At 37.7% G+C, this 278,659-nt stretch overlaps 1 protein-coding gene and 1 non-coding gene across 2 annotated transcripts; one reads left to right on the top strand and one right to left on the bottom strand.

Annotated features, from left to right (window-relative positions):
• The first annotated feature begins 80,939 nt into the window (after nucleotides 1-80,939).
• On the top strand, nucleotides 80,940-270,686 carry MCU (mitochondrial calcium uniporter). Its single transcript, XM_068982237.1, has 8 exons — nucleotides 80,940-81,089; nucleotides 225,405-225,474; nucleotides 244,398-244,568; nucleotides 245,625-245,729; nucleotides 255,309-255,469; nucleotides 257,131-257,334; nucleotides 267,290-267,406; nucleotides 268,780-270,686. The coding sequence occupies exons 1-8, from the start codon at nucleotides 80,940-80,942 to the stop codon at nucleotides 268,855-268,857; spliced, it is 1,056 nt and encodes a 351-aa protein (XP_068838338.1). The 3' UTR covers nucleotides 268,858-270,686.
• Nucleotides 249,251-249,357, bottom strand: LOC138088039 (U6 spliceosomal RNA). The gene has a single exon (XR_011145633.1). It is a non-coding gene; the product is annotated as a U6 spliceosomal RNA (small nuclear RNA).
• Nucleotides 270,687-278,659: the final 7,973 nt, after the last annotated feature.

Below are 278,659 nucleotides of genomic sequence, written 5' to 3'. Positions count from 1 at the left end.
TCTAACCCATGTCTCCGACACTGGCAGGCAGATTCTTCACCACTGGGCACCCAGGAAGCCCTTACACAATAAGTGAAAAAGGCCTTTATACCGCCTTCTCCGTTAGTCATTGGTTGTGGGCTGTCCCAGGAAGGCATCGACTTTTGGTGGGGCAATTCTTTGCAGCAAGGCAAAACTTTCAGGGCTAACAGTTGAAGATGGTCTACTGACAGATGTTGCAGAAGCTGGCGCAATAAAACCTTCCTTGAAAGGGGGTATCTAGGTGTCCCATCTCTATGTTCAACCCCAAAGCATATGTGACTTTGGTGGATTTTGCCAAATTGCCATATCAATTTACACTCTCACCTCGCAACTTATGAGAATGTCTGTTTACTCATATCCTCCCCAACTCAGAATTTTATCAAGCTTCTGAATCTTTGCCAGTCTGATTAGGTGAAATGTGATGTCTTGTTTGCCTGCTTGCTAAATCACTTCAGTCGTGTCCAACTCTTTGCAATCCCATGAACTATAGCCCACCAGGCTCCTCTGTCCATGGGATTCTCCAGGCAAGAATACTGGAGTGGGTTGCCCTCCTCCAGGGATCTTCCTGACCCAGAGATTGAACACATGTCTCATTATGTTTCCTCCTTGGCAGGTGAGTTCTTTACCACTAGCGCCACTTGGGGAGCCCAGTGATGTGTTGGTATAGTTTTAAGTTTCCTATCTTTTTTTTTTTGAAAGAAGTCAAACTTCTTTTTGTCCTTCTTTTTTTTCTTTGAAGTGTCTATTTCTGTCCTTTGCACATTTTCCTACTGGGCTAATTTTTTAAAAGTAATTTGTAGGAACTCTTAATGTTAAAGATTAACATTTAACATTGCAGGCGGATTCTTTACTGTCTGAGTCACCATGGAAGCCAGAGTTGAATCCTTTTAAAATGTAAGCCAATCATTTCACTTCCTCAATGGATTTCCATTTCCCTCAGAGAGAAAACAGTTATTACAGTGATCAGCAGGGCTGTGCAAGACACATGTCCCTTCTTGTACCTCTCTGACTTCATTTCCTACTGCTGCTCCGGCATCTCTCCCTCTCCTGTTTCTCCACCCTCACTAGAAGTTCCCTCTGCCTACAAAGTTCTTCTACCAGATAGCTACATGACGAATTCCCTGTTCCAATCCTTTTCAGGATTGAATTCTTGGGTCTTACCTGAAGTATCACTTCAAAGTGACGTTTATCCTCATAATCCTATTTTAAATTGTTATACACACCCTACACCCCTCCCCAACTAGACCAATTTTAATCTTCCTTACCCTGCTTTACATTTTCTTTTAAAAATAACATTTACTGCCTTCTAATTGGGCTTCCTGGTGGGCTCAAATGGTAAAGAATCTGCATGCAATGCGGGAGACCTGGGTTCAATCCCTGGGTTGGGAAGATTTCCTGGAGGAGGGCATGGCAACCCACTCCAATATTCTTGCCTGCAGGATCCCCATGGACAGAGGAGCCTGGCAGGCTACAGTCCATGAGGTCGCAAAGAGTCAGACATGACTGAGCGACTAAGCACAGCACCTCCTTTTAATATAGAAGAATATTATGTTTATTATCTTACTGTCTGTGCTAGAATGAAAGCGCCATGAGAATAGTGTTTGTGGCTTGAAGTGAATATTCAATAAATATTTATTGTAAATTAGTATCTTTTTCCTTTGTATGTTTCAATTCATCAGAAAAACTGTTTTTGTGCATCTTGGATCCCCCTGTCTCAACCTTTTATTTTGTTTGCCACCTGTATATCTGTCATTCATGAACTTGCCTTCATTATCAATTTGAGAATCCCCTTCACCTCTCTCCTATGGTAAATCTCCTGGTACCAGTATCCTTGTTGTCTTTCTTGTTTTTCTCCCTCTTTTCCATGAGCATTTCCTCTTGTTTAGTTTATTCGTTCTTTCTGATGATAGCTTTCTAAGAAAGAATGCAAAGTTTCTGAGAAATATGTCAGAAATTGTCTTTCATCTGACTGTAGGCTTAGCTGATAGTATGACCGGGTATAGAACTCTAGATTAGAAACAATTTTTCTTGAGAAGTTTTGAGACATTTCACCACTCTCTTCCAGCTTCCAGTGTTGGTCTCAAGAAGTGCAGTGAAATTTTAATTCTTGGTCTTTTATACATGTTTTCTCTCTGAAAGTTCTTAGGTCTTCTCTTTTTTCCCCACGGCATGATGTATCATGTTGTGGGTATTTTTCATATTTAATCTGCTTGCCACTCAGTACGTGCTATATCAGGGGACTTGTGTCCTTTAGTTCTAGGACCTTGATTTGCTTCTTTGATAATTTCCTCCTGTCTGGCTTCCCTGTTCTCTCTAGAATTTCTTCAGAGGTGGTATCTCTTTTCAAAAAACCCTCAGTAGATTGGTGTCTAGATTGCTATTTACTAGACATAATTTGCATGATAGTACAGAAAAGGAAATGAAAGAAACAACAGAATCCAAGATTTAATAATACATGAAATCCTCATCAAGAGACAAAATCAGTGGGCTATCACTTTCTAAAGATAGCTGAGCTAAGGTTGTCTCTTGTGTCAAACAGGGAGTGATCACCACTTTTAAGGCTCTCCAGATATCCTAAAACCTAGAACAGTATCTAGCACATTGTGGGAAATTGGTAAATATTTACTGAATGAATAGATGTCCTTCACAAGTATTTGCACTGAAGTACATTCATTAGATAATAGAAAATAAACATTTGCACACATACCTCAAGCAGCATATTCTGGGGAGTTCCTAATTTTTATCTCTTAAAACATTTAAAATAATGATCTGGTATTTATTTTTTTGTCAGATCTACTTCTCTATCAACCTGGAGTCACGATTCATATTCACTTTGGAGTAAAGGGAGCTATTTTGCTATAATAAATATCATTTTAGATATTTCAAAATTTTAATATCATTTTGATGTTTGACATTGACTGTCAACAATTTGGTATAAAGTTTTTTTATTAAGTGCTGGATATATTCCAAGGTGAGGGGCTTAAAAGTAAGCCAACAAAATATAATTCTGTTTCTTTTTTCCCAAATCAAACTTCCTTTCATTTTTCTTGATGAATATCATATGATTTTTTTCCCAAGCCAAGGGACTTTGACTTTACTTATTCTTTTAGGAAATCGAGACAAATACACTCAATGACTCTACTTCTTGCTCAGCATGGTATAGAATGGTATTTGAGACACTAGGTAGGTGAATTCGGTCTAGTATCAGTTGGCTTTAAGGATGCCCAGCATTTGCTGTTTACAGTTTTGTTTGCTTTGCGCTATGAAATAGCACACCAAAGCTATAGTATTACTGGTGGTAGGTGGAAAAAATATGAATAAACCAGGAAGTACAGTTTACATTTTATTTTTACTTCTGCTGATATGCCTTACTCAACAGCATGTAGCAACACAGGTCCTTAATATCTCACACGACTGAAGCGACTCAGCAGCAGCAGCAGCAGCAGCAGCATAAGAGCTAAGAACAAGTGAAAGAGCAGAATTTTGAGTTCAGAATTGAGAAGAATTCTGTTGTACATAATCACACCAAAACTAGAGAATAGCACTTAAAGAGTGGATAGACCTTCTGAGGTCAAATCCAGGAGTTGGCTAATTAAGACCTTAAAAAACATTCAATGGTTTACATGTAAATTTGCATTAAGTTAAAGTGTGTATTCTAATCTTAAGTCATCTATTGATCTATATAGTTTTCCAAGAAATTGTTTGTACTTGCTATAAACAGTTGTAAGGTTAACCCAGGAGGCTAAATTCTTAGGTAAAGTGTACCAATTTGAATCCTTGAAGAAGCAGACACCAAGATGAGATCTGATGTGTAAGGGATTTATTGGAGGGAATGCTTATGAAAGACAAAGGGAAAAGGAGAAGGGGCATACAGGGAGAATGAAACAGGTCTAGCACCTGTGACAGGAGAGAGAGAAGGAAAGATTGTATGGAGAGAACCTCAAACCATAGAGCAATTCTGAGAAAATCTCGCCCAGGCCAATGGGGAATCCCTGAGCTGAAGTTGCCAGTTAAAGCAATCCTGCTTTGTGGAGGAATGGAATGGAATGTTCTTACATCTTGCTGCCATTGACTGGGAATAGCCTAAGGGTTTCCCTGGTGGCTCAGATGGTAAAGAATCTGTCTGCAGTGTGAGAGACCTGGGTTTGACCCCTGGGTTGGGAAGATCCTCTGGAGAAGGAAATGCCAACCCACTCCAGCATCCTTGCCTGGAGAATCCCCATGGACAGAGAAGCCTGGTGGGCTACAGTCCATGGGGTCGCAAATGGTTGGACACAACCAAGAGACTAAGGACACACAGCACAGCCTAAGGGAAGCATGGCCTGACCCAAAAGCATTAGAGTAAAAAATGTATCAATGGTCAATCAGCTATGCTCCCTGCAGCAGTATCTCTAAAAGGAAATCTGAGTGGACACTTCCACGACTACCACAGTCTACCTCTTATTCTGCACAAATTCATTTCTTTGTGTATGTTTGGGAAGTAGATTTGCCATGGTTCCTATGGGCTTCTTTTCCCATGGGGAAACATAGAAGTGGAATATTAGTAGGACTAAGCTGTAGTCTCCCAAAACTGCAATTAGTCTCAGGATGTCATTTCTCTCCTTAACTATCCATTCTAAGTTTCTTGTGCCCTCAGCTATTACCTCCTAAGGTCGTTATCATTAATCGGGTGAGTGTATTGTATTCAACCGAGTATCTGTCTTAGTTTTAGGAACATATTTTCTAGTAATATGTTCATGAGGTGGAAAATGTGAAAAGTTCCTTTGATTAACTAGCCAAGGACCCTGTCTTACATGACTTTAAAAATTTGAATCATGTCCTCTTAATTTCTAAACAATTGTGGTATTGATATTTGTGAACAAAATAAAGTAGATAATGAATCATGGAGCATGTGAAGAGGCCACTGTTTTATTGGAAATACTTTTTGGCTCATTATTAGGTATTTTTTTCAATGGCTCTAATATTATGTAACATATTTTACTATTAGAAAATTTCTCTACACAGATAGATTATATTTGATAGAAGTGAAACAAATGACATGCCACACCTTTGTATTTAGAGCTATTATATTCTTTTATATTTTTATTATTGATTCTCTTTAATAGGCCTGTGTATTTAAATTACTGGATTCCCTTAGGCCACTTTCTTTAATTCTCTGGATTTCAGTTCCTCAGCTATAATCTATTATGGAATTTGTCACTACATCATGAAAATTAATTAGGAATACTATTTATTATAACTAAGTTTTAAAACATCTGTGAGGACTAATTTTAATACCTATTAAGTTCCTGGAATTTTTTGGCTCAAAACAAATATAATCGTTTTCATTTTGTGCAACATAATTATTATCCTTTCAGCATGTTTTTGGGCAGTCTTCATAAATGGCAGAAATTAGAGGAAGATGAAAGCCACAGATTTTGACTAGCAGTATAAAACATTTTCTTTGGACTTTTGTGCAAATAATTTAAAAGTTAAAAGTAATTGGAATTTCTCACACATCACATGGGTATATTAGAATCATTAACATTTAGAACCATTATATATTATGCAAGATAAATTGTTCAGTATTTCAGAAGTAACCAAATACCTGAGAAGGGAAACTTCTTTATAGGAGAATTCTAGCTAATACTTACAGAAAAAAGTTAAAGAATTTTAAATTATGCAAATCCTAATGAAATAATGAACCTAGGCAATGATAACCAATAGATGCTAAAACCACTGACAGGAAGGTTGAGTGGAGAACTTTATGATGGATCCATCTACCTGAAAACACTTGTCTACTAGTCAAAATTAAACATCATTAGAAGTAAGACAGAAACTTCCCTGGCGGTATAGTGGCTATGAGTCTGTGTTCCCAGTGCAGGAAGTGTGGGTTCAATCCCTGGTCAAAGAGCTAGATCACACATGCTGCATTTGAGACCCAGCACAGCCAAATAAATAAAATGTTTAAAAAGTTCTTGATAAAATAAATTAAGACAGCCTTGGTATCAGGTTGGGATCCTAGAACAGAAAAAGGGCATTTCGGTGAAAACTATGAAATTTTAGTTACTGAACAAACTTGGATCTACTGGCCTACCATGCAGCAAAGTCAACTTACTGACATCAGGTTGCGGTGAAGGAAAATACAGGGTTATTTGCAGGGTGCCACGCAAGGAGAAGGAGCTGCTAATGTGCAATAGACCTAAACTCCCAAATGGCTTTCAGAGAAGAGTTTTTAAAAGCAACATTTGAGGTGAGGATTGCAGTTCATGGACTTTCTTCTGACTGGTTGGTGTGAGGTAACAGGGTGATGTTCTGGGAATCTTAATCATCATCCTTCTGTTTCCAGCCAGTGTGGGGTCTATGTGCTTGTGGTCAGCATGCAGTCATCACCCTCCACCTGCGTGGAAGTCTTAGTTCCTGCAGAACAACTCAAAGATATGCATAGACTGTTATGTGTATCTCTTGAGGAAGAGCTAGGACTCTGTTTTCTTGCTGAAGCCATCTTTCTTAACTGCTTTTCCTTCATCCTTTCTCTAGTAACTGTTTGAGTCTTCTCTTTGAAACTCAGGGAAGGCCTAGGAGACTAAAACCTTTGTTGACAAACAAGAAACAGGGACATGGAGGGGCGTTGGTACCTGCAGGATACTATGAACTTTAGTTAATAATAAGGTATCAATATTAGTTTATTAATTGTAACAAATGTACCATACTAGCACAAAATGTTAGTAATGGGAAAGCTGTGGGAATGGAGATAAGGTAGATACAGGAACTCTACTATTTGCTCAGTTTTTCTGTAAATCTAAAATTTTTCTAAAAATAAAGTATGGTAATATAAACAATTAGGTAAGCAGATATTATGTTCCTCCTGATGTAAGGAAATAGGAAGTACAAAGAACCACCTACAAAGTATTCCTGACAAAAGGATCGGATCTGGAATCTAATCAAGCATCTAGATCAAATTACTAGTTTATTGGAAATGTGATGGATAAATAACTATATTAAATAGTACCACAAGGATGCAATAAACCAAATCCAAAATGGGGGATTTTTACAAAAGACCTTGTTTCATAAATAAATAAGTGGTATTAAAAAAAAAATGGAAGAGAAGAAACTGTAATAGACTAAAGACTTAAGAGATGTGTCAACCAAATGCAGTATGTTGATTTTGAATCCTGTTTTGATGAAATCAACTGTGAAAAGGTATTTGGGGAAATTTGGACATGGATGAGGGATTAAATAATACTGAGAAATTACTTTTGATTTGTTAGGTGTGGTAATGACATTGTGGGTTTTTTGAAGTTTTTATCTGAGAGATAAACATCTGAAATATTTCAATTTAATATGAAAAAGTGGAAATTTTTCATGTTTTTCAAAATGGAGAAGTATAAAATTAGATCCCTACTTTACAGTATACACAAAATAAATCCTAATTAAAGACCCAATTAGATTAACTTTTAAGTTAAAACTTGCATATTGCAAAAGTTATTATAAACCACATGAAAAGATAAGCCATTTCTGTACAGATACCCTATAAAAAACTGAGCCCGAGTATTGCAGCATTTTTTATAATAGCAAGATTTGAAAAAATCTTATATCTACTAATAGAAGAATACAATCAGTATGATTTATTCATCCTATAGAAGTCTATGCCACATAAATATAACAACATAATAAATCTCTAAAATATGATGTGTAAAAAAATTAAATTTCAAAAGGTAAGATGAAATATTATGCCAGTATTGTTTAAAGTTTAAAAACACATAACACTATGTTATTAATGGACACATATAAGGCAGAAGTATAAAAACAAACATGGAAAGAATACATACCACCTTGAAGATGGTCATTATCATGAGGAAAAAGAGAAAGAGATGAAAAGGCTGGGTTTTATCTTATCTAGAGCTTTTTGATGATTTAAGAAAAAAACTGAAGCAAATAAAGTGAAATCTGCCGGTGAACATGTAGGTGTTAGTTACACTATTTTGTGTATGTTTGCTATATTTTGTAATGTAGAAAGTTGGAAGAAATGGCTGAAGTAAAAATGAAAGGACACATAGTCAAATATTTTGCCATAAATTTGATTGATATCCTTAACCAGATGACTCTGAAATATGATCCAGAATCATAAAGTGTCTAGAATAATTCTTATGGAATGGAGTTCCCCACCTATCTTCTTTTTCCAGGATGGCTTCTCAATTCAAATGACTTTGGATTCATGGGGATGGGCCTAGTATTAGAATCATTATGTGTTATTATGTATTCCTTTCTCAATTCAATATTACTAAATGCTCATTCAGTCCAAAATACTATACTAAGCTTCCAGCCTCTTCAAAACCTAATTTCTTTCTAAGCTAAATGATAGCAACCAGTATTGACTCTAGATGGTGAACTAAATGGGTGTGAATCTTACTCTACAAACTTGGATACACAAGATATAAAACATTAGTTTTTAAAAACTAAAGCTATAGCCCCATTTGAAAACTGATAGGAACTTTAGTCTTATTTTCTTTTGGTGCCCTGATTATACTAGTTTGGTGCAAATGTAATTGCGGTTTTTGCATTGTTGAAATTTGCTGTTTGATATTAAAATACTTTCTAATTAAACATGGTTATGTTATATAGCATTTTAATGCTCATTTTTGCTTTATGTTTTTTTTTCTAATGACATTTCTTGCTGTTAAATTTATATTTATTTTAGACTAGAGAAATGATGTTAGACACAAAGGAAATTTGAGTAATTTTAAAATTTGAGTTCAAAATGGGTCGTAAAGCAGTGGAGACAACTTGCAACATCAATAATGCATTTGGCCCAGGAACTGATAACACATGTACAGTGCAGTGATGGTTCAAGAAGTTTTGCAAAGGAGATGGGAGCCTTGAAGGTGAGGAGCACAGTGGCTGGCCATTGGAAGTTGACAACAACCAATTGAGAGCCATCATCAAAGCTGATCCTCTTACAGCTACACAAGAAGTTGCCGAAGAACTCAACATTGACCATTCTATTGTTGTTGGGCATTTGAAGCAGATTGAAAAGGTGAAAAAAGCTCAATAAGGGGATGCCTTGTGAGATGACCACAAATCAAAAGAAATGTTATTTTGAAGTGTCATCTTCTCTTATTCTACACAACAACAAGCCATTTTTCAATCAGATTGTGATATGCGATGAAAAGTGGATTTTAGACAACAACCAGTGATGACCAGTTCAATGGTTAGACCTTGAAGAAGCCCCAAAGCACTTCCCAAAGCCAAACTTGCACCCCAAAAAAGGTCAGGGTCACTCTTTGGTGGTCTGCTGCCCATCTGATCCACTACAGCTTTCTGAATCCCAGTGAAACCATTTCATCTGAGAAGAATGTTCAGCAAATCTATGAGATTCATGGAAAACTGCAATGCCTGTAGCCGACACTGGTCAACAGAAAGGGCCCAGTTCTTCTCCATGATAGTGCCCGACTGTACATCTCACAACCAGTGCTTCAAAAGTTGAGAATGAATTGGGCTACGAAGTTTTGTGTCATCCACCATATTCACCTGACCTCTCATCAACTGATTACCACTTCTTCAAGCATCTTGACAACTTTTTGCAGGGAAGACACTTCCACAACCAGCAGGATACTGCAAACGCTTTCCTAGAGTTGGCGAATCCCGAAGTACAAGACTAAACAAACATTTCTCATTGGCAAAAATGTGTTGCTTGTAATGGTTCCTATTATGATTATTAAAGATGTGTTTGAGCCTAGTTATGATTTAAAATTCATTATCCAAAACCGTAATTACGTTTGCACCAACCTAATATTATCTCAATAACTGCCTTGATAATTCACCTCTTATTGACCGTCTTCATTCTCCTATCTTACTTCCCCATTGCCTTACTCTCCTAAATAAACTCCTTACATTTGAATCTTCTTTGGTATGCTCGGAGGAACCCAAACAGAGGCAATTAAGCATTAGGGCATCCCTACCTCACCTCAACCTCTTTGTTCATAAATGTAAGAGTTATTTAATAACGACGAACTCAAATAACCTATTTTTCAGCATAGTAAGTCAAACTTTATTTTTGGGGGCTCCAAAATCACTGCAGATGGTGACTGCAGCCATGAAATTAAAAGATGCTTTCTCCTTGGAAGAAAAGTTATGACCAACCTAGATAGCATATTCAAAAACAGAGACATTACTTTGCCGACTAAGGTCTGTTTAGTCAAGGCTGTGGTTTTTCTAGTGGTCATGTATGGATGTGAGAGTTGGACTGTGAAGAAAGCTGAGCACTGAAGAATTGATGTTTTTGAACTGTGGTGTTGGAGAAGACTCTTGAGAGTCCCTTGGACTGCAAGGAGATCCAACCAGTCCATTCTGAAGGAGATCAACCCTGGGATTTCTGTGGAAGGAATGATGCTAAAGCTGAAACTCCAGTACTTTGGCCACCTCATGCGAAGAGTTGACTCATTGGAGAAGAGTCTGATGCTGGGAGGGACTGGGGGCAGGAGGAGAAGGGGACGACTGAGGATGAGATGGCTGGATGGCATCACTGACTCGATGGACGTGAGTCTGAGTGAACTGCGGGAGTTGGTGATGGACAGGGAGGCCTGGCGTGCTGTGATTCATGGGGTCGCAAAGAGTTGGACACGACTGAGCAACTGAACTGAACTGAACTGAAGCTTCCTTTACAGGCAATTAATTGTACTGACATTTTAATGACATATTTTCAAGAATGCACCTTCTATAAATGCATGTCATAACATACACCAACAAGATGTTACAGTACTGATTATGGGTCACAGGTAGTCATGGAACTATGATACATTTTTTGGGTGTATCATAGCTCACTAGGCTTGAGCTTGCATCTAAATGCTCAGGAAATCTATTTACTGGATAGCCAGGATACCAGTCAGAATGTATCAGAAGAGAATTTCATAAAAATAAAAGAAATAACACACGTTAGAAATTGCACACCTTACATAATAGAGGGTTCTCCTCCCAATCCAATGAATGGTGTGGCTCTCTTCCAATGCTTTTTCCCCCCCCCAGGTTGGCTTCTCAATCTTTGAATTCATGGGGATGGGCCCAGTATTAGCATATTATATTTCATTATACATTTGTCAATCTAGTAGAAAATTACTAATGCTTACTATGCATAAACTAATTTGCTAGTGTTCTAGCCTCTTCAAAACTTACTTTCTAAGCTAAAGTATTTAGTTAGTAACACTAACTATGTACAGATTGTGAATCCAACCCTTGCTTGTCCTATTTCTCCACAAGCACATTAATTATTTCTCTTCCAAGGGACTACTTCTTGACTGTTGTCTAGCAAATCACCTCTTTTTCCCCTCTGGCTTACCATCATTATGCCCTAGGTAGGTAGAGTCTGGTTTAGTCTCTCAATGAGGAGTAATGAACACAACTCCATAGCCTAGATAAGGCTTTATTCTGAGTAGCAATTAAAGTACAGCCACATCCCTTAGGAAGCTGCCTTCCTGTCTCCTGAATTAATTTAGGGGTGGGAAATTGGAACACAAAATACTTGCTCTAGTTAAGTCAGATTAAAACAATAGTACTTTGGTGTGTTTTAATTTTTTAATTATAAAAGTGATGTATGCACATGACTTACAATTTTTAAACAGTAGTGTAAGGTACAAAATATTTTAAAGTAAAGGTATTTCTATTTCTTGATTTATCAACTTTCAATAGTATATATTAATTGCTGATTTATAAAAAATAAAAAATTTAACACAAATTACTTCTTTTCTTTATTTTTATTTTACTTCTCACTTTTCTTTATTTTTTACCTTTTGTTGTTTCTTTTTTCTAGTGGTTGACTTCATAACTCTAAATTAGGTCTTAATCTCTCAATTTTAGTTTGAAAACTTTTTAATTTCATCAGACTAATGTATTGTGGGATTGTTATCAATGTCTAGAACAAGACAGGTGCTTTATCTAGTGCATTTAAAATGTAGCCAATAATTCTATGGAGTTGAAAACTATTAGCATCCTTTAACTAATGGAGCATTTAGTATCAAACTAATAAAAAAATAGGTTTATAGAATTTCTATATTTTGAAAAAACTCAGACTTTATGAAATATGAAATCTTATTTATAAGAAAATGAATTTTTAAAATTTATCATGATTTTTATATCTCCTCAACAATTCACTTTTCTTAGAGAAGGAGTTAGAATTATTGTAATTCAGCTAGTCGGACATGACTGAGGGACTAAGCACACACACACAAATCCCTCTTAATAAATAAATAGTTCTAATTAAATTTTCAAAATAAGAACATCAACAGCTTTAATTATGAATAGTACACAGTCCAGTTTATCCCATCAGGGTGCATTTGCTAAGCTCTTTGTCATGTGATAACCATAAAAAGTACCAATTTAGACTCTATGAGATAACATCTAATTTAAGATGAAGCAACAGAAATACAAGTGGTTATCTAAGAAGGTTCCCCGACAACTTCTTTTTTCTACGGAAAATAAAAGGGGGGATGAGAGAAAGTTAGGGGAAGACTAGCCCCAAAGAAAATGAAAACCCTGAAATTTCTACACAAAGATGCAAAATAGATATACTATGTGCTATCAATGATTATATCTTTGCAAAAAGTAAAATACTATTCCAAGTAAGATTAGATAAAAAGAGAAAAGAAAAAGTGGGAAGTGATCCTCAGGCAATATTTATATACTGGTTAAGTCAGAAACAATACTCTAGAAAGAAATTACTTTTAACTGTCATGGAGTACTTTATAGTATAAATTCTTATTTTGCTCAGAATTGTATTTAGGATGAAGGAGAATAATAGTTATATCTATCTCAAATTCTGTAACAGTTACAGCCCTAATACTATATCCTGAAAATTTCGGTTCTCATTTGTTATCCTGTAAAAGCATATTTTGCTGTGCAAGCATCAAAATGCCACCGTTAGCTTTCTAAAAATAAAGTTGTTTTTTATCCTGCAAGGATTTTATTTATTAGTATTAACTAGAGACTAAAGTATCCACCTGAATTCTGTCAAGAATGTTGGTCGGCAGTATGCCATGGAGAAAGACACTGAATTGGCATTTGAAGTAGAGCTAGATTCTTACTTCAGTTAGTTTTTAACCTCTCTGAGCTTTAGTTTCCTCCTCTGATAGTGAGGATATAATATTATCTGCCTTCCTATTTCCCTGATGAATTTTGAGGACTGGAATGAGGTATTGTATCTGAAAATGCATTATCATCTATAAAACACTATGTAAGTACTTATTATTACCTCAATTAAGTAATATGAAACCAGAGGAAAAGAAATTAATCTTATCCTCAAAAATAAAGAGATTCTTTCAACAACAACAAACAGCTAAGAGGAGGAAGAAGGGAAGAGGAAAAGAAAGGGAGGGAGAGGGAAGGACAAAGAGAAAGAGACATTGGCTAACATATTTTATTGTTTTGCTCAGTCATATTTGATAGTGCCTTTTGGTCTTCAATACAGGGGTCCTAGAAAAGTAAAGAAGGTATGCTCTAACTTTTCAATGTTCTTCCCTCTACTTTCATAATGACCAAAGTTAGTATTTTAAAGAAAGTTTAAATATATGAATTATTTTATTTAATCCTCACAAAACACTACAAGGCAGATATTATTAATCTTTTACAAATGAGGAAATCAAAGCTCAACAAGTTTAAAGTTATTGGTTTGAAGACCCACACCCAATAAATAACTGTCCCAGATTTTCTGACTTCAGGTCCAGTGCTTTGGATTTCTGTTTACTGAAGCAATTTCTTCTAATTTCTTCATCCCTGGGTCTTCCAGAAAAATATTATTCCTAATCCTACCTGAAAATTGACAGTTGTGTAATAGTCAAAACTGAAAATAAGTCAGTTGTTCACCATGCATGAATGGACAAGGATGAAACACCCTGAATAGCCAAAACTATCTTGAGAAAGAAAAACAAAGCTGGAGGCATCATGCTTCCTGATTTCAAACTATATTGTTGTTGTTATTCTTCAGTCACTCAGTCATGTCTAACATGCTCTTTTCATGTTCAGTGATTCAGCTCTTCACATCAGGTGGCCAAAGGATTGGAGCTTCAGCTTCAGCATCAGTCCTTTTAATGAATATTCAGGGTTGAGTTCCTTTCAGATTGACTGGTTTAAACTATCTTATAAAGCTGTAGTAATCAAAACAGTATGATATTAGCATTAAAACAGACACAAAGAATAGAGAGCCCAGAAATCAACCAGAAATAAGCACATATGTGATCAATTAATTTATGACAGAGGAGCCAAGAATATACAATAGGGAAAGGATTGTCTCTTCGATAAACGGTGCTGGGAAAACTGAACAGCCACACACAAAGAATAAAACTAGACCAGTAGCTTATACCACACAAATTGATTCAAAATAGATTAGAGGCTTGAATATAAGATCCGAAACCATAAAAATACTAGAAGAAAACAGGAGATAAGCCCCTTGACATTAGTCTAGATGATGGTTTTTATAGATTTGACATGAAAAGCAAAGGTAACAAAAGTAAAAGTAAAAGCTGACTCTATCAAACTAAAAAACTTCTGCACAGCAAAGGAAGCTATCAACAAAATGCAAAGGCAATATATTGAATGGGAGAAAATATTTGCAAATCATTTATCTAAGGGGTTAATATCCAAAATACATAAATAACTCATACAGCTCAGTAGTAAAAAAAAAAAATTAATTAAAAAAATGGTAGAAGGCCTGAACAGACTTTTTTTTTCCAAAGAAGACATATAAATGGTCAACAGACACATTAAAAGATGCCCATCACTAATCATTATGAGAATTCAAATTAAAACCACAGTGAAGTATCATCTCATACTTGTTAGAATGACTTATTAAAAAGAATAGCAAGTGTTGGCCTGGATATGGAGAAAGAAGAAAACTTGTGCATTTAAAGTAATATAAATTGGTGAAAACACTATGGAAAACAGTATGGAGTCTCCCCAAACAGTTAAAAGTAGAACGATCATACAGTCCAGCAATTCCAGTTCTGTATATTAAGAAAGTAAAAGCATTAATTTGAAAAGATGTTTGCAACCCCATGTTCATTGCAACATTATTTACAATACCTAAGATATGGAAACAACCTAAATGTTCATCAGTGAATGGATGGGTAAAGAAAATACAGCGTATATATTTTTCAGTCATAGAAAAGTGAAATCTTGCCATTTTCAACAACATGCGCCTTGAGATTTGAAAGTCAGACAACTTGGGCCTTGAGGGAAGTGAAAGTCAGGCAGAGAAAGACAAATACCATATAACTTCATCCCTACAGAGAATAATTGGAGGATGCCAGAAGTAGTGGGTATGGGGAAGAAATGGGTGAAAGGAGTCAAAAGTTACAAATTTCCAGTTATAAAGTAAGTCATGGGGCTGTAATATACAGCACTGTGACTATAGTTAATAATACTATATTATATAGTTGAAAGTTGCTAACAGAGTAAATCTTAAAGACCTCATTACAAGAAAAAAAATTCTGTAACTGTGTATGGTAATGGGTGTTAACTAAACTTAGTATGGTAACAATTTCACAGTATGTACAAATATCAAATCATTATGTTGTACACCTAGAACTAATATAATATTGTATGTCAAGTATATCTCAATTTTAAAAAATACATGAATGGGCAAATTGACATATAGCCATACAAGGAAAACTATTTAGCTTTCTGAAAAATGCTTTTCTGAAAAAGAAAAACCCATTGATTTGCACAACATTGTTGAATCTCAGAATAATTATGCAGAGTGAAAAACAAGCAGGAAAAAATATATACGGTTTGATCCATTTATGTATTAATTGTAGAAAATGCAAAGTAATCTTTAGTAACAGAAAGTAAATTAGTGGTTGCTTGGGGATATGAGTAGAGGGAGGGCAGGATTACAAGGAGGTACAAAGAAATTCTGGGAGTAGATGGAAATATTATTTTAACATTTCTGATGAATACATGTATCAAAACTAGTCAAACTGTACACTTTAAATATGAGCAAGTTAGTATTAATATATAAATAAATCAATAAAGATAGGGGAGGCTATTAAAGAAACATTTAGTGTTTTAATTTTCTGTAGAAGGGTCTGTGATTCTTTCAAAGAGCAGTCTATATTTTCTATAATTCAAGAGAGTTCATTTAACTAGGTAGGTTTAATAATTTGAGTGTTTTGATAAGTGGTTTTTACAACACTGACACCTTTCTTTTAAAATCTGGACACTTTACAGGAAGCTAAGGAGAGTGTTAGAATTCTTTCTTAGCAGGTGGCCTACCTGTCTCCAATATCTTTGTTTGTAGAATTTCTAAAGTGAATAAACTTGTCTCCTTGTATCCAGTATTAAGCTTTGGAGTTGCAAGAAATGGGGAATTACTCATAGACTTTTAAAGAAAGAAAGGCTATTGTAAAGCTACACTTAGACTAAAATTGGAACTGGATTTCAAAACTGGAAAGTCATCAGGGAGTGAAGCAACTCTAGGAATTAGATGTCCTTTCAGTCTTTCTTGTGGGCAGTCTGCTCTCTCTCTTTCTCTTTTATAGCACTTTTTTCTCTCTACATATCTACTCTATTTTCTTCCTTCTACTCATTGCTTTATTTGTTTTTAATCCTTCCATACCTAAAATATCTTCTGTTTGCCTCCTCTGGATCCACTCTTCACCTTCTCCACAGTGTTCTCTTTTCCAGTAAATCTGGCCCGTACAGATTATACCAACAGAATGAGGTCAGTGTATTTATTCTCCTGGCTCTCTCTCTGCAAGGTCACTTTAGGCAGACTGTATCTCTCAATTACAAATCACCACTCCTCTCAAGATGACTCACTCTAAACAACTCTCCCCTTCCACCTGCTTCTTCCCTTTGCCTCTTCAGGTCTAGGGGTGGTAACCGCTCCCTTGCTACTAAGACTGGGTTCCTCTGCTGTCACTGTGGCTTCCCCACACCCTGCCCACACATTTGTTATTGGTTCCTTGGTCGATAAACTCTCCTCAACTTATTCTTATCCACACATGTCATCTGCTTTTTAAATTGGGAGCCTGAGTTACATACTTGTTTCTCTGTTATTTTCTTTTTTATCTCACAGCTTCTGCTTCAGGTCACCATGTTCTACCATGGCTCTACTTCTACTGACATTTTCATTTTTTTCAGTGTTTCAGTCATGTCTGACTCTTTGTGATTCCATGGACTATAGCTAACCAGGCTCTTCTGCCCATGGATTTCTCCAGGCAAGAATACTGGAGTGGATTGCCATTCCCTTCTCCAAAAGATTTTCCCTACACAAGGACTGAACCCGAGTCTCCTGCACTGTGAGCAGATTCTTTACCATCTGAATCACCTGTTACTTGATAATCTCTGTGTGCAAAGTCTTATCAGTCATGACCAACTCTGCAACCATATGGACTATAGCCCACCAGACTCCTCTGTCCATGGGATTCTCCAGGCAGAAATACTGGAGTGGGTTGCCATTTCCTACTCTAGGGGATCTTCCAAATCCAGGATTGAACCCACATCTCCTTTGTCTCTTGCGTTGGCAGGCAGGTTCTTTACCACCAGTGCCACATGGAAAGCCCACATTCTCTATCAGTTCAGTTTAGTCGCTCAGTCGTGTCCAACTCTTTGCAACCCCTTGGACTGCAGCACACCAAGCTTCCCTGTCTATCACCATCTCCTGGAGCTTGCTCAAACTCATGTCCATCAAGTCAGTGATACCATCCAATCATCTCATCCTCTGTCGTCCCCTTCTCCTCCAGGCTTTAATCTTTTCCAGCATCAGGGTCTTTTTAAATGAGTCAGTTCGTCCCATCAGGTGGCCCAAGTATTGGAGCTTCAGCATCAGTCCTTCCAATGAATATTCTGGACTGATTTCCTTTAGGATTGATTAGTTTGATCTCCTTGCAGTCCAAGGGATTCTCAAGAGTCTTCTCCAACACCAGAGTTCAAAAGTATTAACTCTTCAGTGCTTGGCTTCCTTTATGGTCCAACTCTCACATCCATACATGACTACTGGTAAAACCATAGCTTTGACTATATGGACCTTTGTCAGCAAAGAGCTGTCTTTGCTTTTTAATATGCTATCTAGATTTATCATAGCTTTTCTCCCGAGGAGAAAGCGTCTTTCAATTTCATGGCTACAGTCACCATCTGCAGTGAATTTGGAGCCCCAGAAAATAAAGTCTGTCACTGTTTCCATTGTTTCCCCATCTATTTGCCATGAAGTGATAGGACTAGATATCATGATCTTAGTTTTTTGAACGTTGTGTTGTAAGCCAGCTTTTTCACTCTCCTCTTTCACTTTCATCAAGAGGCCCTTTAGTTCCTCTTTGCTTTCTGCCATAGGGTGGTGTCATCTTCATATCTGAAGTTATTGATATTTCTCCCGGCAATCTTGATTCCATCTTGTGCTTCATCCTGTCCAGCATTTCTCATGATGTACTCTGCATATAAATTAAATAAGCAGGGTGACAATATACAGCCTTGATGTACTCCTTTCCCAATTTGGAACCAGTCTATTGTTCCATATCTGGTTCTAATTGTTGATTCTTGACGTGCATACAGATTTCTCAGGAGGCAGGTAAGGTGGTCTGATATTCCCATCTCTTGAAGAATTTTCCTCAGTTTGTTGTGATCCACACAGTCAAACTCCAATACTTTGGCCACCTGATGCGAAGAGCTGACTCATTGGAAAAGACCCTGATGCTTGGAAAAATTGAGGGCAGGAGGAGAAGGGGACGAGAGAGGATGAGATGGTTGGATGGCATCACCAACTCAATGGACATGGGTTTGGGTAGACTCCAAGAGTTGGTGATGGACAGGGAGGCCTAGCGTGCTGTGGTTCATGGGGTCACAAAGAGTCAGACATGACTGGGCGACTGAACTGAACTGAACACAATCAAAGGCTTTAGCATAGTCAGTGAAGCAGAAGTAGATGTTTTTCTGGAATTCTCTTGCTTTTTCTATGATTCAACAGATGTTGGTAATTTGATCTCTGACATTTCTAAATCTTGCCAATTCCAAAATTTGAGTGAAAAAATCTGAGGCAATTGACTCAATTTGGTTTTTTTCATGCCAGGCTGTGTGGGAGGACACAGGCTAGTGTGAGGGCTGGCAACAGATGCTCATCCCTGGGCTACACACCTGGGGAGGGAAAAATATGAAAGAAAAAAATATCAAAGTACAGGCTGCTCTGTCATCAGAAACCATAAGTGAGATGATTTCTCACTCTTAGGAAGTACTTTGAGTATGGAAAATATAATGACTAACATGAAAAAAATTAAGGATAAATAAAATATTCTGGTTATTCTTAACCATGCCAATATTTGGTAATCTACTAATAATCATTCTCTTATGGCCTTATCACATTAAGCTTGCTTGTTTTCACCATTTATGATGACCTTGAGGATTCCAAGACTTGAGGTCGATTGAAATCACAGTCCTGACAAGGTAGCATAGGCAGCTGAAACATCAAAAATAGTACAGGCTTTAAAACCAAATAAGTTTGGATCAAACTCCTAATGCTGCTATTTATTTGCTTTATTACTCTAAATTCCCATTTCCTCATTGTAAATTAAGTATATGTATATCTACCTTATAGAGTTGTTATGAAGATTAATGAGAGCTTGTCTAATACATAAAATGTAGTTGATACACAGTAAAATGGTAGTTCTTATAAACTGATGTACTTGTTTTAATTGTTCACGGCAAAAGCTTTTGGCTTAATTTAGAAAAAAAATTTAAAAGGATGGGAGAAGAAAAAGAAAACAGTTTGTTACTCCTTTCCCTATCTTTCCCTACTTAGCTGCAGGTACTTAAGGTCTTCTAACTTTGTGAGTTTGAATGAATGAATGAATGAATGAAGTCGCTCAGTCATGTCCGACTCTTAGTTTAGTCATACCAAATTTTAGTCAATCCATATCATGCCTAATACTGCTAATGCTAAGTCACTTCAGTCGTGTCCGACTCTGTGCGACCCCATAGACGGCAGCCCCCCAGGCTCCCCCGTCCCTGGGATTCTCCAGGCAAGAACACTTGAGTAGGATGCCATTTCCTTCTCCAATGCATGAAAGTGAAAAGTGAAAGTGAAGTCGCTCAGTTGTGTCCGACCCCGTGGACTGCAGCCCACCAGGTTCCTCCATCCATGGGATTTTCCAGGCAAGAGTACTGGAGTGGGGTGCCATTGCCTTCTCTGATCATGCCTAATAGTATATGGAAAATACCATTTCTACCAGTAGGTGAGCCTGAAATCAATCTTGCTTTGAAAACATACTGTATATACCTACTATGTCTTTTCCTCAACTCTCACTGTTTTGATAGTCTGTAGAATTTTTATTTTGATTGCTGATTTGCATTATTTCCTCCCTTAGGATCAGTAACTTGATCCTTGAACCCTGACTTGAACCCTGGCCTAGCTGTCTGGGGCTCAGGAAAAAAATCTGCTTAGTCTAGTGTTTGGCAATCACTTCTCCCTGGAGCTGACCCAACTTCTGTATCCCTAGCTGATGGTTACGGACCTTCTTCAAACTAGAAAGTATCTACTAACTCTACTTGTATCCTTATTTGACCAGACCCAGTTTGACAAATGTCTTACCCAGTGGCTCAGTGGTAAAGAAGCCACCTGCAATGCAGGAGACGCAGGAGATGTGGATTTGATCCCTGGGTTGGAAAGAGCCTCTGGAGGAGGGCATGGCAACCCACTCCAGTAGTCTTGCCTGGAGAATCCCATGGACAGAGGAGCCTGGCAAGCTACATTCTATATGGTTGCAAAGAGTCGGACACAACTGAAGCGACTGAGCGCACACACAGCACATACAGTTAAGCAAATAGTTTCCATACCAGGTCATGACAGTTTCCTGGTAGTCACTACCCCGAGTTCTGTGTAGAGTAGTAGAGGGCTGTCTCTGGTAGGAAAAAGAACTGTAACTGACAAAGAAAGTCTGCCCTGGGGCCCAGGTTGGGGACCATAGAAGGGAAAGGTTGGCTAGCCTGTTTCTCTTCTCTCCTATTCTTCATCTCTGACTTCTTGTGTTACCTTCTAGGAAATTCCTTTAAATCTTTGATTATATCATATGTCAAACTTACCAGAGTTATTTATTGTTCTGTGAATGTTTTCATGAATAAAATGTCTTCTTTTAACCAAGAGAACAGATTTTAAAAAATATTTTCTTCAGCTCCCTAAACTCTCTCTCTGTTTACTCCAAGATACTTCTGTCTGCATCTATCTCTGGCTTTCTTGTTAACAGAGTTTCTACACTTTCCTGGTGATTCTTGAGTGTCCATTCATATTTAAGAATGAGGGACTGAAAGACCCTCATGATTGTAAGTTTACTTTGCATAAGTGAGGCTTGTTGCCCACTGGGCATTCCCATAACAGGAAAGGTTGGTCAGAGGCTTCTGCTTGGGGAATCTGACTGGGTACCAACATCCCAGGAGCTGAGTGGGAAGGGGGTGGTCTCAGGATTTGAGAGACTCACTTAATCCTTCTTGTGGCTCATCCAGGCCCTCTACCTGACCTCATTATCCCTGACCTCATGGTCTTTCTAAGTCAGTTCAAGAGAATATTGCTAGAGTGGAGAAGGGATATTTGTCGACTAACCCAGGAGGACAAAGAGGATCTGTGGGTCTAACACTCATTATACATTAGAACTATCTGCCTACTCACCTGTTTTCAGCTTACCTCTCAGCTTCTGATACACCTGATATCTCCAATCCCTAAACTTTTTCAGTTTGCTTCTTCTTGGCTTCTCTTTTGGCAAGATAGATTTCAATTTCTCTTTCTCTGTTTTACCAAATTAGTGACTGGTCTTCCATCTATGTAGCATCATCTTGGACTCCTCTATTTCCATCTTCATCCACATCCATACTGGAATTTTTTAAATTTTTTATTTATTTTTTATTGAAGGATAATTGCTTTACATAATTTTGCTGTTTTCTGTCAAACCTCAACATGAATCAGCCATAGGTATACATATATCCCCTCCCTTTTGAACCTCCCTCCCATCTCCCACCCCATCCCACCCCTCTAGTTTGATTCAGAGACCCTGTTTGTGTTTCCTGAGCCATACAGCAAATTTCCGTGGCCACCTATTTTACATATGGTAATGTAAGTTTCCATGTTACTCTTTCCATACATCTCACCCGCTCTGCCCTCTCCCCATGTCCATAGGTCTACTCTCTATGTCTGTTCCTCCATTACTGCCCTATAAATAAATTCTTCCGTACCATTTTTCTAGATTTCATATATATGCATTAGAATATGACATTTATCTTTCTCTTTCTGACTCACTTCATACTGTATAATAGCTTCTATGTTCATCTACCTCATCAGAACTAACTCAAATGCATTCCTTTCTATGGCTGAGTAATATTCCATTGTGTATATGTACCACAACTTCTTTTTCCATTCATCTGTTGATGGACATCTAGGTTGCTTCCATGTTCTAGCTATTGTTGCAGCTAATTATTAGCTGCAATGAATTAGCTATTATTGCAGCTAATACTGCTGCAATGAATAATGGGATACACGTGTCTTTTTCAGTTTTGGTGTCCTCAGGGTATATGCCTAGGAGTGGGATTGCTGAGTCATATGGTGGTTTTCTTCCTAGTTTTTAAAGAAATCTCCCTACCATCTTTCTTCCATAGTGGCTGTATAAATTTACATTCCTGGACTTCACTGGTGGCTCAGATAGTAAAGCTTCTGCCCCCAATGTGGGAGACCCGGGTTTGATCCCTGGGTCGGGAAGATGCCCTGGAGAAGGAAATGGCAACCCATTCCAGTACTCTTGCCTGGAGAATTCCATGGATGGAGGAGCCTGGTGGGTTACAGTCCATGGGGTCGCAAAGTGTTGGACACGGCTGAGTGACTTCACTTTCACTTTCTTTTCTTTCACCAACAGAGCAAGAGTGTTCCCTTTTCTCCACATCCTCTCCAGCATTTATTGTGTGTAGACTTTTGATGATGGCTATTCTGACTGGTGTAAGGTGATATCTCCTTGTAGTTTTGATTTGCATTTATCTAATACTAAGCAATGTTGAGCATCTTTTCATGTGTTTTTAAGCCATCTGTATATCTTCTTTGAAGAAATGTCTGTTCAGGTCTTTTCCCCACTGTTTGATTGGGTTTTTTGTTTTTGTGGTATTGAGTTGTATGGGTTACTTGTATATTTTGAAAATTAATCCTTTGTCAGCTCTTCTACTTGCTATTATTTTCTCCCATTCTGAGGGTTGTCTTTTCACCTTGCTTATAGTTTCCTTTGCTGTGCAAAAGCTTTTAAGTTTAATTAGGTCCCACTTGTTTACTTTTGTTTTTATTTCCATTCCTCTAGGAGGTGGGTCATAGAGGATCCTGCTTTGATTTATGCCATCGAGTGTTCTATGTTTTCCTCTAAAAGTTTTATAGTTTCTGGTCTTACATTTAGGTCTTTAATCCATTTTGTGTTTATCTTTGTGTATAGTGTTAGAAAGTGTTCTAATTTCATTCTTTTACATGTCACTATCCAGTTTTCCCAGCACCATTTACTGAAGAGGCTCCCTTTGCCCCATTGTATATTCTTGTCTCCTTTGTCAAAAGTAAGATACCCATAGATGCATGGGTTTATTTCTGGGCTTTCTATCTTGTTCTATTGGTCTATATTTCTGTTTTTGTGCTAGTACCATACTGTCTTGATGACTATAGCTTTGTAGTATAATCTGAAGTCAAGAAGGTTGATTCCTCCAGCTCCATTCTTCTTCCTCAAGACTGCTTTGGCTATTTGAGGTCTTTTGTGTTTCCATATGAATTGTGAAATTTTTTGTTCTAGTTCTTTGAAAAATGTCATCGGTAATTTGATAGGGATCACAGTGAATATGTAGATTGTGTTTGGTAGTATAGTCATTTTCACAATATTGTTTCTTCCTACCCAGGAACATGGAACATCTCTCCATTTGTTTATGTTGTTTTTGATTTCTATGTACAGTTCTTCTGTCTCCTTAGGTAAGTTTATTCCTAGATATTTAATTCTTTTTGTTGTAATGGTGAGTGGGATTAATTCTTTAATTTCTCTTTCTGGTTTTTCATTGTTAGTTTATGGAAATGCAAGTTATTTCTCTGTGTTGATTTTGTATCCTGCAATTTTGCTAAATTCACTGATTAGCCCTAGTAATTTTCCAATACTGTCTTTAGGGTTTTCTATGTATAGTATCAAGGGCCTCCCTGGTGGTGCAGAGGATGTATAGCATCATGTCATTTGCAAACAGTGAGCGCTATACTTCTTCTTTTCTGATCTGGATTCATTTTATTTCTTTTTCTTCTCTGATTGCTGTAGCTAGGACTTCCAGAACTATGTTGAATAATAGTGGTGAAAGTGGATACCCTTGTCTTCTTCCTGATTGTAGGGGGAATGCTTTCAGTTGTTCACCATTGGGAATAATGTTATAATGTTATAATGTTATCATATATGGCCTTTACTGTGTTGAGGTAGGTTCCTTCTATGCCTATTTTTTGAAGGATTTTAATCATAAATGGGTGCTGAATTTTGTCAAAGGCTTTTTCTGCATCTGTTGAGATTATCATATGGTTTTATCTTTCAACTTGTTAATATGGTGTATCACATTGATTGATTTGTGTATATTGAAGAATCCTTGCATTCCTGGAATAAGCCCAACTTGATCATGGTATATGAGCTTTTTGATGTGTTGCTGAATTCTGTTTGCTAAAATTTTGTTGAGGATTTTTGCATCTATGTTCATCAATGATAATGGCCTGTAGTTTTCTTTTTTGTGTGCTGTCCTTGTCTGGTTTTGGTATCAGGGTGATGATGGCCTCATAGAATGAGTTTGAAAGTGTTCTTTCCTCTGCAATTTTTTTGAAAGAGCTTTAGAAGGATAGGCATTAGCTCTTCTCTAAATGTGTGATAGAATTCTTCTGTGAAGCCATCCTATCCTGGGCTTTTGTTTTTTGGAAGATTTTTTATCACAGCTTCAATTTCAGTGCTTATAATTGGGTTGTTGATAATTTCTATTTCTTCCTAGTTCAGTCTTGAAAGATTGAACTTTTCTAAGAATCTGTCTATTTCTTCCAGGTTATCCATTTTATTGGCATATAGTTGTTCATAATAGTCTCTTATAATCCTTTGTATTTCTCCATTGTCTGTTGTAACCTCTCCTTTTTCATTTCTAGTTTTGTTGATTTGATTCCTTTTTTTCTTGATGAGTCTGGCTAAATGTTTGTCAATTTTGTTTGTCTTCTCATAGAACCAGCTTTTAGTTTTATTAATCTTTACTATTATTTCTTTCATTTCTTTTTCATTTATTTCTGCTCAGATCTTTATGATTTCTTTCCTTCTACTAATTTTGGGGGATTTTTGTTCTTTTTTCCAGTTGTTTTAGGTGTAAGGTTAGGTTGCCTATTCAATATTTTTCTTGTTTCTTGAGGTAGGATTGTATTGCTGTAAACTTCCCTCTTAGAACACTTTCACTGCATCCCATAGGCTTTGAGTTGTCATGTTTTCCTTGTCATTTGTTTCTAGAAATTTTTTTATTTCCCTCTTGATTTCTTCAGTAACCTGCTGGTTATTTAAAAATGTGTTATCTAATCTCCATGTGTTTGTATTTCTTACATTTTTTTTCTTGTGATTGATACCTAGTCTCATAGTGTTGTGGTCGGAGAAGATGCTTGATATGATTTCAATTTTTTTTAATTTACTGAGGTTTGATTTGTGACCTAAGGTGTGGTCTACCCTGGAGAATGTTCCATGTGCACTTGAGAAGAAGGTGTATTCTTCTGCATTTGGATGGAATGTCCTGAAGATATCAATGAGATCCATTTCATCTAATATATCATTTAGGACTTGTCTTTCCTTATTAATTTTCTGTTTTGATGACCTGTCCATTGGTGTGAGTGGGGTGTTAAAGTCTCCTACTATTATTGTGTTATTGTCAATTTCTCCTTTTGTCTGTTAGTGTTTGTCTTATGTATTGAGTTGCTCCTATGTTGGGTACAAAGATATTTACAATTGTTATGTATTTCTCTTGGATTGATTCATTGATCGTTATGTAGTATCCTTCCTTATCTCTTTTAATATTCTTTATTTTAAGGTCTATTTTGTCTGATATGAGGATTGCTACTCCAGCTTTCTTTGGCTTCCTGTTGCATGGAATATAGTTTTCCATCCTCTCACTTTCTGTCTATATGTGTCTTTAGGTCTGAAGTGGGTTTCTTGTAGACAGCATATATATGGGTCTTGTTTTTGTGTCCATTCAGCCAGTCTGTGTCTTTTGGTTGGAGCATTTAACCCATTTACATTTAAAGTAAGCACTGATATATATGTTCCCATAGCCATTTTCTTAATTGTTTGGGGTTGATTTTGTAGATCTTTTTTCTTCTTTTGTATTTCTTGACTGTATAAGTCCCTTTAACATTTGTTGTAAAGCTGGTTTGGTGATATTGAATTCTCTTAATTTTTCTTGTCTGAAAAGCTTTTTATTTCTCCATCAATTTTGAATGAGAGCATTACTGGGTACAGTAATCTTGGTTGTAGATTTTTCCCTTTCAGTTCTTTAGATATATCCTACCATTCCCTTCTGACCTGCAGTTTCTGCTGAAAGGTCAGCTGTTAAGTGTATGGGGTTTCCCTTGTGTGTTACTTGTTGCTTTTCCCTTGCTGCTTTTAATATTCTTTCTTTGTGTTTAGTCTTTGTTAGTTTGATTATAATGTGTCTTGGCATGTTTCTCCTTGGGTTTATCCTGTATGAAAATCTTTGTGCCTCTTGGACTTGATTGACTCTTTCCTTTTCCATGTTGGGGAAATTTTATCTATAATTTTATTATAGATTATAATTATAAGTATAATTTAATTACCATCTATAATCTCTTCAAAATTTTTCTCATACCCTTTCTTTTTCTCTTCTTCTTCTGGGACCCCTATAATTTGAATGTTGGTGCATTTGATACTGTCCCAGAGGTCTCTGAGACTGGTCCTCAGTTCTTTTCATTCTTTTTACTTTATTCTGCTCTTGAGAATTTATTTCCACCATTTTATCTTCCAGCTCACTGATTTGTTCTTCTGCTTCAGATATTCTGCTATTGATTCCTTCTAGAGTATTTTTAATTTTGGTAATTGTGTTGTTTGTCTCTGTATGTTTATTCTTTAATTCCTCTAGGCCTTTGTTAATTGATTCTTGCATTTTCTCCATTTTATTTTCAAGCTGTTGATCATTTTTGCTATCATTATTCTGAATTCTTTTTCCAGTTTGCCTATTTCCTCTTCATTTATTTGGACTTCTGTCTTTCTAGTTAGTTCTTTCATTTGTGTAGTATTTCTCTGCCTTTTCTTTTTTTTTTTTTTTAACTTCTTGTGTTTGAGGTCTCCTTTTCCCAGGCTTCAAGGAGAGTTGAATTCTTTCCTTGAAGAAGGTTGAATTGTTTCTTCCTTTGGTCTGCCTTTCCTTTGGTCCAGTGGTTTGTGTGAGCTTTGCATAGGGTGAGATTCACGTTGAGTTTTTGTTTGTTTTTCCTCTGATGGGCAAGGTTGAGTGAGGTGGTAATTCTGTCTGCGGATGGTTGTGTTTGTGTTTTTGTTTTTATTTGAGGTGTCCTGCACAGGGTGCTACTGGTGGGTGATGCCAGGTCTTGTATTCAAGTGGCTTCTTTAGTATGAGTTCTCACTATTTGATACTCCCTAGGGTAGTGGCACCCCACTCCAGTACTCTTGCCTGGAAAATCCCATGGACGGAGGAGCCTGGGGGGCTGAAGTCCATGGGGTCGCTAAGAGTCAGACATGACTGAGCGACTTCACTTTCACTTTACTTTCATGCACTGGAGAAGGAAATGGCAGCCCACTCCAGTGTTCTTGCCTGGAGAATCCCAGGGACGGGGGAGCCTGGTGGGCTGCCGTCTATGGGGTCACACAGAGTTGGACACAACTGAAGCAACTTAGCAGCAGCAGCAGCAGCAGCAGGGTTAGTTCTCTGGTAGTCTAGGGTCTTGGAGTCAGTGCCTCCACTCCAAAGGCTCAGGGCTTGATCTCTAGACAGGAACGAAGATTCCACAAGTGCTTATGGCATTAAGTGAGATTAAAACAAATATCCAAAATCAAGAAACCAAAGATGAACCCCAGACAAATGGCAGTTACCAAAATCAGGCAAATAATAACTAAAATAATGGAACATACACATATACACTCATGAGCAAAGTCAAAACAGTCCAACAAATGTAAAGTACAGCAGATTGACCTGGCGAACAAAGGAAATCAGTTAAGAACAAAACTAACTAAAGTATAAACTGGAAAACAAAACTAAAGCAAGGTGCCAAGTGGGGAACAAAGCAATGAAAACAAAACTAACAAATATGTTGAGAGGAAAGGAAAGAAAGAAAAGAAAAAAAGAATAGATATGCAAAGTTAAATAGAGGTAGATGATGAAGATTTATATACATTAAAGATTAATTGCAAGGGAGAAAGAACGGTACAAAAGGCAAACAAAGGAATAAATGTAGAAAAAATATAATAGGTTTAAAATTTAAAAATTATGAAAAAGAGGAAAAAAAGGAAAATTCCACAGAACCTCAAAAGCCCAAAGTAGAGAAGAGGTTTATAACAACAATAAAAATCTGACTGAGAAGAAAAAAAATAGTTCAAAAGCTTAATTGGATTTCTTAGTGCCAATAAAATCGACAACTACAACAGAGGGTGGAAAAAAGGAAAAAAGAAAAAAATCTGAAAGAATATACAGAACAAGTCAAAAAAATAAGAATATTAAATGTTTTTCTTGAGTCACTGCTGTCAGAGTCCTTTCCCTCACTGGTAGTTACAGTCCACCTTACCTCCCTAGGATGCCCTCCAACACTGTGCTGATCTCTGGACCTGCTGTGGGGCAGCTCAGATTCTAATCTGGTCCTACGCCTCTGTGTTCTTGCCTATAATGTCCACAGCTATCATAACTAGTGTGTTTTTCTTTTGTGGGAGCTCTTAGTGGCCTTTTATATAGTCCATAGACACAGAGTCTGCCTAGTTGATTGTGTGGATTTAATCTGCAGCTTATACAGTTGGTGGGAAGGTTTGGGGTCTTCTTCCCTAGCCACACTGCCCCTGCATTTCAAGTGTGGTTTTATTTTCACCTCTGCATGTGGGTTGTCCACTGGGGTTTGCTCCTGAGGCTGCCCTGGAGGATTTGGCTTTGCCCCTGTGAGGGCCAGATGTGGAGATGGTGCAGCTGCATGGGTCTCAGGGGTTCTAGCAGCACCAGGTACTCAGGGGGGTTGGCGTCTAGGGCAGCAGGAAATATAGTGCTCTAGAGGGGACGACAGAGGATGAGATAGTTGGATGGTATCACCAACTCAACGGACATGGGTTTGGGTGGACTCTGGGAGTTGGTGATGGACAGGGAGGCCTGGCGTGCTGTGATTCATGGGGTCACAAAGAGTCGGACACGACTGAGCGACTGAACTCAACTGAGAAGGGTATGGCCATCAGTATTGGCCAATATACTCCAGTATTCCTGTCTGGAGAACCCCCCCATCCCTGACAGAGAAGCCTGGCAGGCCACAGTCTACAGGGTTGCAAAGAGTTGGACCTGACTGAAGCGACTCTGCGTGCATAGACAGAAGACTTTTTTTTTCCCTGTGGCAGCTCTGCCTCAGTGAGAGTTGAGCATGAAGGTGGTGCGGCTGCTTGGCTTGTGGGGACCCTGGTGGCGCCAAGTGTGCAGGGACACAGACCCGCTGCAGGAGTTATGGCCCTATCAGAGTCTTTTTTTGAGCCTTCTGTAGCTGGCGATCAGAAGGCCTCTTTGGCCAGTGTTTCTCTACAGTTTCTCTAAGTTCCAGTTCAGGCACTTAGAGGGCTCCCTTGCCTGGGGTCCTTCTCTGTTGTTCAGCGCGTCAGACACATAGAGGGGCCCCCCTGGCTGGGGTCCTAACTCTATAGATCAGCGCATCAGGCACTTAAAGGGGCACCCTGGGTGGGGTCCTACTCTGTAGCTCAGTGCATCAGGTGTTTGATGGGCCAGCCTCTCTACTGTTAAGCTGCGGATGGGTGGTTGTGTATATTCTTTTCCTCTGGTCAGGTACTCCTGTCCACTCAGCTGGTGTTCTGCATGCACTTTTGTGTCTGAAGGTGTGTTCCTGCTGTATCCGTGGAGAGAAACATACTCCACATCCACCTACTCCTCCACCATCTTGTTCCCTCACATTGGAGCTTTTTGATTCTGTTCTAGATATCAGTGAAATTCACTACCCCTCATGGCTCCATTCCCATTGCTATCGTTTTAGTTTAGGCCTTCATTATTACTCTCTTTGTTGTTGTTCAGTCATTCAGTCGTGTCCGACTCTTTTTCTCTCTTATATTTTTGCAATAAAAATCTATGTCTAATGTGTTTATAATCTTTTTCCATATTCCCTAGTCCCCAAATTTTCTTTCTAAAATATAAATCTGATTTACTCCTTTAAAAAAAAAATTTCCCATTACTTAGTAGAATAAATTCCAAATTCATTATATGCAATTTTCCTTCAAAATCGGGACCTTGCATTCTTTTCCCATTCTTATTACTTACCACCATCCCCAATGTGGTAGTCTACATTGCAAGGCAATCTATTTCACATTTTCTAACAAACTTTCAATACCTTTCAACTCCTGTCCTCTTCCTATACATTCTTCCCTTTTCCTCTTTCTGGCAGAGTATTACCCACCCATCTAAGCTCAGATCAAACATTACCTCCAAGAAGACTTTCCCAATCTCCCAAATGAATTCAGTCATTCTGTCCTCTCACACTTATAGCACTTCTCACAAACCTCTATTACAGCCTTTTTACGTTGTGTAATGATTGTTTATGAGTTTATTTCTCACCTTTGTACCCTCCTTTTCCCTACCCATCATCCACTTATCAACTTGGAGCATGCCTAGAACACAGTAACAGACAACTTACATGTATTGAGCATTTGGGCTCTCAATAAAATTTTTTTAATAAACGACAGCAATGCATTTGAGATTTGAAGAAGTCTGACAGTTCCTACCCTTAGGGTTTCCTGAGGTCTTAATTATAAGGGTTTACACAAAAATATACTCGCGGGCACATGTGTGCACTTCCTTAATTGTGACTAATGACAAGACAAGCATATAAATTTCAGACAGGCAAGGCTGTAATTTATGTAGCCCTAACTATAGGGCATTTTGAAACTGGTTAGAATGTAATTTCCAGAAAATGGGAATTTTAATCATTTTGTTTACTGTTGTATCTTCAGTGCCTGGTACATAGTAAGTACTAGTGTTAGTTAGGGTACCAACAGGGGAAAACAATAATACAACAACAGCCAGATATAGCAAGCATATTCAAAAGATGAAAATGTCAGTTTACCATTTTGATCTTTCTCCCAGAATCATATCACCCTGATCTAACCATGAGAAGAATATCAAACAAATCCCAATTCAGAGACATTCTACAAAATATTTGAGCAGTACTCCTTAGCATGAAACAGGACACTCAAAGCCGGTGCTCTGGGACAACCCTGAGGTAGCGGGCGGGTAGGGAGCTGGGAGGGGAGTTCAGGATGGGGGACACATGTACACACATGACGGATTCATGTCAATGTATGGCAAAAGCCACTATAATATTCTAAAGTAATTAACCTCCAATTAAAATAAAAACTTTTAAAAAACTATCAGGGTCATCAAAAACAAGGAAGTCTGAAAAACTGTCAGATATAGATCCAAGAGGAACCTAAGAAAATATAATTGCAAAGAAGAATGGTATCCTGGAACAGAAAAAGGAGAGTAGGGAAAAACTAGGGAAATCTGAATAAATTATTAACTTTATTTAACCCATCAATATTGGTTCGTATATTATAACAACAATTGTAATAATAGTATATCATACTAAAGTAAGATTTTAATAAGAGAAATGAGATACAGCTTAGGAGACCCCTTGTACTAATTATAGAACTTTTCTGTAGATCTATAATTGTCCTAAGTTTGTTTTCTGAAGAGCTAATTTGGAGAAGTGAAAGACAATCATTACATTCAGAAAAGCCAAGAAATTATATAAGGAAATGCTCTCATAGTATATCTAATGGCTTAGCAGTTGATGATATTTATATAATACTAATAAAGTAAACACTAACTTTTGACTTCATCAAACATAATTAAACTGAGTTTAGAAAGAGGAGAAGAGAATGTATGAGTGTAGATATAAGATTGCCAAATCCTCATCTTCCATAGGAAGAAGTTAGTAAATAGTGTCTAAGTTAGAAAACTCAAGAAATATAAGCAAAAATATATTATTTAGAAACATGGATGGAAGTAAGTGCCAGTAGAAATAATGTTTAAAAGCTGAAAATGGCTGTCTGTGGGTAGCTAGTTACAGGGAAAGTGTTGGGAGAAGATGGGCAGTGTTCTACCATTTTTTGCTATAATCATTTTAGCATTACTGACCTTTAAATCTATGTTACATTTTATAATAATTTGATAAAATAAAAACATTTAAAAATTGTTTAGACTAAAATGAGGGGAGAGTGAGATTTCCTTAATGCTAATAGTCTAATCATTAAACCTATTGTAGCTAATAAAAGGGAGAAGATGAGATGTCTTTCAAAAAAATGGATATTAAAATGCCTTCTGAGAGCCTAGAGAAATAAATTGTAGATAGATACATATCTAAAAGATACAGAACACTTTCTGTGCTGACTAAATGTACTAATGTAGTTAAAGATGCAATTAAAATGTGGATCAGTCAGCCACAGGAATCTAGAAAATACAGAGACAGACAATGGCCTGTCTAAAGCCTAATCAAGTGAAAAAGTACCCTATGGCAAGTGTTGTATTCTGGAGATGATGCATAAATATTGGAACAATTAACAAACTTCTTTTTTTCTGATTCTGTGCTCACCCAGAAACTTTGTAATTATAATTTTCCTTCCCATATAAACTTCTCTAAAGGAAGAGAAAGGGCTACAGGGGTTAGTATTCTTGACATCTATGTTTTTCATTGTGAAATAATCCAATGTTCTTATTTTATATGTTATTTTCAATGAGCTAGATTAATATCAGACTTCCCTCTGAGCGTCTTGACACCTTTTGGTAGCAGATATATGAGGCTTCTGAGCCTTCAAAACTGAAGGCTATATCTTAGCCTGTGAATTCACTCAGGTGGACGCCCTCTGTAGGGATCAGTCAGCCAGCTTTGCTTTGGCGATACCCTGACTTCTCTATGTACAACCATCTCCTTTGAACATCCTCACTTATGTACCACAGGGTATTTAATAAAGTGACACAAGACACATATAGCATTGTTCTAGAGCTTAATGATCATTCTAGAACTCTTCCAGTTCTAGAAGCATCGTTCTAGAACTCTTCCAGTTCTGGTATTAAGCCAGATAGATGAAAGACAAAAGTCTCCTGTTAGGTTCTCATGAATGCACTATTTTGACATCTTTTGAGAATCAGTGCCTCCATACACCCACACAGACTGAAAGTTTGAACCTCATTGCTACTGGCAATGATATTAAGGACATCTCGCTGTCCACTACATCTGAGTGTGAGGTAACACCCCTAGTCTCGTTTCGTTTTTTTTCTAAAGCTCACTATCATAAAGAGAGATAGGTTTGTGACAGGAAGAGGCATCAAGTTTGCTGTTATCGTCTTGTATTCATTATAGTTCAGACCTTGCCCTATGAAAGGTAATACATGAACCAGCAGCATTAGCAGCACTTGGAAACTTGTTAGAAATGCAGACTCTAAAGCTCCATCCCAGTCTTACTGAATTAGAAATTGCATTATAACAAGATCTCTAGGTGATTGAAATGTACTGTAAAGTTTGAGAAGGACATGTTTTTCAAACTGCAGTTATAGCTCATTAACAGGCCAAGAAATCAATTTAATGGATCTGTCACCAGCATTTTTTAAATGAAATAGAAAATATTAGAGTGCATTGCATTTATGAGTGACTTTTTTTCAGTTTTTAAAAATTTATAGAAATAGAGTTGATATACAGTGTTGTGCTAGTTTATTTTGAGAAACTTTTGTTTTACTTATAAAATGTTTATATTAACTGAGTTCTGATGTAATGTGTGGGTCCTGGTCAAAATTAAAAGCCTCTGGTTTAGGGCACTGTTTCTCAAAGTATTGTCTACATGGGAATTCCCAATTGTAAAATTTTAGGCCCATATTGAAGAAGGAGTAGGAATTTGTATTTTAAATAAATATTCCAGGCTATCTGATTGTGATGCACACTAAATTTGAGAACCACTAGTCTGGCACTGTAAAATACAAGTTGCTGGGCCTTACTTCCAGACTTTCTAATTGAGTAAATCTGGAGTGTGGCCCAAAGATTTTTATTCTAACAAATTTCCAGGTGATGCTGCTGCTAGTGGTGGTCTAGACACAGGTCCAGAAACATCAAAATACAACTGTGAAGGGCTTAGAATCAGGATATTTGCTTTAAGCTGAGTTATTTCTCTAATAGGTGGCTAAACCCTCCCATTAATTTCTTTATACATCACCCCAGTATCATCATATAGCAAAAGACCTTTACTTTATTGTTTCAAGAAGGATCTCTGTTGAATATTTAGTTTTTTACTATTCTAAGAATCTTGGTTCTATCTATCTAAGAAATTCATACGTTTTGCCAGTTTCTCCTTTCCCTGGAGTGTACCTTCTACAGTCATCAGATTGGCACTCAGATAGGAATGTGATTAATGTAAAGAATTTGTGAACTTTTAAATTCACAGGTTCCTTTATATCAGTACTACTCAATGCATGATCCTTGGATAGGCAGCTCTCCTCTCACCTAAATGCACATCAGAAATGCAAATTTCCCCATGCCACCCTAGACCTCCTGAGTCGAAATCTCTGGGGTGGGGACTAATACTCTACTTTGACAAGTTTTCCAGGCTGTCCTTATGCCCCATAAAGTGGGAGAAGCACTGTGTTGGGTCTCTTACAGTTGCTAGAGGCTCCTCTTAATCTGTAATATCTCTGTATCACCATATTTAGATTCAACTATGCTACTGAGGTACCCAGAAGCAATATAAACTTTGAGGATATGACTTTGGATTCTCTGACCACAGGCAACACAGGGTATACAGCTTATAACTATTATTCAAAAGTTTCCTATATTTACTGGAAATGTTCATGTGTATATACTTCAAGAGGTTACCAAAGTAAGTTACACGTTTATGTCTCCTGAAGCTTATTATCAGAAATTCTTTTCCTCCTTTCCTGATACAGTGATTTTTCTTAACCTTCCAATATGTACATGGAAGTTAAGCATCATGTTGCTGTTATTTCGGCACTAACCTTCACGCTGTGCGTGCTCGGTCATGTCTGACTCTTTGCAATCCCATGGACTGTCGCCTGCCAGGCTCCTCTTGTCCAATTTTTCAAGCAAGAATACTGGAGTGGGTTGCCATTTCCTCCTCCAGGGGATCTTCCCAACCCAGGGATCGAATCTGCGTCTCCTGCATTAGCAGGTAGATTCTTTACCACTGAGCCACCGGAGAAATTCTTAAGTATAATGGAATTATGTTGAACTGAAGGTTATGGGTGGTGGATTTTAAAATAGAAGAAAAGCTTTAAATTTCAGAGGTTGAATAGAAACCTACATTGTATGTATGTAGGCTGTTCAAGCACATGGAAATATAAATTGTGGGCCAAAACCTATCCTTAGCAACTCATGATCAATTCCTAATGAAGTCAGTTCATTTCATTTTATGCAATATAATAGAGTTGGCATTGTCAGAGGAACTTCATTTTTTAAAAATTCCTTGAAAATTAATTACTTCCTTACCACATTGTTAGTATAATTTCCCCCAAAAGAGGCTGAAGTTGTTACTTCAGCACAACATACCTATTATCCCCATTAAGTTAATGTCCAAGACAATCTGGAGATGGTTGTGTGTGCTGTATTTACTATTGATAATTTTAATATAAAATGAGAATAAATATTTTTTTAAACCTATAACCTTCCATTCCTTTTTTATTTTAAAGAGTGCCGGGGTCCTGCCCCGGTGGATCCAGGGAATCCGAAGGGGAGACGGCGTAGGTGAGGAAAACTTATTTACTTAGAAATATAAAAGAAATTAAGAAGAAATAGTATAGTAGGAAAATTTAGTGGAGAAAAGAGGCTGAATAACTTGGTTTACATGGAAAACCAATAAAGTTCCAAAACAAGGAACTTGCACCATCTACGTTAGGCCACCGGTGTCCTCTCGAATAGCGGGGGGCGCCCCGCCTTGGGCTCCCTCTCACATGGATCTTAAAAGCCAGGGCAAGTAAGTAGACATGGCGAGCCTCCACGCCCCAGATGGGAATTCAGCCTGAAAAGGAGAATAGACCACACGAGGGAAACCAGTCTTTCCAGTGACTGGCCCATCCTCTGTTGTTGTAAAGGCTTTTTATACCTTTTTTTGTACATAGAGATCAATGGATAATATAAAATTATGCAGCATCAGCAGCCCTGACTCTTATCGAGACCAGGCTTTCTCTCTGCATACCTAGTTGTATACACAAGTCTTAGGTGATTTACATCATCTTCTGGCCAGAAGGCCAATTAACGCTTTACCGCCCTTTTCTGATAAGGGTTTGTCAACCAGAAGACTTATTTGCCCTAATAGTGTTGTTCTTCCCAAAGTCTGGTGCCACTCTTAGAAAGCACTAAATAAAGTTACATTCTTACATAGCAAGGATACAACAGTTTATAACAAGTAAAAGGAGTACAGTGATTTATAACAAAGAGGAAAGTAATTAACTCAAAAGTCTAGTGTTGCTAACATCAAAACTACTATATTCCTTTTTCTATATCCCAATTACATTGATTAATATCCTTCAGGTGCCTAAAAGATAAAGAATATGGAGGCCTGGCAGCAGTCATTGACTCAACAGTGAAACCCGTCACCAATGTAATTTTTAGCTTTTTAGAAAAGGCTCTGTATCTTTAAGATGCTTTAAGCTTCGTGCCTCTCTCGTGGTTGGGGGTCGTAAACAATTCACAAGTTGTAAAAGTCCCCAACTGTTAGGCAAGTTAGAGAGCCATCAAAGGGGTTTGAGCTGAAACATTCTTTTCATATGCAGGAGACTAATTGGAGCTCTAAGTTAACGTTTTCCAGAGAAAGGTGGTGGTGTGTGGAAAGCACAGTACAATAAGGCAGGCAGAGTCTGGTTTTTGAGGGTAGATGTTCAGGAAAACCCAGGGGGAACCCCTGAAGCCAGATCACGCCTTTGCGTTTTGTCGGGCTTCCTTCCTCATGACCTTTGCCACGGGCGGGATTCCTCATGCTGGCTCCCGGCAAAAGAGGAGCAATTAGTCTTAGCAATATTTTCTTTAGCAATTAGTTACCAAAATATATATTGATGAGTTTTGCTTTCTGCTTCACATTTGTACCCAATTTGTTGCAACCCCTAACTCTGTGCAGTGTGTACTCAGCAGCTGCAAATTTCTTCCATTTGCAACTACCTGCCGAGGTACTGTATCACCATTAGAAATTTGTCTACTATAGAGGACAGATACATTGCAAAAGGCCCAGAGTCATTACAAAAAGTACAGAAGTCTTTAAAGTCCTATAAGTCTCGCTGAGCCAAATGGCTTAGGTATCTAATCTCTAGTTGTAAATTAGTACAATGAGCTATAATAGTTAAGAGCATCGGTTTTGGAGTCAGACAGGTCTAGGTTTCAAATCAAAGCTTAAGTATTTACAAACTGTGTTACCTTAAGCAAGTTACATAGATTCTCCAAGCTTCATTGTTCTTATCTGGAAAATAGGAATAATAGTACTGTTGTGAGGATTAAACAAGATAACGCATGTCAAGCACTAACAGTGCGTGGCATAAAATAAGTGCTCAGTAATTGTTAGTTATCACTATTATTGGCCTCCCAGGTAGCTCAGTGGTAAAGAATCGCCTGCCAAGCAGGAGATGCATGTTCGATAGCTAGGTGGGGAAGATACCCTGGAGGAGGAAATGGCAAACCACTCCAATATTTTTTGCCTGGGAAATCCCATAGACAGAGGAGTTTGGCAGGCTACAGTCCATAGGGGTCACAAAATAGTCAGACAGGACTTAGCGAGTAACAACAACAGTTACTATTATTAGTAACTGTTATTATTTCTTAGGCCACAATTATTTATTCATGATGAGTAGCAAATGGTTATATACCTCAAAAATGTAAATCCATCTTCCCCTAGATATAGAATTACTTTATTCTCTTCAGGTTGATTTCCCTTTTTCTCTTTTGATTGTATTTTTCTTCTTGTGAGCAAACTTCATAACAGCTATATAATTATATAGTTTAGTTGCTCAGTCGTGTCTGACTCTTTGCCACCCCATAGAATGTAGCCTACCAGGCTCCTCCATCCATGGGATTTTCCAGACAAGAGTACTGGAATGGGTTGCCATTTCCTTCTCCAGAGGATCCTCCTGACCCAGGGATCAAACCCAGGTCTCCCACACTGTAGGCAGATGCTTTACCATCTGAGCCACCAGGGAAGTCCTAGTAAAATATAATCATATATTATATGGCAGTACCTAAATCAAGTATCAGGTTACAGGGAAACTCAGGCTATGAGTAAGGCTTGCTCTCTTGGAACCTGTTGGCTTTGAATCTGTTCTTGGCAAGAAGAATGTTCTCTCCTATACCCTATGCTGTTTTCTTACTGATGTTGATTAATTCAAAATATTTATCTTTTGATGTTGGGTGGGTGCACTATTGCAGCAGACATGGTTGTGGTGCTTCTGTTGGAGAGGTGAGTCTGCATTTGTTCTAAGTTTTAAATATGTATCAGCAACTACTTCAATATTATGATAATGTCTAACTTCTTAGGAAGGATCTGCAGTCCTAGTCTCAGAGTTGACCACAGAAGTGGGTTTTTGACCTGCTACTATGCTGCAACTTGGAGCTTTAAAATGAAGGAAATAGCACAAAAAGTCCAGAGAAAAGTGCCTGCTTACCTTTAAGTATTCATGGATCCACCTTCATCTACATAATAGCCTGACTTTGGAATTGGTTGGGAGCCAAAGATCAAGATACATGGCTGGATTTCAGGTGTGATTTGGTATATTGTCAGTAACGGGACTTCACCAAATATGCCCAAAACATCTGCAAACTCTTAAATTAGAATAATTCCTAATTAAAGTTGATAGTATCTCTAAATCTTTTCCTATGGGAATTCCCTGGTGGTCCAGTGGTTATGTCTCTGCTCTTTCAATGCAGGCACCAGTGTTCAGTTCCTGATCAAGGAACTAAGATTCCCACAATCCACAGAGAACAGCTAAATAGAATAAAATAAATCATGTCTTATTTAGAATCTAATGAATTATAAGCATTTACCTCCTTTCATTCAATGTATGAAAGATTGAAAATTACACAGTGATAGATGGAGAGCTTACTATGACTCACTGAAGCACAATAGGTCAGAAATGTTTGCATTTGTCTAATACAACCACTCAAGTTTCAACATGAGCTTTTGCAAAGTAAATCAACATTAGTATGTATTTTTTGCAACTGTTTTTAAAATTTGAACTTTAGTTGAGAATCTCAGGATGGCTAATTTATATTAACCTTATTAATGAAAGTACAAATCGAATGAAAGTATGAATTTGATTTCTATCCTTAGCACCTAGCACATACTTACACTGTTAATGCTGGTTTGATGAATTGTTGAGTGAATGAGAAAGAGAAATTGAAAAGGAAAAAAAGGAAGAAAGAAAGGAGGATGGATGAATGAGTGGATGTAGGATCATTTATCCCTCTTTTGAAGACAGATAAATGATGAGTTAAAGTAATTCACTGATGAAAGTCAGATTGGCAATAAAATAAATATACCCAAGAGTTACAGACTGAAATGTTCACCTTCTTCCCCTCTCTCATTATGTCTTTTAAAAAGACATCAATACCCAATCCCTACCCTCCACCCCATCCCAGTATTTTCAAAAGGTGATTCTAATGTGTAGTCAAAGCTAAGAATCACTGTGTTAGGAAACTATAATTGTTTCGTTCCTCAAGCTTTTAAAAAAAGAAGTGAAAATATACATTTGCCAAAACTTGTTTCCTTCCAAAGCTTTTAAAAATCACTGTTAGGTGTGTTTGTGCTACCAAAAATGAAGTCTTAGTCTGTTTGGTCTCCTGTAACAGAATACCATAGACTGGGTGGCTTAAACATCAAAACTTTATTTTTCACAGTTTTGGAGACCAAGATCAAGGTATCAGCACATTAGGTATCTGGTAAGAGCCACTTCCTGGTTCATCAGTGGCTATCTCTTTGCCGTGCCCGTACATGGCAGAAGGGGCAAGGGAGCTCTCTGGGGTTTCATTTATATAGAAATGAATCCAATTCCCAAAGGCCTCACCTTGAAATACCATCATATTGGGGGTTAGGGTTCAACATATGAGTTGGGGGTGGAGGGACAGAAACATTCAGTCCATAGCAGACACTAACAAGACACAAAACAGAACAAGATATTCCTGTTCTGACCATGTACCTTAACCTATTGACCTGCAAAGGGAAGTTTGTTTATGGCTACTGTAGTTAACTGTAAAGATTTTTTGCTTGAAATTAAATATGCACCGCAAGATTGGTTTGCTCAGCATCACTATAAGGGCAGGTTAAGTAAGATAAAAGTTAAAGCTCAAGGGTGCTATAGAACACCTTGGGGTGTGTGTAGACAATGCAATATTCTATTAACACCAAGGCACAAAAGCCCTTGTGTACTCTTCTTACTTCCTTATACATCTCATGACTCATCTCAACTTGATTTATTTTAAGAATAGGATCTTACTATGGTGTTCACAGACAAGCAAAATAAAATAATCATATGAAAGTCAAATTGCATTTAATTTTATCCCAACTACTGCAATAACATGTCCAGCCAGAGGCCAATTTCAGACTAATGTTTTAGAGTTAATTATGTCTGAAAATATAAGATCCATGAAGGCAGGAATATTTTACTTTTTGTTTACTGCTCATCTCAATGAGAAAGATTACTATGCATTGCTGGGGGCCAGCGTGAGGAACTCTGCCCCTGGCAAAGGTCATGAGGAAGGAGGCCTGGCATACACAAAGGCGTGATCAAGCCTCAGGAAACTCCCTGTTCCCGAGCATCTACCCCAAAACCAGAGTCTGTTTTATGCTCTTACCTACGCCTCTGACTTTACGGGGGCCTCTCCCCCATAACCGTTTCTCTCGGAGAAGGAGTAAACGTGCAGCTCCAAGGCAATAAAAATTCCTGGGCGTGACAAGAGTGTTTCAGCTTACGGACTCCTCTGAAGGTTATCTAGCCCACCTGTATAGGTTCGTCTGGCCACATGTGATTGTTTACAGCCTCCCAATCTGAGAGGCACGAGATGTTTTAGACTTACTAAAGGCAAATTCTTTTGGGGAGTTAGAAATTATTAGTATAGCGGGTTGGTTAGGAATTGTATTGGTGAAGGGTTTTTCATTTGTTGTGTCAATAATTGCTGCTAATTCCCTGCTCTGGTTGGGACAAGGATGTCTCAGGTCAAACCTCTCTGCTGACAGACTAGCTTGTGTGACAGGATTATCCATACTCCTGCCACTACACACATGATTGTTTACTACCTCTTAACCATAAACAGCACAGAGAGTTTTGGAGTATTTTGAGAGTCTTAATTAGCATAGGGCTTTTTCTTCTTGTTGAGTCAATGATTGCCGCCAGGCCTCCATATCCTTAGGCACCTGGGAATATATTAATCGATGTATTTGGAATATAGAAAAGGAAATATAGTAGTTTTTGATGTTAGCAATACTAGACTTTTTGAATTAATGGATTTTCTCTTTTGTAATAGATCACTGTACTTTGTTATAAATCACTGTGTCCTTGCTATGTAAAAATGTAACTTTATCACTATCTTAAGACTAAATAGATCTTAAGGGGAGCATTGGTGAAAGGATTTTCATTTGTTGGGCTGATGTTTGCTGGTAAATCTCCATGTTCCCTACCCTTATAATGAATATAACCAACATATAGGAGAAATAAGTATTAACCTTTAAGCATATAGGAGAAATAAGTATTAACCTTTAAGAGTAATCATGTTAACCTTGGGTTAAATAAATTCCTTTCTTGATTGTAACTCACTACACCCTCACCCTATAGGAATGTAACTTTATTTGGAGGGTGGTGCCTGGTTTAAGAAAAAACACCTTTGGAAGAAATAAGTTTTTTGGTTATCAAAAAGAAAGGATCATAAAATGTCAGCAGGTCTCACTCATGGCCAGAAGATGATGTAATATCCCTAAGACCTTTTTATGTGAAGCACCTGATTTTGATAAAGGTCAGGACTGCTGACCCCCACGTGACTCTGTATTCATCCCTTTTTGTAACAAAAGGTATATAAGCAAACCCCAAAATAAAGAAATCAGATCAGTTTCCGGAAAGACTGATTCCCCCATGTCGCTTCTTTCTTGCTCCCGTTTTTCTGGCTGAATTCCCATCTGGATTCAGCCTCCTTTTCTCCACTACACTATCTCCTACTACACTATCCGTTTCTAATCTCTCTCTATATCTGTAATTAAATATGTATTTTTCCAAAGACGCCGACGCCGTCCCTCCACCTTTGAATCACCCTGGATCCACCAGGGCTGGACCCTGGCAATGCATATGGTACATAGTTGATGAATATTTTGTTGAATGAATAAGTATTATAGTTTAGGTATTGAATGAGGATTTCCAGTTCCCAAACACTGAAAAACTCTGGGAACTCCTTTAAGAACTTCATTATTGTCCCTATTACTATGGGAGTCTAGAATAAATGTTATAATGGGTATTGTGTTATTTTAGTCCTTTTAGCATCACTTCCTCCTCCCTTCTTGAGATGTTATAACTCCTGTTTCCCTTTGGGGACCAAAACATTGTAGACTCCTTCTCGTCACTGGTCATAGGGGGTGTACTATGACCAAGACCTATCCTATCAGAAAATGATTATATCCCTTATTCATTTCCACTCACTTCCTTCCACATTTTGGTTCCTAATCCAAGTCAAGACACTCAGCCTACCCTGACTGTCTGCTGGCACTAATCATGAATATTGTTTCTGTCTGCTGGAGTTGGTTGTAGCTACAGTTTTTGAGTCTGGAGCCAGGGACAGTCATTTTTCCCACTTTGGTACTAGAACTTGTATGTAATAGTAAACCTGAGTATAGCAGTAAGCCAATTAGAGGCAAGCAGAATTGAAAGATGGAGTGAAAGAACTTGTTTTCTCATCACCAAAAACTTATACATACTATTTTTAAGTAGAAATATATTTGTTTTCTCTGATTATGAAAGTAATAAATGCTTATTGCAAAAAAGTCAGAAAATGTGAACAAAAGTTCACATCCACAAACTATCTTTTTTATATTGTCTCCATGCATATATACAAATATTATTTTTTTCTTATTTTAAACAAAAGTGAGATCCTGTTTTTTATAAGCTCCTTTCATCAATTTATGTAGCATAAATATCTCTTCAAGTCAATAGACATATTTATACCATTATTTTTAAAGACTATATGATATTCCATTGTGTAAATTAATTATAATTTATTTAGCCACCCCTGTTGTTGTAGATAACTCTTCAAACCTTTTGGTTATTTTCTGAAAAAGCACTAAATCTTACATTGATTGATTCCTCATCACTTGCCCCTTATTCTAAACTTTTGTAGCATAATTCAAACTGTTGCAGGTATTGGTTGGGGTAGGTGAGGTGGAAACAGATTTTTTGAGCTGTAGAAAACATAGTAAGCAGTACTTTTGTAACCATGAGATCTTTCTTACCAAATTTTAAGCTTACTAATTTCATAAAAATGAAGAGTAAGCTAAACTGAGCAGAACCCTGTGGGGTCTTCCCAAAACCACCCCCTCCCCAAGGACACCTTCAACTTTAGTTTCTCTGCTTTAACATCACTCTGAAGTGGCTCCTCTCTGCTTTGGCTCCTCTCTGAAGTAGTTGATGCACATTTCCTGAGTTGTTTTACAGATGCTAAACCCACATTTTTTCTAAATGGAAGAAATCAGCTACTTGATGAGCCCGAGTTCCCAGAGTTTTCAGTGTTTGGGAATTGGAAACCACCATTCAGCACCTAAACTACAATACTTATTCATTCAACAGAATATTAATCAGATATCTACTGTGTGCATAGCAGTCTGTCTCACTGGGATGATAATGATAGGAATAATGTTAGAGACTGATAATATTAACCCTGTGACACCACTGTGTTACCTCACCATCAACCAATCACAGAATTGTGCACAAGCTGATCACATACCCTGGGACACCCCTCCCTCACCTTTCCTTTAAAAAGGCTTTCCTTAAACCCACCTGGGAGTTGGGGTGCCTTGAGTACTAGCTACCTGGTCTCCTTTCTTGGTGCCCTACAGTAAACGTTGCAATTTCCTTCACCACAGCCCAGTGTCAGTAGATTGGCTTTACTCCATTCCAGCAAAAGGACCCAAGTTTGGTTTGGTAACATAACCATTATGTCCCTAGTATTTAGTGCATCTCTTGGCTAGTTTCCAGATTTATGCAAAAAAGTTTACATAATGTCTGTTGTGTAATATTTTGGTACTGACTGTACCACTCAGATGACTACCAAATCTCTAATTATAAGGGTGTGGTTATTTAATAGCATGAGTAAACCCAATTCCACAGCAGATACCATTTATTCTTTATTAAGATAACAAAGCAAGGCTAAGCAATCAGAAATTAAGTAATTACAGAGATCTAGAAAAAATGTTTGGGCTTCCCTTGTAGCTCAGCTGGTAAAGAATCCGCCTGCAATGCACAAGACCTGGGTTCAACCCTGGGTTGGGAAGATCTCCTGGAGAAGGGAAAGGCTACCCACTCTCATATTTGGGCCTGGAGAATTCCACGGGGTCGCAAAGAGTCAGACACGACTGAGCAACTTTCATTTCACTTCAATTCACTTCACTTCACTTAGGGCAATCAATAAAAATAGACTAAAGTGGAATTAAGATGGCAGAGTAGAAGGACATGAACTCATCTTCTCCTGCAAGAACTCCAAAATTACAACTCGCTGCTGAACAACTGTCGACAGGAGACTGTTGAATCCTACCAAAAAAAAGATGTCCTACGTCCAGGGGAAAGAAGCCCTAGCAAGACGTTAGAAGGGGCGATACTGCGTTTAGAATCAAACCCCAGATGGGCCAGAGACACTTGGAGGGCTCAAACAAACCTTGTGCACATCAGGACCCAGATACCCCACAGAGACTGAGCTAGAACTGTGTTTGAGTGTCTCCTGTGGAGGTACGGGTCAGCAGTGGCCTGCCACAGGGGCAGGGGCTCTGGGTGCAGCAGACCTGGCTATGGCATAAGCCCTCTTGGAGGAGGTCACTATTAACCCCACCATAGAGCTTCCAGAACTTACACAGGACTGGGGACACAGACTCTTGGAAGGCACAAACAGAACCTTGTGCACACTAGGACCCAGGAGAAAGGAGCAGTGACCCCACAAAAGACTGACCCAGACTTGCCCATGAGTGTCCAGGAGTCTCCAGTGGAGGCGTGTGTTGGCAGTGGCCTACTGCAGGGTCGGAGGCACTGTGTGCAGCAGTGTGTGCATGGAACCTTTTGAAGGAGGTCGCCATTATCTTCATTACTTCCACAATAGTTTGGCCTCAGATCAAACAACAGGGAGGGAACACAGCCCCACCCATCAACAGAAAACTGGATTAAAGATACTGAGCATGGCCCTGCCCAGCAGAACAAGAGCAGTTTCCCCCTTAGTTACCAGGAAGCTTCCATAAGCCTCTTACCTTTATCCATCAGAGGGCAGACAGAATGAAAACCACAATCACAGAAAACTAACCAAACTGATTACTTGGACCACAGCCTTGTCTAACTCAATGAAACTATGAGCCATGCTGTGTAGGGCCACCAAAGAAGGGTGGGTCATGGTGGAGAGTTCTGACAAAATGTGATGCACTGGGAAAGGGAATGGCAGATCACTTCAGTATTCTTGCCTTGAGAACCCCAAAAACAGTATGAAAAGACAAAAAAATAGGACACTGAAAGATGAACTCCCCAGGTTGGTAGATGCCCAATATGCTACTGGAGATCAGTGGAGAAATAACTCCAGAAAGAATGAAGAGACAGAGCCAAAGCAAAAACAACACCCAGTTGTGGATGGGACTGGTGATAGAAGCAAGGTCTGATGCTGTAAAGAGCAATACTGCATAGGAACCTGGATGTTAGGCCCATGAATCAAGGTAAATTGGAAGTGGTCAAACAGGAGATGGCAAGAATGAACATCGACATTCTAGGAAACAGCAAACTAAGATGGACTGGAATGGGTGAATTTAACTCAGATGACCATTATATCTACTATTGTGGGCAAGAATCCCTTAGAAGAATTGGAGTAGCCATCATGGTCAACAAAAGAGTCCAAAATGCAGTATTTGGATGCAATCTCAAAACCAACAGAAAGATCTCTGTTCATTTGCAAGGCAAGCCATTCAATATCACAGTAATCTAAATCTATGCCCTGTCCAGTAATGCTGAAGAATCTGAAGTTGAACGGTTCTATGAAGACCTATAAGACCTTCTAGAACTAACAACAAAAAAGATTTTCATTACAGGGGACTTTAATGCAGAAGTGGGAAGTCAAGAGATACCTGAACTCCAGGGAAATTTCGCCTTGGATGTAAAACAAAGCAGGGCAAAGGCTAACAGAGTTTTGCCAAGAGAATGGACTGGTCACACCAAACACCCTCTTCCAAAAACATAAGAGAGGACTCTACACATGGTCATTACCAAATGATCAATAGCAAAATCAGCTTGATTATATTTTTTGCAGCCAAAGATGCAGAAGCTCTATACTGTCAGCAAAAACAAGAACAGGAGCTGACTGTGGCTCAGATCACTGTGGCTCCTTATTGCCAAATTCAGACTTAAATTCAGAAGAAAGTAGGGAAAACCACCAGACCATTCAGGTATGACCTAAATCAAATCCCTTACAATTATACAGTGGAAGTGACAAATAGATTCAAGGGATTAGATCTGATAGTCAGAGTGCCTGAAGAACTATGGACGGAGATTCGTGACATTGAACGGAAGGCAGAGATCAAGACCATCCCCAAGAAAAAGAAATGCAAAAAGGCAAAATGGTTGTCTGAGGAGGCCTTACAAATAGAAAAGAAGAGATGCTAAAGGCAAAGGAGAAAAGGAAAGATATATCCATTTGCATATGGAGTTCCAAAGCATAGCAAGGAGAGATAAGAAAGCCTTCCTCAGTGATCAGTGCAAAGAAATAGAGGAAAACTATAGAATGGGAAAGACTAGTGATCTCTTCAAGAAAATTAGAGATACCAAGGGAATATTTCATGCAAAGATGGGCTCAACAAAGGACAGAAATGGTAGACACCTAACAGAAGCAAAAGATATTAAGACGAGGTAGCAAGAATACATAGAAAAACTATACAAAAAAGATCTTAATGACCCAGATAATCACGATGATGTGATCACTCCCCTAGAGCCAGACATCCTGGAATGAGAAGTGAAGTGGTCCTTAGGAAACATCACTACAAACAAAGCTAGTGGAGGTGATGGAATTCCAGTTGAGCTATTTCAAATCCTAAAAGATGATGCTGTGAAAGTGCTGCCCTCAATATGCCAGCAAATTTGGAAAACTCAGCAGTGGCCACAGGACTGGAAAAGGACAGTTTTCATTCCAATCCCAAAGCAAGGCAATGCCAAACAATGTTCAAACTATCGTACAATTGCACTCATCTCACACGCTAGCAAAGTAATGTTCAAAATTCTCCAAGCCAGGCTTCAACAGTATGTGAACTGTGAACTTCCAGATGTTCAAGCTGGATTTAGAAAAGGCAAAGGAACCAGAGATCAAATTTCCAGCATCCGTTGGCTCATCAAAAAAGCAAGAGTTCCAGCAAAACATCTACTTTTGCTTTATTGACTTCGCCAAAGTCTTTGACTATGTGGATCACAAGAAACTGGAGAATTCTTTAAGATGGGGATACCAGACCACCTTACCTGCTTCCTGAGAAATCTGTATGAAGGTCAAGAAGCAACAGTTCGAACTGGACATGGAACAACGGACTGGTTCCAAATCGGGAAAGGAGTACATAAAGGCTGTATATTGTCACCTTGCTTATTTAACTTACGTGCAGTGTATATCATGCAAAATGCTGGGCTGGATGAAGCACAAGCTGGAATCAAGTTTGTTGGGAGAAATATCAATAACCTCAGATATGCTGATGACACCAACCTTATGGCAGAAAGTGAAGAATAACTAAAGAGCCTCTTGATGAAAGTGAAAGAGGAGAATGAAAAAGTAGGCTTAAAGCTCAACATTCAGAAATCTAAGATCATGGCATCCGGTCCCATCACTTCACGGCAAATAGATGGGGAAACAATGGAAACAGTGAAAGATTTTATTTTGGGGGGTTCCAAAATCGTTGCAGATGGTGACTGCAGCCATGAAATTAAAAGACACTTGCTCCTTGGAAGGAAAGTTATGATCAACCTAGACAGCATATTAAAAAACAGAGACATTTCTTTGCCAGCAAAGGTCCATCTAGTCAAAGCTATGGTTTTTCCAGTAGTCATGTATGTATGTGATAGTTGGAGTATAAGAAAGCTGAGTACCAAAGAACTGATGCTTTGAACTGTGGTGTTGGAGAAGACTCTTGAGAGTCCCTTGGACTTCAAGGAGATCCAACCAGTCTACCCTAATGGAAATCAGTCCTGAATATCCATTGGAAGAACTGATGCTGAAGCTGAAACTCCAATACTTTGGCCACCTGATGTGAAGAACTGACTCGCTAGAAAAGACCCTGATGTTGGGAAAGATTGAAGGTGGGAGGAGAATGGGACAACAGAGAATGAGATGTTTGGATGGCATTATCAACTCAATGGACACAAATGTGAGTAAGCTCTGGGAGTTGGTGATAGACAGGGACGCCTGGCATGCTGCAGTCCATAGGGTTGCAAAGAGTCAGACATGACTGAGCGATTGAACTGAACTGAAAAAAATGTTTAAGTATTCAGTGTAAAGAAACTTGATAAATCAAAAGCAGAATATATATGTTTCATAAGCCAGAGCTTATGAAAACAAGATGAGAAAAGGAAATCACATCTCAAAGAGTTTTAACATGACAAAAAGGATCATATAAGTTAATAAGTCTTGGACACTCTCTTCCAGTGTGGCCAGCTTCTTTTCAAATGGGAGCCAATTATAACAGAAACCATAATATAGTGAAATATCTTTGACAGAATCATTTTGAAAAAGAGATGCAGGGCACATGAAGCTGCTTTATGTGAATGCCCACTCATGCCTTATGCTTTCCTTTTACAAAGAAAAGCTCTGTTGCTATTGGGCAAGTCCATTTTCCTGGTTATTTTTGGAGAACTAATGCCTTTGTCACATAATTAAGAAACTTAGACATTGTTAGGAACAACTGTGGATAAAGACTAAAGCATTACCATCAACTCCCAGGAAAATACTTCAAACTGTTTCTATTACCTTTCACCTGAGTGATATATTAGAGAAAAGATGACATAGTGGAGCTCTGTAGAGACCCATCTAAAATCATGAAAGCTTAGTAAGTATTAATAGTTCATGTTAGAACAATGGAATTTAATTTTCACTTCCCACCCGCAGCTTTACAAACATATAATTGACAATTTAAAAATTCCATATATTTAAATTTATAACCTCATGTTTTGATATACATACACATTGTGAAATAATTATCCTAATTATAATTAACATGTCCATCATCTTACCTAATTACTTTGAGTGTGTGTATGTTGACAACACTTAAGACCTACCCTCAGCAAATTTAAAATATATAATAGTATTTTAATTACATTTATATTACACATTAGATCTTGCATCACTGGGATTTTGTATCCCTTGACCAACATTTCCCATTTCTTCTCGCTACTCTCAACCCCTAGCAACCACTGCTCTACTTTCTATTTCTTTGAATTGGACTATTTTAGATTTCACATTAAAGTGAGATCATGCAGTTTTTGTCTTTCTGTATCTTGCTTATTTCACAGAGGATGATGTCCTTGAGGTTGATCTACATTGTTATAAATGACAAGATTTCCCTCTTTTAAAGGCTGAAAATATTTCATTATGTGCACATATATATGTTTATATATCATGTTTTCTTTATCTATTCATCATCAATGGATATTTTATTGCCAAAGGTTGTTTCTTTGGCTATTGTGAATAATACTGAAAAGAACATGGGAGTGCAAGTTTCACCTTATTTTAAGTACAGAGAAATATGTGCCATAATTAGAGATTCTCAATATCTCTCAATTTCTATATGGTACCTCATAATTTTATTATTTTTGAAGAAAATAAAATTGAGAATGAAAAGCCTTCTTTTGTTAACTTCTAGAAGGCTTTAAGTGATCCTTAGGCAAATTAACATATGTGGAAAATAACGCGAATTAGGACGATTAGTACAAGTAGCTCTACTGTTCAGTTTGGTCTCTATGCTTAGGCTTATGTTTCAGGAACATTTGAAAAGTTTATTGAAAGATATATAACATACTCCAAGGCATGTACATTTATACTTCAATCATTGAGTTTCATATTTTCTTTATTTGCTTCAAAGAGAAATACTTCTTCTTCCAAATCATAAAGTAGCTTTCCAGGGAAAAATTTGCATAGATGTTTTTGTCACTTTTGAGTCCTAAAAAGCCTTTTTCTATGAAACTTCTGAGACATAGAAGTATTTCAGACAATATTGTAGAATTCAATAGCTTGAGTTAACTTTGCATCTTTCTTTCCTTGTGCTTAACCTAATTAGTCATTGTTAGTATAATTAGTAATATTGAGGAAATAACATTGCTCTATTAAGAAAAAAGACTGTTGTAACTATCAAAATCTTTGTAATAGGCACAATGATTCTAAAACTTTATATGGGAGAATAAGAATAAAGATAATAGAAGATAAAAACATTTTATTTATTTATTTATTTATTTTAACTGGAGGCTAATTACTTTACAATATTGTATTGGTTTTGCCATACATCAACATGAATCTGCCACGGGTAACATGTGTTTTCATTTTAACTATGAAAAGAACTAAGCCAATTGAATATAATAATATACCCAAACTACTATACTAAAACAGGCTTCCCTGGTGGCTCAGAAGCCCCCGATGCAGGAGACCTGTGTTTGATCCCTGGGTTGGGAAGATCTCCTAGAGAAGGAAATGGCAACCCACTCCAGTATTCTTGCCTGGAGAATTCCATGGACAGAGAAGCCTAGCAGCTATAGTCCATGGGGTTGTAAAGAGTCAGAAATGACTGAAAGACTAACACTTTCACATGCACTTTTCACTATACTAAAACAGGGAAGTACAAGTCAAAAAAAAATAGCCTAGTGCAGAAACAGTCCCATTTACGTATAGGAACTTACTGTTTGATACAGGAGATTTCATGAATCAATCAGTAGAGTAAGGAAGGACCATTTTGGAATGGTTATCAACTTAGAAAAAAAATTTGGTTGTCCTCTCATACTATACATTCAAATAAATTCCATATGAATTAAAGAGTATATATAAAATGTTAAGCTCAGTGGTAAAGAATCCGCCTGTATATATACGTACATTGTCTGAGAATATACATGGACAATAATGTAAAAGCACAGTATTTAAGTGATTCAGTTTTCAAGAGAAGCAGGAATAAAAGTATCAATATTAATTACAAATATGGAAATTATAACAATAAAAACTTAAAATGACAAAAGATACTATGAAAAAAATACATCTTTGATCCCCATTTTCCCTGTATCTTTTCACTTCACTGATTTTAAGTGTTTCCAAATGTTATTTTTTCTTTCTCCTTAAATATATTCATTCTCCATTTCCCATTCTCCCCTACTGGCTTTTGGTTCAAAGCTTTAATCTTTTTTAAATTTAAAATGTTTTCATAAATTGTTTTCCATAGCTCAGCAAAACTTCACATTTGGCAGAATCACCTGGTCTGAACATCCATATATGTTTATGGATATGGGAATGTGGAATTACTGAGTCAAAGGATAGTAACATTCTGATGGCTAATGAGATTGTCAAGGCTTTACTTGGGAATTTCCTGGTGATCCAGTGGTTAGGTCTCCAGGCTTCCTTTGTATGTGTGTATGTACACACAGTAAAACTAAACTGTATTGTTTTTCTATGTGTTTCATAGGAATAATTAGATAGTGTCTTTAGACTCCTTGATGATTCTTTTTTATACGACCAACCTAGATAACATATTGACAAGCAGAGACATTACTTTGCCGACTAAGGTCCGTCTAGTCAAGGCTATGGTTTTCCCAGTGGTCATGTATGGATGTGAGAATTGGACTGTGAAGAAGGCTGAGCACTGAAGAATTGATGCTTTTGAACTGTGATGTTGGAGAAGACTCTTGAGAGTCCCTTGGACTGCAAGGAGATCCAACCAGTCCATTCTGAAGGAGATCAGCCCTGGGATTTCTTTGGAAGGAATGATGCTAAAGCTGAAACTCCAGTACTTTGGCCACCTCATGCGAAGAGTTGACTCATTGGAAAAGACTCTGATGCTGGGAGGGACTGGGGGCAGGAGGAGAAGGGGACAACAGAGGATGAGATGGCTGGATGGCATCACTGACTCGATGGACGTGAGTCTGAGTGAACTCTGGGAGTTGGTGATGGACAGGGAGGCCTGGCGTGCTGCGATTCATGGTGTCACAAAGAGTTGGACATGACTAAGTGACTGAACTGAACTGAACTGAACTGAGCAACTTAAGATATGGGAAAGTCTCACAAATATGTACTCACTACACATGGCATTGGCTCATTTCATTTTCTCCTTACAATATCAGATATACGAAGAGTCCAAAGTTGTTAAACTCCCCTGTTAACAGTTTATAATTTGTATCTAGGTTTAATTCTATTAAGGCATTGATTGAATATAGAAGCTAATCTCTTTTAGCAACTCCTAGTTTGGTCAGTAATTAAGGCCTTTCTTTCACCATGTGGAATTATTTGTATATTTGTCTTCTACAACAATTTCCTCATTCTCAACCATCCCTCACCCCGAAAGGGAAGACTACCTGTAAAACCATAAACATGTGTATATTTACAAAATATATGAGTTTTTTTCATTCCCTATCATTGCCTTCAAAGCTGGTACCACTACTCATTTATAGATGTAACCAGCTCTGGGGACAGAGGAGGAGCAGGGATCCCTGATTTGTAGCATTTGCCAATTTCTGTATTGTAAATACTCATGTCATAGACAATTTGAAGCTACTGACATGATATCACTGAAAACAGAACTGGGAACTGATGTACAGTAACACACCATTATACAGTATTTCTATCATACAGACACAACAAACATACATAACCTCAAAAGATTAGATAATAGTAAAATAATTAGAAAGTAATGAGTCTCAGTATTTTTAGCTCTGTTTTTAATACAGCCTTCTACCTGTAAGTGTAAATACCTTAAGTTTAAAATATTGCTGTGTTTAACTCCTGGCTTGCAATAATATCCTGAAAATATTGGCTCTTGCTAGCTAGCTCTAACATAGCAATGGTTTTAACCTTGCCCCAGTTTCTAGAGCCAAGACCTAATTTAGCAACTCAAATGAGTCAGTCTTCTATCTAGAACAACTCATCTTAAATATACAGAAACTAGATTCAGATTAGATTGCTGATATGTACTGGGCTTTCCTGGTGGCTCAGTGGTAAAGAATCTGCCTGCCAATGCAGGAGACAAGGGTTCAATCCCTGGATCAGGAAGATCCCCTGGAGAAGGAAATGGCAGCCCCCTCCAGTATTCTTGCCTGGAAAATCCCATGGACAGAGGAGCCTGGCGGGCTACGGTCCACAGGTCTCAAAAGAGTCAGACACAACTTAGTGACTAAACAACAAAAGGACAGAATATTCCCATGAGTTTCCCATTGTGCTAGACCGTGAGGATGCAAGGAAGGTTAAAACCCCTCCCACATGCTGGGAATCCTGGACAGCTGCATGTAAAAGAATGAAAGTAGAATACTCTCTAACACCATGCACAAAAAGAAATTCAAAATGGATTAAAAACCTAAATGTAAGACCAGATACTATAAAACTCCTAGAGGAAGCCATAGGCAGAATATGCTTTGACATAAATCCCAGCAAGATCTTTTTTGATCCACCTCCTAGAGTAATGAAAATAAAAGCAAAAATCAACAAATGGAAACTAATTAAACTTAAAAGCTTTTGCACAGCAAAGGAAACCATAAACAAGACAAAAAGACAACTCTCAGAATGGTAGACTATATTTGCAAATGAAGCAACTGATGAGGGATTGATCTCCAAAATATACAAACAGCTCAAGTAGCTCAATATTAAAAACAAAACAAAACAAACAATAACCCAATTAAAAAATGGGCCAAAAACCAAAACAGACACTTGTTCAAAGAAGACATACAGATGGCCAAAAACCACATGAAAATGTGCTCAACATCATTAATTATCAGAGAAATGCAAGTCAAAACTACAATGAGGTATCACCTCACACTGGTCAGAATGACTGTCGTCAAAAAATCCACAGGCAATAAATGCTGGAGAGGGTGTGGAGCAAAGGGAACACTCTTACACTATTGGTGGGAATATAAATTGATACAGCCACTGTGAAGAACAGTATTGAGGTTCCTTAGAAAACCAGAACTTCCATGTGATCCAGCACTCCCACTCCTGGGCATATACCTGGAGAAAATCATAGTTTCAAAAGATACGTGCACTCCAGTGTTCATTACAGCACTGTTTACAATGGCCGGTACCTGGAAGCAACCTAAATGTCCTTTGACAGAAGAATGAATAAAGAAGACACATCTTTGCATATATGCAATGGAATATTGCATATGGAATATTGCAGTGGAATACATATATGCAATGGAATATTGCTCAGCCATAATAAGGAGCAAAATTGTGCCATTTGCAGAGATGTGGATGGACCTAGAGACTGTCATACAGAGCAGAGTAAATTAGAAACAGAAAAACAAGTCTCGTGTAATACTGCTTATATGTGGAATCTAGAAAAATGATACAAATGAACTTATTCACACAGCTGAAACAGAGATACAGAGGTAGAGAATAAATGTATGGATGCCAAGAAGGAAAGGGGGTGGGGTGAGCTGGGAGACTGGCACTGACATACATACATTACTTTGTGTAAAATAGATAGCTCATAAGAACTTACTATATAGCATAGGGAACTGTGCTCAAGGCTCTGTGGTAACCTTAATAGGAAGGACATTTGTAAGAGAGGGGACATATATATATACGTGTGGCTGATTCACTTTGAAACTAGCACAATATTGTAAAGCAACTATACTCCAATAAAAATTAATTTTAGAAGAAGACCCCGCCTACAATCTTCCCCACGTCAACAGAGAGCCACTCCATTTTCAAGTTTTTCAGACTAAAAGTCTTGGTGTCATCTTTGATTCCTTTCTTTCTCTTCCATCTTATTTCAAACCCCTTAGCACATCCTAATGGCTTTACTTTCAGACTATAGTGACATTCCAATCACGTCTCACCCCTCTACCACACCAGCCTCTCTGAGCTACCATTCTTTCTTACCTGGATTATTGGAATAGTATCCTAAATGGTCTTGCTTCCATCTTGCTCCCTTGTGACCTAGTGTCAAAAAAATGGTCAGCCTCATCCTCTTATTTATTTATTTTTAATATTTGTTTGTTCATCTGGCCGGGTCTTCCTTGTGGCATGCAGAATCTTTGATCTTTGTTGTGGCATGTGGGATCTAGTTCTCTGACCAGGGATCAAACCTGGGCCCCCTGCATTGGGAGTGCAGAGTCTTAGCCACTGGACCATCGGGGAAGCCCCCAGCCTGATCCTTTTAAATTGGTCAGTCATATTGTGTCTTTCCTCTGCTCAGTAATCCATCTCACTCAAAGTAAAAGCCAGAGTCCTCACAATGATCTTCAGGACCCAACATAATCAGTGTGTCTGTCTCTACTTCTCTGACATCACTTCCTATTCTTGCCCTTTCTTTGCTCTTCCCCAACGATGATGGCCTTCTGACTTTTCCTTAGATGTGCTGGGCAGGATCCTACCTCAAGGTATTTGCATTTGCTGTATACGCTGCCTAGTACACTCTTTCTTGGCTGCATGAATCTCTCCTTCTGTCTTATCCAAGTCTTTGCTTATATGCCATCTTCTCAGTGAGACCTTTTGCAGCAACCCTATTTAAAATTGCAACCCCACTTCCTGCTTCCAGAACTCACCACTTAAATTTTCTCCATAGACTCATTTCTATTGACATACAATATATTTTATTTAATTGTTTATTTTCTGTTCTCCCCAATTAACTAAAATATAAGCTGCACAACGTCAGTGAACTTTGTTCTATTCACTGCTGATCCCTCAGTGTCTATAATAGTGTCTGGCATATACTGGCACTTAATATATATTTATTAAATGAAGATCTTCCTCAAGGAGGTTTATAAGTTTTCTATGTATATTTTTTGTAACCAAAGTAACTGGATTTCCTGCCTTTGTACTCCAGTTTCCTAGTGATTAACCCTCAGGACTTGTTACCAGGCATCTACAGTTCTGACCTGCATGAAAGGATCTCTGTCAGTTACTAGGCCAGCTCTACATCTTGGTTCTTCCTTGGCTGATTTTTTTGTTGTTGTTTGTATGTATGTTCCTCTAACCCATAAATTTATCTTTCAGTTTCAGACTTGTCTTTGAATTAATATGATTTTCTGACTCAGTTTGAGAATTTTTTCCTTCACTGTCTCAGTTTTAGATCTGGTAGTACTCTAAGGTGACAAAGAGATTGTGTAACAAAGTACATGATCATCACAATCTTTAAAAATTAAGATGAGCATTGTAAGGATAATAGTTCTTTTAGCAATTAGGTAAGATATTATTGTTATCTATCAACCCTCCTATTATCTACACATGATAGGTGAATATCCCTATAAAATTCTTAGGTTTGACACACACAGAACTAAATAGAGTAGAAGCTGTCAACAATAGTTAGATTTTAAGATCCCTCACTACCTCCACACTCTTTTCAGGCACTTTACAAAAATCCTGGAATAACTAGGATCAACTGAGTAATATCCTCATTTATTAGCTAAACAACATGGCTACAGACAGCTCTGAATTAATAAGCAGTCTCCCTCAAGTCAAGATGACGAGGGATGATAATGTGAGTCAGAATTTTTAACTACCAACAATTACAAATATTTTGGAATAATTTTGTTTTCTTAAAACATATTCTTCATAGATTATTTTATTTCTGCAAAGAATGGCAGTATAAATAGTAATCTTTTCTAAGTAAAATTATTATGATTCTAACTCAGGGAGCACTAAGAACCTAAAAATACCAGTAGAAATAATAAAAAAGGATATTTCTCTTCATGTAGCAACAGATCAGAGAGATCAAAAGTCTTCTGCAGCATTGATACCATTTATATCACTGTATTTCTGTGAGGAATCTTGGGGGAAAGAGAAGCAAATAATTTGTCATGTTTTAACAGATAATGAAGCTGAGGCACCGAATTAGACAATTTCTTGCCTGAGACCACAATGGTGCATCAATTGTAGGAATAGGACTGCTGTATCCTCTTAGTTGTCAGTTTACAGGGTGGTTTTTCCAGATCACTCTACACAGCTAATATGATTGAGATTCTGAGTAATAACAGAAGATGGTCAGGGCAAAGTAATGGTAATGACCCAGAGCTAGAAATAAAAATAGAGTCTGCGTCTTCTAACTTCCTGCCTACTGATCCTGTCATTAAGCTGCAGGCCTTAATTACTGGACTTCATCAAAAAGAGGGAGCCTGATGCTAGTAGAGATTAACCAGTGTCAGTTCAGTTAACTTTTCATTGTAAGTGGACAGAACAATTTATATTTTGACAATTTCTAAAGGAAAACAGTCTCAAACTGAAATTCTTTTTGCACATGTCATTTTTATTCTATTACTTAAGCGTTTACTTGTGTGATGTGAAAAGGATCTTGGATGAATGAAGCTCATAAAGGAACCAGAAAAAAAAGACATTGAAAGTTAAAAATAATTATCTCTTTGCTTAAAGAAGGTGTGAATCAGCAAGCTAGAGAATTCAGGTTTTCAATGGGTTGACTAATCAATTGTGTTAGTCTGAGGGGTAATGTGGTTCTCAGAGGTTCAAGAAGGTGTCAGTCAGCTTAAAGAATGTGTGAATCGCCTTAAAGAAGGTGTGAATCAGCAAGCTAGAGAATTCAGGTTTTCAGTGGGTTGACTAGTCAGTTGTGTTAGTCTGAGGGGTAATGTGGTTCTCAGAGGTTCACTCCAACCTCTAAGAATAGGCCAAAGGAGAAGAAAATATAGAAGAATAGGAGGGAGGTATCAACTCATACCTGTCAGAATGGCTCTTATCAAAAAGACCACAAATGTTGTGAGTAACAAATGTCAGGACGTAGAGAAAAGAGAATGCCTGTATACTGTTGGTGGGAATATAAATTGGTAGAAAATAGTAGGTAGTTTCCTCAAAAATCTAAAATAGAACTACCATGTGATCCAGCAATTCCACTCTGGGGTATATATCCAAAGAAAAGAAAAAACACGAATTCAAAAAGATATACATGCACCTAATGTTCATGGCAACATTATTAACAATAGCCAAGAAATGGCCAGACTTCCTGGTGGTCCAGTGGTTAGAAATCTGCCTGCCAGTGTAGGGAACACAGGTTTGATTCCTGGTCCTGGAAGATTCCATGTGCTACGGGGCAACTAAGCCCGTGTGCCACCTGAACCCAAGTGCCACAATTATGGAAGCCCACATGCTCTAGAACCCATGCTCCACAACAAGAGAAATCACTTCAATGAGAAACCCAGGCCCTGCAACTGGACGGTAGCTCCCGCTCTCTGCAACTAGAGAAAGCTCATGTGTAGCAACAAAGACCCAGCACAGCCAAAAGTAAATAAACAAATAGAAATTTTTAAGAAGATGTGGTAGTGTCCTAAGTGCCCATCAACAGAAGAATCAATAAAAAAGGTTTGACATATTGTATAGAAAAACTCAAATGAGCTTTTTGGCCAATTCAATACATACAGTGGAATACTACTCAGCCACAAAAACAATGCAATTTTGCCATTTGCAGCAACATGGATGGACCTAGAGGGTAATATATTTAGTGAAGTAAGTCAGAGAAAGATAAATATTGTATGTCATTACTTGTGTGTGTAATCTAAAAAATAAAACAAATGAATATAACCAAACAGAACCAGACTCACAGATACAGAAAACACACTAGTGGTTGCCAGTGGGGAGAGGGAAGGGGAAGGAGCTAGATGGGGTATAATGTACAAAGTATTATGGATAAAAAAGCAAGCTACAAGAATATATTGTATAGAACAAGGAATATAGCCAATAGCTTATATTAACTTTAATGAAGTAGAATGTTACATACTTGAAACTAATATTGTAAATCAACTACAACACAAAAACAAAACACTTCAACACATGAAAAAGGTTCTAAGAGATGCAGTATAGTGTGATGAGTTTCATTATATAAGCTCATATGTGGTACTCTTCTCATATATTTTCAAGGGCATGGGCATCTTGCCCTGCATGAAGAGATGGCTTCCTCAGTGGTGAAACTCCTCATATAGATCAGAACTCCAGAAAGGTGTGGCCAAATGAATGAAGATTTTATCATCTTCACAATTCTGTTCCTAGTTTTTACAACAAATTAGTAGATGAAGAAGCATCTTTGGGATTACTTATTAATAATTGTCCTGGATATTTCTCATATATTCAGTATGTATATGTTATTAAACTTTTATTGGTTTTTCTACTGTTGAAAAAAGAGAACAAAAACAAATATCTTTAACATAATATTTCTGATTTTTATTAAACTGATTTTTTTAAGGTGCCACATAGCTTTATGTACATTGTTATTATTTTTAACCTTTATAGCCCTGAGAAGAGAGTATTGTTTTACAGATGAGGAAGCAGATGTTAAGTATTTTGCCCAAGGTCACACAGATTGCTTAGTAGTTAGACCTGTGTTTAGAGTCTAGGTTTCCAAAATAACTTCTAATAGCCTTTCTACTATGTCACAGAAGGCTATGGCAATACTTTAATTTTTACCTTTAAAACAGTTTCTAGATAAATTTAGACTACTCAATAGCTTTTTGAGAAATAGATTCAGAAATGTTTGTTTTGCATCCCCATTTTTCTTGTTGTAAATTTCTTCAGCAAAGTATAGACATTACATATCAGATTGTGGGTCTTTTTGTTGCAATAAGGTAGGAATGCATTTCCTCAAAAGTGCTGGGCACTGAATGCCTGTTTGTTTTGGGTTCACCCAGGGTACTGTAAATCAAACTTGATGGCTGCAGGCAGAGTCCTGAACTAAGAACCATGAGTAGGTTTGCTATAAATAAATGATTTTCTATACTTTCTAAAACAAATTAGAGGAACTTAGCGGATAAACTGAGCTACAAACTTGACACTACTGCAGCCTAACATGAGACATTAGAGAGCCTTTAAATTTTAGAGGAAAAGACAAGCAAGTATTATTTTCAACTCACAAGAAAGGTTATAAATTTTATTGAGCATTTGCTGACTACCATCAATTCACAAGTTGTTTCACTAATCATAGATTCTAACTCAACCCCTACCCAGTGAAATATTGTCTCAGTGATTTGTTGATGAAATTAACAAAATCATTAATTATTAATTCCTATGGGGCTGCATCTAGAAAACTTGAGGTTAAAGCCTCTGCCTTCTCTAACCAATCATTAAACCAAATAAAATGTTTGAATATTCTCCATTACACACTAAGCTCAGTGTTAGGCATTGTAGTGCCTACTCTATAATAAAAGCTTAATATCTTTCAGTAGTGATTAAATGAGTGAAAGAAACAGAAATAATCAAAGACATGGCATTTGCTACAAAGGTGCCAATATGACTGAAATATCAGTTCAGTCACTAAGTCGTGTCTGACTCTTTTCAACCCCATGGACTACAGCATGCCAGGCTTCCCTGTCCATCACCAATTCCCTGAGCTTGCTCAAACTCATGTTCATCAAGTCTGTGATGTCATCCAACCATCTCATCCTCTGCCGGCCCCTTCTCCTCCCACCTTTAATCTTTCCGAGCATCAGGGTCTTTTCAAATGAATCAGTTCTTCCCGTCAGGTGGCCAAAATATTGGAGCTTCAGCTCCAGCATCAGCCCTTCTAATGAATATTCAGGACTGATTTCCTTTAGGATGGACTGGCTGGATCTCCTTGCAGTCCAAGGGACTCTCAAGAGTCTTCTCCAACACTACAGTTCAAAAGCATCAATTCTTCAGCGCTCAGCTTTCTTTATGATCCAACTCTCACATCCATACATGATTACTGGAAAAACCATAGCTTTGACTAGACAGACCTTTGTTGGCAAAGTAATGTCTCTACTTTTTAATATGCTATCTAGGTTTGTCATAGCTTTACTTCTAAGGAGCAAGTGTCTTAATTTCATGCTGCAGTCACCATCTGCAGTGATTTTGGAGCCCAAAAATAATATCTTTCACTGTTTCCATTGTTCCCTCATCTATTTGCCATGAACGTGGTGGGACCTGATGCCGCAATCTTAGTTTTTGAACGCTGAGTTTTAAGCCAACTTTTTCACTCTTCTCTCTCACTTTCATCAAGAGGCTCTTCAGTTCCTCTTCACTTTCTGCCATAAAGGTTGTGTCATTTGCAAATCTGAGGTTATTGATATTTCTCCCAGCAGTCTTGATTCCAGCTTGTGCTTCATCCAGCCTGGCATTTCACTTGATGTACTCTGCATATGAGTTAAATAAGCAGGGTGACAATATACAGCCTTGACGTACTCCTTTTCCAATTTGGAACCAGTCTGTTGTTCCATGTCTGGTTCTAACTCTTGCTTCTTGACCTGCATATAGGTTTCTCAGGAGGCAGATAAGGTGGTCTGGTATTCCCATTTCTTTGATATATCAAAGAAATAAATGTGGCAAAAAAGTCACTTTAAAACCACCTAATTTCTCTTTTATTTGTATTTTTATCATGATGCTACTCTTTGTAGGCTCACAGGGATTACTTTTGAGCTAATTGTCTAAGCTTCTATAGGATTTACTCTGAGACTATGTCCTGAACCAGAGGAATAAGTTAAGTGTGTGGACTCCAGTGTCAGATATCCCAGATTCATACTTGGCCCCACTACTTACCAACCAGGAAATCTTGAGCAAGTTTCCTCAATGTCACAATTTCCTCATCTGAAAAACAAGGGCTAGAATAGTATTTTTCTCATGGGGATGTTGTGAGGATAAAATAAGAAGTTATAATATTTATGTAGAACACAGCCCAATACCTTGCTAATAGCTGGTATTCAGTATTATCACTAATAATATTACCTTCTTTCAGATTAAAAAATACTTTAAAATCTAGACTTAATTGACCTTATGACCTTGCCAAAGGTCCGCTTCTATATGTTGCCTGCCAGATATGGTCTACTCACAAATGAGAAGCCTAGGTGCTTACCTGTGGTAAAGTAGACCATCAAAGCTCAGTTCTTTGTAGTAAAGAATAGAGTTAGCAACTACACAAACTCTAGGAAAGCAGTTTTCTGTGTAGGTGTGTGAGAGTGAGACAAAGATCAGCATGAGTCAGACCTCAATTTAATTCAACTCTGCACACAGTACTTAGCTTCTTTGAATGGTTTCGTAGTTTTGTGCCTTTAGGAAATTACTTAAACTCTTAGGACTATTATTTTTCTCATCTCTAAAGTCGGGAAAATAATATTTAATTCACTGAGCTTTTTGTGCAGATAGTGAGAGTAGGGTCCTAGTAAATTGACAGAGCTGTGGCCAGTACTGTGAACATGAATTCTCTTCTCTTTTTGTGGAGCTATCTTGTGGGAAAGCGTAGCAACGGCAGAGCTGGCAGGCAGGGCAGTTGCTCAGCAACATTATGATGGATGTGATTTATACAAGTCTGTCATAAATGGTCAGTCAGTGTACAAGGAGGCCAGTGTGGGTAGAAATCTAGTCTGGGCTCTATTCTCCAAGATGTGCCAGGGGCCTCTTCATATATTTGTACAAATATGGTCTGTTCTTCACCTCTTTCCTAAACCACTTCCTGACCTTCAGTTCCTTTCCACCTTCCCCAGGTGCTCAGTGGCCTCAGAGGGCCACAACCTATCACTGCCATTCCCATTATAACCTGCCTCACATCTCTCAGGTCCTAAATAATTGAATCCTACCGTGAAAATTCTAATCCTTCCAGAGCCCCGCTCCTCCAGTACTCTTCTAAGAGAGGAGTACTAATTGCACAAATGATTTCCAGCTGAGAAAGGGCTTTCTTTAGTTATACTGTCCATTGTTATAATATTTTAATAAAGTATTTTTCCAGTGTTTGAAGCCAAGGGAGCAAACAACGAGAGGGTTTGAGATATCAAGGTAAAGTGACTGTAGAGAAGCAGTTTGAAAATGAAGGGGACTTTTCAGCACAGCACAGAGTAGCTGTCCATCTGGAGAAGGCATTGAATATGACCCAGGAAGTAGAAACTGTATGTATTTAATGAACAGCCCTGCCTGTTCCACATCAGCCAGTCCATTTAAAGAATCAACAAGAACTTTGGACCCTATACTAAAACCAACTTCTGTAAGAAGAGAATGCGGGATGGGGGGAGAACTGCCTTGAGAGTTAGGAAACTTGGATCATAATTCTGCCTTCACCACTAAACAGCTTTTGGCCTTGAGAAAGTCAGTTTTGTCCTTAGACTTCAATGACTTCACTGTGGACTAACAGACTGAATCAGAGAACCCTTTTTCAGGCCGAACCTTCTGTGTTGCTTTTTTCCCCATAGCAAACTGATTAGCCTGGTGGTGGGTGAGTTGGGGAAGCAATGCTGAACTGTAGCTTAAAGAACATTACGTGTGTGTGTGTGTTGACCCCATGGAGTATAGCTTGCTAGGCTCCTCTGTCCATGGAATTCTGCAGGCAAGAATACTGAAGTGGGTTGCTATTCCCTTCTCCAGGAGATCTTCCCAAGCCAGGAATTGAACCCAGGTCTCCCGCACTGTGGGCAGATGCTATGCCATCTGAGCCACCAGGGAGTGGTAAAGAACCTGCCTGTCAATGCAGGAGAGGTAGGAGGGGCAGGTTCAATCCCTGGGATTGAATATTATACTGAACTTCAAATAAAGAGTACTGGATTCCAGAGAGGCAGATTACATTAGTGGTTAAGAGTGCAGGGGCTGGAATCCTTCATTCCTGGGTCTTGGTATCGAATTTGAACAAATCATTTAGTTTCAATCTCTTTATCTCTGAAAGAAGAATGCTAATACCTATGTCATAATGCTAGTGAGAAGACTAAATAAGTTAGAGCGTATAAAAGCACTCAGCACAGTGCCTGATATCTGGTAGATTCCCAGTACACAATGGCATGTTTCATGCTAACTTTGCTACTAGATTAATTCTTTTTAAAAAAGTCTCATTTATCTCTACTTTTGGCTGCGTGGGGTCTTCGTTGCTTTCTGCAGGCTCTCTCTGGTTGCGCTGAGCAGGGTCTGCTCTTGGTTGTAGGGCTCGGGCTTCTCATTGCAGTGGCTTCTCTCGCTGCAGAGCATGGGCCCTAACTGCACAGGCTTCATTAGTTGCGGCATGTGGGCTCTAGAGCGCAGGCTCAGTATTTGCAGTGCACAGGCTTAGCTGCTTTGTGTCGTGTGGACCAGGGACTGAACCCGTGTCCCCTGCATTGGCAGCCAGATTCTTGACCATGAGAGAAGTCCCTAAATTAATTCTTGATTGGCTGAGTCATTCACTTCTCTGAGTCTCCTTAATTTTTTTTTTGGTCCAAATCAGAGTACAGGAGCAAATTATTTCTAAGATGTTTTCTATTTCCATCTTTCAATCTTTATTTCTTTTATATTTGTAATAGAAAATTTTGTTTTTGAAATTTGACCAGTTTTGAATTTAGCAGCTCAGTTATCGGAGAAGGCAATGGCACCCCACTCCAGTACTCTTGCCTGGAAAATCCCATGGACAGAGGAGCCTGGTAGGCTGCAGTCCATGGGGTCGCTAAGAGTTGGACACAACTGAGTGACTTCACTTTCACTTCTCACTTTCAATCATTGGAGAAGGAAATGGCAACCCACTCCAGTGTTCTTGCCTGGAGAATCCCAGGGACCGGGGAGCCTGGTGGGCTGCTATCTATGGGGTCGCACAGAGTCAGACATGACTGAAGCGACTTAGCAGCAGCAGCTCAGTTATCCCTCCCATGTGCACAGAACAGTTTCCCAGAAAAATCACTGAGGCTGAACTACTCCCATTGCATGCTGGTGGATCATTGTTGGCTACTAGGATGTGAATTGGGCAGTTTTAATCCTAAAACCATTACTGCTGCACCTCCACTCCCAGTAACATGAGAACCTACATCTTTAGATGTCAGGGTCACAGGCCATAGGACAGTCCTAGGAGTCATCATTATTGCCACATTGCAAAAGTGCAGCAGCCACTTGGAACATCCGAGAGATTTGTCAGTAGGCAAATAATCATTTTCACTCACAGGTGAGAATTTGATTGCTTGAATATACCCATGCCACTGATTACTAACATGATGTTTCTTTTTGGCAGGGAGCTCAGCACTGCAATCAAGCCCAATGACTTGATCACAACAGTCCTTAAATCCCATATTTAAGGGTCTGTTTCCCGGATTTCTCCTGGTACCAATTCCGCGTAAGTCAGGAGAAAAAAATAATACCAGTTACCTGAACAGAGATAATTTAGTATAAATAATTGCTAACTAGATATAAAGATGCATAACTCAATGAAGCTGTGAGCCATGCCATGCAGGGCCACCCAAGACAGACAGGTCATAGTGAAGAGTTCTGACAAATTGTAGTCCACAGGAGGAGGAAATGGCAACTCACTTCAGTATTCTTGCTGCAAAAACCCCATGAAAAGTATGAAAAAGTAAAAAGATATGACACCAGAATATGAGTCCCCCAGGTCAGAAGGTGCCCAATATGCTACTGGGGAAGAGTGGAGGACAATTACTAATAGTTCCAGAAAGAATGAAGTGGCTAAGCCAAAGTGGAAACAATGCCCAGTTGTGGATGTGTCTGATGGTGAAAATAAGGTCTGATGCTGTGAAAAACAGTATTACATAGGAACCTGGAATTTTAGGTCCATGAATCAAGGTAAATTGGAAGTGCTCAAACAGGAGATGACGAGAGTAAACATTGATGTCTTAGGAATCAGTGAACTAAAATGGACTGGAATGGGCAAATTTAATTCAGATAACCATTATATCTACTATTGGGGCAAGAATCCCTTAGAAGAAATGGTGTAGCCCTCACAGTCAACAGAAGAGTCCAAAGTGCAGTACTTGGGTGCAATCTCAGAAACGACAGAATGATCTCAGTCCATTTCCAAGGCAAACCATTCAACATCACAGTAATCCAAGTCTATGCCTCAACCACTATTGGTGAAGAAGCTGAAGTTGACTGGTTCTGTGAAGACCGACAACATCTTCCAGAACTAAGACACACACAAAGATGTCTTTTTCATTATAGGGGATTGGAATGCAAAAATAGGAAGTCAAAAGGTACCTGGAATAGCAGACAAGTTTGGCCTTGGGTACAAAATGAAGCAGGGCAAAGACTAACAGAGTTGTGTCAAGAGATCACACCGGTCATAGCAAATATCCTTTCCAGCAACCCAAGAGACACCTCTACACTTAGACATCACCAGGTGGTCAATATCAAGATTTGATTGATTATGTTCTTCACAGCTGAAGATGGAGAAGCTCTATACAGTCAGCAAAAACAGACCTGGAGCTGATTGTGGTTCAGATCATGAGCTCCTTATTAGAAAATTCAGACTTAAATTGAAGAAAGTGGGGAAAGGCCATTCAGGTATGACCTAAATCCAATTCCTTATGATTATATAATGGAAATGATGAATAGAATCAAGGGATTTATCTGGTAGGCAGAGTGCCTGAAGAACTATGGACAGAAGTTCATAACATTGTACATGAAGCAGTGACCAAAACCATCCCCAAGAAAAAGAAATGCAAGTAAGCACAGTGGTTGTCTGAAGAGGCTTTACAAACAGCTGAGGAAAGAAGAGAAGTGAAAGACAGGGAAGCAAGGAAAAGATATACCCAACTAAATGCAGAGTTCCAGAGAAGAGCAAGGAGAGATAAGAAGGACTTCTTAAATGAACAATGTATAGAAATAGAGGAAAACAGTAGAGTTGGAAAGACTAGCGATCTCTCCAAGAAAATTAGAGATATCAAAGGAACTTTCCATGCAAGTTCAGTTCAGTCACTCAGTCATGTCCAACTCCTTGTGACCCCACGGACTGCATCATGCCAGGCCTCCCTGTCCATCACCAACTCCCAGAGTTTACTCAAATTTATGTCCACTGAGTCAGTGATGCCATCCAACCGTCTCATCCTCTAATGTCCCCTTCTCTTCCTGCCCTCAATCTTTCCCAGCATCAGGGCCTTTTCTAGCGAGTCAGTTCTTCACATCAGGTGGCCAAAGTATTGGAGTTTCAGCTTCAGCATCAGTCATTCCAATAAATATTCAGGACTGATCTCCTTTAGGATGAACTGGTTGGATCTCCTTGCAGTCCAAGGGACTCTCAAGAGTCTTCTCCAACACCACAGTTCAAAAGCATCAGTTCTTTGGCACTCAGCTTTCTTTATAGTCCAACTGTCACATCCATACATGACCACTGGAAAAACCATAGCTTTGACTAGACGGACCTTTGCTGACAAAGTAATGTCTCTGCTTTTTAATATGCTGTCTAGGTTGGTCATAACTTTTCTTCCAAGGATGTGCAAGGATAGGCACAATAAAGTACATAACGGTAAGGACTTAACAGAAGCAGAAGAGATTAAGAAGAGGTTGCAAGAATACACAGAAGAACTATACAAAAAAGTCTTAATGATCTGGATAACCATGATGATGTGGTCACTTACCTAGAGCCAGATATCCTGGAATGTGAAGTCAAGTAGGCCTTAGGAAGCATTACTACGAACAAAGCTAGCAGAGATGATGGAATTCCAGCTGAGCTACTTTAAATCATAAAAGATGATGCTGTTAAAGTGCCGCACTCAATATGTCAGCAAACTTGGAAAACTCAGCAGTGGCCACAGGACTGGAAAAGGTCAGTTTTCATTTCGATCCCAAAGAAGGGCAATGCCAAAGAATGTTCAAACTACATTACTATTGCTCTTATTTCACATGCTAGGTTATGTTAAGGTTATGCTCAAACTCCATCAAGCTAGGCTTTATCAGTACATGAACCAAGAACTTCCAGATGTACATGCTGGGTTTAGAAAAGGCAAGAGGAACCAGAGATCAAATTGCCAACATTTGTTGGATCATGGGAAAGCAAGGGAGTTCCAGAAAAACATGTACTTCTGCTTCATCTACTATGCTAAAGCCTTTGACTATAGATCACAACAAACTGGAAAATTCTTAAAGAGATGGGAATATCAGACCATCTTAGCTTTCTTTCAGGAAATGTATATGTAGGTCAAGAAGCAACTATTAGTACCTTACATGGAACAACGAACTGTTTCAAAATTGGGAAAGGAGTATGACAAGACTGTATTATCCTGCTTATTTAACTTAAATGCAGAGTACATCATGCAGAATGTTGGGCTGGATGAAGCACAAGCTGGAATCAAGATTACTGGGAGAAATAACAACTTCAGATATCCAGATGATATACCACTCTAATAGCAGAAAGTGAAGAGAAACTAAAGTCTCTTGATGAAAGTGAGAGAGAAGAGTGAAAAAGTTGGCTTAAAACTCAACATTCAAAAAGTTAAGATCATGGCATCCAGTCCCATCACTTCATGGCAAAATGAAGGGTAAAGATTGGAATCAGTGACAGATTTTATTTTCTTGCACTCCCAAATCTCTGTGGATGGTGGTTGCAGCCATGAAATTAAAAGATGCTCCTTGGAAGGGAAGCTATGACAAAACTAGACAGCATATTAAAAAGCAGAGACATCACTTTGCCAACAAAGGTTTGTATAGTCAAAGCTATGGTTTTTCTAGTCATCATGAACAGGTGTGAAAGTTGGACCATAAAGAAAGCTGAGTGCTAAAGAATTGACACTTTTGAACTTTGGTGCTGGAGAAAACTCTTGAGAAGCCCTTGGACTGCAAGGAGATCAAACCAGTCAATCCTAAAGGAAATCAACCCTGAATATTCATTGGAGGGACTGATGTTGAAGCTGAAGCTCCAGTACTTTTGCCATCTAATGCGAAGAGCTGACTCATTGGGAAAGACCCTGATGCTGGGAAAGATTGAAGGCAAAAGGAAATGGGGGCAGCAGAGGATGAAATAGTTAGGTGGCATCACTGACATGAATTTGAGCAAACTCCAGGAAATAGTGGAGGTCAAAGGAGCCTGCTGTCTGTTCATGGGGTTGTAAATAGTCAGATACAACTTAGCAACTGAACAAAAAACAACAGATAAAACAATGTTGACAATGATAATAAGAAAACTTGAATAAATCATTAGGTAACAACTGCAAGAAGTAGCTGCAATCTCTAGGGCTGAGAACATAAAGGAAAATAGTTAGAATTATTAAAACTTAGAGAAGAGGCTCTTACTACTTGTCTCTTTTCAAGTAATTGGTGTGGTTTCTGTCTCCTGAATGCATTTTATGTGCCATATATTGCACTATGACTACTACAGTGGTTGTACTGACTTACAACTCTACGCAGCAACATATGGAAGTTGAGATTGCACCATAGTCTTACCAGAACTTGATATTTTCCATCTTTTTCATTTTAACTATTCTGGTGAGCTTGAAGTACTATCACATTGGTAGCTGTGTTGTGGTTTTTAATTTGCATTTGCTTCATGGGGATTGAAGTCAAGCACATTTTCATTTGTTTACTGATTATTTTGATCTCCTCTTTTGTGAATTATCTGTTCACATATTTTGCCCATTTTTTTGTGTGAGTTGTTGCCTTTTCTTATTGATTTGTGAAAGCTTTTTATATATTTTGCACAGGAGTTCTTTGTTGGATATATCACCCCAGGTCTCTCTCAATACGCCTAGGTAGTCTTACTAGTTCAGATGTGCTTCTTTTGATCAAATGCCCTTATGGCATTTAATGCCCCTGGGCCCCGAATTACTACGTTGTTTTATTGTGTACCTCAACGAACATAAGAGCAGTATAGTGGAAATACTATAACTTCCTCTATCGTGAGAGCTAGAAACTATTCATGCATTTATTCATTCATCCCACAAATCTGTTTGAATACATGTTTATTAAGCATGAATTATGTACAAGGAACTATGCCAAGTATGTAAATTTTCTCCTTTCTGAAGTACTAGAATTCAACTTGGGAACTTTATACATGTTGTCATTGTAATAAGAATCTTACATTAGATTTTAAAAATTCTTCAGGGGCCCAGAACATTTTTAGAAACCAAACAACTCATAACTACTGAGGCCAGTGAGTGTTAATTACCTGAAAAAGTCCTGTGCAAATATTAAAAATGCCTTCTAGATCCATGATTTTACTCATTTATTCATTTACTGAAATCAAGTACTTGTTAAGCACATATTATGGAAACATATTACATTGAAACTAATTTCTTAGATCTTCTTTTCTCCTGCATACTTATCCTGAGTAGTGTTATCCACCCCTACCAACTATGCATATGCTGAAGACCGCTACATCTATTTTCATATAGATGTCCTTCATGAGTCTTAGACTCAGAAAATGAAATTCTGATGAATATTATTGCTGGGATGTCTCAAGGCACCTGACATACAACATTTTCAAAACTGAACTTATCATCTTCCGCCAACAAATCTTTTCTTTCTGTGTTTCCTCTTTCAGTGGATGGCATCAGCATCTACCCAGTTGCCCAAGTGAGACACCTAGAAGCCTCCCTTGACATCTGATTCCTCTTCCTTTCTACCCACTAACATCCTACTAATTACCAATACCTCTCGATTCAACTTCTTATATAGAATCTCTCTCAAAATTAATCTCTTTTCTTCTATGGCCATGCCACTGGCATCTCTTGCCCAGATCTCCTAATTTCTTTCCCTGCCTTTAGTCTTTCTAGTCTCCAGTCTATTTTCTAATATCTCCCATTTTTATAATCCTTCAAGACTTCTCTGTATTCTTTGGGTAAAATCAAAACTCCTTAATAGAATTTATAAAATCCTATGTAACCTGTTCCTATTTTCTCTCTGGTATTCCAGCTCAAAACTCTCTCTCTCTCTCTCCTAATCTTTCAGGTTTCACCAAATGTTACTTCCCCTGAGATGTCTCCCCAGATCCTCAAAAATAGGTTCAATTCCCTCCTACAATACTCTGCTGATTCTTTTCTTTCTTATCATTAAACAGTAAGTTCTGTGAGACCAGAGCTTTTATTTTGTTAGCTGTGGCACCTCAACCAACAAATCATATTATTTACTGAAATAAATTTCTTGAGGGACTTACCTTGTGGTTCAGTGACTAAGACGCCAACTCCCAATGCCAGGAGCCCAGGTTCCATCCCTGGTCAGGGAAATATTAATAGATTCCACATGCCGCAGCTAGGAGTTCTCATGCCACAACTAAAGATCCCGTAAGCTGCAACAGAGATTGAAGATCCTGAGAGCCACAACTAAGATCTGGAGCAGCCAAATAAATAGATATTTTTTTTAAAATAATGAATTTCTTGAAACTCAGGAAGGGAACTACTGAAATTACAGTAGAAACTGTTTTATTATATCTATCTTATGTGCTGTGCTGTGTGCTAAGTCACTTCAGTTGTGTCTAACTTTTTGTGACCCTATGGCCTCTAGCCCACCATGGGATTCTCCAGGCAGGAATACTGAAGTAGATTGCCATTACTCCTCCAGGGGATCTTCTTGACCCAGGGATCAAACCCACATTTCCTGCAGCACAGGCAGATTCTTTACCACTGAGCAAATATATACGGCAAAAAAAAAATATATATATGGCAAAGCCCATATATCTTATACATTTTTTTTTTTAAGAAGAAAGAAAATAGAATTTTATTCTAGTGAAACAGGATTATAATCTGGGAAACAGATTCTCAGAAACTGTGAGAACTGCTCCATTGATCAGGAGTCCGCGATGCAGTTTTATACATTTTTGAGACAAAGAAATTATGTATCATTGATGAGTTAGCATTGTGTACATGGTTCAATCAACAAAGCTGTTTTTTTTTTTTTCTCAATTACGCATGTACAGACAAGCCTTTGGTCAATGCAATCCCTTGTACAAGATAAAAAAAATATATTAATCATAGAATTAGAAATATATTAATCATAGAATTACAATGACATGATGATTATGTTCGAAAAATGGGTCAACTTTTTCTCAAAGGTTGATTTCATCCTTCTGCTTTGTGGTGGTCTGGTTAATGTATCATGTAGAGGCCCACTGCACACTGGGAAAAGCTTGCTGCAAAGGGGACATGCCATTTGTTTTCTTTTTGTCTTAATTTGATTGTCCTGCTATAGAATATTTACAGTTTTCCTCTTCAGGTTTCAATGGCCATGTCAAGCCTCTGCTGGTTTGAATCCCTGATGACCCAAGGCAAGATGGGGACCTGTTTGTGAAGCAGTGCTGGCTTTGAGCTTGTTAATGCCTTGACTCTGAAAGGGCCAGTAGGCTACCAAGATTTGGAACTGTAGTGGTATGGATCAGTCAGGCTGCTGCTGGGGCAGACATTTGGTCCAGAACCCCATGGGTAGCCAGATAGAGCACGCTTGGCCTAGAGACTCCATGGGGCGTCATCACGCATCACCAGCCAGTCAACTCAGAAGTCTGAGCTGGAGGGATGAAGGGTAGGTCACTGTGTGGCTTGCTGGGCCAGGAGCTTGAAGGCAGTTTGTGGAGGGTTTTCCCCATTGAAAGAAGCCTATTTGCACGAAATGGCATAAAGAGGCCTGAGTAGGATAGCTACATGTGGAACATGCTCTCTCCCAAAGATGAAGAGGGAAGCCAGATTGTGTGGGGTGGATGTTCACAATGAAAGGAAGTTCACAGTCAACTGACCATGCTGTGCCCAGAGACTTGGTGGAAGTGGCCAGTTGGGATGTCACACAGGGTACTGGCCTGCTGACTGTACTGGCAATCTGTGTCTTCCCAGTGGCATTCTCAGAGAGTCCCCATAAACAGAGTGTCATTTGTATGATGCTACAGGCAGCAGTGGGCTAGTTGAGTGAATTTATATCTTGTCAGTGTAGGTTATGTGCAATGGCGGGCTTGTTAGACAATCGTGGGCAGCCGAGGAAAGCCACACTAGGTGCCCTTGAAAGTGGAATCACTTACAGTTACCAAGCAGGGAAGGGGTGTGTGTGTGTGGGATGAACCAAAGATTGGAAACTGACATACACACACTACCGTATACAAAACAGACAACTAATGGGAACTTACTGCACAGAACAGGGAATCCCACTCAATGCTCTTCCCTAAATGGGAAGGAAATCTAAAAGAGTGGATGTATGTATACATATAACCAATTCACTTTGTTGCACGGCAGAAACCAACATAACATTGCAAAGCAGCCACACTTCAACAAAATTAATTTAAAAAAAAGTGGAAGCAAGTTGAAGTTGTGAGTCTTCAATTACTGGGATCAAGTAAAACATGTTGGCCAGATGTTGGACAGCAAAGTAGGGACCTTGAGCCTTTTAGATGTTAGTATCATTTCTAGGTGAGTTTCCCTGGTAGTTCACCTGGTAAAGAATCTGCAATGCAGGAGACCCCGGTTCGATTCCTGGGTTGGGTAGATCCCTAGAGAAGGGATAGGCTACCCAATCCAATATTCTTGAGCTTCCCTTGTGGCTCAGATGGTAAGAATCCACCTTTAGGGGCTTCCTTTGTAGCTCAGTTGGTAAAGAATCTGCCTGCAATGCAGGAGGTCCAGGTTCAATTCCTGTGTCAGGATGATCCCCTGGAGAAGGAAATGGAAACCCACTCCAGTATTCTTGCCTAGAGAATCTCATGGACAGAGGAATCTGGCAGGCTACAGTCAATGGGGTTGCAAGAATAGGATACAACTTAGCGACTAAGCGACACCACCACCACCATCATCTCTATACTATCCAGGATGGTAGCCTTCATGTCACGAGCTGAGAGACTACGTTTTGACAGCCAGAGATGGAAATGTTCATCTCCATCGTTGGTAGCAGGTTTCAGCACTGGCAGAGAGGGTTGTCACGGGGAGATGGGCTGATGATCTGCTGTCAAGCCCCTGTCCCCTGTCTGATGCTGGTTGCTCCAGCTGATATGGATACAGTATGGTTACATGTTGCATTTCAGGCTGGCACTGTAAGTGGTGGTTGTTGTGGTTCCCATTCCCCATTCCGAGGTCAGTTGCAAGCTCAACTCCATCCTGGTCCTGGAGGTCAGGGCAGGTGCCAGCAGAGTGTCTCCATCTCTAGTTGTTTTCTTTCCTCGACCATAGACAGCTTTGCTCCCACCTCCTTTGTGCTCAAAAACATCTCCAGATTTTTGTACCCATCTTATTCTATGAAATTCTCAGTTTTCTGCTGAGGACAAGTTCCAAAAGGTTAGAAGCATTGTATCTCTGTAAAGTTCCTCTGAATAGGATTGAGTAAAGCCAGCTCTGCAGGGATGAGGTCCATACCATATCCTTAAGGACCATGGAGTCTTTTATAGGGAATAGGAGTAGTTTAGAGGGGCTGTAATAACTGAGGAGTCCATTGGAGGAGCTGGACATCCAAAACAAGGAGGCTTCTCACTAGCTGGGCTGTCCTGGTGCAGAGAGGTCTTCTTTCTCCTGGGCAGTGAGAGGCGCCTCTTGGTTGGAGGTGTAAGGGGTGCCTGGCCACCTTCCCAGGGCCGAGAACCATCAGGCCTGAATGTGGCTCTGAGAAGAATCACTCCTGGCCTGGCTGACCCAGTGTCTGCCCATTTCATTATATTCAAGAAATATTTCAGATCCTTCAATACAAGGAGACATCTGGGCACTATATAGTTACAACTAACACACTTAGAATCTGTATAAGCAAATGTTTGTTTTGTTTAGATGCTTTTAGTGAGCAATTATTTGTGAAGAGAATGTGTGAAAAATTTATCTGCCAAGATGGAACAAAGATTGAGAATTATCATCCTAAAAGATACATTCCAGAAATAACCAGTTAGGGTTGTAGTTTTCAAAACTGGCCTATATGTAAAAGTTAATTCAATAAAGTCCACTCATTTCCCAGGATTATTTTTGGGAGAAGCACCTATGTTGGTAAACAGGAAGTTATTTGTCTACGTATTTTTTTACTTTCCAAAATACAAAATTGATAAGAAAGCAGCAATGTCCATTTTAAAAGAATCATCAAATACTTTATTGTCTTTCCCCAATCCTCATAAGTGAGTTCTACATCATGGGAATTAATAAAAATGGATTTCCCAATTAACTTGAGATTCTGAGTTAGGATTCTTTCACATGTTCTGCTGGGTTTATAATCTAGAGGTATCTGTGAAATTTTCCTCTTCTTAATGATAATCATGATTTTGATTGAATAGGTAATAGGTCCAATTGCTTCAGGGCTTTAAAGTTGTAACATCTATAGATGCTATAAACCTTTCTTAAAACTTCACAAGTCTATTAACTGAGTTATTCTCTCTGATGCTGGATAAGCCAGAAGGCCCTATTTCAACCTAATATATACATATTAGCAAAGTAAGGCATGAAGATAGGAATGCAGTGTCTTCTTTTTAAAAAAATTTTTTTTAAATTAAAGTTTATTTACAATGTTGTGTTAATTTCTGCTATACAGCAAATTATTCAGTGTTTTATATATATATATCATTTTTTTCTAAAAAATATTCTTTTCCATTATGGTTTATCATAGGTTACTGGATATAGTTCTCTTTGCTATGCAGTAGGACCTTGTTGTATTCAGAGCTATAAACTTAAATGCATGCAAGATACCCCTGCCTGGGTGTTTCAGTTTTGCTATGAACCTAAAATTGCTCTAAAAAATAGAGTCTATTAAAAAAGAAAAAGAAGGAAAAACTCTACCAAGGAAGCAACAATGGAGAAGGAGAGGGAGACAAATTAAATATATGAATGATGAACTGGGGTTAAGGGAAAGAAGAGGTTTGAGGGTGACCCCCTTGTTTGGCCCCTGGCCCTGGGGGTTTGGTGAAGGCCTACTCTCAATTAATAGTAACAATCTTCTGAGTCTCCATCCAAATTTTAGATACTCTGTATCCCAAGTTTTTGGTGCTGTAATGACTTTTAAATTGCCTAGTTAAGAACAATTTGTTAATGATTATTATCTCTCCCTTTTCACTCTAAGCTGACTTTACACTTTGCAAGTCTGATGCTGCTTTTTATTCCGTAGGCTAGTTTTTATTAAAAAAGAACAAAACCATTTCTCTCTGCCTTTTAATAAACGTGACCCTTTCTGTCATTATTTCCTTGATCCTTTCCAAATCATCAGTGGTTGCTATAAGTAACGGCTGAGAGACAAGATGCCAAGTACAGTGGCTAAATTTAAAGAGCAGTATTTGCACCTGTTGTTAACTGGCAATGACCAGTCTCATACCCACAGTTTCCTCCACCCTTTGTCTCCCAAGTGCATTCCACAGTCCAGACTTTGCGTTCACGTTTAAAAGTACTGGTGAAGATTATATATATTACATTGAAATGGGGAATGAATACAGCATTGGACACTAAATTAGCTCAATTTCAGGGGAGCTGAAATTTGGGCAACAACCAGCATAATATAAAGATGTATTTGACCTTGAAATAGGCAGAGGGAAGTGACTAGGTATTTGATGAAAATTTGAAGACTATTAATGGACTATCTCACCTGAAAAAAAATTTCTTAGACCTGCCATACTTTGAGTCCTGTAAGTGTAAATGTTGTGCAAAAGAGGCAATCCAAGAAGAACTTTTTATCATCTAAAGTCAGCTTAATTTACCAGATTAGCAACTCTACACTGGAAGAGCTGTGTAGGAGAAAGATAGTAACGTAAGTCATTCTGATATACTGCTGCTGCTGCTGCTGCTGCTGCTAAGTCACTTCAGTTGTGTCCGACTCTGTGTGACCCCATAGATGGTAGCGCACCAGGCTCCCCCGTCCTGGGATTCTCCAGGCAAGAACACTGGAGTGGGTTGCCATTTCCTTCTCCAATGCATGAAAGTGAAAAGTGAAAGTGAAGCTGCTCAGTCATGTCCAACTCTTAGCGACCCCGTGGACTGCAGCCTACTAGGCTCCTCCATCCATGGAATTTTCCAGGCAAGAGTACTGGAATGGGTTGCCATTGCTGATATAAAATACATATAAAAGTGAGGGGAGAAGGGTACTGTGGCCTAGCCAGGCAAATTAGTCTAATCAATAGGTCGGATACTCAAGGGTGTGGCAGACCTCACTGTCATACTTGATATGAGACCAGCTCATATCAAGTACCATAGTACTATGATAGAAAGTCAAACAACAAATCTGAGAGTTTAATTTTACCTGGGGATTTCCTTTCAGAGGAAGCCAGGCTGGTCTTCAACAGAGTAGAACAGGTACAGTAGGAGCAAAGAGTTGGAGGTTGGAATGTCAGGGCATGTTCAGGGTATGGGTAATAAATACTTGGAGAATGCTGAGGGAGGAGAGCCCTTTACTGATTTGGAATTTTTTTATAATTCAGCCTTGTCAGAAAATGTTTTTAGGATTGGGTGAGGTGGCACTTTTGAATACTTTGGAGTGGATAGTGTTGGGTCCCACTAAAATATGTGCTGAATTCCTATGCACTGTCTAAGGAATATGTGGTTTGAGTGCAGAATTAGTGTCTTGCCTCTTCGAATCACTTCCGATGAAACAAAAGACTTCCTGACTCCAAAGGTCTACTAAAGAGCAAAGGCTGTAGGCGGCCACAAGCCAATCCAATACAATAAAGACAGCGTGCAAGTTAGCTGCCAACCTTTTAGATCCTGAGAAACATGAACAAAGACAGTCCTAGTTGAACAAGCCCTGCCCTTCTGAACTCAGTGTTTCCCTGGTGTTATGTACTTGACAGAAAAACAAAAAAGAATAACAAAAACACCCCCAAACTTGCAAACTGGATGTTTCTGACCTAAAAGGATGTTAGATAAGTGTCACTAAATTATAGAATGAATATGGAGTCAGTCATCCTTTGGAGGCCGGGGCATGAAACTCCTGTCAAACAAAAATTTTAAGAGGAGATATGTAACTATATTTATGTAAATTATGTATATAAAGCATGTAAATGATCCAATATGAAATTGCAGTCTCCATTAAAGTAAGGGGGAAGAAAAGGAGAAAAACAAAAGGAAGGAAAAAAAATGTGTGTGTTTGATGAAGTCAGACCAGATATATAGACAGGAAAAGCTATGTGGTGGGGTTTGATTATTTGAGCCCTTCTGCAGATGGGTAGATTTAAAAAATAGGAATAATGACATCTGGAAAAATAATGGAGCCAAATCACCAGAAAACAGATCTAAGCTGTGGTTTATGATACATATTTAAAAGCTAAACACACTTTCCTCTCTCTCTCCTTTGTATACTTTTTTCTGATCTTTAGGAATTGCCGATTGCTAATAATAACTCATATTAGCAAACCATGAAACACAGTTCCCAGATCTCCAAGCAGATCCCTTTCATGTTTTCTTGCTCACGTCAACAAACTGTGTGCATCACCTACCCTGGCTATTCTGGAATGCTTAGGCAAATACTCCACTGAGTTGAGTCATACTTTGGAGCTGACTTTAGTGTACATTTTAGTAGAGAACCTAGTTAGGGTTTCATGCTCCAGGAAATCTGTTCTGATTAGTTTTAGCTAAAAAAAAAGATCAACCTGTTTTAAGGATTGGCACAGAAAACAATTCTGTAGCCACATAGGTTTCAGTGACCATATTTTTGTAATTATAAAAATAACATGCAGATGGGAAAAAGTTAAACCATTCAAATGGATAACTACCCCTTAAAATTTCCCAGAAGTAACATGTGTTTTTGTTTATTCTTCCAGAAATTACTATTTGTTTAGAGAACAACTTTCTTTTGAACTGTCTACACTTTCTTCTTATTTGGCCTCGCCAATCAGCTGGTGTGAGATATGTCCTTTGCAGCTGTGGAAAGGTTTTCTCTGTGAAGAGATAATTGACATTTGTTTAGATTAATTTCTAGCTGGGGATTATTAAAACTCAGTTTAGTCAGTGGGTCCTCAAAATACGCAAGCTACATATAGTTCATCAATGGTATCATTTTGGTAGATGAAAGATGACACAGTTTGGTAAATATTAATAGATAAAGAGAAAGCTTTTGATAATCCCTTCAGTTTCAGGTTTATGCAGTTGAAAAACTATTTATTGTGGCTCTTTTGCAAATCCACAGGACTAAATCTCAGTAATGCAGGATCCATGTTTTATTCTCATAGTTAAAAAAACAGAAGAAAGCCAATCCCAGTAGAACTTTTCAAAGTATAACATGGAGTGGAAGGCATAATACTGATTAGCAGCCAGATTTGCAAATACACAGAAAATAAAACTAAAATCCATGGTAATCCTAGTAAGAAGTTGTAAAGTGACAAGAGAGAGGGGAAAATACATAAAGAGAGCATGGGGAAATAAATAAAGTGCAGATGGGATAAATATAGATGAGTGGAAAATGATTGTAAGTGAAGTTGCCCCAGGAATGTCACAGATTTCCAACTAGGGGGATTAGTGTATGCAGCTGTTGAATGGGGGGCTTGTCTCATTCCTGAGCTCTCATGTTCCACTGTTGAGCAACAAATGCCTTTTGGGTGAGTAGTATGAGTGTCTCACCTGGAAAAGCCAATCATCTTATAGTCATGGGGTGGGGTGGAAGGATTAAACAAACCAAAAGTTCCCTTTATTATTTAGCTATTCTTGATCAAAAAAAAGTACCATTTCAGTCAAGCTTTAAAAAATATTATTAGAATAAGTGATAGAATAAAATTATGTGCATGTATTGTGTTGTTTAGCTTTAACTTTATCACCCTAAAATTTAGGATAATACTTTTATTTGCTTACCAAACTGTTCTCCTGCTCCAGATTTTAAAAGGAGTTAGAATTAACTAGCTCATAATAAACAAACAGCAAGGAAATTGTCTTCTGAGAAGATTAAGAAAACTGAAATCTTTCATAGTCTTAAATGAACTATTATGAGCTTATTTCTGTGGAAAGAAGTATTTTTCAAGAGAAAGAGTTATTCCAAAGTGTATTCTAGTGGCTAACTTCGCTAAATTATGAAAATTCATTAAAGTAAATTTCAAGTGATTTTTTTTATTACATTATGGGCATGTTCTGTTTCTATAGTTTAATAAGCACACATAAGGTCAAAAATGCTAAGAAAATAAGAGTGTTGCTTATGTATAAAGGTGCTGTAAAAGTGAACTGAGTATTTGAAGTGTATACAGGTCTGTTAATTCACTGATAACATGTACTCATTCTGGGACTTTGGTATCATAACCATTCTACCCCTCCCGTACTACGCTGCATATTATAGTTATTAGATAACCTCAGGATGTGGGGATAATTTCAGCATATCCAAATACCATCAGTTATGAATGATAACTCTGGGCGTGTCGTTGAGAGTTCCAGCGTACCTAGCTAATGATTACTAATTTGGAGTCTATTTTGCCAACTTAAAACACGAACTACAAAGCTTTGCACAAATATCCATTTCCCCAGTTACACTTATTATAGCTGTATCCTTGATGAAGATTAGCCGAATCGAATACGCTGTCTCTACTGCTGCTATCCTGAGGGGTTAGGGTGCCAATTACCGGTTCCCTAGAATTTGCCCGTAATTGACTATGCCCCACAATAGGTAACTCTGGAAGTGACAGGCAGTCTCTAGTGTGGTTCTCCCGCCTGTCGATTGGACCTTGCACGAAGCCCCGCCTCATCAACTCAGTCCAGGGCGGCAGTTGGGCCGGCGCCGGTGAGTGGCGGGCCTTAGCTCCGCCCCGGCCGTCCGCTGCGCTGCCTGGGTCGGCGCCGTTTCCAGTTGAGAGATGGCGGCCGCCGCAGGTAGATCGCTCCTGCTGCTCCTCTCCTCCCGGGGCGGCGGCGGCGGGGGCGCCGGCGGCTGCGGAGCGCTGACTGCGGGCTGCTTCCCCGCTCTGGGTGTCAGCCGCCACCGGCAGCAGCAGCACCACCGGACGGTGAGCGAGCGCGCCCGGCGGCTCCGGGGAGGGCGGGGCGGTGCTGGCGTGTGGGAGCCGCCGGCAGGCAGGCCGCCGGGGCAGCCGGGGAGTTACCTCAACTCGCAGCCGCTCCCGAGGTTGCCGGGCACCGAGGAGCCGCCGTGCCCTTCAGGCGCCTGCGGCGGCAACCAAGAAAAAAGGAAGGGCGGAGGAAGCCGGGAGGAGGAGGAGGAGGAGGGGCGACGGCTGGGATGTCCCCGCAGGACCGGGGACACCAGGGCGGGGAAGGGAAGGGACTTGAACCTCTCCCCGACCCGCCCCCATCTCGGTCCCTCCCTCCTTTTTCCTTAACAGCTCTGCTCCATTGCTCCCTAACTGAGCACTGTTCAAGTTGTCCCCTTTCCCTCCTCCTCCGGGCGGGTTGGGGTGTCCTGAGTTGCCGCGGCTGCCTTGTGTCTGTGTCAGGAGTGGCAGTGCCATGCTGCTGGGAACTGTCCCCCGGAGGGCAATCCCGAACCCCAGCGGGGCTGCTCCCTCTTTCTCTTCTCGGCCCTGTGTGAACCGGCAAGGCGGAAAATCAAACTTTATCCCTTTCTGTGACTTCCTGCTTGTGGGCATGGGGCACAGCACCCTTGCGATGGATGCTGCATTGCTTCAGGAGGCAAGCTCCATCCTCTCAGGTCCTTAAAGGTCCTCGGTGGCCCTTTTGGAGGGCTGGTTTGTAAGCTTGTGCGTGCCTGAAGAAGGAAGGGTGGGCAGCAGGCAGAGGGGAAGCGAATATGACAAGTTGTTCCTAGCGGCAGGGTTTTGGTGGTTGTATTAACCCGTTATTGCTGGCTTTCATTGGCTGGCAACGCACAGGAGTTTCTATTAGAACAGCTTTGAGGTGTGTGTATATTTCTTTTTAAGTTGCAAGAGATCAAGTTGACTTGGAATTCTTGATCTAACAAGTCAGCAGGTTATCTTTCTTTGGACTTTCTAGATCCATACTTTTGATCTCTGGCCAACTCCAAAAGAAAGAGTGTAGGTTTTATTTCCTAGGGCTAAGTTGTGTAGTGTGGTAATGAGAATCACTGCAGACAGCCTGATAGCAGAAACTAGTACCTTCAGCCCTCAACAAATACACCCACCTGTCTTCTTGTTCTGATCACATGGCTCTTGAGAGGAAACTGAACTGGTGGTTTTTAGAGGATACCCTGGCTGTTGACAGCATAAAATTAGGTGTCTGAAAGAGCAGTGAAAAGAGCTAATGCTCTTTAAATGCAAGATGGTATTGTTATTATTAGTCACAGATATGGACCCTATCCTCCTCCTTGTGAGAAAATTGTACTTCATTTTGGTGTACTGACATATTGCTTTGCTGAAGCTTTTGGGTGAGAGCCGAGCTTTCCACAGTTCAATTTAGATTTGCATGTTTCATAGCCTCCAGTTATATGTTTTCTTCTTTTAAAAACATAAGGCCATCCAAAAATCTGATTGCATTCCCCTCCCCCTAAAACCATTTAAAGACTTACCAAGTTGTCTTTATCTCTGTATTTTGATAATATATTCGACTTTGCCGTTGTTTTTAAGACTATTTGGGTGTGGTGTTCTTTTAGCGTTTTGAAATTTGTGCCTTGTGTGTTTTACACTGTGTGAGTCTGTCAGGCTGTGAGTGCCTTCCTTGTGCAGGTACTTCATGAAAGTGTTTTTCTATGCTATTCTGGGGTGGGTAAAAGTGATGTGCCAAATCTGAGCTGAAAGCGCAACTAAATGAAGTGTTATTTCTGAAGGGCAGAAGTGTTGTAAGAATGGTGACTTGAAAATGAACTTAGAGTCGTAAGATTTTGAAAAAAGTTGTGCCTGATTATTTAAAATATGTAAAGTTATTTTTTTTTTCTTTTTCTATGATTTCTCCAAAGCTATCATGTGTACCGCTGTCTCCATCTGTTATTTTTTGATTCCTCACAAGGCTCAAAATTTGAAAGGTATCTCTTAGAGACCTATTTAATTCTTGACGTTTTATGCCTGAAATTGAGATCCAGAAAGGGGAGAGACTTCGCCAAGATTGTATGGGGAATATACAACAGTTTTAGGACTCTGATCCACTCCAGATATTTCTGTCCCTCTTATTGTATTCTTTTGATTATAAAGTGCAGTTGCTCCTTCACATCTTTCTCCTTCCTTTTAAAACTTACTATTGCTTGTTATGAAAGTACTGGTATTTCAAAACCGCATGAATGAGAATTCTCCTCTCTTGGTTTGAGGCACATGTATTAGGCAATATAGAACAAACAACTCGCTCTTCTAAAGGTCCCTGAGAAGACACTAAGGTTGAATCTTGTATAGGTGACATCCTGTGTGTGTGCAGCAGATGGCACTCTGCATTGGACAAGATCACAAGTCCTGCTTGTGCCACTCTTGTTCTGCCGTAGTAAGTATGGTAAATTAGAGTCAATTTAATTAATCAGTATAAATAACCAGTTATAGTACTGGTTAATTTTTTGCTTGAGAGGCATGTGGTTGAATCTTTTCCAAATTTGAAGAACAAGCCCAGAGCAATACAGTTCAGCTAAAATATAGGTGAAAGTGGTTGTGAAGTTATGAAACAGAACTTGGCCTCCTCCCCCCGCAGCCCCCCACCCATTAAAACATTGTTCAACTGAGTAAATAGGAGAAAAGCTGCAGGGGCTTATTCAGTAGTTGTAGCACCATCTAGTGTAATTTTTTCCTTTTCTGTGTGAAGAGCCTGTTATTGCTTTCCAGCCTGTGGCTGTAACGAAGACTGATGTTAAATATTTGTTGCATATCTTTCTGTGCAGTTAGTGAAGGTGGCTGTTGTCAAGGATGATTCTTTGAAGGGAACTGCCTTTCATTGTGAGTTGTGTAATTTCTTTGCTCAATCTGTCTCATCTCTGATTATGATAGCCTGAATGCTGGCATTTCCTAGTGGTCAACGGCTATGCTGAATTACTAAATCTCTTACATCTGTCATTATACTGTTACGGATCATGGCTGTCCCTTTCTACTTTACACATTGTAGTTCTTTGGCAGTGATATCATTTCAGTTTAACCTGAGAAAGCTTTTTATTTTGTTTTCTTTTAACCTAGAAGTTTTAAGAGAGGTTACATTGCCTGACACAGAGACAAGTCCCAGTTCTTTAATTGGGTTCCTCATGAACTGGCTGAATCTTACCTTGCCAGATCCACTCAGCACAAATACTCCACTGTACTTAAACCAGCGTCTCATATATTCATACTAAATGTTTATGCAGTTTTTATAGTGGAATTTTAGTCTTAATCACTCCTCTATCTTCTAAGGTCCATTTTAGGTGAGAGACTGGGACCTGTGACTCCTCTTTGAACCTAACTTCCTCACTTTACAGAAGAGAAAATAGACCTGATGGGAACCTAGGGAAGTGACTTGTTCCGTTTGTGGTTAATGACATCTGGTATAAAAATTCTTTAAAAACATTTGTTTTTGAAGTTTTTATTTTGTATTGAGGTATAATTGATTAACAAACAATGTTGTGATAGTTTCAGGTGAATGGTGAAGAGACTCAGCCATACGTGTGCATGCATCCCTTCTCCCCCAAACTCCCCTCCTATCCAACCTGTCACATAACATTGAGCAGAGTTCTATGTGCTATATAGTAGGTCCCTGTTGGTTATCTATTTTAGATGTAGGAGTGTATACATGTCCATGGAGAAGGCAGTGGCACCCCACTCCAGTACTCTTGCCTGGAAAATCCTATGGATGGAGGAGCCTGGTGGGCTGTAGTCCATGGGGTAGCTAAGAGTCAGATACAACTGAGCGACTTCACTTTCACTTTTCACTTTCATGAATTGGAGAAGGAAATGGCAACCCACTCCAGTGTTCTTGCCTGGAGAATCCCATGGACGCGGGAGCCTGGTGGGCTGCCGTCTCTGGGGTCGCACAGAGTCGGACACGACTGAAGCAATTTAGCAGCAGCAGCAGCAGCAGCATACCTGTCCATGGGATAAAAATGCTTTTAAATAGAGGTGGATTCAAGGAGCAATCCTAGTCTGAATCTTGTGTGTTTCCTAGCTTTTAACCCCTTCCCATTGTTCTGTTCTGTCTTCTCTGAATGCTGATAGGATTTAGTATTTTCAGGATACAGATTGACTCTGGCTTGTTCTCTAAATGTTTCATTTGTGGATGTCTTATCTTATTGGGCAAAGATTGTGTATCTTGTTACCTTTTTGTCCCTCATGGACTCCAGAGCAGTGCTACATACATGGATAACACTCAGACAAGGGTTAATTGAATACACCCTCTTTTGTCTGCTTGCCAGTGAAAAGGTGTGCTCTGCCACGCCCTCTCCCCCAACCTTGACTTGTTTAATGACTTGTTGCTTAGGTAACCATATTTGGTTAATTTGGGTAATTGCTTTAAGTTTGTTATTGCCAATGCTGTCCTTGGTTGTATATTACACTTCTTTATGGTGGACTAGTAAAGGAGAGTTGGTGGGGCGGGGGGCGGGGGGGGGGTAAAAACTTTCTATCCAAAGTAAATGAAATACCCAGATTATTAGGAATATATGTTTGAATCAGGGTCTAGATTTATTGTTTTAGTCGACTAAGATATTAAGATTTTGAGGGTTCTGGATAAATATGCTTAGAGCAGACTTATTAAGGAAACTTTATTTTAAAATCTTGCTTATTTTGAGCCCCAAAGATGGTTGGATGAGTAAATTTGGATTTAGTCAACAAACTGTGATTATTTGAACTTTCTAAGTCCCAAGGGGTTCTATTTTATGCTTTATGGAACTCTGCTCCAAGAGGGAATCTAAATAGAAATTCAGCATCAAGAATGGCGTATGATAAAAACAACAACTTGAATGTGAATCCGTTTGGTTTTGGGGCTTCCTCCTGTTTGAAAGTGAAATCAAGGAGTGGTCATGGTCTTCCATAGCAGTGCTTCGTTGATACCATTTTCTCAATAACTACTGAGATGTAGGTTTTTATTTCTTTTTATATTCTGGCTTTGTGCTTTCTGGATTTTCTTTAAAAATTACTATTTGTTTTCCTGTAATTAAGGATTTGATTACCTTTTAAGATCTCAAGATAACCACTCAGTATAGAAGAATCCTCTAATCTTTATTTGACTGATTGATACAGTACAGGAACAACATCTTACAGGAAGATGTTACTGTGGAAGACATGTACTTAAAGGAGTCCTAGAATTTAGAGCTTGACAAGACTAGGTAAAGGAAAGGAACTTTTATTTCCTTGGTACCTAACAAGTTACTACAGAGCTGATAATGGCTCACACATCTGCTGATTTTCCCATTCAGTTTTTTCCCCTTGAAATTATATAATTCTCTGTTTCATTCTAAAAATGATTAAGTTGAGACTGGTTTTTAAAAGTGAATTGGGGTCAAATTCTTGCAGCAAGACCCTACAGTCAAACTGAACCTTGGTTACTCCCTGATTTAGATTAAGCATGATGACATCTGGTTAGAAAAACCTGTCCTCTGCAGCGGAACACAAATGGGAAATAATCCATTTATTTCACGCACTTCGTTAAATGCTTGCAGTGAGACAGCCTGTGTAAAAATCAAAGTTGACTTCAAGCACAGTAATTTTAATAAGCTTAGTGAATTCTTGACCCATAAACCATGTACAGGCTCGAATTTTTTTTTTTTGGTAAAAGCATAACTTGGTAAATTACATCACCAACTGGCTCTACTAGCATACTAAAACTGAACTTTTTCTAATTCAGTTCGGGAATAATTGGTTACTATGACATTGCATTTTGACATCTGTTAAAAATAAGAGTCTTTAAACAAGTCCTTTAATGATGTTGATAATACTTATTAATCCAGAAGGGTGAAATATTTACCTTTTATGCTTTGTTACTAAAGTTTTTATTTTTTACATATTTTTTTTTATTATTGTCCACTTTATTTTGGTGAGAGCACTTGTAATAATCACCAGAAAACTGCTGAGCAGAGCCCGTTAGGTGTATGATGCTATCCAGAGGGTAGTCTCAAATGTTCAGTCCTGAGCTTAACTATCTTACAGGTTGCAAGATTTTTTAAACTTCTTTTTTACCTTCTAAGACTGGCCCACTTTGTACTTCTTACCTATAGTAAATGATGTCACAGGATGTTTAAGAGTATTAATGCAACTGATAGTTTATAAAATAACAGGAGAGCAAATAGGTTAGCTGAACTACCTGGCCTCTAAAGAGAGAGGGGTAGATACAGAAGAAAGCATTTTATTGTGCTAGTTTTATAGATAAGGAAATTGAGGGTGAAATAGATTCATGTCTTCGTTTCATAAACTGTTTTAATGATAGGGATGCAAAGATGAACAAATGTTTTGGAGCTGAGATGTAAGCCTGAGTCTGGCTAAAATTAAAGCTGTAGCATGCTGGTTGTCAGTGTGGGTCTTCCTTTTCAGGGTCTGCTCCTTCAGTTGTGTTTGTTTCTCAAGCATCTACTGCAGTTTCTTCTAAGAGATCTTAATCATCCCTCCCATTGGCTACATTTCTTAATGTTAGCTGATAAGGGTCTAAGGTATTGCTTCCCCTCCACTCCCCCCTGCCCCTGCCCCCCGAGATCTTTGAAATTTAGTTTGAGATTCTAAAAAGTCCCACCCAGTAAACCTGGCAATAGCTGAGCATTGCTTCCCTATCAAACACTTTTACAACATTGTGTAGTGTACTCCATAACAACCCTTCAGGCAAAATATTATCCCCATTGTACAAATGAGAAAATAAAGACCTAGAGTCATTCAGAGAATCCTGTGGAACTCCTACTCTCTGTGAGACACTGCTGGTAGAGACATGTTTCTGTTGTGGTTCTAAGGGTTCACAGCCTGGCCAGGAGACCTTCATAAACAAGACTGCAACTGGCTGTGCTCTTTCTTTTTTCCCCTGTAGAAACTCAGTGGAAACACTGAGAGCTACCAAAGGATGTTGGGAAAGGCTTTAAGTGGGGAAACCTTGCTTGAGCTAAAATATGAGGAAATATAATGTGTGGGGGACTGAAAAGGTTGATTCATATTTAAGGCAGCAGTAGTATCTAACATGACAGTATGAGGGGGTACAGTGTACTTGAGAAATAGCCAGTAATTTGTTATAATTGGAGTTTGGGTAAGAATAGCTGGAGATTAAGTTGGACAGTAGTGATACCAATAATAATATTTATCAAGTGCACCATGTCCCAAGCTCTATACGGTCTCACTTAATTCTGTGACACCCTATGAGTAGGTACTGTTATTATCCTTGTTTTACAGATAGTGAAACTGAGTTGCATCAGGCTGATTGAGTGATTCGCCCAGAATCACAGTTAGTCAGTGACACACAGCTAGTAAATGACTTGCCCAGGATAACACAGCTAATGAGTGGCATACCTAGTGTGTAAACCCATGTAGTCTGGCTCCAGAGCCTATCTCTTAACTACTTGCTATGATAAAGGATCAGACTGTGAAAGAACCTGTGAAGGAGCTGAAATTTTATTATGTTAAGTCAGCATTTTTTTAAAAAACTCAACCCACATTAGAAATACCTTTTGTATTTTGATTGAGTATATGCATGTGTGCATAAAACTGGGAAAGTTCTCAGGCAACAATATTTTTACTATGTATGAGACATGTACAGTTTCTATTCTGTTTTCTTAAGGAAATTCTGGTTGGAACCTATTTGAATTGATTCTGCAGTTTAAGCTACAGTTTGCAGAAATGCTACTTGTCGAATAGGTGAGCAAGGGAAGGATTTCAAGTAGTTGAATCATGGTCAGGTTCTGCTTTTAGGTAGGTCACATTGGCATCAGTGTGAGGACTTCATTGGAGAGGCTGGGGCTGGAAAGACAGACACCAGTAGAACATCCTAATTGACCAGGCAAAAGGTGTCTGAACTAGGACAGTAGCATTGAGGATAGAGAAAAAGAGAACAGAGAGAAGGGAGTTTTACGAAGTAGAGCTGATAGGACTTGACAGTTGGCTGTGGACTGTTACTCGGCTAATAAGTACTAGGTAGAAAGGCAGTTCAATTCAAGGCCTTTCTGACTGTATTACCCAGGTACAGAAATTTTATTTTTTGACCTTTTCTGTAAGTTTCTTTTTATTGTCATGTGGAGTATGTTTCTTTGTTGTTTTTTCTACACCTCTGCTTTTGTATTAAAAAAACTGGTTTACTTATTTTTAAATGATTTTAGAATTTATATATAAAATCAGATATCCACGTTATCTCTATTCCACCTGTACCACATAATATCAGAATCTGGAAGATTTGCATAGCAGTATGAAAAAGTTCACACAGCATGATAAGCATTCAACAAATCTTTGTTGAAAGAATATGTTCTGTGTATTATACTCTATAAAAGCAGAAACTCTTAACATGTTCATTAACTAGATGAATACTTTTGAGTAATTTTATTGGGCTTTGTTCCCTTTAACTTTCCATTTCTGTAATATTTGATTTCCTGTAGGAAATTTTAAGCATTAAGTACAAATTTTAAGTATGAGGATCTTATCTTTTAAAACACAAATAAGCAAACAAAACTAGCTATTCCTAAGCATGAAATCTTTTCTTAGTGAAATTTTAGCAGTCTTCTTTCTCATATTATGAATGTAGTCTTCTTTCTTGTATAGAAATTCATAATATGAGAGATTGGAGTGGCAGAAGCAGTAGGAATATATATGTATTATCCCTCAGTGTTGCAAGTGTAGTGATATATATACACACACTCACACACACACATATATGTTGTTGTTGTTGTTTTTCAGTTGCTAAGTCGTGTCCGACTCTTTGTGACCCCATGAACTGCAGCACGCCAGACTTCCCTGTCCTTCACCATCTCCTGGAATTTGCTCAAACCCATGTCCACTGAGTCAGTGATGCCATCCAACCATCTCATCCTCTGTTGTCCCTTTTCCTTCTGCCTTCTATCTTTCCCAGCATCAGGGTCTTTTCAAATGAGTCAGCTCTTCACATTAGATGGCCAAAATATTGGAGCTTCAACATCAGTCCTTCCAATGAATATTCAGAGTTGATTTCCTTTAGGATTGATTTGTTTGATCTTCTTGCTGTCCAAGGGACTTTGAAGATTCTTCTCCAAAGATGCTTTCCACAGTTTGAAAGCATCAATTCTTTGGCGCTGAGCCTTTATATAGGGTTGAGAACAAGTTATTTGAAATGATTCTCTAACATTTTAATTGACTAGGACCTTACTGGCTTTCTTACTGGAGAGCGCGTATTCTTTGGTCTTCTAGGTTTTATTATAATACAAAGGTAAGTATTTACTTTACAATTACGACAATTTTTTAGAGGCATTAGTGTATCTGCTCTACCAGAAAAAATTGTATTTGCAGTGTAGTTGATGAACCTTTTGAAATCTTATGGGAGCAAATAATAATTGTACCATCACAGAATTTATTATTGATAGTTCTCTGAGATGGTTAAACAAATGAAAAGATGGAAGTGCTAAGAGTGTGTATGTATATGTGTGTGTGTGTGTGTTTCCCAGTCACCAAAATAAGTAAGTAATTGAAGAGAATTATGTGCCATGTGGTATAATAGAGTTAGGAGTCTGAATTCTGCTCCTTTCTCTGCCATTAACTTGCTGTTTGACTTTGAGTAAGTGACATAACTTTTTGATCCTATTATTTTTGTCAGTTCAATAAGGATGCTTGGTCAAGTGAACCTAAAGGAGTTCTTTAATTCTAATTTATCATTTTTATGTAACACGACAAGTAATTTTTATGTTATTTCATTGGGTAGCTTGTATAAAATCATTAACTGACGGTTATATATTTACTTATTCTCACAAGAGCAAAGGGCTTGAAGTGACAAAAAAGAGCCTTCCAATTCCTTTTTAGGACAGTTTGTATAATTACTTCTGACATCTTGATGAACAGTTTACCCTATGTTCCTCTTAATTCATTAAGCCTTTATTCCCATCTTTCTTTTTTCTTCTTTTTCCAATTCAAACTGCTGAGGGAGTTGGAAAAGAGGTAAAGATATGGTGGGAAATTCAGAGTTGGAGAGAGGGGAGGAGGAAAAAAGCAGTTAATGATGGTGTGTTGTGAGACAGGACTGTGCTAATCATTCATTAATTCTGAGTTGTGACCTGCCAGCCTGGAACAGAAAATATTTCTTTGATTTTATACTACAGGAATCCCCAGTGTGAAAATCTTAACAAGTGGTTAGTTGTCCATAGTAGTCTGGTCTTCCAAACCCTGTGAACTGAGTGTACTGAATGTAGACATTCAGTCAGTGTTGGACAAATGAGTCAGTGAGTTAAAAAGTCCTAGGGACCATTGTCTGACTCCTTCAACCTGGTATATCATCTTGTTCTCTGTGCCTTGATTCTACAGTGATGGAAATCATAGAGCTATCAAGAAGGAATGACTTTGCTTCAGACAGCAGCTAATAATCTTAAAAGACTTCACAGGTTGTGGTGAAACAAGCATGGCTATGTACAATGTTAAGTAAAAACAGTAATGGAAAAAGACTGTAGGGTTGTTACCCTATAGATAATTTAAGGAATTGACACAGTGACATCTACCTGGCAGGTATTTGGAGCAAGTGAAGGACAATAGAGAAGCGTGAAGGGCTGGGCACTGCTGAAAAGAGAAAGGAACTATTTGAACGAGGTGCTGCCAACTCTAGATTCCCTACTGATACATATTTCCAAGGATGACAGGTTTTTGGAGGTGTTTATTTTGGAACAAATCTTCTGTATTTCCATCTACCCCCACTGTATCCTGTATCGTGTACTGCCAGAATTCTGTTAGCTGCCATGAAGCAGGGCTGTGGCAAGTGGCCAAGTGTGATAAAAACCTATTTTTCACTTTAAAACAGATTAGAGCTGTCAGAATACTTTAAAGAAGTATTTAAAGATGGAATGAAGTGGAAGAAGTAGTAAAAAGCAAGTGAGAAAATGGAGAGTTTTTGGTTTGGTTTTGATGGAATTGCATTTCTTTCTTAAGCAGAAGAATACCAGCTTATGTCTGTCGCTGTCACTTTCTCTTTCTTACTACCTCTCTTTCCCTGATCTCTGAATGCTACGGATAGAAGCTGCTGAGTAGACAGGGAAAAACGAGTTTTCTGATCACAAAGAGGTAGTAGTGATTTTGTTGTTGTTTTTGTTTTTGAGGGGATCCCAAGGGTGTACTCTGTCTGAATGTCTCATCTATATGCATGTTAGTAATTGGGTTTTGTTTTCTTATTTTGTTCTCATTTTAACCCCCCAAAATATGAAATTTATTTTTTCCATTTCTAGCTCTGACTTAAGCATCAAAACAAAATGTTATCCAAGCATAATTGAGATGGTAGAACAGAATTGTAGTATATACCATGTAACAAAATTTTGGAACGTTCATTTATTAAATGGAGACTTGAACTCCAGTCAGTACTTTCTTTAATTTTAATATCTCATCCTGTGTTAGTAGTTAATTCAGAAGGAAATAGAGTTCATAGCTTGGCCAACTGCCACAAAGTCGAGTGAGCTTTAGATACATAATGGCTCTCTTTTTAATGATTACTAGAGCTTTTAGCAATAAAAGGGGGGAAATGAAAGGGAACTATGTGTAATAGATTTCTTGCCTAAAACGAATACTCTTGTTAAGATTGAAAGTAGAGACAGGCTGAGGCTCTGAGATATGGATCTGGAAGGTTACATCACAGCCAGCATCAGAAAGCAGCAGCACTAGTAAAAGAAACAAGATAACTACTGAGGACCAGGCTCTCAAAGAAGCCCTCTTGGAAAGGCCATACCGACACCTGAGCGTGGTTGTTTTTCGGTGCTGGGGGTGGGGAGGTGGATATCCTTCATAAGGAATTTTGTTGTTTGTCAAACATATAAAGGGAAAAGCCTTTTTTTTAAAATTATGAAGTATGTAATGTCTATAAAAACGAGTAGAATAATGTATTTCTTTTAGCTTAAGAAGTAATACAATTATAATTGTTACTCCAGGTTTCCTTCCTCAGGCCTATTTCCTCTCCTCTTTGCCAAACACTCTCCAATTTGATGTTTCCCTTGTATATGTTTATGCCATATATCTCATATAACATTGTAAACATGTTTTAAGTCTTATTTAGAAGATATTACACTGTATATATCCTTATGTAATTTGTCCTTTTTTGCTTAATTCTTAAATTACGCAGTTGATACCTTTGGTTCTGACTCATTCATTTTTAGCTGGGTGATGTTTCATTCTCTATTGCACATATTTATCCATTTTCCTGTTGACTGAAAACCTTTTTAGCTGAATATTTTAGGGGAATAGGAGAGAGAAATATGTCATTTTAAAAGTTAGATTAGGAATGTTGTTTTGTCTTTCAAAAAGGCCAATTCCTTTTTTGGTGTGGAATGTCCTCATTTATCATTTTTCTGGGAAAGCCCTTTATACTTCCCAAGAGAAGGCAGAGACAAGTAATGTTTCATTACACAGATGAACATATCTTATACAAAATGCAGAACAACATCTGCTGTATTACAGTGAACTCATAAGGGACTGAGATGCAGCAAAAGCTTGGTTAATTCTATTAAAATTCTCAGATTTTTCAAGTGCAGGCAAGCTGTGGATAGAAACTTGTTGGTATTTAGTCATTATTTCTTTTCTGTGTGTTTGGAGTAATTTGTATTTTAAAGCCATCTCCTTTGTTTGGTAAAAAGATATGTCCGTTATGTGGTAAAAAATAAACCAAAAAACTATTCTTGGATTGTGTCATGGTTTTGATGCAGTAAAGGAAAAACAAAGTGTGGGACTGAGGGGAGGTACTTCTTTCTGAGGCAGGTAGTTGGTGTGAAATAAATATTTGTGTTAATAATAAATTAGATATGTATGCATATATACGTGTTATGTATGTATGTCAGTGTATATTCTTTCTTTGTAGTCGTTAATTTAAAAAACCGGTCTCTGAGAAATATTTTGTATTCCCAGTCTCATGTTGTCTTTCCTTTGCAATATCTTTCATATGGTGGGCTGAACAGTTTTGCAGAATACACAGCGCAGAGCTTCATTCGGGCTGCCCCTCCAAACAGTGTGCTAGAGCGCATTCACCAGAAATGCTGACGCAGCGAGGGAAACACCAGTAGATGGGGTGCTGTCCAGGGGCTGCAGCTGAGGCAAAGCGAACACGAGCCAAAATTACGAAGAGAACATTAGTTACACACCCAAGATGTAGTCTGGCCAGAGTTGGTATTAACGGTGAATATTCCATTCTAATTAAATTAATTGAGGCCTGGGTAGTTTGAATCACCAGACTGTCCATTAAAAAAGTGACCCAAATTTAAACATATTAGAATTAAGGGCTAGTGCAAGATTAGTCTTTTGGCTATAATTTATTTAGATTGAAAGCTTAAATGATTTGCTTGTTTTTATTGGGTGGATTCTGATGCCTCAAGAATGAGTAAACTCAACTGCCTGTTTCTTTGGATTGTGGTTCTGAGGAAAAGCATGCTGAAAGGGCCTGCAAGTAAAAGAGGTTTTTTTATTTTTTGCTAGTTTTGTTTTGGTAGGAATGGATAGATGGGAGAAGAGGGTATTGCGAATTGAGAATGATTGTTGTTTTTTCACTGTTGCTGTTTTTCTTGCACATCACACTGTTTTTTTTTTCCCCACAAATTATTTCACCCATAAATAGTGTAGGATGGAGAGAGGAGATAGGTATGTAAACAGGCTTTTAAAAATTGTTCCTGGAACTTCTCTGGTGGCCCAGTGGTTAAGACTATGCATGTCCATCACAAAGGGCGTAGGTTTGACCCCTGATCGGGGAACTAGGATGCCACACAGCATGGCCAAAAAATAAGATAAGGTTATATTTAAAATAAATAAAAGTAAAAATTACTCTTCTCGTTTTTGGATGACCTCTAATTAAATGGCCAAGAGTCAAGCATTTTAAAACATACTTTCTAAACCAGAGAGTTGTATGGGTATGCAAATGAGTTGAATTTTTTTTTTTTTAACTGTCCCAAAATTTCTTAAGTTTTATAAACTTGTTTCTGAAACTGGCGAAAGTTCCTGAGTGAACTTTGATAGGCTGACACCCCTATTTCTGGGAAACTCCCAAGTTTTTACAAATATTTCTTATTTCTGTATAGTTATCAGGGTTCTATCTGTTTTTCAAATGCTGGAATGGTAGGGGTATGTGAAAAACATTTCCCCTTAATACTGTTTCTAAAAGTATTAATTTAAGAGTTGTTGCTTCAGATTCTCGCTATTTTTATTTCTCTTATGATTCTGTTTTTATTATTATTTCTCTATGATTCAGTTTTATTTCTGTATGATTCAATACTTTGTCTGGAAAAAAAAAAAGTGTGTTTCAGAGTTTCTCATAACCAGTCCGCATTTATTCTAGGTTATAACTCATTTTCTTTTAAAAGTGCTCTCTTGTCCTAAAGGGTTGCTTGTAATAACCAGCAGCTAAGAATGACTTGAACTTTTCAGACTTCCTTTTCTTTTTCGGCATTAAAAGCTGAGGTACCCAGGTCAGCAGGCTCAGGAGGGCCTCTACCTTTGACATTGACTTTACATTTTTCTATTCTTTTAGGTCTTTCGCTACCATTCCTACAGTGGTTGGCAAGATAATCGTTTCCACCTCACTCTCCATGTACCATGCCAGTGACAGCTGCTAGAGTGTGGAGCTGGTCTGTGGGAGTCAAGTAAGTGCCTTTTTTACTATTTGGCATGGTTTTTGCTTATTTTGCAAAGCCATGGAGAGGAACTCCTTAAGATTAGTTTTTAAAAAGGCACTTGCTTGATCCTTGTGGGCCGGCTCTTTGCTCCAGCCTGCTGTTGAATATCTGGTAGCTAACATGAAGCTGAATTTAGCAAGGTGACTAACACAGAAAGGAACATTTTTACTAGGATAGACCCTGTAAGGATGATAGATACGATCTTGGCTTGATTAGACCATATATATTGATGAACAATCCCTGTCCCATGCCAGAATGAATCAAACTTCTAAATTAGTTCAAACAGTTAGCTACTCTGGCCTCCTGGAAATTTAATAGGTTATGGATGACCAAGGGTCTGTTGTTCTAAACCAGCTGAGTTGCTGCTGCTGCTAAGTCACTTCAGTCGTGTCTGACTCTGTGCGACCCCATAGACGGTAGCCCACCAGGCTCCCCCGTCCCTGGGATTCTCCGGGCAGGAACACTGGAGTGGGTTGCCATTTCCTTCTCTAGTGCATGAAAGTGAAAAGTGAAAGTGAAGTCGCTCAGTCGTGTCCGACCTTCAGCGACCCCATGGACTGCAGCCTACCAGGCTCCGCCGTCCATGGGATTTTCCAGGCAGGAGTACTGGAGTGGGGTGCCATTGCCTTCTCCCAAACCAGCTGAGTTATGTGGAAACAAAACAGCTCTCCCAGCAAAGCCAGTGACCTTGGCAGTTTTCTGAATTAATTTAGCTTACTATAAGGAAGAAGTGATTATTGGTGTTAATGAGATTTGGGTTTCTGTATTTATTGCTAAAGTTGCTAAAACTTGGTATTTTACTTTTGCAGGTCACCTTGTAAATTTTGCCTATATAAATTAACACACCCCCTGTTATGTCATAACAACCATGTAAGGGAGAGTGTTTTCCTGCTCTGTCTTAGGTATTGGTGATGTGACCTGTTCATGCAGGGGAAACTTCAGCGTTCTCAGGTATGTGAAGATCCTGATTCATAAGCATTTTCTCCCTGCAAACAAAACACAGTTTATTTCAGTGGAGTAGTTTTATAAAATCGAACTTGTCAGTTGATTTTCTTGCCCCTGATATTATAGAATAGGAACTGGCAAACTATAACCAAGACCATTGCTTGTTTTTTATAAATAAAGTTTTATTGGAACACAGGCACATTTGTCATTTACATGTTGTCTATGACTGCTTTTGTATTAATAACAGGGTTGAGTTGTGACAGAACCCACATGACCCACAAAGCCTGAAATAATTGGCTCTTTGAGAAAAAGTTTGCTGATTTCTCCTACAAAAGAACCAAACTTCAAGTTGCACTTAGAGATAGACATGGTGTGACCACAGTTGCATTCATTAGGTTAGCTGAAAAGTGATAAAATTGAAGCTGGAAGCTGGGTCTCCTGCCTCCTTGCTCAGGGTTCCTTCTACCAGGTCTTACACCACATTAGAGTTACTAGTTTTCCCGACTAGCTGTAAGGCACAATCTTTTTTCCTTTGTTTTCTGTGAAGTAAAAGCAAAAACTCAATGATTTAAACCACAAAGATATGATTTATTGGAGAACTGACCTTAGCTGGAATTTGGATGGTTTTATCATTTGAAGGTACCTGGGGAATTGCTTCTTAATGAATCACTAAGTGTGTATAGTGTATACTCAAAAAAGGTTAGGTTAGTTGGAATGAAAAAAAGTCTAAGCCTTGATAATAATTTTATAGCTGGGAGCAAAACCAAAACTGGCACAGATAGAAAGCTTTCTTCATGTATTTGTGTGTCTAAGCTCACAGATAGCAGGATTGTATGTGTATGTATGTGTGTATGAGTGTCTAACAGCTCAAAGTGCATTTGGATTGTATCCTAAGAAGACTTTAGCAGGTGTACTACAATCTGCAGATTATGTTATGAATTTTAAATCAAGTTTTAAAGATAAATTTTATTTTAAAACAGTTTTGGATTTACAGAAAAATGACTAAGATTATATATAGAATTCTCATAGATACCCCTTCCCCATTTTCCCTGTTATTAACATCTTACATTAGTATGGTACATTTGTTATAATTAATGAACATATATATATAGTAATGAACCAATATTGATACATTATTATTAACTGATCTGTGCTTTATTCAGATTCCCATAGTCTTTGTATAATATTCTTTTCCTGTTCTAGGATTAAATGAATTTTATTAGCATGTTCACTGATGTAGGAGGCATTTATATGACCACCTGAGTATTAAACTAGTTTTGAAGTCTTTCAGTTTCCGGAGTATGATTAAATGAGTACAGACTTAACTACTGCAGAGTTCTGACTTGTAACATTTATATTCTCTAACTTGTCAAGAAAGTAGTTTCTTTTAATAGTAATGGCTCTTCAGTTTGTTCCTAAATTTTTAGTATCATCAATTCCAGAAAGGACAAGACAGACTTGGTTGCTTCTGTTATTGTCATATGCAAAATTGCTGGTGAAAATATTCTAAAATAAATTGCTTTCTTTGGAAGCAGTGCAGATCAGCCATCCTACTTCAATATGTTTACCCTCCTAAAAGTAGTTTTTTAAGTCAGCACCTTCTGATGAATCATTAATCATTCAAATTTCCTCAAGAAGACCTTAAACTGTTTCTTCCTTAAAAGTGTATGTTATTTACTGAAGTTAAACACATACATGGTCTGTGACTCATCAGTTCCACTCCTAGATTTATATACAACAGAACTGTGCATGTAGTCACCAGAAGACATGAACAAAGACGTTCATAACAGGACTACTTGTAATAGTTCAAACTGGAACTTTCCTAATGCCTATCAACAGTAGAATGGGCCGATAGTTTTCTGGCATGATCACACAGTGAATGTTAAACATTGATCACAGTGTAGAGAGAATAGCTATTTATAATAATATGTGAATTTCACAAATATAATAGTGTCTGGCAAAAGAAGCCAGGCACTAAACAGTATTCACTTATATATATCTCAAAAACAGATAAAACTATCTGTGTGTCAGGAGATTGATTATCCTTGTTGGGGATGGGGAAAGTGTTTGGATTGGGGTATGGAGTTTCCTGAGGTGCTAGTAATGTTCTGTTTCTTTTTTTGAGTACTGGTTACATGGATGTGTTCACTCTGTGAAAATTCACCAAGCTTATATATTTCTATTTATGTTATTCTTCAAAGAAAAAAGTATACAAAAGTATTAGTAGCTCTGAAAAACACAGAAAATTCATTGTCAACATTTGAAGGTTATGTGGAGAAAAAAGCTGAACAAATCAACCTCATATCTTAGACTATATGGTGTCTGAATTATAGAATTATCAAAGTGCCATTGTGTTACTGGAGCTGAATGAGATGACTAAAGTAGGTGTTAATGACTGCTCTTTATTGTAACCAGGTTTGGGGAATGCCTCAGAAAATACTTCATCCATTCTTTATTATGGAAAAGACTTACAAGCCAAGTAGTTGCCACTTGGAGATACTGGTGTATTTATACATGCTGGATTTTCACCTTCCCTCTGATTGTCATTAAATCAGTGAGTGAGCTTTCAAATGTAACCAGAATGTAGAGTTTTTTTCCCAAATGGCACCCCTTTTTGTGCCTTCACTTTGTTTTTTAATTGATACCTTTGATTCTTTATTGTGTTTCACAGGTATTGCATTTTTTACAAATTGAAGGTTCGTGGCAACCCTGTGTTGAGCAAGGCTGTCAGCACTGTTTTTCTGACAGCATTTGCTCACTTCATGTCTCTGTGTCACATTTTGGCAGTTCTAGCAATATTTCAAACTTTTTCATTATTTGTTATGGTGATGTGCGATCAGTGATCTTTGATGTTACTGCTATGACTGGCTGAAGGCTAAGAAGATGGTTAGCGTTTTTAGCAAGAAAGCATTTTCACTTTTTTTTCAGACATAATGCTATTGCACACTTAACACTACAGTAAACAGACAGAACTTTCAGATGCACTAGGGAACCAGAAAATTCACGAGACTCACTTTATTGCAATATTTGCTTTATTGTGGTGGTCTAGAACCAAACCTGTAATAATCTATGAGGTATACCTGTATCCCATCCTTTTACCTAGTAACTAAATCCTAGTTAGAGCCTACCTTTCTCATCTCACTTATCTTATACTTTATGTTCCCTTTATCATCATCCTTATATTAGAACTTTTAGCATGTGTCTGGACATTTGTCTAAATATCATCTCAACTTTTCAATGTTTCCTCTGCAATCAGTCCATTCCTGTATCTTCTTGCCAGATTTATCTTTAAAAAATCTCACCAAAGCATGTCCTCTCAAAAAACTTCTACATGCCACCACCTTTAGGATTTAATATAAATACCTTAGTCTGATATTCAGTTCAGTTCGGCTCAGTCATGTCTGACTCTTTGTGAACCCATGGACTGCAGCACGGCAGCCCTCCTGTCCATCACCAACTCCCGGAGTTTACTCAAATTCATGTCCATTGAGTCGGTGATGCCATCCAACCATCTCATCCTCTGTCGTCCCCCCTTCTTCTCCTGCCTTCAATCTTTCCCAGCATCAGGGTGTTTTCTAATGAGTCAGCTCTTCACATCAGGTGGCTGAAATATTGGCGTTTCAGCTTCAACATTAGTCCTTCCAATGAATATTTGGGCCTGATTTCCTTTAGGATTAACTGGTTGGATCTCCTTGCAGTCCAAGGGACTCTCAAGAGTCTTCTCTAAACACCACAGTTCAAAAGCCATCAATTCTTCGGTGCTCAGCTCTCTTCACAGTCCAACTCTCACATCCGTACATGACCACAGGAAAAACCATAGCTTTGACTAGATGGACCTTTGTTGGCAAAGTAATGTCTCTGCTTTTTAATATGCCATCTAGGTTGGTCATAACTTTTCTTCCAAGGAGTAAGATCTTTTAATTTCATGGCTGCAGTTACCATCTGCAGTGATTTTGGAGCCCCCCAAAATAAAATCTGTCACTGTTTCCACTGTTTCCCCATCTAATTGCCATGAAGTGAAGGCACCAGATGCTATGATCTTAGTTTTCTGAACGTTGAGCTTTAAGTCAACTTTCACTCTCCTCTTTCACTTTCATCAAGAGGCTCTTTAGTTCTTCACTTTCTGCCATAAGGGTGGTGTCATCTGCATATCTGATGTTATTGATGTTTCTCCCAGAAGTCTTGATTCCAGCTTGTTCTTCATCCAGCCCAGCATTTTGCATGATGTACTCTGCATGTAAGTTAAATAAGCAGGGTGACAGTATACATCCTTGACGTACTCCTTTCCTTATTTGGAACCAGACTGTTGTTCCATTTCCAGTTCTAACTGTTGCTTCCTGACCTGCCTACAGATTTCTCAGGAGGCAGGTCAGGTGGTCTGGTATTCCCATTTCTCAGAATTTTCCACAGTTTGTTGTGATCCACGCAGTCAAAGGCTTTGCCATAGTCAATAAAGCAGAAATAGATGTTTTTCTGGAACTCTCTTGCTCTTTCAATAATCCGAAGGATGTTGGCAATTTGATCTCTGGTTCCTCTGCCTTTTCTAAAAGCAGCTTGGACATCTGGAAGTTCATGGTTCACGTACTACTGAAGCTTGGCTTGGGAGAATTTTAAGCATTACTTTACTAGCATGTGAGATGAGTACAATTGTGCGGTAGTCTGAGCATTCTTTGGCATTGTGTTTCTTTGGGATTGGAATGAAAACTGACCTTTTCCAGTCCTGTGGCCACTGTCTGATATTCAGGACCTTCTAAAATTGAATTTCAGTCTATCTTTCCACCATTAATGATAATGTTGTTTTGATAGCCATTGATTGCTTATTAACTTCCAGGTGTGTGAAGCACCATACATGCATGGTTTTATGTAATTTATTCCTGTAAAGTACATACTGTTATTACCACTGTTGAGGAAATAGAGGCTGGAGGGTTCTAAATAATGTGCCCTAGCTAGTACAAGTTATAGTTGTAGCTTTTTGTCTCCCGCATGCCTTGAATAGACCCATCCCTAACCACCAAGTACACTCTCACCTTCATCCTAGCTCTTTCCCTTTGCAGATCCTCAGCCTGGAAGGCCCTTGCTTGTTCCTTTCATCCCTCCCTCACAGTCTCATTGTATTTATCCTTTAAGGCCTAGCTCAAGTTCCATCTGTTCAGTGATTTTTTTTTTCCTCTCCCTTCCTCCTGGCAGTTTATAGAATAGTTACTTGCCTGACCATATATTTTATACTTTTATTGCCTTGAGTCTGTAGTTTTTAATACATGGTTGATTTAGTTTAGTCTTTAGAATTTTAACCTCCTTGAGGTTGAGGGCTTAGATTATAGGATTTTTTATATCCCCTACAGTACCTTATATGTATATAACAATAAGTGTATGTGTTGATCATTTGAAATGATAATAGAACTGTTAATAGCTGAAGATATATGCATATAAGACTCTTGGTTCTTTGTGCTTCTTAATTCGGAACCAGGAATGATATATTTAGCTTAGAACTACATATCATTGATTTGTAAGCAAGAAGTTTGATAACTGTTATCATGTACTGATTTCACATCAGAATAGCTCTTTATATCAAGAGTTTGACTTCTCTGTTTTTAGTTGAAGTATGGTTGACTTATGATATTAGTTTCAGGTGTACAACATAGTGATTCAATATTTTTCTATATTAAACTCCATTTCAAGTTATTTTAAAATATGGGCTATATTCCCTGTCCTGTACATTATACATCCTTATATCTTATTTATTTTATTCTTAGTAATTTGTACATCTTAACCCCTTACCCCTATTCTGCCCCTTCCCCAAGGTACTCTTCATGGGTAACCATAAGTTTGTTCTCTGTATTTGTTAGTTCATTTATGTTTTTCTATAATTGTTCATTTGTTTTATTTTTTGAATTCCATATAAAAGTGAAAACAGACAGTGTTTGTTTATGTCTGACTCATTTCACTTCTATTTTCTGACTGATTTCTGCTTTTGAACTGTGGTGTTGGGGAAGACTCTTGAGAGTCCCTTGGACTGCAAGGAGATCCAACCAGTCCATCCTAAAGGATATCAGTCCTGAATATTCATTGGAAGGAGTGATGCTGAACTGAAACTCCAATACTTTGGCCACCTGATGCAAAGAACTGACTCATTTGAAAAGACCCTGATACTGGGAAAGATTGAAGGCAGGAGGAGAGGGGGACAACAGAGGATGAGATGGTTGGATGGCATTACCAACTCGATGGACATGAGTTTGAGCAAGCTCCAGGAGTTGGTGATAAACAAGGAAGTCTGGCATGCTGCAGTCCATGGGGTGGCAAAGAGTCAGACACAACTGAGTGACTGAACTGAACTGACTCATTTCCCTAAGCATAATAGCCTCTAGGTCTATCCATGTTGTTAAAATGGCAACGTTTGATTTGTTAAAATTTTTGTGGCTGAATAATACTCCATTGTGGGCTTCCCTGGTGGCTCATCTTTAAAGAATCTGCCTGCAATGCAGGAGATGTGAGTTTGGTCCCTGGGTTGGGGAGATCTCTTGGAGAAGAAAATGGCAACCCACTGCAGTTATTCTTGCCTGGGAAACTGGATGGACAGGGGGGCCTGGTGGGCTATACAGTCCATGGGGTCACAAAAGAGTCAGACACGACTTAGTGCCTAAACACCACCAATATTCCACTGTATGTATATGCCGTATTTTCTTTATCCATTCATTTGTTGATAGACACTTAATTTTTTCTCCTTTTCTCACCACTGGCACTTTGTTTTAGACCACCAACGTACCTCACCTAGAATATAACAACAGCCTCCAAAGTAGCCGCCTTGCTTTTGCATTTTTTTTTATGGTGAGAACTCAGGCAATGGACGTGATGAGGTCAGGCAAGAAGACAACCATTCCAACAGCTTCAGCTCTCATGCAGAGAAAAATATGTTAAGTGGCCTCCAAGCAGCAATGTGCTGATAAAATAGATCTCTGGAAAAGGAAAAGCTTCTGATTTATAGCATATGCCTATTTTTGTGCTATTATTATTCCTGCCGTGGGATTCAAAGTTCTAGAAAGTATAATAAATAGTCTGTTATGGTTCCAGCCAGTTCTCTCTTAGCACTGCTGAACATTTAGCTCTCTGACTGGCACCCAATTATTGCTACTTTCCCCCTTGGCCACTCTATTCTTATGGGTACTGTCCTTGGTGTTCCCTGGTGGGTGACATGCACTCACCTCACAGGATCTTTGCATTCGTAGCTTTGTATAGTTAGAGTTGAGCTTCTCTGGTAGCTCAGAGGTAAGGAATCTGCCTGCAATGCAGAAGACATAGGAGATGGGGGTTTGATTACTGGGGTCACAGAGAGTTGGACATGACTGAGCTTGCATGCATAGTTAGAATGCTCTGAATACACGCAGGTTTGCTTATTTCTTACCTCTCTCAAGACTGCTCAAATATCTCCTGTGATTTCACTATATAAATTTGTAGTCTTTCCCCAACATTTTCTCACCACGCTCTTTCTTCATTTCTCTGCTTAATTTTTTCCTAGTACTTCCAACGTATAATATGTTTATGTATCAGTATTACTTGCCTTCCCTTCCTATGTCTTTATAACAGAAACAATTTCTTCATGACAGAATCCTTAGCACCCAAAGCCTAACACATAAGCACTCAAAAGTTGTTGAATGAATTTATATGTACTTCTTCTAAAGATATAAATTGAGCGTGTATATTTCCCATCTGGGAACATCCTTTGTATGGAAGGAATTTTTAATTTTTTTTTTTTGTTGTCCTGAGATGATTTCCAAAATATACTGCGGTGTTTCTATACCTGTCTGATGCCAAACTGCAGTGATATATTACTGCTCTTTCTAGGCAGTGTTTTCTGTAGGTGGGGATAATGGTTATATTTGCTGTTGAGACTGAAAAAGTAGCATTTCATTTTGGTTGAAAGGAGAATATCTGAAATACATATAAACAAATCAGTTTGGCCCTGTCACTGGTACTTGAAACTTGATATTATTGTTTATTTCAGTTCTTTATGAGGAATTCAACAGTATTTATGGTAAAGTATATGTTTGTTAGTGTGTTAATCCATAATAACATTATTGTGAGTTTGAATATCTGTGATAATTAATGATAAAATGTAATTTGTATACTTTATTTGAAGATTAAGATAGGTTTATTGGGACTTTTTTATGTATAAATGTTAAAATTTATAGATGAGTTTAGCACACTGGTTTATTAGAATTTTAAAAGTGTATGACTTTTTATGAACTAAATAGTACCTTTTTCTCTTGATCTCAATTGCTGCCTTTTTCCCCCCTGAAGTGGAATTCACTCCTCCACTTCACTTAGTCTTGCTGTTGTTCACTTGCTCAGTGATGTCCAACTTTTTGTGACCCCATGGACTGCAGCATGCCAGGCTTTCCTGGCTCAAACTTAGGTCCATTGAGTTGGTGATGTCATCCGGCTGTCTCATACTCTTATTGTCCCCTTCTCCTCCTGCCTTCAATCTTTCCCAACATCAGCGTCTTTTCCAATAGGTCGGCTCTTCACATGAGGTGGTCCAAGTATTGGAGCTTCAGCATCTGTCTTTCCAATGATTATTCAGGGTTGATTTCTTTTAGGATTGACTGTTTGATCTCCTTGCAATCCAAGGGACTCTGAAGAGTCTTCTCCAGCACCACAGTTTGAAGGCATCAATTCTTTGGCACTCAGCCTTTTGTATTTTCCTGCTCTCACATCCATACATGACAACTGGAAAAACCATAGTTTTGACTGTATGGACCTTTGTCAGCAAAGTAATGTCTCTGCTTTTTAATATACTGTCTAGGTTTGTCATAGCTTTTCTTGCAAGAAACAAGTGTCTTTTAATTTAATTTCGTGGCTGCAGTGATTTTGGAGCCCAAGAAAATAAAGTCTGTCACTGTTTCCATTGTTTCCCCATCTGTTTGGCATGGAGTGATGGGACCAGACACCATGATCTTTATTCCTTGAATGTTAAGTTTGTGCATAGACAAACATTACACTCAGGTGGCAAGATTGAGCTGTACTTACTAACCAAGAGTTTTCTTTCTTCTACACTTAACTATTTTTACAAGTAAAATTATAGCACAATAAGAATTGTAAAGATGATAGCCAGAGTTACTTTTTTTCAAATTAATCTTTCGGGTATAACCATATTAACACATTTTTATTTTGGGGTTTGATTCACAGAGGTCAGAGAAAAGGATAATTTGAACTAAAAGCTGTCACTTCTTCTTGGCAGATAATTAAGAAATGGAGATAAGTCTGATTTTCTTTATGAGTGTATATGTTATTTTATTGAGTGACACTAACTAAAATTTACAGTATTTTTCTCCGACAGACTTGAACATTGAAGGGAAAGCCCTTTTGCTTTTGTAAAAGCTTAACTTCCTTTCTTGTGTCACTTTTGGTTTCAGAAAATGTTTATCCTCTGGAGTTTTGTTTTGTTTTTTAAATTAAGACTTTTTAGAGCTGTTTAAGATTCAGAGCAAAATTGGAATGATGGTACAGATTTTTTATAACAACATTTTTAATGATTACTAAATTTTTCAGAGAACAGAGATAACCTTAGTTTTCTGTTCACATGTCTGATGCTGTGTGATTCTTATTTTTTCTAACACAGTCAGAATTATTATCCTTTTAAAAAGCTTGCTTCTATTATAAAGGTAATAAATATTATCATAGAAAAACTGAGATACACAGAAAAATGGAAGGAAGAAGAAAAGACTCCTGACAGACAACCATTGTTAACATTTTTATGTGTTCCCTTCCAGACATTTTTATGGAGTTCATCTTTCCTCGATAAAAGAATCATTGATCTTTATGTACAACATAAAAGTATATATTTTGCTTCTTTTGCTTGGCATTTTGCCAAATAATTTAACAACTGTGTCATGAACATTTAATGACAGCATAATACTCCAAAGAGTGGCTGTATCATTGCTTGTGTTTATGATATAATTTTCAAAATAGATTTTGTTGGTGGCATATTTGAGAATTTTAAAGAATAAACATTCTTTCCCCTTGAAACAAGTTTTAAGGAAAAATGGAAAATAACAACAAAAACACTCTGAGAGGATCCTTCTGTTGTGTGTTACTGTGTAAACAGAATTGGTTACTGCCCTGATCACATTCTTATACGCTCAAAAGTAACAAGCACAAAGTACAATAAAGTTATTTAAAGCATCTTTAAAAGTCCATCTGTTTGAGATGCTGTCTTCTGAAAACCTTTTACTATTTTAGTGAAGACTGTTAGGTTTCTTTATGGCTGTTGGAAAGCTCATTCTTCTGTCTGTAGATTTGGTAATGAAGAATATTAAGAAGTACACTCAAAGTGGATATAGAGAGAATATATCTCAACATAATAAAGGCCATTTTTGAAAAACCCACAAGCAATTAATCATGCTCAATGGCAGAAAGCTGCAAGCCTTCCAACTGAATTCAGAAGCAAAACAAGGATGCCCACTCTCACTGCTTCTATTTAACATAGTATTGGAAGTCCTAGCCTCAATAGTTAGACAAGAAGAAGAAAGAAAATGTATCCAAATCGAGAGAGAAGAGGTAAAGCTGTCACTATTTGCAGATGACATGACACTCAATATAGAGAACCTTAAAGTCTCTACACAAAAACTATTAGAGTTAACAAATGATTTCAGCATGGTAGCAGGATACAAGATTAATATAAAGAAATCATCTGCATTTCTATATACTAATAATGAAATATCAGAAAGAGAATGTGATAAAACAATCCCATTTAAAATTGCATTAAAAAAATACTTAGGGATTTCCCTGGCGGTCCAGTGTAGGGGACATGGGTTCAATCCCCGGTTGAGGAAGATTCCACATGCAACTCACAACTAGAGAAGGAAAGCCCACAGATAACAATGAAGACCCAGCACAGCCAAAAAACAAAACAAAAAAACTTAGGAATAAACTTAACCAAGAAGGTGAAAGACCTATATACTGAAAACTATAAAACACTGATAAAGGAAATTGAAGATGATTCAGAGAAATGGAAAGATATCCAGTGCTCTTGGATTAGAATAATTAATACTGTTTAAATGGCCTTACTATCCAAAGCATGGAGAAGGCAATGGCACCCCACTCCAGTACTCTTGCCTGGACAATCCCATGGATGGAGGAGCCTGGTGGGCTGTAGTCCATGGGGTCGCTACAAGTCGGACACAACTGAGCAACTTCACTTTCACTTTTCACTTTCATGCATTGGAGAAGGAAATGGCAACCCACTCCAGTGTTCTTGCCAGGAGAATCTCAGGGATGGGGGAGCCTGGTGGGCTGCTATCTATGGGGTCGCACAAAGTCGGACATGACTGAAGCGACTTAGCAGCAGCAGCAGCATCCAAAGCAATCTACAGTTTTAATGCAATCCCTATCAAATTTCCCATGCCATTTTTCACAGAACTAAAACAAATAATCCTGAAATTTATCTGGAACTACAAAAGACCCAGAACTGCCAAACTTGAAGAACCTAAATACCCTTGCAGACTATACTGCAAAGCTATAATAATAAAAACAATCGATATCGATGCAAAAAACAGGCACAAAGGCAGGCATATTGATCAATGCAATAGAATACACATTCCAGAAATAAATGCACACACCTATGGTCAGTTAATCCATGACACAAAGGAGGCAAGAGTATACAGTGGAGAAAAGACAGTGTCTTCAACAAGTGATGTTGGGAAAGCTGGACAGTTACATGTAAAACAATGAAATAAGAACATTCCCTCACACCATATATAAAAATAAACTGAAAGTTGTTTAAAGACGTAAATGTAAGACATGATATCATAAAACTCTTAGAAGAGAGCTTAGGCAAAACAGTCTTTAACATAAATCATAGCAGTGTTTTCTTAGATTAGGCTCCAAGGTAAAAGAAATAAAAGCAAAAATAAACAAATGGAACCTAATTAAATTTAAAAGCTTTTGCACAGCAAAGGAGACCATTGACAAAAGGGAAAGACGACCTATGGGATGGGAGAAAATGTTTGCAAATAATGCAACCAGCAAGAGATAAACATCTAAAATATACAGGCAACTCATACAACTCAACATCAAGAGACAAACGGAAAGAGAAGCCCAGAATAGACATTTTCCAAAGAAGACATACAGATGGCCAACATGGAAAGATGCTCAACAGTGCTAATTCAAGAAATGCAACATTAGAAAAATGAACCAAAACTACAATGAGGTATCACCTCACACTGGTCAGGATGGCTGTTATCAAAAAGGCTGCAGATAATAAATGTTGGAGAAGATGTGGAGAAAGGGGAACCCTCATAACACTGTTGGTAGGAATGTAAACTGGTGTGGCCACTACGAAAAACAGTAGGGAGGCGCCTTAAACTGAAACTAGAACTACCATATGATCCAGTAATTCCACGTTTCAGTATATATCTGGAAGAACTGAAAACTCTTAAGAGGTATATGTACGCCAGTGTTCATAGCAGCACTGTTTACAATAGCCAAGACACAGAAACAACCTAAGTGTCCAGTGACACGCGAATGTTCAAGATATGATACACACACAGGATGGAATATTACGCTACCATAAAAAGAATGAAATAGTGCCATTTGCAGCAACATGGATGTTGTCATACTGAGGAAGTAAGAGATTGTCAGTGAGATTGAAAAAGAGATTGTCATACTGAGGAAGTAAGTCAGATAGACAAATATCATATGATGCCATTTAGATGAGAAATCTAAAAATACGATACAAAGGAACTTATTTACAAAACAAAAATAGACCCACAGACAGAAAACAAATTTATGGTTACCAAATGGAAGGGGCAGGAAGGGAAAAGTTAGGAGTATGAGATTCACAGATATTAACTACTATACATAAAATAGATAAGCAATGAGGATTTACTGTATTGCACAGGAAATTATACTCAATATCTTGTAATAACCTATAATGGAATAAAAACCACAAAAAGTCACTCACCTGTACATTTGAAACTGACACAAGGTTGTAAATCAACTATATTAAAAAAATAATATTAAGAGGCAATTGTCCTATAAACTCTTCTTTTGGAATTGCTGCCTGGAGCACATGGAACTCTGCTCAGTATTATGTGGCAGCCTGTATGGGAGGGGAGTTTGGGGGAGAATGGATACTTGTATATGTGTGGCTGAATCACTTCACTGTTCACCTGAAACTGTCACATTGTTAATCAGCTATACCCCAATACAAAAGAAAAAGTTTAAAAAAATAAAAAAGAATTGCTATCTGATATTTTTATAGCATGAAACTCTTTCATATAGGTGTGTGCTTTTACGGAAAAATGTTAATTCCCTCTGTTACACGTTTAGAGTTTTGGTTTTTTTTTTGCTATTATTTGCATTGTTGTTGTTTATTCGCTAAGTTGTGTCTGACTCCTTGTAACCCCATGGACAGGAGCATGCCAGGCTTCCCAGTCCTTCACTATCTCCTGGAGTTTATTTAAACTCATGTCTGCTGATGCCATCCAGCCATCTCATCTTCTGTCGCCCCCTTCTCCTCCTGTCCTCAATCTTTTCCAGCATCAGGGTCTTTTTCAATGAGTTGGCTCTCTGAATCAGGTGGCCAAGCATTGGAGCTTCAGCATCAGTTCTTCCAGTGAATATTCAGGGTTGAATTCCTTTAGGATTGACTGGTTTGGTTTCCTTGCTGTCCAAGGGAGTCTCAAAAGTCTTCTCCAGTACCACATTCAAAATAATTGCATTGCTATAGTAAATGACTTTGTGCATTCATCATTGCTTCCCTATGAGTTTGTAAAATGTGTTCCTAAAAGCAGAAGGTACAAGAATTACTGTCTGCTTACATCTTTGCTATCAAAAGGTGTTACCAACTTTCAATAGTAATCCCAAATTGTGGTGAGTAAATGGTACTCAATGCATATTTAATTTGTATTCAGTGAGTGAAGTTGAACATCTTTTTAAAGAATTGTTTTTATCCTTTTTTTTTTTCTGTGCACCAGATCTCCTTTTCTTAACTCTGGTAAAGATATTGGTCTTTTTCTTTGTGATTTAATAGAAGCTCTTTATATGTTAGGAAACTTAACTCTTTGTAATCTGAGTTGCATTTTTTTCCCCCCAGTTTGTTGTTTTTTTGTTAATATTTAAATCCCTTAGGTCTTGAGTCTATACATTCAACTTTTAGGCAAATTTTAGGGGCTGTATTAAATATGAAGGTAGAGAGCTATCTGTATTGCTGAGTGAATAAAATATCAGTCCTGAAAATATGTGAAGACAATTATGTGCATGGAAGTTAGAGTAGATTAATTCCTTCTCCTTACGGAGAAGCAAATTTCAGCTAAGCACATGGAAGACATCTTCTTTAATGATATCGGCTTTAATCTGCACTGGGCATCTTTGGGACTAGATGAATTCTTTGTTACTAGATCTATCATTAGAATGGAGACACCAACCCTGTCCCTGTTGAATGCACAAAGTAGGCAATTGGTACTGAATAAATGAATCTTTGGATGATTAGGAAGGTTAAATTAGTTGGTTTCTAAAAACCCTTCTTTTAAATTTCCATATCATAACAAACTGTGGAAAATTCTTAAAGAGATGGGAATACCAGACCACCTTACCTGCCTTGTGAGAAACGTGTATGAAAAATGAGAGTTTATTTTCGTGGTCCAAAATCACTGTGGACCGTGACCACAGCCGTGAAATTAAAAGACATTTGCTTCTTGGAAGGAAAGCTGTGACAAACCTAGATTGCATATTAAAAAGCAGAGACATCACTTTTTGGACCAAAGTCCTTATAGTCAAAGCTATGGTTTTTCCAGTAGTCATGTATGGGTGTGAGAGTTGGACCATAAAGATGGCTGAGCACCAAAGACTTGATGCTTTTGAATTGTGGTACTGGAGAAGACTCTTGAAAGCCCATTGAACAGTAAGGAGATAAAACCAGTCAATCCTAAAGGAAATCAACCCTGAATACTCATTAGAAGGACTGATGATGACTCTTGAATACTTTGGCCACCTGATGCAAAGACCGGACTCATTGGAAAACACCCTGATGCTGGGAAAGATTGAGGGTTCGAGAAGAAGGGTGCACAGAGGATGAGATGGGTGGAGGGCATCACTAACTCAATGAACATGAGTTTGAGCAAATTCTCAGAGACAGTGAAGGTCAGGGAAGTCTGGCATATTGCAGTCCAGGGAGTCACAAAGAGTCGACCACAACTTAGCAACTAAACAACTGTGTCTGTTTTTATATAATTGTGAGTTTCTTTCCTCCTTTCTTGCCTAATTTCTTTTCTTACTTTTGTCCCATTGTGCTCCAAGGTAACCTTTAGTGTTTATCCTTCCTTATTTGTCTCCATACTTGAATCATCATCTTATATCTTCCTAGGTATCAATATAACCCACACTCCTATGTGCATATATGCAGTGTTTTTTATTTTACGTTGTTTTATAAAATGAGATCATATTATACTTTCTTTTCTGTATCTTGTTTTTATCACTCAGTAATAATTCATATAACTTATTTTAAGTCAACTAGTATAGCTCTAAGTCATTCATTTAATGGTTATATAAAATACGGCATTGTATATGAGATTATTCCCTGGTGCAGCTGGTACCATTGTTTATTTAGTTCATTCCTTGTTGATGAGCATTTACTTTGATCCCCATTTTTGTTGATGTGAACATTGTATCGATAGTAATCTTTTGTATCACATTTATTCTATAAGATAAAGAATCAGGAGTGAGTCACATGATATATACATATGTATGTATATTTAGTAATATTTTAAATTTTTTATCTACTTTATTTTTGGCTGCTTTGGATCTTCATTGCTGTGCATGGGCATTTCTCTAGTTGTGGCAAGCAGGGGCTACTCTAGTTGCAACATGTGGACCTCTTGTTGCAGTGACTTCTTTTGTCGTGGAGCATAGGCTCTAGACACGTGGGCTTTGGTCGTTGTGGCACATGGACTTAGTTGCCTCGAGGCATGTGGGATCTTCCTGGACCAGGGATCAAACTGGTGTCCTCTGCATTGCAAGGCAGATTCTTAACCACTGAACCACTAGGGAAGCCCTATATTTAGTAACATTTGATGATTACTGTCAGATTGTTTTCCAAAACCAACAACATAAGAGAGTCTTCTAAGGTCCCTCTGATTCATGGAAGACCATAAAATATAATTATGTAGCTTTTTAATAGTTGTTAGTTACAGGATTTGCTGGATTCTTAATAAGACTTTATTTGAAGAGTTATCTTTATAAAATTGCTTTTCTTTCTGTGTTCTAGGTGACTGTGTTACTTTAATACAAAATAAAACAAAATTCTCTCCTCGAAGCCCTAGTTCAGGGACTTCCCTGGCAGTCGAGTGGTTAAGACTCCCTGCTTCCATTATGTAGGATGTAGGTTTGATCCCAGTCTGGGAGTGAAGATCCTGCATGCTACGTGGTGCAGCCAAACAAACAGCAACCAAAAAAACCTTCAATTCATGTACCTAGTACCGGCACCCTACTCCAGTACTCTTGCCTGGAAAATCCCATGGACAGAGGAGCCTGGTAGGCTGCAGCCCATGGAGTCGCTGAGAGTTGGACACGCCTCAGTGACTTCACTTTGATGCATTGGAGAAGGAAATGTCAACCCACTCCAGTGTTCTTGCGTGGCGAATCCCAGGGGCGGCGGAGCTTTGTGGGCTGCCATCTATGGGGTTGCACAGAGTCGGACACGACTGAAGCGACTTAGCAGCAGTAGCAGCAGTACCAACGTAATCTAATACATCAGAGAATAAAGGGAATTGTGACAAATTTTAGAATCTGACTTTGGGGATGAGGTTGGGAAATAGAGCCCATTTTGGTAATAGATTTTTTATCTTTAAATTGGATATTCGCTTGGTAACAGGAGGATTAATTAAAGAATCTCTTTCTCTAGTAGTCTCTCAGCTTGAACAGATAAATATAGAGCACCAATGTTCAGAGAGGGAGTGCTGTAGAAAATGTGTGGGTAGCTGTTGTAGGTTTACATAGCAGATAACATCTAGAATAAAGAATAGATGAAAATGCTCATTGAGGATTAGTGTTCTTGAAACATCAAATACACCATTCCCCAAGCCTGGCATTCAGAGCCATTCATAATATTGCATGTCTTACATACCTAAGATATTTTCCACCCAGCTCAACACACGTCTCCTTAGTTCTGTATTTTGTGTTTGCCACACATTCCCAGTGCTGTTCATTAGTTTGCATCCTTTAGAAGTCGCGTATCTCCCCTTCCTATAGATAGATGGATTACAGTCCATCTTTTCAGTACTCAAGTGCCATCTCCTTTATGAAGCCTCTGACCTCTCCAATCCACATTGATCCTTTTTAGCTTTTAACTTCTACAGCACTGATATTTTGAATTTCTTCAGACTGGTTTCCAAGTACTATGCATTTATGTAGCAGCAAAGAGGTGTTTTTTTTTTTTTTATTGAATAACTCTTGTATCTGCAGCACTATTCTAAATACTAGATAGGTCACAAACCTGCTTCATATTTGCAGGAAAGGCTGAGAAAGTGAATTTCTGACTTCTGACATGGATAGGCAGGACTTAAGAGGAATTCTCTAAACACTGAAGGCTGTTTAAAGGTGTTGGGTAGTTTAAAACCATGGAGACTCTGACATGGTGGAGAGTGGCTGCAGGGTTAATTTAGATTTGAAAGTGAAGGCCTTTCTAGGGTCAAGGTACTTAAGCTGAAGAAATCCATGTAATGATAAGGTGAAGAATATTTCAGTAGAGGGAACAGTGAAAAGGCAGTGGTTTGGGATCAGGATGAGGGGTTGGGCACAAGATGGTGGATGCGCTTCGCCAACTAGAGGAACAAGGATGGCTGATATTGCTGGAGTGTGTTGAGTGAGAGGGAGTATAGTGTGAAATTACAAAAGATGGTCTTGTTTGGTTTTGTTTTAATGGGAGTTTGAAGATGCTCATCTTACTTGCCTTTTCTTCCCCTGAGATGTCCCATTGAAAGTAGGGATGTAATTATAGATGTGGAGAAAAGAAAGATGTTTCTGTGTTATTAAACCCCATGAGCTGTTGGATATCATAGAATGATTAAAATTATTTATATACGGTTTAGGAGAACAGCATGATGTTTCTAGCAAAGATAAATACTAGAAAGACTATGTGCCAGTGAGTATTGGGATTAAACCTGTTTTCATTCCAGTGCCACAGCCTAGTGGGCCTTGAAAAAATTGCTTCTTTATCCCTCTTATGTTGATGCACGGGAATGGTGCTTTGTGGCTACAGTTATACTGATAATGCGCTAGCTCTAGTAACTGCTTCAGAATAGCAGAAGTCCCCAGCGCCAGATAACACTGATAGATCTTTCTTGTTAAAGAATTGCATTATATAATGAAATGAGAGAAAATTGCCTTTTAGACTGCTTTTTAAAGAGAAATCAACTACAAGCCACAATAAGAAATGTATTTTATATCAAGATTCAGTACACGTACATATACACAGACAAGTTAACAATCATTCTGTGAAATAATATTTATCCTTACTACACACAATGCACTGTTTCTTTTGTATTACACATGTGTAAGCTTGTTGTCCCTCTACTAAACTGACTTTATGACAGTTTGGTAGGTCATGTCTGGAAGTTTCGAAACTACTAGCTTAGGCTAATCAAAGCTCAGAAGTGAGACAAGGGTCAAATTCAGAAACTGTTCTACTACTGCACAATGGGGAAAAGGTGAAATATTTAGTATTTGGCATGTGTGCATACTCAGTAGCTCAGTGGTGTTTGACTCTTTGTGACCCCATGGACTGTAGTCTGCCAGACTTTTGTGTCCATGGGATTTCCCAGGCAAGATTACTGCAGTGGGTTGCCATTTCCTTTTCCAGGGGATCTTCCCAACCCAGGGATGGAACCCACGTCTCCTGCATTGGGAGGTGGATTCTTTACCAGTGAGCCATCTAGGAAGCCCCCAATTGAGACATTGGCCATTGCATCAGTTATCATTGCCCACAGTGCACTTTCACATGCATTATCTTGTATGATCTCACAAAAATAATATTGGAAAAATCCAAGGGATATACATACAAGGAAAAGAGATTCCGTCATGTCATATTGAAACTGTGTTAAAACCTGCATGTTTAAGATAAGGAGATCATATTCAGAAACATATGCATTCTCTGGAAAGCACCTACAGGATATGACCAGGAGATATTTTTAGAAATGACCATTAGAAGAATGCGTTTTTTAAAAAAAGTGAAAAAGGTATAGTTAGAACAGTGGTTTTCAACCAGGGGTGATATTTGGCAATGTCTAAAGACATTTTTCCTGAGCTCAAAAAACAGCTCTGATTTTCTCTTACTGGTATGTTTGGTTATACTTATTTTTCCTCAGCATTTTTCAAAGGGGGAAAAAATCATTTTTAAATGGCCCAAAATGTTAATAATTACAGATTTGCAGAGAACAAACCTGTGAGAAAATGAAAATTACTACCTCATTCAGACTTCGAGTCTTTTATTCTAGGTAGTCTTGTCAGTGAGCACCAGCATGGCTGTCTTCAACTTCAGTGTCAAATGATAGGAATTTCTCTGTTTTTAAAAAAACAGCTTTATTGAGATATAACTTAGATACCATAGCATTCACCTTTTTAAAGTATACAGCTCCATGGTTTTAAGCATATTCAGAGTTTTGCACTGTCTAATCCAGAACATGTTCATCACCACAGAAAGAAATCCTGTACTCATTCACAGTCACTCACCATTCCCTTCTATATCCATCCCCTGGTAATCACTAATTAACTTTATTATTTCTACGGATTTTCCTAATTTGAACATTTCCCTTAAATGAAGTCCTACAATGCATGGGCTTTTGTAACTGATTTCTTTCACTTAACACCGTTTTTAAAAAGTTAATTAATTGTTGGCTATGCTGAGTCTTCATTGCGGTACAGGCTTTTCTCTAGTTACAGCACGCGGGGCCTACTCTAGTTGCAGTTCGAGGGCTTCTATTTGTGGTGGCTTCTCCGGCTGGGCATGGGCTCTAGGCCGCTCCAGCTTCAGTAGTCGTGGCATGTGGGCTCAGTAGTTGCAGCTCCGGCTCTGGAGCACAGGCTCCGTAGTTGTGGCTCACGGGCTTACTTGCTCCAGGGCATATGGGATCTTCCCAGGCTAGGGATCAAATCCATGTCTCCTGCATTGACAGGTGAATTCCTTACCACTGAACTACCCCAACACAATGTTTTTAAAATTCATCCATGTTAAAGCATACTTCAGTACTTTTTATTGCATATTATAATTCATAATGTTTCATTGTGTGGGCATATTTATATATAAATACATATTTTATTTATCCATTCATCAATTGAATGATATTTGGGTTGTTTCCATTTTTTACTAGTATGAATAATGCTGCTATGACCATTCTCATACAGGTTTTTTGTGGATGTATGTTTTCATTTCCCTTCAGTATATATCTAGTGGTAAAATTGCAGGGTCATAGGATAATTTTATGTTTAACTTTTTGAGGAACTGCCAAACTGTTTTCTAAAGAGGCTGCACCATTATACAATCCCATCAGCAGTTTATGAATGCTCCAGTGTCTCTGCATCTTGACAGACACTCATTATTGTCTTTTTTCTTTTAACTGTGCTAGTGGGTGTGAAGTGGTATCTCTTTGTGGTTTTGATCTGCATTTCCCTAATAACTAATGATGAATAGACTTTCATGTGCTTAAGCATTTGTATATCTTCTTTGGAGAAATGCCTATTCAGTCCTTAGCACAGTTTTACATTGGGTTGTCTTTTGTTGAGTTTTAGAGTAGGGATGCATTTTTAAAACTTTGCTTCATTATGAATCTATCATCCATTCATTTTTTAAACTGACAACTCACAGAATCTTTTTTTCAAAGAAGGCAGTCATGTGTCCTTTTCAGTGTCTTTCAGTTTTTTAAAGTGTTAGTCATAAAGAGAGTAAGTCATGTTTGTAAAAAAGTGAAATGGAGATTGTTGATGTACAGATAGATGAATGGAAGAATTTATAAAAGCACTATTAATTTTGATCAAATGTGATAGGATCTGGTGAACTGAATTAAATCCGATTAATTCCTTTGGGAATCTCATTGAGCAAGGCAGTCATGACTGCTGCAGGTGTCAAACAAATGCTGTTGGGTTTCTGGCATACTCCTCCAGCACATTCACTCATCAAGAATATAAGAAACACTTGTACCTGGTAAAGGTTTTGTATGTAACATTTAGATTTAATATTTAGTTTTTTTAACTCTCCCTCCAAGAGAATTTGGGTATTCAAAGAATTCATAACTGGTTTAACTGGACCATGAGAATGATTTACATAGCTATCATATGTGTCATCTTTTGTAGTGGCAAATGGAGGCTTGTTAAGTATATTCTTTGCTTGATTAAATTACAAGAGAGAGCATCCATGAGAACAAAACGGCCTTTTTGATATTTTTTCCCTCTGCATTTAGTGGGTTTAATGAGTGTAATCTTTCAGTAAGAGCTCTTATGCCTGATTAATATTAAAAGAGAAAAAATAAACAAATAGAATATTTGTAAGGACTGCTGAGAGAAAGGTAGAGAGGGCTCACACAGGCTTTGGTGCCAGACTAGATTTCAAAAATCTACCATTTTCTCCTTGGTTGACTTTGGACAAGCCACATTAATCTGTCTAAACACTGGTCTTCTCATCTATAAAATGTGATGGATAAAGTCTACCTGGTAAGATTGTTGTAAGATAAAGTGAGGCAACAAATGTACAAGTGTATAAGCTAGTGCTCAATTGATGGTACCTGGTATATTTTATTGGAGAAGGCAATGGCACCCCACTCCAGCACTCTTGCCTGGAAAATCCCATGGACGGAGGAGCCTGGTGGGCTGCAGTCCATGGGGTCAGTAAGAGTCGGACATGACTGAGCGACTTCACTTTCACTTTTCACTTTCATGCGTTGGAGAAGGAAATGGTAACCCACTCCAGTGTTCTTGCCTGGAGAATCCCAGGGACGGGGGAGCCTGGTGGGCTGCTGTCTATGGGGTTGCACAGAGACGGATACGACTGAAGCGACTTAGCAGCAGCAGCAGCTATAGTTTATGTTTTGATTTAGATAGTCTTATTTCGCTCAATCTTGACAAGACTTTCTGATGATTTAATTTCACAGAAGGTAGACAAAGCAAATCTGGATGTACTTTTATTTTTTAAAAATTAACTTTTTAGATGTTCATCATCACTCATTATCAGAGAAAAGCAAATCAAAACCACAATGAGGTACCATTTCATGCCAGTCAGAATGGCTGCTATCAAAAAGTCTACAAACAATAAATGCTGGAGAGGGTGTGGAGAAAAGGGAACCTTCTTACACTGTGGCTGGGGATGCAAACTAGTACAGCCACTATGGAGAGCAGTGTGGAGATTCCTTCAGTTCAGTTCAGTTCAGTCGCTCAGTCGTGTCTGACTCTTTGCGACCCCATGAATCACAGCACGCCAGGCCTCCCTGTCCATCACCATCTCCTGGAGTTCACTCAGACTCACGTCCATCGAGTCCGTGATGCCATCCAGCCATCTCATCCTCAGTTGTCCCTTTCTCCTCCTGCCCCCAATCCCTCCCAGCATCAGAGTCTTTTCCAATGAGTCAGCTCTTCGCATGAGATGTCCAAAGTACTGGAGCTTCAGCTTTAGCATCATTCCTTCCAAAGAAATCCCAGGGTTGATCTCCTTCAGAATAGACTGGTTGAATCTCCTTGCATTCTAAGGGACTCTCAAGAGTCTTTTCCAACACCACAGTTCAAATGCATCAATTCTTCGGTGCTCAGCCTTCTTCACAGTCCAACTCTCACATCCCTACATGACCACAGGAAAAACCATAGCCTTGACTAGACGGACCTTAGTCGGCAAGGTAATGTCTCTGCTTTTGAATATACTATCTAGGTTGGTCATAACTTTTCTTCCAAGGAGTAAGCGTCTTTTAATTTCATGGCTGCAGTCACCATCTGCAGTGATTTTGGAACCCCCAAAAATAAAGTCTGACACTGTTTCTACTGTTTCTCCATCTATTTCCCATGAAGTGATGGGAGATTCCTTAAACTGCAAATAGAACTGCCATATGACCCAGCAATCCCACTGCTGGGCATATACACTGAAGAAACCAGAATTGAAAGAGAAACGTGTACTCCAGTGTTCATTGTAGCACTGTTTACAATAGCTAGGACATGGAAGCAACCTAGATGTCCATCAGCAGATGAATGGATAAGAAAGCTGTGGTACATATGCACAATGGAATATTACTCAGCTATTAAAAAGAATACATTTGAATCAATTCTAATGAGGTGGATGAAACTGGAGCCTATTATATAGAGTGAAGTAAGTCAGAAAGAAAAACATCAACACAGAATATTAACGCATATATATGGAATTAGAAAGATGGTAATGATGACCCTATATGCGAGATAGCAAAAGAGACACAGATATAAAGAACAGACTTTTGGACTCTGTGGGAGAAGGCAAGGGTAGGATTTGAGAGAATAGTATTGAAACATGTATATTATTACCATATGTGAAACAGATGACCAGACCAAGTTCTATGCATGAAACAGGGCACTCAGAGCTGGTGCACTGGGACAAACCAGAGGGATGGGATCGGGAGGGAGGTGGGAGGGGGTTCGGAATGGAGCACACATGTACACCTGTGGCTGATTCATGTCAGTTTATGGCAAAAACGACCACAATATTAGAAAGTAATTAACCTCCAATTAAAATCAATTTTTAAAATTAACTTTTTAATGGTAAAATATGCTTGTTGAAGAAAACTTGGAAAATCATTTTGAAAGTTACATTTACAAAACTCAAAAATAGGAATCTGAACAGAGGCTTAAAAATGGGAATATGATAGAAGGAAAGAAAAATCTCGAAAAAGTAAGTAGTAGCAATGCTAATTGGAAATATAAGTAGAACTAGAAGAGGATTCTTTAAAGATTCATGCATACTACAGGAGAAAAATTTCTTGCTTGACTCAGATTAAAACAGACCTTTACAAAAGACCAGTGGGGAGGATATACAATCAAGAGTGACTTTAGAGTATTACAGAATGAGCTCAAATAAGATGATAGTTCTAAAGAAATGAAAACAACAAAAACGTTTTTTAAACTGTGGAATAATAGGAAAAAGTAAGAATAGAATTGCTATTTATATTTAATAACGTTAAACAAATGACAGTGAAAGCACAATTTTTTATCTCTTATTTACATTTCAGATAAAGAACCTCTTTTGACTTGAAGGATGAAAATGACACTAATAAAGGAGAGGTCATGTCTGGGAATAGTGAAGATTGTATAAGGAGCGCATATAGAGTTATCCCGGAGGTGGGGGGTGGGAAACAGCTACATGGTAGTCAGAACTTATGCATGAAATTATCTGTGGTCTTTCAGAAATCTTAGAAAATGAGAGAAATACTGGAAAATTGAAGATGGGTCTTCTGAAAAAGAGAAGAAAGTAGATTTGCAGACCAAAGAGAAATTAGTGACACAGGCAGGATTCTAGAATAGATGATTTTAAAATGAATTTTAAAAATTATAAATGCTCATCTCTAATGGTGGGATGGTCTAGTGGTACTGACCATGATAGCAGCAGACAGTGGGAACATGGTTGTAGAGGCAGACACTATGTCGTGTTGTCTTCTGTTCAGAAATTTAAAATTTACTTATTTTTTCAAATTAAACTTTTAATTTTGAGGTAATTATAGGTTCACATGAAATTGTAAGAAATATTGCAGTTAGAGCCAGCTTGCTGTTTAGCCAGTTCCCCCCAATGATAACATTTTGCAAAAACTGTAGTACTGTGTCCCAACCAGGATGGTAACATCAGTACAGTCCTAAGATTTTATTAGATTTTCTGTTTTAGTTTTACTCATCTGTGTGTGTGTGTGTGTGCATTAGTTCTATGGAATTTTATTACATGTGTAGTCTTCTGTATCCACCATTACAGTCAAGATACAAAACAGTTCCATCACCATAAGGAAACTTTCTCTCCTTGTAAAATCCTACCCATCTTTCTCTCCCTATTCCCTAACACCTGGCAACAACTATTCTGTAATCCTTTTGTCTAGGTTGGTGATTTCAGGAATGTTATATAAGTGGACTCATGCAGTATGTAACCTTTAGAAATTTTTTTTTTCCCCCACTCAGCGCTTATCAGTAGTTCATTCCTTTTTTTCTTTATCTGGTAAAATATATGTAATATAGTATTTATTTTAATCACTCAGTGTACAATTCAGAAACATTAAATACATTATTACTATACCTAAAACTTTTTCATCATCCCTCCAAATACTCTACCAATTAAATGATAATTTTCCCTTCCCCTGCTGCTGCTGCTGCTGCTAAGTCGCTTCAGATGTGTCTGACTGTGTGCGACCCCAGAGACGGCAGCCCACCAGGCTCCCCAGTCCCTGGAATTCTCCAGGCAAGAACGCTGGAGTGGGTTACCATTTCCTTCTCCAATGCATGAAAGTGAAAAGTGAAAGTGAAGTCGCTCAGTCGTGTCCGACTCTTAGCGACCCCATGGACTGCAGCCTACCAGGCTCCTCTGTCCATGGGATTTTCCAGGCAAGAGTGCTGGAGTGGGGTGCCATTGCCTTCTCCATTCCCTTCCCCTAGGTCTCTAGTAATCTCTACTTTTCTTTCTGTCTATATGAATTTGCCAATTCTAGGTACCTCATATAAATGTAACATACAGTGTTTTTCTTTCTGTGTCTGGCTTATTTCATTCAGCATAATGTTCTCAGGGTCCATCCATGTTATAGCATGTATCAGGATTTTAGTCCTTTTTTATAGCTGAATAGTATTTTAGTCTTCAGCATTTTTATTAATAACATGGATGAACTATTGATGACTTGCTTTGCAAATCCATATAGCTGGCAATAAGTTGTATAGAAAATGTGTTGTTTTTCAAAACAGGGATTGAGAATAATTAGACTGAAAGGATAGACTAAATGAACAAGATGCATTAAACATCAGTAAGTGTAACAGGGAGGCCTGGCGTGCTGCGATTCATGGGGTCGCAAAGAGTCGGACATTAACGAGCAACTGAACTGAACTGTAAAATGTGCATGTGATTCCAAAAATAAGTGTTATTTTAGCTAGATGTGATGTGGTTTAACAGCAGATAACATGAAAAATCCCCGAGGGGGTTTCATTTGACAGAATGTTCAGTGTGAGTCCATAGTGTGATTTGAGCTCTGTTAATAGAAGCAAAGTCCAGAATAAGGAGTATGATTGTTCCAGAGTATTGTGTTCATTTCTGGGTGCCTTATTTCATGGATGCACTTTTAACAACAGAGATGTATTCAAGGGAGAAGCCAGAATGATCTGACAGAAAGGTGGCAGTCGCTCAGTATTAGAATGAAAGCCAGTATGAAATGCTTTGGGAGATAGTCAGGTCCTTGTCAAAAGATTTGTTCAAGCAGAGGCTGGCTGAATACTGGCCAGGGGCATTGTAAAATATTTCAGTATCTCTAGTTAGAAGTGGAGAAGGTGCTCCACCGTACATACTACCTTTGTGGATCCTCAGCCTTGAGATTTCGTAATTATAGAACATTGTAAGATCCTGTAGTTTAAACTTTTAATAATTGTTGTCTGTGGGGGATGAGTTGCAGGGGACTGTCACTTTCCATGTTATGTATTTCTGTATTTAATTTTAGTTTTTACAATTAGTATGTATTATTCCATTTTTTAAAAAGCAGGAAAAGTCATAAATCTTCTTTGCAAATCAACACAACTTAATAGTTTAATTTTTGAAATAAAAAATATAGTAAATTAATATAAGCATTTTTAGTGTTTAAAATTCTTTGCTTATATTGAGAGGTGTGTGTACACATGGAGGTTAGGTACATGCTTTTTTATACCTTTGGGAGGGTGCTTTGCTTAATGCTTGCCTTTGTTCCTTTCAGTGGTTCTCTGTATGGTGACAGTGAAAGTTGGTTGGGCTTTGGCAGATCATTCTACATGCTCAGATTTACCTCCAGCCTCAGGTCTGGATTATTAGATAACTAAATAATAAGATTCTGACTAATTTCTGTGATTCATTTTCTCCCCCATTGACTCTGCTGCCTAGTACCCCTGTACTTGAAAAGAATGTTAGTTCTAAAAAGAAAAAATTGTTGCATTCTCTTAGGAAAATATTGCCTTGTAATCCAGACGTGTTTTGTTTTCCCTCAGATGATTTTGTTTTATTCCCTGGAGACCAAGGACCAACCCTTTTTGCTTGTTGGGAGAGAAGGATTATGACCAGTATTTGCCTCCTAGAAATGTTTGGGAGAAATGTTGCTAAGCTGCCTTAATAAATAAGTTGTAAACAAAAACTCTGAGCTATACCCCCCCCCCATTATTATCTTAATAAATTTTAGCTTTGGATTTTAATGTTTTAAATGCCTTTGTTCTCTCAAGTACTTAAAAAATCTGTAACATTTGTCAGGAAAGAGATTTATTACCATACTTCCTTTGCCTTAGCCTAACAGTACCTTTTTGATGATTTTTAGGCCAAGAATTTAGCAATTAAGTGGTAGATTATCTTGGACATTGTTGAATGATGTCAACATGTTGTTTGGTGTTAGAAACCATAGTATCAAAGAAATGGTTCTGTTAGCGTTTGATCATAGTGCTTCCACAGACTGGGTTTATGCTTTCAATGTTTATGAAAAGTTTCTGTAAGAATTTGCTTATAATTCACTGTGGTGTTATGTAAAGCTTCTTAGTCTTGTTACTGAAGCATACAGGATGTTTGATTTGTGGCTTAAACTCTAAATGGCCACAGACATTTTTCTTGAAAATAACTTGCTTTTTCCAAACTTCAGGAATGCTTCCGTTGTTACCCACAGTAGTGAAAAGTCCAACTTTCCAGTCATGATTTGATTCTCAGAGACGTTAAAGAGTAACTATCTGAGAAGTAAGAAAACAAAGAAGGCTGATCACTAATGAAACAGTAGGAACTTTCTGTTAGAGCAGGATAGAAACAAAAGTGGTAAAACGGGTGAGTAGAAACCTCAGTGCAAGAAATACTTATTCAAGAAAAATACTTATTTAAGAAAAAACCAACTTATTCTGTACCTGCAGTGTAAAAGACCCACATTGCTAAGACTTGGCCCCAGACCTCATACAGCACATAATCTAATTGTAAAAGATTTTATGATTTAAAACTTGAGAGGATAAGGGAAGCAACCCTTTGTGAATTCCATGGAGGAAAGTTGTCGGTGTTTTCCCCTTTTCTGGTTCTTATCTTTTTACCTGAATTTTAAAAGTGGGCAGTCTTGGACATAGGCTCCAGGTGCAGCAAGCTGTTGATTATATCCCTAACAATTCCTTATCGTTCTCCTGCTTGTAAGTTGGCATGGGAGCAGGGATAAGCAGTGCTATAGAGGGGGGTTACCTGTAGGTACAGTAGTACCTCTAATCTACTGCTTGCTGCTTTGGTTAATTGTGAGGACTTGTAGGCTTCTGGAAGTTAGTGCAGCTGGAGAAATCCTGTAATAATTTAAAAGAATGAGAAAGCTTTAGGCTAGAACTGGGGACAGAGTTATAGTCTGTTTTAAATAAAACCACTGGAAAGCTTCCTGGCTCTGTTAATGGAATAAAGCTTATAATTATAGTAATCAAAAAGTTTTTCTGAGGAAGATAGAGGGGAGGAAAGGAGTAAAGTTTTATGAGTAAGTACCCTGGGGCACTGAGAAATTCTTCTCATTCATCCCTCCTTTAGTTGTATGTACAACGAATCAAAAATAGCCTCATGGAGTAGGGAATAGCACCAGTCATATATAGTAACAAAGTAGTGTGTACCCTATGTGCCAGATTTAGCTTTCAGACTGAGCAGACTTTAGAAAAGACTCTACTTTTTCCTCTGGTTTGTGCTGTTTGTTTTAGGTGAAATGGGACAAAAAAAAGCCTTTCTAGAAAGTTTATCCTAAGCAAGGAAATGTGGATTTTTAATTTGTCTTGAAAAAGGAAATATTGAGTACTGATAACCAGAGTGTTGACATCCTAGCTTCATATTTCAGTAGTTCAGGGTTATAAATAACAGAACGTAAGGAAATGTTATATGAAACTTGTAATTTCTTATCTGTGGAAGTTCTGTATTTGGTACACAGTTTTTAATAGTCACCCTTCTGCTTAAACGCTTTTGCCTGTTTCCTGGAGAAAAAAAGCTTAAAATTTGTGAACTTTGGTATTAAAAGTCTTTTCATGGTTTGAACCAAGTCTGATCTTCCAGGTTCATCTTTTGTGTTGTCTCCCTTTAGGAACCTAGACTTTTGCTGTGCTAGATTCCTGAGACAAGCCTCATGGTTCTTTCTTTGTTCATGGCCTCTTTTTATGTTGATTGTCTTTCTGGATGTTTCTACCCGTCAAAATATCGTTCGTTCTTCAAGGCTCCAGCTCTTTATTCAAGGCCCAGTAATTTATACTGTTGTTAAATAGAATACTTCCTCTTTATTATGTTCAGCTAGAGCCGAAAATATTTTGGGATACGTATTGGAAGACAGCTAATATGTGCTCTTAGTGTAAATACTTAGGCTTGAATGTCGTGCCACAGTGATATGCTGCTCATAGTTGAGGCACAGGAAATTTTTTTTAATTACTGAAGTTGGAACTGTAAATTGGAGTGTCTAGGAGTAACTTTCCTTAAAATTTTTTTGACTACTAGTGACTTGTTGCTGTAAAAGAAAAGGCTGGAATGAGTATACATTGAAGTCCATACTCAGATTTGAGATAGACCGTTCCGTTTTATATATTTTAAAAATAACACTTGAAATTATGCTTAGCATAATTTGAATCTTGTTAAATTTATTGTGACAAGTAGGGTTTTTTTCTTTTTTTCCAAGTAGGGTTTTTAAAAATCTGTAGTGTTGGGAATTAGAAAGGTGATAAAGTCAGACTATATATATGCCTGTTTTCTTTGAATTCTAGCTAAAAAGTGTTAATTTCAGTTGTAGGCAAATTTAGCATCCAAATAGCCTTCCTTGCAGCAGTTCCTTCAGGCTGCTCTGTTTATGAGATAGAGGAGAATTTTCCATTTTAAAGAAAGCTGCCTTCTTATGCTCCTGTAGTCTGACGTTTTGCAATGTAGAGCTTGGTGGGGGGTGGGGCGGGAGAGGCAGCGTGTGTGGTTATTTAGCCTCTTTCTTCTTAGTAGGCTAGGCTTAGTATATGAAGTTAACCAAGTGGAAATAAAATTTTTTGTTGTTATTTTGCTTTGAATCTGTCAGTGTTTTTTTCTCCTTGTTGTATTTTAATTAATAATAGCTCTCTTGCTTACTATTCTATAGCCAGCTGGAAAAGTGTGCTCTCTCTCATGATTTCTTCCCTTCTGGTGTGAAGCTTTTTCTTCTGTTACCTCAAAATAGCAAATTCCATAGTTCATGGCTAATCATAACAGTGAAATGTACTGAAGTAGCTTTTAGGAATGATTTTCCCCAAATAAAACTTCTTATTCATTGGTCGTCTTAGAATTTCTGAAACGACCAAGCTTCAGAATTATGATTTTTTAGTTCTGCATTTTTTTCTGACCCCTGACTCCTTTCTGTATGCATATCCTATGTGTTATTTGTTTTCTTGATTTCTGACTTTGATTGCAGCGAGGTCATAAAAGCTGATGTAGTACAAGGGTGAGTCCAAGCCAGCAGGTCCTGTGAGTCATTTGCTCCTTTGCCTGGACAGCCAGTGTGTTGCTGTTAGGTGAGGTCATCTCTCTTCATGAACTGTCTGTCAGGACAGATACTTTAATCTGGTTGTGGCGGTGGGGAGATGAGAGCATGGTTCTGAGAGAGAAGAGTTTTTAAATCAGGCAGAGACTTAGTAGATGTGTAAAATAGTTTCTGGTTATGTTTGGCATAATGTGGACTGTTCCAGCATATTTCAGTAGTTGTTAATAAAATATTAATGCATGTATTCATATGTTTAATTATATACACAATTAACTACCTTTCCCCCCCACCTCAAATACAACAGTTAATGAGTCTAATAATCAAGCATGTAACCGGTCGTAACTGAATATAGGTTTCAATGTTGTGTTGTTGATTAACTGCTAAGTTGTGTCTGACCCTTTCGCAACCCCAGACTCTGTCCATGGGATTTCCCAGGCAAGAAAACTGGAGTGGGTTGCCATTTCCTCCTCTAGGTGATCTTCTCTACCCAGGGATTGAACCTGCGTCTCCTGCATTGCAGGCAGATTATTTACTGCTGAGCCCCTGGGGAAGCCCTATAGGTTTCAGTAGGCATAAGCAAATTACATAAAAAATGTCCCTGTAATTTATAGCCATTCACTGCAAAAGATAAACATCTAGAAATAGTTTTTTGAAAGTGGAAGGTATTTTTGTACCAGATGGAATGAAAGGCGCCTGTACTGCGAGAAGATTGTCCGTGTTCGCTGTGGTCAGTGGCCACCACTGTTGACATTTCCTGTGTCATGCTTGCAAATTGACTGTGGTTTGTAGATTATTTGTATCTTAGACTTCTGTTTGATTAATCTTCTTGTTTCTACTTGCTTCTGTTTTTTTCTGTGTACTCTGTCCATCTTTGTTGTCATAGGGGTTTCCTCAGACTTGCAATTTAGTTTATACTCTGTTGCTTTGCCATTTTTCCTTAGAGGTTTTCATCATGTTTTTTATACATTTCAGCCACCTTTTAGACTTCTAGGCCTTTTAATAAGTAAATAGTACTCAGAAATGAACACTTTTATAAGAAATGAAACTCTTATAGTCACAACCTACTGGTCACCACTGGTCACTGTTTTATTTATAAATTAATAGCCATCATTTTCATGTGTACATTGAGTGCGTGCCTATTCATTGACTGAAGTCACTGAGTGAAAACTCTGCTGCTGCTGCTGCTGCTGCTAAGTCGCTTCAGTCGTGTCCGACTCTGTGCGACCCCATAGACGGCAGCCTACCAGGCTCCCCTGTCCCTGGGATTCTCTAGGCAAGAACACTGGAGTGGGTTGCCATTTCCTTCTCCAATGCATGAAAATGAAAAGTGAAAGTGAAGTTGCTCAGTCATGTCCGACTCTTAGCGACCTCATCGATTGCAGCCTACCAGGCTCCTCCATCCATGGGATTTTCCAGGCAAGAGTACTGGAGTGGAGTGCCATCGCATTCTCCGAAAACTGTAGCTAGTAAGATTCATATAGGACACAATGGTTCATATGGACACAGGGTTCATATAGGACATACAAATGTCTTGCCCAACAACTTCCACATATATGGGTATGCCTAATAACAAAGAGCCATTAATTATAAAGAATCTGTTGGCCATGCCAGGACTGTGAGTGATTTTTCAGGAGTGACTTTACCTATTGGAGCAGATAGAAAGCACCAGAGAACCTGGGTTAGGAAAGGTCGTTATCTTAAAGACAGAGTTAGAATGGCTGCTTGCTCATTTGGACAATTCCTGAGCTGATTTTTAAGGGATACAAAACTGTAATATTACTGGAGATTTTATTCAAGGCAGGAAGTCAGAAAGGGAAGAAACACATTCTTTATATTTGGCTTTGATATTAGATGTATATGTATGTATGAGCGTGTTTGAGTGGCTGGAGCATGTTGAGGGTGGGGAATCGGGGTGGTAGGAGAGAGTGTGAGTGTGAGTGTGAGAATGAGCCGCTTGGTCACCACATTCTGTTTCATGGTCTTGCCTGGAGATTAGCTGTCTGGAGAAACATTTGTTAATTCCCTTTAATGTAAACATCTTTATGAGGGGAAGATGGTAAACTTTGCTACAGTGCATTCCTGTATTCACTCAAACATGTTTATAGTTAGTACCTTCTGTGTATGAGGCGCTGTTTCATCATTGGAAGCTTTTCTTTTTCTGTACTTGTTCCTTTGATGCTATTGTTCAGCTGCTCAGTTGTCTCCGACTCTTTGTGACCCACGGACTGCAGCACGCCAGGCTTCGCTGTCCTTCACCATCTCCCAGAGCTTGCTCAAACTCATGTCCATTGAGTTGGTGATGCCATCCAACCATCTCATCCTCTGCCGTCCCCTTCTCCTCCCACCTTCAATCTTTCCCAGCATCAGGGTCTTTTCTAATGAGTTAGCTCTTTGCATCAGGTGGTCAAAGTGTTGGAGTTTCAGCTTCAGCATCAGTCCTTCCATTGAATATTCAGGATTGATTTCTTTTACTATTGATTGGTTTGATCTCTTTGCTGTCCCAGGGGCCCTCAAGAGTCTTCTCCTACACCACAGTTCAAGAGCATCAGTTCTTTGGTGCTCAGCCTTATTTATAGTCCAACTCTCACATTCATACATGACTACTAGAAAAACCATAGCTCTGACTATACAGACTTTTGTCAGCAAAGTAATACCTCTGCTTTTTAATATGCTGTCTTGGTTTGTCCTAGCTTTTCTTACAAGGAGCAAGCATCTGTTAATTTCATGGCTGCAGTCACTATCTGCAGTGATTTTGGAGCCCAAGAGAAATAAAGTCTGTCACTGTTTCTGTTGTTTCCCCATCTATTTGCTATGAAGTGATGGGACTGGATGCCATGAGCTTCATTTTTTGAATGTTGAGTTTAAGCCAGGTTTTTCACTCTCCTCTTTCACTTTCATCAAGAGGCTCTTCGGTTCTTCTTTGCTTTCTGCCTTAAGGTGGTGTCATCTGCATATCTGAGGTTATTGGTATTTCTTCCAGCAATCTTGATTCTAGTTTGTGCTTCATCCAACCCAGTGTTTCTCATGGTGTAATCTGCATATATGTTAAATAAGTAGGGTGACAATATACAGCCTTGATGTACTCCTTTCCCAATTTGGAACCAGTCTGTTGTTCTATATCTGGTTCTAACTGTTGCTTTTTGACCTGGATATAGTTATCTCAGTTCAGTTCAGTTCAGTCACTCAGTCGTGTCTGACTCTTTGCAACCCCATGAATCGCAGCACGCCAGGCCTCCCTGTCCATCACCATCTCCCGGAGTTCACTCAGACTCACGGCCATCGAGTCCGTGATGCCATCCAGCCATCTCATCCTGGGTCGTCCCCTTCTCCTCCTGCCCCCAATCCCTCCCAGCATCAGACTCTTTTCCAATGAGTCAACTCTTTGCATGAGGTGTCCAAAGTACTGAAGCTTCAGCTTTAGAATCGTTCCTTCCAAAGAAATCCCAGGGTTGATCTCCTTCAGAATGGACTGGTTGGATCTCCTTGCAGTCCAAGGGACCCTCAAGAGTCTTCTCCAACACTACAGTTCAAACGCATCAATTCTTCGGTGCTCAGCCTTCTTCACAGTCCAACTCTCACATCCATATATGACCACAGGAAAAACTATAGCCTTCACTAGACAGACCTTAGTCGGCAAAGTAATGTCTCTGCTTTTGAATATGCTATCTAGGTTGGTCATAACTTTTCTTCCAAGGAGTAAGCGTCTTTTAATTTCATGGCTGCAGTCACCATCTGCAGTGATTTTGGAACCCAGAAAAATAAAGTCTGACACTGTTTCTACTGTTTCCCCGTCTATTTCCCATGAAGTGATGGGACCAGATGCCATGATCTTCGTTTTCTGAATGTTGAGCTTTAAGGCAACTTTTTCAGTCTCCACTTTCACTTTCATCAAGAGGCTTTTTAGCTCCTCTTCACTTTCTGCCATAAGGGTGGTGTCATCTACATATCTGAGGTTATTGATATTTCTCCCGGCATTCTTGATTCCAGCTTGTGTTTCTTCCAGTCCAGCGTTTCTCATGATGTACTCTGCATATAAGTTAAATAAGCAGGGTGACAATATACAGCCTTGACGTACTCCTTTTCCTATTTGGAACCAGTCTGTTGTTCCATGTCCAGTTCTAACTGTTGCTTCCTGACCTGCATACAGATTTCGCAAGAGGCAGGTCAGGTGGTCTGGTATTCCCATCTCTTTTAGAATTTTCCACAGTTTATTGTGATCCACACAGTCAAAGGCTTTGGCATAGTCAATAAAGCAGAAATAGATGTTTTTCTGGAACTCTCTTGCTTTTCCCATGATCCAGCGGATGTTGGCAATTTGATCTTTGGTTCCTCTGCCTTTTCTAAAACCAGCTTGAACATCAGGGAGTTCACGGTTCACATATTGCTGAAGTCTGGGTTGGAGAATTTTGAGCATTACTTTGCTAGCACGTGAGATGAGTGCAATTGTGCGGTAGTTTGAGCATTCTTTGGCATTGCCTTTCTTTGGAATTGGAATGAAAACTGACCTTTTTCAGTCCTGTGGCCACTGCTGAGTTTTCCAAACTTGCTGGCATATTGAGTGCAGCACTTTCACAGCATCATCTTTCAGGATTTGAAACAGCTCAACTGGAATTCCGTCACCTCCACTAGCTTTGTTCGTAGTGATGCTTTCTAAGGCCCACTTGACTTCACATTCCAAGATGTTTGGCTCTAGATTAGTGATCACATCATCATGATTATCTGGGTCGTGAAGATCTTTTTTGTTCAGTTCTTCCGTGTATTCTTGCCACCTCTTCTTAATGTCTTCTGCTTCTGCTAGGTCCAGTCCATTTCTGTCCTTTATCGAGCCCATCTTTGCATGAAATGTTCCCTTGGTATCTCTAATTTTCTTGAAGAGATCTCTAGTCTTTCCAATTCTGTTCTTTTCCTCTATTTCTTTGCATTGATCTCTGAAGAAGGCTTTCTTATCTCTTCTTGCTATTCTTTGGAACTCTGCATTCAGATGCTTATATCTTTCCTTTTCTCCTTTGCTTTTCGCCTCTCTTCTGTTCACAGCTATTTGTAAGGCCTCCCCAGACAGCCATTTTGCTTTTTTGCATTTCTTTTCCATGGGGATGGTCTTGATCCCTGTCTCCTGTACAATGTCACGAACCTCATTCCATAGTTCATCAGGCACTCTATCTATCAGATCTAGACCCTTAAATCTATTTCTCACTTCCACTGTATAATCATACGGGATTTGATTTAGGTCATACCTGAATGGTCTAGCGGTTTTCCCTGCTTTCTTCAATTTAAGTCTGAATTTGGCAATAAGGAGTTCATGATCTGAGCCACAGTCAGCTCCTGGTCTTGTTTTTGTTGACTGTATAGAGCCTCTCCATCTTTGGCTGCAAGGAATATAATCAATCTGATTTTGGTGTTGACCATCTGGTGATATCCATGTGTAGAGTCTTCTCTTGTGTTGTTGGAAGAGGTGTTTGCTATGACCAGTGCATTTTCTTGGCAAAACTCTATTAGTGTTTGCCCTGCTTCATAGTTATCTCAGGAGGCAGGTAAGGTGGTCTGGTATTCCAGTACCTTTAATTTCCCACAGTTTGTTGTGATTCACACAGTCAAAGGCTTTAGCATAATCAGTGAAGCAGAAGTAGAAATTTTTCTGGAGTTCTCTGGCTTTTTCGATGATCCAGTGGATGTTGGCAATTTGATCTCTGGTTCCTCTGCCTTTTCTAAATCCAGCTTGAACATCTGGAAGTTCTTGGTTCCCTTGTTCCTTTAATGTGCTATATAAGTCATAATTCTGCTTCTAGAAGCTTGCAGTATAAGTTGTATGATATATTGGTTTATGAATTTAGCAGCAAATGAAAGAAACTTAAAAAAGGTTGATTCTATCTTACCACCTAGAAAGGAGGATGCTCTTATTGGAAGAGTAGCTGTGAAGAATCCATGAAAGATTTGGAATATCCATGACAGAATTTGAGACAATTGATTATACTTGAAAATAACCCTTGTTCTAGATAGTAGCTTTACCTATACTTGACATCCTCTTGGTGTGTGACCGAAGCTGAATCTGAGAAGCTAAGCCAACATGCTGTTCTGTAGGGCAATTAAACTCTGTGGCTCTTTCCAGTCATTTGTTTTTTGTTGGTAATGCTGTAACTCACCTTTTACTCATCTTTCCTTTGACAGTCTTATATATGTATTTTTTGTTTCTTTGTTTTTATCGCTTTGTCATTTGAAAATTGTTGTTGTTTAGCCACCAAGTCATGTTTGTTTTGTGACCCCATGGCTTGTAGCCAAGGCTTCTATGTCCATTGGATATTCCAGGCAAGAATAACAAGTGGGTTTCCATTTCCTTCTCCAGGGCATCTTACTGATCCTGGAATCGAACCTGCATCTCCTGCATTGGCAGGAGAATTCTTTACCACTGAGCCACCAGGGAAGCCCATTCGAAATTTGTTTTAGCCCAGTTTCTTTTATTAATAAACCCATTATTAATATAGAAACTATTTCTATATAAATTTGTCTTTGTATTATGTAGTGACTATCTTATGACTTTATTCCTCCCATCCTAGATCTAAAGAAGCGTTTTTTTGCTGTTGTTGTTTTGTTTGTCTTTATTTTTGTATGGTTAACGTTAGGATTAACATGATGTTCCTACTTAGTGACAGACCAAGTGCAGACTTGATCAGTGGACTGATTTCATTTTGCCAACTCCTTCTTTAAATCCAGAAGGGTTGGTGAGGAGGAGAAGATACTAGAATTTTTGGCTGACTGGTCACAGCTTTGAAACAGAAAGTGAAATGAAACTGCAAGGCTGGTGGTGGTTCAAAAATCACAGGCCCCCTCTTTTTCTTAAAAACATCTCACTCATACCAGATTTCTTTGAGCTACAGGGCAGATTTCTTTCTGCAAGGCCTGTTCCTGAGTTTTATTGGAAGAGTGTTAGAAGAATGTTCAGATAGACCTCTGGGTCAACAGATAGTCCCCAGATCACTAGTTGAGATTTCACGATATCTTTTAGCCACTGGGCATTTGGTTTATCAGTTTTCTTTCCTTAAAGTGACTTGCCCCTCTTTTGGATTTGCGTAATAAGATCTACGTGCTTCCCTGTTGGCTCAATGGAAAAGAATCCACCTGCCAAGCAGCAGATGCAGGCTCAGTTCCTGGGTGGGGAAGACCATTCCCTGGAGAAGGAAATGGCAACCCACTCCGGTACTCTTGTCTAGGTAATCCCGTGGACAGAGGAGCCTGGTGGGCTGTAGTCTATGGGGTCTCAAAAGAATTGGATACCACATAGCGACTAAACAATAAGATCTGCAAATAAGTATTTCATATTAATATTATAAAATCATTTATGTGGTTAGTCTACATGAGTTAAAATATATAAAATTGAAGAGCTTATGGACAACTTAAAGCAGTTTAATTCAGTTTTTTAAAGCAAGCGGGTTTATATCTGAAGACTCAAATTCCATTTGCCTAGAGGTATACTTAGTTTTTCTTCCCATAGAACAAATGTTATTTAGTATTTTATACATAAACAATTACCATAGTATATTACTTTTTGTCACGATAATTTAGCAAACAGATATTTTGTAAAATAGTATCCTCACAGTGAGAATCTTTTTTTCTTATTTTAAAGGTTTTTTCTTTTTTTAAACTGTACCATATACCGTAATATTTCACATGCCCAGAATTTCTCACTATAGTCTCAGTATTTTCCTGTGAAAGTCTGTAGTCACCCTTGCCTGATTAGCTATTAAAATTTTTTTTTAAGCTGTGGTACAATGTACATAATTCCCAGGTGACCCAGTGGTAAAGAATCTGCCTTCCAGTGCAGGAGCTGCATGACTCGGGTTCCATCCCTCATTGCTCATAGAGGAGATCCCCTGGAAGAAGAAATGGCAACCCTCTCTAGTATTTTTGCCTGGAAAATTCCAGGGACAGAGGAGCCTGGCAGGCTGCAGTCCTTGGGGGTTGCAGAGAGTTGAACATGACTAAGCACACACACACGCACAATATACATATAAAATCTACCATTTTAATAATATTTAAGTGTACAGTTCAGTGACATTAAATACATTGACATTGTCGTGAACTATCACCACTATCTATCTACAAAACTCTTTCATCATCCCATGCTGATAGCTGTTTTTAATGTTTTTAGTGGAAGGGCATCCCACCTAGTTCTACCTGTATTTTGTTTCCTTGCATCTGGTTTTTTTTTGCATCTGATATTAGTGTGCAGTTGTATTTCTGTCTTCTCAGTTATTTTCTCAGCAAATATTTATCGAGCACCTTCTATGTGCTGGTAGGGCATAGAACCTAGTGGTGTAACCGTTGGCTATAATAGTCAAATACAGGACTGATGCCAACTACACACTAGCATAGCTATAGTTTTTCAAAAATTAGAAGCCTGCATAAAATGCTTGAATATGGCCAGACTTTAAAGGAAAAAATACTTGAGCAGAAGCTCCAAGTTACATCACATATCTGGAGAATCCAATTTTATGTGGTTGTTTAAAAAAAAAACAAAACTTTTATACAGTAGATTTTTAGTTAAATTTATGTATCAGAGGCATAAATGTCCTGTTGTCTGTATAGATATTACTTCCCTTTTAAATTGGATAAATCGTTCTCTAGAGAGATGTATCATTTTGAATTATATTTATTGAAGCTCTGTCCTATAAGTCTAAAGTCCATTATTTTTAGGTCTCCTATTTATTCTAGGATATGTAATAAGATTCAGTGTTTGAAGTATCTGAAATTGCCTCCAGACAGAGATTATACTAGTAACATTGGAGATTTTTATGCTATATTTATAATTCAAGAGCCATCTGAAATTAATACCAGTTTGTTATAATTGCTACCATGTAAGGTAAGCCAGGATACAGGAGAAAGAATTTATTTTGTTCTTCTAATACCAACTCTGAGATATCAAGACTTGTCAGTGTATAGGGGCTTGGGCGGGGCCTGATTTTTTTTAATCAATTATTTAGAAGTTTGGTAAACACCTCGTGGTAGGTTATGAAGCATGAAATTACACTATTTGAAATTTGGAACTATAAAGGGAATTCTGAACCCAACAATGAAACTGTTTAGGGCTTTTCAGCCTACATCTGGAGATGTGACCAAAATTAGGTAAAAATATAAACTAAAAGGAGAAGGCAGTGGCACCCCACTCTAGTACTCTTGCCTGGAAAATCCCATGCATGGAGGAGCCTGGTGGGCTGTGGTTCATGGGGTCGCTACAAATTGGGCACGACTGAGCGACTTCACTTTCACTTTTCACTTTCCTGCATTGGGGAAAGAAATGGCAACCCACTCCAGTGTTCTTGCCTGGAGAATCCCAGGGATGGAGGAGCCTGGTGGGGTGCAGTCCATGGGGTCGCACAGAGTCGGACACGACTGAAGCGACTTAGCAGCAGCATAAACTAAAAAAAGGAGGAAAGTTGGGGAGCAGATAGGACAAAGTGTTACGGGGTAATAGTTTGAGCTTATTTTTGTTTGAACTCAGATTGCCTCCTATATGCTGTATTTAGTCTATGTACATGACCCAGGTTTTGCTTCCTCATCTGGCATTGCATTCTGCTATGGAAGTAGATTTCCCAAGCTGTTATTGTGGTCTTAAATCTATGGTTGATTGCTTTGATATATTTTAGAGATTGCACAGTGCCTCGACAAATAGTTAAGAATATTCCTTGAACCAGCAATTTTTAAAAAGAAGGAAAGAAAAAACAAAAGAAAAAAAAAAGTGAGGAGTATTACATTAAGAAATATTACAAGTTTTGCTTTGGTTTTCATTTTCTTCTTTTTTAGAAATCTTTTAAGAAGAGTGTACTGCTTGTTAATGTAGAGTAACAAGGACTGTTCTTGTTACAGATAATTTTGTTGCTTAAGAACTTTCTGTGCCACTGCAAAGACTTTAAAACTATCTCAGTATATACCTGCTATTGTTATTATGAAAACTATTATGGAAACACATCAAAACAGTCTATTATAGGTCTATTTGATAGAAATATGATGCAGCATGTATGTAATTTAAAACTTTTTAGTAGCCACATTAGAAAAGGTAAAAAGAAGCAGGTGAAAAAACTGAGTTATTGGGGGTACTCAGTCAGTGTTCTTGCCTGGAGAATCCCAGGGACGGGGAAGCCTTGGTGGGCTGCCGTCTATGGGGTCGCACAGAGTCAGACACGACTGAAGCGACTTAGCAGCAGCAGCAGCAGTTGTCCTCAAAATCTTACCACACAGCTCAATAATCATGTGACTAATAGCAGTTGTAACACAGCGTAGCTCAATAATCACGTGACTAATAGTGGTTGTAACACAGAGTAGGTCTGTTATCTTATTCTCTTTAACCCATCAGATCTGTTACCAAGGAATGATGGCAAATATTAACCTTTTCCTATCCAGTGACCTGTCCAAAGGGTGGATGACAAGGAGATATAAGGAGTCTGGGTAGTTCATTCCCTGAGGAAGTAGGTTCATTGCTTTAGGTAGGTTTTAAAAGAAAGATATACTTACTAGTCCATGTTTGTTACAGTCTCAAGAAATAATTGTAATTTGAAACCTGGTTTTTCTTTGATAATGAATGCTATCACATCAAAGAAACAGGTAAACTACCATCTGGAGATACAACATATTGGAGCCATTTAGTGTCCTTAGAGTTTGGCAAATAGTATCCTCAATTGTAATAAAAAGAACTGGCCTTTGATAAAGAATTTGTATTATGTATGCATACTACATATGTATGCAATGGAATGTTACTCAACCATACAAAAGAATGAAATTTTGCCATTTGGAACATCATGGATGGACCTGGGGGATATTATGCTTAGAAAAATAAGAGAAAAACAAATACTATATGTTTTCACTTACATGTGGTATCTAAAAACTTAGCAAAACAAAACAGACTCATAGATACAAAGACCAAACTAGTGGTTACCAGAGGAAAGAGGTATAGGGGAGGGGTAAAATAGGTGCTTCCCTCATAGCTCAGTTGTAAAGAATCTGCCTGGAATGCAGGAGAAAAGGGAAAGTGAAGTCGCTCAGTCGATGTCCGACTCTTCGTGACCACATGGACTGTAGCCTACCAGGCTCCTCCATCCATGGGATTTTCCAGGCAAGAATACTGGAGTGGGTTGCCATTTCCTTCTCCAGGGGATCTTTCCAACCCAGGGATTGAACCTGGGTCTCCCACATTTCAGGCAGATGTTTTACCATCTGAGCCACCAGGGAAGCAATGCAGGAAACCCTGGTTCAATTCCTAGGTCGGGAAGATCCCCTGGAGAAGGGATAGGCTACCCACTCCAGTATTCTGGCCTGGAGAATTCCATGGACTGTATAGTCCATGGGGTCGTGAAGAGTCGGATATGACTGAGTGACTTTCACTTTCAAAATAGGTGAAGGGGAGTAAGAGGTTGAAAACTGCTAAGAATAAAATGAGTAAATTACAAGGATGTAATGTACAGAACAAGGAATATGGCCAATATTTTATAATAACTTTGGGGAATATTATCTATAAAAATATCAAATTACTATATTCTACACATGAAACTAACATGAAAGTGTGAGTCAACTATACTTCAATTTTTTTTTAAAGAAGCAACTGGCCTCTCTACACTATTAAATACCTTTAAAATGAGAATAGAGACATGGGTAGAGATTTTTAATAGGTAATTTGAGTTTTTTTTCAGCATAACTAGAAGTTTTTCCCGTGATATTAAATCTGAGGGTATGGATTCACTAGAGTTTTAGAGTATTTATAGAATCCTAAGAAGAGGATTTTATTAGCTAAAATTGACCAAATAAGTAACTACAACACATTAGATTAATTACATTCATTTTTCCTATCTTTAAAAAAAAACCTCAACCTGGTATAAGGGCTTCTCTTTGTAGGTCTCCTTTCTATTTCTTGGTAGTAGGTAGGAATTGTGAATTAGATTCCTAAAGGAAAATGGGTTAAGAGTAGAATGGCCATATAATTCATTGTCTAAACTCAGCACCTTTAACCTGAAAGTAGGTGGTGTTAATACTTATGTCAGGACAGCAGGTGTTAAACCAGGGCTGTCCCAGGCAGATTGGGACAGATAGTCACCGGAGTTAAAGGGCAGTGTTATAGCTTTGCCACCTCCTCTTTAGGCAGCCCTAGTAGGCTGTGGAAAGTGAATTCATGGACGTTTTCACTGTTAATGTCCTGATCTGTTGGTGGAGTCTCCATCCCAGGATTTAGATAATTTTTAATTCAGAGAACACTGAAATTGAGAAGATGCATGAGAAGGGAAAGATAAAGAATTTTAGTTTAATAGACTGGCAATATCTCCTGTCCCTGCAAGAAAGTTTTGCAAGCATGAAACCATTGTGACAGAAAAAATTTCTTTTAATTATGCAAGTTATTGCCTTTAAATTCTATAAATTAACTTCATAAAGTAAGTACAAAAAATGGATACTTTCTAAGCAAATTTTGTTATAAGACATTGATTATATATTTGATTTTTATTCTTCAGTGCCCTTATTTAGGCTTTTGCTAACGATTGTTGAGGAAGACGTCAGTATTTATATGGATGGCCATCTAACTGCATGATCTGGTGGCCTTTTATGTATAAAAGATACATGGTAAATGATGTCATAAATCTCAGATATACAGCTCTCTGGAGGAGATCTTGATTTTTTTTATCAGAAGTTTAAAGATTATGTATAATAAAATTGGGTTTTTGAAGTGTACATTTATTTGAATTTCACACACATGTAGATTTGTATAACCACCTCAGTAATCAGAATACCAGTTTCATCACCTCTAAAATTCTCTTGTGCTTTCTGTTGTACTCAAACCCTCCTCTCATCCCTGACCCCTGGCAACCTTTGATCTGTCTTCTGTTCCTATACTTTTGCCTTTTGCAGATTTTCATATAAATGGAATCAAATAGTTTGTAATGTTTGGAAAGTAGCTTCTTTTACTCAGCATAATGCCCTTGAGATTCATCCATATTGTTCCAGTGGTTCCAGTGACATGTTCCATGTTGTTCCAATGATTTGTTCCTTTTTTTTTTTTTTAACTGCTGAATAGTATTCCATTGTTTAATGTACCACAGAGTTTGTCTTCTGTTTTTGTGTACCATACTCTTTTTCTTTATACTTTTTGGTATTGTCCCACACATTCCTGAGGCTCTGACCTCCTTTGAGAAAATTGTTATTCATCCCTTGATGTCATTCATTCAGCAAGAAGTTTTTGAACATTGTTATCTATTCTCCTATTGATAGTCATGCAGCTATCCCATTTTTTCCCCTAATAAGAGTATAGCTGTGAACATTGTTGTGCAGGTCTCCTTGGGTACATGTGCTGGGCTTTCTGTGTGGTTTGCCTGTGATTAGGATTATTGGGATATAGGGTTTACATGTTTTCCTTTACAGATGCTCCCCAAAGTGATCACACCAATTTATTTTTCCGCCAGCAGTGTATATAAGAGTTTACATTGTTTCATATCCTTTTCAACACTTGTTGTTGACAGGTTTTTTATTTAATTTTTAACCTATATGATGGATATGAAATGGAATATCAAAGTCTTTTAAATCATCTTCCTGATTATGAGTGAAGTTGAGTACTTTAAAGTATTTGTTAGCTATTCATGGTTCTCCTACTGTGAATTGCCCATTTATGCCTATAATCCATTTTCTATTTAAAACCAGCTCTCAGGATCAATTTTAAATGTTTTCTATGTAATTGCACTGTTTTAAATGTCATTACATCAGAAAAACCCTTTTTTAATGGCCTCCAATATGAAATCAGTGGTCTTTAGTTGGTCTTTTCAGATCTTCTGCTTCAGAAATCATTGCTTGAAGCTTCATGTTGGTGAACATGTGGAGATGCAGGGGAAATGGTCTACCTGGAGAAGCCCTCCTTCTCATATACCTTGCCCTATACTTCTCTTCCATCTAATTGTTCCTGAATTTCTCTCTCTCTCTCCAGGTGGATGGTGTCAGATCAGAATTAAGTTGACTTCTTGGACACCCTGCTGGTGTTCAAGAATTGCTTATTGATGGTGTTGGAAAACTCTCCGTGTTCGAATTGAGTACAGGAACCCAAATTGTTATGTGTTAGGAAAGGGAAGATGGCACAGGAGAACAGTCCCAGATAAGATCTGGAGCAGTGATTATCTGTGGACCGTCAGAGTCAGCCAGCCAGCACCTCAGAAACCCAAACACAGTTTTCATGAAAGAGAAAAATTAAAGTGAATAGACTATATCTTGAAATTTTTAAAATTTAAATTTGACTTTAAATTGCTTTTAAATACATTTCATATAAATTATGGCCACAGAAGCACAGATCTTCTGTCACATGCAAATCTTCAATAACAACCTCTGTGTCAAAACTACTGTATCTTGGACTTCCCTGGTGATGTGGTGGATAAAAATCTGCCTTTCAGTGCGGGGTACTTGGGTTCTATCCCTGGGCCGGGAAGATCCTGCATGCCGTGGGACACAGCTGCTGAGCCCACACTCCAGAGCCCATGAGCCACAACTCCTGAAGCCTGTGTGCTGCAGCTGTCGAAGCCCATGTGTGTAAAGCCTGTGCTCCGCAACAAGAGGGGCCATCACGATGAGAAGCCCGCACACTGCAGCGAGAGTGGCCCCTGCTTGCCATGACTAGAGAAAACCCATGTTCAGCAACGAAATCCTATTGCAATGTAAAATAAATAATAAAAATAAATTATTAAAAATAACCCACTGTGTATCAACTTGAAACACATCTAAAGAAAAACAATTATTGCTCATTTTCTGCCTTCTGAAAATTTGCATACTGCTTTGTTATATTTTATGGACTGTGTTCTTTGTATAAATTCAAATCGGTAATATATTTCAGCAGCTGAAACATATTTAGTGTGTTAAAACCAAATCAGCATTAACTTCATCTGTAGACCTCAAGTCTAGATGAGCAGCTGTTTTAAACACGTAGTATACCTAATCAATATTGCCATACATTGTTAGCAAAATATTGTACCAGTGACAGACTGGTTCCAGATAGGAAAAGGAGTACGTCAAGGCTGTATATTGTCACCCTGCTTATTTAACTTATATGCAGAGTACATCATGAGAAACGCTGAGCTGGATAAAGCACAAGCTGCGATCAAGATTGCCGGGAGAAATATCAATAACATTAGATATGCAGATGACACCACCCTTAAGGCAGAAAGCAAAGAGTAACTCAAGAGCCTCGTGATGGAAGTCAAAGAGGAGAGTGAAAAAGTTGTCTTAAAGCTCAACAATCAGAAAACTAAGATCATGGCACCCGGTCCCATCACTTCATGACAAATAGATGGGAAAACAGTGGAAACAGTGACAGAGTTTATTTTTTGGGGTTCCAAAATCACTGCAGATGGTGATTGCAGCCATGAAATTAAGACACTTACTCCTTGAAAGAAAAGTTATGACCAACCTAGACAACATATTAAAAAGCAGATAATTTTGCCAGCAGAGGTCCGTCTAGTCAAGGCTATGGTTTCTCCAGTGGTCGTGTATGAATGTGAGAGTTGGACTGTGAAGAAAGCTGAGCACCGAAGAATTGATGCTTTTGAACTGTGGTGTTGGAGAAGACTCTTGAGAGTCTCTTGGACTGCAAGGAGATCCAACCAGTCCATTCTTAAAGAAGTCAGTCCTGGGTGCTCATTGGAAGAACTGATGCTGAAGCTGAAGCTCCAATATTTTGGGCACCTGATGTGAAGAGGTGACTCATTTGAAACAACTCTGATGCTGGGAGAGGTTGAAGGCAGGAGGAGAAGGGGACGACAGAGGATGAGATGGTTGGATGGCGTCACCGACTCAATGGACATGAGTTTGAGTAAGCTCTGGGAGTTGGTGATGGACAGGGAGGCCTGGCGTGCTGCAGTCTGTGGGGTCGCATGACTGAGTGACTGAACTGAACCGACAGCATGTTTGTACATGATTTACCAAAGAGAAAGTGAAGTCGCTCAGTCGTGTCTGACTCTTTGCGACCCCGTGGACTGTAGCCCACCAGGCTCCTCAGTCCATGGGATTTTCCAGGCAAGAATACTGGAGTGGGTTGCCATTTCCTTCTCCAGGGGATCTTCCCGACCCAGGGATCAAACCCAGGTCTCCTGCATTGTAGACAGACGCTTTACTGTCTGAGCTACCAGGGAAGAACTGAACTGACAGCATGTTTGTACACTATATACCAAATGAGGATTTAATTTTGGAATATAGTTTTCGAACTACTCTTATGTGTATGGCTTCTAAACTGTCTTTTAAAGCCATTTGAAGTAGTTGCTTTTCTTTTTTAAAAAATTATATTTATTTTTAAAAATTGCTTGATGATTGCTGTACAATATTGGTTTGATTTCTGTCGTACATCAACATGAATTAACCAGAGGTGTACATATGTCCCCTCCCTCTTGAATGTCCCTGTTTTACTTCTTAGTGGCATGTTTTATGTTGAGTTTAGAGATGTTGTGCTTTAATAATAATTAATGCACATTAAATAAAAAGATAATTCCTTTTAAAATGTGGTAAAGTACATTAGCAATAGCAGTTTAGTATTATACCTGATGTTTGATAGCCATGTTCATCTGCCTGCTCATGATACAAGGAGACTTGTCCTTTGACAGATTATTTTGCCAGATGCCCAGTGTTTCCTTCCCAAATAGAGAAGCTTGAGTCACATGAGTCTGGCCTTGATCTTAATGGAGATCAGTTTATATATATTGGTAGTTTGTAGAGGTGCCAAGTAGTAACCAAAGATTTCAGGAAGTTAATTCCTTGAAATGTTTTATGGGACAAACTTTTTTGCTTCTTCTGCTCTGTTTTCCATAATTCTCATGTAGTAAAGAAGCCTGGGCGAAAGAACAGGGAGATTTGTTGTTGTTTTCAGCGTGGAGGTTTGTCCTGCCCCAAGGAAGGCAGTATATTCTAGGGAAAATAACAGTGAATCTAACAGTGACTCTAGCCTATTTACTGCTCCACTTCTGGCTTTATCTTTTATTTCATGTGTTTAGGTGATTGCCCAGAAATGTCTTATGGGACATTTTTTAAATAGAGGCAATATCTCATGCTCTGAGTAACCCTGAGAGATGTGAGGATAGGTAGACTTGAAACTCTACTTTTACTGCCCTTGTGGGATAGCATGGGCTATGTGAAATGCTACTATACAAGCCAAAAGAATATAGCAAGTATTGGCAAACAGATTGTATTGCTGATGAAACTGATTGTCCCAACTGTCAGTGCTTCCAGAAGTTCCCATTATGATTACCTTTTGATTGAGCTGTTTGTGTGTAGTACTTTAGCAAGCACTACAATAAAATTCCAAAGAATTAAAAGATGATGTAATTTATAAGGCTTGCATTTATAGAATGCTTCTATTCTTGAAAAGCACTTTCACAACTTTTCCTTTATTGTACATCGAAATAACTAAAACAGATTTTTATATCTACTTGTGTGACATAGTGGTGGCAGAAATAATTATTTCCATATGTATATCAGTTTATGATAGAAAAAATCTTTTCCATAGATTATTTTGGAGGAAACTCACAGAGGTTAAATGATAAACTGAGGACATAACACTATTCAGTGACAGATTCAGATTTGAATACAGAGCTTTCTGGTGTCTATCCTATCAAAATGTCTCTTGATGGAGAAAATAAACCACAGTAAATATTGGATGTGTTTTTTGTTAGAGTGTCAAGAAGATACAAACATAAAGATGCGGAAACATTCTTTTCTTCCTTTAGTACTATATCAGCAAATGTGTAGCTAGCATTCTGGTGCTGTTACTAACCTCGAGTAGCAACAAAATGACAGCAAAACTTGTAAGCACATTTGGAAGATAGAGAGACATGAAAGAAGGATAAGATCTGATGGCAGCCTTAGGTCTTTGTTTTATTTTGTTTTTTTTTCCAACTGTATGGATCACGGTGAACATCATTCATTGCAGATTTGAAGTCCTGTTAAATCCTCTAGTCTGTAGACCTCTGGTGTATTTCCCTTGTAGCTCAATTATGGCTGCTGTGAGACTATACACTTGGAATTTATGGGAAGTGAATACGCTTGGAATTTATGGAAGTGAAGCTTTAAATATCCCAAACATTGCAATATGGGTGGAAGGAGCTCTTTTCTTAAGGGAGCAGTATCAAGTATCTATTTTGAAGTTGAATCAAGAGGTCGTTTTTGTGGCACGCTGTTTTCAAGTTCAGAGAAACTGCAGCTTTGCCACTGTGTGAAAATCTGGTGATCTTTGTGTGTCACATGGATATAAAACACAGCTTTCCTATTGAGAGGCTCTAATCTTAAGCAGGGCTTCCCCGGTGGCTCAGTGGTAAGAAGTCTGCCCGCCAATGTAGGAGATGCGAGTTTGATCCCTGTGTTGGGAAGATCCCCTGGAGAAGGAAATGGCAACTCACTTCCCGTATTCCTGCCTGGAGAATTTTATGGACGGAGAAATGTTGTGGGCTACAGTCCATGGGTTCACAAAAGAGGTGGACATGACTCAGTGACTAAACAACAATAACAGATCTTAAGCAAGAAAATTTAGTGTTCTCTGAGATGAATTTTCCTTTCTTTTTTTTTTAAAGTTCAAACCTGATGGATTGTAAGATTATTTTTTTTTGGAGACTGTATACCTCAGTCTTAGACTCCTTAAATTTGTTTTGTTTAGAGATAACAAATATCTCTAATTAGAGATATTTAGAGAGATATATCTCTAATTAGAGATATTTATCTAATTAATAGATAAATATAGATATCTAATTAGAGATATCTCTGTTGGAGAAGACTCTTGAGAGTCCCTTGGACTGCAAGGAGATCCAACCAGTCCATTCTGAAGGAGATTAACCCTGGGATTTCTTTGGAAGGAATGATGCTAAAGCAGAAACTCCAGTACTTTGGCCACCTCCTGCGAAGAGTTGACTCATTGGAAAAGACTCTGATGCTGGGAGTGATTGGGGGCAGGAGGAGAAGGGGACGACAGAGGATGAGATGGCTGGATGGCATCACTGACTCAATGGACATGAGTCTGAGTGAACTCTGGGAGTTGGTGATGGACAGGGAGGCCTGGCGTGCTGTGATTCATGGGGTCACAAAGAGTCGGACATGACTGAGTGACTGAACTGAACTGAACTGAACTAATGAGATAATTTTCCTCTCAAAATTTAAAATGATCCATGAGCATAATTATCCTCCATAAAATAAGTAATACCCAGAACATGAATGTTTGGTATAAAAATGTTAAATAAATTGTTAATTCTTGCAACAATACTGTTTAACACTCACTATATGTTTATTAAGTGCTAAGCACCAAGAACTTTTTGTAGTTCCTAATTCTTTAGATGAAAGTTATAAATAAATATGAAACGGCTTTTCGTATTTCAAATATGAATATGGAAATGCTTTCGTATTATCAAAATTCAACATTCTTGGAAATGGCTTATGAACTATATGATATTCATTTTAACAGGGATAGAATCTGAGGCTCAGAGAAATGTGATATTGCACATGGTTGTTTTTATTTATTGGTTGCAGTTTATTGAGTACTTACTCAGTGCCTGCTACTGTATTAAACACTTCACTTGCATCATTTTGTGTAATCTTCGAAACCACACTGTAAGGGAAGTATTATTTCAAACACTTTTTCCGTACAAGGAAATTGAGGTTTAGAGTGTTTAAGTAACTTGCCCTTAGATTACATAACTAGTAGTAGTAAGTACTGGAGAAGGCAATGGCACCCCCTCCAGTACTCTTGCCTGGAAAATCCCATGGACGGAGGAGCCTGGTGGGCTGCCATCTATGGGGTCGCACAGAGTCGGACACGACTGAAGTGACTTAGCAGCAGCAGCAGTAATAAGTCCTAGAGTAGGAAGTAGCCACTACTGTATAGACACCTTTGAAATATAACAAGGCGCCCCCTTGTGGAGAAAGTTAGATAACTGAGACTTCGTCCTGGTTGCCACATCACTAATCAGTAGCTTGGGGCTGGGTTAGGTGCCACTTCTTACAGAAAGTGGAGCCCCTGGGTGGATGGCTTGGTGAGCTGAACGTGGGCAGAAGTTCATTCCCATTTTGCTTTTTTGACAAAGAGAAAAAGGTGCCTTTATTCTATGCATAAACTTATCACCCTACACAATGGTCTCTAAGCCAAGTATTCAGTCTATGTCTAACTTCAGAGCCTGTAGTCTACTTAGTAGCATTTTTTGTTGTTTTAGTTGCTAACTCATGTCTGACTCTGTAACCCCCTGGACTGTAGCCCACCAGGCTTCTCTATCCATTGGATTCCCCAGGCAAGAATACTGGAGTGGGTTGCCATTTCCTGCTCCAGGGGAATCTTCCCGACCCAGGGATCAAACTTGGTGTCTCCTACCTCACAGGTGGAGCCACCGGGGAAGCCCACTGCTAATTAATTGCAAAGTTACTTTCAGCCCCCCCTTTTTTTTTCTGACCACAAACACTTTACTCTTTCTGTTGTGTACCGTGCAGGTTGGCTGACTTACAAATGACACTGGAGTTTCCATACTATGCTATGCCTCTTGCGCAGTTTCACCGGCATTGTTTGTTGGTGATAGGAAAGACTTGAGGGGATTTAGCGGGGAAGAGCTAAAGAGTTATAACTCATATGTCTCATAAATGTTTTTGGTTAAACGTAGCTCAAGACTTGGGTTAAATTCCTGACTTCATCACCTAGTTAGCTGTATGATTTTGATCATGTTAGGGAAAGAATGTAGTATAATGGTTAAGAGCATAGACTTTGGGCTAACTCCCTGGGATCAGATTCTAGATGTTACTTACTGTGTGAACTTGGGAAATTTAGTTTATGTCTTTAGACCATGCCTGTAATTTTAGAGGTAGAGTGGGAAACAGTAGTTCCTATCCCATTCAGTTGCGAGAATTACTATATGAGTTAAATATATAAAGTTCTTAGACAGCAACCTAGACAGCATATTAAAAAGCAGAGACATTACTTTGCCGACAAAGGTCCGTCTAGTCAAAGCTGTGGTTTTTCCAGTAGTCATGTATGGATGTGAGAGTTGGACTGTAAAGAAAAGTGAGCCCCAAAGAATTGATGTTTTTGAACTGTGGTGTTGGAGAAGAGTCTTGAGAGTCCCTTGGACTGCAGGGAGATCCAACCAGTCAATCCTAAAGGAAATCAGTCCTGGGTGTTCATTGGAAGGACTGATGCTGAAGCTGAAGCTCCAATACTTTGGCCACCTCATGCAAAGCACTGACTCATTTGAAAAGACCCTGATGCTGGGAAAGATTGAAGGTGGAAGGAGAAGGGGATGACAGAGGATGAGATGGTTGGATGGCATCACCAACTCAATGGACATGAGTTTGAGTAAACTCCGGGAGTTGGTGATGGACAGGGAGGCCTGGCGTGATGCCGTCCATGGGGTCACAAAGAGTTGGACACAACAGAGCAACTGAACTGAACTGAGCTGAACTGTACTTAGAACAGTGTCCGGCACATAAGTATTATTTAAGTGCTAGCTTATATTTTTTTGTTGTTATTAGTATTACATCATTATGAGTTTATGTCTGTAAGTCAAAGCAGTTTGATTTGCTGAAACATCAGTGATCATCTAAATATGGTCTCTTGGGAAAATTCCCTGGCAGTCCAGTGGTTAGGACTCTGTGCTTCCACTGAGTCAATCCCAGGTTCAATCTCTGGTCAGGGAAATAAGATCCCACATGCTGTTCAGTGAAGCCAAAAAAAAAAGAAGAAGAAGAAAAATATCCTCAAATAAATGTGGTCTCTTGGGACTTTTTCCTGCCAGACAGGAGTTTTCAAAGACTGTGTCAAAGTACTTGCTTTAGGGTTACTACCCCAATTCCTAAAAGAAGCTTGCACAGCCATACAGCATACTCTGTTTTTTGTTTTTTGTTTTTTTCTGAAAAAATGATGCCTGTACTACAGTGGTAGAAATCTGTTTGGATTGTTACCGTTTAGAATTACATTTTAAGTAGATTGCTCTACGTTATAGCCATCAACAATTAGTCATATATAAAACTTTTTTTTTGGATCATTAGGCAATTTGGGAGCGTCTCTAAAGAAACTTTGTAATTCAGTGGAAGTTCTTAGAGATTATAATAGCATTATCATTGCCTGTTGTATTCATTGTCAGTATACTTGTTTTTAATGGGACTTCTTCTGTATTCAAAGAATAGCTCAGTCATAGAGACTCCCTTGTTGACATTGCTTTGGCTCATCTAGCATATTACCTGCATAGCTTTTGCCATATGTTTTGTTCCCTGACCTTCCCTGTCTGCCTTTTCTCCTCTCTCTACTCTCCATCCTTATTTCAGCATGTGTCCTGAGAAGTTTCGATCAGTTTTAATCTAAGAATCCATAAATTTAAGCTTAAGATTTGTACTTGAACTATATTAAAGCACAGAGTATATGAAAAAGCTAATGAGCATTTCAAAAAGCAATAAATGATAGAAATTGCCAAAAAACAGTTTTATCAGTCAGAATCTCCCAAGGAAGACAGAAACCATCTCACATATTCTCAAGTGTTTACAACAGAAGGAATTTTATATGGGAAAATAGTAACACAGGTAATGGAGGAGCAGAGAACCAAATAAGAGATGGTGAAATAAGAAGATTCGCAACAGGAAGTCACTACTACCACTCTTTTTAGCTGAAGAAACACAGGGAGGTGCAACATTATTGCACAGTTATAAACATTGTTTTGAGGTGGGGGGGGGGGAGTGTTTCATTTGGTTAGTTAAAAGCAAGTACAATGTGATTCAGTTCGGTTTCTTCTTTCTTCTTCCCCCGCCTCTTAAAAGCACAGAAAGCCCCGTAAAAATTGCTATTTTTGAAAGGAAGCTTCTCACGTTTTCTTGGAGGTGCCAGCCTGCACGTCAATGCTAAAGGATAAAAGTATTTTTAAAAAGCCATAAAAATCGGAATAACATCACCTAGTTTTACATTTTTCTTAGTCTCTAAAAAGAGAAGAACTTAAGGTGTAGCCAAAGTGGTCTAAGGAGTAATACCAGTTAAATATAAGCCAGTGTTTTTCCTTACGGAAGAATTCTGACCTCCCACTCCACGAGAATGTTCTTTGAATGAACCTTTGTCCTGTATCATGCCCAAAGAGGAGCCTGACAGGCTACAGTCCATGGGATTGCAAAGAGTCGGACACGACTGAGCAATTTTCACTTTTTTTTAATGCTGTATCTTGCCCAAAGATATAGGCTAGTATTTGAATCTCAAAGAGATGGTATATAAAATCTCTGCCACTCAGAGAAAGTGAATTATAGTTATTAAAGTAATATTCTTCTTTTCTGCAAGCATGAATAGGCAGCTTTCTGCTTCTGGAAATGATTATCTAACTCCAACTTGCCCGTGGGTGGATTAGCCTCATTGATGAGTGTTGGTCAAGAAACAAGCTAATGACTTTGCTGAATTTACCAGTATTTGGATTTTTCTAAAAGAAGAAATCACAAAACCATAAGGTTAAACTGATTATCAAGGCTCTGTTTATTTCCTTGACTTTGAGAACGTCAGTCATTTTTAAAAACTCTTCCCTTTCTTTAATATCACTTAAAATTTCGGTTGAAAGAATTTAAAGGCAGATTTAAGAAGTAATGTCAAAGAGGACAGTGATAAAACATTTAGAAATAGAAGTTTGAAAACTGCAATATTATTTAATAGGATGAGCTTCAAACTTAAAAGGCTAAAATTCTATTTGTAATTCTGCCTCTATTCATGTGTATCATTTGGGTTATATTCCTTAACCTTTCCATGTCTGTCCCTCCAGTCTCCATGTAGGATTGTAGTATTTCTATTTGTTGAAGAAACTTGGCGTGAGGTTTGAATGAGTTCTGTTAAGTTTGCTTTAGCGTAAAAGCCTCTCAGCCCCCAAATACAGTAATACTCTTTGTTATGGTCTGAATGTTTGTGTCCTCCAAAAATTCGTTTGTTTGAGCTCTAATCTTCAGTGTGGCTGTGTTTGGAGTCAGGGTCTGTGGGGAGGCGATTAAGATGAAGTCGTAAGAGTCAGGCCTCAATCCACCAGAGTTGGCACCGTTATAAGAAGTGGGAAGAGCACTGCACAGCACAAGGATTGCTGTCTACAGGAAGAACATTCCCACCCAAACCAACCCCATCAGACCTTTATCTGGGATGTTTAGCCTCTGGAACTGTTGAAAAATAAGTCTTTTGTTTAAGTTACTCCATCTGTGGTATTTTTGTTATGGCAGCCCGTGTAGATTAAGATACCCCTGACACTGTGATATCTTTAAATCCTACAAAACTTTTAAATCTTAATTCAAGAAATGACTCCCTAAAAAATCTGGTTTTAATACTTGAGTCACACTTGAAGGGTATTAATGCAGCATTGTAAATCAACTATAGTTCAATAAAATATATTTTAAAAAAGAGAAAGGAGTACTTACTTGGCACCAGGCATTGTTTTGGGTGCATTTTGAAAAATGTATTTAATAATTTTATCCTCCCAAGAACTGTAGGTGGTACTTATTTCGTCCTTATTTTACAGATAAGGAAACTAAGACTTGCAGAAGGTCGTATAATTAGTGATGGGAATGAGATTCAAACATAGTCCTTCTAAAGCTTTTAAATCATTCTCTAATTCCCAAAAAGTTAGTGAAGTGACTTACGACTGTAGAGCTATTGAATAATTAGAGAAGTGAAGATCAATATTGCTAACATTTTGCAGTCCATTTTTAATCCTGTGTGAATGCTAACCACTGGCTTCCCTGGTAGCTCAGACAGTAAAGAATCCGCCTGCAATGTGGGAGACTTGGGTTGATCCCTGGGTTGGGAAGATCCCCTGGAGAAGGGCATGGCAATCCATTCCAGTATTCTTGCCTGGAGAATTCCATGGACAGAGGAGCCTGACAGGCTACAGTCTATGGGGTCACAAAAAGTCTGACACGACTGAGTGACTTTCACTTTTCAAAGGCCAACCATTAGTAATGAGAAACATCAAATACTGAACGAAATGAGTTTCATATGGAACCAACCTTAAGCCACAAAACGAGCCTGATATTTAGAATCTCTCTTTTTGTCTCTCACAGAATGGAAGTAACAGCTGATAAGAAAGATGAACAGTACTGACATATGATTTACTGACCTATCCATTCCAGAAAACAAATTCTAAGGTACAAAGAAAATGAAGTTATCTTATGGCCAGTTACTTTTTCTCACTGTCAAATGATGGTACTTTTTGGTATTTTATGATAGCCACTGCCATACCTTTGTGGGTACCTGTTACTTTGAAAACTCTTTGTCAGGTGTGAAGGTTGACTTTTCCCAAATTCCATTTTTGATTAGTAGGATAAACTTATATATAAAGGTGTTAATCTAAAAAGTTTGGTTTTTTTTTCCCCCTCTCTCTCTTATTGACTTTGGATTTGCATTCTCAGCTCCTTACCTTTGAGCTGTATAGCTAATCTTGGGCAAGGTACTTGATCCTTCTGAGCTCCCACTCCATCCCATTGGGAGTAATAGAATTACCTTCAAGGGGTCATTGTAAAGATTTATAATGCTTGTGAAACGCTTAATTATCACAAAGACAGGCACATATAATGGCCTAAAAAATGTTAGCTGATATCATTGTGAACTATGGTTCACAATGCCGCCATGCCTCTGATATGGGGAAAATAACATCAATTTTAGAGGATTATAAAATGGTACTTTTACCTTCTGAATATTTCTAAAACCTTGATTCAAGAAATGAGCTTCTAGTACTAATTTATTTTTTCATATACTCAGGAGACCTAAATTTAAAACCCTGTGGATAAATAAAATACAGTTGACCCTTGAATATGCAGGGGTTAGGGGTACTGATCCTCTATGCAGTGAAAAATCCCCTTATAATCTAGTAGTTAGCCCTCCGTGTGTAGTTCCTCTGTATCCACAGTTCTGAATCCTTGGATAGTGTTGTACTGTAGTCTTTACTGTTAAAAAAACCATGTGTAAGTGCAGTTCAACCTCACATTGTTCAAATTAAGCGTCAGTTGTAGTTCTTAATGGTTATTGGGATTGATAGAACTAAAAATATGTTTCTAATTGCAGTATATATGATTTTAAAAATATTGATGTATCTGATATGATACAATAACGTAGATTTAAAAAGCTGCATGCATGAAGTTCCATGGGAAGACTGTGTCATAGTGAGTACTTATCCTATTAATAAAGGGAGACAAGTCAGAAGAAAGAAACAAGTATTAATAGATCTCTGTGCCTGAAATGACTAATGAGGAATGAAAGCAGTTCGTGTTGCCAATTAAGATTCTGAATTGAAAAAAAAAGTTTTAATTATAGTAGTAGGATTTTTGGAATTAAATAATGAACATGTACAGTTCTAAAATACTGTTGAGCATCTCTATAGACATGAATTGTGCTAGGTTACTGTGAATACAATTTTAAGTAAGATAGAGTTCCTACCCTCAACCACACACAGACAACAATAGAAAAAACCCCCTAAGTATGTTATTTTTTTATTGCTGCAGTAACAAATTTCCATAAACTTAGTGGCTTAAAAGTGCATAAATTTATTAGCTTCAGTTCTATAGGTCAGAAATCTGATGGATCTTACTGGGTTAAAATAAAGGTGTCAATAATGCTGTGTTCCTTTTAAGCCATCCACATTCCCTTGGCTCATAATCCTTTTCCTCCATCTTCAAAGCCAGCAGCAATAGGGGTCCAGTTCTTTTCACACTGATGTCTCTGAGGGTCCATAGCTGGGAACAGTTTTCTGATTTTAAGGACTCATGTGTTTGGATTGGGTCTACCTGAATAATCCTGGATGGTTATTTTAAATCCTTAACTAAGAAGTCCTTCAGTTCAGTTCAGTTCAGTCCAGTCGCTCAGTCATGTCCGACTCTTTGCGACCCCATGAATCACAGCACGCCAGGCCTCCCTGTCCATCACCAACGCCTGGAGTTCACTCAGACTCATGTCCTTTGAGTCGGTAATGCCATCCAGCCATCTCATCCTCTGTTGTCCCCTTCTCCACCTGCCCCCAATCCCCCCCAGCATCAGGGTCTTTTCCAATGAGTCAACTCTTCTCATGAGGTGGCCAAAGTACTGGAGTTTCCGTTTTAGCATCATTCCTTCCAAAGAAATCCCAGGGTTGATCTCCTTCAGAATGGACTGGTTGGATCTCCTTGCAGTCCAAGGGACTCTCAAGAGTCTTCTCCAACACCACACTTCAAAAGCATCAATTCTTCGGTGCTCAGCTTTCTTCACAGTCCAACTCTCACATCCATACATGACCACTGGAGAAACCATAGCCTTAGGATACTTTTGTTCAGGTATCTTCATATGTAGTTCAGTTAAGCTTTTGGCTTATATGACTGTGTCATACCATCTGGGCTTCCCTGGTGGCTCAAAGGTTAAAGCATCTGCCTGCAATGCGGGAGACCTGGGTTTGATCCCTGGGTCGGGAAGATCCCCTGAAGAAGGAAATGGCAACCCACTCCAGTATTCTTGCCTGGAGAATCCCATGGATGGAGGGGCCTGGTGGGCTACAGTCCACAGGGTCGCAAAGAGTTGGACACGACTGAGCGACTTCACTTTCACTTTCATACCATCTGAGATAGAAGAAAACAGAAAGAAAGGCTTGAGAGATCTAAGATAATAATTGCAGGAGAGCCAGGTTCAATCCTGGGTTGGGAAGATCCCCTGGAGAAGGAAATGGCCACCCACTACAGTATTCTTGCCTGGAAAATCCCATGGACAGAGGAGTCTGGTGGGCTACAGACCATGGGGTTGCAAAGAGTCAGACACGACTGAGCAACTAAGCCCACAAGCACCCCTTCATAAACAAGTACAAAGTAAAAGAAACACCATGTAGAGAACCTAAATTCTTAATTTCCTTCTCTGAAATTAGCCATTTACCAAGAGTAAGTAAGCAAAATAGTTGACGTTGAATTGTTAGATTTTTCTGTTCTTAAGAGCAGTCTTGTTTCCCCTTGGCACCTACCTCACATATACATAATGTTGACTTCCCATATACTTGGCCTTTCCCTGCCCTGTGGCTTTCTCTTCCACTGAATGGTTTAAGGAGTCAGGGCATTGTAGAAATCTGTTCCAGTTTACTTTCTCTTTTCTTTGTTATGTTGTGGTCATTGAACCAGTTTCTGGCTTGCCAGGTAGTCCATTATTCACTTTAATGGACAGTGTATAGTCGTGACCATGGAAGGAGCTGGTTACTTCAAGATATCAAAAAACTTCAGGGGAGACGGTTGCTGATTAAGAGTGGAATTACATGTAGATGTAGTATTTTTTTTCCTTGTCATAATGTAGCAACTTAATGTTTTAGATAGCTAGGAATTCTAGTTATTTTGGAAACTGAGTCTGTTCTTGGTCTGGTAGCTGAAAGGTAGCCTAACATATGCTGTAGCACATGTGTTCAAATATTTTCTGTTCACCAACTGGAATAATAGTTCTTACATGCACTGCTTAAGCTGTAAACTGTTTAAGCAGTAAATTATATCTTTCCATGAAGGAAGTATGCAGTAGGGAATCATTGTGATTAGAATGTAAATAATTTGCCTTCCCTTAAATAGATTTTGAGTTATAGTTTTAATATTTTTAATTGAAAAAATGGGGCACGGTCTATCTAGAGTAGCTAAGAAGCATAATTGCTATAAAGTTCAAAGTTGATTTATATTACTTTTTGGCTACATGGAGAGAATGATGTTTATCAGGGTAGTCTGAGTTTTTGTATAGCATATGTTCATCGTAAATATTTACTTTGACCAGTAGTCACACTATAGATTCATTGATGACCACAAAGTTGTAGGATGGGATAAAAATTGAGTTACATAGATGTGATTTTGTCTTTAGGAACAATTAGATATTAGGGCACAGAGAACAAAGGTGTTAATGAAAATACTGTGCTTTGCCCAAATAAAATCAGTCTATAAAAGTTTCTGTTGTTGATAGCATACTATAGTTAATGAGTTAAATTGTCTCATAGTTTAGAAAGGTGTTAGTTAAAAGTTTTGTCTGTAAAATGTTGCAAAATCTAGAGTTTCATTAGAGCTACTTACAAAAGATGAGTAAGAGGAAAGGGAAAGGAGAAATTTATTAGCTTTTTGTTCTGCTTTATGCCTGCTTCTTCTGGAAGGTTATTTCCTGGAACATGTCTTATGTTTCAAAGATTATTATTTTAATAACCTATTGCAGGTATCAGAGGCAAATATCTTCATCAAAAATAAGTCATCTTTTTTCTCACCAGTGAGTTATAGAAGCTCTTAAACTTCCCAGCATAGAAACAGTCCAGACTGACGTCTTTCATTTCTTGAAGTTTATGTCAACTAGAATAAAATTAGGAGAGGGTTTGAAATTAAAAGTACCTTTTTTTGTAGCTCTTTTCCCTTTAAAAAAATTGATATTTAATAGGAAAAGTCCAACAAGACTAGGCTTTCTACATTTCATCCAGATTAAATGTAGTCTCAGCTGTTAGTTCAGTTCAGTCATTCAGTTGTGCCCAACTCTTTGCAACCCCATGGACTGCAGCACGCCAGGCCTCCCTGCCCATCACCAACTCCCGGAGTTTATTCAAACTCATGTCCATTGAGTCAGTGATGCCATCCAACCATCTCATCCTCTGTCGTCCCCTTCTCCTGCCTTCAATCTTTCTCAGCATCAGGGTCTTTTCAAATGAGTCAGTTCTTCACGTCAGGTGGCCAACGTATTGGAGCTTCAGCTTTAGCATCAGTCCTTAAAATGAATGTTCAGGACTGATTTCCTTTAGGATTGACTGGATGGATCTCCTTACTGTCCAAGGGACTCTCAAGAATCTTCTCCAATACCACAGTTCAAAATAATCAATTCTTCGGCGCTCAGCTTTCTTTATAGTCCAATTCTCACATCCATACGTGACTACTGGAAAACCATAGCGTTGATTAGATGGACCTTTGTTGGCAAAGTAATGTCTCTGCTTTTTATTATGCTGTCTAGGTTGGTCATAACTTTTCTTCTAAGGAGCAAGTGTCTTTTAATTTCATGGCTGCAGTTACCATCTGCAGTGATTTTGGACATTACTAAGTAATGGTAAAATCAAGGCTTGCCCCAGTCTCTGAAGTTGAAATATGAGCTTACTTTCTTTCTTTCTTTTTTTGATGACCTCTCTGTATTGCTGGGTCCAAAATATGCAAGAAGCAGGAAATCTGCCTTAATCGTTATGTGTAGGTATTTTAAGTCATAAGCTAGCAGTCCGTAGCTTAGAGCTGCTTGGACTTCTAAAACCCTTGAGTACTTTTCAATCTTACCCTTAAATAATTTTTAAAATAATTTTCTTTTCAAATGTGTTTTTAGAAAATTGCAGAGTCTTACAGCTAGGGTATTAAAACTGAATGTTTAAGATCATAGTCCATTTCCAAGTACTTCCAGTTCTCTCTGTAAAATCGGTAAGACACTACTTCATGGCCATTCATCCTGTATTTCTGATACTTATTAATCAATTATGATTGAAACGGAGTTGTCTTACATTCTGTGGTTCTTCAAATGAACTTCTATGAATTAACAATTCTTTATTTCTTATGATTTAAATATGCTTGTCAAACACTTTTTCTAAAAACCATTAGACGTTAGACTGGTACTCAAGAGATCGTTCCTTTGTGGAGAACTCTTCTAAAGCAGCTGGCCTTGATGCTGTCTTCTCCGTTCCTTCTTAAATCAATTTTATTGAGATAAAATTTACCACGTGATGAATTAAGCCTAAGTGTACAATTACTGAGTTTTGACAAGCGTATAAATCTATGTAGTCACCATCACAATCACACAGAATATTTTCATTGCTCCCAAAGTACCCTTGTGGCTCTTTGCAGTTAAGCTCTTTTCTCCTTCTGGCCACAGACTGTCATTAATCTGTTTCTGACATTACAGATTTGTTTTAAATTCTGTATTAAAAAGTACAGTTTTAAATTCTGATATTTTATGTTTTTAAAAACTATTTGTGTGGATTACTTTGGTCTAGGATTTCAGGGGTTTCGAAATTAAAATAGTTTTCCTTCTGCTATGTATAGTTGTCCTGTCAGCTCTGAGGTTTCCTAAGAAATTTACAGATAATAAAACTGAGACACAGATCCAGAGACCCAGAGATAGTATAGGACAGTGTGGATTCCTGCTTATTGAAAAAGGAGCTCAGTTGAAAATTTTATGAAGGGAATGAAAATATCTACTTTGATTTGACTGTATCTGTGCATTTTTGTGGGCTTCCCTGGTGACTCAGAGGTTAAAGGGTCTGCCTAGAATGCGGGAGACCTGGGTTCAATCCCTGGGTCAGGAACCCCTGGAGAAGGAAATGGCACCCCACTCCAGTGTTCTTGCCTGGAGAATCCCATGGAGGGAGGAGCCTGGTGGGCTGCAGTCCATGGGGTAGCAAATCTAGCACATTAAGTTGATGAATTTGTGAAGAATGACAATAAGGGTTTAGGATTTGTTTGAGTGCTGAGTCTCCCCCCCACACACTTTTTAAGTGACTAATTTAGTCACAAGGTTTCTGAAGTTCAGCTTTCTTATCTGAAAAATGAAAATTTAAATTGAGAGTTGTCATAGGAATTAAGAGAATTTATGAATGAATAGAAATCTGTCTAATTTGGGGAGCGATTGCACTGGTGGTTTTGTCTTATCTCGCTAGGTTCTTAACTTTTAATTGAAGCACACACTAGATGATCAGGTCAACTTTTAAATAAACCTCTTAAGGAAACACAGAAAATGTTAAGACTCTTAAAATGACATGTACTATCTATTAGAGTGAAAATTTTTAAAGGGGAAAAAGAAGATTGAAATAAACAGTAATCAATCTTTGATCCTGAGAAGAAAACTGACTTATAAAAATAAAAAAAATGACTTATAATTTGTTTTTTAAAATTGCATTTATTTCTGCACAAAATAAAAGACTCTTTCATCCTTTTAAATGAAGTCATTGTGGTATTGTAAAAATTTGCCCCTCTTGTCCAGGTTGCAGGATAGACATGACCTCTTAAAAAATTTGGTTTATTGCCAGTAATAGTAGGTTCTGAAGAATTTCCCTACTAAGGATTTTGATAATTCCTTTCTTGATTTAAACACCTTTTAGTAAATCTAGGATTTAATATTAATTTTAGAACTAGGCAATGGCAACCCACTCCAGTATTCTTGCCTGGAGGATCCTATGGGTGGAGGAGCCTGATAGGCTGCAGACCATGGGGTCGCTAAGAGTCAGACACGACTGAGCGACTTCACTTCACTTTAGAACTAGGCAAATCAACCTTGAACTCTATGCATTATAGGAACTAAGTTATCAAGATGATAACTAATTTTATTTTATTTTAGTCATTTTTAATCATTTTAGTAATTAATTTTAGGTCCATTTTTATTTAGCATGTGAAAAAAGTCTTAGTATTGATGAAATGTACTATCTGTATTTATTTAGTTGAGTGTTTTTAACAGCTTATTGAGTTATAATTAAAAAAAATACAGTCCACTCATTTAGAGTGTATAATTATTTTTTAGTATACCCATAGAGTTGTACAGCCATCACCCTAGTCATCACCACAGTCATCAAACCCCATACCCATTTCCCCCTCAATCCTTCCAGTTCTAGGTAACCAATAGTATACTTCCTGAATGGATTTACCTACTCTGGACATTTCTCTAATAGAATCATATACTCTGTAACCTTAAGGGGGAAGGTTAGGTTATTGATTTGAGAGTTTGCATCAGAGCATCACTTTAGCTACATTCTATACATTTGTTATGTTGTATCTTCATTTTCATTCATCTCAAAGTATCTTCTCATTTCCCTTGTGATTTCTTCTTTGTTCCATTGATTATTTAGAAGTTTATTTAATTTCCATAAATTTGTGAATCCCCAGATTTCCTTCTGTTTCTTATTCCAAATTTTATTTTTTATGGTCAGAAAACACACTTTATTTTTTTTTAACCAAAGGATAATTGCTTTACAATGTTATGTTAGTTTCTGCTGTACAACAACATGAATCAGCTATAAATGTACATATATCCCCACCCCCACCCCAGTCTCACCCCTTTAGGTCGTCACCAAGCTGAACTCTCTGTGTTATATAGCAGCTTCCCACTAGCTATCTGTTTTACACATGATAGTGTATAATGTCAATGCTACTTTCTCAATTTGCCTCACCCTGTCCTTCCCCTGCTGTGTCCACAAGTCCAGAGAATATATTTTCTGTCGTTTCAATCCTCCTAAATTAATTGATTCTAGTTTTATGGCCTAGTTTGTGATGCCTTATGTTCCTTTTCTTCTGTTTACTCTTTACTGCTTTCTTTTGCATTATGTGAATATTTTCTAGTGTAACCTTTCAATTCCTCTGATGATGATTTTCACTATTTTTTTTTGAATTATTTCCTTACTGGGTGCTCTAGGGCTTACCATAGGTAACTTGCCAAAAGTAGTTAAGTAGTTAAGATTTACACTAAATTTCAGTGAAACATCAAAGTATTCTCAAATTTAGCTATATTTCCTCCTCCTCTTCTGTGCTATTATTATTTGTATTATAGCTATATATGTTAAAAACCTGGTAGTGTGGTAATGATTACTTTATGTAATTTTATGCAGAGAGAAAAATGGAAGCAAGTATATTTTTTATAGAATCTTATATTGAATCTTCTTAATTACCACTTGCTGTCTTCCTTTTTTTAAATTCAAGTAATTTTTGTTATCATTTCCTTACTCCAGTGCAACTTTGCTCCTACTTCCTTATTTTATGCTGTTATTGTTGAATATATTACTTTCCTAAACGTTAAAGGCTCCTTCCTAAATGTTACTTTCCTAAATGTTAAAATACAACTATGTACATATTATATAACTGCTTTTTAAATAGTTAAGTGAAGAAGTTTGCATTTGCGCTATATAGCCACATAATTACCTTTACTGAAGTCCTTTGATTCTTTAATGTGGATTTGAATTTCTTTTGGGGTCTTATACTTTCAACCTGAATAGTTTCCTTTTTTATTTCTTGTAAGGCAGGTCTGCCAGCAGTGAATTCTTTCAATTTTTGTTTATCTGGGAATGTATTTATCTGTCTTCATTTTGAAAGATGAATTTACTGAATATAAGATTCTTTTTTATTTGGCTGTGCTGCATGGCAAGTGGGATCTTAGTTCCCTGACCAAGAAATTAACCTGTGCCCCCAGAGTGAAAGCTCAATGTCTCAACCATTGAACTACCAGGGAAGTCCTCTGACTGTCAGATTCTTGGTTCACATATTTATTTGGTTTCAGCACTTTGAATATATCATTCTACTTTCTTTTAGCTTTCATTATTTCTGATGAAAAATCTGCTGTTAACCTTTTTGGGATTTCCTTGTGAGTGAGAAGTTGTTTTTCTCTTGCTGTTTTCAAGATATTTACTGTTGATATGTCTTATATATGTATGATGTCTCTTAGTGCTTTCCTGCGTGGAATATGTTGAGCTTCTTGGAAATGTAGATTGTTATAGCCCAGTTTGGGGAGTTTTTAGCCATTATTTCTTCGATTATATTTTCTGTTCCTTTCTCTACTTCTGTGAAAAAAGTTTTCTTCTTTCTTCTCATGTTGCTGTTTCTTATGGTTTTCCATTTTCTCTGAGACTGTTGATATGTAGTCATTATTTTTTCTCCATGTTCTTCAGATTGTACAATCTCTATCCATCTATATCCAAGTTTCTGATATTTCTGCTAATTTATATTATATTTACTGTTGAGTCCCTGGGATGAGTTTTTCTGCTTGGTTATTGTACTTCTCAACTCCTAAATTTCCACTATTTAAAATAATTTTTATATCTTATTGATACTGTATATTTGACAGGATATTCTCCTTGTTTACTTAAAAAAAAATTAATGATTTTTGGCTGAGCCTGGTCTTCATTGCTTCATGGCTTTTCTCTAGTTGTGGCACACGGGAGCTACTCTTTGTTGCAGTGTGTTTCTCTTTGTTGTGGAGCATGGGCTCTTGGGTGCTTGGGCTCAGTAGTTGTGGCTCCCAGGCTCCCAAGCGTAGGCTCAGTCCTTACAGTGCATGGGCTTAGTTGCTCCTCTGTGCCATGTGGGATCTTTCCAGATCAGGAGTCGAACCCACGTCTCCTGCTCTGGCAGGTGGATTTTTACCACTGAGCCACCAGGGAAGCCCAGCTTCCTTTACAGTTTAAAGCATTTTTTCCTTTAACTCTGTAGACATATTTATAATAGTTGTTTCAGAGTCTTTACCTGTTAAGTCCAACATCTGAACATCATTCAAAGGCAGTTTCTGTTGCTTGCTCTTTTTTCCTGGGTAGGGAGCATACTTTTCTGTTTCTTTGTATGTCTTATATAATTTTTTGCCAAAAACTGGACATTTTTGAAATTAATTTTTTTTTAGTATAGTTGATTTACAGTGTTGTGTTTCTGCTGAATAGCAAAGTGAATCAATTTTACATATACATATATTCACTCTTTTTTAGATTTCTCCATATAGATCATTACAGAGTACTGAGTAGAGTTCCCTGTGCTCAAGTCCTTGTCAGTTATCTATTTCATATGTAGTAAAAATTGGACATTTTAGATAACATATTGTAGCAACTGAGGATATAAGTCCACCCCTAGTTCTGACACATTCATTCAGTTGGCTGTTGTTATTTGCTTGTTTATTTGTGGCTTGATTAGACCACTGTAGTGAAGTCTTGTTTCCCTGTGGGCTTCTGTGGTGGCTCAGCAGTAAAGAATCCTTCTGCAGTGCAGGAGACTCAGGTTCAGTCCTTGGGTTGGAGCATACCCTGGAGAAGGAAATAGCAACCCACTGCAGTGTTCTTGCCTAGGAAATCCCATGGACAGGAAGAGGAGCTTGGTGGGCTGCAATCCATGGGGTCACAAAAGAGTTGGACATGACTTGGAGACTAAACAACAACAAAAACAATTTTCCCTGTAGTGTATAGCTATTGATATTGTTCCTCAGAAGTCAGTCTTTGACATGCACAGAATCATCCTAGGATGATGGTGGTTTTAGCAAGGCTCTTTTGGGCTCTTTCTCTCTCTGTTCTATCAAGCTGTCTCCCTCTATAGGTATCATGTGTTAGTTTCTCCTATTTGCTCTGTTGTTATCAGTAATGCCTGTAGCATAAATTCTTCCACAGGCTGGTATGATTAAATTTGGGCCTCACTGCAGGGGTAATTTTGCAGCAGTGTTTGAGGTTGCTTTCTAAACCCAGGACTCTTTTTAGCTGCTTTTCCCCCTGGTTCTCTCGTAAAATTCTAGCTGTTCTATGGGTTAGCTTGTTACTCTCAAAGATTTACCAGTGCCTTAATTGCTTACTACCAAAATCTCTATTATCTTCTGTAGTTCCCTCACTATTAACTTTCCCACACTGTGTTCCAAATAAAGTCATTTCTCTTGGGGAGCACTTTGGAGCTTTCTGTCTTCTGTGTCCTGCCTTTACCCCAGGCTAAACCTCTGCCACTGCCCTGGAGCAGAGAGTGAAGATAGTGGTCCCTCTTCTTGTAATGATACTATTACTTGGTCTTCTGGGCTTCTTCTATTGTGGAAACTTTAAATCTGTGAGCAAGCTGGATCAAGGCTTGCCTGCTGTGGTAGAACTTCGTCCTATGAGTGGGAGTTGGGACTGGCTGGAAGAAGTGAAGCCCAGAGCTCTCAGCTGCTCTTTCTTCTTACAGAGCGTCTGCATCACAGAAGTGGAAGTAGGGGAAATGCAGGTGGACTGCCCTACCTGTTAGACAGCATAATCCTCAGTTGGGATTTGGGAATAGAGGAAACCCTGCGTTCTTGATTGCTCTCATCTGGAATAGACTTTCTGTCATGCTGAACACTATTGAGACTGTGGCTTGATAGTGTCTAAAGTTTCTTACAACTTATTGACAAATTAAGAAAACAGTACCTATTCGTAGTCTGTATAATGTTAATCCAGTAATTTCTTTATCTAATACTTATACAAAACTGTAATAATATCAGGATACTGTAAAATGGCAAGAGTTGCAGTAATTTTTTAAAATAGGGTTTTTATATGTTATGTATGTTGCAGGCTAGTGTAGAACATGCAGCAAACATTGAGCAGATATATTGTTCATTGTTTTTCATTATGCCGATACAGCTGAAAATACTGAAAATATGTAACCGTTTGTCCTTGGGCCTTATTGGATGTGGAATGCGGTGAAGTATTTTTCGAATCCAGTGTCTGTGATTGGTTCATAATAGTATTAAACCAGAAGGTTGCCTTATTGTGGTTACATGTTATCAAGTAGAAAAAGCCTTTAGGCATGAACTAGCAGAAGGTGAAACATGTAGTTTCATTAGTTCCAGAGACTTGATTATAGTGTATGATAGTTGCACATCTCACTGCTGAGTCACAAATCCTTGCTACTCTTAAACCTGTTACTCTTAAATTTGGGGGAAGATTGTTTTGGATTATATAGATGGGTTTGCTATAACCACAAGGGTCCTTATAACAAGGGAGCAGGAAGTGAAAGTTAGTGGCAAATGTGATGTGAGAAAGAGGTCATGAGCCAAGGAATGGAGGAGGGGTCTAGAAGTGGAACAGTGTAAGGACGGATTCTTATCTCAGAGCTTCTATAAGACCAAAACCTTGAGTTTATTTAGCCCAGTGAGACTGATTTTAAATTTCTGACCTCCAGAACGGTAGGAGAATAAGGATGTGTTGTTTAAAAATACTAATTTTATGGTGATTTTTTACAGAGACAATAGGAAACGAATAAAACAAGGAAGAAGCGGCTTAACCGCAACAGTATGGTGAAGGTAGTCTAATGCTAAGAAAATATTTGTAGTCCCTGAGTTCTTTGATTTTTGTTTCAGGAACAAGTTGACTGACTTTTTTTGTTTTAGGCATCTTCATAGAACTATATCCTAGCAGTTAGACGGCACTGAGATTATCTAATGCGACCTTTCTTCTTTTTTAAAAGTGAAATGAGAAGTAGATCAGAGCAGAAAAGTTTAAATTCATATAAATAATCCTATAGCTTCTTCTTATACATTACCACATCAGTGCTTTCCTTTTGTTCTGTGTTACTAATATGATTGCTTGCATTATCTCCTCAAAAACAAGACTTAAAATTAACTGTTAAAGTCTAATAATTTCTACCATCACAGGCTTATCTAAGGCTCTTCCATTTTTAAGCAAATACAGGCTTCTTTCAGAAGTAAATGGATTTTATAAGCACAACGAAAGGAATGTTCCCTTTAAATGATTAGCTAGTAAGTTTCACAAATACAATATTTTTTAAACTGATCAATGTTTAATGCAGTTTTTTTAAATTTCCTGCTTAATTCTCAAATTATGTCTTTGAGAAGTCTTATGATAACTGCCATGTATTAAATAACTATCACATGAAAGATATTCAACATTGATATGAGAAAAAAATTATAAAAAGACTTATGCTTTTTTCTTATTTATAGGTAAATCCTCACTGAGACTACCTAATATAAGAAATAGGGAAAGGAGGGTTTTTTATTTTTAAGCTGTTGAGAGCATAAGTCATAATTTGTACATAACTCAAATTTGAAAATTTGCTGATCTAGTCCAATACCTTTATTTTACTCAGAAGAAACTAGTTCAGTGGTGTTAGTAACTTGTCCAAAAATCACACACTTAGCCACTGGCAAAGAGAGCATTGTAATATAGGTCATCTCATGCACCAATTGTTATTGTATACCTGGCAACACTTAATTATAAAGTATTCATTGAGATGAAGCAAATTTTCCAAGATTATCAGTGGCACAGACTTCCCTGATGGTCCAGTGGCAAAAACTCTGTGTCCCCAATGCAGGGGGCCAGGGTTTAATCCCTGGTCAGGGAACTAGATCCCACACACTGTAACTAAAGATCTTACACGTCACCATGAAGATCCTGTATGCTGCAGCTAAGACCTGGTGCAGCCAAACAAATAAATATTTTTAGAAAGATTATCAGTAGTAAAGGTGGAAGATTTAAAACCTTTCATAGGTAACTCCTGAATTCTTGAATACACAGCCACAGATCTGGGCTGTGGTCCATATGAGAACGTCAGACTAGATCATTAAGATGCTTCTGTGATTTTGTGACTAGGAAGCTGTTCCTGTAAGTAATGATAGTAATATATACACACATTCCTGGGTGTCTCACAGACTTAGATTAGGAAAATGTATTTATGAAGAAGAGAGTATATTTTTAAAATAAGCAACTAAAAGAAATCATATTGCCTAATTGCTACAGGGCAGTGATTCTCAATAGAAGATACTTTTGTCCCATCTTTCCCCACCCCAGGAGATATTTGGCAACGTTTGGTGACATTTTCAGTTGTCAAATACTGGTTGGGGGTCAACAATGATACTAGCATCAGTGAGTAGAGGCCAAAGATGCTTCTATTAGTAAACATACTACAATGTACAGGACAGCCCCTACAACAAAGAATTATCTAGCCCAAATGTCAGTAGTGCTGAAGTTAAGAAATCCTCCTGTAGGGCATTATAACCAACACCAAGGATACTTTTAGAGCTAAAGAGAACAACATGATCATGTTCATAAAAACTTCATTTTTGGAAGTACAAAATGCCCTGTAGCCTATCTTATATCAACCAGGACCACTTAAAATCAAGTATTGGTGAAATAGATACTAACTTTAAGATATACTTTTTTCCAATAATATGTCTAAGAACGAAAGAATGGAAATATGGTTCTGTTCAGGTTTTCTTAAAACAAATGTGGTTTCCTATTTCAGTTGCAGAAGCTATTACCTAAGAAAATCAACTTTGATTTCTCGTACTGTTTCTCTTTAACTTTTGGTATCAATCTTTATGTTACATGATTGAATTTGAAAGAATAACCTTGCTGGTTGTGGTTCAAAATCTTATCAACATGATGACTGAAATAGGAAAATCTATCTACCTGTTCTGTAGGAAAGCTTGTTGAATGAAAAAAGCATTGTATTTTAGCACTAGAGTCACTCTTTCTTATAATTTGTTGGCGGGGTTTTGTTTCACTTCTTATCGTAGAAAAATTACAGAACTACACAAGGTGAGGAAAACAATATAATTAACCCATGAACCTCAGTGCACCCATTATTCAGCTTCAGCATATGAACATCTTGCCAGTCTTGCTATATCTTTCCCTCCCTCTACTTTCTTCTTTCTCATAATTATTTTAAATCAAATCACAAGCATCATATCATTCCACCTATAAATACTTTGTTAGTTCTGTTTTTAAATGAAGTCAGAGAAGGTATTATCTTGTGGGTAGACCATGGGGGATGTGGAATTATAGCAAGTCTTTGGAATGGAGGCTTGTTACAAATAAGTGGATAATCCAAAGCCTTCTAGATAATAGAAGTGCTATTAAATATATGTTGAATTAAAAAATCTATTGTAATATGAAGTCATATTGTAATTTTAACATGTCACAAAGACAATTTACTCATCTTCTAAAATAGTTTTTATGCCACTTTTTAATTTTAGCACTGGCTTTAGTCACAGCCTGGGTCCCACTGCTGCCCCTCTCTTTCCTACTGGCATTTTACTAATCCATATCTTTTCTTTCGGCCCTTTTTTAAGTATATACTCATGACACTAAACTCTTGGAAATCAGTTACTGCTTTTCTTCCTCCCTTTAATATTTGGACTTTTAAAATTTCTTAAAGCTAGTGAAATGTGTTTTAAGCAAGAGAGTAACATGAAAAGATAAGCATTTTTGAAAGATAATTTTGGTTGTGTTGTGGAGGGTAGATAGGAAGCAGGGAGAATTTGATTGGTGCATTTCATCCTTGGAAATAAAGAGACAGATGGATTTAACAGCTATTTAAGAGTTGGAACCCACAGTCTTTGGTGACTGAAGGAAGGAAGGTGGGAGGAAGGAGTTAAAAATGATGGCCAAGTTTTTAATTTCAACAACTTATGATAGTACCATTTTCTGAGAGAAGCACAAGGGAGAGAGCAGAGTCATGGGGAAAATATTCTTCTGTGTGATTTCCTAATTTGATGAGTGGGGCGGGGGAAGAATCTTCTCTTGATTCTTGTTCCAGTGAAACAAGAAATGTTTTACTTGAGCAGTACTGTGATTTCATTCATAGTTTTAAACTAGTTTATGAGAAGAAAATCCATTGGGCTGCTTGCACTCCCATTTCTTCATGATATAAAAGTTTTGTATAGTCATTATCTAGACCAGCATTTGTTATCTGACAGTCACATACCAGACGTGGTAGATGAGAGAAATAACAAAGTTGTGCACATGATATAAGGGAATCCTTCAACCCCAACTCATCCTTTACTGTGGTCTGTTATAACTTAGAGGCCACTAGGTGTTTGATTAAATTTGGTGATAGAGCCCAAGTCCTTAGGAAAAGTGACCCCAGATTACCCTTGTTACATGTACCCCTAAGGTTACTTTCTTAGAAACAATACTGCTCCATTGTAGAATTTTCTTAGGTGATCAGTGCAAAGATAGCCTTCCTAAGTGGTCAATGCAAAGAAATGAGGAAAACAGTAGAATGGGAAAGACTAGAGATCTCTTCAAGAAAATTAGAGATACCAGGGAACATTTCAGGCAAAGATGGGCATAATAAAGGACAGAAACAGTATGGACCTAACAGAAGCAGAAGATTAAGAAGAGGTGGAAAGAATACACAGAAGAACTGTATAAAAAAGATCTTCATGACCCAGATAACCATGATGGTGTGATCACTCACCTAGAGCCAGACATCCTGGAGTGTGAAGTCAAGTGGGCCTTAGGAAGCATCACTACGAACAAAGCTAGTGGAGGTGATGGAATTCCAGCTGAGCTGTTTCCAATCCTAAAAGATGATGCTATGAACTTGCTGTACTCAGTATGCCATCAAATTTGGAAAACTAAGCAGTGGCCACAGGACTGGAAAAGGTCAGTTTTCATTCCAGTCCCAAAGAAAGGCAATGCCAAAAAATGTCCAACCTACTGCACAATTATAGTCATTTTATATGCCAGCAAAGTAATGCTCAAAATTTTCCAAGCTAGGCTTCAACAGTACGTGAACCGAGAACTTTTAGATGTTCAAGCTGGTTTTAGAAAAGGCAGAGGAACCAGAGATCAAATTGCCAACATCTGTTGGATCATAGAAAAAGCAAGAGAATTCCAGAAAAACCTTTAACTGTGTGGATCACAACAAACTGTGGAAAGTTCTTAAAGAGATGAAATACCAGACCACCTTACCTGCCTTCTGAGAAATCTGTATGCAGGTCAGGAAGCAACAGTTAGAACTGGACATGGAACTGGACATGGACAAACTGGTTCCAAATAGGGAAAGGAGTACGTCAAGGCTGTTTATTGTCACCCTGCTTATTTAATTTATATGCAGAGTACATCATGCAAAATGCTGGATTGGATGAAGAACAAGGTGGGACCAAGATTGCCAGGAAAAATATCAGCTACCTTAGATATGCAGATGATGCCACCCTTATGGCAGAAAGTGAAGAGGACCTAAAGAGCCTCTTGATGAGGGTAAAAGAAAAGAGTGAAAAAGTTGGCTTAAAACTCAATATTCAAAAAATGAAGTTCATGGGATCCAGACCCATCATAGATGAGGAAAAAATGGGAACAGTGACAGTTTGCTTATTGGAAAGTCTTGAACTACAAAATCACTGCAGAAGGTGACTGCAGCCATGAAATTAAATGACACATGCTCCTTGGGAGAAAATCTATGACAAACCTAGACAGCATGTTAAAAAGCAGAGATATCATTTGCTGACACAGGTCCATATAATCAAGCTATGGTTTTTCCAGATGTGAGAGCTGGACTATAAAGAAGGCTGAGTGCCAAAGAATTGATGCTTTTGAACTGTGGTGTTGGAGAACACTCTTGGAAGTCCCTTGGACAGCAAGGAGATCAAACCAGTCAATTCTAAAGGAAATCAATCCGAATATTCATTGAAAGGACTGATGCTGAAGCTGAAGCTCCAATACTGGCACCTGATGGAAAGAGCCAAGTCATTGGAAAAGACGCTGATGCTGGGAAAGATTAAGGGTGGGAGGAAAAGAGGGTGACAGAGGATGCGATGGTTGGATGGCATCATCAACTCAATGGACATGAGTTTGAGCCAACTCTGGGGTATAGTGAAGGATAGGGAAGCCTGGCATGCTACAGTCCATGGGGTTGCAAAGGGTTGGACACGACTTAGTGAGTGAATAGCAAATAGGCCGCAAAAAGGGAAAACTCCTTTTAACTCTCATCAGATTTTGGGAGTCACCTCCATGAGGGAAACAGGTGAATGTTACCAGGACTGCAGAATCCTTTCTGTAGTCCTTGGATCATGATTCTCTGTACTGTGTCCTGGAACCCTTCTTCACCACAGAATATACCCTAACCACACATTCACTGGGAGAAACTCAAAAATTGGCAATATGAAAGAATGCCATATCCCTTCTCAGTTCACCCAAAAAATGCCACTGTGAAGTGGTTGTAGAAGTGTAGCAGTGCTTGAAATAGTTTCCCTTTGTAGAGCGCCTGGTACATTGTCACCTTCACACCATAAAATAATAGTGCTCAGTTGTGTCCGACTCTTAGCAACACCGTGGACTGTAGCCCACCAGGCTCCTCTGTCCATGGTGTTATCCTGGCAAGAATACTGCAGTGGATTGCCATTTCCTCCTCAAAACCACCACTCTTGTGTCTTCTGCATTGGCAGGCAGATTCTTTTATCACTGAGCCACCTGGGAAGCCAAATAAATGCCATTGTGTTAGTAGTAGTAGTCATATCATACTTACTCCTTTATTCATGTACTCCCAGATGTTCCTTTTTAAAAAAAAAAACTTATTTTTATAAAAGTCGTAACTGAATTTCTACCTCTTCTGAGGAACCCAGTTTTACTTTTGTTTTCTTATTTAACTTTGCAAGGATGTGTGTCTAGTTTCCCTTATTAGTTTTTAAGTCCCTTATATGTAGGACTCATGCTTTATTCGTGTCTTGACTGGTAGTTAGCAAGACCAGGAACACCAGAGATGATTATTCTGTTGTAGCTGTCTAGCCATGAGCCAGCATCCTTTGGTAGCACATATGGGACTAGTCCTTGAACTTTAAAGAGAAAAAGATAAATAATCAAAAATCCAGTGAACTTAGAAATGTTTGTGACTGGGGGTGTCTCTCATGGACCTTCCTTCCACTAAGGCAAACCTGAGTAGTTTGTAGCTTATAGTTCTACAGAAAAGTGTGAAGGGAATTCCCAGTCATAAAAAAAGAAACAGTAATTCAATTGGTTTGGGGTTTTCTTGCTGAATGCACTCTAAGCATAATCAATATCCACCCTAAGTACTTCATTGAATAGTTTAAATGAAACCAATGCATTGCATGTATTCTACCTTGGCTAGAGGATGTCAGTGTGTAAATTGTTTTCAAGTTGGATTTTATTACCTGACAGAGGTACCCCATCTGGGTGTGTGTTATGTGGAACTTCCACATATTTTGAAGAATCAAGTTATGGTCTTTAATTCCCTCCCCTTCCCTCACCCCTACCCTCATGTCCAGGACAAGTGTGATTTGCTATTTATTTTAGAATATTATTTAAGACACAAGGTATGATAAAACCAAAACCAAAACCTAGTGGCTCCTTGGATTGTGCTTTGGACTCAGATATGAAATTGCCACATGCCACTTGTTTGGGTCAGTCTTTGGCATCTGAGAGGTTTTTCTACGTACTTTATGAACACTCTTTTCCTAGGAGAGTTTGGTCAGTTGGAACAGTGTCGGGATTTCCAGCTTATTTTCTGCTGAGGGAAAAATATGTCAAGTTAAACACTGCAGGATAAATAGAGGCTTTGGGGGGCGGGACACTGAGGGGAGCTGTTGTATCCAAAGTGTTACTCTGCTTTCTCAAAGTAAAGGAGAGAGCAGAGATCATAGCAAGAAAACACAAGAGTGGAGTGAGGTGGAGAACAAAATATAAGTACCTAAAATCAGATGCATATGGGAAAGACCTTCTTCATGATGAACTGGAAAAAAAAATTTTTTTTAAGTAATATTGCTTCTTTTCTTTCCTAAAAAAATACTTTGCCTTTTTGGTTTCAAAAGCAGGTTAAATAGAAGTTTATTATAAAGTCTAGAACCATAGGCATTGTTGAAATTTACCAGCCCCCAAGAGTCAATAGCTAATTACTCTACATTTTTGGCTGTTCCACATAATTAACCCTGCTGCTTGATCTAAGGGAAGTGGGGGAAGACCAGGCACTGTTGGATGATGTTAGCTCCTTGCTTAACCGTTCGTGTTGTGCTGCAAGACTCAAGAACCCATCTACTTGGATCTGTGAGGGGGTTTACATTTGTAAGGTATTTTTTTCTACTCCCTCTTAAGAACCAATGAAAAGAGCATGCCTAATTCAGGCATAGGGTGGGGGTGGTGAGTTGGGAGGAAAGGGGATTGCTTGCTTTGAATATGACTAAAAAGAAAGTACATAGGCTTTTGTTCACTTGTTTTTTCAGATCTTATCAAATTAATACTGTCAAATTTGAAAAAATGTGGCTCTGTTTTCTTAATAGATCTCTTAGAAGCAGGTGTCTTATGCAGATAATAATTGTGGTTTTTAAAAGCTAATGTGTAATTTATTTACTTAAAATCAGGCTGTCTTGTAGCATAATTTTCCTGAGCAATTTATTGAAGGTAAGTGCACTTTTTAACTGGCTAATTTTAGGAGAGGTTAAAGAATAGATTTAAATAAGCTGGCTGCCTACTGGCAAGTCTGAGAAGGGCAGAAAGTCCTACAAAGCAGTTGTTGAGGGGATTTGATCTCTGGATGTCTTTGTCTGTCCGGAAAAGCCCTCTGCACACCCAACAGCTCCCATAAATGTTAATGTGGTGCTGTGCAGGGAACCAGTGCTGGGGAAAGCCTGTGTCTCAGTAGGCGTGGGTGTATATGAGAGGCTGCTGGGCAATCTGTCTCTGGCTGAAGTAGACTGCAGAGAGGCTTTGCCTTTCCTGAGCACTGGTGTGGGGAATTCCTGCTACCCAGTGGATTTGGGGAAATTCTAAACCCTGATATATTTTCAGCTCTAAAGTGATAATGGCCTTGTCGGAGTGAGGAGCAAAAAGCACATAGGGAATGATTTTAAAACATGAATCAGCCAGTTCCTGGTGTATGTCTTTTACTTGCTTGGAAGAGCTCTTCAAGCTGACAGTCTTGCTATTGTCAAGGGAGTTGGGATTCCACACAGTTCAGGGATTACCCTTCTTTCCTTTCCCCTGGGCTCCTCCTGCCTGTGGATATTTAGCATGCAGATGCAGCTTATTGATCCAGCAGGAGAATCTCCCCAGTTTCCACGTGTGTCACACAGTCCTGGAAGCAAATGGCACAGTGGCTGCTCCACACAAACCTGGCCGTGCTGCCGCCAGCGGGTTTCCCGTAACCTTGGTGTCTCTGCAGCAAGGTTAGTGGCTGTGTGTTTACTGACGCTATAGCTTTCTTTTTCTCTTTCTCGGCTTCCACCCATCTCCCTGCCTCCTGCCACCCCCTGCCACTTAGGTTCATAAACTTGCATATGGTTTGCAAGGACTAGATATGTATTTTACAAATACATTTTAGAGTTTTTTTTTAAACAGTGCATTACAGAAATACATCCCAGTGTCCAAAAACATTCTCTGATTGTCACAATTAGTAGAAGGTTAAGGAAACAGAATATAAAATAGATTATATTCTAAGAAGTTACGCTTGTTGAGTAGGCATTTGTCTGACAAATTGAAATGAGCTTCCTCTGTGTATTGGCATATATTCCAGAATTGCAATGATTTTCGTGTTTTAATGTTTCTGTGATATTCTGTTGGCTCATTTCGTGGAAATAAGTTCTCATTTTATCTCTGACCCTTGTCTTATTACAAGTAAGATCCTACAAGGGCAGCACTTTTTACCCTAGTTTAATTTGTTTAAAAAAAATTATTTGCATAGCCACTTATTTTAATTTTAGTGTTAGTTGTCTAATAGTAGAAGTGATTGAAGGAATCTTTTTGGAAAGGAGATTTTTTTTTGGATAGAAATTAAAAGATTGTTGGGCTTCCCAGTCACTCAGACAGTAAAGAATCCACCTGCAATGTGGGAGACCTGGGCTCAGTCCCTGAGTTGGGAAGATCCCCTGGAGAAGAAAATGGCAACCCACTTCAGTATTCTTGCCTGGAGAATCCCCATGGATAGAAGAGCCTGGTGGGCTGCAGTCCATGGAGTCGCAAAGAATCAGACACAACTGAGCATCTAATCACACACAAAGCACAAAGGATTGTTTATTGAATATATACTATGGGAACATATTGAGCACTTTATAGATTCTAAGGAAGAATAATATGTCCTTGGCTGCAAGGTGTTTCTTACCAACTCAAGGCAATGAAAGTTGCCTATGGAACAGTAAGTGAACAAGACTGTTTTAAATAAGACATTAAGCTATGCAGTAGAAGTTCAAGAATAGAATGGTACCTAATGAACTGATTGGCCATAGAAATACTTTCATTAGACATGAGATTAGTGTTCAGAGATGTGCCTAAATAGTTAATATAGTTAGTAGTTAATATAGTTCAGGATAGCTGTTGGTGGAATTCTGGCTAGGTTTACACACACACATATATAAACCTATTTTGTGTTGTGTTTGAACACTCCAGCATTGAGTGAGCAGTCATTCTTTTTGCTACCTTAAAACAAGTCACATATAGTAGATAGAGAGGAGTTTTTAGAATCAGATGCACCTGATTTCAAATCCTAGCTGTGCTGCTTCTTAGCTGTATAACTTACCTACACCTCTGTTTTCTCATTGGAAGAATTAGGATAATGGTTACTGATTCACAGATTTGTTGGGATTAAATTATTTTGAAATACATAAACATTGTTTCTCCAGTTTTCTTGCTAAATTCAGTCCTCCTGGAAACATGCGAACATTGGTAGAAAATGTGAGTTTGAGGTTTTAGGCACTTGTCCCTGTCCAAACCATTGAATCAGTGATCTCCTACCCTCTACTGTACATTCTGAACTTCAAATAGCAAAATAACTAAGGAAATTTACATAGAGAGAGGGAAAGATTTTTCAAAGACCACATTTTAATCTCAAACTTAAAAGGATAATCTTTCCATGAGCTTAATAATGTAATATAAAATGATTTTAATATTAAGCCAAACAAAGCATAATTTGAAAGACAAACCTGCTGCCCCTGGCACCTTGTAAAATAATATATCTTGCTGGATCCAGCTGAAGTCCCACCTCCAAGAAGCCTTCTTTGATCACTCCTGCGTACAATAATCTTGATGTACGGAAAATTCAACTTCTTTTGGTTATTTAAATTGCATTGAATTTCCTCTCATTTGGCACCTAAGCATTGTTATAAACCAGTCTGTTTTATGATTGTATCGAGTCTTGGTAGTTAGAGTGTTACCTCTTAGACATCACAGACCTTTTCTTATTGTTTATTTTCTTCACAGTATGTCTGTACATAATAAGTACTGACCTGATAGCTTTTACTGAAGGAAAATGATAACAGTTGTCAGGAAACAAGGACATAGTCTCTCCTCTATTCTAGTCTGTGGAAGGAATTCTGGCCTGTTCATTTAGTAGATATCGAAGCCATTACCTAAACAAGTAGTTGTTGACTCTGAGTATATGACTCCAGCTGGTTAAACAACTCAGTGATAATGTAGTATCAAAATGATGGGATTATAGTGAAAACACAAAGGTAGTAGGCTGTATAAGTAGTTGCACATACAGACTACTGATGAGTAAATTTCATCTGCTACTGCTGCTGCTAAGTTGCTTCAGTCGTGTCTGACTCTGGCGACCCCATAGATGGCAGCCCACCAGGCTCCCCCGTCCAATCTATTTAGAAATATTACACCATACCATATTGCTAAAGGATAGGTAGAGAAGTGTGTTTAAAAAAATCATTTTTTAAATTTTGCATTGTCACCTAGTTGTACATCATGAGTAATTGACTCAGCAGAGTGTTGGCCTGCTAGTTTATAACATCTTCTGTTTTAAAAGCTGCAACAGTGGACCAGGTGCTTTGTTGGAATAAACCTCACATATTAAGTAAGGATGACTCAACAGAGTAAGCATTGGGTATGTCTGAATTTCTTCCTCTGACTACAGTCTAGAATGGGATTTGATGTCTTGGAGCCAGTTTTGCTGTTTTCCTGAATCTTTTCTGTCCTGTTATCTATCTCTCTTAAGTGGGAAAATAAGACCTTGCTTAGAGTCCTTGAGTGCTGTAACTGATTCATTTCTGCCTGTCTAGAATGATGACTGTGTCTACTCCTTGAGGCATATAGTGAGTGAGTTGGGGTATTAAATCAGTAAAAATTAGAAGTCAGGCTTGTAACTTCTCACATCTTTCTTTGGGTCCTCCCATTGACTACCTCTGTGTTCACTGATGGTCAGATACACTTTCGGGACCTTGAAACCTACCACCGTCAAGTGAGCAGAATTGATACACGGAGTAACTTGACCATTTCCCAAAATGAGATTGAATGGCTGGAAATTTTGGAAACAGGGTTCTTAAGAGTATAATCTTAGCACAATAGGTAGTAAGATGTTTTAGATTTAAGTGGTACTATGTAATTCACATTCTATTGTTGGTAGTATGAGTACCAGTTAATATGTAGCAAAGTCAAATGGCTGGAATTTGAGTTATTGCTGGTACAGTTTGTTATAATATGACCTTTCTCAAATGTCTATAACTTCTGTGGTGTTTGAACTGCATTCATTTTAGCTTGATGTCAAGTAAGTGTTGCAGCTATAAGAATTTATAGTGCTAGTTTTATATTAGAGTCTAATCATCTTACTGAGCATCTGTCTCTGATTTTGTTTTATGGGGAAATTCCATTCCATATAGTTCTTCCCCTCATCCCTTCATTCAGATATAAGACTGGTGCAGTTCATCTCCAGGGCTTCCAGCTTTCCCTGTCTCTTCCCATTAACCCCTGTTGAGTCCTGTTCTTTCAAATTCTCCATCAAATATGCATCTAAGAAAAAGATAGACCATCAATACATTAATCTTTATGACCCTCCTGAGCTTTGGAAATTATATTCATGTTTCAAATCATGGCACTAAAGCAATTACCCTCTTTTAAGAGCATTTCAGACTTCATTAAGCCATCTAAGTCACGCAAGTATGGAGTACTTGAAAAGAAATTTGAAGACCAGCTAGCATCCCTGATCAGAGATCCTCAAAAGGATGTTGGTTCCTCTTCTCACTACATGACCCACCAGCCACTTCTGATATAATTACTGGCTTTGGTTCTGGTTTGAACTGTAGCACCATTCAGGAGACTTTTAAGGAACATGTTCTGTAGCATGCATTGTCATAGGCCACTTAAACTGTAGACATGTACATCAGAATTCTGAATTCTGTAGATCTTTCTTACCCTTTATAGCATTGCAGTTCAGCATTTTGGTCTGGTTCTAGTGTATGTCTTCCACTTTGCAAAATTCAGTGAAGGAGAAAGAGGAAAAGACGTTCCCTGAGTTTGTATCAGTAGAATGAGATGGGCAATAATTTTTAGGCTAATTTTAGACTTTCCTATTTTCATTTCTTTCTCTCCACCCTCTTCACCCAGTGGGAGTAAGAAATACAGGAAGTTGTAGGTGTTATATACTTCCCAGCAGCCTAAAACAAACATATAAAGGTTGTTAACTGAATGAGATCTGAGGTGACTTGTATGTACTCTTCTTAGAAATTGTGATATTGAAAAGAAGCTCTGCAAGATGATTCTGATATGTTTTATTTTTGAATCCTGTTATTTTATAAGTGGATGGAGATGAAGTGTGGAGTTGAAATATCTCCTGTTAATATTGAATCTCTTTTTGCTTAATAAAATAATAACCCTGGTTGTTCCTGGGATTCCCTGGTCCTTATTAAATAAGTTTGTATCTAAGGAAGGCTATGACTATTCAATAAAAGCTATTGTGCTCAGAAAGCTTTGATTGCAGAAGTACTTTTGTGAATAATGGTACTTCAGTTGAAATGTAATCTCTTGGGATCTCATATCCAGTATATAATTTAAATCATAATAGTGCTTTCATTTTGATTATAGAGAAATAAGAAACAAAGAAATATATTGTGATTTGACAAAGATACATCAGATATTTTGGAAGCATTTCAAAATCGTGAGAGCCTTCCTGATTGGTGTATACTTAGTAGATATTCTTCAGAATGATTCATTCTCTCCAGAAGGAATCGAGTTCATATGATATACTACTGTATATCATATGTCTTTGTATATGTATGTATGTCTTTGTAGATGGGAGCAGGAGGTTGAAATAATATTTTAAGAGACATAATCTTTTCGTTGTTGAGGGGTAAGGAGTGATGGGGTGGCACTCTTTTGTTTTTGTTGCCCTGCTTATTCCCAACAATTTAAAATTAGTGATGGGTCTTAGGTCTTAAATTTCTTTATATGTTATTAAATAACTGTAATGTTTTATAATCAGATTTCAGTCTGTAAAGCTCAGCTTCTGGCTAGCTATATCTGAAAGCGGTGCAAAAAGAGAATTTCCCTTTAATGTCATATATGGACTGCAAACTGTAACCATTGGTATTTATTATTTTTACTCCCTTTTGTTTGATTATTCTCCTCACCATATCATCTATATGCCTAGTCTAGGAGAAAAGGTATCAAAAGTTTTTTATGCTAATCCTTAGATGGATTCTCTTTAGAGGATGTCTTTCTATTTAAAACAATGCTAAAAACTATACCTTTTCTTTCTGTCTCTCTCTTTGTTTGAAGTTTCTGCCTGATTATATTGCCTATTAAGATAAGGGGAAAATTACTTTTGTTTTTATCCAGAAGCCTTTCAGCCAGTTTGCTTTCCTATAGTTATTAACGTGCCGTGAATCACCAAGTACGACTTACCTGAATAATTACTGTTCGAGTGCAGATGATCTCTGCACGTTTATGTAAGAATATGAGATTATATTAATTTATTTAAAAATTTCCCCTTCTGAACATGTTCTCTTCTATGTGGGAATTTTTCTCTGTGCTGAAAAGCGACAATCATTTTTAAATGACTTTATCCAGAAGAGATTGCTCCCTCAGTTCCCTTTATCAAAAGGAACCATATTATGTAGTAAAGAATGAAGCCTTTGAAGTCAAGTTTGAATCCTGGTTCTGCCACTTCTTAGCTGTGTGACCTTGGATAAAGTAATTTAGTGTTTCCATGTAAATATGGGAATAATGATAGTACCACCTCAGGAGTTTCTTTTGAAGATTAAATGACATCAATACATGTAAGATATAATGTGTATCTGCTGCTTTTAAGGCTTACTGCAATTATATGGCTAGGATCAACAGATTTTGAAACCACTCAAAAAGAAAATAACCAGCAAAAGGAACACCTATAAGAAAATATTTTATAGAAGCTCAGTAGTCTTGGGCCACACGTTATATAGGTAAACAGTCCTACATCCTTTTGTAGCCATGAGGGTTTACCTTATTAAAGAGAGATATACTGTTTTTGTGTTATCTATTGCTTTAAAAAAAAGTCACCTTAAAATTTAGTGACCTAAGACAACAACAGTTATTGTATTATTATCGCTCATGGTTTGGTGAGTTGATTGGGTGTAGCAAGATGATAACTTGCTTGAGGTGTCTCATGTGGCCATAGTCAAATGATGATGGGGTCTTCTTCACACATGTCTGGCTGAGGCTGGCTGTTAGGTTGTACCTCAACTCAACTGGGGCTGTAATATGGAATATTTACCTATGGCCTCTCTCTTTATATGACCTAGAATTCCTCAGCACATGGTGGCTGGCTTTTGAGAGTGAATATCTCAAAGGGCCAGGTGGAAGCTCTGTTGCCTTTTATGACTTAGTTTCAGAAGTCATATATTATTACTTCTTCCATACTCACTGGTCCACCCAGATTGGAAGAATCACAGACCCTCCTCTTGATGAAAAGAATGATGGCTTCATCATTTTGTGAGACAAACCTGCAGGATAGGGTATATTGTGGTCATCTTTAGTAAACACAATTTGCCAGTCTGCCCTCTGTCTGTAAGAATTCATATCCCACATGCAAAATACATTCAACTCCTCTATCAAGATCTCAATTCACATTCTATTATAGCAGCAATTCCAAGCCTGGGATCTTATCAAGTCCAGGTGTGAATGAAGTGCCTCAGGTACAATTCCCTATATTCATCTCCTTGAGAACCATTCCTTCTTGATTTGAAGACCTGGGACTAAAGAGAAAAGTTGTTTGGCCCACCCAATACATTGCAACATATAATGGCAGGACAAGTATAGGATAACCATGATAGATCCTCCCATTGGAAAAGAGGGAAAAACAAGCCATACATAGCAGTTACTGATTTGTAGCAGTTCTGGAGTCTGGCCAAACATGTATTGCCAATTCCTTGATTAGGCTCAATTTTTCTGTCTGTGGGATTGTTTGCTATAAATTCTTGGCTCTGCCCTCTGGGCTCTTGATTCTGCTGAGTCATCCTTGCTTTTGCATAAAAATTAGTCTCTCTTTCTTTTTTGTTTGCTGTTGAGTTGCCTTATAGAAGTTTGGGAGGTCCAAAGCCTTCCTCCATTTCGTTTGTAACCTTTTCTATCCAAGTTGATAGAGTTTCTCCAAGCCAGCGTTTGTGGGCTTCTCATTAAATCAGTTTATAAATTCAGTTCATTAGTCAAACTCTCACCAAAAATTTCTTCAAGATAAACCCTTTTCAACCTTGAGCTCCCTATGAGACAAGACCCTTAAGATTCTTAGAAACCCTGTTGTTTAAAGGATAGTATCCAAGAGGTACGCCCTTATTGATAGCCTTTCTGTTTCTGTTTGAAAGGATCTGTAAGGCACTGAAGTGGGACTTTGGTTCCTGACCAGAGATTGAGGTCGGGTTGCAGTGGTGAGAGAACCGAATCCTAACCACTACACCAGTGGTCAGTGACAAGGCCCAGGCTCTTCAGCTTTGCAGAGAAGAATTCCCACAAAGATAGAAAGTAATCAAGTAAAGTGTTTATTGGGAGAAGAAAGAGTACAGTACGTGTGGATAGACACATGGGCAGACTCAGAGAGAGAGTCACACCCTCAGTGATTTGAATCACTTTTATGGGGCATTTTTTCTGGGTTTCCGTTGGCTAATCATTTTGATTTGCCTTGTTCTGAGTCCCTATTTGGTATACCTCAGTATTCTCCCATGTGTGCGTGCTCATCTCTTAGTCAAGATGGATTCTAGTGAAGAGACTTATGGGTAGTTGATATCACTTATTATTAGGTGGCGCCCCCTACCTTTTTGATTCCAGGGAGCCTTTCTGTGCATGTGTAGTTGGGGATGTCTTTTTGCCTCCAACAATGAGAAACACGTGGTCTTTCATCTCTTAGCTAGGCAGGGCCCAGCCTCCTCCATCATCCTCCTTTAATGGAGTTTCTACTATTACCATCTGCCTGCAATGCAGGGAGACCTGGGTTCAATCCCTGGTTGGGAAGATTCCCCGGAGGAGAGCATGGCAACCCACTCCAGTATTCTTGGCTGGAGAATCCCCATGGACAGAGGGGCCTGGTGGGCTACAGCCCATGGGGGTCGCAAAGAGTCGGGTATGACAGAGTGACTAAGCGCAGCACAACACTGCTATTACAGAGTTTCTGTCCGTAGGGGAGAAACTGTTCAGCCTAGGGCCCATCTGTCTCCTGCCTTTGCATCACTTTGAGTCTTGCCAATGTCTTAATGAAGGATCTTAAAGGTTCATTCTCAATTTTGTGTTTGACTAGAATCTGTTTTTTAATTTGAGAATAGTTTGCCTTCTGTAGTTTTGAAATGAGAAGAAGTTTTATTTTCAAACCCAGCAAATCCCGGGTTGTTTGTATTTCTGCTAAATTTTGGGGGGAGATAAAAATATAAATTAAAAAAACAGTTTCTCTTTTCCACTTGTATTTTACTATAGATAGCTGCAAGAAGGTCGGTAGCATTTTAGAACTCTGCCCTAAAATCTCCTTAGGTCAGAAATTGAGTTCATTAGGTATATTGCCTTTTCCCTACATTATTGCAGGTGGCAATACTGTCAAAATTTCCACTATTACATGTATTTCCTCTAGCTTCTGATAAAATTTTCCTCATTTTCCTTTAGGCTTTCATCAGCAGTCTCCTTGAAGCCAGTCTGCCACCCTGTTTCAGAGTTAATGCCACATGTTTTAGATTTTTGATGTAATAGCACCTCACCTCCAGGAATATTGACTTTAGACTGCCAAATAGAAGTTGTTTCATAATCCCTAAGTAAAATGATTAAATTTAGGAAAAGTCTTCACTAAAACTGCTTAAAAATTAAAAATGATAAGTAGGGGAATTGAGGTGTGGGGCAGATGAAATAAAATCAACCATAAGTTGACAATTGTTGAATCTGCGTAGTGAATACATGGGGATTCATTATACAATATAGTTGCATATATTTAAATTTTTCCATAATTAAACCTTAAAGTAAAAATATTTTGTGAGTTCTTCAGAGGTAGGTTAAAACTTAAGAAGATTTTATACTTAAAAAGATAGGTTTTAGTTTCATGGAAAACTCACTTTTATGAAATACTCAGTTTTCTGATAGTGCCAAGCAAATGAGACATTATTATCTGGTACTTTTTGTCACCTACAATTATGCACTGAAATTTTTGTTCTCAATTCTTTTCTTTTTTAAAAATTTTATGATTACATTACATTGTTTATCCACAAAGGCTACCTCATGATCTACTAATTGGATCTTGCCTGGCTTTATAACCAAAAATGTTACTGTGCTAGGTGATTTTCAAGCTTTTTTCCTGAAGTACCCCTCACTACAGAGAGTGAGAAATACACCCCCTCAGGATCCTAGGAGTATCTTTGGCAAATACGAAATTTCTTTGAAATCCCATTTCCAAATTCTCATTTGAAGCTTGCATACATTTTTTTATGCTATTGTGTACTAAATAGGGCTTCTCATTTACGCTAGTGGTAAAGAATCTGCCTGCCAATGCAGGCATACAGACGCAGGTTCGATCCCTGGGTCAGGAAGATCCCCTGGAGGAGGGCGTGGCAACCTACTCCAGTATTCTTGCCTGAAGAATCCCATGAACAGAGGAGACTAGCAAGCTGCAGTCCATAGGGTCGCACAGAGTTGGACATGACTAAAGCGACTTAGCACACTTAACACTTACGTACCAAAAGTATGTATATCTTTATATATATAAGGTTCTTCGGTATCCCAAAGTAGAGCATTCCTATGAAACTTTGTAAGCAGAAATGGCATAAAACGAAGAAGCATTACCTTAGGACAGCTTATGCTAACGGATGCATAAAATAAATGAGATAAAGTGCAGATGCTCACAGACAATTCAAAGCTCTGGTGGCTTGATGCTGAGATGCTAAGTGTGGTTCCCAGGAAGGAGTTTAATGGTACTACTTTCGTCGCTCAGGTTCTGCACTGCCCCTAACATGGCAAAACAAACACTGAACACTATTTTCATTTTTTGCCTTTTTTCATAAAAAGAAAAATCATCAGGTTTCTTTTAGTTAGTGAAAGCAGGTACTAATGTAGGTTTTTCATAAAAGTGAAGTGAATAAAGTGAACTTGCAAAAAGTAGGGGAATATAACAATGTTTTCTATCATAACTCCAAGAAAAATAAGCTCCAGGTAGTTGTGCCAAATTTTCCTGTAAAACTAAGTAATACCTGGGCACACTGTTACTTATTCACCCCTCAGTCTGATCACAGATTCTGATGACTGGTTTTAAAAATATTGTAGTAAACGAAACTAACTTTGGAGCCTTCAGGAATCTGTTCTCCAGAGAACACTCATATCTTTGAATACAAATTTTAGGTGTTGGATTATTTTTAAAACTGTTTCAGTAAAGGGAGAAACCAAAGTTTAGCATGTTATCCTTAACCTGGGAGGTAAGAGTAGGTAGGGACCAATAGGGTTTCCCTGGTGGCCAGATGGTGAAAAATTCACCTGCAGTGCAGAAGACCCAGGTTTCGTACCTGAGTTGTGAAGATTCCCCTGGAGAAGGGAATGGCTACCTACTCCCAGTATTCTTGCCTGGAGAATTCCATGAACAGAGGAGCCTGGCGGGCTACAGTCCATGGGGTCGCAAAGAGTCAGACACAACTGAGTGACTAACCCTTTCATTTTCACGTTGAAAGCTATCCTTCACAAAATTTATAGTACTTTTAGTGTTATAATACAGTACCATCTGTTAAACTAGATAACTGTCAATGTGTGATAGAAATTTAAAATGCTTTAAAAATATAGGTGATATGGGGTTCAAATTAATTAAATAATTTTCTAGATTATTAACTCAGTGCTTTTAGTTTTTGTTGAAAGTATTTTTAAAAGATCTATGTTGTTGATTTTATAGGTATATAATGTGTTAAGATGACTCTTCTTGAATGATTTAATGCCAGGTAACTTCAGTGACATTTTGATGTAAATTTATTTTTCATCTTCTAGGATTATGTTATAGAAGCTGTAGGATCAAAACGATTTCATGGAATTTTATAGTTAGGACCTTAAAACTCATCTCATCCAGTCCTCATGTCACAGATGGAGAAACTGAAGTTCAGAGAGAGGTGAGGGACTTGAGAGAGGTCATGATCTTAGCTCTGGAGCTAACATTAGAACTCTGGCCTTCTGACTTGTTCTTCCCACAGGCTCAGCTTCCTTTTGAGAAGCTTGGGACTGACTCTGATCCACTGATTTCTTAGAAGATTATCTTTGGTAATTCTTTGCCAGTTTGTTTTCTTAAAAATGGCTACTTTACTCTAAAAGAAAATAGAAAACATACCTTGTTCCCTGAGCGCTCTAGGTAGTTAGTTCAAAACGTTAGTTAAGCATGTTTTCCACATTCATACAAGGTTTCCTTTAAGAATACATATGTGGCCTTTGAGGAAACGTTCCGCTCAAAAATGGAAACTTCCACAGTTGAGAGGTCAGCCCGTTCTATCCTGAGGGCCATAAAGCATTTACTGATACAAGCAGTTCTAGAATCAGGCTCCTAGTGTATCCTGAAGATTTTCCTTGCCTCCTTTGAGACAACCATCTATCCTTGCATCAGTAACTTCAGCATTTTCAGTGAGTCTAGCAAGCATACAGGATAAACAAGGCAAAGGCATTTTGTTAATCCCATTTCCACTTAAAAATATTTTTGTGTTTAATTGAAATACAAATCAAGCTTGAGTTTTCTTTAAAAGAAAGGTTTTATGAGTGACTCAAAGCTAATAGCTCTGGTCAGGGCTTCTGAATGATGTCTTAAAAGTCCTTTAGTGAAACTGTCAGGTATGTGTAAATGAGTCCTACACATTTGTAGTTTCATCAGAAACTGAGTGAAAAAGGAAAATTATGGTAATGGCAAATAGTTATTAATAACTACTCTAAGCTGGTGGCTAGTCAGTGCTCTAAGAGTCTGCCCTGCTCCACTGTATTCAGTCTGTATATATCTTCAAAATATTCAGCCTTTGTTTTTAAAAGCAAACAGAACATTTCTTTGCATAATCTTTAAAGCTTTACCTTCTGTTTGTGTTTTATGCCTTTATTTGAACACTAAAATAATATTTATTTATATGTTTCTTCTAATTCTATAAATACCTATTAAAAGTGAGCTGGTAAATCTGTACAATCCTTTACAAAAAGATCATCACTCAAACTTACTTTGAAATATTTATACCTCTCATGTAATTGCATTGAGTACTTTTTCAGTACAGCTTAATCAACATGGTTTCATCCCTGTACATCCTTCAGTTGATGTACCAAAAGGATTATGTCTTATTTCACTCGTATTATTCATGACTCACTGTTTCTGTATTCTTTTATAATAATATCCTCCCCCCATTCTTCTTTGTGAGTTTTATTGTCAGAGAAGATAGACTCAAAATAGAATACTTTTCAGGAGCAAAATTAGGTGGGTTTTTCCATCTGGATAAACTGTTTTGTGTTATTGTGGAGGAGACTGTAGATCATAAAGTAGATGGTTTGTTATTTTTTTCCCCTCTTGTATGTTTGTTTTAGAAACCATTTCTTCACAGAATCAGCAGCAGTTCTGATTTTTCCTGTGTTTTTTATCCATTTGGCTCTCATTTTCCCCTTCTGCTTGCCTGTTGTAATACTCAATGAGCCTAAGGAAACTGCAGAACTTTCATTTAATAATGCAGTAGTGGAAAGAATGAGCAAGTACTTACCACAGAGAAACAAAAATCCAAACCCACGAATCAGGATTGTTCAGTTTGTTCCTGAGTAGCATCCTATACTATTCATTTATCTCTGCTTAGTGGAAACTGTAAAGGGGGCTTGTGTTTGAAGACATTTTTTTGGAGAATCTTAATATATATTCAATTCCTATCCTCCTAAATTTTTTTAATAAATAACTTCAAACTTCCATTTTGTATACTTAGTATGTTATTATGAAAATTTTGAACTTTTACAAAAGTTGGCAGAATAGCTTTATGAATCCCATGTGTACATTACCTAACGTCATCAGTTATAAGCCATATGGCCACTATTTCATCTTTACTGTCACTTGTTCCCTTCCACACACATGAATATTAGATTGTTTTATGCAAATCATCTATCATATTATTTTTTCAAAAATACTTTAATATAGTTCTCTGAGATGTAAGTATAGCCACGATACCATCATCACATTTAAAAATATCAACATATTTTCTTAATATCATCAGCATGAAAATGGGAGTGTTAGTCACTCATTTGTGTCTGACTCTTTGTGACCCCATGGACTGTACCCTGCCAGACTCCTCTGTCCATGGGATTTTCCAGGCAAGAATACTGGAGTGGGTTGCCATTCCTTTTTCCAGGGGATCTTCCTAACCCAGGGATCAAACCAGGGTCTCCCGCATGGGAGGCAGATTCTTTACTCTCTGAGCCACCAGGGAAGCCCTGAATCAAGTAACTAGTAATTATTCGAATTGTCCTAATTGTCCCATACATGTTTTATTATAGTTGGTTCATTCGCAGCAGAATCCAAACCAGGGCCATACATTATATTCTCTTTTAATCAGTAGGGTCCTATTCTCTCACCTTTTTGTTTTAAGGAGTACAAATGAATATTTATTTAGAATGTGAAAAAAGCTCTTACTACTTATACATCTCAAAAGCCAACAAACACATATTCCAGGATAGTAACAAAAATTTTTATTAACTACCTGAAACGCTTCTGTGGTACTTTTGGCACTGTGGTACTTTATTCTTGCAGTTTTTTGTCTTCATACTCTTTGATCATTTCTTCATATAATAAAAGTTTTTTAAGGTAATTTTCTGTAGAAGGCAATAGTTAATTCAGGCTTTTCTCTAGTATGGTTAATTAAAATTTGTTTTTTATTGTTGAAAGTTTGGGTGCCAAAAAAGAACAAATTGACAAACAGATGCACTCTTGTTTATAATAAAGAGTACAGTTAATTCTGTTTTGTGCTGTTTTCAACAAAAATGATTAAAAGGTGTGGTGCATTATAATTGTATGCATGTGTTATCAAATATATTTCTGACAAATGAGAGTTTCATTTTGGCTAGGTGTGAATGAGCACTGAATCTTTCACTTAAATTTTTCCCCTTTGTTAGTTATTTGTTGAGATGAATCAGATCATTTGTGCTATAGAAATTCCCTATAAAATTTACTAATCCTTGTGACATCTTTTAATATCTTTGAACATACTTTCCTCTCTCCTGTATTCCTACATATTGTTAATTAAGTGTAGAAGTTTAAGCAGATTCTAGTTCAATTTTTTTGGCAAGAATACATTACAAGTGATTCTGTATACTTCCTGTTGTATTACATCAGAGGGTACAATGTTTATTTATCTTTCCTTTTGTTAAGATATAGTACCACAACTCCCAGTTTTCATTTCAATATTTTTAAGCAGTCTAAAAGCTTGATGTTGAAACCTTGCTTTAAATAAATCAATTTGGAACTTTTAAACATCGCAAAACAAATTGTTTTTCTTTTGTAACTTTAGATATGTAATGTTTTCTTTTAAAAAAGGATTCTGCTCAATTCTAATTCCCAGAATAGACTTCCTTAAATGAGAACCATAGGGTAAAAAAGCTACTTAATTAAACGAAGATTCTCTTAAGTTTTGTTTTGCATTTTCATTCCACATATATTTATATATCTAATAAATACTGAGACCCTGTAATGTGCCAGGCACTATAAAGGTGGCATGCTTCCTGCTTCCTTGGAGTTTACAGACTAATAAAGGAATGGATAGTAATTCAATAATCTCACAATTTAATATAAATTATAATTTTTCAGTGCTTAGAATAGAGATATGAAGAACTCTAAGAGAATTTATTAAGGGGATTCGATCTAGTCTGGTTTTCAAGGAGGTGGTGGCTGAAAGAGATCTGCAGAAATGATCAGCTGAAGGAATACATTGGGATCTTTCTTTAAACAGAATAAACTGGGGTCTTTCTGTAAATGGACTGAATGAGAAAAGACCCTTTGCCCAAAGAGGAGAATGTAGAATTTAAGTAAGTGCAAAAGCAGTGTATACTGACTTACAGAAAATGAGGAGGTCTGGTATGAAATCAAGCCAGAGATATAGGTTGGCAATACATCGTGAAGGGCTTTGCAGACAGCTATGTGGAGGTCTTGAGAGCCTTAATTCATTCATATTTACAGATATTATTTGAATGAGCATGTTTATTATGTATTAGGTACATTTCTCTTATTGCCAGGAACGTATAGTTGAACCAGTCATGAAGCTTGTGCTCCAGCAGTGGTGTAGGCAGAAGGGAACGGGACAGAAACAAATCAATAAGATCATATAGTGAGAAGCACCAAGAATAAAATAAATCCAACTCTTGTGTTCATGCTGACTATTGAGCTACTTTAAACTGAATAGAAAGAGAGGACCCATCTGAGTAGGGTATTTTAATGAAACCTGAATGACAAAAAGGAACCAATCCATGAAAATCTGGGGAAGGAACATTCTAGGCAGAGAAAAGAAATTGTGTAAGGCCGTAAGAGCAGAACATGGTTGGCGAGTTCAGGGAACTGTAAGAAATCATTGGGCTGGGATCTGTGGAATAAAGATAACAGAGATACAAAATAAGATCAAAGTTAGCTCCTATATAGCTGTAAAACCGTATTACCAAACTAGTAAAACTCAAGTGGCCTTAGCTTTATGTGATAATGTTTTGCTAACATTAAATTAAATGGCTAACACAACCTGTGCGAGAGGGGAGTTTCAGGGAGAATGGATATCTATATATGTAGAGCTGAATCCCTTTGCTGTTCACCAGAAGCTGTCACAACATTATTGATTGGCTATGTCCCAATGCAAAATAAAAAGTTTTTAAAAAATTAAATGATCAACATAAAAGATGATTATGGTACTCATTTTCACTGCTTGGATCCTTTTGAGTCTGTCATGTATACACTACTATGTGTGCTGTGATGTCTCAATTCTCTTACCATTTTTTCCTTCTTTTCAAAATTTTATAGGAGCTTTGTATAATCTATTATGGTCTCACTTACCTGCATAGAACTTTTCACTAATACAGTGTAAAACACAAATGTGGAAGTGAATTTCATAGCATCATTCTAGTTTATCTAGTCGGTATAGCACAGCTCTAGCGAGTGACATTTCTTTAGTAATTCATGTGGTTTCTTAAGTCCTTGAGAGACAATAGTTATGGTACTGCTTTTCAAACATAGAAGCAGCATTTTCATACATTATTTGGATACCTAGGTAAGTTTAAAAACCTGACGTTAGCCATAAATAAATATCATTACAAGGTGATTCATCTTGGAGTCAGCATGGGGTAGAGGGGAGACTCTGACAAAATTTAATAATTCCTCATTCACAACACAGTCAGCTGAAGTAAAACCTAAAAGACAGTCTTGAGGAAAGTATTACCTAATGTTAATATGTTAATAACTTTTCATTAGGCCAAATGTGCTTTTACTGAAAAAAAAAAAATTAATATATACAATTAAGGTGCTTCTCCTTGGAGCCAGTAACTGTTAATGTAGCATAAGTCAAGAAAACTAATAAAATTTACTCAAATTAAATGAGATTTTTTTTTTTTTTTTGTCATTTTTTATTAGAAAGGGAGGCTAGTCATCATGAAACGGTCAAAGCCCAAATTTTAACTAAATTCTATTTTTCTGCCTCCTTTTCCTTCTCCATATTTATACTATCTTTCTCCTCCCCATCTTTACCCCCCATCCACCCCCACACCACACACAAACTTTCCTTAGAGAATTGACCTGATACTGGATTTTTAACGTAAGTATTGACTGGCTGTCCTAAGGGATGGCCAACAGAAGATAGGATACAGAGTCTTCTCCCTTTTCTCACCCAGGAACATATATTAGTCTTGAAATAACATATAAATACTATTCTGTTAATGTGTATTTATACATTATTGGTAAGATAAACTAATAAAATAGGAGAAAAAAAGCAGTCAATCACTGATTTCTGTCCAGATTCTGTTTACTTATTTAAACATCTAATTATTTTTCCAAATAGAAACAGTCACTTGGATACAAACTAGTCAATGAGCAACATGAAACAGGAAATTTTGTAATACTTTTTAGACATTTATTTTATTTTACTTAATGATAAATGATTTCTGTAAGAAATGCTTAGGAAGAGAATAACATTTAAAGAATAGAAACGTTTTACAACAACATATTATTATCACTAATGGATATTAGGTTTCTTTTGTCATTATATTTAGCAGTTGGCCAACCTTTTTTTCCACCTGTTATCTCTGAAACTCCACCAGATTGTCTTCTTTGATTCCTATGCAGAGCTCATTACCAGCCAAGTAAGCAAGGAATTAAGTGTTAGCCCTGAAATTAGATAAGTCTACTGTAGAAATTTTTTGTGAGATAGAAAGTCATGGACATCTGAAATAATAACTTCAAAAGGCTTATAGAATACCAAGAAAATATTTTACAGTTTGACATAAGAAGAAAGTTTCCCTGGAAATTTGTTAAATTTTCAGGTATATTCTTCATGTTCATGGGATAGATAACTGTTAGATAAAGGAAATAATAAGAATCTAATAACACACGTTTTTAAGGTAATTTTTTAGAAGGACGTATCCTTCTAGTACTTTGAGGAAGAGTTGGAATCCATTTATTTTGTGGAAAACGTTGAAAATTATAGAAAGTTTTGGTTTTATCCTTTGGGCAAAGAGAAGTGAATGAAAGTGTGTTGAAGAAGTGATGATACTAATATCATCCAATCTTTATTTATGGGGGAGTGACTAGTACACTCTGATGAATATATTAGAAGGATAGGTTCCATTGCAGGAGTAGTTAACAATAGCAAAAAATAATTTTAGTGTTTTTGAGTGTCAGTGCTTTTATACATTAGGCCTTTGCTACTTACATCTGGAAATTTACAGATGCAGAAATTAAGGTTTTAGGTAGTTAAAAACAAAAACAAAACTTCTTCAAAATCACGAAGCTAGTAAATTGGGGAGCTGAGATTCAAATTCATTTCTGACTTCAGGGCCTGTGTACTTAACCTCTGAATTATATACCAGTGTTGGTTTAAAACACACACACACACACACACACACACACACACACAACTAAAAAGGGGTGAAAATGGTGGTGGTAGATTTGATGATACATGGAATAGACTGGGAATAGGAAGTGCAGATTCTAAGATGACTGTGAGGTTTTAAGCCTGAAAGAATAACCAGAAGATTGGAGTTAATTAATCAAAATAGGAAACACTGGAGTGGAACAAGTTTGGGAACATATAGTTTAAGAAATTGTAGGTATATTTGACAGAGATATCTAGCAGTTGGAAATTTGGATCTGAAAACCAATACAGAAAGGACTCAAATTATTATTTTCATTGTGATAATAACTTGGAAGTTCTAAAAACAAAGGTTGAGCTCCTCATGCGTAATGAAGTGTGACAAGACAAAGGCAAAGAACAGGCCTTAATGAGTATTTGGGGGACAACTGAAAGAGCAGTAGTCAATGAAGGAGATAGAAATAATCGAAGGCACAGCAGGGCAAGAAGTAAATTCAGGAATTCTTAAAATTCAAAGAGAAGAATTTCAAGAGGGACAAGGTAGTCAACAGTGTCAAGTGTTTCCAAAAGGTATTAATATATGAGAACTGAGAAAAAGGCAATGGAAAATTTGACAGTGAAAAAACTAGTTTGGGTAGAAAGTATTAATAGAATCAGTGAAGGTAAGCGTTTGTGGGGTGGGTGAATGGATGTAGTTCAGAGGAAGACATGTTTCCGTTTTGGGGAAAGAGCCAAAACTGAAGCAGTAAAGAGATTAACCTCGAAAAGGAATACAGATGCTTCTTCTCTGGATATAGAATAAAAGAAAAACTAACACAACATTGTAATTCAACTGTACAATAGATAGATGGGGTGGGGGGAGGAAAGAGAGTGGGAAGGAGATAGAGAGAAAGGAAGGAAGGAACAAGGAAGGAAAAATAAATAGAGAAGCTGTTCTGTACTTCTCTGGTGGCTCAGACAGTAAAGTGTCTGTCTACAATGTGGGAGACCTGGGTTCAGTCCCTGGTTTGGAAAGAGCCCCTGGAGAAGGAAATGGCAATCCACTCCAGTGCTATTGCCTGGAAAATCCCATGGACAGAGGAGCCTGGTAGGCTACAGTCCATGGGGTCATAAAGAGTTGCACATGACTGAGCGACTTCACTTTCACTTTCTGTGGTAACAAGAGAAATCTTGAAATGAATTTCATAAGATCTTGACCTTGGTAAAGTCACTGAGAGGTATAGGAAGCAATCCTGAAAAGCTCTGTAGGGAAGAAGTCTGAGTATCTACTCGAAATATGTGAAAATATTTATTTCCCGAGCAAACTTCATCTGAAGTTGGATAATGTGAATTTGTATCAGTGTCAGTTAAGACAGCTGTATTACCTTTTTAAATAGTCCTCGCCTCCTCCTATGATAGGAGATGGTGAAGTGGATTTATCAGCAGCAGGGGTTGACAAAGTGGCTCGAGGAGGTCAAGGAACCTGAGACACTAGAGAAGATAATTAAAACAAGGCTAATCCTAAGAAGGGAAAAGAGCAAGGAGGGTAGGCCTGAATATGCCAAGGGAGAATACTGAAAAAGACTGTAACTTCTTTTGGTCACACTCACTCATTAAGAGATCTCAAAGCTGTTCAGCACATGCTTTTAGTAACGGATTTAGTGTACACTCTATTGGTCTCCTTTGTGAAGTCACACTTTGAATGAACCAAGAGAGTTTAAACTCAAATCTTTTACTGCCAGCTTACTTAAATGAAAATGTGTAATTTATAATGCTGCCTTTCAGTTTTGTGGTGGTGGTGGTGGTTTCTAGAAAAAGATTGTTGATGTTAAAGGAAGCTCCCACTGTAGCATCGATGAGCCAAAATAACATTGGTTAATATCTTGTTGATGTGTTCATGTGTGTTTTTTGTTGAACTGGATTGGCATTGTTATGAGATAAACATGTTCTTGTGCCTTTGTAGTTATGTAGGAGATGGTGAAGGACAGGGAAGCCTGGCGTTCTGCAATCCATGGGGTTGCAAAGAGTTGGATACGACTGAGCAACTGACCAACAACAAAAAACTATTCACTAGAGTCCATCCCCGAAGTTCCTTTTCTCCTTCACAACCTGTATTAACCCTTTGGGTAATAACCAATAGATTTGATCTTCTGTAAATCTGTTAAATAAGATTTATACCATAAGATCAGTGGAACTTATTCAGATTATTTTTACAATTGGATTTTCTTTTCCTGACTACGCAGCCACCCAATTCTGGATTGCTTTTCTTTCAACTAATGCATTTTAGAGCAGGAGGAAAGTTATCTTTCAAATTCAGTTTAGTTCGATAGAAAAGGCATACTGTTAATAAAAATGCATACATTGTCTTTGAGCTTATTGTTTAATGATTTCCTTTTATCTGTATTCAGAGACTGAGTAATGAGACTGTTTAAATATTTGAAAAATAAATTCCACATTAACCAACTTGTCTTGGAAGACAAATGACAATTTCTCAAGATAGCATGATTTTTTGGGGGGAAAGAATGTTACCAACAGACCTTACTTGCTTTTTCAGTCTAATTTTGGTACCTATAGAATTCTGAAAGATGTCTTTGCCATCATTATAGATACAACCTGAAACATTCTTCTGTGTCTTCCTACGTTTCAGGACAAAATCAAATTTCACTCAGCCAAGCCAGTGTTCCTTATCATTTATGTTCTAGATACACTTGAAGGCAATGTGCATATATATATATATATATATATATATATATGGAAATTATATTATCTCTTCACTTTAGATATGAATAGTGTTTTTTTAGTGTGGAAGTATAATGTTTTTAATTTGTAATCTCAGGATTTCTTATACTTCATTATCAATGTGAGGTGGGGACAGTGGGCAGAGCAAGAGACAAAAGAAAAAGGAACCTCTGAACCAGTGAGCAGAGAGAACAGAATTCTATAAAGAGATTTAAAGGTCTATACACGTTGTGAAGGGGGAAAGGAATTTCAGGGATAGACTCTAATGAATAGTTTTCTTGTTGTTGGTCAGTCACTCAGTCTTGTCTGACTTTTTGCAACCCCATGGACTGCAGCATGCCAGGCTTCCCCATCTTTCACCATCTTCTAGAGCTTGCTCAAACTCATGTCCATTGAGTCAGTGATGCCATCCAACCATATTGTCCTCTGTCGTCCCCTTCTCCTCCCACCTTCAATCTTTCCCAGCATCAGGGCCTTTTCCAACGAGTTGGCTCTTCTCATCAGGTGGCCAAAGTGTAGGAGCTTCAGCAGCAGTCCTTCCAATGAATATCCAGAATTGATTTCCCTAAGGATTGACTGCTTTAATCTCTTGGCAGTCCAAGGGACTCTTAAGAGTCTTCTCCAACACCACAGTTCAAAAGAATCGATTCTTCATGCTCAGCCTTCTTTATTGCTCAACTCTCACATCCATACTTGACCACTGGAAAAACCATAGCTTTGACTAGATGGACTTTTGTTGGCAAAGTAATGTCTCTGCTTTTTAATACGCTGTCTAGGTTTGTTATAGTTTTTCTTCCAAGGAGCAAGCATCTTTTAATTTTATGCCTTTAGTCACCATCTGCAGTGATTTTGGAGCCCAAGAAAATAAAGTCTGTCACTGTTTCCATTGTTTCCCCATCTATTTCCCATGAAGGGATGGGACCAGATGCCATGATCTTCATTTTTTGAATGTTGAGTTTTATGCCAGCTTTTTCACTCTCCTCTTTCACCTTCATCAAGAGGCTCTGTAGTTTCTCTTCGCTTTCTTCCATAAAGGTGGTGTCATCTGCATATCTGAGGTTATTGATATTTCTCTCAGCAGTCTTGATTCTAGCTTGTCTTTCATCCAGCCTGGCATTTCTCATGATATACTCTGCATATAAGTTAAATAAGCAGGATAACAGTATACACCCTTGATGTACTCCTATCCCAATTTTGAACCAGGCTGTTATTCCATGTCTGATTCTAATTACTGCTTCTTAACCTACATACAGGTTTCTTAGGAGGCAGGTCAGGTGGTCTGGTATTCTTGTCTCTTTAAGAATTTTCCATAGTTTGTTGTGATCCACACAGTCAAAGGCTTTAGCATAGTCAATGAAGCAGAAGTAGTTGTTTTTCTGGAATTTTTTTGCTTTTTCTGTGATCCATTGGATGTTGGCAGTTTAATGTTAGCATTTATTATTGAGGATATGCTCTAAAACAGCATTTGAGGTGAAGGACTGTTTTCTGACAATACCTAACATAAACATATTGTTGCAATATGAAGGAAATTTTTGCAAAGCAATATAAAGAGGAAGTAACCTTTCTTCCCATTACTGCTTTAAATAAGGTTTTATCAAATACTTAGGTTTTATGTTGTCTGTTTATTAGTGTCCTGTTGGAGATTGGTGCAGCGGGACATCCAGCCTTTGAATAAACATAAGACCTACACCTCAACAATTTAGTCATCTCTATGGCTTGAAGATTAAAAATGTGTTTTAACACATCTTATTCCTGGATCACTTTCATCAGTGTCATTTCTAAGCTGTACTAAACATTAAATAGTGCTGCCAGCACTTGGAACACAGCCTAGTTGTTAGTCCAGTCGCCCAGCCCAGTGTTCTGGATTTTCATATATTGAGGATGACTCATGTCATCCAAACAGATGCCCACAAGGAAACCGAAATGAGACACGCTTTTAGTAAGATGAAAGAACCCATTGGAACACAAATTCAAAGGATATAGCCAGCCATAGACCTCTAGTGAGAGCTTCTGACCAGCCAATTTGGAAATTAACACTTAGACACAGAGGATCTCTTTATGAGCAATGGCACCAGCCAGCAATGTGCTGTAAGACCCAGAGCTGTGAACCACTCTGAAGACTGCAGAAACCGAAACCTTTAATTATAGAAGCTGATAAAAAATCAGGCAAATTTGGGAAAGAATATAAGAGGGTTTTGTTAATGTAAATACCTTATCTTTTGATATCTGCACTATGGATAGCATATTTTTGTGATTTTTTTTCTGATTGTAAAATAATATGTGATTATTGTAAATAATTTGGAAACTATACAGACATAACCACCTAACATCTGTTTGGCACATGTCCTTCTAGTCAATACATAGATATTTTTAAAACATAACTCAGTTTCATACTGTACAATGTGTTTTATAACTAACAACATATTTTAATGCCTAGTCCTAACAAATTTTAAGCATTAAATATCACTTTAACCTCCTAAAATTGGAGGAGATATTTGAACCAGAGTGGCAGATGATTGAAAAGTAAAAGCATTTACGTACATATATGTCAACAAATGAGAGCTGAATCAAATAAGAATACAATAAGGGATCAGTGATGGTCAGGTGAAACTGCTGATACTAATCCTAAACCTAGTTGTAAGCATCCTATGGAAGTCTTTTATAGTACAGACAGCATTCTGCAACTACTTTTAATCCAAGTGATACAACTGATTTGGCACAGTTGCTTGAACAGATCTCCAAACAAATGTTGTTCCTGGCACAGGCTTCTTCTAAGCAGTTCTTTCACACTGCTGATGTTGGATTTTTATCTTCCATTCCCCTATGCATTAAAACCTATCAAGCCCATAATTTATTGCTTTAGATTAGCTCATCTTAAAGTATAATGCGTGAGGAGGAGACTTCAGTTAAAGGTAGCAGAGTGAAGAAAGTTTTACCCTTCCCTTCTCCTTTGAAACTCACTAAAAATAAGAAGACAGGAAAATAGAAAAGAAGGAAAATGAGGCATAAGGCTAAGCCCCAAAATACAGACAGTGAAACAATTAGCTAAATACTGTAAAATCTGGACCACGTGCAGGATGATGCTGAAGCCCTCCTGGCAATTCCAGCCAATATACGATTTCTGTAAAAGTAGGCGTTATAATACTTTAAAGGTCTAACCAGTGACCCTATTTTGGAGTTGTGACATGTTGTTGTTCATAGCCTCAAAGACATTACTGACATGACTGGTTACCGAAAATACAGTAACGATTTTTATAAAATCTCACCAACACAAGTGTTAAGAGATAATAGGACAAAAAAAGGAGATGAAGTATCCATGGATGAACTTCGGGAAATAAGTCTAAGAGAAAAGGAAAAGCATTAGAATTACGAAAATTGTATTAGAAATTTTCAATCAGTTCAGTCACTCAGTCGTGTCCGACTCTTTGCGACCTCATGAATCGCAGCATGCCAGGCCTCCTTGTCCATCACCAACTCCCGGAGTTCACTCAAACTCAACGTCCATCGAGTCAGTGATGCCATTCAGCCATCTCATCCTCTGTCGTCCCCTTCTCCTCCTGCCCCCAATCCCTCCCAGCATCAGAGTCTTTTCCAATGAGTCAACTCTTTGCATGAGGTGGCCAAAGTACTGGAGTTTCAGCTTCAGCATCATTCCTTCCAAAGAAATCCCAGGGCTGATCTCCTTTAGAATGGACTGGTTGGATCTCCTTGCCGTCCAAGGGACTCTCAAGAGTCTTCTCCAACACCACAGTTCAAAAGCATCAATTCTTTGGTGCTCAGCTTTCTTCACAGTCCAACTCTCACATCCATACATGACCACTGGAAAAACCATAGCCTTGACTAGATAGACCTTGGTTGGCAAAGTAATGTCTCCGCTTTTCAATATGCTGTCTAGGTTGGTCATAACTTTCCTTCCAAGGAGTAAGTGTCTTTTAATTTCATGGCTGCAGTCACCATCTGCAGTGATTTTGGAGCCCTCCCAAAATAAAGTCAGCCACTGTTTCCACTGTTTCCCCATCTGTTTGCCATGAAGTGAAGGGACCAGATGCCATGATCTTCGTTTTCTGAATGTTGAGCTTTAAGCCAACTTTTTCACTCTCTCCTCTTTCACTTTCATCAAAAGCCTTTTTAGTTCCTCTTCACTTTCTGCCATAAGGGTGGTATCATCTGCATATCTGAGGTTATTGATATTTCTCCCGGCAATCTTGATTCCAGCTTGTGCTTCTTCCAGCCCAGCGTTTCTCATGATGTACTCTGCATATAAGTTAAATAAGCAGGGTGAAAATGTACAGCCTTGATGTACTCCTTTTCCTATTTGGAACCAGTCTGTTGTTCCATGTCTAGTTCTAACTGTTGCCTCCTAACCAGCATACAGGTTTCTCAAGAGGCAGGTCAGGTGGTCTGGTAATTCCATCTCTTTCAGAATTTTCCACAGTTTATTGTGATCCACATAGTCAAAGGCTTTGGCATAGTCAATAAAGCAGAAATAGATGTTTTTCTGGAACTCTCTTGCTTTATTGATGATCCAGCAGATGTTGGCAGTTTGATCTCTGGTTCCTCTGCCTTTTCTGAAACCAGCTTGAACATCCGGAAGTTCATGGTTCACATATTGGTGAAGCCTGGCTTGGAGAATTTTAAGCATTACTTTACTAGCATGTGAGATGAGTGCAGTTGTGTAGTAGTTTGAGCATTCTTTGGCATTGCTTTTCTTTGGGATTGGAATGAAAACTGACCTTTTCCAGTCCTGTGGCCACTGCTGAGTTTTCCAAACTTGCTGGCATATTGAGTGCAGCACTTTCACAGCATCATCTTTCAGGATTTGAAATAGCTCAACTGGAATTCCATCACCTCCACTAGCTTTGTTCGTCGTGATGCTTTCTAAGGCCCACTTGACTTCGCATTCCAGGATGTCTGGCTCTAGGTGAGTGATCATACCATCGTGATTTTCTTGGTCATGAAGCTCTTTTTTGTACAGCTCTTCTGTGTATTCTTGCCACCTCTTCTTAATATCTTCTGCTTCTGTTAGGTCCCTACCATTTCTGTCCTTTATCGAGCCCATCTTTGCATGAAACGTTCCCTTGGTATCTCTAATTTTTTGAAGAGATCTCTAGTCTTCCCCATTCTGTTGTTTTCCTCTATTTCTTTGCATTGATCGCTGAGGAAGGCTTTCCTATCTCTCCTTGCTATTCTTTGGAACTCTGCATTTAGATGCTTATATCTTTCCTTTCCTCCTTTGCTTTTCATTTCACTTCTTTTCACAGCTATTTGTAAGGCCTTCCCAGACAGCTGTTTTGCTTTTTGGCATTTCTTTTCCATGGCTATGGTCTTGAACCCTGTCTCCTGTATAATGTCACAAACCTCAGTCCATAGTTCATCAGGCACTTCATCTATCAGATCTAGTCCCTTAAATCTATTTCTCACTTCCACTGTATAATCATAAGGGATTTTATTTAGATCATACCTGAATGGTCTAGTGGTTTTCCCTACTTTTTCAATTTAAGTCTGAATTTGTTAATAAGGAGTTCAGGATCTGAGCCACAGTCAGCTCCCGGTCTTGTTTTTGCTGACTGTATAGAACTTCTCCATCTTTGGCTGCCAAGAATATAATCAATCTGATTTTGCTGTTGACCATCTGGTGATGTCCATGTTCATAATCCAAGACGTGGCTGAAAGGCTTGAAGAAATTTAATAACATTAAATATGAAAATATAAGATACAAAAATTATAGGTGATACAGGAAAATAAAGGAGATCTAATATCTATATGGGATCAACACATTTTTTCTGTAAAGGGACAGACAGTAAATATTTTAGTCCTTTGTGGTCGGTCAGGACAGTTTCTGTTACAGCCATTCAGCCCTGTTTCTTACAGTGCCAAAGAATATGCTGCCTATGGCTTTGTTCCAGTAAAAAGATATATTCAAAAATAAGTGGTGGGCTGTGTCTTGCCTGTTCTGTTTGTCAGCCTCTAAATAAAAACAACAAATGATTTAAAAAATATTTAGAGGTATAATAGAAAAAAATTCTTCCTGAAATGATTAAAACCTTGAATGAAAATGACTACCCTTTGGCCTGGAAATAAATAATATAGATGAACTGATATCAAGTCATGTCTTGGTCAAATTATTGAACTTGAAGAATAAAGACAGAAATCTGTAGACATCTAGATAGTGAGGTGAGGGACAGAACTTGGATTTGCTTTAGCTTTTTCCTCAGTAGGAAGCAATGTCAGAAAACAACAGGGGAATGTCTACCATGTCCTGAGGTTTACCTCATACCAGCCAAATACTTTAAGCATGAGTACAACACGTAACTGTACTTGAGCATGGAAAAGCTCAACAAACATATACCCATGAGAGCTTTTAAAATCAAGTTATATCATAATAAAATATACCTAATTAAAAGGTGAATCAGTGTAAAGAATTCAGGAATAAACCATGAAAAAATTAGTGTAATAATGATAAATTAAATTAATTTCATTACAGAACTTATATACCTCAGTAGAAGTTACACTGTTAGAATAGATTATAAATTTATAAAATTTAATATTATAATAATAACAATGGGGTGGGCAAGGGGCATAACAGGAAATATAAATGTGCTCCTTTCTTCCTCTTTCATAGCATCAGCTCAGTTCAGTTGCTCAGTCATGTCTGACTCTTTGTGACCCCATGGACTGCAGCACGCCAGGCCTCCCTGTCCATCACCAACTCCCGGAGTTTACTCAAACTCATGTCCATTGAGTTGGTGATGCCATCCAACGGTCTCAGCCTCTGTGGTCCCCTTCTCCTTCCGCCTTCAATCCTTCCCAGCATCAGGGTCTTTTCAGATGAGTCAGTTCTTCACGTCAGGTGGCTAAAGTATTGGGGTTTCAGTTTCAGCATCAGTCCTTCTAATGAATATTCAAGACTGATTTTCATAGCATGGAATCAATAAATACTCCTTAAAGTTGAACATAGCTAAAAAATTGCTCTGGGCTCTTAATATTTTTCATAATTTTTTTTAATTCTAGAGGGATCTTTTAGGAATGTCATCAGTGTAGCACTTACTAGCAATTCTTCAGCTTTACGTGAGATCCTTTTTCTTCAGATAATTCAATGAAAACTTTCAAGTATTCTAAGAATAATATATAAGAATGTGTTGGAAGGGGCAAAAAATAAGAATTTGTTTGGTTGTATAATAGTTTCTAATAGTCATTTAAATAAAAGGAAATTTTCTGTCACTTCCTGCACTTTAATAACTAAAAAGTATTTCAGTTGGTATGTGGTTCCAAGTAGCTAATACAGGCTGTAATTATCGTAAACTAAGGCATGACCTGGTGAAGTTATTGAGCTTCATTATAAAATGTCTTCTGAGAAACCAGGCAAATAAGCAAATCCACGAGGAGCTGGTGGCATAATGTCATAATTTAAATAGTTGAATTTAATAATTTGATTAACAAAAGTGTTATACAGCAATATTTTTGCCAACCTTTTTTTCCTACTTCTTTTCATTGCTGTGAATTTATAATTTACTTATTGGAATTGGTTTTTATCATACTGCTCCCCTGGCATACACTCTAAAATCAGTTTAATTCAGAAGGATTCAGAATATAGTTTGTGGATAGTTCTCTCCTTACAAGTTCTGTTAAATCTGCCGTGTATATACAGATTTCAAATAAAGTAATTATGTAAGTAAGCTTTTACTTTTGAGGGTAGACTCTCCTCAGATATGTTTGTTTCTTACCCTTCTACCTAGCACTATTTGCATAATACAGCAATAGAACCCTTTCATCCCAGCTGGTTCTGTCTCATCACATATCCTTTCTCTGTGGAGTGCCAGTATTATTTGGTTATTGACTATATCACCTTCTTAAAAGTAGCCTGAGATACACTGGCTTGCTAATACTTTATAAGGAAACCTAATATTATTTTGGGTAAGCATTTGAATCTGTTCTTTAGGTATTGTTTACAGTGGCTACTGGCCTCAGTATTAGAATTATTATTGTCTTTAACACCAAAGTTACTAAGTGGTTATTATAAATTAGTATTAAGAGTACATGATACTTTGTTTTTCAAGGGCTTACAGTTTATTTGGGGAAAGTAATATAAATGCCAGTAAAAGCTGTAAGTATATTACTTTGTATTAGTAAAGTGATAGGGGGAGAGTAGTGGAGACCTCAGGAGACTTGAGTGACCCAGAGGGCTCTGAAATTTTATCCCAAAGGAAATTAACATTTCTTGAGTGCCTGCATGTACTAAGTACTTTAAAAATTCAATCAGGTGAATTGAATTCTAATTAACTCTAATCACTAAAATGTGGATAATATTTTGACTTGTCTTACTCCTTTAGAATTTTGTAAAATGTAAAATAGCTGTGTGAAAGTAGACAAAATCAGGAGTGTTCAGCTTCCCTTTTGGAAAGGAATTAGATGAGAGGACAATAATAGAGTGGAAAATATAAAAGACTTTAACAGCTTATAATTGAGTAACTGTTCTGGCTATATTACAAGACTGAAAAAAATGTGATTTTGAAAATAAAGTTCCACTCAGTAATCTAGGTCACTGTTCTCTTCTGTGACTTTTCAGATTTTCTGAAAGTCTGAAAATTTGATTTTTTTTTCAAATGTAGAATGATTCATGGGACAGGTGGACTAAGTGTAAGTAAACCATGATAGTCTTATTGTGGTAATAATAACACAGTGTTATGGTAACTTTTCAAAGTTGAAAGTGTTAGTCACTCAGTTGTGTCTGGCTCCTTGTGAGTCGGACTCCATGGTGCTTACTCTGTGAAAATAAAACAGAATGTAGTGTTCTGAGAAGCCACTTAAGTTTTCCTTTGGCCTTTTTGACTTCGGTGATAATTTCTACTTTTAGCACCTTAAACTCCTTTTTGTTGTTCAGTCACTAAGCCGTGTTTGACTCTGCAACCCCACTGCAGTAGTACACCAGGCTCCCATGTGCTTCATTATCTCCCAGAGTTTGCTCAAACTCATGTCCATTGAGTCAGTGAAATCATCCAACCATCTCAACCTCTGTCACCTGCTTCTCCTCCTGTCCTCAGTGTTTCCCAGCATCAGGGTCTTTTCCAATGAGTCAGCTCTTCACATCAGGTGGTCAAAATATTGGCGCTTCAGCGTCAACATCAGTCCTTCCAGTGAATATTCAGGATTGACTGCTTTGATCTCCTTGCTGTCCAAGGGACTCTGAAGAGTCTTCTCCAACACCACAGTTCAAAAGTATCAGTTCTTTGCCACTTACCCTTCTTTATGGTCCAACTCTCACATCCATACATGACTACTAGAAAAACCATAACTTTGACTAGACAGACCTTTGTCCAGCAGAGTAATGTCTCTACTTTTTAATATGCTATCTAGGTTGGTCATAGCTTTTCTTCTGAGAAGTAAGTGTTTTTTAATTTTATGGCTGCAGTCACCATCTTCAGTGATTTTGGAGCCCAAGAAAAAGTCTGTCACTGTTTCCATTGTTTCCCCATGTATTTCCCATGAAGTGATGGGACTGGATGCTATGATCTTAGTGTATTGAATGTTGAGTTTTAAGCCATCTTTTTCACTCTTCTCTTTCACACTTATCAAGAGACTCTTAGTTCTTCTTCACTTTCTGCCATTAGAGTGGAATCATCTGCATATCTGAGGTAATTGATATTTCTCCTGGCAAGCCTGACATTTCTCATGATGCACTCTGCATATAAGTTAAATAAGCAGGGTGACCATATACAGCTTTGAAGTACCCCTTTCCCAATTTTGAACCAGTCTTTTGTTCCATGTCTTGTTCTAACTGTTGCTTCTTCTTGTCCTGCTGAACTCCTTTAACACATCCTAATTATAGAATAGACTAGCTTCTATTTATTGCAATTGTTACTGAAGACCAATTATTGAATTATTTAGTAGTGTTGAATCAGAAGAGGAAGAATGTAATATTGTGGCCATTCTCAAAGAGCTTGTGTTGTTAAAGTATGTAAAGACAGCATTGACTCAGAGCAGTGTTTTAATGATGCTATTCAATGACATTAAACATACTGACTGACTGGCATTGAGTGTTCTTACACACTGGAAATAAAAGTAACTCAATTCTAAATGCTCTTTTTCCTTTTTTTATAAGAACATTAATTCAGTATATAAACAGCTGCCAGTTTTGACTGTTATATCTCTAAAATACTTTTCTGCTGGGCAGGATAGGAAAAGATATTTCTTTGGATGACATTTGAAAATTTGGTGGGGGGACCTTATGGAGATTGGTATCTGGATCCTAAACGGCATTTCTAAAAATCAACAGCAGAGAGGGATTTAGGTCAATTTTTATTATTTTGACAAATTGGAGTGAGTCAAGATAGGCCCTGAAACTTGCATAGTTCAGCTGAAAAGCTGCTTTGAGGAAATCGTTTTCAGTGTAAGTCTGACGTTTTGGTGAGAAGGGAGAACGGTAATTGAGAAAGGAGGGGAGAAAAGCTTTTCTGTGAGGCATAGAAACACTTCTGTCTCTGTATATTTGAAACCTCTGATATCTGTTTGCATATTTATCTAACTAAAGATAGGGCTTTGGGGATTGACACTGCATTTCCTATAGAAGTGCTAAAGGAGCTATTAGTGAGACCCGCCCATTGGAGTGTAGTGGGGACAGGAGTATACCGGAATCACTGCCAGTCTGTCACTATTAGGCCTTTGGATATTGTTTTTTGATTAACAAAAGAGCCCACCATGACTGTGGCAGCTCCTATTTGAATTTTATAGTAAAGGAATTTATTACCTTCCCTCTCTTCTGCTTAGATTGGGTTTGGGATATTGAAGATCTTAGCGTGTCCTAAAATTAAGAATACTTTTTTAGGCGAGGATTTTAGGGAAAAACTAAGACACGTGCACATGTGTGCACAAACACAGTGTTAAGACAAGTTGTTAGTCCTTTAGTCAGTTGTTGCTATTCCTGTTTCCCATTGTTTGCTTCACCCCAACATGCTAAATATTCATCAGGAGATTTAGATATCAGCACATTAAGTAGAATATCAAGATAAATATAAAAGGCAGTCAGAAAGGAAAGCTTTTTCATTCAGGGAGCTTAGAGTATTCTAAGCATTATATTTAGTACTTGCAGTTCTGGATTTTTAGTAAATGCTTTCCGTTTTTGTAGAAAAATTTCAAATCTACAGAAAAGTTGAAAGAATAGTACTAGTGTACATTCAAATTTACTTTATATAGACTCACTGATGATTAACATTTTGCCAAAGTGTGCTTTTTTCCCCCACGGAACCTTTTGAGATATCATTGACACTTTATCCATAAAAAGTGCAGCATATGTCTTCTAAGAATAAGAACATTTTTCTATATAACCATAATATATTTATTACTCAAGAAATTTAACATTGATCCAGTGCTAATAACTAATACACAGTACATTGAAACATATCATAGTTAGATGGTATTGCTGACTCAAGAAAAAAATTTTTTCTACCCACTTCAAAGATAAATACATTTTTCCCTCTTGAAGATAAGTTTGAAGGGAAAGTGTGCCATTTATTCTGTGAAGTTGAGTGGTATATATATGTTACAGTGCAGGAAGTAATAATGTGCTTGAGGTGGGCAGCTTTCATCGATGAAAATCTGTTGAAAGACATGGTCTATTTACCTTATTGGTGCTTCAAAGAATATTTCATCTGTGCATGTGTGTAATATGTATTTACATACCTCATGTTTTTGTTCTAATGCTTGCTAACATTTGTAGAGAATTTTATCAGTAAGAAATAAGATGTTGTGTGCCATGTATCATAAGAACTGTTAGATTTGATTCTTAATAATTTTTCTCATCCTCCTCTTAGACAAGCTATGCTCATGAACTGCCCAGCTTCATTGTTGGAAGGAAATAAATAGTTTTGGTATTTTAGTGTTACTTTTGACTTCATGTTTATATTAGCTGGAGGGCAAACATTTAGGTGGTTTTCACAATTACCCATGCTTTGCTTTGAAATATAACAAGGGATTGTTTGATATTTCACTGGCAAGTGGTCAAGTAGATATCTCTTTTTGGACTTCTTATTCATCCATTTGGCTAGGGTTTTTTAAATGGGATAATAATATGAAGTTTCACAGTGTTTCAGTCAATAGTTATCCCCTACCTCATCCTGTTTGTGTTCTGTTTTTTATTTTGTTTTCTTTTTTCTTCCCCAAATGGTGACACTGATGCTAGATTCCACACAGTCATCTGCTTTCAACTCAATATTGAGACCAAGACTTCAACTTTGTACATCAAATTCTGTTCCTTGATTCAGTGCCCATTCTGCCAACTGAAATTGATTTTTGCTTTATCTTTAAAGTGTTGTCCCATTTTTAACTTTCTAACTTCCTTGTGATTATTGCTTCTGTCTAGGAGAAGCGATAGGTTTCTATATTGCAAGAAACAGACTAGAACGCTAACAATGATCTGTGATACAAGTCAAAGAGCGAAGGTTTATAAGGGCTTAAAATACTTTTTAAATCAAAACATTTGGTCCCCAAAGCCTAGAATGCAGTGAAATACAAGATAGATATTTCCTAATGAAATGTTCCTTTCACTGAAAATATAGTGAAGTAATTGGCTAGTTTTAAACTTTATCTGATGTCTAAGAGTTACCAGTTGTATATGATAAGCTTTTTGAAAAATGTATATTCATTCTAGAAAACTGGTTTAACTATCAATTAGTCATGTAGCTCCAGAGAGTACAACAACCCAGTCCAGTCTTTGAGTCCAGCCTTAATAAGATTAATATGCATGCCTGGGTTCTTTTTTTTTTATATTATAAAAAATTTTATTTTTACTTCATTTATTTTTAGTTAAAGGATAATTGCTTTACAATATTGTGTTGGTTTCTGCCATACATCAACATGACTCAGCCATAGGTATACATATGTCCCCTCCCTCGTGAACCTCCCTCCCACATCCCACCCATCCCAGCCCTTTAGGTTGTTACAGAGCTGTGGTTTGAGTTCCCTGAGTCCTGGGGTAAATTCTCATTGACTGTCTACTTTACGTATGGGAGTATATATGTTTCCATGTTATTCTCTCCATTTATCTCACCCTGTCCTTCCTCCCCTCCCCTCGTGTCCGTAAGTCTGTTCTCTATGTCTGCATCTCCATCGCTACTCTGTAAGTAGGTTCGTCGGTACCGTCTTTCTAGATTCCATGTGTATGTGTTACTGTATGATATTTGTTTTTCTCTTTCTGACTGACTTCACTCTATAATAGGCTCTAGGTTCATCCACCTCATTAGCACTGACTCAAATGTGTTCCTTTTTATGGCTGAGTAATATTCCATTGTATATATGTATTACAGCTTCTTTATCCATTCATCTCTCGATGATCATCTAGGTTGCTTCCATGTCCAAGCTATTGTAAATAGTGCTACAGTGACCTTAGGGTATGTGTCTTTTTCAATTTTGGTTTCCTCGGGGTGTATGCCTAGTAGTGGGATTGCTGGGTCAAATGGTAGTTTTATTCCTAGTTTTTTAAGGAATCTCCACACTATCTTCCAAAGTGGCTATCAGTTCAGTTCAGTTGCTCAGTCATGTCTGACTCTTTGTGACCCCATGGACTGCAGCACCCCAGGCTTGGCTCAATTTACATTTTCACCAACAGTGTAAGAGGGTTCCCTTTACTGCACACACTCTTCAGCATTTATTGTTTGTAGATTTTTTTTTTTAATGATAGCCATTCTGACTGGTGTAAGGTGATATCTCACAGTAGATTTGATTTGTATTTCTCTGATAATGAACAGTGTTGAGTATCATTTCATGTGTTTATTAGCCATCTGTATGTCTTCTTTGGAGAAATGTCTGTTTAGGTCTTTGCTCACGTTTTCATTGGATTGTTTGTTTTTCTGATATTGAGTTGTATGAGCTGCTTGTATATTTTGGAAATTAATCATTTGTAGATTGTTTCATTTGCTATTATTTTCTACCATTCTGAGGGTTGTTTTTTCACCTTGTTTATAGTTTCCTTTCATACCCGGGGTCTGAACATGAAGTCTGTCTTTTTATCAAGAGGAAACAAGCATGGTTTTCTGCTTGACTTTAATTCCACAGTGTTTATGGAAGCAGTTTCTTCTGTTTGGAAAGTTCCTCAGAACAGTTTCTTGAATCAGCATATTCTTTGCAGGAGTAGAAGCATTTTCTTTGCTTCTTTCCAGTCAAACAAGAAACAAAGTTAAGCCCTTTAATTGTCACCAAAAATTGTCAGCTTTAACTCAGTGATATTAAAAGCCTCTGATAACACCATATCCAACAACTGTAGACACTTGGCCATTTTCAAATGCACATTGAACGGTTTCCAAAATTGACTGCAAACTAGACCATAAAACAAGTTTTGGAAGACTCAACACTGTTTAATTATCTCTTCTCCCTAAATTGATCTATATACCCAATGTAAACCTGAGGAAAACTCTGTGTAGGAATTAAATGGATTTTTAAATGTACCAGGAAATGCAAAAGGCTAAAAATAAGATGACGATGAAGAAAAAAACTGAAAGATTTACAATACCAGATGCTAAGACTTAATACAGCTATAGTAATTAAGATAGTGTAGAATGGTACAAGGACAAATAAATAGACAAATGGAACAAAGTGGAAAATACAGAGATACACCTACACATCTGATTTATGACAAATCCTCCCTCTCAATTCAGTTGAGAGAGGATGGTTTTTCAGTACACGCTGGGTCAATTTGATGCCATATATAAAAAATAAGTTTAATCATGGCTTTACCTCACAGCAAATATAAAAAGCTTCTACTTAAAATATAGATGTAAATATAAAAGTAAAATAATAAAGCTTACTAAAGAACACATAGAGTGTCTTTATGATCTTGGAATAGGAAAAAATTCCTGTAAAGGATATAGAAAGTACTAACTATAAAGGAAACAATCACTAATTGGATTAACATTAAAAGTTTTTGTTCATCAATATACCAGTAAGAGAGGAGCAGCAAGCTACAGAGTGAGAAAAGATATTAACAATACATGTATCTGACAAAGGGTTCATACCCCAACTATATTAAGAAATTTAATAATCAATAAGAAAAGAAAGCTATCTGACGAGAAAACTAAAGGAGAAAGGAAACTTTGAATGGATACTCTGGATACTCATAAGAGGCTATCAAAATGTTCACTAAACATAGGGAAAAGATCTCTACCTCATTAATCATCAAGGAATAAAACTATTAGGAGATAACATACACATCTACCAGAATGGCCATAATTTAACAAAACTGACAATACCAGGTATTCACAAGAACGCGGAGCATCTGGAACTCTTAAATGCCGGTTGGTATATAAGTTGTTACCTGCTACTTTGCAAAACTGGGTATATCTGTTAAAACTGAACATACACATACCCTGTGACTGAGCAGTTCTCCTCCTAGCTGTATACCCGGACAGAGGATGTGCATACGTAAGTGTACCAAAAAATATAAGGAACTTTCATCACAGCATAATTACCCAAGTCTGAAAATAGCCCACATGTCCCTTTTGGAATATTCCTACAGTGGATTCATGTAATGGATACATAGATACACAGGGATGAAAAAGAACTAACTGCTGCTATGCTCAACAACATGGGTAAATCTAATATGTATAATGTTGAGCAACAAAAGCCAAATTCAAATTAATACATTCTGTGTGGTTCCGTTAATATAAAGTCCAGGCCTTTTTTGGTATGTATATATTTGTTTCTTTTAAACTTAGAGTACTGTAATTTGCTTATCCTTATATAATTTTTAAATCTTGAGATTTACCAATTTATAGACCTATTATGGAAGTGTTAGTTGCTCAGTCATATCTGACTCTTTGCAACGCCATGGACTGTAGCCCACCAGACTCCTCTGTCCAAGGAATTCTCCAGGCAAGAGTACTGGAGTGAGTAGCCATTCCCTTCTCCAAGGGATCTTCCTGACCTAGGGATCAAACTTGGGTCTGCTCCTCTGCAGGCAGATTCTTTACTGTCTCAGCCACCAGGGAATTCTAAATAAACTTTATTATATGAATTATTGTACTTAATTGTCCATAATATGCATGCTGTTCTAAGTTATAATCTTTTAAAATCAAGCTGGCTCTGCCAAAAAAAGAAAAAGCAAAACAAATTTGTATTATTTTACCCCCTCAGACTGACTCTACTCAGTTATATTTTAAGATGATGAAGAGCCTCATCTCTTATCAAAGAGTACTGTAAGAAACAATCTTGTGAAATGCTTTATTTAATCTAATATCCAGAATTTGGGGGATCCCTGTATCCACTGTTATTACTCAGAGCCTCCTACATAAATCGTTGCATCAGAAATTTCTTTTAGAACTTTGTGCTAGAAAATATTTTGCCTTTTCTGACAAATTGTTATGATTTCTCTCTACCGTTATTGAGAATTATCACTGATTGTACTGTCTTTTGTCTTGGGGGCAAAGAAGCCATAACAGTTTTTTATTGTTGCCCTAAGAAGTTACAACAAACTTCGTGGCTTAAAACAACATAAATTTATTATATAGTTATGTAGGTTAGAAGTCCAGTACAAGTCTCAATGGGCTAAAACCAAGGTGTCAGCAAGTCTGCATTTCCTTATGGAGGCTCCAAGGGAGAACCTGTTTCCTTGCCTTTTGCAGCTTCAGAAGCTACCTGCTTGCCATGACCCTCTTTTCTCTAGTGACATTGGGGAGAGTCCTTCTTGGTCTTTGTCAAACTGGCGTCTCTCTGGTTCTCTATAGCCACATCTTCTAACTGTTTGAAGGTCCCTTTGATACTATTGATCCTCTCCAGGATAATCTCCTATTCTAAACTCAGTTTATTGGCAACCTTAATCCCATCGGGAACCTTAATTTCCCTTTGCCAGTAATATGCCCACAAAATCCAGAGATTGGGACATAGACATTGTACATGAGGAGGTTGTTATTCTGGTTACCACAGAGACTTCAAGCTAAATATGGAACTTAATTTAGCATCTGTTTGATGAGCCATGTAAAAACTTCTTTTAATCTCAATTTTTGTTCTCTAATATTTTTATTTTTCTTGGTCTTAGTTTTTTAATTTCAACTTCAGATTTAAAAACAAATTTGCCACCATTTTATGGAGTGATTGTGTTGTTGTTGCCTCAAATTCTTTGTAGAACGGATAAAGAATAAATAAAGTATTTTGAAAACTTAGACCTTGTACATGCCTAGAAGATGGAGAGGATGCTAGTGGGCAGTGGTAAGGGCCTATCTTGTATATAGGTAAGGATCTGCCAGTCTCTCAGTCTCAGTCTTAACTGTGTAAAGTTGTGATCAGAACTGTTAATTAAGATAGCACTATTTACAATAGCCAAGACATGGAAACAACTTAAATGTCCATCAACAGATGATTGGATAAAGAAGATGTATATATGTATATACACACAATGGAATATTACTCAGGCATTAAACGGAGTGAAATAATGCCATTTGCAGCAGCATGGATAGACCTAGAGATTACCATACTAAGCAAAATAAGTGAGAAAGAGAAAGACAAATACCAAATGATATCACTTATATATGGAATCTAAAATATGACATATAGGAACATATCTGAGAAACAAAACAGATTCACAGACGTAGAGAACAGACTTGTGGTTGCAAGGGGGAAGGGTTTGGGAGGGGGAAAGATTGGGAGTTTGAGATTAGGAGACATAAACTGTTATGTGTAGGATGGGTAAATAACAAAGTCCTACTGTATAGCAGAGGCAGCTGTATCCAATATCCTGTAATAAACCATAATGGAAAAAGAATATGAAAAAATTATATATATATGACTGAGTCACTTTGTTATACAGCAGAAATTAAACAGAACATTGTAAATCAACTATACTTCAATTAAAAAAAATGTTTTTAAAGTATTGTTAGCTAAGAGATTGGCCCCCATGTGATCCCTAAACATATGGAGAGATCAGCTGGAGTCAGAGTGGGCTGAGGACTATTCTGGGTTCAGTGTTTTCAGTTTGAATTATATATGAAAACCATCTTAACTTTCATATTAAAATACCTTCAATGACTACTATTCTTTTGTATTAATTTTAAGAAATGTATTTATTATTTGAAGCTACACTCTGGAACAGCTTCATAAGAATATTTTTTAAAATCAAGAAAACTAAAATAAATCTCCTTCACTAAAGATAATAAAAGGAGGAAAGTTTATCCAAATCTGTGTATCTACATGAGGCCAGAGTGCTAAGAACAAATAAGACTTATGAGTGTTTTGAAATTTCCAATTAGTTGAAGCTGAATTTATTGTTCTTGTAATACTCTTGTTGGATAAAGTCTGGAAGGAATGAAGGGAAAATACTAGTCAGCTAGTCCATGATTCTTTTGCTCATATTCCAGATTGAGATTGACTATTAAGCAGGACAACTACATTGGGAATGCAGGCAGCATGTTTATTTTGTTTTTAATTTGGTACAATAACTTAGTATAAATGAAAAAGGAATTCTTAAACAAAATAGCTGTTTTCCTCTTACTTTTTCATTTTATGTTTTGGTCTTCTCATGGTATAAGTATATTATACTTACATAACACATGGGAGGGTTGAGAGTGATTTTTATAGCAGCTGTTATGTCCCTCTCAGCTGTTATGTCCCTCTCATTGCAGAGGAATAAAAAGGGTCTGTAGTTATTTATATTTGTGAGTGGTAACTACATTCTTTTTCATTATTAGCTGAAACTAGAATGAAAATGAAAATCACAGGCAGCTTCTGGTTTGAAATCATTTACTTCATTAATATAAATAAGAAAGACATGACACAACTTCTCACTACTACTTCTTTTCCCCCATTTATTTTATCCTAAGCTAAGAAAAGAATAAAGCAAATCTGTTAACTAAAAGGCAAAGTATAGAATCAATATGGGAGTATAAGTTACTGAAATTTTGTATATAATGATATTTATCCCCTTTCTATCCTAGCTTTTCTCTTGCATTTTAAAAGTTTCAGAAAAATAAAACTGCTATACTTTACTTATAAAAAGAGAGACGATAACAACAAGGTATTTGGGGGTCAGTACATATTACATTTATGTTAAATATTTTTCTTTCTCCACTTTTATTTGGAAAAATTTCAAACCTACAGAAAACTTGTAGAGATTACAATATTCAATCTTAAACCCTTTACCTAGATTCATCAATTATTATTTTGCCACATTTGCTTTATCTCTCTCTTTACACACACACATGTGGATATATGTACACACACTCACTATTATTTATTATTTTCTGATTTATTTGACAGTGTCAGGCATCATAATCCTTCGCCTCTTAATGTTTCAACCATGTTTTTCCTAAGAATGATACTATTCTCCTGCTCTGGTTCAAAATACAGAATCTGATTTAACTTTTTCATGACTCCTGTCTGTTACCTGTGTTTTATCGGCATTTAAGAACAAAGGAAGCAGTGAGAGGAATTATTAATAGTAGCCACCCACTTCCCAAGTTATTCACCACTGTGCATCTTTCAGAAACCAAGTGTGAAAATGAAAAATAGAGATTGATTTTCAAACCTAAACAAAGTAATTGATGGACCACACTCCTGTAGCATTAAAGTAAGCCAAATTTCTTAAGATAGTACATACAGTTGAGTCATTTCCCCAAATACCTATTAGTATTTATTTTCGTATATTCATAGACTTTTAGAGTTGAAAGAGCCCTGCAGTATATGTTGTATAACTCATTCATTTTACAGATAAGAAGAGCTGAAGTTTAAGGTCATATACTAGAGATTAGAATCTGACTTTTCAAGCTCTGAATGCAGTATTCTTTCTTTCATGTCATGTTGCCGCCCTTGATGCTTATGCTGGGGTCTTGATAAATAAGAAAGGTAAAATGTCCTAACTAATGTATCCCTTGAATCTCGTCTGAATGAATTGCGGCAGTGCTTCTCTTGCCATCTTGTTATAATGCAAATTATGATTCAGTAAGTCTGAGATGGGGCTTGAGAATGTACATTTCTAACATATTTCTCTGATGCTGATGCTGCAGATTCATGAACTACATGTTGAGTAGCAGTTGTCTAGAACCAGCTCAGAAATCTCAAAGCCCCTGGGCATCAGCGAAGTACAAAAAACTAAAAAATACTTCTGTTATATAAAGCATAAAGAATAATATAACTAACATCTTTTTCCTTATCATCAAGCCAAAATAAAATACTTATTTAAAAAAGTTTTTGTTTTCCTAACTTCTGTGCCACGTTAGAGAAGGGAGTTTTATCCCAATACATTAATTTATAGATGTATCTAACTGTTTCCCTAACATTGGTTTATACTGAGACTCTACAGACTTTAATGGTATTTTAGAAGGAAATATTAATTCAGAGGATGAAAAGAACCATAGCCAAATAGAACTGTGAATCAAAAAACACAACCAGTGAAGTTCTATTTTTACTCTCAATACAAAGATCTTTTAAACCATTTATGTTTATTCATTTAACAAATACTTATTGAGCGTTCACACTCCCATGTAGTTTACATGCTGATTTCATTCCTTTATATCTAAGTCTGTATGCTGCTTTGAATTGTCTAAATGATTATCAAGAGGTACAAATGCTAGATTTTATGGGACAGTGAGTTTTTTAAGGGTTTTGCGTTTGGATTTTTTGTTGTTGTTTATAAAATACTTAGTGGCCATCTCAATACAACATGGAATACATTTGTACTTACAGCAGCTAAAAATAAAATAGACATTTCATATATATGAAGAAACTGGCACTCTGAGTATCTCCCAAAATTCTTATGGAAATAATAATTACTTATTACTTGGATTAGTTTAGCAGTAATATAACAAGGCAAAGTCATAAAAAATGTGAAGGAAACTGAAATATAATGAAGAAAACAACTCAATTAGATAAGTATTTATTAAGCTTCTGCTTTCTCCTCATGTAGAGGGGTAGAGTACCAACATATAAAGAAAGAAAGGCAGTCTTCAGGGTGATCATTACTTTGAAAGGGAGGCAGGCATCTAAACAGATAATTAGAATACAGTGTGACAAATGAAAACAGGTATGGACAAAATCTAGGAGCAGTGCAGGAAAGTTGTAGAGGACATGGAATCAGAGAATGTAATATATTTTTTAAATGATTAAAGAAACAAGAATTCAGAATTTCTGTAAAAGAAAATGGATAGATAACATGATAATGTAGAATCCAGGTGAAAGGTATGAAAGTGTTCACTATAAAACTCAACTTTGCTCTTTGAAGATTCATAATAAAATATTAGATAAAATAATAATTGTAAAAACAGTATGATATAGTGGAGCTACGGTTTTTACTTTTCTTATGAGTGTAGGTTCTTAATAAATAGAAGGAAAGGAACCAAATAGAAAAGAACTTCCCAGTTCTCTGTGGGAAAGGCAGATTGTCACTTAAGAAAAGCAGAAATGCCTGCATATCATTAACATGTCTGTCTTGAGATCCAAGAGAGTAAAGCTGCATCCATTAAGGAAAATGTAGCAACCATTAGGGTGTAAGCACATTCTGAGTGTAGGTGTAGAATTGCCTCAGATACTAAGGGTTTTGACTACACAGTGAAATTTTAGCAGATATTAGATTCTAGTTCTTACCCAGTATAAACTATAGGTTGTAATTTTGAGGTGATACCAAAATCTTAACTAGAAACATTGTTTATCAATTAATTTAATTCATACTAAATTAACAATAAGTAGTGATATACTAGAAATTCTGGTAATATTTTCAAGTTTAGAACCTAGATATATATTTCAAAAGCTAATTTAAGATAATTTAATGAGCGTTTTTTAATTGAATTTCTTTAAAACTGTTTTTTTTTTTTTTGCTTGCACTGTGAGGCATGTGGGATATTAGTTCCCTAACCAGGAATCAAACCCATGCCTCTTGCATTGGAAATGTGGTCTTAACCATTGGACCACCAGGGAAGACTGAACATTTCTTGATACCATTAAAAAATGTGGTGTGTGTTAGTCACTCAGTCATGTCCAACTCTTTGTGACCACATGGACTGTAGCCTGTCCGGCTCCTCTGTCCATGGAGTTCTCCAGGCAAGAATACTGGAGTGGGTTGATATTTGTATTTACTTGGATTTTAAAATGACCTTTATGTCAATTCATATTATGTTGAATGATATGATATATAATTAATTATGTTTAAGGTTTGAATGCTCTGATTATTTTAGTCTGTTGTTAGATCAGCAGTGAAGATTTTGTGACTAAGTGCGTTTATATACATGTATGCTTTTATACCACGGGGTCGCTGAGGGTCGGACACGACTGAGCGACTTCCCTTTCACTTTTCACTTTCATGCACTGGAGAAGGAAATGGCAACCCACTCCAGTGTTCTTGCCTGGAGAGTCCCAGGGACGGGGGAGCCTGGTGGGCTGCCATCTATGGGGCCGCACAGAGTCTGACACGACTGAAGGGACTTAGCAGCAGCAGCAGCATGCTATTACATGGGCTTCCAAGGTGGCGCTAGTATAAAGAACCTACCTGCAGTGCAGGAGACGTAGGAGATACAAGTTCGATCCCTGGGTCAGAAAGATCTCCTGGAGGAGGGCATGGCAACCCACTTCAGTTTTCTTGTCTGGAGAACCCCATGAACTGAGGACCCCAGCAGGCTACAGTCCATAGGATCACAAAGAGTTGGACATGACTGAGGCAACTTAGCACACGTGCACACTTGTTATTCTATAAGTGTATCTTTATATACATTCGATCCCCAAAGCACTGTGAGTTGTTGAACAAGTATTACTTTTTAAATACCTTATTGATAATTTGGAAGCTAGATTTGATTTCCTAATTAGAAAACTGATGTTGAAAGATACAACGAAAGCCTTTCATATTGCCTTGGTTTGTAGATGTGAAATTCTCTTGAAGGTCAAAGGTATATAAATTGAATCATGACTTTCAATATGAAGAACAATATATTCTAATGGGGAAAATATTGTCAACGTTATAATAAAATGTAGGAACTATTTAAAATAACATTCAAGGACAAAATAATTTTCTAATATTAAACTGTATTATGTAATTTAGCTTACAGAATATAATTACCACTTTCACTTAAACTGTATCAGAAACTTTGTTTCCTTGGTGAGTTATTGAGAGAAGAATAAAATATGCCCTGTAACCCTTTAAATGTTTTTAATAGTGCTTTCTGAAGAGGTTCTCTTTAAACCTTCAGATTTCTAGCTTTAACATCACAAGGTGTTACATTGTATGGTATGCGTCTCCTAGAAAAGGAGATGGCAACCCACTCCAGTATTGTTGCTTAGGAAATCCCATTGACAGAGGAGCCTGGCAGGCTACAGTCCGTGGTGTTGCAGAAGAGTCAGACATGACTTAGAGGTTGAACAACAACAATCTCTTTGTTTAGTGATAGTTCTGACTTTTGAAAGGTGTTAAATTAATTAAATTCTTGTAAATAAGGCGTTTAAAGAGATTGATTTGTTTTGAGATTTTTTTTTTTTTGATAGGGGGAGGGGGTTGTCCTTTGTTCTTTTGGCCACACCACATGGTATGTGGAATCTTAGTTCCCAAACAAGGGATTGAACCCAGCCTCTCCTCGCGCCCCCACCCCCCACCCCCACCACTCGCGCACGCGCGCACACACACACTAGAAGCATAGAATCTTAACTCTTGGGCCTCCAGGGAGGTCCCTGTTCAGAATTTATATTTCTGAATGTCTTAAAATTTTCATAGAAGGTTAGTCATTCAGACATGGTCATATTTATACTTTTATTTATCCTTAAGTGAAATCAGCCTTGTGAAACAGTTTTATTGTCATTGCTGTTTTTCTTTTAACAACTGGGGAAACTGAGACTTTGGGGTCGAATCAAGATTTCAGCTGGCCCCAACTCTTTAACTGCAGCATTTCCTCCCATATCAGATCTTGAGGATTTGAGGTCTTATTTTAGTATATATATTAAAATAGTGAGAAATTATTGGTGATGCAATGCTTCAACAGTTTTATTATATCAAGGATATGGATAAAAACTGATGCCAAATCGTAGACACTGTATAGGTGTGCCTTGCTTGTTGTTGTTGTTTAGTCCCTAAGTCGTGTCTGACTTTTTGTGACCCCTGGACTATGGCCCACCAGGCTCCTCTGTCCGTGGGATTTCCCAGGCAAGAATATTGGAGTGAGTTGCCATTTCCTTCTCCAAGGGATCTTCCCAACTCAGGGGTGTCTTGCTTTAGAACAACTAAAATACTTTTACACTGTTAATCCTAGTATATGTGTAACCACTGGATTTTAAAGGTATGGAAAAGTTGTTGAAACCTGGGTACTCTGGTCTTAAAGAAAAGAGACATTTTTTAAGAAGAGAGACTTTTGAAGCATCTATTGAAAGGGTCCATTCTTTTAAGCTTCCCTGTTACAAGGGGAAATGTAAAAGGGGAATATCATTTGACATATCTAAACTCATGATAATAGTGAGGCTGTTTATAAGTTGGTTTTAGCCACGGATAAGTGTATATATATATATATATGTATATGTGTGTATATATATAGTATATATATATATTTAGTATTTGACACAGGTAACAAATATTTACTTCCTAATAAAATTAGGTCCCAAGATTTTTGTAAACAAAAGGAACTGGGTTAATATGGAAGTACCTTTATCCTCTTTCTTTTTTTCTCTCTTTCTCTCTTTATTTTTTCTGTTTCCCAGCTTCTGCTTTAATGTCCAACTGACTGAATATTTATCGGTAATTGACAGGATATTTAGATTTGACAGTCTTCCCAAGTTGCTGGCAGGAATATGTTGCTAAGTTTGCTCTTCTGAACAATGAATGGTACATGTAGGAGAATTGCATAAATCATAGAACTAAAGGATTTGAAAGTTAGTTTTGACTTAAATTTAGTAATTTGTTCTAGGGCCATGAGATATATTTTTATAGTTCAAAAGTTTGATTTTTAAAATTATCTTATATCTTATGACTTGGGAAAATAAAGTTATAGTATTTTGTAGTCAGACTCTAACTTAATAATGCTAGCATTTTTCTTTTCCTGGGGTTAGGATTTAAGGGTGATGGTTATAATACCAGGGCAGATGTTGTGCCTTCGTTTAGTTTCACTAGAAGCCCCAATTTTTCCTAAAGGTTCTCAAAATACTTATCAAAGGTACAGACTATTTCATGCCAAAGATATAAACTTGTGTTTTCTTTTCAAGGGACCATGTTGGCACCACATCACTGTGTTTATTTGGCATTGATTGCCTAGAGGTTTACTTTTTCTCTGATGATTTCTGCTCATTCTGAATATTTACTTTCTTAACCTTAATCTTGTTCTCTGCCTATGAAATTTAAATATGTGAATAATGCATGCTATTTACCTGAATGTTTTTCTTTTTTTAACTTTTTGACATATTTTTAAAACATTCAGCACAAATTATTTATTAAACTCTTTATTATTTATTAAACTCTTCCTATTTTCTTGTGATTTATTAAGAATATACAGTTTAAACAGCAACATATATTCAATCTAGGAGACACATGGAATACAGTTTAGAATACCAATGCCTCTTTGGTCTTGAATACTTACATTCCTTTTATTTATTTTTTTTGTCTTTGTTTTGCTTTTGTTTGTTGTTCTTATTGTTGCCATATTTCAAAGAAAAAAGGCAAGAACAAAATATGTTTTGTCCCAGTGTCCTTATTAGACTATAGGCTATCAAAAGGTTTAAAGGAAAAAAAGGACTTATGTGTGTGTGTGAACACTTAAGAAGTAATGCTGTGTAATTGTCAATGTCATTATAGAAGTGACTGGGAAGGACTTTGGGAAAGTGACCTCTCTCAGAACAGTGGAGGTAGGCTTCTACAGCAAAGGTCAGCAAACATTTTCTTAAAGGGCCATATGACAAATATTTGGGGCTTTGAGGGTCATATGGTCTCTGTTGCAACTACCCAACTCTGCTGCAACTGCACAGCCACTCAGTTCTTCTGTTGTTGTGTCAAAGTGGGTCAATGAGCTCTAGATAGTAAGTAAATAAATGAGTTTGGTTGTGTTCTAGTAAAACTTCATTTACAAAAGCAGGTGGATAAACAGCCATGCTTTTATTTAGTTCTCTGCCTCACAAACACATTGTTTATTATTGTTGATAATCTTTAAAATAGAGTACTTCCTGTTTTAAAATGGCCTAGAAGATGTATACTGAAATATTTTCAGGTAAAGGAGTATGATGTTTGGAATTTCCTTTAAGATACTCTGTGGAAAAAACTGGGTGGATATAGATGAACCAGGTTTGACAAAATTTTGGTAAATACAGAAGCAGGTGATGGGTGAATGGAAGAAATTCACCATACTATGTTTTCTACTTCTGTGTAAGTTTGAAAAAGTTCATATTAAAAAGTTACCTCTTGAATAAATGATAGCCCAATAAAGGGCAGCAGTTTCTCCCTCTCTTGGGGGAAGGAGAATACGAAACTCCATCTTCAGTACAACCAGCGAGATCTCTGCAATCCCAAAGCACAATATATGAAGAACGACTGCAGATCTGCTGCTGCTGCTGCTGCTGCTAAGTCACTTCAGTCGTGTCTGACTCTGTGCGACCCCATAGACGGCAGCCCACCAGGCTCCCCCATCCCTGGGGTTCTCCAGGCAAGAACACTGGAGTGGGTTGCCATTTCCTTCTCCAATGCATGGAAGTGAAAAGTGAAAGTGAAGTCGCTCAGTCATGTCTGACTCTTAACAACCCTGTGGACTGTAGCCCACCAGGCTCCTCCGTCCATGGGATTTTCCAGGCAAGAGTACTGGAGTGGGGTGCCATTGCCTTCTCCGACTTCAGATCTAGTGAAGGTCAAATAAATGTGTGAGAAGACTTCAAGAGAGGATGCCTGTGGGATGGTTGCAGATCTCCAACAAAGCTGAAAGAGCTTGATTCTCCAAAATAATGGCTGCCTTCAGACTTCTCCAAAGTAGCAGTGAACACTCACACTTTACCAATGAAGTCCTCAAAGAAAGATTAATTTAGGAATCTTGTGCCAGTCCAAATAATCATTCAGTATAAAGGCAAAGACAAACATTTTTTAACATGCCAACATTTAGAGAGTTTAGCTCTCATGAGTCCTGCCTCTAGAAGATGAAGTTCAGCCAACCAAGAAATGAAAGGGAAAATAACATCTAAAGTATTGGTAGTATACATAGAGTCCACTGATGTATAAAATTAAGACTAAAACAAATGTGAAGATTAGATTTTGCAGAGCAGAGTATGAATATTTAAAACTTTGACAATGTAGTAATGATATAACTAGCAAAAGCTGGAAGGGTGCAGGACAGAAATGATGTAAAGTAGTGAAACTCCAGTTTTTTAACAAGCTGTCCAAATACGTCATTTAAAATAAACAAATCCAAGATGAATTGAGAGAGTAAGACTGACATATATACACTACCATGTGTAAAATAGATAGCTGTTGGAAACCTGCTGTATAGCACAGGGAACTCAGCTTGGTACTTTGTGATGTCCTGGAGGTGTGAAATAGTGGGGTGGGAGGGAGGTTCAAGACAGAGGGGATACATATATACATACAGCTGATTCACTTCATTGTACAACAGAAACTAACACAACAGTGTCAAGCAGTTACACTCCAGTAAAAAAAAAAAAAAGTCAATAAAAGAAAAACGTGGAGTTGGGGGGAGTTATCTGGAGAAACAGTATGCTAAGTAGAGGACTAGCTATTACAAAGGTTCTAGAACAAAAGTATAGCTGGTGCATACAAAGTATAGCTGGTACAATAGTCATTCAGTATAAAGGCAAAGGCAAACACTTTTTAACATGCTAACATGTAGGGAATTCAGCTCTCATGAGTCCTACCTCTATAAGATGAAGTTCAGCCAATCAGGAAATGAAAGGGAAAATGACAGTTTTCATTAGAGGTAAGTTGGATTGCTACTTCTTAACTGACTAAAATTAATTCCTAATGAATCAAAGATTTAAACCTGAGAAAATAGAGGCCATGGAAGAATTTTATAATATTCTCCAAGTAGGGAAACCTGGTAAGATACATGACACAGGCCCCTTAAACCACACAGAAAAGATTGAAAAGTTTGACTCTTAAAACATGAAAATTGTGTTCTTACAAAAACACCATTAACAAAGTAAAAATAAAAACAAGGAAATTTTTATAACCAAGGGGTTTTTGGTTGACCAAGAGCTAATTTTCTTAATATTTAAAGACTTTCTACAAAATAATATTTGAGACCAAGATTGAGATTCAAAAACTGGGAAAAGATGTAAATACTTTGTGCATAGGAAAACAAATTCAATTAACTCTTAGATTAAAATATGTATAAATTATCACTCAATACAAAAAAATGTAAATTACAGTTGTGGTGAAATACTGTTCACCTGCAATATTGGCAACATAACAAAGTTTGATAATAGTCCATTGTTTAGGAGGGCATAGAGACCACATACTCATTTAGTGAATTAGAGTATATTTGATAGGTATGTGAATTCATATAACCCCCTTGAAAAACAATTTGATAATAGCTTTCAAAAATTGAAGAGCATGTATCTTTAACCTAGCACTCTCTCTTGAAGTATTTTGTTCTCAGATGTCTGTGCCCACATGTAAGGATATTCATTCAAGTATCATGCTCATGTTTAGTTGCTTCGGTTGTGTCTGACTCCATGGGATTCTCCAGGCAAGAATACTAGAGTGGGTTGCCATGCCTCCTCCAGGGGATCTTCTGACCCAGGGATTGACCCAGGTCTCCTGCATTGCAGTCAGGTTGTTTCCCATCTGAGTCACCAGGGAGAATCAAGTATCATGTGTCTATTGAGACAACATTATTATTATTATAATGTATTGAAGGGACAAATGACTAATGGGACTATAGCATGCTACCATTTGCATTTTTAAAAATCTCCACAAATGCTTAGACATATATGCACACACTTATGTATATATATAATAGTGTCTGATAGACTCTCCAGATTTAACAAAATTAATTCCTAATGAATCAAAGATTTAAACCTGAGAAAATAGAGGCCATGGACGAGTTCTCTGGAGAGGAGAACTGAGCAGCTGGACCACAAAGATGGGAGGAAGACCAATATTTTGTGTAAAATAATTAATTTTGTACTTAATAGACTTTTGAATTTTATATCATAGACTTGCTTTTTCTGGTCTAACTAAATAAGTTAACAAACATTTTAAATAAAAGCATCTTGTTAAACCATAGCTAAGCATCATAAGAATTGATACTTTCAAATTGTGGTGCTGGAGAAGACTCTTGAGTCCCTTGGACAGCAAGGAGATCAAATCTGTCAATGCTAAAGGAAATCAATCCTGAATATTCATTGGAAGGACTGATGCTGAAGCCGAAGCTCCAATATCTTGGCCCCCTGATGCAAAGAGCTGACTCATTGGAAAAGACCCTGATGCTAGGAAAGAGTGAGGGCAGGAGGAGAGAAGAGCTGCAGCAGAGGATGAAGTGGATCACCGACTCAATGGACATGAACTTGAGCAAACTCCAGGAGAGAGTGAAGGACAGGGAAGCCTGGCGTGCTGCAGTCCACGGGGTCACAAAGTTGGATACAACTTAGATACTGCACAACAACAAAGCATCCTAAAGTTACAGTTGAGCCAGTTGAGACCTACAGAGGACGAGATCCAGGCCCTCTGTATTTTTTGTAAAAGATGGTTAGCAGTATTGAGGCCTGGGTTCTAATCCTGATTCTGATATGTGGCTCTTTGTAAGTCCCTTTCCCTCTCTGAGTCTCAGTTTTCTCATTTGTAGAATGAGTTTGGACTCATCTTCTGTTTCAAAACATCTTTATGGAGCTAAGGATTCTTTGGTCCCCATTAAAAGTGTTGAAGCAAAGGATTAGGATTGTAGGATTTCCCAGCACACCTGTATTTAACCAGTGCCTTCTTGGATCTCTGAGTAAAATTGAGTTTAACTAAATATTTTGAGACCAAAAAAAATCTGAAAGTGGCAGTCTACACTAAAGTTGTTATGTATATTAACTTAAAGATTCTCAATGACGGCATCAAAACATTAATGTGTAACGATCAGCTGTAAAGTCTCAAGTGATTTAAGTGGTTTTTTTCATTTTTAGAAAACAGTCTTGCATTCTGCATGCTTTCTTAAGCTGGTAAGAGGTAGGAATTTATGATACTAACTTGAAAGAGGTCTGTTATACACCATAGTCTTGTTAGGTATGCATTGACTTAGAGTCCTAAATTATTTTTGTTTGGATTCTTGGAGTGGAATATAATATCTGGCTCTGAGGCTAATATGTTGGGTTTTAGTCCATTAATGTGTTCTTTTCTTTCTCCTTTAATACTTTTTGAGGCTAGGAAATTAAAAGGTACAAGGGAATAAATTAAGCATTTAGCAAGTCAGAAACGTATTCAATAATCTTTCTGAAACTTAGTTTAATTGTGAGAGCCTAAATTCTAAACCTAAATCTACAGTGACACTACTCTTTGAGGAAGTAGTAAAGGTGGATATTAGTGTGAGTTCCCTCTAATATTCAGAAGATGATAACGATTAAAGATTCCAGAAGTGAAGTTGCCTGACCAAATTAAAACGAAAAAAGGAGAGTAAACAGAAAGACTAGATGTCTACCCAATAACAGTAGAGTAGTGATGTAGCTGTTTAATAACTGTCTTAGACCTAGTAAAAGACATAAAGGAAATCCAGGTCTAAAAACTAGTCAGAGGAATAAGAAACAAAGTTTTGTTTAGACTTGACAGTGCTTAAAACCAGTACTAAGTGTTTAAAAAACTAGATGAGAAAAAACAGTTTGTATGGGTGTGTATGTGTGTGTAAATGTGTTTGTATGAAATCTGGAAATAGACCAAAATGTATCACTAACATCTTAGGATGAAAAGAGTTTGAGAGACTTTTCCTTTATCTGGATTTTTAAACTCTTCCACTAAAGGATACATATTATTTAAATGATTTTAAAGCTATTATTTATTATATTCATACCCATATGCATATAACATCTGTTGTGTGCCCTGACAATGGATGTGTCTTTTTGTGTTTTCTAGGTACACCAGAGGCTCTCTTCTTGGCCTAATTTGGGAGCTGTTTATTGCAGTACCGTTGTGCCCTCTGATGGTGAGTTATGGCACATTTTTTTAATGTCCAGTGCTTTTTTTTTTATTTTCCTTTCTCACTGTTTCCCACTCTCAGATTGACATACAAATTTATTTTTCTTAAAAAATAGGCCAGAATCAAAACAATTGGAGAGTTTCAATAAGGAGAGAATTTCTCCAGTATAAACATATTGTTCATAGTGATGAATCCTCTCAGCTTTTGCTGAAGCATTTCACTTAGAAACTTCTTGTTTTAATAATATTGTCTAAAATTGTTAAATATTTGGTGTCAGTATCAATAAATATATATTCATTAAGTTATATATATTCAGTGATAACTAAGTCACATTCCAACAGGACTCTTGTACCAGTTTTATTATGATATTCAGTGGCAAATAATTTGAACTAGTGATTTTATATTGAAATTTTTATTATTAATTATATCATGTAATACAGTTATCATTATCCTGTGTACCAATCTGTATGTGCTACGTGCTGTACTTAGTTGCTCAGTCATGTCTGACTCTTTGCAGTCCCTGGACTGTAGCCCACCAGGCTCCTCTATCCATGGGGATTCTCCAGGCAAGAATACTGGGGTCAGTTTCCATGTCTTTCAATGATTTAACAATAGTAAAGTTGTACTGGTGTGTCTGGCTGAATGTTATCCCAGGATATAAATACTAGTATGTTGCTTCTATGTTGTATGAGGGATTGAAGACAATATTTTTACAAAGGTAAAATGATACATACTTTTGAAAAAAAGAGTTGCTCCCAAAATTCCTCCGAATACTATTGTCCTTCTTAAGAAAATCAACTTGTATTACTTATCAAGAAACAGAAGCAGAAAATTATTTGATTTAATGAAATTCGTTGTCCTTTCTACTCTCAATTTATGTACCTTTCTTATTTAGTACTTCTAAATTAATCTTACTTTAGGCTGGTATAGCATATAAGAAAACTCTGTTTAACGCACAGCTACTTCAGCAGAATTTAGCCACCAGTAGTAAGCATCTCTCCCATCATTCATTCTTCACTACTGTCATGGCTACTGGGTCATGTTCTATTAATATATCAAATGAGGGCTTGATCCTCTTTTTTTTTTAAAAAAAGTGCAAAATCCAAAATACTACATTATATACCTGGTGGACTATAGTCCAGAGGGTCTCAAAGAGTCGGACAAGACTGAGGACACACACACAAACAATATTATATATATATATAAAATATATACTGCCTCTCAGTAATTGCCTATTAACTTTGTTGTTTGACAAAATGTTCTAGTTATGACTATGCTAGCTGTTGTAAAATATAGAGTATCTTAAATGTTTAACCTCCCTACCAAAGCAATCTAGAAGGTTCTCAATTTTTCTTGTGTCATAAATACTTTTGAGGATCTGGTAAAAGCTTTACATTCTCTCTCTAGAAGAAAATTTTACATACACATAGGCAATGTTACATATAATTTCTTAGTGATACAGGCTCTCTCAACCCTGGTCTCATGAACCTCAGCTCAAGAACTGCTTTGGCCACACTGTGCACACGCGCACGCTCATCCCTGTACCCAGGCCCACGGTCCCTTTGATGAGAGGCATTATGCTTAGAGGTTGTGTTTAGCTTTGTAGTCAAGATTTGCATCCCAATTTTCACTTTTAAGCCATGGTTTAATCTTAGACAAAATAATTGCCTTCTTAAAACCTCTTGCCTTATATGTGAAATGGAGATAGTAATAATTACTACCTCCAAGAGAAAAATGTACTTATCCAACAAAAACTCTTATTGTATAAAGAGTGGTGTGTGTGGTAGTGTTAAAACCTTAATCAAAGCAATGTGATTTAGGGCTTCTCATTTTAATTTCTCTATGCCCCAGATCCTCCTTTGTAAAATGACTGTATTTTATGTACCATAAAATTCATGTATCATCATGCAAGCATAATAACAATCCAGCTTTAGACTATTTCCTTACCCCAAAATATTCTCCTGTTCCTGTTTTGCAACCAGTCCCTGCTCCGACCCTAAGGTTTAGGCAAACACTAATCTGAGGCAAACACTAATTTGCTTTGTCTCTCCTCCTCCTTTGTAAAATTTCATAAAAATGAAATTTTTATGACTGCATGGTTTATAGCCTATTTAAAGGCTTTCAAAACTTTCAGGGGTTCCCCTTCATAGTAATGAAAAAACTCCAGTACTTTGGCCACCTCATGCAAAGAGTTGACTCACTGGAAAAGACTCTGATGCTGGGAGCGATTGGGGGCAGGAGAAGAAGGGGACGACCGAGGATGAGATGGCTGGATGGCATCACTGACTCGATGGACGCGAGTCTGAGTGAACTCCGGGAGTTGGTGATGGACAGGGAGGCCTGGCGTGCTGCGATTCATGGGGTCGCAAAGAGTCGGACACGACTGAGCGACTGAACTGAACTGAACTGAACTGAAGGATGAGAACAATTCTGCTATAGACAGGTTGACTATATAATTTATCACCCAATCCAGGATACTTTTGAGAATACATCAAGGACAACCAGAGTTGTCCTGACAGTTTTAAATGCAGTAAGCCAGGACATGTCTTCACTGTAGGTAAGTTGAATAAGAGCAAGAAAAATAGTCTTCCCTAGCTGCCTTCATTTCTCTATCCAGAAATGTAATGCTACTTAATTAGCCTTGTATTGAGAGCTGTGATAGAAAGAAATGTTGTTTTGTAGTTAATAAAAAATATAAAATTTCCTTACAAAAATTGTTTGAGGGCAATTAATTTTAGCAATGAACAGTTATCCAAATTCTTGGTTAATAATAAACAATCATCTGTTTAATCCAAATATAGATAATATATATAAATTCTTAACCTAAGTAACTAGATATATGCCCTAGTTTTTTTGTTTTTTGTCCCATTACTTTTGAAAAAGCTTTATTTATATGTATTTTATGTACCATAAAATTCATGTAACATCATGCAAGCATAATAACAATCCAGCTTTAGACTATTTCCTTACCCCAAAATGTTCTCCTGTTCCTGTTTTGCAACCAGTCCCTGCTCCGACCCTAAGGTTTAGGCAAACACTAATCTGAGGCAAACGCTAATCTGCTTTGTCCCTCTGTAGTTAAACCTTTTTTTAAATGTCATATAAATGGACTCATTCAATATGTAGTCTTTTGCATCTAACCTCTTTTACATATCCTAATGCTTTTGCGGTTTACCCATATTGTAGCATGGTTTGAAGTTCTTTGTTTTTATTGTTGAGTAGAATTCTAATATATGGAAATAAATGAAATGCACAGTTAGTTTTTCATTCACCAAATGAAAAACATTTGGATTGTTTTCCATTTTGGACTATTAAGAGTAATACTGCTATCAACATTTGCTTATGTCTTTATATCTCTTGAGTAGATATTAGGAGTGGGATGTCTGGGTCATATGGTAAGTATATGCGTAATTTCTTTATTGAAGTATAGTTGATTTATACTGTTCCATGTGTACAGCAAAGTGATTCAGTTATACATACATATGTATATTATTTTCAGATTTTGCCTGTTATTTGTTATTATAGATATTGAATATAGTTCCCTGTGCTATTCAATAGGTCCTAGGTTTTTTATGTGTTTTATATATGGTAGTTTGTATCTCTTAATTGCAAATTCCCAATTTATCCTTCCCCCTCTTTCCCCTTGGGTGCAAGTGTGTTTTCTATGTCTGTGAGTTCATTTCTATTGTGTAAATAAGTTCATTTGCATTTTTTAGACTCCACATATAAGTGATATCATACAGTATTTGTCTTGGTCTGACTTAGTTCACTTAGTACAATAATCTCTTGACCCATCCATGTTACTACAAATGGCATTGTTTAAACTTTTTATGGCTGAGTAATATTCCATTATGTGTGTATGTGTATATATACATATATACCACGTCTTTATCCACTCATCTCTTGATGAATATTTAGGTTGCTTCCAGGTCTTGGCTACTGTGAACAGTGCTGCAGTGAACGTTGGGGTGCATGTATCTTTTCAAATTAGAGTTTTCATTTTTCCCTTATATACGCTCAGGAGTAGGATTGCTGGAACTTATGGAAACTCTATTTTACTTTTTTAAGGAACCACCTTAATGTTCTCCATCACCGATGTACCAATTTACGTTTGCACTAACAGTATAGGAGTATAGGAAGTTCTCTTCTCTACACCCACTCCAGCATTTATTATTTATAGCGTGAGGTGGTACCTCATTGTAGTTTTCATTTGTATTTCTCTAATAATTAGTGACGTTGAACATCTTTCTATGTGCTTCTTGCCCATCTGTATGTCTTCTTTGGAGAAATGCCTATTTAGGTCTTCTGCCCATCTTTTTTTATTGGGTGGGGTTTTTTTTTGTATTGAGGTATGCAAGCTGTTTGCATATTATGGAAATTGAGCCCATTTTGGCCAGTTTGTTTGCAGATATTTTCTCCCATTTTGTACATTGTCTTTTTTGTTTTGTTTATGATTTCCTTTGCTGTGCAAAATTTTTTAAGTTTAATTAGGTCCCATTTGTTTATTTTTGTTTTTAGTACTCCAGGAGGTGGATCCAAAAAAATATTGCTGTGATTTATGTCAAAGAGTGTTCTGCCTAAATTTTACTCCAGGAGTTTTATAGTATCTGATCTTATATTTGGGTCTTTCATCCATTTTGAGTTTAATTTTGTATATCGTGTTAGAGAATGTTCTAATTTTACTCTTTTACATGTAGTTGCCCAGTTTTCCCAGCACCACTTATTGAAGAGACTGTCTTTTCTCCACTGTATTCTTGCCTCCTTTGTCATAGATAAATTGACCATTAAGTATGTGGGTTTATTTCTGTGCCTGCTGTCCTGTTCCCTTGATCTATATGTCTCTTTTTGTGCCAGTACTATACTGTTTTGATGACTGTGACTTTGTAGTATAGTCTGAATTCAGGGAGCTTGAGTCTTCTGGCTCCATTCTTCTTTCTCAAGATTGTTTTTGGCTATTCAGAGTTTTTGTATTTCCCTACAAATGAAAAACTTTTTTCTTCCAGTTCTTTGAAAAATGTCACTGGTAATTTGACAGGGATTGCATTGAATTTGTACGTTGCCTTGGGTAATATGGTCATTTTAACAATGTTGATTCTTCCAGTCTAAGAATACAGCTTATCTGTACAACTGCTTGTGTGGTCTTCAGTTTCTTTCATCATGTACTTAACTTTTTAAGAAACTGCAAAACTGTTTTCCAAAGTGGCTGTCCCACTTTGCATTCCTACCAGCAGTATTTAAGTTTTCCAGTCTCCCTATATCCTCCCCAACACTTGGTATAGTCACACTTCTTGATAATAGACATTCTAGTGGATTTGTAGTATTATTTCATGGAGGTTTTAATTTTCATTTCACTGACGATCAAGATATTCGGCATCTTTTAATGTACTCATTAACCATTAAAATATGTTCTTCAATAAAGTGCCAAACTTTTTGCCTGTTTAAAATAATTGACTGTCTTAGTATTGATTTGTATGCATTCTTTATATATTCCAGAAATTTTCACGTTACTTTTAAAATAATTTTGTGGGAAAGGGTGGATTTTTTAAAATCATGTTTAATTATTAATGGCTATTCATATACAGTTGGAAATTCTATATTTATTGTCATCATTTATATTGAGGGCATAAACATACCCCACCACTGTCTTTCTTTCTAGCTTTTAAAAACCTAACAACAAAAAGGAAACACAAGTAATAAAATCACAAAAAATGATAGAAACAGAAAACCTCAGTGTTTTAATGTGGGCATATTCCTCACCAACCTAGATGTGAGGTTGGGAAAGCTGAAACACCTTATTTTGCCATTTTAAAAATATATCCTACAGTTTGAACTTTTTTTTGGTAAGTAGGAGTTTCAGTTTGAAGTACCAAAATATGGTTGAACTTGTTGCATCACAGAAGTCTTTTTGAAGGCTTTTATAACATTGACTTTCACATTGCTAAGAAAAACAACCATATGAACTTGGAAAGATGTTTAAACTTTCTGTGCTGACAGTATTTAAACTGGGTTAGTATGGAGCAGAGTAAATTTATATCACAATTCAGATGATGTCATCCATTCTAGGATTGCTATCATTTATTTCAATATTTTGAAGCAAGTTTTGAGGAAATAGGAGACTATGTTATTTCCCTCCAGAATGTGATGTGGTTAAACTACTGATATTGTTTTAAGGAGTTAGTTTCCAATTGTGTCGGTTAATATACATGTTGATACAAAGAAAAATCCCTTATATGTGATCTCTTATGGAAATTAGAAAAGCAGTTAACGCTAATGGCTATCACCATCTTTGAAATAGTGTTAAATTTCTTTTCCAAAATACCTACCAGGATTTTTTTTTTTTTTTTTTCTCTAAGAAAGATCTTGGTACTCTGTGAACAGATGGTACATCTTCCAGACTTAGCAACATGCATGCTTTTATGACCTCAGAGAAGAAAGGAGCTTTATCCATTGCAATAATGCATTGGTTTTTTTCATTGGCATTGAAGACTTCCACCGTCCCTAGAAGAGGCCTTGCCTGCTACCACAGAAGTAGTCAGTATTTTGAGAACAGGATTTTGTGAGAAAAAGAATAAAAATATAAATTCTCCTTTGCTAGATTAAACTCTGGATAGGAGTGTTGCTTTTTAAGAGAAGAGAAAGTTTATTACAAGGGAGTGTTTTTAGTTATGTCTTGATTAACTTGGGGGATATTTGGGCCTTTATGAGTGAGCATAATCTTCCAGTTCAAGACCTTACAGTCATTATTTTGTACTTGGTAGAAAACTCATGAACCCTTTTAACCAAGCTGTAGCTCTGAAATAGAAAGAAGTAGACAACCTTGTGATTTTTTCAGCTGCTGGAGAAAGTTTCTCTCTAGGCTAGTCATGAATGGAAAGGTTTATCAGTTTCTCTGTAAGAATTAGAAAAAACTTAGAGCTCTTGAAGATTACTTCCACTCAGAAACCTTAAAATTGGAACTTGGATTTCCAGTCGTTTCACTGTTGATACTGCATCAAAACAGAAAGTGATATAAATTCAATTCTAAGAGTCTTAGAAGAAATCTTAGGTTCCTTACACATGCTTAGCCAAGCATTATCTGGCGAAGTGAACTATGAGAGCTGTGTTACCACATACCTTTCCCAGAGTCGCTGAGTTTTTACAGCTTCTTTTCATCAAAACAGAAAGGCACAACCTTTTTAGATATCAAAGGTAATATTCAAGTTAGCATGTTCCAAAACCAAGCCATTAAGTGACTTTTTATTCAAGCCAAACAATACCAGTCTTATAATTGAAATGTCCTTTTATATAGAATTAAAGTTTATTTTCTGTTTTAATTTGTAAATTTTTATTTCTTAAAAAAATGACTTATTTATTTAAAATGAGGAAAAATGCTTCAATTTTTGTTAACATTTATTTTAAAAATATGGCAGTGTACTAGTCTTTTACTTGTAGTCTGCCATAACAAAATACTGTAACTTAAACAGCAAAAATTTATTTTCTCACAGTTTTGGAGGCTAGAATTCCCAGATCAGGGTGTCAGCCTGGTTAAGTTCTGATCAGAACTCTGATCCTAGCTGGCAGATGGCCACCTTCTCACTGTGTTTCCACCTAGTGAAGGTATGGGGAAAGCTCTTACTCTTCATATATAGCTGTTGTGCTATCAGATTAGCACAACCGATTATCAGATTAACTTTATCTTTTCCTTTAACCTTAATTACCTCTGAGTGACCCTATCTCCAGATAAGCACATGGGGAATTAGAGTTTCAAAAATACAAGTTTGGGGAGATCACAATTCAGTCCATAACAGTTAATATGAAGGAAATAATTTTTCAATGCAACAAATGTGTTGTATCTAACAATTTTTATGTATAAATTGTTTGAATTTTTTCAGGAAATAGGTCTAAGGGGGGAATCCATACCTTGTTCATGTTGTCAAGAAGGTCTGTTATACAGGAATACCTAGGAACAGGAATTGGTTTATATAATTTATGCTCTTTTTCTCCTTGTTGCCCTCGGTGGAACAAGTCATTTTTGTTCTCTTGGGGTTTAAAGCCTTGACTGGAAATTTTCTCATGGAAATTTGTATGACTTTAGACTTTAGTTTTTAAGACTGTAGATTTTAGAAAAAGCAAGAAAAACTACCAAGGAAAGCATTTTTCTATATCCTCATTGAATCTTCTCAGCCTCCTTGTGAGTTATTAGAATCTCTGTATTAAAGGTAAGGTGAATGAGATAAGGGTATATTCAGTAATGTGCCCATACATTCAAAGTGTCTCCTGTGGTAGAATTGGAGATTTTCAGGAACTGTTTTCAAATCTGAGATTCCAACATCTATAATTCTTCTGCTGCACTTTACTCTCTGTACTTTAGGATTATATTCCACTTTACACCATCCAGAAATTAAAGTGGGCCAAAAGTCAAGGATTAATGAAGTTACTTTCAAAGCAGCACCATGAAAAGAATTATTCTTAAAAAAGAAAAAAATGCTAGGGCACTAAATTAGGACAGGATTTTATTTTTACAAAACAATGTGAAATATTTAATTCTCAGAATGAAAGATGAAGGATGTGGATGACTTTTTATTTAGCCCAAATGCTTTTGACATTTATGAGAGTTTAATTATCTTCATAAACAGATTTTTAAAGAACCAGATTCAACAAAAGTTATATAGGTTGTTCTACTATTTGTAGACAAAAAAAGATGCACAACTCCAGAGTTGCAAATTAAGTTTTATTTGAGTCAAAATGAGGACTGCAGCCTGGGAGACAGCGCCTCAGATAACTCTGAGAAACTATTCCAAAGAGGTGAAGAGGGAGTTCATTGCAATCAGCGCTTACTTTACAAAAGATTTCTACTAGTCACGAGGAGCAGATATCGTCATTTAATGATTTAGTGCTTTTCTAGATACGAAGAGATGCAAGAATTGGGATGATGAAATCAGTTCCTGAAAATACCTAACTATCTAAAGAAAGCCCTGTTCCACCAGATTCTCTGACTCACAGAGAGCCTCACTCCACCCTGAACTCCCTCAGTGGGTGTTGAAGGTCAACAGCTGCAGCCTCATATGCTTCAACTGATGGCGAAAGCCCTTGTTGTTGTTCGTCACTATCAGTGCTCTTTGTTGTCGTTGTTATTATTCTTCAATCATTGCTAAGTCATGTCTGACTCTTTTGCAACCCCATGGACTGCAGCATGCCAGGCCTCTTGGCAAGTGCCAATTTGTAGTGGACATATTTAACATAAGACCAAAAATGTGTGTCAGGTGCTCAGCCATGTCTGACTCTTTGTGACCCCATGGACTGTGGCCCATCAGGCTTCTCTCTCCATGGGATTTTCCAGGCCAGAATACTGGAGAGGGTTGCCATTTCCTTCTCCAGGGGATTTTCCTGATCCAGGGTTCAAATCCGGGTCTCCCACATTGCAGGCAGATTCTTTACCTTCTGAGCCACCAGGGAAGCCCAAAACCAATAATACCATATATTTTTTAAAAAGTTTATAATTCTAACTGTTTTCACAAATTTTATCATTTAAGCCTATAATAACTTCACTTAACTGTTTTTTACATAGTTCTACAGAGAGAGAGAGGTTCAGTTGTACAAACACTAATTCACCTTAGGTTCACAGTGAAATATATAGTTGATTTCACTAAGTTAATTTATATTGCCACTTGGAAGGACCCAACAGCTGGATTTATCAAACTACTAAATTTATGATTCTAGACTTCCCAGGTGTTTCAGTGGTTGAGAGTCTGCCTGTCAGTGCAGGGGACACAGCTTCGATCCCTGGTCTGGGAAGATTCCACATGCCACGGGGCAGCTAAACCCCTGTGCTGCAACCCCTATGCTGCCAGCCCTCTAGAGCCCAGGAAGCTCAGCTTCTGAAGCCCTCACACTCTAGAGCCTGTGCCCCACAGCAAGAGAAGCCACCACAATGAGAAGCCCATGCACCACAAGAGAAGTAGTCCTCACTGGACACAACTAGAGAAACCCTGTGTACAGCACAGCCAAAAATAAATAATTTTTTAAAAAGAACTAATAAATGAATTCAGTAAAGTTTCAGGGTATAAAATTAATATCTAGAAATCTGTTGCAGGAATTCCCTAGCCGTCTAATGGTCAGGACCCTGCACTTCCACTGCAGTGGGGGTGGGGGGGTTGGGGTGGGTTTGATCCTTGGTGGGGAACTAAGATTCCAGAAGTCACATGGTGCAGCCAAGAAAAAGGAAACACTATTGTGTTTCTATAAACTAACAATGAACTATCAAGAAGAGAAATAAAGAAAATAATCTCATTTATAATTGTATCAAAAATAATAAAGTACCTAAAAGTAAATCTAACCAAGGAGGTAAATACTTAGAAAACTATAAGACTTTGATAAATTCAGGATGACATGAACAAATGGAAAGATACACCATGCTCATGGATTGGAAGAATTAATCTTGTTAAAATGATCATACTCCCCAAGGTAATCTACAAATTCAGTGCAATCCTTATCAAAATACCAGTGGCATTTTTTTTTTTTAAACAGAACTAGAACAAATAATTCTAAACTTCATATGGAAACACAAAAGACCCCAAATAACCAAAAGAAAACATTGGCAGTACACTTTTGACATAGGTCTTACCAATATTTTTTGGATATGTATCCTCAGAGAAGGTAAACAAAAGCAAAATAAACAATGGGACCACTTCAAACTAAAAAGCTTTTGCACAACAAAGGAAACTATCAACAAAATGAAAGGGCACCCTATTGAGTAGGAGAAGATATTTGCAAATGATTTATCTGATAAGAGGTTAATATCCAAATTATTTAAAGAACTCATACAATTCAACATCAAATAAACAAACAACCTGATTAAAAATTGGGCAAAAGACCTAAATAGATGTTTCCCCAAAGAACACATACAGATAGCCAACGGACACATGAAAAGATGCTCAACATCACTGATCATCAGAAAAATGCAAATCACACTACAATGAGATATCACTTATACTTGTCAGAATGGCTATTACCAAAAAGGAAATAACAGTGTTGCGGAGAATGTGAAGAAAAGGTGGGAATGTAAATTGGTATAGCAACTATGGAAACCAGTATGGAGATTCCTCAAAAAAATTAAAAATAGAACTACTTATAATATGATTAAGCAATCCTACTTCCAGGAATTTTTTTTTGAAGAAAATAGAAACACTAATTTGAGACGATACATGCACCCTTATGTTAATTGTAACATTATTTACAATAGCCAAGATATCAGAGTAACCTATGTGTCCACAGATAGATGAATGGATAAAGAGGTGGCATATATGTACAATAGCATATTCCATAAAAAAGAATGACATCTTGCCATTTGGGACAACATGGATGGACCTTAGGAATATCATCTAGCCTTTTTGTTCTTTATTGTTCTTAGCTATAGAAGAAGGGCAGGCTTTCCAACTAGCTCAGTGGTAAAGAATCCGCCTGCCAATGCAGGAGACAGGGGTTTGATCCCTGGGTCACGAAGATCCCCTGGTAAGGGAAATGGCACCATTTCCCATGGTAAAGGAAATGGGGCTGCAAAAAAGTTGGACACGACTTCATGACGAAGCAACAGCAGCTTAGAAGAATGGCCCTTATAGTCTGTATGATTTCTTTAACCCTTCCAACACTAAAATTATGTTATTGTATCTCATATTCTTAATGCAGAATAGCAGAGAAAAAGAGAAAGAAAAGAAACAGATGATGGCAAAGTCATAAGCCACTGGAATCATCTGTCTATATATAAAGTTCAGTTCTAAGTATCTCTGCAGAGAACACCCTAAATGTGCTTCCTTATTATACCTTTTCTTTTTTCATAATAAATCTTTAAGAGGTATACAGTTTTGTTGAAACCAGGCAAGACCGTGTGGGTCTCCCGTGTACAAATCCTTTCTGGGTCCCCATTTCTTGTTTATGGAAAATAGGCTTCATTCAGCCGTCTATGGTCCAAAGGGCCGATTCAGACAGTTGCTAATCAGGGAGCAGAGGGAATGCAGAAATGAGGGAGGAGCAATCAAAAAACAATAGGGCAGCCTCGGGGCAGTATATACATATCATATGAATTAAGTGTATATCCATATAATATTTTTGAGCTCTTCTGCAGGAACTGAGGCCCTCACCCAGGTGAAAGATGGTAACTTCAGACTGAGCACATGATTCCTGGGGCACCCAGTTACCTCACCATCAACCAGTCAGAAGAAAGTCACAAACCCTGCAGCCCTCACCCCAGACTTTGCCTATAAAAACTTCTCCCCCAGATTCCTTAAAAAACTAGGAATAAAACCACCATATGACCCAGTAATCCCACTCCTATGCATATACCCTGAGTAAGTCAAAATTGAAGACACATGTACCCCAGTGTTCATGGCAGCACTATTTACAATAGCTACAACATGGAAGCAACCTAGCTGTCCATTGACAGATGAATGGATAAAGAAGTTGTGGTACATATACACAATGGAATATTACTCAGCCATAAAAAGGAATGCATTTGAGTCAATTCTAATGAGGTGGATGAACCTAGAGCCTATAATACAGAGTGAAGGTAAATCAGAAAGAGAAAGATATACTAACACATATATATGGAATCTAGAAAGATGGTACCAAAGAGTTTAATTGCAGGGCAGCAGTGGAGAAACAAACATAGAGAACAGATTTATGGATATGAGGAAAGGGGAGGAGAGGGTGAGATGTATGGAGAGAGTAACATGGAAACTTACATTACCATATGTAAAATAGATAGCCAATGAGAATTTGCTGTATGTCTCAGGGAACTCAAACAGGGGCTCTGTATCAACCTAGAGGGGTGGGAAGGGAGGGAGATGGGAGGGAGGTTCAAGAGGGAGGGGCATATGTATACCTATGGCTGATTCATGTTGAGGTTTGACAGAAAACTACAAAATTCTATAAAGAAATTATCCTTCAATTAAAAAATAAATTAATAGTATTTAAAAACAAAAACAAAAAACAACTTCTCCCCCTAAACTGTTGGGGAGTTTGGGATTTTTGAGCTACCCATTTTCCTTGATTGGCCCTGCAATAAACTTTTCTCTGTACCAGACTTTGACATTTCAGTTTGTTTGACCTCTCTGTGCATCAGGCACACAAACTTGTGTTCAGTCACAGTGTTCATAAGATTATATATTTTAGAGGAGATTTTGCTCATTATTTTTAACACTGATTAATTTTCCTCCTACGAATTTTAACAACTGGTTAAATAACAAGCATTTTTACTATAGGACTTTTTCTGTAATTCTCCCAAGCATTTTTAAAAATTTTATTTAATATATTACTTCTTTAACCCAATGTCTGTTGTCCTTGCAGTTCTCTTTTTACTCTGGAAAATTCCTTGCCTTTTAATTTTTATTCCTACTTCAGTTGTCATATTCTCTCTCTCAGTATTTATATTGGATGCCCCATAATTTCTAGGTTTCTTTGAGGTACACTGCTCCAGAACATACTTTAGATTATTTCTTATTTATTGAAGTGGAAATCAGAGCAAAATATTTTTTTTAACCAACCAAAAAGCTACTTGTTTCAATTTGCATTTGAAAAGAATATTTAACTCTAGAGAACAGTAGCTGACAGCTGTCATTAGCTTGTAAATTCCCATTGTGACTTCACTACAACCCACAGCCATTTTGTATATTATTAAACTTGAGGAACTTTGGTAATTGTTATTCTCTGGTTGCAAAACAAGAAATCTAATATTTGCATTACAATCAGGTGCGTGGGAAAGAAGGCGACCTGGGGATTTATTTCAAAAGCGGTATTATATTAAAGATTTGTTAGTTCTGAAATGTGCTATCTATGCCAAGTTTTTCAAAGCTTTCATATTTAACTCCTTTTAAAAACTTCATAATCTTAAAGAAAAAAGTTAAACTGAGTGATAAAAACCTTAATTTTGTCTGTTTATTTTGTCTCAGTTATTTTGAAACAACAGTTACCCATGAAACTGATAATATTAGTGAAATCTCCCATAGTTTATGTGTTTAAGATGCACAGATTCCTATCTTTTATTTTAATTCAACTCTGACTACTACTTGAAATCTGTGGTTGAATATTTTCACATGTAGAAAGAAGACTGGATGGTGGTGAGGGAGAACACCAGGTAGACAAGTTAATCACCTAATTTTATGACCCCCATCATCATTACTGCTTATGGAACAAATAAGAATATTTATGTTACTGTTGCAGGAAGGGGCACCCCTTCCAGGGCCTGAAACTGGGCTCTTCTCTAACACTTGGAAATGAATTGTCCGAGGAGACACATGCTGACAAAGCAAGAGATTTTATTGGGAAAGGGCACCCAGGTGGAGAGCAGTAGGGTAAGGGAACCCAGGAGAACAGCTCTGCCACAAAAGTCTCGGGTTTTAAGGTGATGGGATCAGTTTCTGGGTTGTCCTTAGCCAGTCATTCTGACTCAGAGTCCTTCCTGGTCGTACACGCTTTGTTCAGCCAAGATGGATGCCAGAGAGAGGGATTCTGGGAGGTGGTCGGACAGGTTGTGTCTCCTTTTGACCTTTCCCGAACTCTTCCGGTTGGTGGAGTCTTATTAGTTCCCTGTTCCTTACCAGAACCTCCTGTCATAAAACAAATGGTTACTATGGTACCTGGCCAGGGTGGGCATTTTCAATCAGTGTGCTTCCCCTAACATTACTGTCTCTGACTTTAAAGAAGCAATGGATGGCTGAGGATTCTTTTAAAAACAAGAAAGAAAATGACAAAAATTTCAAGTTATTTTAGATATTGAAAACTATAGATGGTACATACTATGTATTAACTTTATATTACTATTTGGCCTCATTTTCCTTAGAAAACTCAGACTGTCCTTTTGGAAAGAATAAATACGAGATTTATGACTCTGCTTTTTATTTTTTATGTAAAAATTCAAATCATGTATCCACAAAGCATTAACTGCTGTGGGAATTGCTATCCTGCTGTCAACAGCTAGAACACCAGAAAGAAACACAAGAAAATACTGTTTTTAACACTGGACAATAAGCGAGACAGGACTTGGATCTGAGGAAAGAGAAGCAAGTGAAATTAACCTTACATCGCTTTAGCTCACAGCCTGAGGCTTTGGTTAAATTCTAAGCCACAAAGCCAGGCTATAACAACTTCCCAGGAGATAGCAATTACCAGAAGCTGTAAAGGAGAAGAAAGTGGCAACCCACTCCAGTATTCTTGCCTAGAGAATCCTGTGGACAGAGGAGCCTGGTGGGCTGCCGTCTATGGGGTCGCACAGAGTCGGATACGACTGAAGCGACTTAGCAGCAGCAGCAGCAGAAGCTGTAAAATGAGTAACTCTTAGTGCTCACTCAGGGCCAGAAATCATTTGACTTCTCTCCAGCTAGAGAGGAGAGGCATCACTGACTACATGAACATTCAGTAGAGACTCCCAGAAGAAGCATAACTTGGAAGGAGTGCCAAATTTGCTCTAGAATAAAGGATTCTCTAGATTTATCTTAAAAGACTCGAGATGATCAAGCTAATATGCAGTAACTATACCACAAAGTCCAGCATTCAGCAGTGTAAAAGTCACAATGTTTAATCTCCAGTCAAAAATTACTAGGCATATGAAGAAGCTGCAGGGTTGTGGGTGGGAGCAGGAATTAATCGACAGAACCAGACCTAGGAATGATGGAATTAACAGACAGAGATTTTAAAATAGTTACTATGAATATGATTCTTATATTCATGGAAAGAAAAGAAAAAACATAAGCATAATACAAAGAAAAATAGAAAATAGAACAATAAACAAATGGAACTTCTAGAGATGAAAATATGTATGAAATGAAAACCAGTATGGATGGAACTCATAGCAGATTAAATACTACAGAGGGAAAGATCAGTGACATTGAAGTACATAGCAATTAAAACTATCCAAAATGAATCTGAAAAAACTGAAATATATGAAAAGAGCTTCAGGTCCCTGTGTGACAGTACCACAAATATGAGTGTAATTGGAATCCAGAAGGAGAGGTGTGGGAGACATGAAAAATATCTGAGTAATGAGTTTTTCAGACTTAACCAAAACTGAGAGAATTTATTGCCAACATATCTGCCCAACAAGAAATGTTTAAGGAATCTCATGAGACAAAAGGAAAGTGATACCAAATGGAAATGTGGATTATACCAAAAAAAAAAAAAAGGGAACACAGAGGGTAAATATGTACATAAATATAAAATACATTTTTCTCATTTTGAAATTTTTAAAATATAATTCGTTGTCAAAGTAAAAATAGTTTGTGGTTTATAACATATAGAAATAAAATGCAGAACAGTAGCACAATACAGGGGAAATGGGAGCATATTGTTATAAGGTTCTTACACTATATCTAAAGTGGTATATAATACTTGAAGTGATAATTAAAAATGTATATTGCAAACCCTTGAGGTGGGTTCTGCAAACCCAATAGGCCAGGCCCAGTGCACTCCTTAATTTTGTAAATAAAGTTTGTTGAAACACAGCCATGCCTATTTGTTTACATAGTGCCTAGGGCTACTTTTGTACAACAATGCAGAGTCATAAGTTGCAACAGAGATTTTCTGACTGCCAAAAACCTAAAGTATTTAATAATCTACCCTTTATAGAAAAACATTGCCATTACTTTCTGTAGAGGAACCCCAAAACCATGAAGAGGTACAGTTAAGAAGCCAGTTTGTTGTTGGTATTGTTGTTTAGTTGCTAAGTTATGTCCAACTCTTTTGTAACCCCATGGACTGTAACCCACCAGGCTCCTCTGTCCAAGGGATTTCCCAAGCAAGAATACTGGAGTAGGTTGCCGTTTCCTTTTCCATGCTATCTTCCTGACCCAGGGATCTAACCTGGGTCTCCTCCATTTGCAGGCAGATTAGTTACCACTGAGACACCAGGGAAGCCCATAGTAGAGGTTAAATGTAATCATAAGAAGACTCAGTTAATCTAAAAGAGGGCAAGAATAGATGGAAAGCAGAAGATAGAGTTGAGTCAAGAAAAGTAGCGAGATGGCAGACTTATGCGTAACCATATTTATAATTTATTAAATGCAAATTATATACATACTTTAAAAGACAGAGACTGTCAGATTGGATAAAATAGCAAGACTCAACCATATGTTGTCTGCAGGAAACCCACTTAAAACATAAAGACATGGTAGGTTAAAAGTAAAAGGATGAGAAAGGGTATACCACAAAAATATATGTCTACTCAGAGACTTGTCAGTAAATAATCATAAAAAGCTTATTCATAGTAGTCAAAACCTGGAAACAATCCATATGTCAGTCATGGTAAATGGATGAACAAAATTATAGTGTATCCATGTATAGTTAAATGCTACTCAGCAATAAAAACAAATCAACTACTAATGCATGTAACAACATGGATGAATCTCAGAATCATCCAGATAGAAAAGAGTACATGCTATATTATTCCAGCAGTATAAAAGTCTAAAAAAACTAAACATAATCTATGGTGACAAAAATCTAATCAGTAGTTGCCCAGGGGTTAACTGGAATGGGGATCAAGAGATTTTGGGGGTCTAATGGAAATGTTCTTTATCCTGTTATATCAGAATTCATCAAATATTCATTTCAGATAAGAGTGTGTTTTGTTATTGATAAACTGTGTTTCAATAAGCATTATTTAAGTCGTGAACAATGTAGTGTGAGGCATCTGTGCTCATTATAGGCGCCATCATTTACTAGACCAGGTGAGGAAAAAAGATGTAAATGACTACAGTTATGAAAGTTTAATGCATTTAGAATCTCCAGAACATTGTTCTAAGTATATTTCTTCTCAGCTCTTCAGTTTTAAGGAGTATGAATCCTTACAAACTTTTTATAGAATGTATCTTTTAATTTTTTTAAAAAAAGCTAATAAACATCACTCATCTAAAAGCAGTATGTTGTTATAAATGGTTTATTATTCCTCACAACAACTGTATCAGTTAGATATTAAATCCATTTGATATATGAAAAGGTGAGGCTAACAGAGGTTATATAATATGTCCAAAGTTAAAGTCAGGATTCCATGCCAGGTTTGACTCCATACCCTGTTTTCCTTTTACAGGCTAATGCTAAATTACCATCTTTAAATGCTTGGTTGCTTGTGTAAAAAATTCTTGTTCAAAATTTATTTGAAAATTCGTTTGAAAATGATTTGAAAGAGTTATTCTGACACTTGTTTTAGAGACTAAGGTTCTAGAAATTAAAAATTAAGGAATAAGATAAGAAAATAAGGAATTCTGTGCCAAACTGTTGTGGAAAATCCTGTCAGTTGTGTAGCTTATGATAATGTTTCCCTTAATAACTTTTTGTTAGTAAGTCCCAAAATGTTGAGCTTTGACTTCTTGCTAACCTCAGGAAAATGTTCAAGAGAACTTAAAATAAATTGTTTTTTATTGTATCATAGTATGTCCACATTGTGTAAGAGATGCTTACTTATCAAGCACCTTGGATATAATATATGTACTATAAATATGAATTGCTGTCCTTGAGTAAGTCTTACTTAGTGGTATAGTTCCACATGTTATTCCCCATGAATCCTTGAAAGCTCTGGCTCCCAAGAGCCATCTCCTACAGGATATAGAATTTGGCCCAGCAATCTCTGGCTATTTAATAAAATTTTAGTAAATGGAATCAGGGTTTGTATTCACCAGTACCCAGAACTTTACCTGAAATTTCTGGGAAAGCCTCTTCTTGACCCACTTGAAAGATAATCCTCTGCATATTTTATTTTTTCTGAAAAGTGATTTGTGTGATAGATAAAATCTTCCATAAGCCAGTTCCCAGAATAATGTTCAGTTAAAGCTAAAGGGCATATTCTTGAACCTTTGGAAACATTTTAAACCACACTAATAATAATAAACCCCCATTTAAGAAGATTAGTAATACCACTTAACTTATAATGGAATCTGATTATCATATGATTATGGGTCTTTTTCATTCAGATGTGACAGTGGTGTATCAGAATGGGTTGCCTGTGATATCTGTGAGGCTACCATCCCGGCGTGAACGCTGTCAGTTCACACTCAAACCCATCTCAGACTCTGTTGGTGTGTTTTTACGACAACTACAAGAAGAGGATCGGGGAATTGACAGAGTTGCAATCTATTCACCAGGTATAGTCACCTTCATTATTCATTTCCACCCACCCCTTGTCCCCCCCTAAACTGCTTCTACACACACACATACACAGGCGCTGCAAATGAAGCCCATGCTTTTTACTTTGGGACATAATTTTTTGCTTAGCAAATGTCAGGAGAGACAGTGATTTCTCTCCCAGTTTTTAGAATATGATTGTTCAGACAGGGCTCTCATTCAAAAGCACCTCACATATAACGCCATGGGCACAGATGAGCCATCAATCACATTTTATACTTTTGAGACCTTTTGTCATTACCTTAGGCATAGAATAAACTTATCTAGTAGTTGAGCCATCATCTCTGAAGATATGAAATATTAGGATTTCTTTTTAGATCTTTTTATGTCTTTCACATAAACGTTTATAAAATAAAGACATGTGATTTGAAAGTAATAGAAAATAAGGCACTAAAATTCCCACTTGACATGACATCCATTTCATTTATTTATTTTTTAAGTGCCTTACGTTTTTACCATTTTCACTTTGAAAAATTTTAAATGTACAGAAAACATAAAAGCCTAGTACAGTAAGTCCCTGTAGTTTAAATATGCTTAATTCTCAACTCATAATTAATAGATGAACTTGGTGTACTTTGCTCACCCTAGCATCTGCCCCCTACTGAATTATTGGCAACTAATCAGTAACTATACTTCAAAGTTCCATATACTAGAAGATGTTGGGTTTTTAACAACGAATTTCCATCATAGGCAAATAGACATCTATGCAGCTCTCCCAGTGACCCTAGTTTTCCAGACGACACCTGTGCATCTATGTAATTATTTCATTTGTTCATAAAGTTCTGCCAGAAAAAGTACGTTGTCAAATCTTCATAGAGTTGAGGCCATGAAAACAAGAAGCCTCAGGTAATATAAGCTTTATTTCGCATAGAGTTTGGGGATAAGACAAAAAGCTAACTGAAATTTAAAAGACATAATTTTAAAATCTATTTTGAGGATTGCTTTCTTTCCTGACCACTCTTGAATAATTATGGACATATGACAAATTAAATTTTTCACATTTAAATTTTTCACAGATGGCGTTCGAGTTGCTGCCTCAACAGGAATAGACCTCCTCCTCCTTGACGACTTTAAGCTGGTCATTAATGACTTAACATATCATGTACGACCACCAAAGAGAGGTAAAAAGTAACCTTGATAAGGCCAGGGAAACATGAGAAGGGCTTTTGGAAAGAGCTTTGTTTTTCCATGGATAAACTTGAGAAACAGACAGTATTCAAAGAATGCTCAAAGTTTTACATATAGGTAGCACTTGGCTAGGATACAAACTAAAACATAGAAACCAGAAGTGTTCTACATAACTTAAACTCCTTCCCTCCATTCAAGCTAAAAGTAACATTATTTTAATGTTATTTGGGGAACCTTTTGTAAACAAATTATGGCACTCCCTGTCCTCTTAAATGTATGTAACAGGAATTAACCCCCCTTTTTTTTGATGGCTAGGGGTTAGCAGTCTGAAAGTCAATTATTGTACAATAGTAGTTCTTGGGGACTTCTGACATGTATACACTTTTGTGTGAAAAAAGTTAGGATATTTGCCTTAGGTGCAGATTCAGAACACGCCAAGAAACTCAGTAATCAAACGTTTTCAAGAACTACTGTTAAAAACCAAAGTTAATGCAAAAAATTCTTGATAAAACATCAAAAATTTAAATAAAGACAATCAGCATTACTGATTTTTCTTTTCACCCTGCTCTCCAATGTGACCCTGCACAGTACTGATGGAAATACCCTCTGGAATAGCACTCTGAAGTGTGTCTTCTGGGTCGTTTTTCTCTCTTTGCCTTGATAGTCAGTCGCTTGCTGCTGCTGTTAATTCCCCTCCTACTACCACCACTGCATCCATCAGCTTCCTAAGACACTTGTTTTTTTCCCTTCTGCTTTTTGTTTTGTTTTTTTTGCTGCACAGAATTCTAGTTCCCTGATGAGGAATCAAACCTGTGCCCGCTACAGTGGAATCACGGATTCCTAACTACTGGTCCGCTAGGGAAGTCCCTTCCATTCTTCTTTTGTGAATTGTCCCTAATGTAGAAAAAGTAAAACCCTAAGTATTGAATGCCTTCCTCAAAATCTGGTTTGCCTCTACCTTTAAATTTTTTCTCTTTTCCTTTTAAATGATGCCACTTTTCCTCCACTGTGTTCCTTTCTGCTTCCCTGAACTGTGTATGTCCTCATTCTTTGCCATGGTAGTGTTTGCTCACCTTTCCTCTGAGATGCCTTTTTCCTTTTTTCCCATTTCCTCATGTCAAAATCATCAATGTCAGCTCTTCCATGAAGGCTTTCATAATCCTATTCTTTCTCTGACTCCCAGCCAACCAGAAGTGATCGCTGTCTTCTCTGAATCCTTCTTAATCCTTTTTCAAGTGCTCAGAGGGAAGGTCCTGTGATTTTTATATACCTGTTGACTTAGGTAATCATGCTATATTGAGTGAATTAAGTGAGTTAAAGTATCCTTTAAATAGTAAGACATTACTAAGTCAGATTTTATTAAGTTGGAATAACTAACCATGTAAACCAAGAATTGTTAGCTATATATATTAGCTATGCTAATATGTTTTTCTTTATTCTTGAACTAGAAAAGTTCTCTAAAATAGCAGAAGTACAGGCCTTATTTTACTTAGTTTTGTTGTTGTTGTTTTTTAAATTTACTCTATTTTTTCCATAGGTCTATTGATATATAATTGACATATAATATTATGTACATTTAAGATATACAGTATGATAATTTGATACACTTAGATGTTGAGAAATGATTATCACAGTAAGATTAGTTAATACCTCCATCATTTCACAGTTACCATTTCTTTTTGATGAGAATACTTGAGCTCTACTTTCTTAGCCACTTTCAAGTGTACATTACAGTTTTAACTATAGTCATTATGCTGGACATTAGATCCCCAGAACTTATTCATCTTATAATTATAAAATTAATACCCTTTTACCAACATGGAACTACCACATGATTCAGCAATCCCACTTTGGGGTATGTATCCAAAGGAAATAGAATCTCACTAAAATATTAAAAGTTGACTAATGTAGTCTTATGTAAGGTATAGCAATCAGGAAAGTAATGATCCCAGCTTCCATCTATTATGTTTTCAAAAACTAGAGGTATTTTAATCAATGAATATTTCCAACCATCTTGTCTTAATACTGTGTTTTTTAAATAGAAATGAATATGTTTTAGTTTCTTTAATAAGACTATTCTCAAGTTGAATAAGGAAAATAAAGGTAGAAACCAAAAAGAGGAGAAATTATGTTTGATTCTTTGGTAATCAACTTGGTAGCCATATATAACTCTTGGATTTATCTATACCTCAGAACTGTAGAATATCTGTCCACCTTCGCTAGAAGACAGAGGTGAAATTCACATGGGTCAGAAGTCTCTAATTCATGGGATAATTGTAAATTGAAATGTGAAATTTGGTAAGCTCATTAGCAGCATTATTATAGAACTTAAAAAGATAATTTTAATATTTAATATTTAAGTCTAGACATCAAAGCTCTTTCAGCTCTGCTTTATTAGCCATTTTTCACAGAAGCTTAAATAATACTCCTTTAAGTTTATAAGTACTTTTCCCCTTAACTTTTAAAACATAGTAAAACTTAGTATTTTTTTCTTTTGAAAAAACGTAGGTTTTAGGGCTTCCCATGTGGCTCAGTGGTAAAGAATCTGCCTGCCGATGCAGGAGACGCAGGTTTGATTGCTGGGTCAGAAAGATACCCTGGAGGAGGGCATGGCAACCCACCCCAGTATTTGTGCCTGGTGAATCCCATGGACAGAGGAACCTGGTGTTATTACAGTCCATAGGGTCACGAAGAGTCAGACATGACTCAGTGACTCAGCCCACACACACAAGGTAGTGTTCCCATTATATTATCTTGCTCTCTCTGTCTGAGGAAGATAATGCGGGCATCCAAGTTACCATTCTTTTCCAGTTGCATTCAGTAAGAAAACAGTTGAATTTCTGTATTGAGAGGGAGGCTGCTCATCCAGAAGAGTAAGCCTATTGGTCTCAACATTGTAACTGTTTTTAGTGAAAGCACAGTTGGTAAAGAATCCGCCTGCAATGCAGGAGATCCCGGTTCAATTCCTAGGTCCGGAAGATCTGCTGGAGAAGGGATAGGCTACCCGCTCTGGTATTTTGGGGCTTCCCTTGTGGCTCAGCTGGTAAAGAATCCGCTTGCAATGTGGGAGACCTGGGTTTGATCCCTGGTAGGGTAGGGCTACCCACTCCAGTATTCTGGCCTGGAGAATTCCATGGACTGTATAGTCCATGGGGTCGAAAAGAGTCAAACATGACTGAGCAACTTTCACTCACAAATGGAGAAGATAAATTGAAAGCACTAGGTTTGGGGTGTTAGATAATGAGAACACTAGGATTTTGTATATACATTGAGCAGATGGAACAAATATAATTTATCTAATAAAAGTTAAAATAGTTAATGAAGGAAAACTTTCCCAGAATAGTTTTTCAGATTTCTTTTTAACTAATTTTTAATTGAAGGATAATTGCTTTACAGAATTTTGTTGTTTTCTGTCAAACATCAGCATGAATCAGCCATAGGTATACATATGTCCCCTCTCTCTTGAACCTCCCTCCCATCTCCCTCCCCATCCCACCCCTCTAGGTTGATACAGAAAAATATGAAACGCTTCATGAATTTGTGTGCCATCCTTGCACAAGGGCGATGCTAATCTTCTCTGTATCGTTCCAGTTTTACTATATGTGCTGCCAAAGTGAGCACCAGAATAGTTTTTAAAGTCTTGACACAGTTTTTTCTACTCATTCCTTACCCTCCTTTAATTTTCACTTTTCCTCCTATTTTTCTTTCCCCTGTGTTTGGGTAGCACTTTAGAACTAAATGCTCTATGAACTTTGTACACCAGTAAACTTTAACTTCACACACTTCACCAGGCACTGAGGATAGAGAACTTATTCATGTAGGATCTAATATAGTTATTAGATCACAAGTACTACATAGTACATAGATACCTAAGTACTAACAACTCTTGTACCTAACACCAGAATTGGAGAAAAGAGACAGGAAAAAGCTGAAATGGAACAAAGGGACAGGTCATAGTAGCAAGGCTAGTTGCAAGTTCCATTGCGTTCTCTTGGTTACCATAGCTATATATGGCTGGATTCCCCTCTGACCTCTGCAGGATGAGAGAAGTAGTTATTTTAGCAATTAGCTGGTTTTAAATTTGATCTTGGGGTTTCCCTAGTAGCTCAGACAATAAAGCATCCACCTGCAGTGCAGGAGACCTGGATTCAATCCCTGGGTTGAGAAGATCCCCTGGAAAAGGAAATGGCAACCCACTCTAGTATTCTTGCCTGGAGAATTCTATGGAGTTAGGAACCTGGAGGGCTACAGTCCATGGGGGTTGCAAAGAGTCTGAAAGTTTTTGTAATAAGAAGAATCATTTTGATTGGCACCACTGAGCCATTTGTCCCATTTATCCATCCAGAGGATACTGGAGACCTTGCTTCTGTCCTAATAATGTGAATAATTGAGAGAAACAGTTGAACAGGCAAACCAAATACCAGTGACTCAAATAGCCAGAGTCTCTTCCAAACCATTATACTAGCGGAAAAGACTGTTTAACCCCTATTATTTTTGCACATCTCTCTATCTTTGTGTACATTAATTATCCTGGCATTGATGGCATGTGCAGAACATTTTTAGTGAAGCATACTCAGATCATCCAGAAGTGTTTCTGTTAAGCCATTAGCAGATTTATCTTCTCTTCCTATAATTTCATCTCCAAATATATGGGCAGATTTTTCAGGGTTGAGGGGTTTGAGGATGTTGTTTTCCTCTACCGTGACAATACCATGCAAGCATATGCTCCCTGTCAGGGAAATTTTAACAAAATAAAGCTAAGTCCCTGAGTTTGCCAGGGCTTTCCTGATATCTGGTCAGAAAGATAACAGCTCTTTGTTCAGCCAGGTCTAGAACTGGAAATCTGTAAGATTGATCTCCTATGAATTATCATTTTATAATCTTTTCATTGCCATTTGAAGGTATGTTGGAGCACATAAAATCTTATTTGTTTTGAATAGGTGATACATTCACAATGTTCAAATCCCAAAGTCTAAGAATATGTAGGAAAAAATTTCTCATTGCTGTTTCACCAGCCACCCCTTTCTCCTCTTACCAGCAAGCACTGTTCTTAGTTTTTTATGTTTCCTGTCAGAAATAGTCAGTTCATTCATTAGCAAGTGTGAATGCATAATCTTTTCCCCTTTTTATGCAACTAATAGCATATCATACGTATTGCATATGTCAGTCAGGATTCAAGTGGGGAAACACAGCTCTGAATAACGTGGAATAAAAGATTTATTATAGGCACGAGACTTTGTACAGTTGTAGATGAAAGTAAAGAAGTAAAAGTCTGTAAAGGGGAGCTTGGAAGATCAGAGAAAAGGTACTAATTTTGAAGTGGTGGCAAATGTGGACAAATGAAAGCTTGCCAGGGAACCTTCTTAGCAAAGAAGGGCTGGTGGAGAAATCCCTGAGACCGTGTTAGCAAATAGAACTTCTGTGATGATGAAAATGTTCCATTTCTGCACTGTTCAATATGGTAGCCATCAGTCCTGTGTGCCTCAGTTCAGTTCAGTTCAGTCGCTCAGTCATGTCCGATTCTTTGCGACCCCATGAATCACAGCACACCAGGCCTCCTTGTCCATCATCAACTCCCGGAGTTCACTCAAACTCACGTCCATCGAGTCGGTGATGCCATCCAACCATCTCATCCTCTGTCGTCCCCTTCTCCTCCTGCCCTCAATCTTTCCCAGCATCAGGGTCTTTTCCAATGAGTCAGCTCTTTGCATCAGGTGGCCAAAGTATTGGAGTTTCAGCTTCAGCATCAGTCCTTCCAGTGAACACCCAGGACTGATCTCCTTTAGAATGGACTGGTTGGATCTCCTTGCAGTCCAAGGGACTCTCAAGAGTCTTCTCCAACACCACAGTTCAAAAGCATCAGTTCTTTGGCACTCAGCCTTCTTCACAGTCCAACTCTCACATCCATACATGACCACTGAAAAAACCATAGTCTTGACTAGATGAACCTTTGTTGGCAAAGTAATGTCTTTGCTTTTTAATATGCTGTCTAGGTTGGTCATAACTTTTCTTCCAAGGAGCAAACATCTTTTAATTTCATGGCTATAATGACCATCTGCAGTGATTTTGGAGCCCAGAAAAATAGTCAGCCACTGTTTCCACTGTTTCCCCATCTATTTCCCATGAAGTGATGGGACCGGATGCCATGATCTTCGTTTGCTGAATGTTGAGCTTTAAGCCAACTTTTTCACTCTCCTCTTTCACTTTCATCATGAGGCTCTTTAGTAGTTCTTCGCTTTCTGCCATAAGGGTGGTGTCATCTGCATATCTGAGGTTATTGGTACCTAATACAAAAATGTTTGTTAATCTTATCTCTCTAGAACTCAAATTGCTGCTGCTGTTGTTGTTTAGTCTCTAAGTTGTGTCCAGCTCTTTTGCAACCCCATGGACTGTAGCCCACCAGGTTCCTCTCTCCATGGGGTTTCTTCAGAGATCTTTCTGAACCAGGGATTGAACCCATGTCTTCTGCATTGGCAGACGGGTTCTTTACCACTGATCTACCAGGGAAGCCCGCTGAAGAACTCAAATTCCTCACTTCTAAATATCTATTGTATTTATGAGAATAAATATGGAGTAATATGTGTGAGAGAATTTTGTTGACCATAGATAATTTATACCTACCTAAACAATTATCTTTTTGAAGGAGGACTGAGCTTGCAGGAAAATATTAATATTGATATAGTAAAAGCCTTATAACTCAGTTCCAGGCCTGGGGATCAGGAGGTGTGGACTTTGCCACTTTACTGTGACATTCCAGAGTGCAGTTTTCTCTTTTTGGAACTTTGAAAAGTATAGAATCATGTGTGAATGTGAGCTGCAACTTTAGTGCAAAACAGAGCCTGTTGACACAGACGACTGCTCGAGCTCAAGGTGTTCTTGCTTTAATCTTTTCCCATTAATGCAGCACACGTTGATTGGAGTATGCGAGATACTGTGCTAGGTGCTATAGCCCATATTACTGTATCAGCTCTTCTTTAATCCAATTTGCTACTCTTTTTTGAATTTTTTATTGATTGAATTTCTGTGATAACTCTAGTGAAGGACAACCTTGAAGAAAATTTGAAATACATGCATGACTAATTCTTTTTTTTTTTAACTTTTAGACAATTTTTATTATCACAAAAGAAACTGCATGCCCAATAGCAGTCAACTCCCATTTTCACCTCTCAACAGCTGCTTATTGTTGTTGGTCTTATTGTTTAGTCTCTCAGTCGTGTCTGACTCTTTGCGACCCCATGAACTGCAGCACGCCAGGCTTCTCTCCCTCTTTCACTATCTCCCTGAGTTTGCTCAAACTCATGTCCATTGAGACAGTGATGCCATCCAACCATCTCATCCTCTGTCGCCCCCTTTTCCTCTTGCCCTCAATTTTTTCCAGCATCAAGATCATTTCCAATGAGTTGGCTCTTCAAATCAGGTGGCAAAGTCTTGGAGCTTCAGCATCGGTCCTTCCAGCAAATAGATTGATTGGTTTGATTTCCTTGCTGTCCAAGGGACTTTCAGGAGTCTTCACCCACACCGCAGTTTGAAAGCATCAATTCTTATGGGCATTTCATATAAATGGAATCATACAATATGTAGCCGTTTGTGTCTGGTTTCTTTCATTGCATATGATTTTTAAAGTTTCATCCATGTCATGGTATGACATGTTAAAATTAATTTTAATAACTTTTAAACTAGTCTCATGTATCCAAACTATGATTATTTCATTTTATGTATCATCAATATAAAACTTCATTAGTGAGATATTTTATATTCTTTAACCTATATGAAGACTTTTTTTGTGGTGTAGATTTTCTTTAGAGTACATCTCAGTTAAGTATAGTCATCTTTTAAGTGTTCAACAGCCACATGTAGTTAGAGGCTTCCACGTTGGATGGCACAAATTAGATAGGACTCCTGGTTTTAGTTCAGAGCTCTTTTCACTGCATTGTACTTAAAATGTACAGATTTTTCTGAAGATATGGAAGCAATATTTGGAGAAATTATACTGGAATCTAAAATGAGTTTCACCTAAACTGCTCCATTTATACCTAATTTTCTTTTTTTTGTTAATTATTTTTTAAAATTTATTTATTTTAATTGGAGGCTAATTACTTTACAATATTGTAGTGGTTTTTGCCATACATTGACATGAATCAGCCATGGGTTTACATGTGTTCCCCATCCTGAACCCCCCTCCCACCTCCCTCCCCATCCCATCCCTCTGGGTAATCCCAGTGCACCAGCCCTGAGCACCCTGTCTCATGCATCGAACCTGGACTGGCGATCTGTTTCACATACGATAAGATACATGTTTCAATGCTATTCTTTCAGATCATCCCACCCTCGCCTTCTCCCACAGAGTCCAAAAGACTGTTCTATACATCTGTGTCTCTCTCGCTGTCTCGCATATAGGGTTATCGTTACCATCTTTTTAAATTCCATATATAACGCATGACTAATTCTGACCATGGCTTATTTTGATTTAGAAGAAGGCCGACCTTCTGCTCCAGTTAACAGAATGTCACATTTAAGGCTAATAAGATTCTAAAACAAAAGCTTCACTTGGGTGCTTTTTAATTTTTTTTTTTTTTTTTTTTTACTTGGGTGCTTTTTAAAAAATTCTTTGACAGCTAAGATTAGCTGGCTTTTTATTAAATTTTCAAAACAATTTTTAGGGTTCTGGAAATACATGCTATTCACAGAAGAGGATGGTGAATCAAAGAATTGTTTAATCATTTACCTTTTCAGTCATTCTCATGACTTCATGCTCTTTCAAGCTTGATATTGAGACTCATACAGCTATTCCGTGTCTTTGCCCAACAGGAATAAATAAAAATTGATATGTTAGGGGGAAGGTATATAGAGGCTAAGATTATTAGGATGATGATATTTTTATTTATACCTTTGTATTTGCAAATTTGAAATACTGTGTGTTTTTCCCTCAAGTGTTATTTACTAAAGGGAAAAAATGACCAATTAAAATGGCAAGACCACAGGTAAATTATAGATCAAAATTTTAATAAGCATGATAATAATCAGATTAATTCTAAACTTCTCTACTAGTTTTTAACATATTATTTTAAACTTTTTGTCTTCATCTAATGAAGATTATTATTACTTGTAGCATTTACACTTCCAACAGTATAATGGTGGATGTTGGCTTCAAAATTTTCAAGTTGCCCAAATTCGGAATTTACTTTCTAGGATTTATAGACTCTTCCTTTTTAAAAAGGAACTATTCCTTTCCTTCAGTTTAGCACTGCAGGTAGATTCCCTATAGTGGATGAATCTGCCTTTTTCTTATCACTAACAGCCCTCGGAATAGCAACTCTTTATTTAAGGCAGCAGTCCCCAGCCTTTTTGGAACCAGGGACCGATTTCATGGAAGACATTTTTTCCACAACCAGGGCAGTGGGAGGTTGGGGAGGACAGTTCAGGATGATTCAAGCCCGTTTAATTTATTGTGCACTTTATTTCTAATCTAATGCTGCTGCTGATCTGACAGGAGGTACTGGTCTATGACCCCAGAGATTGGGGGCCCTTGAATTAAGGCTTACATTTTTAAAAACATAATCTTTTTCTTTCAGACCTCTTAAGCCATGAAAATGCAGCAACACTGAATGATGTAAAGACACTGGTCCAGCAGCTCTACACAACACTGTGCATCGAGCAGCACCAGCTAAACAAGGAGAGGGAGCTCATTGAAAGATTAGAAGATCTCAAAGAACAGCTGGCGCCCCTGGAAAAGGTGCAAATTCAAATTTCACACTTTTCTCTTCACTAGTATTTTTTCCAGAGCATATATGTTTGCTTTTTCCCCCTTCCAAGTTGTATGTGATTGAATTATGTTAATCTGATGAGTTGGGGAACTGAATCATAAAAATCTTCCAGTTAAAGCTATGAAAGAACTTTAAAAGAAATAGTTTGGGCCTTGATAATGTACCTAGAGCTTTGAGGCCTGAATAAATTCTCATTAACCAAACATACTACCTTTATGACAAAGATTGAAATAATTGCTGATCAAGAAGTATTCTAAGTGAGGTGAATAATCATTTTAGCCAACTTAAGAATTAATATTATATGGAATATCATGCAACTGTTAAAAAACAATTCTGTAGATATAATATGCTATAGAAAACTCATATTTTATGAAAAGTAAATTATAAAATAATGTACACATCAGTGCATTTTGTTATTGTTTAGTCACTAAGTCGTCCAACTCTTTCGTGATCCCAAGGACTATAGCCCACTAGACTGTCTGTCCATGGAATTTCCCAGAAAAGAATGCTGGAGTGGGTTGCCATTTCCTTCTCCAGGGAATCTTCCCAACCCAGAGATCGACCCCGCATCTCCTGTACTGGCAGATAGATTCTTTACCACTGAGCCACCAGGGAAGCCCATGGTAGTGCCCACTGTGATTCCATTTTTAATTGAAATATATGTTACACCTATAGCCACACATACACACAGACACACGCACACACACAAAGAAGAAAATAGAAGGGACGTATTCCCAAATGCTAATAGAATAATAGGATTATGAATAACTTTTCTTCTTTATACTTTGCTGAATGTTTTACACTGAAGATATGTCATCCTTATTTTTTAATAATAAGACAAGTATTTCCACTTTAAGAAACTAGACTATATTAGAGATTAAGGAGGAGAATACATACTCTTAACATTGTGCTTTTTTCTTATTTCCTTAAAAGTAATGAACATATATCTCAAGGTTGTTCTCATTAAATGTAAGACCTTTAGAAATGTTTGAGGAACTATTGTAAAGGGAGATGAAATTTAAACTTTGTATTTTCAAAATGTAAAGCATTTTTTAATATATTAGCTATAACAAAATAGTTATCATCCTTTTACTGAATGTTTAGTTTGTGCTGGGAATTGTCCTATGTATTTTACCTGTGTTCTCTTATTTAACAGAACAACTCATTAATGAAGTTATGGTAATTCTCATATCAGGGCCTGAATTTAGCTGTTCTGAATCCAGAGTCCATTTTCTGACTCACTGTGCTGTTTTGCCCCAGTAGACCTCTTGAGTAAAAAATTAATGATGGATTAAATCTTGAATGCTACAGTTAGAGAACATTAGCCTATTTTTGTTTCCCTCTTTCAAAGAAAATAATCTTGTGGTTGGATAAAGACCTATTGAAACTAACTTATTTCACCATATTTTCAGCTACTAGTGTACTAAAAATGTTATTCCTATAAAATATTACTCAGTAAAAACTGCAGATACTATTTAAGAAGACAAACTATATTTCCTAGAATTCAGACTAACTTGTATCTTGATTGCAAGCTTTGTTCTTAAGTGAACATAGAACAGTTTAACTAAGAGTTTAAAACTGGTTCTATGTCAAAATGCTTTTGAGTTGACTGATCATGTGCAACCTGTAGGTACGAATTGAAATCAGCAGAAAAGCTGAGAAGAGGACCACTTTGGTGCTATGGGGTGGACTTGCCTACATGGCCACACAGTTTGGCATTTTGGCCCGGCTTACCTGGTGGGAATATTCTTGGGACATCATGGAGCCCGTCACCTACTTCATCACTTATGGAAGCGCCATGGCGATGTACGCATATTTTGTAATGACACGCCAGGTAAGAATTCCTCTTCAAGTAACTTTTCGTGACATAGTGAAATTTGGGTTGTCAAAGTAGTTCTCTTTTCTCTCATATTCTTTATAAGGCCAATTCCCTTTAAGTAAATCACTTACCTTTATGCACAGTCACTCACACACACACAGACGTGCACATGCTCATGCGTGCCAATTACGTATTAGGCACTAGTCCAGGCGCTAGAAATAGAGAAATAGAAGACGTGGCATTGGCCCCCATGGAGCAGACTATTAAGAGAACCATGTAAACTGCTAAATTCATAATGATGCTATGGTAAGATAGAGAGTAAGAAGGCAAAGGAGAAGAGAGGTCAGCTGTAGGATAACTTGTTCAGCTCAGTTGGCTTAGCTTTTTATGTACTGTGTAATTAATGTAGCAGTCAGATGGGGGTAGTTTTTTGTTTTTATTGAATATTTGGAATGGAGAATTGGTGAAAACTAATCAAATAAACAAAACTCTGGGTTGCTTCTAAATATATCAGTAGTATAGGTATTTGTTATTGTTATTTTAACGTCAAGGAAGAGAAGTGAAAGTTAGATATCCAATCACTATTCTGTTCTTAAACAACCAAGGGTCATGTATTAAATATCAGTATCTAGAACTAATTGTTACTGTCAGTGCTGTTTTGTTAGTAGCTTGGAAATCCATGGGAAGTATGAGGGATTTATTATTGCTTTATGTGATACAACCACAGATCCAGGCTCCCTTGAATAAAAATCATTAGAAATAGTTGAGACAGATGAGAAACTTTTTCTGCTTTCTTAAGTATCAAAAGAATTCTGAGAGTTGCTTCTTATGTTTTTACATGGCCTCTGTTGAATGAACACAGGTGTTTTGTTTCTGTTGTCATTAGACCAATGGTCATAGGTCTATCTTTGTGAGGGAAAATGAAAGCTCCAGGGTGTTATTTAACCTTTCTGGGCCTCCCAAATGTGTCTAGTGGGCAGAAGAAAGTACATTGCTCATGTCCTGCTATTGTTTGCCCAGCATCTCTAGCACTCAATCCCATGTCTAGCTCGAATATGAGTTCTGTTCACTCTGTATGAACAGAGCTGGCAACCAGATCAGTCTTATCTAATCACACCTCTGGGCATGGCTTGCATATGTCTATATGTCCATGTCTTTCCCTCTTTGTCTGCCCTGTCCCTCTCCCTCATATATCTCGTTGTTGTTGTTTAGTTTCCAAGTTGTGTCTGACTGTGATCCCCTGAACCGTAGCCCACCAGGCTCCTCTGTCCATGGGATTTCCCAGGCAAGAAAACTGGAGTGGGTTGCCATTTCCTTCTCCAGAGGATCTTCCCAACCCGGGGATTGAACCCACGTCTCCTGCATTGGCAGGTGGATTTTTTACCAATGAGACACCTCTTTAATGGGTTCTTTTTATCAGTTGAAACCTAGACTCTTTAGCCAATGTTCATAACTGGTTGCTGTCCTTTCCAAATGTCTCTCAACTCATCTGTGTATGTACTAGGTATTTTAAACACATTAAATTACAGTTGTCCCTTGAACATTAGGGTTTAGGGGCGTCAACCCTCTGCGAAGTAAAAAAAAAAATCCACATATAACTTACAGTTGTCCCTCCGAATCCATGGTTCCTCTGTATCCATAGTTTCTACTTATCCATGGTTCCCCATCTGGGGATTCACCTGAGTGTGGATCGTTTAGTGCTATGGTATTTACCACTGAAAAAAAATCCACATATAAGTGGACCTGTTTGGTTCAAACCCATGTTGTTCAAGGGTCAACTGTGTAGTCTTTGAATGTGTTAGTCACTCAGTCATGTTGGACTCTTTGTGACACTCCAAGGACTGTGGCCATCTAGACTATCCTGTCTAGACTATCAAGATTGCCAGGAGAAATATCAATAGCCTCAGATGTGCAGATGACACCACCCTTATGGCAGAAAGCAAAGAACTGAAGAGCCTCTTGATGAAAGTGAAAGACGAGAGTGAAAAAGTTGGCTTAAAGCTCAACATTCAGAAAACGAAGATCATGGCATCTGGTCCCATCACTTCATGGCAAATAGATGGGGAAATAGTGGAAACAGTGGCTGACTTTATTTTGGGGGGCTCCAAAATCACTGTAGATGGTGACTGCAGCCATGAAATTAAAAGATACTTACTCCTTGGAAGGAAAGTTATGACCAACCTAGACAGCATAGTAAAAACCAGCGACATTACTTTGCCAACAAAGGTTCATCTAGTTAAGGCTATGGTTTTTCCAGTGGTCATGTATGAATGTGAGACCTGGACTATAAAGAAAGCTGAGCGCCAAAGAATTGATGCTTTTGAACTGTGGTGTTGGAGAAGACTCTTGAGAGTCCCTTGGACTGCAAGGAGATCCAACCAGTCTATCCTAAAGGAGATCAGTCCTGAGTGTTCATTGGAGGGACTGATGTTGAAGCTGAAACTCCAATACTTTGGCCACCTGATGCAAAGAGCTGACTCATTGGAAAAGACCCTGATGCTAGGAAAGATTGAAGGCAGGAGGAGAAGGGGACGACAGAGGATGAGATGGTTGGATGGCATCACCGACTCGATGGACATGAGTTTGGGTAAACTCCAGGCGTTGATGATGGACAGGGAAGCCTGGCATCCGGCGGTCCATGGGATCACAAAGAATCGGACATGACTGAGCAACTGAACTGAACTGAGACTGTCCTACTGTATGGTCTTTATTTCCCCCAAACGCCCTGAGTTTTCCACCACTTCCTTCCTTCGTATCATTCTATTAACTGGAAAGGTTTTCCTTGTTGATCTCTACCTGATACGTCAAGATTTAATTATGAACGTGTGAAAGTGTTAGTCGCTCATTCAAGTCTGTCTGTTTATTACCCTGTGGACTGTAGTCCTTCAGGTTTCTCTCTCTGTCCAGGGAATTCTCCAGGCAAGAACACTGAAGTACATTGCCATGCCCTTCTCCAAGGGATTTTCCTGACCCAGGATCAAACCTGGGTCTCACGCATTGCAGGCAGATTTCTTTTACCATCTGAGGTTTACTTAAATGCTTCTCTTTCATTAACCTTTGGCTACTTCCCTGCAGCCCATTTTGATCTCTTCCTGTTCTGAATTCCTTTGGCATATTGTGCCTCTCATTTCATTCATCTTATGCCATCTTGTATTATAATTATTCCTGTTCAGTGTCTTGTCCCCTCTACTAGACTGTGATAATTTTTGAAGCAAGGTGTTCAATTTTTATTTCCATACCATGCCTAATAACAGTGCCTATCTGTCCTACTGTTTAAATGCTGAACTGCTGTGATTCCTCAACATTTTTGCTGCCCCCAAGTGACTGGTTGCAAAATAGCAGTAGTAAACAATTTAGTCTTGTGAATAGGAAAACATTGACCAAATTGAATGTAAAATATTCTTCCTCATATCAATATCCATAATTAGCACCCATGAAGCAAAAGCCTATTCAGTAGCATTTAAACTGTTGAATAAGCATTTATTAGCAACCTAAATCGGAGAAGGCTACTCCAGTACTCTTGCCTGGAAAATCCCATGGACGGAGGAGCCTGGTAGGCTGCAGTCCATGGGGTTGCTAAGAGTCAGACATGACTGAGCGACTTCACTTTCACTTTTCACTTTCATGCATTGGAGAAGGAAATGGCAACCCACTCCAGTGTTCTTGCCTGGAGAATCCCAGGGTGGGGGAGCCTGGTGGGCTGCTGTCTGTGGGGCTGCACAGAGTCAGACACGACTGAAGCGACTTAGCAGCAGCAGCAGCAACCTAAATAGATTCCAAAGTGTATTAAGTTCCAAAGAATTTTTATAAGATGACAAGTTCCTTGAGATCATAAAATCAAGTAGAATATTGAATTTTACTAATATTTCAGTGAGACCTGAGAACCACTTTCTATCATATGAAAAAGGAGCCTGACGATAAGAAAATGCCATTTGAAGAAGTTACTTCAGCAGGCATGTGAACCGCTGTTCAATGCCCTAGCCCAAGTATTTTCAACTAAGGGGATTGTCACCTTCAAGGAGGCAAAAATTGGTTCTTGAGGAGTAAAGCATCTTGGAAATTACAACAGATAAATGGATATACAGTCTATCTGTGGTATTAAAACCTCTTTGGGGAGAAGAGGCAGCTAAGGGGAAAGTATCTAAAAAGGCAACTTAAGGTAATGATGAAAAAAGACTAAGAAACACTGACCTAGCCTTTAATACCCTTTGTCATCTCAGTTCCAACATTCATGCTTTCTGTTCTGTTATACTCCAGCAGACTGCTTCAGTGACCATTCAGGACCTGCTTATAATGAAAATTAGTTAGGCTCCTGACGTCTCTCTTAACTTGTTTCTGTAACCTTCCTCATGTGTTGCTTCCTTTTCTGTCCCAATTAGACCATCTTGTCATTCTGTTCAATCACTGCTCCATTGTCTTTCCATTATATGTACTTTGTAAACTCCTAATCTTGGATAATTCTAGCCATTTACCCTATATCCAGGCTACTGAACATTGCTAGAGAAAAATCATGTAATAGTATGGGATGGGCAACTTCTTGTGTTTCTAATTAGATTTTCTTCCCCCATAAAAAATTATTAGTTACTTCAAGACTTCACATCAAGCTCCTCATCCCACCTTTAACTTTGCCTTCTACTTCTCCTAGAAAATTGACCTTAACAGATAGAAGCTTTCTAATTCCTAAACGCTGTGAGTTTAATAGTATCCTTACTGACTTTCATACTATTTCCTTAAATTCAAATAAGAGGTAGCATTTTCCTAATCAGGGCTAGCTCTTCTACTTTCTCTTAATCTTATTACCTCCTTCCAGAATCTTACCCCAGTATATATTTTTTGTGTGTTCTCTATGTTACCAAACTCTCCCTCTCTGACTCTCTTTCCTTTAATAATAAAGCTTTCCATGTCTTTCTTCTCAGTTACTATCAAATCACCAAGTTTCTAGAATAGAGTCTAGCATGCAGTTGCTTAGTAAATGCTTGTTGCCCAAGAGAGGATACATAGACTAGATCTGAATAAATTGAATTAGTGTATACATTTATATTCTTACCAAAGATAAGTAGCGTCACAGCAACTTAGATGAAAGTAGAGGGCTTTCTCTCAAGTTTTTAATCCAGCATTTGTCCCTTCAGTTCAGTTCAGTTCAGTTCAGTCACTCAGTCATGTCTGACTCTTCGCAACCCCATGAATCGCAGCATGCCAGGCCTCCCTGTCCATCACCAACTCCCTTAGGTCAATATTATTTGATCCAGATCATGATTCTGTCTTTTTAAAAAGCTTCCACAAACCCCTCAACTACTGTTCAGTCGTTATCTGTCATCCTCAGTATTTAAATATTTACTTCTTTTTCCAGTTGTGGCATACTAGGTAATCAGAACAATGCTCTCATTAGGAAATGTTAAAATAGTTAAACAAAACATAAAACACATCTGCCTGTAGTTTCTAGAGAACACACAGGATAACAAAAATTACCAGGCAAGGACCAGAAGAAGAGAAGTCTGAGTAAGGTGAGTCTGGTGTTTAGGTGTCCTTTTTCCCCTGGGGATTTATACCGATTAAAGGCTGAGAGGCCAAGAAGCTGAGCCATACTTGATAACCTAGAAGGACCAAAGCCATAGACATTCATGTCCAGGGATTGCTAAAATAGGTTGAAACACATTTGCTTTGGTTTGGAATTTTAAAGGCCGCTATTGTAGAATAGAAGAACCTGTTCTTTGAGTCATCCCAGTGTGGTAAATTTATTGAAGTAGTCCTGGAATACTGGAAATCCCATAGTGCTAATCTCACAGGTTCCAGGCAGAAGAAAATATTACTCTCCCTGGGAGGAGATAACATTATCCTAAGCCTAAAATACAGAGTTAAACATACAATAAAAAATAAACAGATACACAAGAAAATACCTACAAAAACACCAGACGTTTGAAACACAGATAGGAGATCTAGTAACTGGATTTATCAGTCAAAGCCTTTAAAATGATTATACTTACTATATTAGGGGAGATAAAAGGTAAGGTTGAGAATATTAACAGATAACTTGATTTTAAAAAAAATGAAAATTCTAGAGAACAAATTTAATGGATTGATTTAACTGCAGAGTAGACATAAGTGGGATATAGACCTAGAAATAAATCAGAAGAAATAAATAAGGAAAGACATAAAGAAGTAAAATACAGGAGAAGGTAAGAAGTATAGAGGATAAAGTGAAAAGGCCTAATACATTTTTAATTTTCTTAGTGTCTCAGAAGGAGAGGAGAAAAAGAATGGGAACAAACAATATTTAAAGAGCTGATGACTGAGAGTTTGCCAAAATAATGAAAGACATTAATTTATAGATTTAAAAATTCTGTCAAATACCAACCAATATAAAGGAAGAGAAGCCCACATCTAGACACATCAGAAGGAAAATTGCAAAAGACAAAGAAGAAATCTTAAGAGAAGCACAAGGAGAAAAAGAAAGCATTGCCTTCAAAGGAGTCACTGTTAGGTAGCGTGTCAACCACAGAAATGAAGGTAATCTCCACCACCAGCAGGTAATAGAATGGTGCCTACAATGTGTTGAAAGAAAATAACTGTCAACTTAGGATTCTATACTCAGCAAAAATATCCTTCCAAAATAAAGGTTAAAGATGTTTCCAGACAAAGGAATAGAGAACTTGTCACCTGTAGATCTGTACAAAGGAAATACTTGAGGTTGTTGTTCTTTGGGCAGAGGAAGGTTATCACAGACGGAAAGTCAAAAAGAGCAGGAAGGAATGAAAAGCCTTGAAAATGGTACGTCTGTGAGTGAATCTAAATGAATATTAAATGGACTTCCCTGGTGGTCCAGTGGTTGAGAATCCACCTGCCAATGCAGAGAACACAGGTTTGATCTCTGGTCCAGGAAGATTCCACGTGCCACAAGGCAGCCAAGCCTGTGCAGCACGACTACTGAAGCCCGCACATCCCAGAGCCTGTGCAGCAAGAGAAGCCAGCACATGAGAAGTCCATGCACCGCAACTAGAGAAAGCCCGCGTGCTGCAACAAAGACACGGCACAGCCAGAAAATAATACTAAATGAATAGTGAATGTGTAAAACAATCTAATAAACTCTTACGGAATTTAAAATACAGAAAAACTAAAACATACAAAAACAGCATCTGTATCTGGAGGCGTAAGTGAACTTGAAGCATTCTAATGTCCCTTTGTTGCCTAGAAAAGGGGTAAAAGTACCACTTCCATTCCACTTTTATTTTTGGTCCTAACCAGTGCAGAAGGCAAGAAAAAGATACAGTGGATGAAAATATTGCAAAGAAAAACAACTGACATGATTCATAGATTTTGCATGTAGAAAAATTTTAAAAACATATATAGATAATTGGTTAGAAGTCATAAGTGAGTTCCATTAAGGTTATTGGATACAAGGTCAATGCACATAAATGAGTTACATATCTATATGCCAACCACAAATGGTTAGAAAATGAAACTTTTTAAAAGATGCAACTTAAAATGACTTTTAAAAATAAATCATGCAAAAGATATACAAGATATCTATGTAGAAAAGCATAAAATAAAAGGAGATTTAATAAATGTAATGATGCCACATGTTCATGGACCAGAAAAGTAAATACTGTAAAAATGTTGGTTCTATCCACATTGATCTGTTAGATTCATTGAAACCCCGGTTAGAATCCCGATAAGTTTGGGATTGGGGGAAGAGATTTGATTAAGCTACTTCTAAAATTTATGTGGAAATAAAAAGACTAAGAAAAGCCAATAAACTCTTGAAGAAAAACTACATAAAAGGGTTTACTGTATCAGATATGAAGACTACACCTTTAGTAGTCTACAGCACCGAGGACACTACAGTACTACAGTGATTGAGACAGTGACACAGGGGTGGACGAGTGGTCCAGTGGAATAGAAGAGGAAAGTAGGAACAGTCCTAGTGTAAGTGAACACTTGATGGTAAAAAATGGCACTGCAGAGAAAAGGGCTTTTGGTAAATGGTGCTAGGACAATTGACTGTCCGTATAAAAAAAAAGAAATGGCCTCATCCTTATACTCTAAACAAAAATTAATTCCAGATGGATTGTTGATCCAAATGTGAAAGGTGACACAATGAAGCTCCTGGAAAATAATAATATAGAAGAATATCTTCATTACTGTGGAATAGAAAATAACTTTTTACACAATAAAAAGTGCTAGCCATAAAAAATAGGAATAATAAATTAGGCTGTATTAACAATTAAGAACATCTTTTTACTGAAGAGCACCATTAGGAGGGAGAATGAGCTGGGAAGAGATGTTTGCAGTATGTATATCCAACAAAGGATCCATATATATTAACAAATCCTACAAGCCAATAAGAAAAAGGCAGACAATCCAGATATGCACAGGCTCTTCTAAAAGAGGGTATGCAAACGGCCAGTAATATAAAAGAGGATATGAAAAAGCCTCAGCCTCACGAGTGATCATGAAAATGCTGTATATCATCAAGAGAAGTAAAAACGTGTGTCTACATAAAAATTTGTACACAAATGTTCATAGCAAGATTATTCATAATAGCCAAAAAGTGGGAAAACCTGAATATCTATCAATTGACAAGTAGGTAAATAAAATGTAGCATATTCATTCAATGGAATCTTATTTGGCAATAAAAAGAAATAATGTACTGATACATGAAAAAATAGATGAGCCTTGAAAGAAGCCAGACACAAAAGGCTCTATGTTGTAAGATTCCACTTATGAAATATCCAGAATAGGCAAATCTATGGAGACAGAAAGTAAACAGGTAATTAACCTAGAACTGAAAGTATGGAGGGAGATCAGAAGTGATATTAAAAGGTATGGGGTTTCTTTGGGGGATGATGAAAATATTCTAAAATTTACTGTAGTAATGATTGTACAATTCTATGACTGTGCTAAAAAGCACTATTATACCTTAAATAGGTAAATTGTATGGTATCTCAAGTAAAGTTGTTTTTAAAATGTAAGGTAGGGCTCCCCTGGTGACTGACTTATGAATCTGCCTGCCGGTACAGGAGACACAAGTTCAATCCCTGGTTCAGGAAGATCCCACATGCTGTGAAGCAAGTAAGCCACCCCTGAGCCACAACTGCGAGCCCCCAGGTGCCTAGAGTCCGTGATTCACAGCAGGAGAAGCCTCCGCGGTGAGAAGTCTGCACACCGCAGCTGGAGAGCAGCCCCTGCTCTCTGCAATTGGAAAAATCCTATGCAGCAACAAAGACCCAGCACAGCCAAAGATGAATAGATAAAATTTTATAAAGTGAAATATGAGGTAGTCATGTAAATAATATAATTTAGGAGTTTGGGATTAACACATACACACTACTATATATAAAACAGATAAGCAACAGGGACCTACTGTGTAGCACATGGGATGATACTCAGTGTTTTGTAATAACCTGTATCTGAATCACCGTGCAATACACCTGAAACTGGTACACACAGAAGGTGAGTATCACAAACATGATACTGCGTGAAGGTAGTCACACACATTGCATACTATCTGACTTCATTTTTATTAATAGAGAATTTTAAAAACCAGGTGAAACTGATCTGTAGAGCTCAGGATGATGCATTTTAAGTGAGAAAGCTATAAAGAGAGCAAGAAAACAGACACCATAAAAGTCACGATGGTCATTATTTTGCAGGGGAAGAAAGGGTGAGTGAGTGGACAGGGGCAGGAAGGAGGCCTCTGAGTTATTGGCAATATTCTATTTTCTTTACCTGGTGATGATTAACATTTACTATGTGAAGATGATTCTTTAGGAAGTACATTTTTGTTTTGTGTACTCTTCTGTGAGTGTTTTCACACAAAAAAGTTTTAAGAAATAAATATTTAACGTAGCATATGTCAGTAGTATATCTTTATATGCAATCATGTGTACTGAATCTAATCAATAGTAAGGGCTTATTTTGTGACGATAGTGTGCTAAGGACTAATAATTTAATTTTTCTTTTATTTTTGTAGGAATATGTTTATCCAGAAGCCAGAGACAGACAATACTTATTATTCTTCCATAAAGGAGCCAAAAAGTCACGTTTTGACCTAGAGAAATACAATGAACTCAAGGATGCAATCGCTCAGGTAAGTTTTCCAAAAATGAAAGTAAACCCCAGCCCCATCGTGTACAGTGGCGGCATCATCGTCTATAATCACACTACTTAAACGGGTAAACTCTGAAAGAATGATCCAATCTTCTTCTTCCTATGCAAATTATTCCTCAACCAGTAGAAATGACTGTTTTAACACACACACCTCTCCAGGAACTTCTATATAACACACAAGAAAAAATAATGTATCCCATCTATCCTGTTAACACTAGCATATTGAAATTTTTAGACCTATTTTTAGTTTTTTAGTTTTTGTTTATCTTTACCTTTCTGTCTGCTTTTATCTTTCTCTCTTTTTTTAATCTTTCTACAATTGACCCCCAAGATCTCTCACCTAAAATGTGTGGTAGCAATGGGGCAAAAATAAAATCCAGGTAAAAGAGAGACTACTAGGAATCTTTGCCAGGTGCAAGTCAGAGCTTATTGAGCTACTAGACGCTTTTTTAATAGATTGATATTTTATTTCTTAGAACAGTTACCGCTTACACATTTCTGATTATGCCTCCCCCTCACTCTGATATCTTTGATTTTGGTTAAGAAATACTCATTCCTTTTCTTTGCAGTCTTTCATTACTTTAGAGGTTTTTTAAAACCTCAGGAAACCATTCCCTTCTCTTCAAAGTTTAATTATCTTCTCTGGACCTTCTCCACCTTCTCTCTCTCTTTGTGGTGATGGGGTTGTGCTCTGAATAGGTTTAATTTGTCTTCCTGCCTCGGCCTAAGTGAATTCTTACCTTCTGTTGCTGTGTGTGGTAGTTGTCAACTGGAGGGAATGTAGCAGAGTGGTCTCTGGAGCTATTACAAAAATAGGTGCTTCAGCCCCGTCCCCACACTGAGGGTGAGGCCCAAGCATGTGTGAGTTTTGAAAGTGCTGCAGTTGACTTCGCATCCCTATTTTTAAAATTACTGATAAATGAAAACCTTAAACAGCAACTAGACAAATAACTAAAGTCTTGAGCAGCATAATTTAAATTCTGGCTCCAAAAATACATAAATTCTGGCTCCATACAAAAGTTTGTGCAAGGGCTTCTCTGAAGAAATGCCATCAAGGTACATCCGATGCTCTCGCATTCTTGAGCCCTGAGTCCTGCCCCGTTGATTGCACAGCCTTTGCTGGAGGCTCTGTTGACAGCTGAAACTACCAGGACCAGCTTCTGTTTCCATACCCCTTTACTGTCCTGCGCCTTTAACACCCTTCGCCACTGAGGCACTCGTACTTTCAGAGTGATTCAGATGATTTCTCTGACTCATAATGATGGAGGAAAGACAATTTCCTTTTCTCAGGAGGCAGTAATATCATTGAAAGCTTGCCTAGCCAGTTTTTCTCACCTTTTGTTTCTATTTTAGGCAGAAATGGACCTTAAGAGACTGAGAGACCCATTACAAGTACATCTGCCCCTCCGACAAATTGGTGAAAAAGATTGATCTGCAAAGAGCCTCTGAGTCCTGGCAGAAAGAACACCTGTTTAAAACTATGGCCTTTTTAATTAAAGCATTGCAGGTGGAAGCTGGGAGCCATGTTGGGGTAGAGGGTTTTTACCTTTAATTAAAAAACAAAAACAAAAAGATCTTAGGGAAAAAAAGGAGTGTTAAAATCTGAGGATCACGTTTTTTGGAATATAAGCTCAAAGGGCTTAGTGAAATACTGTCTTAATCAAGCATCTCAGTTTCTGGATGAAAACGATGCACTATATAGTTGGGAGATTAGATTCACAAAGGAAAATTGATGCTGGGGGTGTTTGTCTCTTGCATCTTCTTTGCAGGGTCAGCAAAACAGTAACACACCAGCACCCCACTCAACTCTAATTTTCTTTTTTTAATTTAACTTTTCTTAATTCTGACATAGGAGTAAATAAATCCACCAGAAAAGCAAAACCTCAAGATATATGGGTGACAAACAGAGTCTGAGCCCATGTCATTAGCTTTTATTTTAGACTGGACCCAGTCTCTGCAAAGTTACCAGGAATCTCTCCCATTTGTGCACATTTCTGACCACCCACACCTGTTGATATGCTAATTTTATCCATATGATAATTGGAACCAACTTATGACTGTTTGATAATTGACACTTTGGATTATCCCTTCATACCTTCTTAAATGTCTATATATTTCAGTGCTCTGAATCACTATCTAGAAATCATTGGCAACACTGCATGAGGTTTCTTTTGTTTTGTTTTGTTTTTTACTAATTAATCTTTAAGAGGAAGACAAATTTCCCTTCTTTATTTAGCTATCCCATTGATATTCCTCTCTCCCTCCACAGCTCAAGCCAGAGGGGGAATGTTTAGCTATATTACTGAATCAGGAAGATGTAAGGTTTACAAATTGGCTAAAAATCATGGCTCTGTAGCCATTTCAGAACCCGAATAGTTTCATTGCTGTTAATCTGCTTGTATGACAGCATTCCAGGCCACACAGATGGCCTTGCCTTGTCTGGAGGCTTTGTTAGTCTTGAAGGATACACACTTCCATGCTGTTTGTGAACCCTCCCACCTCCACCACTTAAGTAGTTGTAAAATCAAGTGAGTGGATCTCAAAGGGTGCAATTTATCTTTATATAGTAATACATTTCTATGGTTTCTTTCAGCCTACCCTCTTCACCCTATTTTTTCTTATCTTAAATTGAGAGAAAGAGGAAATAATCTTATACTCTATCAGAATATTTTCTATCGTATTTCCAGATGACATCTGCACTTGGAGAGTCAAAGGAGTCTGTGTCTAATATCCTGTTTTTACTAATAACGACTTGTGGGGGCAGGATGAAAGGATGGCGGGGCTTGCCACACAGCTAGTTGATTCACTTTGTTCTTTCACATGATCCGGCCCTCCCCCTGTGGCAAGGGTTTTCTTTCTCTTTTTCTTCCTTCTTTGGGATCATTGTGTATGAAGAGAAACACTTTTGTGACAAACCCAGACTCCAGGTGCCTTGCAGAGGTTGAAGGCCAGCCAGGATTGCTGCTGCTGCTGCTCCTGCCACCACCCCTCCCTTCCACTGGCATGACGGAATGAAAGGATGCATGTCTCCACTTCCCATCCCTCCTCCCACTTCCTTCCTCATCCGCCCCCAAGTTGTTCAACCCCCTTCCCTCATTTATTTCTGTTAAGCTCTGTGAATTATTTTTAAACCATTTATCCTGTTTGTACTGCAGGGTTTTTAAGAAGAAACAGCACAGTGCAATGAGCAAATCCTTTCAGGTTGTGTGGGAGGCTAGGGAGGGGAGAACGTGAAGAAAAGTCCTTTAAACAAATAGCAAAATATTGAACATGTGTAAAATCCTGTATCATTTATGAAATATGTATAAAAAGCAATGTACCTTCTGGAACAATAAATACTTATTCAATTTTTGAACTATAGCATCTCATTCTTTAAAGCAAAGCAACCAAAATCAGAAATTAAAACAAGCTTGTTTTCTACTGATTCAAAGTGGGAAGGTTTTAACCTCTAAAATTAATCTTTATAAAAATACAATTTGGAAATTGTTTTGTACCCAGAGCCTGTATTTTTAAAAGGCATTTCACAAAGTCTTCCTAAAGTTAAGATGGTTGACATTTTCCTAGTTTTTCAGAGCCACCTGAAGTTCAGTTATCAACAACCCAGAGAGCACTGACAGAAGACACTGAGACTAATATCCTTATCTCCTGGCTAACAGGAGCTATGTCCATTGTATCAGAACACCAGTGTGGTCTCCTGGACTCCAGAAACTTGTTCAGGAATGAACTAAGATCAAATTCTGATTATTTTAAGAGTTTGTATCAAATTTACAATGTTTACCAAATGGGAAGATACCACATGCTGCCTAGTCCATTGAAGGCATATTGAAAAGCACATGTTAAATCTCTGCATTAAGTGTAGTGTGAGATATACTAAGAGCCTCCACAGCCAGGGTCCTGCCTCCAGTCAGCTCACAGCCACTGACACAGACATTCCTAAAATACATAAGGCTTAAGAAGATAAGATTGAAAATGTTAAGCTGTTGTTTGCATTCAACAAATAACAACTACACTCATGCCCCTATGGTCAGCTAACTAATCTAAGACAAAGTAGGCAAGAAAATACAATGGAGAAAATATAGTCTCTTCAGTAAGTGGTGCTGGAAAAACTGGACAGCTACATGTAAAAGAATGAAATTAGAACACTTGCTAACACCACACAGAAAAATAAACTTGAAATGGATCACAGACCTAAATGTAAGGACAGCTAGCATAAGACTCTTAGGGGAAACCAGACTACTCTCTGACATAAATTGCAGCAATGTATCTTTTGATCCACTTCCTAGAGTAATAAAAACAAATGGGATCTCACTAAACTTAACTTTTGTACAACAAAGGAAACCATTAACAAGACAAAAAGCCATTTGCAAACTAAGCAACTGACAAGGGATTAATCTCCAAAATAAATAAATGGATCATGCAGCTCAATATCAAAATAAGAAACAACCGTGTCAAAAAATAGGCAAAAGATTGACATAAACATTCTCCAAAGAAGATAGGCAATGGCCAAAAAGATTAAAAGATGCTCAACATCACTAATTATTAGAGAAATGCAAATCAGAACTACAATGAGGAATCACCTCCCACCAGTCAGAATGGCCATCAAAAAACCTATAAACAATAAGTGTTGTAGAGGGTGTGGAGAAAAGGAACTCTTCCTACACTGTTGGTGGAAATGTAAACTGATACAACCGTTATGGAGAACCGTATGGAGGTTCCTTTAAAAGCTAAATATGAACCACCATATGATCAAACAATCCTATTCTTGGGCGTTTATCTGGAGAAAACTGTAATTCGAAAAGATACATGCACCCCAGTGCTCACTGCAGCACTACTTAAAATAGCCAAGGCGTAGGAGCAGTGTAACTGTCCATCAGTAGAGGAGCAGATAAAGAAGATGATGGTTCATGTCTGCAGTGGAATATTAGCCATAAGAGAAAGCAGGAATGCTATTTGCAGCAACACGGATGGATGTAGAGATTATCATATTAAATGAAGTAAGAGAAAGAGAAATATCACATGATATTACTTATATGTCAAATCTGATTTTTAAAAAGTGATAAAAATGAACTTATTTATAAAACAGAAATAGACTCACAGATCTTGAAATCAAACTTATGGTTGCCAAAGGAGATGTGTTGGGGGAGGTGATAAATTAGGAATTTAGGATTCACATATATACACTATAATAAATAAAACAGGTAACTATTAATAGTAAGGACCGACTGTATAGCACAGTATTCTGTAATAACTTACATGAGAGAATCTGGAAAAGAATATATATATGTGTGTGTGGCTGATTCACTTTGCTGTACACCTGAAACGCACCATTGTAAGTCAACTATACTCCAATAAAAATAAATTTTTAAAAGACAAATAATAACTACATATTCCACAATATCCTGTTATGCTCTGTAGAATAACAGAGTATTAAATTCATTCTTGAGTGTAGGTAATGCAGTTTTGCAAAGGGATCATAAACTTAGAGCTGAAAAAAGTATTAATAAAATGATTCTCAGAATATGGTACCTGGAACAGCAACTTACATCTCCAGAACTGCAAGATCTCTGCTTCCTACTGAATCAAACAAGGAGTTAGACAACAGCAATCTGTGTTTAAAAAGTGCTCATAGTGACTGATGCAAACCGTTGACCTCATCAAACCATTGCTCTAAAGGGAAGGAGCCTGAGATGTAAAGAGGGTAACTGTGTCACAACTCATCAGTGAATCCTGTGATCAGACAACCAGAACAAGTGAGAATTGGTGAGTACGGTGACAGTGGTAAATGGAAAGGGCAACGGTCGAGTCACATGTACATACTGTTGTATCTTGCGTGGGAAGGTGTAGTGGTAAGCACATTAGAAACAAATACAAATAAATTGAATTTTTTTACTCTATCTGGATTTCACAGAAAAGTGAAACTTCTCTGATTTCAGAAATCAAGTTCACCAAAATTATTAAGGATTGTAATTCATTTTTATCACTACCAATAACCTTTAATTCATTGCTTTCCCAAATAAGTCCAAACTCCTTATTTTCCAAAATGCACTGTGTGGTTATTTCCTTAGGATAAATACATAGGTTAACTTTAACATGTGCTACTGAATATAAAATGACCCACTTTATAACTTTTCATTTATGTATGTTTTATAAATGCATCATCCACTGAAGAATCCACCCACTTTGAAACCGCCCTCAGCTGCTGTGGCGAATAGATGCCCAGTCACTCAGTCATATCTCATTCTGTGCAACCCCATGGACTATAACCCGCATCTCTTGACGGCTTTTCAGTCATTTTGCAACATTCTCTGCCCACATTTTTATATTAGGTTTCTCCAAGTTCCCATCTTGGACCCCATTTTCCATGGATGGTCTCATCCATTCTCCCCAATCCCAGTTTCAGTTACCTTTTATAAGCTGGTAGCTCTCAAATTGTTATTCTAGTTCAGATTTCTCCTGAAGAGCAGATGGGTTAACCCACCTCCTAACTGACCTATTTTCAGCATTCCTGCCTGAGCATTAAATTGGTTCAGTGTCACCAGGGTATTTTTACTTTCTAATAGCACATACGTTGTTAGAAAAATAAGAAAATAAAAAGACTTAACATTAAATGTGGGAGAAGGGAAGCTAAAACACCACACGAAGTGGTCAGCCAAACCCAGGATGTGAGACATTCTATAGGACAAAGGACTGGGTTTCTTCAACAAATATGGGGGGGTTGGAGGGACTCATGAATTAAAAGAATTTAAGAAAAAGGAAAAAAAAAATTTAAGAGACACAACTACAAGCAACACAAGAGAAGACTCTACACATGGACATCACCAGATGGTAAACACTGAAATCAGATTGATTATATTCTTTGCAGCCAAAGAGGGAGAAGCTCTATACAGTCAGCAAAAACAAGACTGGAAGCAAACTGTGGCTCAAATCCGGTGCTGCTGCTGCTGCTAAGTCGCTTCAGTCATGTCCGACTCTGTGCAACCCCATAGATGGAAGCCCACCAGGCTCCCCCATCCCTGGGATTCTCCAGGCAAGGATACTGGAGTGGGTTGCCATGTCCTTCTCCAATGCGTGAAAGTGAAGTCGCTCAGTCGTGTCAACACTTAGTGACCCCATGGACTGCAGCCTACCAGGCTCCTCCATCCATGGGATTATCCAGGCAAGAGTACTGGAGTGGGGTGCCATTCATGAACTCCTTATTGCCAAATTCAAACTTAAATCGAAGAAAGTAGGGAAAACCACTAGACCATTCAGGTATGACCTAAATCAGATCCCTTACAATTATACAGTGGAAGTGAGAAATAGATCTAAGGGACTAGATCTGATAGAGTGCCTAATGAATTATGGACAGAGGTTCATGACATTGTATAGGAGACAGGGATCAAGATGATCCCTAAGAAAAAGAAATGCAAAAAAGCAAAATGGCTGTCTGAAGAGGCCTTACAAATAGCTGTGAAAAGAGAAGCGAAAAGCAAAGGAGAAAAGGAAAGATATACCCATTTGAATACAGAGTTCCAAAGAATAGCAAAGAGAGATAAAAAAGTCTTCCTCAGTGATCAGTGCAAAGAAATAGAGGAAAACAACAGAATGGGAAAGACTAGAGATCTCTTCAAGAAAATCAGAGATACCAAGGGAACATTTCATGCAAAGATGGGCTCAAAAAGGACAGAAATGGTATGGACCTAACAGAAGGAGAAGATATTAAGAAGAGGTGGCAAGAATACAAAGATCACAAATATTAAGAATACAAAGAATACAAATATTAAGAAGAGGTGCCAAGAACTGTACAAAAAAGATCTTCACAACCCAGGTAATCACGATGGTGTGATCATTCACCTAGAGCGAGACATCCTAGAATGTGAAGTCAAGTGGGCCTTAGGAAACATCGCTACGAACAAAGCTAGTGGAGCTAATGGAATTCCACTGGGCTATTTCAAATCCTAAAAGATAATGCTGTGAAAGTGCTGCACTCAATATGCCAAATTTGGAAAACACAGCAGTGGCCACAGGACTGGAAAAGGTCCATTTTCATTCCAATTCCAAAGAAAGCAATGCCAAAGAATGCTCACGTTCAGTTCAGTTCAGTTCAGTCGCTCAGTCATGTCCAACTCTTTGCGACCCCATGAATCACAGCACGCCAGGCCTCCCTGTTCATCACCAACTCCCGGAGTTCACTCAGATTCACGTCCATCGAGTCAGTGATGCCATCCAGCCATCTCATCCTCGGTCGTCCCCTTCTCCTCCTGCCCCCAGTCCCTCCCAGCATCAGAGTCTTTTCCAATGAGTCAACTCTTCGCATGAGGTGGCCAAAGTACTGGAGTTTCAGCTTTAGCATCATTCCTTCCAAAGAAATCCCAGGGCTGATCTCCTTCAGAATGGATTGGTTGGATCTCCTTGCAGTCCAAGGGACTCTCAAGAGTCTTCTCCAACACCACAGTTCAAAAGCATCAATTCTTCAGTGCTCAGCTTTCTTCACAGTCCAACTCTCACATCCATACATGACTACTGCAAAAACCATAGCCTTGACTAGACAGACCTTAGTCGGCAAAGTAATGTCTTTGCTTTTGAATATGCTATTTAGGTTGGTCATAACTTTTCTTCCAAGGAGTAAGCGTCTTTTAATTTCATGGCTGCAATCACCATCTGCCGTGATTTTGGAGCCCCCAAAAATAAAGTCTGACACTGTTTCCACTGCTTCCCCATCTATTTCCCATGAAGTGATGGGACCAGATGCCATGATCTTTGTTTTCTGAATGTTGAGCTCTAAGCCAACTTTAAACTACCACACAATTGCACTCATCTCACACGCTAGTAAAGTAATGCTCAAAATTCTCCAAGCCAGGCTTCAACAATACATGAACCATGAATTTCCAGATGTTCAAGCTGGTTTTAGAAAAGGCAGAGGAACCAGAGATCAAATTGCCAACATCTACTAGATCATTGAAAAAGCAGGAGAGTTCCAGAAAAACATCTATTTCTGCTTTATTGACTATGCCAAAGCCTTTGACTGTGTAGATCACAATAAACTTTGGAAAATTCTGAAAGAGATGGAAGCTGAAACTCCAATACTTTGGCCCCTGATGCAAAGAACTGACTCATTGGAAAAGACCCTGATGCTGGGAAAGATTGAAGGTGGGAGGAGAAGGAGATGACATAGGATAAGATAGTCGAATGGCATCACCAACTCAATGGACATGAGTTTGAGTAAACTCCGGAAGTTGCTGCTGGACAGGGAGGCCTGGAGTGCTGCAGTCCATGGGTCACAAAGAGTTGGACACAACTGAGTGACTGAACTGAACTGAACCACAAGCAATGTATGGCTCTTGTTTGAATCCTGACTCAAATCAGTAATACAAAGAAATTTGTGTTTTTGAAACAACTGGGGAAATTTAACTATGGAATGAACACTAGATGATATTAAGGAATTACTGCTAGTTCCCATAGTTGTAATAATAATATGGTTATGTAAAAGAGAAAGACCATTTGTTAGAAATGCATATTGCTGTATAAGTGCAATAAGACTGATGAATTGTTAACTATTATTGTAGCAGGGCTGTCCTTGTTGTTTTCTACTTTGTATATATTTGAAATTTTTCATCATAAAAAATTAAACTGATAGGGCAAGTCAACTAAAAAGGAAAAAATAGGAATAAGCAAAAAAAAAAATCCTACTATCCAGGGAAGGCTTGTTTACAGAACCAAAGGGATATCTGGTAAAAGTCCTTGACTATGGCAATCAGTCCTGGCTGCAAATCTGAGCTTATCTCATGCACACATCCTGTTTCTGTGCAGCCCATATGAAGTAGTCAAATGGGTTCTCAGGGGCAGGAGATTGCAGGGTTTTGTTTTTCTGTTAAGACTATTGCCTCTTAGCAGCACTACCCCGCAATGAAAAAATTTCTCAGTCTCAGAGTCATCCATGGCTGCCATGAGATTTCAAGTTAATAAGCTAATGGTCAAATTGTCTGTGTCCTGCTAGCATTAGGGACGAAGTAGCCAACTACAAGTTAAATCAATAGAAACCCCTTGCCAGACTGTAAATTCTGCTTGTGGGGACCACTTTCACCTTAATCACTGTCAAATACCTATGACCAGCATGTTAGCTGACCCCTATTAAGCACTAATGTTTAATTGAGCTGAAACCCCAGAGGAAAGAGACCACAGTAATTTGAATGCTACTTAGTAAGAAAATGTGCTGAAAGATTATGGAGATAAGTTTAGGGACTACTACCTAAAGATAATAATATTCCTTTGCCAGGCATTAGAAATTCAGGTATTAGAAAAAGAACATTGATGAGGAAAAATAAGAAATATTAGAAGCCCAAAGCATCAGGTCAAGGTAAGATTAGGAGAGTGAAAATTTGGTTTCTCTTGGTTCCTTGTCTAATGTAGTATTTTAAAAAACAACAAACAAAACCCTTTTCTCTATGCTTCTTTGTATCCTTCCCCTTCACATTATCTTCAGTGATTACAAGGTCTCATTCTACACACTGTAGGATGTCAGGGGGCTGGCAAACTCCAAACCTGTAATTACTAAGGTTATATCTAGTGACATGTAATATACAGGACCCTACATTTTCCCTCTTTTGTCTAAAAATGAAACTCTAGTAAACTTTGTCGCTTACTCTTAAGTGTCAGCAATTAGATGAGTAGTTCCTAATTTGAAACTCCTAGTGAACTAAAATGGACGGGAATGGGCGAAATTATTCAGATGACCATTAAATCTACTACTGTGGACAAAAAGCCCTTGGAAGAGATGGAGTAGTCTTTGTTGTCAACAGAGTCCAAAATGCAGTACTTTGATGCCATCTCAAAAATGACAGAATGATCTCTGTTTCCAAGGCACCATTCAACATCACAGTAATTCAAGTCTATGCCCCAACCACTAATGCCGAAGAAGATGAAGTTCAATGGTTCTGTGAAGACCTACAAGATCTTGTAGAACCAAAACCAAAAAAAAAAAGATGTCCTTTTCATCATAGGGGACTGGAATGCAAAAGTAGGAAGTCAAGAGATACCTGGAGTAACAGGCAAGTTTGACCTTGGAGTCCAAAATGAAGACGGCCAAAGGCTAACAGAGTTTTGCCAAGAGAATGTACTGGTTATAGCAAACACCCTCTGCCAACAACACAAAAAACAACTCTACACGTGGACATGACCAGGTGGTCAATACCAAAATCAGACTGATTATATTCTTTGCACCCAAAGATGGAGAAGCTCTATACAGTCAGCAAAA

This window comes from Capricornis sumatraensis, chromosome 10 (genome assembly GCF_032405125.1).
Source record: "Capricornis sumatraensis isolate serow.1 chromosome 10, serow.2, whole genome shotgun sequence".
Classification (NCBI taxonomy): Eukaryota; Metazoa; Chordata; class Mammalia; order Artiodactyla; family Bovidae; genus Capricornis; species Capricornis sumatraensis.
The sequence above is the reverse complement of the archived record's forward strand: the minus strand, read 5'-3'. Positions and strand labels throughout refer to the sequence as shown.

Excerpts from the sequence above, each read along its gene's own strand:
- MCU (XM_068982237.1), top strand. The coding sequence starts at position 80,940 with ATGGCGGCCGCCGCAGGTAGATCGCTCCTGCTGCTCCTCTCCTCCCGG. Across the intron at positions 255,470-257,130 it reads AGCTGGCGCCCCTGGAAAAG|GTACGAATTGAAATCAGCAG; the intron begins GTGCAAATTCAA and ends TGCAACCTGTAG. Across the intron at positions 257,335-267,289 it reads ATTTTGTAATGACACGCCAG|GAATATGTTTATCCAGAAGC; the intron begins GTAAGAATTCCT and ends TTATTTTTGTAG.